We start from the raw sequence: 229,012 nt of genomic DNA on the forward strand, positions 1-229,012 counted from the left end.
AAGAGAGAGATAGAAAGAATGCAGATGGAGATAAAAGTGAATGAACGAGAAATAGGAGGTAAAGATGCAGATAAGAAGATGGAGGGAGAAATGGAGATGGTCATATTTAGAGATGGACAGAATTATTTAGGATTGAATGAAAGAGTAAAAACATGGATAGATAGAGAAATGCTTACACACTTTGGGAGAGCCACTAAGGCTTCCTTGTCCCTAGATACAAATAAGAGTTCTCTAACATGATGGGGAATTTATCTGTTCATGAGGGAGTTCCCATAATTTCTCTTTTGCTTCCGTCTCGCTCACATTTTGGAGGCCAACTTTTTCATCTCTGTCCAAAGTCACAAGCCTCATTTGTAATTTCCCTGAGCAGTCGGCGGACATGCTTTGTGCAAAGGAACTGCACGGTTTTGCGGTGAAATTGGATGCTGCAGGCCGGAGACTTGGTGCTGTGATCCGACAGCTTCTCCTGCATTTTTTACCAACAGTGGCAACGCTGCCCTTCCAGGCTGTCTTTGCTGAGTTTTGCAAGTGGACTTCTCAGCACTGTGCACGATGCTTGAAGATGGTGGGTCGGAGGTGAGCCTGTTCTGCTGCTTTTAAGGACTTATGTTGCTAAACATTCACTGTGACGTCTGTCAGCACTCAGCTCTCTACGCTGAGAACACTGCGGGGCTTCTGGTTGACTGGACAGCGTGTGAAAGAAAAATCAACCTGACGTGAAGTCATAGATTATAACGGAGACGAAAGGAACTCCGTTTTGCAAACACACCATGCTAATATTCAGGGAACCATTGACAGTTTGTCCAGAATTTTTGCAAAGTCTGATTCTTCAAGATAAGACAGACAATGGTGTCTGTCAGCAAACTCCAATAAGCAGGAACAGCTGCTCTTTTTTGTCATTTGCCATTCCTCGCATGAATACTGCAATTTATTTCAGGATTTCCTATGAGGTCAGTAGTGTATTAATATTTTACTAAAAAATAGTTTTAAAAATATCAGCTTAGAAAACAAGGGAAGAATAACTATGTACTGAAAGGTTTGGAATGTAGCAAGGTCATTGTGGACCTAACCAGAATGTTTTTCAGTAATTAAGATGCTGAAAGGTATGCTTCACCATTCCAGAATCAGGTTTAATATCACTGGCATATGTTGTGAAGTTTGTTGTCTTTGTGGCAGCAGTACAATGCAATACATGATAATAGAGAGAGAAAAACATGAATTAAAACATATGTATTACTGTATATTATTATATGTATTAAATAGTTAAATTAAATAAGTACTGCAAAAACAGAAACAAAAAGAGATAGGTTCATGGGTTCAATGTCCTGTCAGAAATTGGATGGCAGAGGGGAAGAAGCTGTTCCTGAATCACTTGAGTGTGTCTTCAGGCTTCTGTCCCTCCTCCCTGATGGTAGCAATGAGAACAAGGGATGACCTGGGTAATAGGGGTCCTTAATGATGGACACCGCCTTCCTGGGGCATCGCCTTGAAGATGTCCTGAATACTGCGGAGATGAGAGTTGTAAATGTAAAACTGGAATGGCGGAGGTAGTCCAGCTCAGCAACATCTGCTTTTACAACTCTGTTCATTCCTTTCCCTCTGCTTTGCCCTCAGATGCAGCATTTCCAGAGTGAGAGATAGTGACAGGTAGGCCTCTTGGGGCACCAAGTGTGCCGCATCCATTTACGCCAATCCTACACGAATCCCACTGGATTCTCACTACACTTCCATCAACTTCTTCTCCTCCCCCCACCCCACCCTGATACTTACCCAGTCATACACATTTATATCACAAATTCAGTCCTCAGCAGCCCTGTGTCCACCGTGGAGAACTTCAGGTTCCTGGGAACCACCATCTCTCAGGATCTGAAGTGGGAGCAGAACATCAGCTCCATCCTGAAGAAGGCCCAGCAGCGGATGTATTTCCTGCGGCTCTTGAGGAAATACGGTCTGCCTCAGGAATTGCTGCTGCAGTTCTACACTGCAGTCATTGAGTCTGCCCTGTGCACCTCCATCATTGTGTGGTTTGGAGCCGCCACCAAGCAGGATAGAACCAGACTACACCGCACAGTGAGGACTGCCGAGCGCATTATTGGAGCCTCCCTGCCCTCTATTGTGGACCTGTACTCTTCCAGGTTGAAGAAGGGGAACATCATAAAGGACTCCTCCCATCCTGCGCACGGACTGTTTGATCTGCTTCCATCTGGTAAGCGCTTCAGATCCCTTCAGACTAAGACTAACAGGCACTGGAGAAGTTTTTTCCCTACTGCGGTCACTTTGCTGAACAGTTAACTGCCGGTTAACTGTCGGCTAACTATTACTTGGATTGCACTACCTGTATGTATAATCTATATTTTCATTTATATTTATCATTATTATTGTTATGAGCAGAGAGCCAACATCTGCTGGAAGTAAATTCCTTGTATGTGCATAGGTACTTGGCGATTAAAGTCTGATTCTGATTCTGATCATGCCAGCCAAAGGAAAGCATGTTGGACCATTCCCACGGCTGGCGTCCGTCTGTCTCGAAGGATGATGGTGATGGTGATCATCATCACAAACCTGGGTGGAAGGTGTGGAGATCCTGAGATGCCCAGTCATCAAGGTCCCCCTCTCGGCATCACCAGTGTAGTCCAAAGGAAAGCTACCATTCCTATATCCCAGCTTTTATTGTGTCATCACGTCCTTTATGATATCTCCTATTTATTTAGGCATATTTTCTATGTGGTAACAATCACTGTCTTCGCCAACTTTTCAATTAAGAACTTCCAGAAACTTGCCTTTCTTTGCTTGATTCTATGACCCCCCAACACCCCCCCCCCCCCCGCAGAGCTGTTTTAATTCTTTTAGCAAATGACTTAATTATTGAGCGCATTGTTACTGAAAACAATTTGTTTTTCAAGTAAACCTCCCTTGAACTTCCTCTGCTTCAGAGCAAAGAACCCACAAGGGGATTATCTTGAATTCATACCCATATATATACTTCTCTTCATCTCCTTAAATGTTACACCTTCACTTACAGTACTGTGCTAAAGTCTTAGGCACTCATAGAGTATATAGAAGGGTGGCTAAGACTTTTGCTCAGTACTGCAGTAATTTTATGTATTGCACTGTACTGCTGACACAAAAAAAACTAATTTCATGACATATGTGGGTGATGATAAACCTGATTCTGATATGGGTCTCTATTGTGGACTAGGAGTGGGAAGGGGCAGGGAGAGGGGAATTACAAATGGAAAAATGGGAAGGGAGAGGTGAGGGAGCGGGAAACACCGGAGAGACATTTTGTTATGATCAATAAACCAATCGTTTGGAATCAAATGACCTTGCCCGGTGTCTCAGGGCTGGGTGATCTGTACCCATGCCACACCCCCGCCTCTGGCACTCCTTCTCTGCCACCTGTCCCACACCCCTCCCACGGCACTCCACCCTCGCCATTCCCAACATCCTTCGCTCCCGCCAGATTTACAGACTTGGTCTCCGCTCCACGTTGACAAGTACAGGACTGTGCAAAGGTCTCGGGCACCCAAGCTATGTGCCTAAAACTTTTGCACAGTCCCCTCCATCCAGCTCTCCTAATTTTACCCATGAGGTATATCGTCCTAGTAGATCCTTGGTCTTGAAACAAAGTGGGACGATTTTAATGCCTCTGGAACTTTCTATACACATTATTACAGATCAGAGATGACTGTAGGATTAGGTAATGCGTGTCAGTGGATTGAGGGGCCTGTTACTGTGCTGGTCTGACTGAATAACTCTAAAAGTGCTGGGTCTCAGGGTGAAGCAGTTCTTACAGGGTAACAAGTAATAACTATGGCTTATGACCAATATTTTACATACTTCACTGCTTCCCCACTTTTCAAGAAAAGTAAACCATTAAGTGACATACTCACACACTTCAGAAATTTACCCGAGTCTGTGGTTTGAGTGCTCTCAGTGATCTCTGGAGTGGTGCTGCCTATACCGATATTGAAGTTAAATACTTTCCAGATGCTTTTGACAATAATCTATTCTGGTCAATGATAAATCTCACCTTGATTCCCATCAGAAAGATAACACAGATCATAGAATATTACAGCCCAGCACAGGCACTTCAGACCATGATGTTGCATTGACCTACTCCAAGATCAAACCATCTCTTCCCTCCTACATAGCCCTCCATTTTTCAATCATCCAGGCTTTTTAAATGCCCCAAATATATCAGGCTCTACCACCAGCCCTGGCAGCATGCTCCATGCACTCAACACACTCTGCGTGGAAAAAAAACTTACCCCTGACATCCCACCTAAATATCTTTTGTGACTTTGGAACTACATCCCCTTGCATTAGTCATTTCTGCCCCCGAGTTAAATTTTCTGGCTGTCCACTTCCTCCATGCATCTTATCATCACTTATACAACTAAAAAGTCACCCCTCATCTTCCTTTCCTCCAAGGAGAAACGTCCTAGCTTACTTAACCTATCCTCATGCTCTCCGGTCGAGGCAGCATCCTGGTAAATCTCCTCTGTACTCTAAAGTTTCCACGTCCTTCCTATAATGAAGTGACTAAAACGGAACTCCATACTCCAAATCAATACACACAAAATGTCGGTGGAACGCAGCAGGCCAGGGAGCATCTATAAGGAGAAGTGCTGTCGACGGTTCGGGCCGAGACCCTTCGTCAGGACTGGAGATCAGGCAGCATCTACAGATTTCCTCGTGTTTGCTCCAAATCAATGTTTTAGTGAGCTGCAACATTACCCCATGGCTCTTTAGCTCAATCCCTGACCAATGAAGACCAACACGCCATACATCTTATTTACCCATCTGTTGTGATGGAAAATAACTGGTTCTTTGAGTCTCAACAGTAGAGGCCTGGACACACACAGTTTTAATAATAAGGAATTTATTTACAAGGGGAAGTCGGGTCAACACAAGCAACTACAATACGCAGGAAGCGGTGTGGGGACAGGGTATGGTTACACAAACAAAGAACAAGGGAAAAGCGCTACAACAGCTATCCCCCTTGACCTTGGATAGCTGTGGCTCCCTTACCAGGACAAACGATAGACCTTCCCAAACATAAATCAATGCACTTACCTACAACGAGGTGGTCTGTAAGAGAGCCGCAGCTATCCAAGGTCAAGGGGGATAGCTGTTGTAGCGCTTTTCCCTTGTTCTTTGTTTGTGTAACCGTACCCTGTCCCCACACCGCTTCCTGCGTATTGTAGTTGCTTGTGTTGACCCGACTTCCCCTTGTAAATAAATTCCTTATTATTAAAACTGTGTGAGTCCAGGCCTCTACTGTTGAGACTCAAAGAACCAGTTATTTTCCATCACAACACCATCATATTACACTGGTAAGAAGGTTATCAGTAACCCTGTACTCTGCTTGCAAATTCAACCTTCCAAAGTGAGTCACTTCACATTTACCCAGGCTGAACTCCATCTGCCACTTCTCTGCCCAGCTCTGCATCCTATCGATGTCCCTACAGCAACCTTCTGCACCAGGGGGCCCCAACCGTTTTTAATGCCATGGACCGATACTGTTAAATGAGGGGTCTGTGGATGTCAGATTGGGAAACCCTGTTCTACACTATCCACAATGCCATCAACCATAATGTCACCTACAAACTTACTAATCCACCTTTCCACTTACTCATCCAAGACATTTATAAAAAGTCACAGACAGCAGGCGTCCCGGAACAAATTCCTGGTTACTGACCTCCGGACAAAATACACATTTGACTCCTCTTGAAAAATAATTAGACAGCTTCAAAAACATCTTTATTTTTGTAACCCTCTTTGCTATTCTCCCAAATTCTGTTTACTGGAAGTAATTGAACAATATGGTCTTCATAGAATATCTCTCCAGTTTTGCCGTCTTACCTTTTTGTCTACATACCTTCTTCATCTCCCCTGTGTCCCGTCTCCCCTTTGACTTTATTGGGAATTCTCTGTACACAGAGGGCATGCATTTAAGGCGAAAGTGGGCTAAGTTCACAGGAGATGTGTGAGGTAAGTTTTTTTACGCTGGAAGTGGTGGGTAACTAGAATGCATCACCAAGTGGTATTGGCAGAGGCACATACAATGGAGGCATTCAAGAGGTAGGAAATGAAAGGATAGGAAATTACAGTACTGTGCAACAATCTTAGGCACATATATATAGTTAGGGTGCCTAAGACTTTTGTACAATGCCGTATTTGTCAACGTTATGTGGAGAGCGAGTCTGTAAGTCCAGTGGGAGCAAAGGATGCTGGGAATGGCAATGGTGGAGCACTGAGGGAGGGGTGTGGGACAGGTGGCAGGGAGGAGTGCCAGGGGTGGGGGTTGGCACAGGTGCAGGAACACCCAGCCCTGAGACACCGGGCAATTGGTTTATTGATCATTACAGAATGTCTCTGTGGTGCTTCCTGTTCCCTCCCTGTTCCCTCCACTTTCCCCAGCCATGACTCCCCTCTTCCTGCCCCCTTCCCACTCTCAGTCCACAATACAGACCCATATCAGAATCAGGTTTATCATCACTCACATATGTCATGACATTTATTTTGTGGCAGCTGTATAATGCAATACATAAAATTACAACAGTACCATGCAAAAGTCGTAGGAACCTTAGCAATATATACACTATAAATAAAGTATCTATCTATCTATGTAAGCAGAAGGAATTAACTTGGTACAATATTGTGGGACGATATACTGGTTCCTCTGCTATGCTGTCCTAAACTCTACATCCTAAACTCTGTCATGCAGGCTTGATTTCTTTTCCTTGGAGATTATGTTAATTTTCTTACTTCTATTCTGGGCAGAACAGACACAATGGAATTCTGAGTCTCCTATTCATTAGCATTTCAAGTGGATTAAACCCTGTACTAGATTGAGAAGTTACTGTTTCATGGTGATGTTTAATCAACATTTTATGAGTGGTTTCTTCCATCCCTGCTTTCTTTTTCCCCACTTTTAAATGGGTGGCAAGAAGAGGTAAAATGGTGTTTGATTCCATTACTTGTCACATATCATACAAACTGAAACAAAATAAACTGTAGATCAGTATCTGTTACAACTGTATCAGGAAAGCCATGTCTGAGAAAGGAAGTCCTCCAATGTGAAATTGGTGTAAAATGCACAATCTGCCACTTTTAAATGGCTGTCATCTGATGTTAAATGTTGTCTATAACCATGTGTTATAGTGAAACACATGAAACCATTTTTCACTATAACCATGTGTTCCTCCGGCCTTCAGGCAATTGATTTATGTGTTTCTACTATGTAATTAAGCACAGTCAGCTTTTCCTTTGAAGTGAGCAGCTTCCTGATCTGTATTTGGTCACTTCCTGTGCGGTCAGGAAGTAGGAAGGCAGTTTGGCTGGCAGAAGGCCAGAGGCTTATGTTAGGAGCTGAAGAAGTTTCTGTCTAAAGCGATCCTGGTGCTCCTGCTGGGGAAAACGTCGCTCATTCACTATGCCATGCTACTGTGTCTGCAATAAACCCAAGGAGCGAGAATGCTACATCCCAACTCTCATATCATTTTTGAGTGGGGTTTGGCTGACTGTCCAGTTGATGTTAGAACACGTCAGCAGGAGCAGTACACCCTAAGTAATGCTGGGGGGGGGAGGGGGTCTATATTCAGCAGGGTACAACTATCTACCGATCCTCAGTGTCTTTGTGATCCAAGGGTAGTAGACAGCCACTCGCTACCACTTTCATATGCATTTACTATACCCAAGGCTTCCAAATTATATTCCTCTATAGTGTAAAATAAAGACCAAGGATAAAATTTCATTTGAATTGTGTAATATTGTAGTTTTTTTTAAATCAGTGAATTAGTTTGCAGAAAAAGCAAGTATGGTATTTACGTTGCTTTTGCCAAGAGACGACTGAAGCGTGATCAGTCGATTTGTAATGATGGCTTTTGGATTATTCCAATAGCTGAGCTTACTTAGCAGGAATTGTGGTGGATTAACTCAGTCCAAATGCTCCTCCTGATTTCGTTTGGAAAGATTAACTTTGGTGTGGATTTTAATTTTCCAAAGCAAGAAATGTGAACGTATTTTCCACAAAGTAGATCCCTTTTTATCTGCCACGTGAAATTGGCAATGCTTGTGGCACAGACCGATGTTCTTTAGGAGGAAGATTATTGCGTCAAATCATTTGAAGGTGCCTACAAATACTATTGCCATCTATTTCAGATGTTCTATTTAATTGGCCATGCTAAAAGCAGCCCAAAGAATAGCATGCTGGAACAAGAAGTGTGAAATTCAGAAAGTGAATCTCTAACATCGTCCCACACAAGAGGTGCTGCAGATGCTGGAAACCTGGAGCAATATCTGACTTCTCCCCCTGTCCTTTCCAGTCACGACAAAGGGTCTCGGCCCGAAAGGTCAACTATTTATTCCCATCCCCAGAAGCTGCTTGACCTGCTGAGCTCCTCCAGTACATTGTATGTATTGCTCTAACATCGTCTAGTCTCTTCACCATGTTAAAATTTCACCCATATCCTATTTGCATGTGAATATGCCTGATGCCAGTAAGGTTAATCCTAATCAGTCCTTGTGGCTTAAAGCTCTAAAACTTAGTATTTTCATATTTGACACATCCGCAGAGTCAAACTAACCTGGACTGGAACAAAAAATTGCACCATACGACAAGAATGGGCATTCCAATACCTTAAGTACAATTCATGCATCATTATCCAGCAAGGTCAGCCCAATGCAGTATTCTGTGAAATCCTTAAGTGAACAGTTGTTTCACTCCATAAAGCACTCACAGCTTGCTTGCAATTAGATATTCGAAGTAAAGTTTCCCCTGGTGCTGCCTAACGACATGCTACTGAAATCCCTTTACCCACTCTGATATTTCTATTCCCCACAACAGCGTGTAATCAATCAGAATGAAGTTGTTGGATTCAGGCGTACGTAATTAGTAATTTAATGTTTTGTTCAGATGCCGTCACTTATATCACGGAAAGACAACCAATGGATTGCGAACAGTTAATAAAGTGCCTGAGTCTCACATTGATGCTGGAGAGGGGCTATGAGGGACTTTCTATGCAAGATTAAAAGCAGGCTTTTGTTTGACTATATCTTTACTGCCGATATCAGTGAACGTCCCCAAGCACCAGTGGTTGCCCAGGCATGTGGAGTACACCATGGAAGTTGGCACGTTACTCTGAGCAGCCTCCTCGAACTGCAACCAGTTCTGTTTGCTTTCCCCGTTTCTACTTCTGGGCGATTTTTCAGTCAGGGAGGTCTGCAGATAATGAACACTGGGCCTTCTGATTTCAGAATCAGGATCAAGTTTATCACCACCGGCACGTGTGTCGTGAAATTTGTTAACTGAACCGCAGCAGTTCAATGCAATACATAATATAGAAGAAAATGAATAAATCAATGACATTACATGTATATTGAATATATTAAAAATTGTGCAAAACCAGAAATATATATTAAAAAGAGAGGTCATGTTCATGGGTTCAATATCAACTTAGAAATCGGATGGCAGAGGGGAAGAAGCTGTTCCTGAATCACTGAGTGTGTGCCTCAGTGGTACCTCCTACCTGATGGAAACAGTGAGAAAAGGGCATGTCCTGGATGCTGGGGGTACTTTATAACGGACACTGCCCTTTTGAGACACCACTCCTTGAAAATATCCTGGGTACTTTGCAAGCTAGTACCCAAGATGGAGCTGACTAAATTTACAACCCTCTGCAGCTTCTGTTGGTCCTGTGCAGTAGCTCCCCAATACCAGTCAGTGACGCAGCCTGTCAGAATGCTCTCCACAGTACCTTTTGTGTTTTATATTTTGTGTTCTCACTCGTTTTACCTTTTGTTGCCATCTGCATGATCTGCATTTTGCTAAAAATCCCTTTTTATATGTATCCTTTTCCGTGATGGAGCAGTCTGCAGCGAAGCAAAGTCAAGTAGAGTGGCAGTAGACAAACCAAATATCTTTGTTCTTACCTTGTGCTTGTACAAATGGAGGCTGCCATTTTGTGACACATGCAAAATGCTGGTGGAACGCAGCAGGCCAGGCAGCATCTATAGGGAGAAGCTCTGTCGACGTTTCGGGCCGACAGTGAATTTCCAGCATCTGCCGATATCCTCGTGTTTGCCATTTTGTGATGCTGCTTTGTAACCTCCATTTTGTGAACTATTTGATAAACTGATTCTTGCACTAAGATAGCTTAATCAGATCAATTGAATGTGGACACAAGGAGTTTCTGCTAATGATCTGTTAAACTTGAGACTATTCTGAGAGGAACTGTTTATTGGTTACAATGGCAGGTTTTCAAAAGTGATCTCGTTATCTTGGCTCATTGTCGGGTTTGAACCAGAGCTGAACAGAACAAAGAAAGTCACCTGAGGTAAAAAGTTGTGTAGCCTTTGGCTACACCCAATTGAGCCAATGAAATTGAAACACAACATTTGAACTGATGAGAAAAGTGTATAAGAATGAAGAGCCTCAAATGCAAAGCAGTGCAAACTCCGAAGACTAACTATCACAAGGAAAATCCCCATGCCAGGGGCTGGGAGAAAGGGGATCGATCAGTTGGCCAATGGGACATCCTCTATTTTGCTGTTATAAATTAGAGAATTATAAACTCTTCAATGGGCTTCCAGCAGGTACAGGTATCGATTATAACTGACATTTCCATGACAAAGTCTGATGAAAATGGCAGAGTTAGTCATCGAAACTTGTACTGGGCTGGAAGCCTGAGAGGAGTTTATTCGTCATACACGCCAGGAAAGCATTAGATCCTTTTTCAATTGGTGAAGCGTTCTGAGTGAGTATTGGTACAGAGGGAACAGTAGAATTCATGTTTGAAGTTGTTGGCCTGGGGTTGACGTAGTTACATTTATGTTTATACAGAGACAATAAAGTGCAAACTTTCATTAATTAATAGTTGCATCATGAACGGCCTAACCCAGATCAGTTGATGCTCACTCAATAGGCTGTCCCAGTACATCACTGGGTTGTGTGATTTCTTTACGCAAATGACTAATTTCACTTATGTATCAATGTACAGGTGACAAATAAGCTAATGTTTATAGTATCTTATCAATATCTGCATGCTATGTACAAAAGCACTGGTCATACCACTGGCTCTTCCAAACTGGTACACCTGCACTGAACAATTCCCCTAGTATTTCCCATCATTCCTGCTTTGTGTACGACTCATATTTGTGAGCCAGATCAATGGCATTGTTTTTGTCCTTGGTCCATATACTGCTCTTAAGTTTTTTGCTGACTGGATTAATTTCTAATGAGGACCATTGAATACAGATGGAGTTCAAAATGCATTTGATATCGAAGTTTGTCATTACCGCCTAGAGAGCAGAGAGTCACACAAAGCAATCCATAACAACCTTAAAACAATGACTGTCCATAACCAAATCTGGACACCTAATGGTAATAAATCATAACACATTTAGCAGTTTCCTGATTTCTCTTTAGCTGTACTGCTCTTCTGAAACACTTCAGATGACTTTTGTTTTATTCTTTGAAAAAAGAACTGTATTTTTGTTCTTTGATAAGATTTCAAGATGGGAAAACAATCACCTCTACTCTGGTAAGGGAAAATATTAAAACTTCACAAGATCAGGCACGATATCAAATCAGAATTTGAAAAAAATTAGACTTTGGCACTCAACTTCACAGAAACAATTAATACCATAATAAATTGGCCATTGCGGATGTTATAGCAAGCAAGGACAGGAGGAGGAAATTACAAACTGCAATAGCTATGTAACAAAATTGTGATCAGAAAAACAGATTGAATTCCAAAGCTGTGTTTTAAACAAATGCCCAATTCATCTGTCTTCCAAATTAATCACTACTAACTAATAAAAAGGAAATCTTATGCAAATTAATCACTACTAACTTATAAAAAGGGAACCTTATGCAAATTAATCACTACTAACTTATAAAAAGGGAACCTTGTGCAAATTAATCACTACTAACTTATAAAATGGGAACATTATGCAAATTAATCACTACTGACTTCCAGAAAGGAAAGCTTATGCATATTATTCACTATTAACAGAAAAGAGAACCTTATGCAAATTCATCACTACTAACATAAGAAGGGAGCCTTATGCAAATTAATCACCTTTAAAAAGGGATCCTTAAGATTGAGATAGCTAAACAATACTAAAAGATGAAAAGCCAGCCTCAGGACAGCTGAGGTGCCAACATGCCAAGCATGCATCAATGCCCACTCATGGCAAATCAGCTCTTCTCATGCCACTCCATCAGTCAACCAGCGCCAGGTTCATCAGCTCATGGGCACCAAACCCGCGATGATCAGTAAGATTCCCAAATGAACGGGAAGTAGACCTGTGGTGAACTACATATACCTGTCTGGACACGCCCCCCCCCCACCCCCGCTGACTGCTCCTGTGGCTCCTCCCACTGACCGTGGCTCCTCCCACGGACAATTGGGGACTCCACCCCGGTCTCAGTCTCCAGGATGTAGCATGGTGGTCAATTGCTGCTTGTTCTTTCTTCCAGCCAATAAGAGCCGATATCTCGCCTCACGTCTCAGAGAGTTATTGATGGTGCATCAAGACCAAAGAAGGAACAAGTAGAAAGACTTTGGTTTCTACAGGGCCTTGTTTTGCCTCAGATTGTCACAGTGCTTTGTGGCCAGTGGGGTACTCTTGAAGGGTAATATGAGATAGAAGTTGATTTTATTTGTTTTGGGGGGGGGGTTCTCTGGAGTAAATTGTTTAGCAACACTTCAATGTCACTTATTCTACTGGTAGAGCAACTCAAGGATAGTGGTGAGAGTTTCTCGGGTGTTATCTAATAGACATGGTAAAAAGTTCAAAGTACGTTTATTATCAAAGTATATATCCGATATACAACCTTGCGATTCATCTCCTTACAGTCAGCCACAAAACAAAACCAGATAGAACCGATTAAAATGAAGACTGTCCGACACCAAACGTGCAGAGGGGAAAAAAAACAAATCATGCAAACAACAGAAGTAAACAAGTAACATTCAGAACTGAAGCTCGTGAAGAAGTGATCCACAATCACAATGCCAGTCTCAGCTGTTCCGGGAGACATGGCCTCAGTTCAGCGCAGAGATGTGTAAACCTCGCGAGCTGCAAGCTGAACACCGACCCATCCCTCACCTCAGGCCCCAGCACCCTGGCCTGGCTCCTAAATCGGCAAAGCAGTGGGTCTTTTGTCACTCTTGGACCTGAGCCCTGCCGCTTTGATACGCTCTTGGGCCCAGGACCCTCTGCCTCAATTCAGCCCATATCCAACGTAATTCGGCCTGGCACTTGTATGGGTCAAACCTTGGCTTGCTCTTCACTCTCGGGCTCGGGCCATTTGACTTCCCAATTTAGAATTATTCTGTGTAAGGAAGGAGTAATTTGAAAGTGTGTTTTGTTTCGAACCATGTTACAATCCTTGGATTGTTAATTAGAGGTAATCTATTCTGTTTTAAATTAGTAATGACCTATGTGGCATTTGAATATTTTGAAGCATCAATCATTCAGAATATTTACTGATATTCTGCTTCTCAATGTCAAAGCTATTCACAACACACATCATCTCTTCACTGGTCATTATGTTTAACTCTCATCGTATTTAAAAACTTCCACAAGTTTGAAGGCATTTTGCACAAGTAATGTCACATAGATTCTTCAACTCTTCACTCATAGAACAAGGTCCTTAATGAAGCTAGGATACTAATGCTGTGTTTATACTGCAGCTGTGGATCTGAGGCTCGTTCTTATTGACTGGAACCTCTCCAGGAAATGGAATGCAGTCTATTCCTGCCACCCACTCTCTTCCAAGAAACATAAGATGGTCTTTCTTCGCCTCGATCGCTGATGCAATCAAATTCATCAGTATTCTTTCCAACTCACTAATTTGGCAGCCAGCTGGTATCTCCCGGTTCCCTGCAACCCTCCTTCCGAATCCATAAACAACTCGCCTGCGGAACTGTAAATCTAAGAGCGACAGGGCCCGGGTCCAAGAGCAAGGAGTGGCCCGAGGTTCGGAGGATTTAAGTGCTGGGCCGGATTGGAAAGGACAGGGTGTCCGGGCTGGAGGCGAGGAAAAGCTGCCTCAGATCGCAGCTCTGTGAGGTTTACTTGTCTCTGTGCTGAACTGTGGCTGTAACCTGCAACCATCACAGTGCAGACTCACTCGTGTGAGCCCGTTCTGAATGCTATTTGCTTATTTTTATAGTTTGCACAACGTTTTTTTGCTCTCTGCTGGGAGTTTGACAATTTTCTTTTGTTTTATTGGATTGCGTTGTTCTGTAAGTAGACAAATCTCAAGGTCATATAAAGGTTTACATACTTTGATAATAATTGTTCTTCGAACTTTGAACTTTTTGAACTTTGCAATCAGATCTGTCTAAGAAAATGATTCTTGCCACTAAGAGGATGATGAGTGACAGTTGTGTGCTTGCATTTCTTCAACAGGAAACAAGGTCATTACATGGGCTGAAAAAAAATAGATTTAGTAGCTACCAGGAGAGAGATTTTTATTTTATAACCTCATTGGACGAATGACCTGCAAGCTTGCAGGTGATGTGAACTTTGTGCACGTTGAGGAAAGTCAACGACCGCATCATATTGTGCTGTTAGACTGAGCCAACATTTGGCATATGGAGTTTAAAGTGCAGAAGTGCAGTTATTCACTGGACTGTACCAAGATCAAGCATACCTACACCGTATAAGGAAAAGAGCCAATAATCTTTGATTGAAATAAAAGCCCATCAAACCCAAATGTTTCATAACTAAGAGCCTTTTTTGATGTGTATGTGTCTGTCACTGGGTTAAAATTCATGTGATTGCCCACGTCAAAATGATCGATTACCTTTTTGACCTTGTGCAAGAATTGGGTGGGACCTCATTCAGGAAACTGCCTGGTTTTAATTCCCTCAGTGGTAGATGATATTGAAGTTTTTGGAAATATTCAGATTGTCAAAGGAATGGTACTAAGTTTAACGTATTTTAAAAACCCAGACATGCTTTAAGAATTAGATCTATGTAAATGAACACATTAAGGAAAGAGATTGTATGCAGCAAGTTAATGACAACCGAAGGATCATACAAATAAGTCACGCAAGGGAAGAAATATGAAGGTTGAAGATACAGATCTTATTTTCTGGAGAAGAACTGACACATGGAATGTAGATCAGTAAGCTGATTAACTGCATGTCTTCACGTATGCACTGGTCTGTTCCCTGCAATGAGTGGGAATTGCATCAACCATAAAGCCGGGCTATTATGTTAATACAGAGAGATTGCAAATGAGTGAAGTGCAAAGGGATCTGTGTTTTCTTTGCATGAATTGAAACATCGAGACAGCACTGTACACTGGTGTCAAAAGAAGGCCCCTGCACGAGCTCTCTCTCTCTCCTGATGGTGGGCCAGAGTCCGCTGGTCCTTGAGTCGGGGGAACTTGAACAAGCGACACCGCAGATTGTAATATCGAAGCAGCAAGTTATTGGTCTCCCCTCTCGTTTTCAGCAGGATTGACATCTCTCTCTCCCTCGCTACTGAGAGAGAGCCAATCTGAGTTGTCAAAGTGTTGGGATGGACAGTAGTTCTTAATGGACTCCAGATCATGGTCTCTGCAGGCTTTGCTGTTGCTTCCATGGTGGGTGGTGGGGGGGGGAGGTGGTTGATGCTTTTGCTGGAGCAAGAGGGGGGACTGGGAGGGGGGAAAGTTTTTCTGTTGCTTGTGCGTGTGGAGGACTTTGAGGTTCTAACATTCCTGTCATTCCTTCTTTGGGGTTTTCTTCTGTTTCATAGATGTCTGTGAAGGGTAAAAATTTCAGGTTGTATCCTGTCTACATTCTCTGATATCAAATTATCCAGCACAGTAAGTATTCAGACAGGTGCAGAATGCAGTTAAGAGCAAACAATCCTTATTGTTGGAGCTTGGAGTTTAGAAACATAGAATTGCTATAATTTGCAGTATAATATTGTAACACATTAGCCATTGAAATAAAACTAGAGGAAAAGAATTTTATCAAAGATGAAGGTCATGCTCGAAGTATGAATTGGAATTGTGATTATATTGGAGAATTGGAGAGTGGACTGTGTTTCGATGAGGACTGACCAATCAGGAGGGATGGACTATGGGGGTATAAATGCCACCAGACTAGACATGCCCAGCCATAACCCTTAATGAAGATGGCAGAGTTTGTCATTGAAACATCGGTTATAATCGATTCCTGTACCCGGCAGGAAGCCCCAAGAATAGTTTATTAGTCAGAATTTGTCTGATTGATACAACCCATGGACAGTTAAACTAATCTGTAATTTCTGTTGACAAGCCTGGCCCAATCTGAGACCCAAATTATTAAATAACTGAACAGATACGGATTTTATAATCCCAGAAGCTGCTCTCCACAAGTATCCATTGGTGAATAGGACCATAAATTAATATTCCAATATTCTGTGTATTTAATGTTATTTATCAAATTATTTGTAAATAAATTTAATTCCATTTCCCATTCTGACCTGATGGTCCATGGCATTCACTTGTGCCAAGATAAGGGTACTACCATTGGGTACCCTCCAACCTGATGGCATTAATTATCGCTTTCTACTTTTGATTAAAAAAAACAACCCCCATTCCCCACCTTGACCTTTTGCTTGTTGCATGTCTATTACTTCCCCTTGGGCCCCTCTTCTTTCCCCTTCTCCTGCGATTCACTCCCCTCTCTTATCAGATTCCTTCCTCTCCAGCCCTTGACCTTTCCCACCCACCTGACTTCACCTGTCACCAGCTAGCCTCCTTCCTCTCCCCCCCCCCCCCCCCCACCTTTTCATTCTGGCATTCCCCCTCCCCCCACTTCCTTCTCAGTCCAGAATGGGTTGAATTTATCAGACAAATTCTGACTAATAAACTATTCTTGGGCTTCCTGCCGGGTACAGATATCAATTATAACCAATGTTTCAATGACAAACTCTGCCATCTTCATCAAGGGTTATGGCTGGGCATGTCTAGTCTGGTGGCATTTATACCCCCATAGTCCATCCCTCCTGATTGGTCAGTCCTCATCGAAACACAGTCCACTCTCCAATTCTCCAATATAATCACAATTCCAATTCTTACTTCGAGCACGACCTTCATCTTTTGTTAAAATTCTTTTCCTCTAGTTTTATTTCAATGGCTCACGTGTTACAATATTATACTGCAAATTATAGCAATTCTATGTTTCTAAACTCCTACGTCAACTATCTATTCCTTTCCATAGATACTGCCTGACCTGCTGAGTTCCTCCAGCATTTTGTGTGTGTCGTTTTTTATATATGTCTCCTAATTGGACAGATCAATTTTAGGTGATACAAAATCTTGCTTTATAATTTATTGTCCACTATATTTCCCAATATACTTACTTTCTATATTTAGTATAGCAATACAAGGTGTTCCACTACTCTGACAGCTCAGCTGAACAAACTCTCAACATCTTACCAACATTTCAACTTGATTGTTGTGTAATTCAAATTATGTGCAAATACACATTAGTGTAAACGAAGCACATCTTAATATATCTTCAGTATCATTTGATTTGTGTAATTACAATTATTTTAAATACATACTGTATGATTAATCACTTTAACCTTTGTCATAGTGGGCCGTTTGCTTCGGCCTTTAAGCATTGATCCTTGTTAATCCTGTATCTCATTCACTGTGCATACAAGGTTATAACCTCCATATCTTGGGGAGTTCAGATATGCTCATAGAAATTCCAGTTTGCTGAAAAAAAGCAAGTTTGGAAGAAGTTTGCAAGCTATTCCAAAGTCACAAACAGGGAATTTGTAAGTTTCAACATTATGGGGTGGCACGATAGCGTAGTGGCTAGCGCAACGGTTTACAGTACAGGAAACCTGGGTTCAATTCCCGCCGCTGCCTGTAAGGAATTTGTACCTTCTTCCTGTGACTGTGTGGGTTTCCTCCCGGTTGGTAGGCTAATTGGTCAATGCAAATTGTCCTGTGATTAGGCTAGGGTTAAATCAGGTGATCGCTGAGTGGCTGGGCTCGAAGGGCCAGTAGGGCCTGTTCAACACTGTATCTCAATAAGTAAAAGTAATTAATACTTCAAAATCAAATGGAGCTTGGGTCCTCAACTATGGCAAAGGCAAGACTGTGTAACCTGTTTTTTTGCTGGATATTGCTGTCACAAGCTGCATATATTTGTACCACACTAGTCCTTAGCCAATTGTTAATCTGATGATACAGATGCTACAGGAAACACATATTGGATGTGAAAATATACATTTTATTTTATTAACAGCAGCCAGCCGTATACTGGGTTTTTTTTTGCAAAAGTTGTTCCAACATACAGTGGGAGATAAGCATACTGTACAACAGGGACTGATTCTCATAGTAGGCCTGAGGAAAAGACAACCCAATCTACATGTAATATCCAGCATTTGAAAATAACATTAAACTTTTCCTCCAATGAAAATGCTCAGCGGTGGTAAGGGACTTGTCCTAAATGGTAAAGTTCAGATCTGAAGTATCGTTAAATATATTCTTATCCTCTTTCTTTTGTTAACCAATAGTTTAAAGTCACCAGTATTGAAGATATAATGGTCATCAGCACCCTGACTTCATAATTTTAAATTGATTTTGGAAAGACTACACAGAAATGTTGTTTTCAGTGCACCTGACTGGTCCTTTGTCGATAAAGAGTTGTTCCTTGATGAACCATTAACCCTTAGCCTCAAGCTTGCTTTGACTTGAGAGAAGACATATTTGCCAATTCAGTTTCCCCATCAGATCTCATCTCATAAGAAACCATTAAATGGTTGAAGCAATTTAAGTGAGGGTTGTCTCGGACCAAAACTTGGTGGTGGTCGATTAAATTAGTGCTGCGATCCTTTCAAATGTGTTGTCTTTGCAAATTTAAAATAGAAACTTCAAGTAGTTAATTTAGTTTGAGGTTATCAAATTCATTTCAGAGCTACGTATGCAAGTAATAAGACGTACGTACTCCTTGGCAGTTGACAGGGGTTTATTTGATCCATGGAAAGTGTAATAAACATTCTTGTGCATCAATGCTTAGGCTCAATGCATCTTCATCAGTGATATGCTAATAACTTTACTTTGTTAACTACTAGGAAAGAATTGCCTTCAGAATAAACATGAGTGCTAATTAAATATGCATAATTACTGCTAAAAATAAAACTACAAATGATCGCAATACAAGGAAAATGAACATGACAAAATTACCTTCTGATTACTCGTATCCATACATAGATTTAAGGAGAGCCAAGACAGAAGATGGATATGAATATCCATGACACGAATGAGACTTCCTTTCCAATAAATGCTTTAGAAATTGTTCACAAATTTAAATTTTCACATTACACTGAATACAGTACCATAATCAACATGTCAGCATACACATTGCAATCTGATTCTGATCAGAATTTTTACAATAACATTAGAGATCCATTTCAAACACTGTTCTGTCTGATTTAGTTTACTTCCAACTCCTAAGCAAATGAACACAATTTTGTAGGACTATAGGCATTCAGCTTTCCTGAAGGCAGGAACAAAATTATGAGTTACTTGGTTATTCATTCATTAGTGAAAAGAGAATGTCAAAATGAAGGACAAAGATGATGTAATATTTGAGTCCTTTGAACATGCTGTCGCAGATTACTCCGAAAGCTTTTTCTTACTGCTATTGTATTTTGTGATATGCATCCTAAATGTAAACTTTAAAAATATATGCATTTAAAATTGTATTTAAAAACTAAAGCAGGTTACAAATCTGCCTAAAGCTTTAGTGTAGTGCATGGCAATATTCCTCGAATAGATAAAATTAGATATAACACCTTCTGTTCATATCATACACTGGGTCAGAAGAATCCCTTTGAGTTCTCCCCTGCTCCTTATTAACCACCTTGGTGCTGAAGTTAACTCTGAAAGAAATTACAGTATTTTTACAAGTATCAACTCAATCCTTTTTACATATTCCTATTCTAAGTCCTTAAAAATTTAAGCCAACGGCCAATTAACTTTGGTCCCAATAATGTTAGAAGCTGGTGGCATTTTAGTATTTAGTCCTTTTGTATAACAAAACAGTTACATTTTAGAAACTGCTGCAATTGGTTAACAAGTTAACTATCAAGAAGGTATTTTAGGTTTAATATGCAGTCCTTTGTATTAATAACATAACATACCACTGGCATATCATTGCCATTATCATCAGAAATGAACTACTAAAGTAAAGCCAATTGGAGAACTGATGACTGAATCCAAAGGCATGTAAACATTGGAGAAATTAATCTGGATTTTTTCCGTGAAATTTTAAAGCAGAATATTACAAGATGCAACTGCATATTTAATTTTGACTTTTCTATTGAGTATATGAAACTTAATTATTTAATGAAGCACACCATTTTAAAATCTTTGCATTGTGCCAGATCCCAAGTGTACCAGCTAAGAGATTTCTACTCATTATTAGACGAATCACTTGATTGCTTTTTCCATCTCATCATTAATAAGTAGTCATAAAAAAGTAACCATTGCACCAGCAACCCCGAGCTAAAGTAATGTTCCTGGTGTTCAGTTCTAACCTTGAGTTCAAAATGTTTCCATGCCTTTAAATCTGAAGGAGTCCCCATTTACCTCACTGCTGCCAATCTCAATTCAGCTTAGTTCAAATTTTATTTTTAAAAAACCTAAAAGAGTGCTGGTTTTCTGTAGAACCTCATAAACACAAGAGGTTCTGCAGATGCCGGAAATCTTGAGCAACACACAGACAAAATGCTGGAGAAACTCATTTACTGCCTAACCTGCTCAGTTCCTTCAGCACTTTCTGTGGATTATTGTGGAACTTCTATGCTTCCTCTCAATTTGTCAGTCATAGTCCCTATACTTTTGAAGTTCTCGTGGAACGCATTGTTGGTTTTCTATCTACTGGACATTACTTTCATAAATGTTTTCACCGGTATTGTCTTTGCCTTGGCTGGAGCTCTCTGGGAAATTCTAAGACTAAACAGCCTACATACTCACATCTATGCATAAACATCCTTTTTTTTTTGCAATATGATGAAGACATTGAAAACATTGATAAAGTTTCAGAATGAAATTCACTTCTTAGTATCTTAGGGCAAAATGCAAATGGGCAATGGAGTATTGTTTTAAAACAAATAATAATCCATCAATTCAGAAGAAAGGAAGTCACGCCTGACAACCACAGATTTCCTTAATTCATCAGAACTACAATCACCTTCTGCAATTCTTTCAAAGACCAAATCCCAGTGGAAGTATCGTTCTCTACCTTCTCTCCAAGACAACAGAGCCGATGTTTACACACTGAATTTCTATCAGCACAGAACTCTTATCAGACTAAGTCTAGAAATGCTTAATACTTCACGAATGCTACAAGAGCATTTATTGAAAGTACCAATCAAATTTAATGCCGGCTCACTGAAAAAAATGCACCCCTTGTAAACATTGTGCAGGTATTTAAAAACAAGCATCTGCATTAAAGTCAATTATTGATGTTTACAAAAGGTTTAGGAGACATTTATTGGATCATGAGAAAGCTGAACCAGAGAGTTACAAAACCACACGAGTAGAAGGTGCACACCACTCAGATAACAAATATAAATGACTTTTTAAAAATGTAAATTACCACATAATGGAAATAACTCAAAAAATGTGTAGCCATCATTATCACATTTTTCATGTTAATAGCTCCTCTTCTGACTTTGCACCTTAATATTTGCAGGCCATTGCAAATCTTTCTGAAGCTGTAAATCTGTTACCTTTTGACACCAACAATCCATTTGGCTTAAAACAGATGCAAATTTCTTCACCCCTGCATATGACATAAGAGTGACCTTCGGGCTTTTCTCACCTGCACATTATCTGTTAGTCAACGACTATCTGTTCAACACTCTATCCGTTCGAGTAATGCTGTTAGCATCACCACCAAAGAGATTATGACATTTTTCAGGGTAGAATGGGTGGCCCAGATGGCTCACAGTTGGGGAGTGCATGATGGTAATGGTGCACCGATATTTCTTCAAAATAAAGCACATTGGATTATTTTAGTAAATACATGTTGAGGCTTTTCTTATTATTACTGAGCAATTTCTGAGTGTTATAAAAAATCTGAGATATTACTACTTACAGGTGGAAGCATGCCAAACCAAATCTAAAACATGCTCCCTAACCAGCAGTTGCATTGTGGGGAGATACATTTTTAACCATTCAACTTTGTCACCATATCAGGCTCTCACTCTCTTTTAGTTTACTTGCTTAACTAACTGATGACTTCAGGTGAAAATGATTCCAGGTGAGATCCATTATTTAAATGACAATGTTATTTTTGGTGGTGGGGTGGCAGATACACTTCTACCAAAGGAGGTGTAAGGTGCTCCTCCCCTCCTCTAGCCTGCAGGCCACCCTTGGGCAAGGTGTAGCACCTGCTTCACCCCCCGATCAGGGTCATGTGAAGCCATGGGAGCAAGTGGTGGATGGTCAAATGAGCAGCCGGTGCAGATCACAAGTCCTGGTTATGCTTCCACTGACACCAGGCAGACAATCTCTGAAGAGTATTGATAATGGTTGGGGTCACCAGTCTTGTAAAGACACTGCCCAGAAGGCGGCAATGGCAAACTACTTCTGTAGAAAAATTTGCCAAGTACAATCATGGCCATGGAAAGACCACGATCGCCCACTTCATACGACACGGCACATAATGATGATGATGGTGGTTTGAAAACGGTTTCTTTGGGAAGTGCATCCCACAGGGAATGCTTTTCTTAGGAAACGTGTCCCAGAGGTTCCGTTTTTCTTGGGAAACCTAGTTCCAATGAAGTTATTCTGAATTGAAGGGAAACAAAATAAACCATATGACTGGCATAAATGAGAAAAGTCAATTGTACAGGTCAACCATTAATGGAAAATTCTCCGACCTTCTATGGCTACTGATGAAAGAGCTTCCGCTTGTTTTATGAAGCTGATTTCTTTTAACAAAATGTATATTCCCCAATGTTCTCCATAGAGCTACCACTGTCTCTCACCACATAGTCACCGTTCCCAAAGGTGTGTGATGATTGATGAGCCCTTAGTGCAGCCTCAAATATTGCTCTGAAATCAGTGAGCTGGAGGTAAATGAAGTTGATTAAGTAGGCGAAATTCACCGAGTTTTGTGCTGCTACGTGTTGGTTGTGCACAGAAACTGCGAACGAATAACTATCTTCAGTGTTCAAGAGAATGAAAGTTTTTGCAAATAAACTAGTTTGGTGTGACTCCATTGCCAATGCATTTCATAGAGTGCTAATGTCATAATGTTGCAACAATCACTTTGGCTTGCATTTAAATCATTTTGAGCAATTTTGTTGTTTTTGTTCACGTATAAAGCTTTTAAAAACCTGGGCGCAAAGGGAACTTAGTTATGAGTTAGAAAATGACAGCTCGGTTTTTATCATCTAAATATGACAAGTGAGTCACCTTAAAGCAAGTCAGCCTGAGATAACTTCACATGATGCCTATCCTTACAAGATCATTATTGAGTGTCTGTTGTGGCCTGTGGGTTGTGATGCATTTAACTTGGGGCTTCCCAACCTGGCATCTATGGACCCATTTGGTTAATGGTAGGGGTCCACGGCATAAAAAAGGTTGGGAACCCCTGGTTTAAGCAATGAGATCCCCGATAATGACAATGTTCATTCTCACGTCATTCTGAATACCAGCCATAAATCTCATGCAATCGAAACGTACAACGCCATTCCTCCCAGTTTGCTATTTTGCTGTGGATGTAGAGAAAGAAAACCTGACAAAGAAAAGCTTGACTGCTTCTTGCAAGAAGTTGCTGACCCTCGCATTCTGTGAAGCGACAGAGCCCACGGAACATCAGGATTTATGTATCCCCTTTGAGAATATCCAGGATGCAAACAGCGTCAGCTGTTTCATACACTAATAAGGCTGGGATTATTCACTCAAACAGCCAATCAAACGGAACAACCTTTCGAAATTGTAAGGGAAAAAGAGCTAAACATCCTGCTTTAATTTGTTGAGCATGGGCTTCTCTAGAAGGATAATTATCTCCACATAACAAAACCTTACAAAATGTGTTATAAACAATAAATTGTGTCATCCTCTACACCCATTTGGAACTACGTTTTACCTCAGTGTTGACTTTTGTTCATCTCTAGCTCTCCTGCCCCTTACAGCAACCATATGAACCCAGGTAAATTTGTTAACTGACCAAAAAATCTGTCAGACTAGAGAATAACAAGTCAAAATACTGGTGTTATCGATGAAATTTAAGAACAGGGCAAGTGGAAATACTTTATTCATTATTAATCAATCACAAATTTGAGGATTGTTGCAACATTATAGATCTAACAATAAAAGTCATCCATAGAATGCTATTATAATATTTTGTGACTTAATGTGTATATCTTCCATAATACCTACACCAGGGCTTTCAAGGCTGCTTGCATGATTGAAGATGGTTACACTTAGCTGCTGGTGTGATCTTAACCAGTTAGGCACTATAATCATTTCATTTTTGAGGCCAAGATAGGTTTTATGATATCTACACTTAAAAGTGATCTAAATTGACCGTAAGAAAAACAGAGGCATTTGGGCTATTTTTAAAATAGCTTATAGAATGACCGTTCACAGTGCAAGGTCTTACAGGCACAGCTTCCTATAACATCATTACACAGAGAATCAACTCCTTCTTGGACATCAGTTACCATATGGTCATGATCACCTAAGCAACTGCGTGCTTGATTGACAGAACATTGAAAGCCCTTCCTAAAATATATATATGTAAAAAAAGTAAAAACTGAGATACCTGAAGTTATAATCCAATAGAAGGTATAAAATCATATCTGACAATTTGCAAAACCATGCAATAAAAGGAAAGCGTTCTCTGTTAACAAAAGCTTTTCTGTTAGTGGGTAACATATGCTGGCCCTGCTAATCATCACTTGCAGAGACGCTTTGCTACGTCTGCATAAGCGATTTCAATTTCTTTGTCTCCGGGGCAGGTGTTTGTGAATTCATCCCTGGTATAGGCATTCTGCAGGTACCGCCAAATTCCCGTCATGGACTTTGGAATGTCAAAGTTTCGATATTTCTTTGCTACCACCTGGAAAGGAAATGCATTTACTTTATAACCTTGCTGTGCAATGACATGAATGCTTAAAAAGTTTCCTGAAAAACAAATAATCATAAGTTTAGTTACAGTAGAAAAGAATTGCAATTGTAATGGCACTCAGCCTTTCGAATCGATACTAGTTCTCGGAAGAAAAACCTGTCAGTGTCATCCCTGTCAGCTTTATCCCGCCCCAAGTGCAGTCTTCTATTCAGGAACTCCTCCCAGCAGACTGTCAAAGCCCGGTTTAAGACAAACCCTCCCCAATGGCTCTCTGTCTCCAAATCAGCTTTGGCAGCTGATGGGTTCTCCTCCCAGGCTCATCTGCTGTCAAAGCTGTCACTGATACTGAGATTTTGTGACCGAGCCAGCAGAAATAGGGACCAGTCCTGGCTCTGAGAAAAGAGCTGGCGGATGAGAGACTCTTACAGCTGGCGATGTCTCCATTTGCCTGCTGCCTTCCCATTCTCACGGCCAGCAGTGGTTGCAGCTTTGAGCATGTGCCATTGAGCAGTTCTGTGCTTCGTGGACAGTTTTAAGCCTCTTATCTAAGAAAGCATGCACTGGCATAGAGAGGGTCCAGAGGAGAATCACAAAAATGATCCCGGAAGTTAGGAGCATTTAATGGCTCTGGGCCTGTACTTGCTGAAGGGGGATTTTGCTGAAATCTATTGGATATTGAAAGGCCCAAATCGAGTTGTCTTGGAGAGGATGTTTCCTATAGCGGTGGAGTCTAAGACAAGAGGTCAGAGTAGAAGGACATCCTTTAGAACAGAAATGAGGAGGATCTTTGCCAGTGGGTGGTGGGGAATCTGTGGCATTCATTGCCACAGTTAGATGTGGAGGCCAAGACACTGGGAAAATTTAAAGTGGAGGTTCTGGATTAATAAAGGTGTCAAACATTATGGAGGGAAGGCAGGAGAAGCGAGTTGAAAGGAAAAATAAATCAGCCATGGTGGAATGGTGGAGCAGACTCAACGTGCTGAATGGTCTAATTCTGCTCCGATGTCTTAAGATCTGTTGAAGTTACTTTGACAAGTAAATACACTGCATCTTTTTGCTGGTGAAATCTACAGGTACAGTGGCAGGTGCAATTGATTATGATGATCATAAGCACGTGTAAATCTGCAGATGCTGGAAATCCAAAGCGACGCACATAAAATGCAGGAGAAACTCATCAGGTCAGACAGCATCTACAGAAATGAACAAACAGTCGACGCTTCAGGCCGAGAGCCTTCTTCAGGACTGAGAAGGAAGGGGGAAGATGCCAGAATAAAAAAGTTGAGGGGGAGGGGAAGGAGGTGATAGATGAAGCCAGGAGGATGTGAAAGGTCAAGGGGTGGAGAAGAAGGAATGCTGATAGGAGAGGAGAGTGGACCACAGGAGAAAGAGAAAGAGGAGGGAATCCAGGGGGTGGTAAGAAGAAGTAAAATGTCAGAGTAGGGAACCGAGGAGGGGCAGGGGGATTTATTTACTGGTTGGAGAAATCGATACTTATACCACCAGACAGAATATAAGGTGTTGCTCCCCCCCACCCCGAGGGTGGCCTTATCTTGGCACAAGATGAGGCCATGGACCGACACTTGGGAAAAGGAATGAGAATCGGAATTAAAATGTTTGGCCACCGGAAGTCCCGTGGCGGATGGTATGGAGGTGCTCGATGAAGCAGTCCCCCAATTTACAACAGGTCTCACCAATGTAGGGAAGGCCAAATTATGGCGATGGTGGAATGACAAGTGAGTACTTGCTGTTCTCAAAAGTGCTGAGTTGTCTAAGTGTTTCTTTTTAATTACACTCATCCGAACAGTGGTGTATTTTCCATCACACGCTTGACTTTTGCTTTAGAGATGGAGGAAAACTTTTGTGGAGACAGGAGGTGAACCACTTCACACAAAATACCCACGCCTCACTTCCAAAATGATTGTATGGCCTACCAGTTACTGGTGACCCATAAGATATTAATAAAAGAGCATTCATTGAGAACATAGATATTAACTATCAAGCAATTATGAAGGCAAATGGTCGGATTTAACGCAAGGGGGTTGCAGCCTAAGCAACAGGATTTGTTACAGTTAGATAGGGTTTGAGTGAGTCTGACCTGACGTATTGAGTACACTTTTAATCTCCTTACCTAAAGAAACATATATTTGTTTTGGAGCTGGGCAACAAATGTGAACAAATTGGATCTATATCCTCTGGAGTTCTGATGACAGGTTGAAGTTAATTCAGACACAAGAGATCCTGCAGATGCTGGGAACCTGAATCGACAGACAGAGAGAGAGAGAGAGAGAGACACACACACACAATGCTGGAGGAACTCAGCAGGTCAGGCAGCATCCATAGAAGGATATGAATAGTCAACATTTCAGGCCAAGACCCTTCACCGTGGCTGGAAAGAATTCGGGCAGAAGCCAGAAAAATAAGGTGGGGTGGGAGGGGCAGAGCACAATTTGGCGGGTGATTGGTGAATCCAAGTGACAGGGGGAAGGTAGACTATCACTCCCCTCTGTTCCCCCCCCCCCCTTTAGTTTTCGCTTATTCCTCTGGGCCCTTCACCCCTTCTCTCCCCTCCCCCACCCTTATGACCTGCCTATCATCCACACCTTCCTCCCTCTGGTACCCCACCTCCTTCCCTTTATCGCATTGTCTAGTGTCCTCTCCTAGCAGATGCAATCTTGTTCAGCTCTTTGCCTCACCCACCTATCGCCCTCAACCCTCCAACTTCCTTCACCTACCTAAAGACTGTGTCAGAGATAACAAAATGGGCAATTAACCTCCTCTTTCCGGGTATTCCTCCTTTCCGAGCTGTGGCAGATATCCCTCACCCACTCTATAAGTGACAGAGCTCTTCCCCATATTTTATCAATTTCTTGCACCTGTGTTCTCACATTTAAACTATCAGAACACAGCACTGATAGCATTCACAGCGTCTTCACCATCATTTATAACCTTTTCAGTTTTTACCAGCTTCAATGAGGCTCCATCTCCAGGCCCATCATCTGCTCCTGTCCCTTTTCAGTATTTTGAAGGGACCATTCTCTTTACAAAGCCCTGGTCTACTCTTCCACTGAGCACACACCTTCTTCTATCATGTTACCATGCCAATGCAGCAAATACCAGAAATAGCCCTTTACCTCCTCTTCCCCCTGCATCCAGAGACACAATCAGACCTTCCAAGTGAAGCAGTAATTCACTTGCTCTTCTTCCAATCTACTAAACTGCACTGTGATCCCTTCTACCTCGGCGAAACCAAATGCAGATTTTCAGAGCAGTTTCGTTCAGCCTGCAGAGGCTCAGAGTTCCCCATTGTCTGCCATGTTAATTCTCCATCCTCCTGCTACTCTGCCTTATCTGTCTGCACAATTACGGATCTCCCCGTACAAACGCTACCGCCTGATCACCTTCTAGAACTCAAAAGTCGAACAACTGAATTTCTCTGTTGTATCAGAACTGGCCTGCTGTGTTCCACCAGCATTTTGTGTGTGTTGCTTGAATTTCTAGCATCTGCAGATTTCCTTGTGTTTGGCCATTTCTATGGTGAGTTATCCCTCTTCAATTCTGGTTCTGTTCTCTTCTCTCTGCTGAACATGTCCTGCATGTTCATATGATTGCACATTGGTAAATTATTATTGTGCGTATTATTATTCTGTACTTTAATATTAGTTAACATTATTATTATATTATTATTATTGCTACATATATTTTTAAATGTTGTTGCTGTAACAAAATAAGTTCCCACTCGGGATAAATAAAGCCCTTTATTATTATTATTATTATTATTAATAATAATAATGGAGGTCCTCCATCTCTGGCGGTGTTCAGGGCTTCCTTCATGATGTTAGCAGCTTCCTCTCAGTTTTCACTTCAGTCAGTCATGCAAATCCTGTACGGAGACTCAGGAATACCATCACACTCAGATGTAGAAGGAATCTACATTGCTATATCTGTAGCAATTTTGTTCGACCGGTCAGGGTCGCTAACCCTGAGAAGAACCCCTGAACTTGGAGGGCCAGTGGGTCACTCATACTCCGGCCTCTCCTTCTGACCTGTTTGGCATGGGTGACTCTGTCAAGAGCCAAAGCTTAAAGCCCTGACTCCAGCTAACATAGCTCTCTGGGTCATCAAGGCACATAAGCTCTGAACCACGATGAGATTGTGGGCCTTTTGGATCCTCTCTGCATCTAACAATAACTCATATTCTCCCTTTCACAGATTTCTATTTTTCATTCTACAGCTGATTGAGTTGCTGAGTTTTTTTAAAAGTTTTTTTTTGGATATCTAATGTCTGTATCTTGCTTATCTTCTTTCCTGGTTCTGCCTGCCAACGGTAAATTGCATAAGGGAAGGCACTTATTCAAAGCTAACAGGATCCTTCGTGAACATAGTCAGGGTAGACAGGAATACAATTGTTCCCTACCTGGCCAAACCTGCCATTGACAAACACAGCAAAGACAGTTTTCCTCAAAGGCCAAGATTATGGTCCAGAAGAGGAGAAAAGAATGTTTCTTTGTTAAAATAAGTTTACTTGGTGGGTCTGCAGAAGCAGAGGCGCCAAGCTGCAGTGCAGTACTAAAGTTAAATACGAACAGAGCCAAGACATCTTGCCAAGGCCATTTGCCAGGTAGTGTTACACTAATTGGTCTTTCTTCCAGACTCCAGATGTTTCTGCTTATCTGGATCTGAGCAAAATTAAAATAATTCGACGTACCTTGACAATGTGAAGCTTTGGGAGCAGATTGCAGTCTGCAAGTGTCATCTCGTCCCCATCTAGGAACATGCGGTTGGAGGCCTTGATGTCCTCCATGCTGTCAGCATCGATCTCTTCCGGAAGAGCAGTGTTCAAATACTCATCCAACTTCTGCAAGGTTTTCAGCAGGCCTTTTTCCAGAGCTGGAACAACAAATGCGGAGCACTCCAGCTAAACATATGCAAATAATACATAGAGTTCACGCTATGTCACACCCCCACAGCCTGGTTAACCTTCAACCACACATTTACATTCATTTCAGTTCTGTGTTCGTGGATCTTCCTGAAATTCGATAGCAAAGGGGAAAAAGCTGTTCCTACAACAATGAATGTGGGCCTGAAATCTCTTGTACCTTCCCCCCCACCCCCCGCCCACCCCGGATGGTAACAATGAGAATACAGCATGTCCTGGATGGTGAGGATCCTTAATGATGGATGCCAAATTCCTGAGGCACAAACCTCTGGAAGATGTCCTCAATAGTGGGGAGGCTTGTGCCCATGATAGAGCTGAACGAGTCTGCAACCCTCTGAAACCTCTTACAATTCTGTGCCTTGGCTCCTTCATACCAAATGGTGATGTATCCAGTCAGAATGTTCTCCACCATACATCTCTGAAACCCTTCTGAAGTCTTTGGTGGCATCCTAATAAAGTTTTGTCCCCGGCCTACCTTCGTCAGGATTGCATGATTCTCCTCACATTCCCATCAGCTCCCTCCGATTCTGCCACTCGCCCGGAGAATTGGGACAATTTACAGAGGCCAATTAATGTACCGACTTCCCCCCCCCCCACCCCGTGTTCGGATATGGGAGGAAACCCCGCATCCCACAGGAGCTCACACGGCAAAGGACCCGAAGTGAGCACCGAATCCGGGTTGCTAGAACCATGAAGCAGCAGTTCTGCACCATGGCAAAATGCCCCTTGTCCTCTTAGAATTGTTTTCATTGGCCCATCACTGGCAGTACCAGTAACAGTGTTACACTTCCTCCGTGAACTTCCTCATATTCAAACTCATACAAATAATTGTGTGAACTAGAATCACTTTTCCCTATCAACCTGTCCACCATTTCGTAAGATCATTGCTGACCGGATTACCGTACATTGACCTGCCGTAATCTTTCACCCCTTTTCTTAAACATCTCTGCCTTAAAGATATTTGATGATAATGACATTCCAAATCCTTTTAAGGAGAGATTCAAAGAGTCATTTAAGAAAGAAATTCATCTCAACTTTCTCATAAGCCGCAAACTCCCTTAGCTTTAAACATACATCCCTGCTTCTGGATTCATCCCCTCCATGTCCACCTTAAACCACCTCAGGATCTCTTATTTATTTACTGAGATACAGTGTGGAATAGGCCCTTCCATTTCAAGCCACGCCACCCAGGAATCCTCCAATTTAATCCTAGCCAAATCAAGGGACAATTTACAATGACCAATTAATCTACCAGCTGGTACGTCTTTGAACTGTGGGAGGAAACCGGAGCACCCAGAGGAAACCCACGCGGTCACGGAGAGAACGTACAAACTCCTTACAGGCAGCGGTGGGAATTGAACCTGGGTCGCCTGCAGTGTAAAGCTTTCTGCTACCCACTATGCTACCATGTCGCACATGCTTCAACTGAGTTGGCTTTCAACCTTCTAAACTCTAGTAAATATTGTCAGAAAGCGTGGAACAGGAATGGCAATGGTTAGTATGATCCACTGTTTTACAGTGATTACTGGGAATTTAAAATGTGGGAGCCCACTGAGTTGGAAGACATTCACACTTGAAAGCCCGTGCAAAAAAGAGAATGCCTTCTGCAAATCTTATCATAAACTCGGCTCTACATTCCTACCTACCCTTTGTGTACAGTATTGGTCTCCTTGTTGAAGGGAGGGTGTCAGTGCATTAGAGAGGTTTACTAGACTGACAGGGTGGCAGGATGGAGATCCGTCTATAAGGTGGAGCCTGTTCTTTCTCCTAATTTGTACGTTTGCATGATGATTACGTGTAAAGGTAACAGAAGCAATTCAATTCCAGTTTAACTGTTATTCAACCACACATGCATACTCATGAATACAACCAAACAAGTCAGCATTACTCCGGGGCCAAGGTACAAAACACAATACCAACAGTCACTCACAGCACAAAGCACACATAGCACATACAAGATAGCAAGCACATAAAGGTAACAGTAAGGTACAGCCACACAATAAAAGAGTCTGAACTCGAGTCATCAATGGCACAGGAATCTGCAGTCGACCACAATAGAGCTTGTCTTGTGCCAAGGGCAAGACTGGGGTGGGGTTGGGGAGGAGGGGTCCAGCACCAACTCCAGCTTGGGCGCTGTACCACACTTGCCCCCGGTGCAGCACACCGGCTCCGACACCTCTTTGCTTTGCAGCTGTAAACAGATGAAACCACAGCTCACGGCCTAGTCCTTGCTATGACTGAGGCCAAGCAGGCCCCTGCCACCCACCCCAGTTTCCTGCCAATAAATCAGAAAAATCAAAGTTGCGGCATTGCACACTAACACTGTCCAAAAGGGTCTTGCGATCACAAGAACTAAGACGGTCACTCGCTGTTAGACTGAACACCTCGTTCAACTCAGGCAGCAGCAAGGTGCAGAGATCCTTCATTTTTTCCAACAGTAAACAACTCACTGTTGGGGTCGACCTACAGTGCTTTAAGTTCTTAATGTACAGCAGGTCCTTGCAATTATTAAAAATGTTTAAATGGGACAGTAACCCCTTTTGTTGACCCATAGAAGCTGCACCAACTGAATGCGCCACCATCTTACCGAAGCAGCCTATCTTTCCCTAACTTGTTGCCCGAATTCCAGTCATGTGACAGGACCAAAAGTTCCCCAATTAGAATGAAAAGTGAAGAGTCTGTGTGAGTGAACTGGTGCCCTACCTTTCCTTTCACTGCATAAATGATCGCGTTGTCATCCGATAATGCCCTTCCTTCATTACACAGTTCAGTAAAACTATTCTACCGGACTACACACTTACGCAATCATATCCAGTACACTTTCAACAACCTCTTTGGGGAGCTCTTCAGCTTTGGCACAGTGTCAATCTTCTTTCAACCTTGCTTCCGTTAAGTGTTTCGAGACAGCTTTTCCCAATGCAAATGCATAATAATAATTCAAATTGATGATGAAAATAACCTGGCTGAAATTCAGGCTTTCATCAAAAGAACTATAGAAAATGTCATAAATGTAGATTTAGATCATCTTATTCATAGTTGAAAATATTCTTTCTACCAAGCACATTTTCATTGGAAGTGTGTTTTAAAAATTTATTTCAGCACTTCTGCAAGCATATTCAGTATACAATCTATTACCAGACTGCATCACCTCCAATACCTTTAACTAGTGTATAATAATGTCAGTGATTAAATCAAACCTGTTGTGATTTCATTTATTTTCTTCCCAGATATTTCACAATGACTATTCTTGTGAAAACAAGCACTAAACATAAGGTACAGTTTAAGACACTACGGTAGCGTAGTGGTTAGCTTGAAACTTTTATGGCTTGGGACGTTCCGGAGTTCGGAATTCAATTCCAGCGCCATTCTGTAAGGAGTCTCTGTATATTCTTCCCATGGAATGCGTGTGTTTTCCTCAGATGCTCCAGTTTCCTCCCACAGTTCAAAACCATACAGGTTAGGCTAATTGGTTATAGTAAATTGTCCCGTGATTAGGTTAGGGTTAATTGGGATTGCGGGATTACTGGGGCAGCACGGCTCAAAGAGTCAGAGGGCCTAATCCGCTCTGTGTTGCTAAATGAATAAATAAAAGTCATTGAATGCCATGCAATCTGACAGCATTACGATAGGAAGCTAGAGCAATGTCATACTTAAAGTGGTATGTGTGTATGAAATGTAAATAAAACATTGCAGTGGGGCTGTTTGCATTCGATCTGGGCAGGGTTCGAGTGGGAGAGTTCGGCTCTCCGAGCTTGGGCAACAATTGAGGGGCTACAGCACAAACAAGGTAGCACTATCAAGAGTGGGACAGATCATCCCATCAGTGAAACTATTGCTGATGAATTACTGAACTGAAAGCACTAGATAGATAGATAGATAGATAGATAGATAGATAGATAGATAGATAGATAGATAGATAGATAGATACTTTATTCATCCCCATGGGGAAATTCAACTTTTTTCCAATGTCCCATACACTTGTTGTAGCAAAACTAATTACATACAATACTTAACTCAGTAAAAAAAAAATATGATATACATCTAAATCACTATCTCAAAAAGCATTAATAATAGCTTTTAAAAACTTCTAGGATCTGTTCTATTCTGCTGGCATCGGTGATATGACTGGGCTATTTTAAGAGAGGTTTGGAGAGATTACATTGGAGGCATTCGTCTTGTTGCTGGTGACATATATTTCACCAGAACAGTAATGTACTGCTCTTCCTGGCGCAGTTCCTGTTGATTGACTATCACGATGTACAGAAGTGATAGAGCATGAGATATGACCTTGAAAGATACTTTGCTTAAGTGCAGTGGGAAGTGTTAATGTAGACACTTTGCAGGGAAGCGTAATCTTTGAATAATGAAAAGCAAGTTACTTTCCCTCACTCCCATTATCTTACAGTGGTGGAAGTCAGCTTAATCCTGAAAACCCAAAGGGTTTTGATCAGACATAAAATACATTCATCAGTGTCTTAGCACTGTTAAGGTCAAAAGTGTAATTTAACTAACAGGATCTGGTGAGACAGTTTCAAACCACCATATTCTCAGATTAATAAATAGTAAATATTTTTAAATATGAGAATAATCCTTTATGATATTTTTGGAGTAGTCCAGGTGTTTAAAAAAAGAACAAATAAAGGATATAAAAAAGGATTTAATCACAGTCAGATGAATTTCATCAGTATGCGTAACCCTGTTATAATCTGTAATTCCTCATTTTAACATATTTCCTCTCAGATTATGAAAACAAGCATATTTATCTAGATATCTTCAAGCTATTCCAGTAAATTAATTACCTTTGAAGGGAATTATTCTTGTAGGATCAGCAAACATATTATCCAATCTCATGCACAATAAGGTCATTCAAAGAGTAATAGATTAATTTTGTGATCATTTATTTGGTTTAATCTTAAATATATTAGACACAAATCTCGAGAGAAGACACCGACTCTTCTATAATAAGTGAAACAATGCATTGTGCATCAACTTGAGAAAGCAAATGCATCTGGACTTGCTGCCCCTTCTGGAGTATGGTACTAGCAGTAGAAATGATGCCTAGAATAGCTTAGTGGTCTGTCCACACTGTGCAGAAATTGCAGCTTAACTTTGGTGCTCAAGAGAAGAACATGACCAATTATGTCATGAATTAGAGGTAAGAAACTACTCCATCAAGCCATGGCTGAGAACTACAAAGAATTATCCATGGACACAATTATTTATAGAATAAGCAACAAAGAAACACTTCTTTCAGGAAACAAGAATAATAGCAAAAAAAAGGATGATTGTGAGAATTGGTAGCTTACACTCCTACATTGCCAACAACTCAAGATTGTTATGCATTGTAACTCCAAAACATAAAACTAATTGAAAGAAAAACAAAAAAAAAATCTGTGAAATAATCTCAGATTCTGGGCCTCCTCTGGTGGTTGTAGGAGATAAATGCAGGAAGTGTTCCTAACAGTTCTGACCTACCTTTTTTCTGCATGTGTTGGCATCCCAATCAGTACGTGGCAAGCTGCTCGATCTGCTGAGCTATCCCAAGCGGGCCACCAGACAAAACTGAGCCAATGCTGTCATTCTGACCATTCCTGGAATACCAGCATGTAGATACTCCAGCTCTGTTTGGATGGTACAACTCTCGATCCTCACCTAAAGCAGCATCTGTTTCATCCCGGCGCTGGTAAAAATGGAGCAATGGGAATTTGTGCTGCTTATTCCAGACATTTTGGGTGGCCATGCAGACCTGAGACAATATGCGGTCTTTTCTGGTGTCTCTATGGATCATCTCTGCTGTAATGGTGATGCACCATCAATAACTCACTCTGAGACGTAAAAGCGAGGTATCGGCTTTTATTGACTGGAAGAAGGAACAAGCAGTGAGTGACCACCATACTACATCCTGGAGACTGAGAGGACGGGCTCAGACCTCCATCACCTTTATACAGGGGTCTGTGGGAGGAGCCACAGGAGCAGTCATCAGGAGCGTGTCCAGACAGGTATATGTAGTTCACCACAAATGGGGAGGGATTTTTTATTTGCAACAGGGAGAATTCATCACGCGGAGAGTTTTCTTTTGTAAAATTTTCAGATAGTTCAGTTTCCAACCGTGAACTGGACAATCCATCAGCATTTCCACGATCAGTTGTCCTCTTGAATGCCAGTGATCTTCTGCTTATGTCCTCCAAGAAAAAGAGGCCATCTCTGCGTTCATGCTGCTGCTGTTAATGGAACACCCTTCTGTGGACTGAAAATGGACACTAGTGGTTGATGATCAGTAACGAGGGTAGACTCTCTCCCATACCAGTACTGGTTGAAACATTTTACACCTCAAACCAGGCTCAAGGCCTCTCTGTCAATCAATGTGTAACTTTTCTCTACAGCAGTAAGGGAACACGTGATGCAAAGGCTATGGGGGTGTTCACTTCCATCACTCATAACATGTGACATGGCTGCACCTATACCAGAAGGCAAGGCATTACAGGCAAGATTCACTGGATGATGTGGATCATAATCTATGAGTACAGTAACTGACAAAACCATTTTCTATACCTTTTGGAAAGCTACCTTACACTACTTTTTCGTTTGTCATTCCTTCCCGTTCTGCATGAATAAGTTCAAGGGGTTTGTCAGGAACCTGTTATAATAATTGACAAATCCTAAAAAGGACAGCAACTATGACACCACTGGGGGTATCAACCACTACTTGAATTTTCTCAGCATATTTGTGTAATTCTTATGCATCAATGGTGTGACCACAGTAAGTGAGGCTTGATTTAAAGCATTCATGCTTGTTGCATTGTGTTCTGAGCCCAAACCTTCTAACCTGTCTTGAGATTTGAGAGTTTCCTTATCATCCTCGCTGGTAACAATCATGTCATCCAGGTAACACTGAGTGCTCTGAAGGCCTTGCAGCACCTGGTCCATAACATTCTGCCAGAGTACAGGTGAAGATGCTACTCCAAAAAATAAGCCCATTATAGTGATAAAGCCCTCTGTGAGTATTTATGGTGAGAGACACTTTGGACTCTTCTTCCATCTCCATCTGTAGGTAGGCTTCAGTTAAGTCCATTTTGCTGAAGTGTTTTGCTCCAGAAAGGTTGGCGAAGGTTTCCTCTATCCTGGGAAGTGGGTATTGATCTACTTTCAGCATTGGGTTGATCATGACCTTAAAATCACTTCAGATCCTGACAGTCCTGTTCTTCTTGGCTACTGTGACCACTGACATTGACATGGGCTCCCCTCAACCTCGGAAAGAATTTCTTCAGCCTCCATGTGATGTAGCTCACTGGCTACTTTATCACAGATGGTATAAGAAACTGCATGGACTTTGCAAAATGTGTGCGTGACATTTTCATTTAACACTATTTTGCCCTTGAAATGGTTGAATTTTCCAATGTCATCCTTGAACACTGTTGTGGCATTATCCAATGCCTTTCTTAATTTGCCTTCAGTTGACTCTGTTGCAAGGGATGTGTGATGCAAATGGTGGATGGATCTCCAAACAAGTTGAGGTTGTCTCAGTCACTCATGACTCCACAATGCTGGCCCTCCCAGTCTTACCACATATAAGCTGAATATGGCTTGTTGGTTGTTGAATTTCAGTTACAAATGCCATTCCCACAGGAGTTATTTCTTCTCCAGTACAAAACCTTAGTTGAATATCTACAGGCTTCAGTTCAGTACCTTTGAAATGCCATTCAAACTCATTTTGTAGAATGACTGAAACAGCCAAGTCAGTATCCAATTTCATTTTAATTAATTTGCCATTCACTTCAGTGCAAGTTTTCTTGCTTGTCTATTGTTAGTTGGCACAATGTGAATCTCAAGGCTACCCAGTCTTGTGTCATTCTCATCATTATCAGATTTCTCATCAACAGCATGCAGACTAGTGCTCCTTTTGCAACTATAACTTGATATTTTAACTTTATCTCTTTGCTGTGCAGTCCATTTATTTTTGTCTGCCTGACATGCACTTTGTATGTGTCCTACTTTGTGGCATTTTCTGTGTGTTTCACCTTTAAATCTGCATTTGTCTGGCGTATGAGAGCCCCTGCTACAATGGTGGCACAATTTGGCTAGGGAGTCCTCCATCCGGGCACTACAATTGTATTCACGCTCACTTTCATTCCCGACTACAACTCAATTGTGTCTCTATCTACTGTTTTCATTAATACAGTGATCTCAACTGCTCTTTTAAATGTGAGCTTTGCTTCTGTTAGGAGCCATTTTTGAATATTTTCTTGTAACATTGAACAAATTAAATCATCTCTCAGTACATCATTACACCCATCACTGAGGTCAGCTGAGAAGATCATCGGGGGTCTCTCTTCCCGCCATCATGGACATTTACACAACACGCTGCATCCACAAAGCAAACAGCATTATGAAGGACCCCGCGCACCCCTCATACAAACTCTTCTCCCTCCTGCCGTCTGGGAAAAGGCACCGAAGCATTCGGGCTCTCACGACCAGACTATGTAATAGTTTCTTCCCCCAAGCTATCAGACTCCTCAATGCCCAGAGCCTGGACTGACACCTTACTGTCCTATTGTCTTGTTTATTATTTATTGTAATGCCTGCACTGTTTTGTGCACTTTACGCAGTCCTGTGTAGGCCTGTAGTCTAGTGTAGTTGGGTTTTTTTCTGTGTTGTTTTTTACGTAGTTCAGTCTAGTTTATCTACTGTGTCATGTAACACCATGGTCCTGAAAAAATGTCGTCTCATTTTTACTATGTACTGTATGTCGAAATGACAATAAAAGTGACTTGACTTGAACTGACAAGGCTCAATCTCTTCAATTCAGCCACATTCTGAGTTTGGATCACCTGGTCTTCAAAAGGGAGATCTGCGTGAAAGTTCTTTGGCCTGGTCAAAAGCTTTCACTTATAGGTTGAGAGAGCATATTACCTACTGTGGACCATTTCCTCTCCAAAGTCTTGTTTTTTGGTCATTTTTAGAATCTTTTTATTGGTATGTAATCTTCAACAGCTATAAAATGATACAAAACTTCAACAGATTAACATGTATATACAATTAATAAAGCTGAAGAAAAAAAAACTGATCATAAAATATAAAAATGGGGGGAAAAAAGTCCTGGATCACTTCTTTGGTCCTGTGCTTGGCTCAAGGCATTGCATAAGCACTGAGCCTCAAAGGATAGTTAACTGCATTATCAATGCTACATTTTGTTGTTAAGACCATTGGCTTAATTAACAAGGCATGTTTTAAAAAGTGAATTGAAGGACCAGAAAAATAAAGATGTAGCAAGATTTTGGAAAAGAATTCTAGAACTTAAAATGCTTTGATTGAAACCAACCATAATTTTCCTTTATATGACAATTTTGCAGTACATAATTCTTATTGTGCAACCATAAAAATGTATATTCTGAGTGGTTCATAAACGAGAGACAGCCTGTTATCATTTAACTCTGTATTGTTATATTATCTTACCGATTATCAGAAAAAGTGTGATGTTTATTGATCTTGATCGATTACAATTGAAGCTGATTCTATTGATTATTTTAAGTGTCGGCAAAAACAGTGTGCCTATAACAAAACGTCTTTTGAGACCAGCAGATGACATTAAATGATTAGATGATTTAATATATGATTTCAATGTCTTTAAACATGCTTTTCATTTGAGCTACTGCCAGCTTTCAGAGGCTTTGTGAACGTTATTTATTCAGTGGTGGTAATGATACAGGGAGAGCTGAGATGAATGTCAATACCAGCTCAGTAATGACATGTCTCCCCATAATGATGTGTATTCTTTTATCAGTTATTTTGTTAGCCCAGGCTCAGAGGGACATGAATGATTTCAATAACGCAACAAAAATTTCTGAGAAGGCACCCACCAACTGCAAGGAAATCACTTCTGCCTCACATCATTTCGGAGGTTAATGCCTTAAACCACCCTGTTCATTTATTTTAAATATATATATTTTCAGCTAAGATTTAACTCAATGATTTTTTTCTCAAAGGGAACTAGCAGAAGAATCAGCCTCTGGGATATATCATTCAGGAAATTATTGATTATAGAACTCTGAGCTTTTCCATTGCGTAAGCAACGATAAGACTTCATCTGTAGCTGTTATTCTTTTATCTCCACTTTGATTAACAGGAGGCGGGGAAGATGGATATATCCTTTGGCACTTCTGGCTAAACACGGCAGCAAAGGATTCACCTTTATCTTCAGAACTCATGCTGGGCTCCAGCATTACTAAAGATGGGGAAGTCCTTGAAGTCATTTCTTGACACTAGCTGTTCAACTGCCCAGCACATTTCACATCGAAATGCAACAAGGTTGTATTGCTTTAATCTAATTCGCGGTGGGTTTGTTTAGTTCTGTCTATTTCTTTAAATTTTAGTGTTCATCTTCACCTACAGGTTACGTACGGACTGTAGTTTTTGATGCACTCTCGATCAGGGTCTGTTGCTTGCATGGCGTCAGTGCTTTTGCCAGCACGAGCGGGAAGGGGCTGACGCTTTTGCTGCTGCTTGTGTGAAGGGCAGTTGGGGGGGCTTCAGGGCTTTGATGTTCTATCATTCATTCTATGGGGCCCCTTGTTTCGTGGCTGTCTGTGAAGAGTAAGAATTTCAGGTTGTATACTGTATACATTCTCTGATATTAAATTAAATGAACCTAAAACTCGTGTATATTTGTAACTATCTTCCTCAAGGGGTTGAGAGCTTTAAATATTTTAAGACACAATTGATAAGCTAGAGGGTGAATAGCTACTCTACAAGCAGATGGTAATGTGGAGTTGAAGGTACAATCATGCCATCCAAAACCATGATAAATTGTGAATAAGGCTGAGGGGTCTGGGTAGCCTATTCTTGCTCCTAAATCCATAAGACCATAAGAGCTAGGAGAAGAATGAGGCCATTCGGCCCATCAACCTGCTCCACCATTTTATCCCAGCTGATCCATTTTCCCTTTCAACCCCATTCTCCTGCCTTCTCCCTGTAAAGTTTCATGCCCAGATTAATCAAAAACCTATCAACCAGCACCTTAAGCAGACTCAAAGAGCTGGCCCTCTCAGCTGCCTGTGGCAATGAATTCCACAAATGTGCTGCCACCTTCTGGCTAAAGTAATTCCTCCTCAACTCCGTACTAAATAGATGCCCCCTGTTCTGAGGCTGTGAACCTCTGGTCCTGCACACTCTCACTACAGGAAATATTCACTCCATCTTGGCCTTTCAACATTCAATAGGTTTCAGTGAGATCCCCACTCAATTCTCCAAAATTCCAATGAGTAAAGGCCCAGATCCAACAAACGCTTCTGATACAATAACCCTTTCATTCCCAGAATCACCTCTGAACCCTCTCCAATCTCAGAACATCCTTTCTCAGATTAAGGGACCAAAACTGCTTAAAAGGTTCTGAGTTAGGCCTCACCAGTGCCTTATAAAGCCTCAGTATTACATCCTTGCTTTTATATTCTAGTCTTCTCAAGATGAATGCAAGCATTACAATTGAACCTCACCACTGACTCAGCCTTCAAATTAACCTTTAGAGAATCCTGCATGAGGATTTCCAAGTCCCTTTGCACCTCAGACTTTTGAAATTTCTGGCTGTTTTGAAAATAGTTTATGCTTTTGTCCTTCTACCAAAGTGCATGACCATACACTTCCCGACACACTGTATTCCATCTGTCACTGCTTTGCCCATTCTCCTAACCTGTCTAAGTCCTTCTGCAGCCTCCCTGTTTCCTCAACACTACCTGCCCCACCACCTGCCTTTGTATCAGCTGCAAACTTGGCCACAAAGCCATCAATTCCATCATCCACATCACTGACATATAATGTGAAAGGAAGCGGACCCAACCCAGACACCTGTGGAACACCACTAGTCATGGGCAGCCAGCTACGAAAGGCTCCTTTATTCCCATTCTTTGCTTCCTGTTAATCAGCCAATCCTCATGTGAAGCACCTTGTCAAAAACCTGAAAGTTCAAGCATACAACATCCACCGATTCTCCTCTGTCTATTCTGCTTGTTATTTTCTCAAAGAAGTCCAACTTATTTGTCGGGCAAGATCTTCCCTTAAGGAATATACACTGGACTTTGGCCAATCTTACCATGTGCCTCGAAGTACCCTGAGACTTCATCCTTAATAATTGACTAAAACATCTTCCCAACCACTGAGGTCAGACTAATCGGCCTATTAATTTCCTTTCTTCTGCCTCCCTCCCTTCTTGAAGAGTGAAGTGACATTTGCAACTTTCCAATCCTCTGGAAACATGCCAGAATTTAGTGATTCTTGAAAGATCATTCCCAATGCACCCACAATCTACCCAGCCACCTCTTTCAGAACACTGGCATGTAGTCCATCTGGTTCAGGTGACTCGTCCTCCTTCAGACCCTTCAGTTTCCCAAGCACCTTCTCACTAGTAACAGTATTTGTACTCACTCTTGCCCCCTTCTGGCATACTGCCAGTGTCTTCCACTGTAATTAGATGCAAAACACATTTTTACTTCATCCACCAATTCCTTGTCCCGCATCCAACTTTAGCTTCACCTCAAATTGCACGGTGAATCTATCATATTATGATCACTGCCTCCTATGGCTTCCTTTACCTTAAGCTCCCTAATCAAATTCAGTTCATTACACACACCTATTCCAGAATAGCCTTTCCCCTTGTGGGCTCAACTACCAGCTGCTCTAAAAAGCCATCCCATAGGCATTCTACAAATTCTCTCTCTTGGGAACCAGCACCAAAATGAATTCCCTAATCTACCTACATTTCATTGTCCTTATGATATGCGTTTCCTAGCTTTCATTGTAATTTGTAGCCAACATCCTGGCTACTGTTCAGAATCCTGTGTTAATATGTTTGAGAGTCCATTTGCTTCTTTGATATCAAGGAGAGACACCAACAGGTCAGAGACATGATGGAATTTGTGTCTATGATCCATATTTGAACTAAAACTGCAATGAAATGTAGAGATGAATGGTCCCAGCAAACACAGTTGAAAGTATCAGTAAGCAGGTTATTGGTGAATTAAGTGCCACATTATATAACAGCCTATGAAAGTTTCCATCATTGTTGTGTTGAATGTGAGCTGTAATTAGCCAAACTGGATTTTTCCTGCATTTTATGTGCAATAAATATTTGGGTAATTTTCAAAAAAGTGCTGGAGAAACTCAGCAGGTCAGTCAGCATCTATGGAAAGGAGTAAACAGTCGAGATTTTTGGGGTGAGACTTTGGGTTTTGGCCTGAAATGTTGACTCTTTATTCCTTTCCATAGATGCTGCCTGACCTGACCTGCAGAGTTCCTCCAGCATTTTGTATGTGTTGCTATGGACTTCCAGCATCTGCAGACCTTCTCATGTTTGTGACTTGCTTCCTCCCTGGTTCTGAAGTGGCTGATGAGGCCAAGGTGTGACCTACAAAGTCTTTCGCAGATTAGGAAGGAGATGGCCTTATGGGTGGTGTACAGTGATCCTGTGAACATCTGCAGAATCTCTTGTGTTTTGGGTAATTTTCCATAGGTTTTGGGTAGATGCCAGAATTGTACTGGGACAGGTGTAAAATGGCAGGTCTTTCAACCGTATAGCTGGTATATTGCCTGGTCCCATTGCCCTTACTGTACTCTATGCTCTCTCCTCTTTCTTGAAATAAAAAATTGGATGATTTGATTTGGCTGAATACAGGCTTCTGTGATACTGGGGATCTCAGGAGGAAGGTGAGGTGGATAATCCAGTTGACACACATTTTAGGCCCTGCCATCACTGAGGAGAGCAATGCTCTTGGATAAGTTTTGCTCCTGTTTGCCCTTCCCTGAATTAGATTCCATGGCCTTCTCCACGGTAAATACAGAGGAGAAATATTCATTTAAGACCTTGTCCATCTCTTGGCAGGAGTTCAATTTGGATGGATGATTTGTGATGAACCAACTGGTTACTCTGATCCATAATTGCATTGTACACTCAATCATGTTTCCTTACCAACCAATTAAGGGAGTGAACAAATTAGAGCTTTGGCTTTTTGTGCCAGTCTCACAGACTGATTGTTTAATTCAAATGTTCTTTTTCACGGTCTACACAAGGCTCAATTCAAATTTCAAGTGAGATTGAAATTGTATGAGATTGTATGCTCTCCCTGTGACCTTGTGGGCTTCCTCCAGATGCTCCAATTTGCTTCTCAAGATTAACAGTATTTATCACAAGTACATCAAAACATGCAATGAAATCATCAACTCAAATCAGCGAAGATTGTGCTGGGCAGCCCTCAAGTGCCACCATGATTCTGCTGGCAACCTAGATCACCCGCATCTCATAGCCCTGACCCATAAGTCTTTGGAATGTGGGAGGAAACCACAGCACCCGGAGGAAACTGACATGGTTACGGGGAGAATGTATAAACTCCTTTCTGACAGTGGCAGGAATCGAACCCTGATCTTATAGACAGGCTGCTGTAAGGTGCTGCGCTAACCACCACACTACCATGCCATGCCACAGGCTAAAGGTGTGTTTATTGATTGTGCCTTGTGTGTAAGTGAATGGTAGAATCTGCAAGGAGCTGACAGAAGTGTGCAGAGAATTAAAAAGAACTTGTGTAGGGTTAATGTAAATGAATGTTTGGTGATCGCTGCAAACTTAGTTGGCCAAAGGGCCTCTTTATGTGCTGTGTTCATAATTGCTCCTTTGCTACAAGGCAATCAAATTAATTCTGCTACATCAACTTATGTATGTGCCTTTCTTCCAGTTTATGGTGGGACTTTCCAAGGTTTTGGGAGGACTGGTGATCAAGCATCCAATTGTGCTAAACGCTCACATTTGGACAGAGTACAAGAATAATTTTCATGATTCAGGCCCTCTCCCAAAAGCTGATATATCCCACAATTCTCTCTCATTTGAACTTTACTTATCTTAATTTCATCAAATCCTGCATGGTTTATGCTTCCTGGAATTGCTCTGTTGTTTATTCCAAGTTTAAAGTGTTTTCTTTTTACATCACCTTATATTGCCGTTATGCTGAAACAAGCCATTGCACAACCCTTTCTTTACATTTTCCCGGAACCCCAATGGTTTATTCTCTCATATTTCTTCCATTCTAAAACACTTAAGCTTTTCAGCTTGGCCATTTCTTGCGTCTTCTTTTTTACTGTTTTCTTACAAGCAAGTTTTCCAACATATTCTTCATAGATTTGTCTGCAGGTTGCTGGATACAAGACATGAAACAGCAACCAATATACCAGGTAGGACCCTTTTGCACACATTACAGCATGAGAAGACACCTCGACAAGAATAAATATATTCAGATAATATCAGGTGGTGGGGTGGAGATACATTCTTACAGAAGCAGGCTTCCCTCTGCTAGCCTGCAGGACATCCTTGGGAGAGGCGTAGCACCTGCTTAGACCCTCGATCAGGGTCATGTGAAGCCATGGAAGAAGGTGACGGATGATTGTATGAGCAGCTGGTCCATATCACAAGTCCCGGTTATGCACCCACTGACACCAGGAAGAGTACTGATATTGGCTGGGGTCTTGTAAAGACACTGCCCAGAAGAAGGCAATGGCAAACCACTTCTATTGAGAAATTTGACAAAGAACAATCATGGTCACGGAAAGACCGTGATCGCCTATGTCACACAAACTTAGAGAATATAGTCTCTGCAACTATATCCTGAATGAACTGGACTTGAGTGATAAAGATGGCTGCTCTAATTAGCTCCTTACCTTCATTAGCTTCTGGCTTGGAGTTTTTGATGAAAGCCGAGAATTTTGCGAAGATATCATTCCCAGCTGTATTGGATTCTGGGTGTTTTGTTCCAAGTTTCATGTACCTAGGAACAAAAGGTAAATAAATTAAGAAATGTAAACTATGTATTACAAATCTATTTTGCTGTTCTAGGATGAATTTATTCCACATAAGCTTGTATACATGGTGTACCACCCCACAGTGACCAGGGTTTTATCCTGACCTTTGGTGCTATTTTTGTAGACTTTGCACACTATTTTTTCTGTGACCTCACTTGTCTACTCAAGGTCCTCGTGTTTCCTCCCACCTCTCAAAGTCTTGCTAGTAGGTAGGTTAGTTGTCTGCTGTAAATTATCCCTGAGTATACAGATGGTAGAAGACTTGGGGCACAGAGAAAATAAAATTTGATACACTGTCAAATGACAAGCAAAAACCAAGAGTCTGGTCAAAGGCCAAGTATTAATGAAGTGCGAATGTAGAGTTTTGCTGGGGGAAATTTATAATTCAGTGAGTCAGCGTCAGAAGATATGGCCACCACTAGTTAATATGAGGATACACAAGAGGGCTGAATTAGAGGAGTGTTCCAAGTTCAAAGTAAATTATGATCAAAATGCATATATATTGCCTTATAACAATATGGAGTTTCAACATGACATCTAAAACTTCTATAGATGTATAGTGGAGAGTGTATTGACCGACTGCATCACAACCTGGTATGGAAACACCAATGCCTTTGAACAGAAAATCCCACCAAAGGTGGTGGATTCATCCTGGTCCATCACAGGTAAAGACCTCCCAACCATTGCGCCCATCTACATGAAACACTGTTGTAGGAAAGCATCATCCATCATCAGAGATCCCCACCACCTAGGCCGTGCTCTTTTTGCTTGCTGCTACCCGGTAGAAGGTACCAGAGTCTCAGGACTCGTTCCACCAGATTCAAGAACGATTACTACCCCACAACCATCAGGCTGTTGAATCGAATGGGATAACTACACTCACTTGCCCCATCATTGAAATGTTCCCACAACCAATGATCTCACTTTAAGGACTCTTTATCTTGTTATCTCATGTTCTTATTATTTATTGCTATTTATGTATATTTGCATTTGCACAGGTTCTTGTTTTCTGCACTGGTCCTGCTATAGTTAATAACAGGATATAGCTCCATAGATTAGCTGAGTATGCCAAGAGGAAATGAATGTGTGAGTTATATGTACTGTGTTGTGCACCTCGATCTGGAGGAATGTTGTTTCGTTTGGCGGTATACATGCATACGGTTGAACAACAATAAACTTAACTTGAACTTGAAAATTCTGGAGGAACTCAGCAAGTCCCGATGTATACGGAATACCTATATGTATTTTGTGTATGAGGAATACCTATACATTTACAGATGGTTCTATTTTCATGAAGCAATACTGTTTATTATTTTATTATTGTTATTATTTTATTTTATTATTGTTATAAAGAGTTTATTATTGTTATGTGTGCATCATTATTAAAAATATTCACACAACCATCTACTCAAAACAATAACCTTTAAATGACTTTCCTTAATATTTACCATTCCACTATTAACTACAGAGCTACTACTCTTAGTTCTTTTAATGGTATACAGTACCTCACTAGTGCCTTAAGTTTTTATAGCTGGGGTTGTAATGGGGAGGAGCTCCCACTACCTATTAAATGCTCCCAGTGGTGTTCGCTTCAGATTGCCTCTGACAACCATGTCCAGCTCCTGGCCTTCATGTGGGCTTAGCCACTAAGCCCGGCAGAACCGTTTCTACTGACAGGAAGCAGGAAAACGTGCGTTACCAGTGCCTTGAGGCACCACTCATCACCTTAGCCAGAAAGGGCTAGTCAGCCGTGGTTGGCAGATCATCTAGGAGAAGGAGAGCTCTGATCTCAAATCCCCCCTATACCCCCTCGTGGGGAAGACTTCAGGAGTAAACTCTGAGGGAAATGTCCTGAGCTGGATTCCCTAAGGCTGTCCTTGTTGCGTTCAATGCTGACTAGCAACTCCTGCGATGCCGCTCTCGCCAAACCGTATTTGTCTCTGTTTCTCCTTTGGGTTTCGTCAGATGCGCAGAGAGGGGGAGCTTGCCACATGGGCAACAGCTTGCTCTCCATATCACACTGCCCTGGACTGCATAACTCAACAGCTAGGACATAACATCCATGGTTGATCCTGACCTATGGAGGCCTTAGACAATATTTCACAACACTGATCGTGAAATGAATATACAGCTACATTCAAAATAAAAATGGAGAATGGTGCCAAACTAACAGGTCAGGCAGCAACTGCAGGAAGAGAAACAGGTCAAGTTGTTAACAAAGCCGATCAGCTGAGTTTCTCCAGCAGCTTATTATTTGCCCCGATTACAGCAGGAGTTGACAGTCAGTATTGAACGCAATACAGGATAGCCTTTGTCTCTCATGCCTCCAAAGTTAATTCCAGCTCGATGAAACATCATTAAACTGAAACGTTAACTATGTTTACATTTCTGCTGAAGCTAAGTATTTTAGATTTGCATCATTAGCAAGTTATTCTGGCTTATTAGTGGTCTAACATCTTATGACCTTTTCATTCTGTGGAGGACTAATTGTAATATCATGCTAACCAGCGCAAAGTGAATTTCACAAAGGTTAGCTCTGCTAATCTTAGATGCACTGATATATATGGAGCTCTTGCCCCTCAGCTAATTAAGAGTATCCTTCAAAGTAGAAACTCAAGAAATTCTGCAGATGTTGTAAGTCCATAGTAACACACACAAAAAGCTGAAGGAACTCAGCAGGTCAGGCAGCAGCTATGGAAGGGAATAAACAGTCGATATTTCAGGCCGAGACCGTTCAAAGCAGATACTGGTTAGCCAGACTGAAGATCAGCATCTGTCATTAGTTAACACAGATGCTCGTCAGCTAGGAACTGCTCTGTATTAATCAGTTCTCCTTAAAATAAGGCATAGCTTTGAAAAAGTCAACTTTACATGAATTAAGGAGAGAGTCATTACTAGGGAGTGGGCATGAGGCATGTGATGGATAGTCACTGTCCAGGGCCCGGGGAGGGCCTTTTGGCAAAGCTCAGCTTTCTAACACAGCTGCTGACACTTCCAGGGGTCAAAGAGTAAGTTAAACTCCCAACCAATATCTCCTGTTTAACTTCCTGTCATAAACAAGAACCAGTCCTCAGTTATTAATGTAAATTGTAAGCAGTAATCAGTCTGTAGTTAAAAGATCAGCTTAGCAAATAAACAGCACTGTCCATAGAGGACAGGCTGATGGCCCACATCACAGGACTGGCTGCTCAAGAGATGCAGTGTAAGACAATGAGCTTATGTTAATTGGCCTGCATCAAACCAGGCAACTATGGGTTTAAGAAATTTGCACCATTGTAAACAAGTTCAAGGAAGCTTGCATCACTTAGCACATCAAATAGCTGATCTATCAATAGTTGGGAGATTTGTGCACTCAGAGTGTCAGCCCTCAGACCATTAACTATGGGAGCCTGGGATCTATGTCCTCAGAAGCTTTTAGACCATATGTATGAATGTCCTAACAACGAGATATCACATGCATGTGAAGTCGCCAAGTAGCAACAAAGACAGTAGTCAGGTTTGATAGGAATGGTCAAGAAATGACAAGAAAAATAATAGAAAGTCAAGGCACTCCTTTGCCTTGAAGTGTTGTGATGGATGACTCATTCATCTACAACGCGTTGGCATTGCTTTTTAGCTTATAGGAATTGTACCCTTGTTTTGGAATCCTTAAAGTTGAAAAAATCATTCACAATTTGGAAAACTTTTATGATAGAAATCCTCTGTGAGTTTTAAATGTGTCTTTAAGAATTTTATATCTACATTTAAACGTGTCACCAAAAATAAATGAACTGTGTTTAAACTGGAAGTATCTCCTTGCTAGGAAGTGGGGGACCCACCAATCAAATAATAAATTACGGCAGTTAAACTTGTTGTGGAGGTTGAACAGGGAAGTGATATAACCTTTGAAGAGTAGATGGCTATAGTATAACCTCCTTTTAGTGAGGGTATCCATAGCTATCTATAATCGGATCGGGCTTAAAATCTTCAGTTGAGTTCAGAACTTCACAGACAGCAAACCCAGTATCACCACAATAAAGTAAAAAGTTTGCATTATGGACAACCATGAAGGAAAGAAAGGCTTGGACTTATAAAGCATCTTTCACAAGCTGAGGATATCCCAATGATATCTCTGTCATGTTTTTCCTTCACTTAATAACTTAGTTTCAGATTCATAACCTAAATAGCTTTAAAACCTTGCAAAGGGTCTTCTTTTTCATTAATAGAATACATTTGGTTTTTTAACCTTAATAAAATCTTCTCTTGCACCCCTTAGTAAATTTAAGCAAAGAGATGTTGTGTCATTTAGGCATTGTGTCATTGTGTCATTCAATCCCTGTTTGCCTCAGAAAGATGATTTAATTTATGTGCAGTGGATTTCAGTTAAGTGGGGCACATTGTAACCAGTACATTTTGGCCCAGTTAAGCAGCTGCATCAATTAGACAAAGTTTCATGGAAATAGTTAGAAAGGTATAAAAAAGTCAAACTACTGTTTAAGTTAGTAATAAATTATGTATTTAAATGAAATATATTAGAATATTACCAAAACTCCTGCATTAGCTACAAAATTGTGTATTATTTCTGAATAGTTATCAACAGAGGAATTAATGTAGTGTATGCTGCCATATTCTTTTGATTGACTATAAATGAACAAAATCAGCACAGACACCTAGTGCAGATAATGGACTTGCTTCATACAATGCTTTCAACGATTGCATCCCCCAAATTTTCATTTTCATTCAAGAAGATTGTTGATACCTTCAAATTCTTCTTAGTTCATAACTTGTTGAAGTAGTGAAATCATTTCATTTTCACTCCCGGCTATTTCTAGCGTCACCAAGCCTGAATGCTTGGAACCACAGTGAGCAAAACAGTTCAGAATTATCTTACTGCTTATTACTCACCAGCTATCAGTGACAAAAATCACTGCTTTTTCAACACAAACACATGGAAGTGATGCTATTTTAAAAACTGTTCGCTCTATGCACAATGTGGAGACTAGCAGTGACAGATCGTGTATGCGACTGACAATAGTTAGAAATCGTTCAGCAAAGGTCTCTATCACAATTAAGTGGCACAGAACCCAAATAAACAAAGGAACTATGGGTTATTTTCTCAATTAGTTTTTCTTCTTTAAGAGTTGTCCCAAATAAGTGGCTACCTCGATTAACTGACGGCCCAACTAAGCAGAATCCATTGTACTATGTTAGATATCACAGGGTTAGGGAAGTGAAAATCTAGTATTCCAACGAGTGTTGAAACTTTGATGGTTTTCTCTGGAGCGTCAGAGGCTGACGGGAGATATGATGGATTATGAGAGGCATAGATAGGGTAGATAGAATTATTTTTCCAGAGTAAAAATGCTGAATACAAAGGGCATGCATTTAGGGTGATAATTGGGGTGGAGCAGATGTAGTCAAGTTTTCTTTTACACAGAGGACAGTGGGTGACTGAGCTCACTGTGCTAAGACTAGTAGTGGAAACAGATCTGATAGTGGTATTCAATAGGTTATTAAATGGGAATGTAAGTGAAGGAGCCATGTATCTGTTTTCTACCTGCATTGTATTCTGTTTGTTGTGCATCTATTATGTTTATTATGGTAACCAGTCACATGGATGGGGGCATGATAAAAGGAATGGGAATAGGTTATGTACTCTTGCTTTGTGCTCTGCAGTTTGCAGTTGATGACCAATGGATGTCATATCCTTTGTTGACTGCTCAACTGCACTTAACTTACACTTGGGTACATTTAAGTTTCATCGCTTCAAGATCATATGCTTGCTAATTGCTAATAAAGCATCAAATACATATCTTCAACTTTTGGAACAATCATTATTGGAGCTGAGAGTGCGCCATACAAGTAGCGGTAATTAGGTTTGGTTAGAATTGCCTGCTACGATAAGTGTGTAGCAAATGGAGGGATATGGATCATCTGTAGGCAGCAGGGATTAGATTAGACCATAAGACCATAAGGTATACTGTAGGAGCAGAATTAGGCCATTTGGCCCATCGAGTCTGCCCCGCCATTTCATCATGGCTGATCCAATTTTCCTCTCAGTCCCAATCTCCTACCTTCTCCCCGTATCTCTTCATGCCTTGGCCAATCAAGTATCTATCAACCTCTGCCTTAAATATACATAAAGACTTGGCCTCCACAGCTGTCTATGGCAAAAAAAAATCCACAGATTCACCACTCTCTAGCTAAAGAAATTATTTCTCATCTCCGTTCTAAAAGGACGCCCCTCTATTCTGAGGCTGTGTCCTCTAGTCATTGGAAACATCCCCTCCTCATCACTCTATCAAGGTCTTAATCTTTCTATAGGTTAATCTGACATCAGCTCTTCACAGGCATTTTGGGTCAAAGGGATTGTTTTTACAGTATGCTGTACTAGGCTGTGATCTATGTTCTGGGGTCCAGGAGAAAACTGAAAAGATGCATCAGCTACTCTGTCATTCAGTATACACCAGTGGGGTTACTTACGCAGCCTCTGCCATACACAACCTTCTCATCGTACTTTTTTAAAAACATTTCACTTCCATTCCCTGAAAGAAAACAGTTGGCAAAACATCCTCAAGCTTCTTTGAAAAAGCTGGCCCTGTTTTTAACAGGAAGCTTGTAGTGGCACACTATTCATTCTGCAGCTACACACACCATCTGTTTCTGATAGGTTTGCATGCTCCGGGCTTACTGATATTAATATTGAGGATTTGCTGCCTGCTTCAGCCAGATCACCACCACTGAGAACCCTCTCAAAATTTTAATTACCTGGGGATTTCAAAAAGAAAACATGAATGCTCAAAGGTTTATAAAAGGTTGGCTTCATTACACGACACAAATCCTCAGATTTAGCATCAAGAGTGTAAATACTGTGCCCTGCGGTGCTTTTCAGCTCAAATTAAACTGCATGCTCTGCAAAAACCTGTGTGGGGTGGGGCAGGGTCGGGGGGTGGGGGGGGGTGTCGCGTGTGCAGCCCAACCCAGCCCTGAGACACCAGGCAAGGTCACTTGATTCCAAACAATTAGTTTATCGATCATTACAGAACGTCTCTCTGTTGCTTCCCACACTCTCCCTTCCCCTTCTCCCAGCCATGACTCCCCTCTCCCTGCCCCCTTCCCACTCTCAGTCCACAATAGAGACCCATATCAGAATCTGATTTATTATCACTCATATATGTCATGAAATTAGTTATTTTTGCGGTAGCTGTACAGTGCAATGCATCAAATTATTACAATACTGAGCAAAAGTCTTAGGCACTACATACTCTGTGTGTGTGTGTGTGTGTGTGTATATATACCTAAAACTTTTGCACTCTACTGTACATTTCAGAGAACATACTAATTACAACAACATTATAGCAGTCTAAATTATTTAAATTTGCTCAGCCGATTTTGTGGATTTGTCAGAGATGGGCATTGTGCTAAAATTCCAATGGAGGTGAAAATACAGAAAAAGCTGAAGAAATATTTAGAAAATGAAGATTCTTAATTAAAATCCAAGCCCTCAGTCTAGTCACCAAGCATGCTTGACTTCCAGGGATATTTCCATAAGACGTAGGAGCAGAATTTGACCATTCGGCACATTGAGTCTACTCTGCCATTTCATCATGTCTGATTTATTATCCCGCCGAACCCCGTTTTCCTGCCTTCTCCCTGTGAAGCTTTGATGCCCTTACTAATCAAGAACTTATCACCCGCTGCTTTAATGACTTGGCCTCCACAGCCATCGGTTAAATTAAATCTGCTTGCAGGGATATATTCCACAAAGTGTAGATCCAGTTTTGCCTAGTTTATTTTAGTGACCAGGAGGAGTGGCAGGTCGCACAGAGAAACGGTCAGGAAAAAAATGAATGACACCCTCCAGTGGAAATATTTTAGTCTCAAGTCCATTGTCGGTTAATACTGGCATTTGGCTTTTAGCATTTGTTTCAGCGCTAATTTGAAAGCTACCCCTGTGGTGAGCCTGGCTCACCGAGGGCCAATTGAGAACACATGATACAAACAATTCATAAAGATAGATCAGATTTTGGCAGATTTCAGGCAATCTGGCCACAGTATGCCACGTATGAACAGAATGGAAGGTTCTAGCTTCCCGAGGCCTAGAGGGTCAGGCTCTTTCACCCTTCCTGCTATTAAGCAAAAAAGCACAACAAATTAAAATCTAAAGCAACACACAGGAAGTGCTGGAGGAACTCAGCAGATCAGGCAGCATCTATGGAGATGAATAAACACTCGACATTTTAAGGTGAGAACCTTCTGCAGGACTGGGAAGGCAGGGGGAAGATTCTAGAATAAAAAAAGTGGGGGGAAGGGCAAAGGAAGGAGGGTAGCTGGAAGTTGATTGGTGAGGCCAGGCAGTGGGAAAGATAAAGGGCTGGAGAAGAAAGAATCTGATAGAAGGGGGGAGTGGACCGTAAGAGAATGGGGAGGAGAAGGGAACCAAGGGGGAACTACAGACAGGTGAAAAGGTGATGCCCTTACTAATCAAGAACTTATCACCTGGTACTTTAAATGTACCCAATGACTTGGCCTCCACAGCCATCATTTAAATTAAATCTGCTTGCAGGGATATATTCCACAAAGTGTAGATCTAGTTTTGCATAGTTTATTTTAGTGACCGGGAGAGTGGAGAATTGAGGAAGAGGGGGGTGAAATTTGTTTACCAGAAGGAGAAATCAATATTCATCCCAACAGGTTGGAGGCTACCCAGACGGAATACAAGGTGTTGCTCCTCCACCCTGAGGGTGACCTCATCTTGGCACAAGAGGAGACCGTAGATCGACATGTCGGGAAGGGAATGGGAACCTGAATTAAAACATTTGGCCACTGGGAAGTCAAGCTTGTGGCAGATGATGAAGTGGTTCCCCCAATTTACAACAAATCTCACCAACGTCGAGGAGGCCGCACTGCATAAAAACTAAATTTGGAGAGTCAAAAGAATTCACAAATTGACTATTACAATGGTATTAGAATCCAACAGTGCATTTAGACTCTTAATTGCAATCAGTTTGCCTAAAGCTGATTGTTTATCGATCATCAGCTTTATTTCTCACCTACTTTCTGATGACGATCACTTTTTGCATCATTAATATCTCAACGCATGCATCAGCAGAAAACAAATAAGCACTCATAAGTCATACAACATAGAATGTTCAAGGAAACCATGGTAGAAACATTCTACCATTCATTCTGTGGGGTTTCTTGTTTACTGGATGTCTGTGAAGAGTACGAATTTCAGGTTGTACACTGTATACATTCTCTGATATTAAATGAATCTTTGATCCATCACTTTTGTTTCTTGCAGTCTCACAGAAATGGAGCATAATTATGCACAAATCAAGAACGAAGCACCTGGAATACTCTTTCAAATCTAGAGACACTAGTCTTTTTTTTAAACCGGGCACCTCCTATACCCTGTCAACATTTCATCAGCTACCAACAGTGATAAAAGGGGTTATATCAGCAACCCAATCTGCAGTAACGATGAAAGGATGGATGATGCCTCAACTGTAAAATGTTAACATAGTCAAATACAAGGGCTCGTTAAATACATTCAGATTAATTTATTCATCACATGCAAATTAAAACATACAGTGAAACGTGTTATTTGCATTAACTACCAACACACCCAAGAGTGTGCTGGGGACAGTCTGCAAGTGTCCCTCACACTCTGGCACCAACATAGCATGTCCACAGCACTCGTCAGATCAACGTCGAATGTAACAAACAGAATGCAAGCAGCTAATCAAACAACAGTGAAACAAGCTACATTCCTCCCTCCCACTCAATACACAGACCTCCAACACCATATGTTGATGAATTGATGAATACGTTGATAGTATCTTACTATGCTGAATCAAAAGAGATCAACACAACAACTCTGTCAGTCTGAACATGATGATATCTCTGTATCCAGGCTTGCATTCCTGATATGATCTCATCGGAAGGGAAAGTTAAATGATATCTTTGTTCTCGGTAGCAAGGTAACACTAGCATGGGTGGAGCATTGGCTGATCGGCAGAAAACAGAGATTGGGAATAAAGGGATCCTATTCTGGCTGGCTACCGGTTGCCAGTGGAGCCCCACAGGGGTCGGTGTTGGGACCGCTGCTTTTTATGATGTATATCAATGATTTGGACTATGGGATTAATGGATTTGTGGCTAAATTTGCCAAAGATAGGTAGAGGAGCAGGTAGTGCTGAGGAAACAGAGAGCCTGAAGAGAGACTTGGATAGTTTAGGGAATGGGCAAAGAAGTGGCAAATTAAATACAATGTTGGAAATGTATGGTCATGCACTTTGGTGGAAGAAATAAATGGGCTGACTATTATTTAGATAGGAAGAGAATTCAAAATGCAGAGATGCAAAGGGATTTGGAAGTCCTTGTGCAAGATACCCTAAAGGTTAACCTCCAGATTGAGTCAGTGGTGAAGAAGGAGAAAGCAATGTTGGCATTCTTTTCTAGAGGTATAGAATATCAGAGCAGGGATGTGATGTTGAGGCTCCATAAGGCACTCGTGAGACCACACTTGGAGTATTGTGTGCAGCTTTGGGCTCCTTATTTTAGAAAGGATATACTGACATTGGAGAGGGTTCAGTGAAGATTCACAAGAATGATTCCAGGAATGAAAGGGTTACCATATGAGGAATGTCTGGCAGCTCTTGGGCTGTATTCCCTGGAGTTCAGGAGAATGAGGGGGGATCTCATAGAAACATTCCGAATGGTAAAAGGCCTGAACAGATTAGATATGGCAAAGTTATTTCCCATGGTAGGGGAGTCTAGGACAAGAGGGCATGGCTTCAGGATTGAAGGACATTCATTTAGAACAGAGATGCAGAGAAATTACTTTAGTCAGAGGGTAGTAAATCTGTGGAATTTGTTGCCACGAGCGACTATGGAGGCCAAGTTATTGGGTGATTTAAAGCAGAGGTAGATGTGTTCTTGATTTGCCAGGGCATCAAAGGGTATGGGGAGAAGGCAGTGGAGTGGGGATGACTGGAAGAATTGGATCATCCCATGGAGCAGACTCAATGGGCTGAATGGCCAACTTCTGCACCTATATCTTACGGTCTTATGGCCTTATAACACTGCAGACAGTAGATTGGCTTAAAATGCCCATATGTAAATAAATTTAGTACTCCGCCTTGCAATTAAACAATTACCTCTCTGGATGATGTTTCTCAATACTTCTGCAAAGATGTAACACTTAAAAAATAACAAATTTGTCCACCACAAATGATGACTTCATAAATCTGAATCTGAACAAGAATTTCAAACCTACCACTAATACATCCAAAATGTGCTGGTAGAGTGCTTCTAGCAGAGTTCATCAAATCTTTTGATGAGTTCAACTGTGTTCACTGCATGGAGGCAAACTGTAATGGCCGATTTTATTCCTAACAGTGGCAGCTAAATAAACTTTATCAAATTCCAGGGGAACTTGGATACACTCCAGCGCCACTCTCCTCTCCGGGAAGGAACACTTGCAATTGTTTCTGCACGAGTTCGCTGCAGAACATACTCAGATTCCATTCCCGACGTGCAACAGGATTACACGTACTCCCTTTAGTCAGAAAATGCAACGCTTAATTGGAGTCATGATGGTGTGTTCAAATCTCATTAACGTTCTCTTTGAGGAACCCTCCCTTTTCTTATTGTGGTGGCCAAAATGCTTCTTTCTTTCTGAGGAAAACAAAAATAAGATTCTAATTCTACCATAATTAACTACTTGGAAGTTTTAGATACTGATTTCCAACACTGTTCCAAATCCTATTTAAAAAGTTTGTTCCTGTTTTTTCTCTCTCTCTCTCCCTCCCTCCCTGTCTCTCTCTCCCTCCCCCCACTCTCTCTCTCCCTGTCTGTCTCTCTCTCCCCCCCTCGCAGTTTAGTGAAAACAGCTTTGAATCCTGATGACTGCAGCAGCTCCAAGCACAAAAGGTCTCCAGTGTCAAGCAGAAAATATGTATCAATTAACTGTTCAGGGGCCCAAAGTCCATTTACAGCCAGATATTCCACAACATGCAGAACCAACTTCTCTTAGAGTTGATTTCAGTGACCGGGGGAGTAGCAGATAGTACAGAGAAGCCGTGCAGAGCAAATTTTAGCAGTCTTCTGATCCACTGAAGTAGATGGAGAGAACATGTTGCAAGAGGACAAGGGTTGGCAAAGATACGAATCAGACTTAATATCATTGCTGTATATGATATGAATATTGTTGTTCTGTAGGAGCACAACAGTGCAAAGACATAAAAATTACCATAAATTACAAATAAGTAAATAGTGTAAAAGAAAAGAAATAGTGAGGTAGTGTTCATGAACTATTCAAAATGGTGATGGTGGAGAAGAACGGAATCAATGAGTGAGGGTCTTCAGGCCCATGATAGCAGTAATGAGAAGAGACGCATTTTCAGAGTTTGTTCAATAGTTCTGGCCTTCACAGTCCAAAGATGAAGAAATGGCTGGAAAAAGAGCTACTCTGAGCAGAATGATGAAACCTTAACGTGTAATGGTTGCCGGGGGGGGGGGGGGGGGGGGGAATAACGAATAAGGATAACTCGGTGGGTCAAGCCTTCTTCCGTGTTGTAGGAGAATATAGAAAATGTGAAAAAGTGATTGTGAAAAACAATAGAGAGGGAGAAAAGAATCACAGGAAGGAAGTGAAGAAACTAAGAAAGGAATCATCAAAAATAACAATTAAGACTTCGGAATGGCGATGAAATTTCCTCACTAGCAGAACAGTTGGCCTTAGTTGGCAAAGTTGACAGAGTTTGCAATGTCACCCAACAGTAAAGGGATAACAAAAACAACAGAAAAACACAAGATAAGGATAAATGTTCCAATCCCATAGACCAGAACAAGGGTCACATCCACTCCATGTAACATCCTTTTTCCAGTTAGAGCAGAAATTGCCAACCTGCTTGTTTAATGGTACTGGTCTATGTCATAAAAAAGGTTGGGAACTCCTGAACTAGAGTGAGGTACCATCCCTTTCATATTCTCCACCCTAGCATAAAGCAAATTTAATCTAAAATCCTAAAGAGTAACACCAAGCCAAAGTGCAAGTTTAAACTCCAAGATTCCTAACCTGCAGCAGCCCCTTTGTCTTGGAATAGCAGCCCATTCTTTCAGTGACTGATCATCTCGGGGTTATGTGGGGAAGGGAAATGGGATTAGGGTCAAGTATCACTGTACGTTTTAATAATGAAACGGGAACAGTATGACAAACACTGCAATGATGTCTTCTACGGCCTATAGGCTTGGATTAAGATGAAAAAAATCAGCTCTAGTAGACCAGTAACTTGCTCCAGATCCTTGTTATAAAGATATTGTAGTCACTTGTGTCTCAGTTGCTGATTGTTACTACATGACCAATTTTTTGAAGTCACTGCAGCCTGTGTCCAATTGAAAATCACCTTGAAATCACCTTTAAATAATCAAGACCAAAATGAAACACTTGCTGTTTGAAACAAATAACAAAGGATTTTCTGATGTAAATAGGTATAAAGAAACATCTCCATTGGCTGGAAAGTTGATACTCGAAGGATGGAACTGGATCTGAAATCATCATCGACAATCTGTTCTGATGAAAGGTCGATAGCCTGAAATATTAACCCTATTGTTGAGTATTTTCAGGATATTCTATATTTAATTTTTGGTTTCCAGCATGTGCAATTTTTTGCTTTTAAATTTTACAAACTTGTTTTCAAATCTATCTTATCTCTAACATCCCCTCAGGCCTTATGACCCTCTGGAATATCTGGTCTAGCAAATATCAAGACTTCACCATTTTGGCATTTAATGGATCCACCTTGGCAGGCAGGCCTGCAGCTGCACAGGCCCAAAGCTTCCAGGTTCCCTCCCTAAGCCTCTCCGATTTTATGACAAATCTTCAAACCTACTTCTCTGAACAGAGCATTGGGACCATTTTCCCAGAATCTTCTTGTACAGCTGAGCTTTTGGTTGGTCACTGTCCAGTATTTTGCTCTATTGAAGCAGCTTTATATATGAAGGCTCAGGCCTTCATCAAGGATCGGTCAAGCTACTGACATTTCCTGCTACAGTCGTCAGATCCAGGTATCACTACAGGTCAACTTTACAGCAGTTCCACATTTGGACGTTCCCTTGCTGAATTGTAAACAAGGAACAAGGATCAACCTGGAGAGTTAACCCATGTAATGCCCATTTAAACAACATCAGTGAATTACAATTAACTAGTGCAAGTGTTCAACTTGTTCCTCAGTGGAGTTCAATAAAATTTGAAAGGGGATTCTAATAATGTGAGTAGCTGAACATAGAGGAAAGGTCTTGTATTGAAAGATTTGACCTTTATTTATTTATTTTATTGATTGATTGATTGATTTATTGATTGAGATATAGTGTGAATGGACCCTTCCAGCCATGACAACTTGCAACCCCTAATTTAACCCTAGCCTAATCCCAGGATAATTTACAATGACTAATTAACCTACTAACCGGTATATAGATGAGATTTACATTTTAAGTACCAAAGTTCAAAGTAAATTTATTATCAAAGTTACATAAGGGTTGCCATATACAAACGTTTGTACTTCCTTGTGTTTCATTTTCTTCCAGGCATTTACAAATAAAATAATGAAATGCAGTAGAATTTATAAAGAACCTATACATAAATAGACAAAGATTGACAGACAATCAATGTGCAACAGAGGAAGTCTTAAGACGGACAGTGTTCAAAGAAGCCATCAAGGCAACTGCCTTAACACCCATTCTCCAATGGTCGAGGTCTGTTATTTTACACATTTAAGAACAATTTATGCATGGTTCTTAAACTTTTGAACCAAAGAATCAATTATAAATATTTCAATCAACAGGAGATTTGGTGGGTCCCCAAAGGCTCTAGCAAAGATTCAAACAAGTTTCTACAGTTCTACCAAGGAGAGCATTCTGACTAGAATGGAGTTCTAATGCATGGGATCAGAAAATGCTTCCGAGAGATGTAAGCCTCAGCCAATTCCATTGTAGGCACTGGTGACACCACCATCAAGGCCACCTTTGAAAGACACTGCCTCAAGGAAGTGGCATCCATCAATCAGGGCCCTCACCACACAGGACAGGCCTGGACTCCTTTGATGTCTTTGTGATTTAGTGTTGTGCATTCTGTGTTCCTCGCTCGTTTTTTCTCTTGCTGTTTACGCGCTTTGTTCTTTTTGCTTTGCATGCTGCTGGTTTGATGTTTTCCTTTAAATGGGTCCCATAGTTTTCTTTGTTTCCTGGCTGTCTGTGGGGAAGATGAATCTCAGGATTGTATGCTTCACACAGACTTTGATAACAAATGTACTTTGAAATTAATAGAACAGTTCTGAACTATATCTAAGCTATAATCACTTAAAGGACTGTTTTCTGTTCAATAACATTCTTCTTTCACCAAAGGAGCTCAAAATTCACCCCAAAATAACCTGAAGCTCAAAAAAATGCGACCATTGTAATCGTAGCGGATTATTTCACCATTAGATGAAAGGTGCAGGGTGACAGTTTTCTTCCAGTATGTAGCTGCTTGTGAGGAATTTTTAATATGAATTGCTGTACAATAAAATGACAGGAAAATAACCAGTTGCTTTGTGCAGTGCCTGTTCCTCCAGCAGCGTGCAGGCATTAATTACCAAGATCAATCTGAGGAAGTTGTGAGCATTTTTGTCTAAATGGGAAATGCTGTGACAGTGGAGAATTACAGAATCTGTGGAACACTGCACAGCCACCAACAAAGGCAATGTGTGGTAGCAACACATTCACATTAGTTCCATTGTTTCTCCTGGATAATGCTGATTTTGCTGCTTATTGTTCAGATTGTTTGCACACATCCTTCCCGATCTTCAAACAGCCAATATTAGAGTAAACATAACACACAAGAGATTCCGCAGATGCTGGAAATCCAGAGTAACACACACAACAGTCGACATTTTATCAGGAGTCCTGATAATGGGTCTCGGCCCCGAAACATCGACTGCCTATTCCTCTCCATAGATACTGCCCAACCTGCTGAGTACTTCCAGCATTTTGTACGTGTCACTCAATATTATAGTAATCATCACTAATTTAGAAAGCAAATAAAATATTGCCCTGAAGCACGCTTTAATAAGGCAGTGGCACTTTGTAACTTCACAAGTGTTTATATATCAAATAAAAGTTGCTTTAAAGGCTATACAAAATGTATAACCATGCAACAATCTGTAACTTACTGCCCATTATGCCCCTGGTGTTATGTCCGTACAGAAGGATTCTTCACTGCTGTTTCCTTAACAATTGTTTTTTGACCAGTCACGGTTGTTAGTCCTGAGCTGAACCCCCTGACCTGGTGGACCACTTTTAGTCTGGTCTCTACCCTTTGATCTGTTTGGTATGGTTGACCCTACCAAGAGCCTAAACACAAGGCCCTGGCTCCAGCCAACATGGCTCTCTGGGTCACTGAGGCACACAAGCCTCCAAACCCCACAACAAGGTTGTGATCCTCTTGGAGGATCAATCTGTAAACTGTGGTTAAGTCAGTGTTTGAAGGCACTGCGAAGGAGAAACAGGACTGATGTTCTGTAAGTTGATTTCTGATTTGCTCTCATCAAACTTGCCAACTGTTGAAAGTGTGGATTTGTTAATCTGACTTTATAATGCCATTGTTTTCATTGGAGAAATTGTGACACTGAGAGAATTCATATCCTCTATTTCCAGTTGAACAACTGAAATTATTAATGGATAATAATGGATCACAGAGCCAAACATAGGAAATGTCAATGCAATTCCTGTATTACTGCTGTTGGATCTTGTCTTAAAAACTAGGGCACATCAAGAGATTATCCAGGGACTTGTTATGTAAGGCAGGAGCTTGTATCTTCACCCTCTTCCATTCAGAGTTCTCACCCCATAGTTCTCTTAGGATGAACTCTACTTTCAACAATCTCTTTGCTTTCCCCCCACTCATGTGCTAACCTTCTGCCACTCCTTTAAATACTTATCCTTCAGTGTTTGACCTCTTTGTTATTGGACATAAATCATTCCTGTTCACCCGCTCGAGATTGTTCAATGTCCCATGCCTCAATTAAACCTTCCTTTAGAATCCAAATCAAATATTCTATATTAAAAACTGCCTTGGAATTAACCACCCTTTTAATCTTATACCTCTAAAAACATAAAATCTCTCTAATCTATAATGATGAATGTAGATTAATAACAAACTTTCAGTACAAAAATCAACTCCCTATAATGATAGACAGGGCATCCTAGTAACCAGATACTCTTCTACTAAATATTAGTGAGCTGGGGGAGGATGGTGGATTTGAATATCAAATTCAGACAGGTGAGGTGCAGAAGAGCTAAATGCCTGAAGCAAAATCCAAAACCACTCACTTCTGGTTTGGATGGAGTCAGACAACCAGTTCACTTACTGTATTGAGTCGGCAAATTAAATAGGCCCAGTCATTATCATTCCAGCCTGGTGACCCGACTTATTTAAATACCTATCTCAATACGGAAGGGTACAAAGCGTATCCAGCCTCTCAGCTCAATAGGAATCTCCTGCACTCAGTAGGGCGCAGCAGAACCCTAACTTTCCTCTTTGGAACTAATGGCTGGACATCAGTTCAATCTGTCCAAACTTTATAACAAGGCTGGGTACCTCCTATTTCACTAACATTTTAAGATGCACCGCTAGCTAGTTGAGATTTCCAACAGTTAACTGGAGGCAAGCCCTTCTGAATGCAGGCGGTAAATGATTTTCCAGTGACACACGAGATCAGCAACACTCTATGTTCTGAAATCACTTCTCATCCTTTCCATGTGTCTTCGTGTTTCCTCACTGGGGTTTCTTCCCTCTCCTCTGGCTCAGATTGCTCACACCACAGACTCCAACCTTCCTTGTTATCTCCACTCTGACCTCCAGACTCCAAACCTCCTCCCTTGTTCATCCCCTCAATTTGCTCCTCCCTGATCTGGAGCCTGGTGCGACCAATCCAAAGGCAAGAAACGCTAATCGCGTCCTGATATTAAATATGACGGGACCAGAAGGAAGTCTGTTTGTCCTAGTCTCATCCCTGTTCATCCCCACCTCCACATTCATACCCATTTTACCAACACTATAAGAAATCTCATCAAGAAACCAAATTAGTAACAATACTTTTGATATCCTAATTTTTTTTTATATAAAATTCAATGCTCAATCAAATCAGTTGATCCATTATCGATAGGAAAAACCTATACTGACTAAAAACTTGTTTCTTTTTCTTTGCAGGATACAATTCTTCTAACCGGATGGTTAAATTGTCCCACCGTATTGCATGTTTTGACTTAATGAAGCAAAATAAGTGCATAAGACCTCCATGCTTCTGTGTTATAAAGTGGATTTATATACATTTTTAAATTTTATCCCTTTTCCCTCATAAATAAATGCTTGGAGGCTATTATAAAAAACCTTTGGCGCATCGGTACTTCAACACAGTTTTCATAAATCTGGTTTGAGTCCTGATAGAGAGAGCTGGTGGCCCGCCGTGTCATCAGAGCAATAGGTGTGTTTATTAGACAAAGGGCAGAACAGCCGATTCCATGTCACACCATAGAATTGGGCCTTGATACGATACTACCCATCATGGAATAACCTCCAAATGTTAATTATCCAAGGCCACAGTTAGCCGGTGGTTCTGAGGCATCTGCACCGGACTTCGAAGCAAGTGGTCCTGGGTTCGGATCCAGCCGGCTCCTTGCTCGCTTTCAATCTGTGCTGGGCTGAGTGTCGAGCTTGCAACTTGGCTAGCTCATAAAAAAAACAGAGAAGTCAAGTGAAGTTTATTGTCATTTCGACCATAAACTGCTGGTACAGTACACAGTAAAAACGAAACAACGTTCCTCCAGGAGAACACAAAAAACTACACTAGGCTATGTGAGACAGCACAAGGCTACACTAGACTACTTAGAACAACATAAAAACTGCACTAGACTACAGACCTGCACCGGACTTCATAAAGTGCACAAAACAGTGCAGGGCAGTACAATAATTAATAAACAAGACAATAGGCGCAGTAGAGGACAAATTACGATATAATAATAAATGATGTAGATGTCAGTCCAGGCTCTGGGTATTGAGGAGTCTGACGGCTTGGGGGAAGAAACCGTTGCACAGTCTGATCGTGAGAGCCCGAATGCTTCGGTGCCTTTTGCCAGAGGGCAGGAGGGAGAAGAGTTTGCGTGAGGGGTGCGTGGGGTCCTTCACAATACTAAATGCTAAAGAAACAGAAAGGACCCGCCGGATGGGCCACAAGGCGCGGAGAGGGACAACAACAACAAACAATGAAATATGGGGATGTGAGTCAGTGATCTGACATCTGCCTGCAGTCTGAAATCAATTGCGATCAAGATCAACAGCAAAATACAGAGGAGAAACAACATTAAACATGTTTCTTTAACAAACTGATAAGATTTTAATAACAGTTTAAATGTGGCATTACTCTGACTTTGAGTTCTATTTTATTGATGCAAATCAACAAAACTAACTGCTTCTTTTAATCTCTGGAAATGAAGCAAGAATCTCAAAGTTCAAAGTTCATATACAGCATGTCACCATACACGCCCCTGAGATTCATTTTCCTGTGGGCATACTCAGCAAGTCTACAGAACAGTAACTATAGCAGGATCCGTGGAAGATCAACCAGAGTGCAGAAGACAACAAACCGTGCGAAAGAAAATATAAACAAACAGCAAAAAATGATGAGATTAAGAGTCTTTAAAGTGAGATCATTGGTTGTGGGATCAGAGATGGGGCATGAATTTTACATGGGGTTGGGGAGGGAGGTGGTGGTGCTTCAAACACATCTGTCGATGTAGATCTTGACCTGATTAGATTTGTACATGACCAGCAGTTAGGAATATTCTTCAGGCTGTGAAATACCCTGGGAATTTCCCGATTCCTGTGGCAAAAATGCTTTGGAAAGCCCAGCTGAAAGTGATCTGGGAGCAATGACTCTCCACAGAAGAATTCTTCCATCATCATTATCTGACATGACCCCTCCGTGCTCGCAGCTGGCAAACTCAGAGCTACTTGCCAATTTTCCTGGAAATCCCACTTTCTCAACGTATTGTAAAGGAATGAAAATCCATCAGAAACACACAGCAAAAGGAAGAGTATTTGGAACCAAGATGTCACATAACTAATGTCACGTTATCTGCAAAGACGTAATCTGATAAATATTGATTGATTGAGATACAGTGAGGAACAGACCCATTTGAGCCAAGCTGCCCAGCAACCCCCACACAGGAGAATTTACTGGTAGCAGTCTCTCGACGTCCGAGGAAGACGAATGTGGTGCGCAGTTAACGCCTGTGGGCACGCATATGACTTCTGAGGCTGAAGTCCGAAGCGCAGATATGGTTGCAGATGGGGCAAGGAGCACCGCCTGTTGGGGCAGGAGCAGACGCCTTCCTGTGTCTTTCTCAACTCGCCTTGAGGCGCTGCATGCGCCAGTTGGCTTGGAAGTTGTTTGCTGCCTTGGAGCATAGATTGCGCTACTTGGACCGATCAGCAGCAGTGTGTTCGAGATCGCGGGGCTGGAGTTTGGCCCACTTAAGGTTTGACTTGAGGTTGTCCTTGTACCTCTTCCTTGGGCGACCTTGGGCACGGTTGCCCTGCTCCAGTTCTCCGTAGAACAACTGATGCGGCATTCTGGACTCATCCATGCGGATCACACGGCCGGTCCATCTGAGCTGAGCCTTCGAAAACTTGGCTTCAATGCTTGTGGAATTGGCTCGGTCCAGGGCTGTCAGGTTGGAGATACGGTCTTGCCAGCGGATTCGCAGAGCGCGATTGTGGAACTGTTCAAGCTGTTTGACATGTCTTTGATACAGTGCCCAGGTTTCACAGCCATACAGAAGTGATGAGACCACAGCAGCATTGTAAACCTTCAGTTTAGTGGAGAGGCGAATGTCTTTGTGCTGCAGAACTTTGACCCGGAGCCTTCCGAGTGCCTGGCTTGCTTTCTGGATCCTTGACGTGATTTCTTTATCAAAGGCACCGTCGCTGGAGATGGTACTCCCCAGGTATTTGAAGTTGTCAACGTTCCGTAGCTGTGTGTCATCGATGGTGATGCATGGCTGTGGCGGGGCGCTGTTAGGTGCAGGCTGCAGGAGGACCTCTGTTTTACCGAGGCTGATTGTCAAGCCGAACAATTTAGATGTGGCGGAGAATCTGCTGACCATTGTTTGTAGGTGGTCCTCTTGGTGCACCATGAGTGCGCAGCCATCTGCAAAAAGCGCTTTTTTGGAGAATTTACAATGACCAATTAACCTACCAACCGGTAGATCTTTAGACTGTGAGAGAACATCGAAGCAGCCGGAGGAAACCCACACAATCCCGGGGAGAACGTACAAACTCCTTACGGGCAGTGGCAGGAATCGAACCTGGGTCGCTAATACTGTAACGTGTCGGGCTAACCATTACGCTACTCTGCCACCCAGATATATTGTCCATCAATTTCATAGACACTATCATGTCTAATATTACCATAACACCACATAATGACTATATAATGGTGCAACATTACTCCTCCTTGTTCAGAACAAACCCTGCATCAGTGGAAAGAGAAAATGAGTTGATGTTTCCAACCTAAGACCTTTTGTCAGGACAATGGGATCTCAGAGCTGATGTGTTAAATCTGTTTCTCTTTCCATAAATGCTGCCTGCCTTATTCAATGTTTCCAACATTTTCTGCTTTTTTTTTAATTAGGAAAGGATTTTATTAGAAACAAGTGGAAGAGCAGTTTGGCAGTTGATTTTTTTTTGTATTTTTGTTAGTTTTTCATGCACGGAGGAGGGAATTGGGGGCTAATTATCTTGCAGTGTTTCCTGTGGAGAAGAGGTTTTGGGTGCCGATGTTCTAGTTGTATTTTGTGCGGAGGGGAGGAGGGTTTGGGGTTGGGGGGGGTTGATGATCATGTTGCCATGTTTTTTCTGTTTGTGGGGGGTGGGTTTGCTGTTTCTCTTTGAACTGACTTCCATGGCTTTTCTTTGTATAGTGGCTAGCTGGAGAAGACGAATCTCACAGTTGTATACTGCATATGTAACCGAGTGAACGTTGAACATTACCTTTTATTATTGAAGTGCACTTACCCAAGGGAAAATGGAGACGTCATTATGCACGTGTGGAGTAGAAAGAAGAGATACGATGTGCAAGAATGAACATCAAGTGCTGGGAGCTGCTTTTCCCAGGTATGGGGAGGAAAAGTGAATAACATTGATAATAATATTTGATAATAAAGGGTCTAGCTTATATGTGTTTGGAAGTTAAGTACGTGTGTGCCAAAGTGCGTATACCTCTCAGTAAAGATGAGATGTATTTATTTATAATTTTGATGTTGTGTATATATGCTTAATGATGATGATACTAATATACCGTTATACTAACTGTAGTATATACCATTCATATACTGTTATATACTAACTGTATGTATTACTAATGTATACTAATAATATGTACTACTGATATATACCATTAGTATATAACGGTAGACAAATACAATGCTTACATATTAGTGTACCATTACAGATCCAAATCCATTTCAGGTCAACTTTATTAAAGATTTTTAGCAGACTGCTGCAAAAATTCCTGCATTCAGAGAGTCATATATCACAGATACAGGACCCCAGGCCTACAATGTCCATATCAACCATCAAGCCCCCCATTGGCAGTGACCGTAATCCTATCTTAGTCCTCCCTAGATTTTATCATTCACCTGTGCACTGTGCATTGGGGTAATTTACAGTGGCCAACATTTATCTGGAAGAAAGCTAGGAGGTCAGCGAGGGATTGTGCTCCTCCATTCTGTCAGCACTGAACCTGGATCACAGAACCAGTGCGCAACACTCATAAAAGGTGGAGGAACTCAGCAAGTCGGGCAGCATCTGTGGAGGGACATTACCAATCGATGCTTCGGGCTGAGACCCTTCATCGGGTCTGAAAAGGAAGGGGACAAAAGTCAGAATAAGAAAATGGGGCGGCAGTTCTACCACTGTGACACCCCGCATGTGCAGTTCATCAACGGGTTTATCAAAGTTCAAAGTACATTTATTATTAAAGTAGGTATACTTTATACAACCTTGAGGTTCGTCTCCTTACAGCAGCCGTGAAACAAAGAAACCCAATAGGACCCATTAAAAGCAAAAGAAGACCATCGAGTTCCCGTGTGCAGAGACAGAAAGAGAAACAAATCGTGCAGACAATGAACGCAAGCAAATAGCGTACAGAACTGAAGTTCACAACGCCAGGCATCCCTGCCACCCCGTATATGCAGTTCATCAAGTGATGGATGTGAATAATGCAAGTTTTAAACCCACTAAAATGCTGCAAAATGCTGGCAGAGATAAACAATAATTATATCTCTCATGTTTTGTAACTTCAAAATATGCAGGTGTAACTTCCAATTTAAGCGAGGCGCACACGTATTGCGTGGTAGTGTGATAATGTATGCAAACAACGTATTTTTACATCTAACCCGTAATTAATTATTTAAACACAGAAGAATGTTTAATCAAATTATATATATATATATATAAGAATGCTCAAATAATGTTGAAATATTTAATATACACAATATCCATTAGGCCTCCTGTGGAAAATCATTTAAAATTCACTCTCTATTCACATTGTACTGCCCATTACTCTGGGATATGTAGAAGTCTTTTGGGAAATACTATCTGGATTTCTTGCACAAAATCTTACCTCGGCGGAGCCAGCACATCCTCAAGGAATTCTTCAATCTTATTGACATCGGTTTTTACTTCTCCATTGAAGGTTATAAATGGCGGGTGTGTTCCGGGAGCCAGATTTTGCAAGTCAGCTGGTTTCCTGTTAATTTAAAAAGCAAGAGAACATCGTCAATTAACATCAGCAGAATAATTAAGTAGCGACTTCACAGAATGCTGACACTGTAGAATTATAGTGCTTTACTAGGCGGCCGTGAGGAAGTCTCCATTCCCAATAGACTGCGTTCTAATGACGTCTGAAACTCTGGGCTTGATACAACTCTTGACCTGTTGTTTGAATCTTACTTCTTCTTGGTGAGACACCCACACTTCCAACAATCACTGGCATCCAGTGATTCCACACACTGGCATCCAGTGACAGCAGAGAGCCAAATAAGCAAAGAATTAAAAATGGAAGCAGGAAAGCAGGGGGAATTATCACACTACGTAATTAAGCAAAAGAAAGATGCGACCAGACAAAAGAAAAATCCTTATCAGGTGGCCACAGTCAGGGTGGATTGGAAATAATATCTCCTCCTCGCTGACAATCAGCTCAGGCGCACCTCAAGGATGCATGCTTAGCCCACCGATCCACTTTCTGTCTACCCTTGACTGTGTGAGCCGGCACAGCTCAAACGCCTTCTATAAATTCGCCATTGACTCAACTGTTGCTAGAATCTCAGATGGTGATGAGGAAGTCTGCAGGAGAGAGATAGATAATCTGATTGAGTGGTGTCACAGCAACCCCGCTCTCAATGTCAATAAGACCAAGAAATTGATTGCAGTCTTCCCCTCAGGGAGGGTAAATCAAGAGAACACACTCCAGTCCTTATCGAGGAGTTAGCAGTGGAGGTGGTAAGCAGCTTCACGTTCCTGGGTGTCAACATCTCTGAAGATCTATCTTGGGCCCAAAATACTGATGAAATTATGAAGAAGGCACACCAACTGCAATACATTATCAGGAGCATGAGGAGATTAGGTATCAAAATTCAATGTACATTTATTATCAAAGTTGCTATTTATTGTTGGCGCATGGCCTAGTGGGCAAGGCATCAGACTAGTAACCTGAAGGTCACTGGTTCGAGCCTCAGCTGAGGCAGCGTGTTTGTGTCCTTGAGCAAGGCACTTAACCACACATTGCTCTGCGATGTCACCGGTGCCAAGCTGCATGGGTCCTAGTGCCCTTCCCTTGGACAACATCGGTGGCGTGGAGAGGGGAGACTTGCAGCTTGGGCAACTGCCGGTCTCCCATACAACCCTGCCCAGGCCTGCACCCTGGAAACTCCAGGCGCAGATCCATGGTCTCTCGAGACCGACCATGTATACATCATACCACTGTGAGATTCATCTCCTTAAAGGCAGCCACATAACAAAGAAATCCAAAAGAACCCATAAAAATAGATCGTCAAACATCCAAAGTGCAGAGAAAACAGATTGTTCACACATTAAAAGTAAGCAAGTGGCATTCAGAACAAAAGTGAGTCCACAGACATGAAGCCCGGAGCAGGCCGCAGCCTCAGTTCAGCACAAGGCCGAGTAAACATCGTATGTCACCAAATGCTCGAGCAAGTTTTTACAGATGTGCTGTGGGCAGCATTCTGACTGGTTACGTCTCCATCTGGTATGAAGGCTCCAACGCACAGGACTGGAAAAAAGCTGCAGATTGTCGCTCCCTCGCGGGCACTTGGCTTCCTACCATTGAAGACATCTTCAAAATGTGATTCCTCAACAAGGTGGCATGCATCAGTAAGGACCTTCAGTGTCCAGGACAGGCCCTCTTATCATCATTACTACCACCAAGGAGGAGGTACAGGAGCTTGAAGACCCACACTCAATGTTTTAGTAACCACCACTTCCCCTCTGCCATCAGATTTCTGAATGGTTCTTGAACACTCTCTCATTACTTTGCTTACTTTTTACACCATTTATTTATATTTTATACATTCTAACTGTAATTTGCAGTTATTTTTATATATTTCACCGTACTGCTGCTGCAAAACAAGAAGCTTCATGACATTTGTCTTATTCTGATGCAGATAAACAGAAAGGAGGAGGAGGAGGAGGAAGAGGAGGAAAAGAGAAAACACACATCAAGTTTACTATCACCAGCATATGTCATGAAAAATGCTGGAAATCCAAACCTATGCACACAAAGTGCAGGAGGAACTCAGCAAGTCAGGCAGCATCTGTGGAAATGAATAAACAGTCGACGTTTTGGGCCAAGACACTTCTTCCAGACTGGAAAGGAAGGGGGAAGACGCCAGAATAAAAAGGTGGGGGAAGAGGAAGGAGGATAAGTAGGAGGTGATAGGTGAAAGGGTAAAGGGCTAGAGTGGAAAGCATCTGATAGGAGAGAAGTGTGGATCATAGGAGAAAGGGAAGGAGGAGTGATAGGCAGGTGAGAGGAGGTAAGAGGCCAGAGTGGACAACAGGAGAAGAGAGGAGGCAGAGGGAATTTTTTTTACCAGAAGGAAATATCAATATTCATGCCATCAGGTTGGAGGCTACACAAATGGAATATAAGGTGTTGCTCCTCCACCCTGAGGGTGGCCTCATCTTGGCACAAGAGGACGTGTCATCATGGGAATGGGAATGAAAATGCTGGGCCGCCGGGAAGTTCTGCTTTTAGCGGATGGAGTGGAGGTGCTCAATGTAGCAGTCCCCCAATATGTGACGGGTCTCACCAATATAGAGGAGGCTGCATCGGGAGCACAATAGACTACCCCGGCAGATTCGCAGGTGAATTGTGCTTCACCTGGAAGGACTGTTTGGGGCCCTGTACAGAGGTGAGGGAAAAGGTGTATGGACAGGTGTGGCACGTGGGCCACTTGCAGGGACAAGTGCTGGGAGGTTGATTAGTGGGGAGGGACAAATGGATGACAGAATCATGGACAGAACGACCCTGTGGAAAGCAGAGAAGTGGGGGAGATAAGGATTTATTTGGTGGTGGAATCCCTTTTAAGATAACAGAAGTTATGGAAAATGATGTGTTGGATGCGGAGGCTCATTGGGTGGTAGGTGAGGTCAAGTTGAATTCTATCTTTGTTAAGGCGTTGGGAAGACTGTGAGAGTGGATGCTTCAGAAATGGAGGAGATGGAGGTGAGGGCAGTATCAATAGTGGAGGGAGGGAAAGTGTATTCTTTGAAGAAGAATGTGATGTCCTGGAAGGGAAAACCTCATCCTGGAGCAGATGCGGCGGAGACGGAGGATATGAGGAAAGGGAATTGCATTTTTACAGGAGAGGGGTGGGAAGAAGTATAGTCAAGATAATCATGTGAACGATGGGTTTCTGACAGATGTCGATCGACAGTTTGTCTCCAGAGATGGAGACAGAGAGATCGAGAAATGGGAGAGAGGTGTTAAGGATAAGAGAGGAGGAGGAGCGATCCACAATATGCTAAGACAGACATAAACTGCAGATAAATAGCTACTCAGTGGAGAGAGCTAGGGGCACCAAGTTTCTCGTAATCCACCTGGTCCCTCAGCACCACCTCTTTGGTCAAGGAAGCACAGTAGTGTCTCCACTTCCTGAGGAGATTGAGGCAAGTGAAGCTCATCCAGCCTGCTATTCCAGCTAATTTTTACAGGAGAACCAACAAGAGTGTCCTGAACAGCTACATCACCATCCAGTCCAGGAACTGTAAGACATCTGACTGCAGATCCCTATAAAGGATACTGAGGACTGATGAGAGAATCATTGGGGTCTCTCATCCACCCATCAGAGATATTTAACCAGAGTGCTGTGTATGCATGGCCAAAACAAAATACATTAAACTCACCATCCATGGAAGTAAACAAACAGTCAACATTTCGGGCCAGGACCTTTCCTTGCAGGAGGATTTGTTACAAGAGGAACAATAACTTCTGGCAATTATACAGGGTTGTTCCAAAACCGAATTTGGAGTATTGTGTACAGATCTGGTCTGCCCATCTAAGGGAGGATATACTCGAGATAGAGTGTAGCAAAGCCTCATAAGGCTGATTCTTGTGATGTCATATGACGAAAGATTAAGCAGGCTTAGCCTTTACTCTCTCACGAGTTTAGAAGATTCAGAGGTGATTTTTTAATCTTTTTTGTACTTACTGAAATCCAGCGTGATACAGGCCTTTCAAGCCAAGCCACCCAGCAACCCTTGATTTCACCCTGGCCTGATCAAGGGACAATTTATAATGACCCAATTAACATACCAACCGGTACGTCTTTGGACCGTGGAAGGAAACTGAAGCACCCGGAAGAAGCCCACGTGGTCACGGGGAGAACGTACTAACTCCTTACAGGACAGTGAAAGGAATTGAACCCAGGGAACCTGTACTATAAAGCATTGTGCTAACCACTATGCTATCATTTTCATTTGTTTTCAATTGTATTTAAGTATTCAAAATTCTTAATAATAGATTCAAGAATGATATTACCCCTAACTGGAGAATTGAGGAGAAATCTGTTAAACCTAGGGAGAAGTGAGCCTTTAGAATTCTCTGCTTAAGATCAACAGATTTTTGGATAATACTGGAACCTGAGATCACAGGTATCAATGGAAAGATGGATAAGCAACAGCTTGTTAGAAGGAACGGATGTATTAACCAAAGAGATAAATGCTGATATGCAATTGAAAGTGAAAATGAAATGTAATGATTTGGAACTCCGGACACACTTTGGTTAATACCCTTTTTTCCAATTTTCTAAATCTAATTTGACACATTGGCACGGGATTTGAATTTGGGTATTTAAGATGTGTATGTGAATTTAAACTCTGACAATGAATCTTCTGTTGTTTCATACCAGTTTCAGAGAGCAGGAATTTAATGGTCAAAGGTTTGTTGTTAACTCTGTGTGAGGAAAAAAATGACTGTAATTACATTAAACATGTGTATTGTAACACTGTTTTGTTATTAATCCTTGATGGGATTACTGTAATTACAAAATATCTACACTGTTGAAAATGAGTCTTTGAAAAGGAGTTTGCCTTCCTAAGAACATTGGCATGTGTGTTATTCAAAGATCATTTAAAAAATCAAAACAGCTTACTAGCAGCCAGATATCAAGAAAATTTACTGTATAAGTATTAAAATAGCAACAAAACGTGGGCTTTATTACTTACTGATAATACTCTTGAGTAATAATTCTGGAGTATTGACAATATGAAGTCAAAGTGAAAAAATGAGTTGAGAAAAATTGGGGACTGAATAAAGACAGAAGTCATATCATTTATTTAAACCCGTAAATTCAACAAAGGTTGTATGAATGGCAAGATGTTGTCTGCCACATCTGAGGGCAAAATCTATGGTAGTGTAGTGGTTAGAACAATGTTTAACATTATCAGCAATCCAGGTTCAATTCCTGCTGCTTCTAGTAAGGAGTTTGTACGTTCTCCCTGTGACTGCATGAGATTTCCTCCGGGTGCTCCAGGTTCCTCCCACAATCCAAAGATGTAGCGATTGGAAGGCTGTATGGTCATTGTAATTTGTTCCATGATTAGGCCAGGATTAAACTGGGGGATCGCTGGGTGGCACAGCTCAAAGGGCCTGTTCGTGCTGTACCCTCTATAAAACTAAAAAAATTAAAAATCAACATTCACCATGTTGAGGATGAGAAAGAGGAAGCACTCTGGAAAAAAAAACTAGCAGTTTCTCTGTCTTTCTTTGTGCAAAACTCCCTTTGCACACACAACGTGGAAGAGTACAGCACAGGAACAGGCCCTTCAGCCCACGATGTGCTGAAGGAACCAAGCAAGTAACACCCAATTCCTTCTGCCTACCCCTGGTTCATTGTCTGCATAGTCATGTGCCCATTCAGGAGCCTCTCAAAAGCCTCAATTGTCTCCACTACCACCCCTGGCAGCGCATTCCAAGTACCCACAACTCTCTGTGTGAAAATGCTGCTCTGCACATCTCCTTTGGAATTTTCCCCCTTCTCTCCTTAAATGAATACCTTCTAGTTTTAGACATTTTGACCCAGGAGAAAGGATAGTAGCCGTCTTGGATACAGAGAAAATTTTGCCCATAATTTGGGAAACAGACATAATTTGATGAAGATCACGTGGCCCTACTACATCAACTAAGTAAAAAGGCTGTAATTGTCACTGGTAGCAAATGAAACCAATTTACCATGGAACACAAGCAGATACTGTACGTGAAATTTATAGAAAGGAGCAGCATTACAAAATGCTAAAGTACATTTGAATGACAAACCCAGATCTGATGAGCAATAGTTTCGGTTGCGCAATAAACCAATAGCAACGTCGAAGAGAGTACTTTGCAGACCAGAAGAATGAAGCAAGTTACTGGACAAGGCCAATGTGGTCTTCAAAATCCAATGCCAGGGACTGTAGCAAATATTACGTTGGCCAAACTGGGAGAAGCCAATCCACAAGGATCCATGAACATCAACTGGCTGTGGAGCGCCATGACCAACTCTCTCTAGTCTTTAACCACGAAGGCCGAGAGGGCTACATATTCGACTGGGCATCAGTGAAAGTTGTGGCGCGAGCAAACACGTGGCATGCGAGCGAATTCCTAGAAGCGCGGTTTTCCGTGAACAATTCTGTAAAAGGAGATGTAGACCTCAATCCTATTTATAAGCCAATGCGGGCAAAACTCCAGACCACAACAATAAAGTTTGCCACTGAGCCAATCAGCAACGAGATTTCCTCCCCACATCACGGTTGACGACCAATCAGCAGATTGATAAGTATATACAGGCCAAGCGTTCAGAGGACACACCGTTATTAACAGCACACTCATAACGTCTCCTTATTGCTGATGAAACGTCTGCAAATGGATTACCAAGATCGGAGAACAACTCAATCCAACCAACAACCACCTGAGCTACATATTTTCTAAATTATTTTGAGGAATAAATCCATAAAGTTCCAAAACACTAAATTCTTTCTATTTTCAAAGGATTGGGGAGCAGACTTCCACGTATCACCATCAAAAGGTGGACTCAATGGAAGTTGCTGGCAGTAGCCCTCCTTGGATGAAGTAACTCGCACATCAGTGAATTTCTGTTTGTACAGACAACTTGAAATACACACAAGAATGCCAGGCCTTGCTTCAGGTCACACAACTGGCCCACAGGTCGAACCTCGGTTCCAGATGTCCATACCTCTGAGTCAATCTCATGGGTAAAGTTATGATGCCCACTCTTCTTGTGTCTCTGGAAATGGCTTGAAGTGAAGTTTGGATACACCTTGCAAACACATGGATCCATGGATAGTCATCATTATCACTATATGCTGTAGACAATCGTGGTGACTATGACTGTTCTTGGCAGATTTTTGCACAGAAGTGGTTTGCCTTCTTCTGGGCAGTGTCTTTACAAAATGGGTGACCCCTCCCATTATCTATACTCTTCAGAGATTGTCAGCCTGGCGTCAGTGGTCACATAACCAAGATGTGATATGCACCAGCTGCTCATTCGACCATCCGCCACCTTCCCTCATGGCTTCACATGATCCTGATAAGCAGGTGCTACACCTTGCCCAAGGGTAGTGATGCACCATCAATAACTCTGAGACGTGGGTTAAGGTAGGCTTTTATTGGCTGGAAGAAAGCACAAGCAGCAAGTGACCATCACACAACATCCTGGAGACTGAGGAAGGGTCTGTGGCTCCAATCGCCTTTATACCGGGGTCTGTGGGAGGAGCCACAGGAGCAGTCAGCAGGGGGGGGGTGTGTCCAGACAGGTATATGTAGTTCACCACAGGTAGCCAGCAGGCTAGTGGAGGGAAAGAGTACCTCACACCTCCTTTGGTAGAGACCCATCTCCACCACACCACCCAACATGGACAGTAAATCAGCAAATAACAAGGACCAAGCTCACACATCAGATGGGATCCGGGTACAAACGTAGCAAATATCAGCGCAGAAAGGTAAAGACCTTGGGGTCTTGAAAAAGAATGAATGTGAGGCATTCATAAAGTACTGTTTAAAATCAAACTGGCAAATAGAGCTGCCAAAATCTCAGAGTTCAAAAGTTAATTCCCATTTGCACACAGTATTAATCGACTTAATCAGAGCGTTCAGAATCAATGAGCAGCAAAACAGTAGTGAACTGCATGCAAACTCCTTAATTTTGCTCCGAATGATAAAGTTGAGTTTGTGAGTTGAGACAGCCATGGACAGAATATAAATCACACAACCATTGGAAATGGCAGATGGACATGTGGAGGACAAATTAAAAATCTTTTGTAAAATCATTGGATTATAATTTGTTACTTTATCATTGCTACTAACGATCATTGAAACTACTTTTAAGAAATTAAGAACCAATCTCTGTTGGAGATGCAAATTAGAAGAAAATAATGCATTAACAGCAGTAAAAATCTACACAGTTTGCAAATACTAAAATCTGATAATGGTTTAAAATTGCAGTAGAAATACATCAGCATGAGATGTGACAATAAATAACACTTAAGGTTTATACTTGGTCAAAACCAAAGAATTATTTACCTGAAGTATCGTTGTCTGGATATCAGGGAGTACCTTCCTGAATTAAGATTAGAAATGCTACAGATCCCACATATTTTTTCCCAATATTAACCTTTTATTGATTTATTTATTGGAATATAACATGGAATAGACCCTTCTAGCCGTTCAAGCTGCGCAGCCCAGCAATCCCCCGATTTAATCCCAGCATAATCACAGGACAATTTACAATGACCAATTAACCTGCCGACCTGTACGTCTTGGGACTGTGGGCAGAAACCAGAGCACCCTGAGGAAACAAGCCTATGCAGTCATGGGGAGAACGTACAAACCCCTGACACACAGTGGCAGGAATTGGACCTGGTTCACAGTTACTGCAAAACATGGTGCTCACCTTCACACTACCTCCCGATTTGCCGTGTAATAAACCAAAGATCAACAGGGAAAAGAATTTAAAACCTTCTCCATTTTATTTCTTTCTTCTTTATTTAGGACTACTCTGCAGAGTAGGCCCTTCCAGCCCTTCAAACCGTGTCACCCCAGCAGTCCCACAACCACGATTTTACCCTACCGGAGAATTTACAACGACCAATTAACCTACCCAATATGTCTTGGGACTGTGGAAACTGGAGCACCTGGGGAAAACCCACGCATTTTGTGGGAAAGACGTGCCGAGACTCCCTACAGAAGGTTGCCGGAATTGAACTTCTAACTCCAGACCACCCTGAGGATTTTCAAGTACTAGTGCTAAAACCTTGGAAAAATTAGGCTCTTGTAAACATTACAAGCAACCAGATGCAAAACAGTTCTTTGAATGAATTCACTGGTTATCTGTTTCAAACCAAATTTTTTAAATCCCAAATGAGCTGTATTGAATTATTATCCCATGCAGAGAACACTGGGCGAGGGAAGAAGGACAATGGCAGTCCAGTCAAGAGAGACACTGGAAGCAGCAAAGTCTGGACTCTAGACAAGATGGAAGAACTCAGTGGGGTGAGCAGCATCTGGGAGAGGAAAGGAATTGGTTCAGGTCCTGATACAATGTTTCAACCCAAAACATTGTCAATCCAGCCAAACTTGGCCAACAATTCTCGCTGTCCAGTCCAGAGACTAAAAAGAATCTGCATTCTTGGCCAGTCATGTGTTCCCCAGGGCTACAAATCCTTCCATTGCGCATACTTAATGAAACAGGAATTTGGCTGTGAATTCATCTACATATAAGATCTTTTCTTCTATTTATCCCAGTCAAAGGTCGTTTGATTTCATGATTTAAAAATTACAATAGAGGCTGAAATGAAAACAGAAACTGCTAGAAAAGTCAAGAAATATATTTGAAAAGAAAAGCAGGGGTTAATGTTTCAGGTTGAAGTTCAAAATTTCAAAGTAAATTTATTATCAAAGTACGTATATGTCACCAAATACTACTCTGAGATTCATGGTCTTGCAGACACTCACAGCAGAACAGAGAAATGCAATTACATCGATGAAATACTACACACAAAGAAAGACTGACAAGCTGTGCAAATTCTAAAAAAAAAGTAATATTAAATAAATAAATAAAATTGAGTCCATGGGTTGTGATCCATCGTCAGTTCAGTGTAGTGGTGACTGAAGATGTCCACAGTACGTTAGCATCTTGATGGCTGACAAGTAACAACTGCTCCTTAACCTGGGGGTTTGGGACCTGAGGCACCTGTGCTTCCTCCCTGATGGGAGCAGTGAGAGGACAGCATGGTCCTACACCAGTTCCAACAAAGGGTCTTCAAGCTAAACCATTAACTCTGTTTCTCTTCCTGCTGGCATTGCCTGGCTGAGTGTTTTTCATATTTTCCGTTTCCCTTTTGGCTACATTATTGTAACTTTGACTAGGTATATTTCTAAGATCTTTCCACGCAGGAGGAGGTGAGGAGCCCATCTCGGGTAAAGCTCTCCCGACCACTGATCACACCTACACAGAACACTGTCTCAGGAAAGCAGCATCTATCATGAGGGAACCCCCACCACCCAGATCATGCTCTCTGTTTGCAACTGCCATCAGGGAGGAGGTACAGGAGCCTCAGGACTCACACCACCAGGTTTAAGAACAGTTATTACCCTTCAACCATCAGGCTCCTGAACCAGTGGGGATAACTTCACTTGCCCCGTCACTGAACTGTTCCCACAACCTATGAACTCACCTTGAAAGACGCTTTATCTCACGTTCTCAATATTTATTGCTTATTTATTTATTATCATTATTTCTTTTATTTTTGTATTTGAAATACGTTGTCTTTTGCACGTTAGCCATTTGTCAGTCCTGTTGGGTATGTTCTTTTATCAAGGCTCTTGGATTTGCTGAGTATGCCCACACAAATAAAATGAATCTCAGGGTTGTGTATAGTGACATTTATGTACTTTGATAATAAATTTGCTTTGAGCTGTCAAAAAAAAAGGGAGGTAAACCTGCTGTTTTCCTCAAAAATAAAACATATTGTCACCTAAAAATTGCTCCCAGCTGTGGTTAAAGTCGCCCAAGAACAATTTATGATTGCTATGACTCTGAGATTGTGTTTCAGCGTCTCGGCACACAGCCTACAGCAGCTGTTGACTTTATAAAACTGTATATGATTTTCTATTTTCTGCCGCTGTAGTGTTTTACCAGTTTGGTTTGGATTTTGAGCAGCTGCCCTACCAATTGCACCATAAACATTTGCAGAATGACAGTGCCACGTGATAAGAAGCTAATTCCGATGTACAAATACACCACGTTGGAGAGATACAATTAGCCTGGAAGGATTTGTAATTTTGTGACCCATAAATCTGTTCCTATCTCAGCTTTCAATCGTTTGCAGCTCAAAAGCCGAAACAAATACTTAATTCGTGCAACTAAAATTTATGAGAAGATTGACATGTTTAATATATTTACTCATTAAGTTCTTGCATTCCTAATTTTCAACATCAAACTTCATCATACAAAATGTTTTCCTGTGCTGAAGTTCTAAATTTAAACTTGTTCGTATGCAGTGCCCTTCCGTACCAAGTTCTGAAACTTAACACAAGATAAGTACTGATCTTGCATTAAACATAAAGAAGTAAATAATTCTGATGATATCTTAGCCATGTTCGCAAATGCAGCCTTTGCTTCATGCTATGACTTATTAATTAATCACAGGTATCACACCATAATCTTGATGACCTATACTACTGGCAGAAAAATGAACTTGGAGAAACAATCATGTTGCTATTTAATTCCTGATTTAACAAATGACTATAATTTGGAACAGGATGACAATTGCACGTGGCAAATAAAGCAAATTTGAACATATGGGTGTTATAGCAATTGGCTAACAAAACAGCTGATAGATTGATGGATTTTGACTTTCAAAAACAAAAGTTTCCTTAGATTGGAATAGTGGATATAACTTCTTTATTCAAAAGAAGAGGGAGACAGTTGGGAATTACAGACCAGTTGCTTTATCATGGGAAATTTTAGAAACTATTATTAAGCAGTGGACAGATGAATTATAGATGATCAGGGAGAGGCAACATGGTTCTGTGAAAAGCATAGCATGTTTTTTTTGGGTGGCAGAGTAGAGATACATCTCTACCAAAAGAAGTGCAAGGCACTCCTTCCCTCCACGATCCTGCAGGTCACCCTTGGGCAAGGTGTAGCAACTGCTTAGCCCCCTGATCAGAGTCACATGAAGCCATAGGAGCAGGTGGTGGGTGGTCGTGTGAGCAGCTGGTGCAGATCACAAATCCTGGTTATGCGACCACTGACGCCAGGCAGACTATCTCCAAAGAGCATTGATAAGGGCTGGGGTCACCTGTCCTGTAAAGACACTGCCCAGAAGAAGGCAACGGCAAACCACTTCTGTAGAAAAATTCGCCAAGAACAATCATGGTCAAAAGACCATGTTCACCTACATCATACAATATGGCACATAACAATGATGACGATGATATTATTTTTTTACTAATTTATTCAGGTTCAAAGGACCAAAGTGAGCTGAGAATTAAGAGGAACCAGTGGTTTCCAGGAGGCAATTGATAAGATCCCAGTAGAAGATAAATGTTCATGGCGGATGATGCTGTGTATTGGCATGGATCAAAAACTGGCTGGCCGGCATGAAAAAGAGAGAAGGCATTAAAAAGTCACTGGTGTGTGAAGTGTCACAGGGATTGGTGCTGGGACTTCAACTTCCTGCTGTTTGTATAAATGGCTTTCACAAGGCAGAATCATTAAATTTGATGATGAGATAAAGAATGGGAAGTGAGTACTGTAGAGACACGAGGATGCTGCCAATATGGACACGGTAAGCAAATGGGCAGAGATCTGACAAATGGAGTATTATATGGAGAACTGGAAAAGTGCTCACTTTGGCAAGACAAAAAATCTAAAAGGTATTATTTAAATTGTAAGTGATTACGAAGCTGAGATGTTGACTCACATAAAGCTAGGATACAGGCACAGCAAATAGTAATGGAAACTGTGTACAGGGGGATCCTCGGGTGCAAGTCCTTAGCTCACTGGAAGTTGAAACACAACTAGATAGGATGGTAAAGAAGGGGTTGGCATATTGTCTTCACTGGTCTGGACGTTGATTGTAAATGTAGGAAAGTCACATTGTAGCTGGATAAAATATTGGCTTGGGCCACATTTGGAGTATTGCTTGCTGTCTGCATTACAGAAAGAATGGGGTGACCTTGGAGAGAATGCAGAAGAGGTTCAATAGGTTGTTGTCTGAGTTAGAGTGTATTAATCATAAGGAGCCCTGGAGCTCTGAAAGCTGAAGGCCAAGCTGAGAGAAGCATGTAAAATTAATTATTAGAGTATATTTGTTTAAGTATAAGATAGATAGATACTTTATTGATCCCAAAATTACTGTGTTACAGTAGCATTACAAGTGTACAGATATATAAATATTGAAAGAGAAGTAAGAAAGAATAAAAATAAGTTACCTTAAAAATAAGATGTATAAGATTTACAGGTCAAAGATTGCAAGATCACTTCCACCGGTTATAGGTTGACTCATTACAGAGCCTAGTGGCCGAGGGTAAGAATAACCTCATATAACGCTCTTTGGAGCAGCGCAATTGTCTTAATTGTCTTAAAAGTGTTGATATGGCAGATAGCAAGAGTCCTTTCCTCAGAGCAAAATACTTGAGGGTTTACTGCAGATTTAAGATGAGAGGAATGATTTAAAACTCACATAATGCTGGAGGAGCTCGGCAGGTCAGGCAGCATCAATAGAAATGAATAACATTCGGCGTTTTGGGCCGAGATCCTTCATCAGGATTTCATTCAGGAAGTTTGAAGAAGACCTACTACAAGTTGAGTACCCCAAATCTGAAAATCTCCGAAATCAAAAAATTTTTGAGCACTGACATTACATGGTAAATGGGAAATTCCACAAGGCTCTGAGAAGGTTCCCAGGCGAGGTGCAGATCCCAGCACACCACAGACCATTCTGAGAAGAGACCTCACACATCAAATGAACCAAAGTCAATGAAAAATAGAAAAACACCGTATAAAGCAAAAATGAAGATTTTGATCGTGTATTGAAAGAGCGTATTCCGCAGCATCAGAGTGAGCATAATAGCATACTGATCATGGAACAAGCAAAGATCTATCACGATAAACTGAAAATTAAAGGTAATCATGAATATTCAGCAGGGTGGTTGCGGAAATATAAGAAAAGGACTGCAGTAAATTTATAAAGCTTTAAAAATTTTAAAGATAAAGCATCTGCTGCTCACGAGGCAGCAGAGAAATTCATTGATGTGTTTGCCAAGATCATCACTGACGAAAATCTAACACCAGAACAAGTCTACAATGCTGATTGTTTTTATAACTTCTGTAAAAAAACAAAAAAAAGTAAAATACAAAGATGTTGTACTGTGTAATTTAATCAAAACATGGCATCATAAGTGGAGTGACATAGGGCATTGGTGATTGGTGAGTCCACACCTGGAGTGGCTGCGCAGAGAATTTAGCTCTTTATTTAAGGTAGGAAGTTAATGGAGTGGATTCAACTCAGAGAAGGTTTCCAAGACTCAGACTTGGAATTGGATGGTTTTTCTAATGAGGGAAGATTGAGATTCCTAGTCTTGTACCCACTGGAGTTTAGAAAAGTGAAGGGAAACCTGATGGAAAGATTTAAAATCCTGAGGGATACTGACAGGATGGAATTAGAGAAGCATTTTCCTCGTAGACAAATATGTACAGCAGGGCAGTGGTGTAGGTGTGTGAGGGGGTAGGAGAGGGAGCATAAATACGTGAGTTGGGAAGAGACGATTGCCACTGTTTAAAGATAAAGGAACGACCAATAAGGAAGATTTCTTTCTTGCAGAGACTCATGAGCATCTGTGGCTCTCACCTTGGTGGTGAATGGTGGTGAAAACAGTCCTTGAATACTTTTAAAGAAGAATTAGATAATTTTTTGACAAGAAAGAGAGGGAATAGGCAAGAATGTCAAGGTCAAAGCAGGCACGTAGCCTACTTCTGCTTCTAGTTCATATGTTTCCATGCTTGTACGTCAGTACCCAAGACTTCATTTGTAGGAAGCTTGTCTCTGCTGTTTCCTACAGAAAACGCCTGGGGATTCATCAGTGTTGGAACTAGAAAACAACCAGAAACACTTCCATTCCAGATCAGTGATACCTTCACCACAATAAATACAAAAGCATACCAAAATATACATTATGAATAAGGTAATAAATAATATTTGAGGGTGTCATATACTAAGCTATCAAGCTGCCATTGTGAAAAGTGAAAGACAGATACCCACTCTAATGGCAATTTCTATTACAGAACACTATATGATTAGAAGAAGAAGAACACCATTCTTTCTTGTTTTTACGAGGCCGAGTTGCTAGCCTGACACTCAACCCAGCACGGATGGAAAGCGTGCAAGGGAGCCGGCTGGATTCGAACCCGGGAGCCTTCGCTCCGAAGTCCGGCACTGATGCCACTACACTACCAGCCGGTCAGTATATGATTACATTACCAAAAAAGAATAAAGTTAGTGGAGGATCTGGTATTTACGTATCAGATTTGTCTCCTGAATTGTATCATCACTTTTCCTCTGATGGTCCATCAGCATATGGGGTGTCTGTATTACAGATAATTTCCCAAAGTAATTAGAGCTATAAAGTACAACCGAAAATTATCCCCACTATTCACTGTTAACATATCAGAAATTTTCCAAAGTTTTTAATTGACAGCACTGCTAAAATTATTGTTTGAATTTAATGCCTTTGGGCATGGAAAATGCTGTCACTTATAAGTGCTATCAGCAAATTAATGCCTTGTCAATCCAGGAAATATAAAAAGAGTTTTAGGAGGAAAAAGATGTGATGATGATGAGATTTAGGGTAAAAATTTCAAAGCACGGCAACTGCGAAACTAAAGACCAAAGGGAGTGAAGAATAGAACAAAGCAAATAGATGCAGGTGCAGAGAAGGCACAAGGAGAGATGTAGGGCTACATTTACTTTTGAAGGAAGATCGTTCACTGGTTTGGAAAGCCCAGCAATTCCTAACAATTCAATAGAAAAGGTATTAGTGAAACAAAGCTGAAACAAGAGGAGTTAAACCTGTCACGCCATGAAATAAAATCATCATATATTTGCATATCCTACCGATTGCAAACCCTCAAAGGACGCTAAAGGAATTTGTTGGACACCTTCATAGAATCATGATTGTTAACTCTTATTTTACTCTAAATGTAAGATTCCTATGACAGTTCTGCACATTTCTAGTGACTCTATGTTTTGTTCCATCTTGTTATTAATCCACAGCAAAATATTCCCTACAAAACAATTATTGTGGGTAGTGCATAATATTTGTTTCTGTCTTTACGATCTACTAATGAAGTAAAGGCTACTAATCCTCAGAAATTAAATAACTCACTCTTTGGTTGAAAACTACTTTGATTTAAGGTAACCCATTGACACTGTTAACAGCTGTGTCACCTATTTGTTCCTTTGGATTAAATGTCTGAAATATGCTCATAACTGCATGACCAGATTCCTCTCCAGCCCCATGTACAAGTATGAAGATAATACCACAATAACAGTCCGGATCTCAAATAATGATGAGTTCAAATACAGGAAGGAGACACTGGCACAGTGTCATGGCAACAAATTGTCCCTGAATGTCATCAAAAGAGTTGGCCATTGACTTCAGGAAGGAGTTGGTGCACATCAACAGTGTTGAAGTCAAGAGAGACAAAAGCATCGTGAATAGCCTGTCCAGCCACATAGATGCCACGGGCAAGAAAGTACACCAGCACTTCTAGTGCCCCTGGAAGCTAAAGCTACTTGGCAAGTCCTCTTTGACCTCTACCAACTTTTATCAATGCACGCTCCTATCTGAACCATGGCTTGGTACGGCACCTGCTCTTCCCAAGAGACACGCAGAGTGTCGTGGACGCAGTTCAGCACGTTACGGAAACCAGCCTCCCCTCCATTAACCCTGCCTACACATCTTGCAGCCTCAATAGAGCAGCCGGCAGAATCTAAAACCCCACACTCCCCGAACCTTCTCTCTTCTCCCCAGTGCCATCCACTGAGTAGGAGATACAAAAGCCTGTAAGCTCACACCACCAGGCTTAAGGTCAGCTTTTATCCCACTGCTATAAGACGATTGAAGTTTTGCTAATACAATAAAATGAACTCTTGATTTCACAATCTACCTTGGTATGCCCTTGCACCTTATTGTCTGTCTGTACAGCGCTGCACTACCTCAAAAAAATGCAACCTATTATTCTGCCTTCCGTTGTTGCTTTTCCCTTCGTACTACATCGATGAAATGATCTGTATGGGCGGCGTGTGAGGCAAAGTTATCACTGTTATCCCAGTACATTCGACAATAAAAAGCGATTACCAGCCACCAACCCCTGCCTCACCTCCTATGGAGAGAAAAGAAATGTGACTTGGGAGCAGCTGAGGACGAGGAAATGCCAGCGAATCCACCCCAACATTTGTCAGCACCTTTGGCAGGCTGGATTAAAAGAAAAAGACGCCGTTCAGCCACCCGGCATCCCCACTTTTGCTCCGTTCATGTATTTTTGTTGCTATATTTTTCCACTTACAATCTGCCCATTGGATTCACTTTCTTTCACAAGGGAAAAAGAAGTGTTTGAAGGGGGCACCACAGTAGCGTTGCAGTTAGCACGGCGATGTTATTACAGCTCGGGGCATTCCGGAGTTCAGAGTTCAATTCTGGCGCCATTCTGTGAGGAGCCTTTGTATGGCCTTCCCATGAAACGTGGAGACATTCCCCATGTGGTTTCTTCCTTCAGTCCTAAGACGTAGCGGGTGGGCTAATTGATCATTGTAGATTGTCCCATGGTTAGGTTAGGGTTATTCGGGTTCGCTGGGGCAACAAGGCTCGAAGGGACGGAAGGGCCTGTGGTGCACTGTATTGCTAAAAAAAATTAAGCAATATATTGAAAATACCAAAAACCTTTTTTTTAAAAAAAAACTGAATTTGACCACCTACATGTTCCACATCCTAAAAGAAGATTGCTAGAACAGACCAGAATCAGAATGAAGCAAAGATTTGAAGGTATGGTCTGAAATTTGTTGCATCCACCATGGTCACTGAGGAAAATATGCTGTGTTTATTATGTGAAAGCATTTGAGGCAACAGATGGATTCACTGCTCATATAAAACTCTCCACTACTGAGCTGCGAGACTGTAATGAATGAGCTTTCTGTCTTCCCTGTGCAAAGACCAAAAAGGTGGAATGTGTGAGCCAATTCCGTGGCTGTGGCATCCCATATGATTTCCACTGTGTATTAACATGTTCACAGTTCACACAGGGGTGACTTAAAAACCAGGAGCGGAATTCCACAATATTGTACCAAAGTTGGATTCAGTCCCTATGGATACAGCAGCTTTGCTGCACTCTTGGTTGTTGTTCTTAAACACCAAATTCACCAGGGTGGCACGGTGCTGCAGCGGTTGGCGCAATGCTTTACAGTACCGGTGACCCCGGTTCAATTCCCGCCACTGCCTGTAAGGAGTGCGCATGTTCTCCCCGTGACCGTGTGGGTTTCCCCCAGGTGCTCACAGCCTAAAGACATACCGATTGATAGGTTAATTAGTCGTTGTAAATTCTCCCACGATTAGGCTAGAGTTAAATCAGGTTGCTAGGCAGTGCAGCTTGAAGGGCTGGAAGGGCCTATCAGCGCAAAATGTCAAAAATAAATGATTCAACATTTTATATAGTGCCTTCTGCAAATCACTTCTTTCTTGTCAACCAGATGCATGATTCCTAATGGTCTATGTTTGGATTTCTTACGGAAAATGCATATGTAATATTCTAAGGGTGGCGGGGTGAAGATACGTCTCTACCAAAGGAGGTGTAAGACGCTCCTTCCCTCCGCTAGCCTGCACGTCACCCTGCAAGGTGCTGATCAAGGTTCAAAGTGCAAAGTAAAATTTATTATCCAGAGTACGTACAAGTCACCACATACAAACCTAAGGTTCTTTTTCTGCGGGCCTAGTTAGAAAATCTATAGAATAATAACCGTAAACAGGATCTGTAAACTGTAAACAAACTGTGAAAATGCAGATAATGAATAAACAGCAATAAACAAAGAGCACGAAATAACAGGATATAAGAGTCTTTAAGTGAGTGTTGTTTACCCCCCGTTATTCAAGAGTCTGATGGTTGAGGGGTAGTAACTGTTCTTGAACAGGTGGCACAAGCCCTGAGGCTCTTGCACCTTCTGCCTGTTGGCAGCAGCAAGAAAACAGCATGGCCTGGGTGGTGGGGATCTCTGATGATAGATGCTGCTTTTCAACAGCAACATTTCACATCAATGTGCTCAATAATTGTCTCTGTTTAGCCCTCACCCCCACAATCAGGGTCACATGAAGCCATGGGAGCAGGTGGTGGATGGTCGTATGAGTGGTCGGTGCAGATCACAAGTCCTGGTTATGTGACCACTGACACCAGGCAGACAATCTCTGAAGAGTATTGATAATGGCTGGGGTCACCTGTCTTGTAAAGACACTGCCCAGAAGGAGGCAATGGCAAACCACTTCTGTAGAAAAATAAACAAGAACAATCATGGTCATGAGACCATTATTGCCCACGTCATACGACATGGCACATAATGATGATTATAATACAGGCATTAACTGTAAACTAATAAAATTCATTTTAAATAAAACTTGAGGTAGGATTAGCTTCATACAACTGAAGTTAGTGACGTACAACTGCTAGGCAGGGTGGGAGCAATGCAGGACCTCAACCTGCAGAACTGTTCAAAAGTCTTAGGCACTCTCGATTTTTCAAATATGGTTTCAGACACAGCCTTGATTTCAACATCATCAAGGCTGTCTGAGATGATATAGTGAGACAGAAGCGAGCCAGACAGTCAAAGTCTGCAGAGGAACTGTGGCAAGTTCTCCAAGATGCTTGAGACAACCCACCAGACAAACTTATTATAAAACTGCACAATGGTGTGCCTAAGAGAATTCATACATTTTTAACGATCACCAAATATTCATCTGGTTTAGTTGTTTACTGTTTGCTGGTATTTATAGTCAATTTTTGATATTTAGAAACTTTTCATTTCATTATTTTTGAAAGCATCTTCGCTTTACAGAATTGTTCTTACATGCGCCCGTGCATTGCACAGCACTGTAGAGATGTTGGGTTGGCTGAATAAGAAACATGGAATTGACAGTGGGAGAGTTCCGAATATGAAATGACTCAACCCAGCCCTTTCCATCTGATTTGAAATCCCTGCACTTCCAACAGTGAGTTCATAATAATTCTACCCACTGCAACTAAATGCATCTGCCAAAGAAAACACACCAAGTTCTTATTTACATGCTGGATGACATATCTGTGCAGCTGTTAACTGTTAAACTGTCTGATTAGAATATTGGAGGCATGAGCTTTGCTAAACTGATTGGTCTTTGCTGTGCTTCATCTTTTCATCTTGTGTGTCTCTTTATTTGGGAAATCACTGACAGGTTGCATCAAGGTCTGAACTGAATTGAATTTAAATCTTACATCCATCCCACAACATAAGGGAGTAAAAATCTTTGCGTAATGACTCCGTGACAATGTACAGACATGTGAGTTTATAAATCTGTTGGCTTGTAGAAAGAAGCTGTCCCATAGCCTGTTGGTCCTGGCCTTAATGCTGCAGCACCATTTGCCAGATGGAAGCAGTTGAAACCGTTTATGGTTGGAGTGACCGGTGTCCCCGATGATCTTCCAAGCTTTCGAATGCACAGAAACACAAAAATCTGCAGAGTAGAGGACACTGCCTAATACGTCATGGGCACATCCCTCCTCGTCATTGGTCAAACCAACATGAGACGCTATATCTGTCAAAGATCTCCACTCTCTGGGCTAATGTCATCTTCTCACGGCGACCTTCAGGCAGGAGGTACAGAGTCTGTAAGTCCCACGCCACCAGGTTCGAGAACTGCTACTTCCCCTCAACCATTCAGTTCTGAGCCAACTGACATGAGCCTAATCACTACAGTTTAGCAAAACACTGTGACTTTGCACTGAAATGAACTTTGCTGTACTTTAACGACAAAAGAGAGGACAGACACCGGAAATCTGGAGCAACATTCAAATGAACTAGAGCAGGGTTTCCCCACCCTTTTTATGCCATGGACCAATACCATTATGCAAGAGGTTCAGATTGGAAACCCCAGATCTAAAAGAACTCAATGGCTCAGGCGATGTTTATGGAGGGAAGTGGCATTTCAGGTCAGGCTCCTTCCTCAGTCCTGAGGTGTTCCATAATGTTGAGGTCTGGAGGTATAACTGAGTTGGAGTAGGCAACAGTCCATTGCACACTAAAATTGCAGTTAAAGAGGAAAGAAAAAGTAGGGTAGGATCATTATTGATTAGAGTGGCAGCAATAAAATAGAATGACGTGAGAGAAGAGTTTGACAACATCTCCAGTGAGAAGTACACTGATTATAAATACCTCAACTGTTAGATAAGTGAATAATTCACCATATAAAAAGCTCACCCTGCTTGGGAAAATTGGGAAATTCTGTTTACAGAGTGGGTAGGAATCTATTTGGCATAGAGCATTACCATTTAACAACTCCTCCCAAAACTGTAACGTTTACCACAAAGAGGGGCATTAAGTGCATTGGGAGCCTCACCACCTGCAGATTCCCCTTCAATTCCAATACATCAATTCTTTACTCTTCATCTCTAGAGCTGAATCCCGGATCTCCCTCGCCAAGAGCAAGATGGGAGGACCTTCACCACTAAAACGGCAGCAGGTCAAGAAGGCTGCCCATCGCAGCCTCCTCCAGGCAATTTGTGTTGGGCAACAAATGCTGATCTTGCCAGCAACACCCAGATAGAATCACAGAGACATAGAAACAGGCCCTTCGGCCCATCTAGTCCATGCTGAACCATTTAAACTGCCTACCCCCATCAACCTGCACAGATGAAAATGAAGAAATAGAAAAAAAAGTTATTGGTTCTTAATGCTATGTTGCATGATACCTCAGTGCCCAGAGGATAAGCTCACATATCTACTGAAATACAGGAATAAGGATCCTGGTGGAAGAGGAATTTAGGAAAAAGGATGTCCTTTACGAGCAGAAGGAAAGGAGTCCATTTTCATCACCATGCTGTCCTCTGTCTTGCTGCTGTGGCAAGGCTCATATCCTGATCCTCGGCAACCCAGGGTAATAGAAACATGGCCACATTCCCATGGGCTATCAGACTTTCACCTGGTGACCCCTTTTCTGGTCCTGAATGATGTGGAGCTTACTCTTCCCAAGAATTCCCAAGGGAAACAATCACTTTTGGTGGTGATGTTCAAAGTTCAAAGTAAATTCATTATCAAAATTGCAATTATATCTCCATATACCATTCTGAGATTCATTTTCCATTCACAGCAGAACAAAGAAATACAATAGAACCAATGAAAAACTACACGTGAAGACTCACAAACAAGTAGTGTGCAAAAGAAGACAAACTGTGCAAAAACAAAAAAAAGTTATGGATAGATAGATCCTCCAAGTTTGAAGTGTCTCATTGACCCTCAGGGTTTTGTTGGTTAGAGTCAGGGCCCCGTTCTTAGCTCTTGGTAGGGTCACCCATGCCAAACAGGTCAAAGGGTAGAGGCGAGACTAAGAGTGGTCCACCTGTCCTCCGGGTTCAGGGGTTTAGCTCAGGGCTAATAACCCTAACTGGTAAAATAAAATTGTCTTGGAAACAACAATGAAGAATCCTTGTAGAGCTGTGTATGACAGAGATGGAGGACCTTCATTGCTGCCCTAAACGCTAGCAGCGTAATGGGCAGTAAGAAAGATAGATTGATAGGTAACACTGAGAACACGATTTATAGAGTTCTTGAAAGAGAATCCACAGAATGTGGAATCGGTTCAGGGTTGGGATGATGTGGGTGTCAGCATTGTGTCTGCTTTTAACCGTGTGGGTCTCTGTTAGGACAGGTTACTGCTGTCTGTCATAGGTCCAAAATCCTCTTTAATGAATGTTAGTAAGCACTTTGAGTGTCAGTTCAACCCCATGAAGAACTTGTGGGAAGATGCTCCTAGTATAATTCCTTTGCCAAGATGATGTCTTGTAATAACCACGAGTTAAAATATCCTTTAGGTTAAGGCCCCATCTTGCAACCCTCTTGCCACCAAGCCCACTCCATTCTCCAACCACTGTAGCTTTTGATTAATACTTACCACACCTTATTCAGAAATGGGAGAAACATAGCTATACGAGGGGCGATTGATAAATTTGTGGCCTAAGGTAGAAGGAGATGTTATTACCTTCAAACTTTCTGCATAATCATTCAAAGAGTTGAACTGCATGTGCTTGTAATGAGAGCTGTATAACTCATCTCCTTCTACCTTAGGCCATGAACTTATCAGTCACCCCTGCTGTGGACACTTTCTGGAGGTCCAAGATCCATATGCTCCACTACTGCTGGACTAAGTGTGTAAATGTAGGAAGGGACTATGTAGAAAAATAAATGTGCTAGGTTTTCTAAAATTGACTCCTTCTACCTTAGGCCATGAACTTATCAATCACCCCTTGTATCATGTTGTAGATTGAAGTTAAAGTCCTGTCTTTCCAATTTACCCACAAATTTGTAGGACATTTCTTCTGCCATCAGCAAATTTAAAGCCATACTAATTCTAATAATGCAACATAAACTTAGAAGATCTGATGCAGTGCCTCGTTATTCTGGGATAATTTGACAAAATCCCTATGATTTAGTTCTAAAATATGAAAAGATTAAAGAATGAAGCAGCTGAAAGGAGATACTTCAATGATTCGATCAGTCTAAATTCTAGACTATGTCCGCTACTTTAGGCCCAATTTGTAACCTAAGCTATTAACTGTACCTCTAATCCATGAACATTCTGTCACTGATCAGATTACACTAACAAATGAATTATATCTACTAGGCATTTTTTTTGTGATTAAACTTTTAATCTGCTGCAAATTTTCTTCCGCACGGTTTGGAGATTCCTCATCAAACAAGAACAATCAGTTCAAGTCTCAAAGTCCCTGAGGGAAGCCTAATGTTATACACCATCATGCTGCTTATTCTTATTAAATTGCTCATAGAACATAGAACGTAGAACAGTACAGCACATTACAGGCCCTTCAGCCCACAATGTTGTGCCAACCATCAAACCCTGCCTCTCATATAACCCCCCACCTTAAATTCCTCCATATACCTGTCTAGTAGTCTCTTAAACTTCACTAGTGTATCTGCCTCCACCACTGACTCAGGCAGTGCATTCCACGCACCAACCACTCTCTGAGTGAAAAAACCTTCCTCTAATATCCCCCTTGAACTTCCCTCCCCTTATCTTAAAGCCATGTCCTCTTGTACTGAGCAGTGGTGCCCTGGGGAAGAGGCACTGGCTGTCCACTCTGTCTATTCCTCTTAATATTTTGTACACCTCTATCATGTCTCCTCTCATCCTCCTTCTCTCCAAAGAGTAAAGCCCTAGCTCCCTTAATCTCTGATCATAATCCATACTCTCTAAACCAGGCGGCATCCTGGTAAATCTCCTAATTCATAATCAGGAATTTCCTCAAACTTCAACATTATTAAGCTGTGCATCTCCTACAAACTGCTGCCACATTTGTTTTCTAACATGGAAATAAATTTCATGGTAAACGCTTTCTACTTGATAAGTTGCCATTTGCTTTTTTCTCACAGAGCCAGTTAATACTCAAAATGGGATTTCACTTTCTAAACAGTAGTAACAAGTATTTGAAAGGAGGTTCAGAGAAGCAAAGAGGCTGAGACGAGGGTAGTTTTGAGCTGTTCTATTTTTGGGCTGGTTTCTACAGATTAGAAAAGTGAGACAAGCTTGCATGAATTCTGTTGCACCATCATTACCATAGCGTGACAGAATTAAAACTGACTAACCCACAGCGACAGCAAAGTGAAAACTGCAGTTGTTGTAAATCTGCAATTTTTTTAAAAAACAGGAAAAGGAGAAATCGCACCAGATCAGGGATAAAAGAAGGGAGATTAGGAATTTCCATTAAATGCTGGGCTTTCCAGCAACATCCAAAAGTTCAGCTCATGATGAAATTAAACATGATACCGGTAACCCCGAAACTGCTCTTCAGTAAACAACTGCTGTAAAAAAATGACTGATGCACCATCAATAACTCTCGGAGACAGGAGTTGAGATAGGCTTTTATTAGCTGGAAGAAAGCATTATTAGCTGGAAGAAAGCACCGTCAGCAGCAAGCGACCACCACACAACATCCTGGAGACTGAGGGAGGAGCAGTGACTCCAATCGCTTTTATACAGGGATCTGTGGGAGGAGCCACAGGAGCAGTCAGCAGGGGTCTGTGGGAGGAGCCACAGGAGCAGTCAGCAGGGGTCTGTGGGAGGAGCCACAGGAGCAGTCAGCAGGGGTCTGTGGGAGGAGCCACAGGAGCAGTCAGCAGGGGTCTGTGGGAGGAGCCACAGGAGCAGTCAGCAGGGGTCTGTGGGAGGAGCCACAGGAGCAGTCAGCAGGGGTCTGTGGGAGGAGCCACAGGAGCAGTCAGCAGGGGTCTGTGGGAGGAGTCACAGGGGCAGTCAGCGGGGGTCTGTGGGAGGAGCCACAGGAGCTGTCAGCAGGGGTCTGTGGGAGGAGCCACAGGAGCTGTCAGCAGGGGTCTGTGGGAGGAGCCACAGGAGCTGTCAGCAGGGGTCTGTGGGAGGAGCCACAGGATCAGTCAGCGGGGGTCTGTGGGAGGAGCCACAGGAGCTGTCAGCAGGGGGGGTTTGTGGGAGGAGTCACAGGAGCTGTCAGCAGGGGGGGTCTGTGGGAGGAGCCACAGGAGCTGTCAGCAGGGGTCTGTGGGAGGAGCCACAGGAGCTGTCATCAGGGGTCTGTGGGAGGAGCCACAGGAGCTGTCAGCAGGGGTCTGTGGGAGGAGCCACAGGAGCAGTCAGCAGGGGTCTGTGGGAGGAGCCACAGGAGCTGTCAGCAGGGGTCTGTGGGAGGAGCCACAGGAGCAGTCAGCAGGGGTCTGTGGGAGGAGCCACAGGAGCTGTCAGCAGGGGTCTGTGGGAGGAGCCACAGGAGCAGTCAGCGGGGGTCTGTGGGAGGAGCCACAGGAGCAGTCAGCAGGGGTCTGTGGGAGGAGCCACAGGAGCTGTCAGCAGGGGTCTGTGGGAGGAGCCACAGGAGCTGTCAGCAGGGGTCTGTGGGAGGAGCCACAGGAGCTGTCAGCAGGGGGTCTGTGGGAGGAGCCACAGGAGCTGTCAGCAGGGGGTCTGTGGGAGGAGCCACAGGAGCTGTCAGCAGGGGGTCTGTGGGAGGAGCCACAGGAGCTGTCAGCAGGGGGTCTGTGGGAGGAGCCACAGGAGCTGTCAGCAGGGGTCTGTGGGAGGAGCCACAGGAGCAGTCAGCAGAGGGGTCTGTGGGAGGAGCCACAGGAGCAGTCAGCGGAGGGGTGTGTCCAGACAGGTATATGCAGTTCACCACAATGACCACTTTAGGTACTTCTGCTTCAACTTTCCTTACATAACCTTTGTACATTCAGAAACACCTTTCCATCAGTAAAGTCACCAACAAGAGAAAATCTGCAGATGCTGGAAATCCGAGCGACACACACAAAATGCTGGTGGAACACAGCGGGCCAGGCAGCATCTATGGAAAAGAGTACAGTCGACATTTTGGGCCAAGACCCTTCGGCGGGACTGGAGGTAAAAGCTGAGGAGTAGATTGGAAAGGTGGGGGAGGGGAGAGAGAGACACCAGGTGAAACCTGGAGGGGGAGGGATGAAGCAAAGAGCTGGTAAGTTGAAAGGTGAAAGAGACAGAAGGCCAGGGAAGAGAGAAAATGTCAGGAGGAGTGCCAAAGGGAGGTGATGGGCGGGCAAGGAGATAAGGTGAGGGAGGTAACAGGGGATGGGAAATGGTATGGGGCATTACCAGAAGATGGAGAAGTTAATCAGAATATAAGGTGTTGTTTCTCCAATCTAAATGCGGCCTCATCTTTGGACCTTTTAAATCTGCTCCGCAGCTTCTACCTCCAGTCCTGCCAGAGGGTTTCGGCCTGAAACATCGACTGTACTTTATTTCCCCACAGAGGCTGCCTGGCCTGCTGAGTTCCTCCAGCATTTTGTGCATGCAGCTCAATCAGTAAGGTGGCATTACTGTAATTTTTTTTAAAAGTTTGAACTGTTTGATATTGTATCTTAAAGTACTAAACGTTGGCCCATAATCCACTGCGTGCAATTAATGGGCCGTTCTCGGTGTTCACCCAACAAACAGTTTCCCAGAACATGTTTGCAGATGTGGTAGTGAAGATGTCCAGTAACTTGCCAAATAAATAGTTCATTGCACTTGTGCACATGGCAATAAACTCAACTTTGATTTGCTGGAATTTGAGATCAGGACAGCCAGTACAAGCAGTCTTCAACTAGAATGCAGAATCTTCTCTGATAGGCAGTCCATAAGCACAGATAATGCTAAGCAGAATAGCAGAGTGCATATAATAAACTCGGGAGATTCTGCAGATGCTGGAAGTCCAGAGCAACACAAAATGCTGGAGGAACTCAGCAGGTCAGGCAGCATCTCGTTTTGGGCTGAGATCCTTCTCCAGGACTGGAAAGGAAGGGGGAAATCACCAGAGTGGAAAAGGAGGTGGGGGTGGGGAGAGAAGGACAGCTTGAAAGGGAAAGTTGAAGTCAGGTGGGTGGGTAGAAAAGGTAAAGGGCTGGACAGGGAGGAATCTGATAGGAGAGGAGAGTGGACCACAGGAGAAAGGGAAGGAGGAGGGGCACCAGGAGGAGGTGATAGGCAGGTGAGAAGAGCTAAGAGGCCAGAGTGGGGGAATTGAAGGTGGGGGGTGGAGGGATATTTTCCCCCAGAAGGGGAAATTGATATTCATGCAATCAGCTTTGACACAACTCAGAGGGAATATAAGGTGTCGATAAGTACATATAAAGCATGGTAAACAAAAATAAAGATGGGACAAATAGATAGAATTAAAGGTCCAAGAGAGTAAATAGTTCAGCCAGCTGGTGGTGTAGTGGCATCAGTGCTGGACTCCGGAGCGAATGGTTCTGAGTTCGAATCCAGCCGGCTTTCCATCTGTGCTGGGTTGAGTGTCGAGCTAGCAACTTGACCTCATAAAAAAAAATGGAGAATGCTACAGAAATGCCGCATGATCAGCAATCACCAAAAAGATCAGTACAACAGAGCTTGTCATGACGACACCCCGATGACTCCATCAGGAGTTAAGGGCATTCTTCTTTATAGTAAATAGTAAAAGAATAATTGTTTCTATTTTTAAATACTGTAGATCTGCAATATAATTTAGGGAAATGAGTGTCCTCACTTGTAATGAAATATTCTCACCCCAAAAGCTTATTCGGTTGATCAATTGCCCCAGTGTTAAATCTGGTTTTACATGTTCTAATTTTTTCTCCATCTTTATAATGAACAATAAACCCAATTCACACGATTTCTGTAACAATTGCACTCAGAGCAAATAAAGGAGCAAAATCTACGTGCAGCAACTTCCCATTTTCCCTCTTTAACCCTCTACATATAAACACCACAGACGCTGTAAGATTAAGCTTGTAGGAAGGGCAACTTAGCAGCTACCACTAGTGAAACAGCAAAATACAGGTCACGGTGACTTTTGAAATTTCAGGACGTATTGGATAAGGGTGGTATTAAGGTCAGTCATGTTCTCACATATTGGATGCACCTGCCTCAATATCCAACAGCAATGCCTCCTTGTAAATATACTACAAATCCCTGAATAAAGCAGCTGCAAAGATTCTGGATGTGGCCCACATTCTTACCTCTTAAGATCAACTGTTGTGACATTGAAGACCACGCCCTTCAGCCACAAGATCATGAAGAGTCGTTGAGAGAAGGGGCAATTCCCAATGCTTTCTCCATCACTCCCAGCCTGAAAAAAATGAAGCACAAGAAATCTTCCATCAGAATGGTCGAACAGCTCCTTTTCCTGATGATCTGGTAAACTGCCTAAACACAATGTCATCAGCGAAGACTGTTATGTTCTTTACTCACTATTCTTACTTTGGGTGGCGGGTTGGAGATACCTCTCTCTCTACCAAAGGAGGTGTGAGGAGCTTCTGCCCTCTGCTAGCCTGCAGGTCACCCTTGGGCAAGGTGCAGCACCTGCTTAGGCCTCCCACTCCTGATCGGGGTCACGTGAAACCATGGGAGCAGGTGGTGGATGGTTGTATGGGCAGCCAGTGCATATCACAATTCCTTGTTATGCGACCACTGACACCAGGCGGACAATCTCTGACGGGTATCAATAATGACGGGTCACCCCTCTTGTAAAGACACTGCCCAGAAGAAGGTAATGGCAAACCACTTCAGCAGAAAAAAATTGCCAAAAGCAATCATGATCAAGGACAGACCGTGATCACCTACGTTACATGACACAGCACATAAAGATAATGATCACTATGGTTATTGTTTCTCTTCTATCAGCATTGTTTTAATTAATTTTTAGGAAGCTGAGCTTTGCTGGCAATCCACTGTTTACTGCACATCCTTATATACCCCTTCAAAAGATGACATGGAGATGTCCTCTTCAATGCCTGAAGTCCTTTTGAGGAAGATGCATGCACAGTACAGTTGGGGAGAAGACCTTAAAAGGAGGATCAACATTGGTAAAAGGCTTATTGACAGTTTCCAAGTCAGGTTGGCATGGGCATGCAGAGACAAACCTGCTGTGGTGATATTCCTCAAGCACTTTAGAAATGTTTACCCCTCCTTGTAGTGGATTTTGCGGCTTTGAGAGGTGCTGTCAGAATTACAGTGCAACTTCTAGGTGTCACAGATTGCAGACACCGTGCACAATGGAGTTGTGAGTAACTATTGGGGTTGGTGGTTGGGCCATCAGTCAAGCCAGCTGCTTGGTCCTGGACGACGCTGAGCTCCTTGGGAGTCGTACTCACCCAAACACTCCACCACACTCCAATTTTATCTTTGGGGAATCAGTAAATTGGTCAGTTGTTGCAGGATAACCAGGTGCTGACCTATCCTTGCAGCTGCAGGATGTACAAGGCTCGTCCAGCTGAGTTTCTTGTCAACCATGACCCCAAGGATGCTGATGGTCTGGGCCTTGGTGATGATAATGCCCTTCAACTTCAGGGATAGTACATTAGACTCCGTCCTGTTGAAATGCTATTGCCAGTGCTTTGGTGGCATAAATGTTTTTGCCACTTACCAGCTCTTGTCATTAATACATCCATCACTATTCATTGTAGCAGAGGAAATTGACAGGAGATGGTAAAACAATGTATAAAGTCAGATGGGGCATAGATAGGGTGAGTGTACACAGTATCACGTGCCGTGTTGTATGACATGGGCGATCATGGTCCCATGACTATGACTGTTCTTGGCAAGTTTTTCTACAAAAGTGGTTTGCCATTGCCTTTTTCTAAGTGGTGTCTTTACAAGACGGGAGACCCCAGCCATTACCAATACTCTTCAGAGATTGTCTACCTGGCATCAGCAATCACATAACCAGGACTTGTGATATCTACCACTTGCTCCCATGGCTTCACGTGACACCAATCAGGGGGCTAAGCAGGTTGTACACCTTGTCCAAGGGTGACCTGCAGGCACGCGGAGGGAAGGAGCGCCTTACACCTCCTTTGGTAGAGACGTATCTCCACCCCATCACCCACTTTGTACACAAAGCATGGTTCGCGTGGGGAATGAGCTGTCAGAGGAAGTGATTGAGTCAGGTACATTAACAACTTTTAAAAGGCAATGTGACCAACACATGGATAGGAAACCTTTACAAGAATGAGTAAAATGCTGGCAAATGGACCTGTTCAGACAGACACCTTAGTATGGTCCACTTGGCTGAGGTGTCTGTTTGTCTCAATGTACTTTTAGATTTAAAGTCATTATGTTTCAGTACTGTATTATAGTTACAGGCATGTATACATAAATATATATGAGTAAAAATCTTTACATTACATCTCCATCTAAATGTGCAATGTGCTTATATGAGTGATGATAAACCCGATTACAGTACTGAGAGTGGGATGGGAGCAGGGAGAGGGGAATCATGGTTGGGAAAAGGGGAGAGGGAGAGGGGAGAGAGTGTGAAGTACTAGAGAGACCTTTTGTATTCTTAAACCAATTGCTTGGGATCATATGACTTCGCCTGATGCCTCAGGGTCGGGTGCGTCTGCACCCCAATGCCTCCCCACACCCTTGGCACTCCTTCTCTGCCACCTGTCCCACACCCTCCCCGCGGCACTCCAACCTCATCATTCCCAATGATCTTTGCTCCCGCCAGATTTTCAAACTCACTCTGCTCCACGTTGATAAATACAGTGCTCTGCAAATGGCTTAGGCACCTTAGCTATATATACACCTGTGCCTAAGACTTTTTCACAGTACAATACTGCATGTGAACAGTGATATTGCGGGCTCTCCTTCATGAAGGAGCAGCACAATAGCATGGTGGGGCAGAACGGCAATGTAGAAGTTAGGACAACACTATCGCGGCACTAGCGGCCTGGGTTCAATTCCCACCGGTGTCTGTAAGGAGTTCGTCCGCACTTCCCATGACTATGTGGGTTTCCTTTCACATTCAAGACGTACTGGTTAGTATGTTAATTGGTCACATGAGTGTAATTGGCCAGCATGGGCTCATTGGGAGGTAGAGCCTGTTACTGTGCTGTATCTCTAGATAAATTAATAATTTCCCACACATTAAAGGCACATATAACATTATAGCCATAAACAGGATAAAGAGTGGGTACACAGGAAAGCAGCATCCATCATCAGAGATCCTCACCGCCCAGGCCATGCTCTTTTCTCAATGATGCCATCAGGCAGAAGGTACAAGAGCCTCAGGACTCACACCACCAGGTTCAAGAACAGTTACTACCCCACAACCATCAGGCTCTTGAACAAAAGGGGATAACGACGCTCACTTGCCCATCCATTGAGACGTTCCCACAACCACTTTAAGGACTCTTTATCTTGATATTTCACGTTCTCATTATTTATTGTTGATTATTTACACTTTGCATTCGCACAGTTTGTTGTCTTCTGTGCTTTACTTGATCTTTCATGGATCCTGTTATTGTTACCATTCTATTGATATGCTGTGTATGCCTGCAAGGAAATGAATCTCAGGGTTGTACGTGGTTGCAAACTCTGATAATAAAAGTTGGTCACCCTGATCAACCTTGCCCCCGGTTTGATCTGAGCTCAGATGGGGAATGATCTGACTTCAAGCAAGTAAGGAAAAGGAGGGAGTGAGTAATGGACTCCTATGTGCCCGAGGTAACAAGGGAAAAGCAGTCGGAATCGTTCGTCTTGACCACTTCCCAAAGGACAGGAGAAAAGACAAGTGTCCAGATGTGCGGGAAGAAGGCCAACCTTCCGCCAAGCCGCTTTTCCCATCTTTATCATGTGACTGTGATATTAAATTGAGTACCATCAGCTCTTTTTGGGATCTCCTGAGACGACTCATCATGACATCAATCTTGAGCAAAATAACCCTTCAGTATGAATAACAAAGTCAGATCATTTGGTAATGACTGCGCTGTTGTTTGCAAGGCCTGGTTATGAGCATTCCAGCTGATGCATATCCTCCATTGTAGGACTGGCAACACTTCGAAGGTAATTCACTGACTGGGACGTTGCTTGAGATGTTGATAGGGAAGTGAATGGTACTCTTCTGAATGCAAATCCTATTTTTCTAGCCAGCAATAATTTGTATTAACATCCACGAGGAAATCTGCAGATGCTGAAAATTCAAACAATAACACACACAAAATGCTGGTGGAACACAGCAGGCCAGACAGCATCTATAGGGAGAAGCGCTGTCGACGTTTCGGGCCGAGACCCTTCGTCACGACTAACCGTAAGGAAAGATAGTAAGAGATTTGAAAGTAGTGGGGGGAGGGGGAAATGCGAAATGATAGGAGAAGACTGGAGGGGGTGGGATGAAGCTAAGAGCTGGAAAGGTGATTGGCGAAAGTGATACACAGCTGGAGAAGGGAAAGGATCATGGGGCGGGAGGCCTCAGGAGAAAGAAAGGAGGTGGGGGAACACCAGAGGGAGATAGAGAACAGGCAAACAACTAAGTATGTCAGGGATGGGGGAAGAAGAGGAGGAGGGGCATTAACGGAAGTTAGAGAAGTCAATATTCAAAAATGTTTGAATCTGGTGGGGGCTGCCCCAGAAGCCCCTGCACAAGAGGTGCTACTCCTCCCTGGACACCCCACACAACTTCAAATGCACTGTGAAAAATATCAGATGCTTGACGACTCCAGTTAAGTCATTTTTATGCAGTTCACTTCCTAACTTTACCATCTGATCAAGCAACCTTGTTGGAGATGCCCCTTTGAGACATGTTGTGACGCTACTGTTTTTCCCACATGGTTTTCCACACGGAGAAGCAGATGGTGAAAGCTGCCGATCGGTGAGAGATCCTTTTACTGAATCTTTGCTTACATTTTACAGAGCTGCCGCGGGACTCAACTGCTGAGAACTGGCTCAACTGCAGGCATTAACAGGCTCGGAAGCGCAGATGCAATAAAATGCGTAACATTGAGAGACAGTAAAGGGACAAAAAACCCAATTGGAAGGCAAGCTCCTCTTTTTTTTTTAAAAACTTAATGCTTTGAAATGCTGAAGTCAATTGAAACTTCAAATTGATTAAGGCAGGATGCAACTTGTTTTAAAATGTTACAGCTACAGTTCCCGCAACCCGCCCGGATCGTAGCGACGCTGTTCAGATAAGCGCTACACCAGTTGCCTCCATCTCTCACGGTTGTGAGCCAGTGCCTGGGTTGTGGCAAAGCTCTCTCCAGTCCACACTGCAATGCTGTCTGTCCATTTCTCTCTCTGTGTGCCCTTTTTTCTCTTCCCCCGCACAGCCCACTAAAGAATGGTCTCCGAGAGTCCACTTGATCTTGTTATGAGGCCATACCTTCTCAGTTTCCTCTTCTTTACCGTGGACAGCGGATCTTCACAGTGCCCCCCCACGTGCCAGGTGATGGTTCTTTGTACTTCACCGCTTGAGACATGGCTTGTACAGGAGATGCCGAGGAGCCTTCTGAAGCATCTCATTTCTACTGCCTGCATCTTCTTTTGTGGTTCTGCTGTTGAAGTCCATGATTTGCATGCATACAAGAAGATGAAGAGCTCAAGTGCATGTAGGAGTTTCAACTCGGATCTGGGAGCGATATTACTGTCTGTCCAGATTGGTTTCAGTTTAGCCACGTTGCTGTTGTTTGGGCTGTTCTTGCAAGGACTTCAGGCTTTGATCCTTCTTGGTTGACGACACTGCTAAGATACTTGAACCATTTGATAGTCTTTAGTTCTAGTTCGCTGACTGTGATTTTTGTCACGATTGGCTCTTCACTGTTCCTCATCAGCTTGGTCTTCTCTGGGCTGATCTCCATGACATACCTGGTAGGTGTATCATCCTCACTTCCTTCCAGCCCATCAATGTGATCAGTGAACCTGAACTTGGTTATGATCTGCCCTCTGATACTGACTGTGCCTATGTGGTCTTCCAGGGCGTCTGTCATCCAGGAGATGCTGAACAGTGTGGGTGAAAGGAGGCAGCTTTGTTGGACCCCAACTGATGTGTGGAACCCCTCTCCAACTGTTCCCTAAACAAGTACCACACTGCTAGCTTTGGTGTCGAGCTGCTTCATGGTTGACTCAACTTCTGCCCATGTTGGATCTCTTCATTGTGGCCCAGAGTGCAACATGCCACACCCAACCGAATGCAATTTAAAGTGTAAGGAAGCAGAAAAAGAGATGTTCAAAGTTAATTACTGTATTAATAAATACAGTTAGTAGGAAAACATTACTCATTAATATTGCTGCTCTGGAATGCATTGTGTTGCATCATTTTAAGGTTCACCGAACATGACTCACTTCTGATGCAGTTTGTCCCCAGAAATTTTCTCTGTTGTTACAATTCATGTAGCAAACAAAATGTAATCAAATTCTGACCTATATTGTTACCATGGCAGCTGAGCAAAAATCTAAAATTTTACAACTTCCAAGGAAAAGCCTTGGCCTCAAAATTATTCTAAGTTCAAAGTAAAATTTATTATCAGAGTCTGGGTAGCCTCCAGCCTGATGGCATGAACATTGATTCCTCAAACTTCCAGTAATGCCCTTCTCCCCTCTCCTTCACCACCCCCCATTCCTCAAACTTCCGGTAATGCCCTTCTCCCCTCTCCTTCACCACCCCCCATTCCTCAAACTTCCGGTAATGCCCTTCTCCCCTCTCCTTCACCACCCCCCATTCCTCAAACTTCCGGTAATGCCCTTCTCCCCTCTCCTTCACCACCCCCCATTCCTCAAACTTCCGGTAATGCCCTTCTCCCCTCTCCTTCACCATCCCCCATTCCTCAAACTTCCAGTAATGCCCTTCTCCCCTCTCCTTCACCATCCCCCATTCCTCAAACTTCCAGTAATGCCCTTCTCCCCTCTCCTTCACCACCCCCCATTCCTCAAACTTCCAGTAATGCCCTTCTCCCCTCTCCTTCACCACCCCCCATTCCTCAAACTTCCGGTAATGCCCTTCTCCCCTCTCCTTCACCATCCCCCCCCCCCCCCCCCGGTGTTCCTCCCCCTTTTTCTTTCTTCCACAGCCTTTTGTCCTCTTCTATCAGACACCCCCTTCTCCAGCCCTGTATCTCTTTCACCAATCAACTTCCCAGCTCTTTACTTCATCCCTCCCCCTTCAGGTTTCACCTATCACCCCTCCCCCCATCTTTTTAACCTACTCCTCAGCGTTTTTTCCCCGTCTCAGCCCGAAACGTCAACTGTACTCTTTGACATAGGTGCTGCCTGGCCTGCTGAGTTCCTCCAGCATATTTTGTGTGTGTTGTTTGGATTTCCAGCATCTGCAGATCTTCTCTTGTTTGTTGTCAGAATACATGCATGTCACCACGCACGACCCTGAGATTCTCTTTCCTGCATGTGTACTCAATACTGTTCTGAATTGAAGCTGTTTTTAACACTCAGACTTTTGATTTTTCCACGTGAATTTACATGCCTTACATTCACTAATGTCGCTAATAATCAGCAAGTGGCACAGCGTCATAATCCACTTTTGCCAGTTCATCAATATATTTTCAGTCTGTCTCACTGTTAGATTAAAGTTATAATTCACAAGTACTTTTATTTATTGGTGTGCAGGATGAAATATTTTATTCTAGCCACCAGTCTGGAATACGGCAAAGATTTATAATGGAACAAAATCTGAACTGCTATAAAATCACTTTGTAAAAAGTAATAGCACTGCCATTTTGTGTGCTACTTTTTGCCTGGTTTGTGTAACTATTAGAACAACTGATACCAAGCACAAATGCAAAATGCCATGGATTCCAGCAATCTGAAATAAATCCAGAACATGCTGTCGATATTCAGCAAATCAGGCGCCATCTGTGGAGAGACAACGATAATGGCTTTCACCAGTGGTCTTGAAAGCAAAAACTCCTGATGAAAGATTCATAAGCACAATGCTCCCTGCTCTTGTACATTTAACATTTCAGTAATATTTGAGAAATACTGTAAATATGTTGTTTGATTAAGCATTCTTTTGTTGTTTACACGATGTATTGCAGGTTATATGTAAAAGTACGTAAATGAAATACGTTATCACACCGCCACATCATAAGTATGCGCCTCACTTAAAGTAAGCATGAAGTTAAACTCACATTCCGGATGCTGGTTCTGTACAATTACATACCAAATCAATAAAGGCACACAATCAGAGAAGAAGTTAACATGTATATTCACTCTACAGAGGGCGCAACAAATCAATGTGCATATATAAGTTATCAGTCAATAATTAGTGATAAGGGGAGTTATTGCGTGAAAAGAAATAGATCCGTACATTACACAGGACTTCCTTATTTTTCTTCCAATTAGTTTTCTGTTTTGGAGTTACAAAACACAGCACCTGCCATCAAGAATACTATCAGGTGGCAGTCCCTCACCATCCAAGGGATTCCCTATTCACTTCACTTACCATCGGGAGGAGGTACAGCAGCCTGAAGACTCACACTCACAATTTAAATAGCTTCTTCCCCCTCCGCCCACCATCAGATTTCCGAAAGCTCCATAAACCCCCCCAAACACTACATCATGAGTCCTCTTTTGCACTATTTCTGTATTTTTGTAACTTATAGTAATGTCTTCCACTGTATTGCTGGGCAAAACCACATGTTTCACTACATACGTTAGCGATAATACACATAATCCCAATTCTGAATCACAATGTTCATGCACTGATTTCTGGCCAGTTATGAATCCATTTCGATTTTCAATAGTTTTCAATAGGTGCATTTAATGTCAGAGAAATGTATACAATATACATCCTGAAATTCAAGATTCAAGATGAGGCCACACGCAGGTCGATGGAGCAATACCTTATCTCCCGCCTAGGTAGCCTCCTATCTGCCGGCATAAACGTTCAACTTACAGACCTCCGTTGATACCCCTGCCCACCCCTTACTCCATCCCTATCTATAATTTTAGTCTGGTTCTCTTTCTCTCTCTTTTTCCCCCCCTCACTACAATCTCCCCCCAGCCCTACCTTTCTTTCTCTTTTATTTCCCATCATTCTCCACCTTCCCCCTAAGCCCATTTCCCTCCAGCCTATCACTTCCCAGCTCTCTACTTCATCCCTCCCCCCACTTCTTATCCCCCCTCGACCATCCCATGTTACTTCACTCCTGATGAAGGGTTTCGGCTCGAAACGTCGTCATTACCTCCTCCCATAGATGCTGTCTGGCCTGCTGAGTTCTGCCAGCATTTTGTGTTTTTTTACATCCTGAAATTCCTTTTCTTTGCAGACATCCATGCTAAGAGGAATGCCCCAAAATAATGAATGACAGTTAAAGCATTAGAACCACTAAGCCCCCCCAACTCCCCCCTCCCACGCACAAGCAGCAGCAAGGCTACAACCCCCCCCCCACTCCAAACAACCCCACCAGCAAAAAATATTATTATTCAGTGACAGACTCAGAGGTACAGGACAGAAAGAAATCATGAACATGAACCAGACATAAAAATGACTGGAGTAGTCCTTTTGTGAAATGCATGGTGACATTTCTCTGGGTTTCCATCTCTCAGAATGCACAATAACCGCTGTCAAAACACCTTGGAGCAAGGCGCCAATACTCCCCTCCTTAAAAGGGATTGGTCGATTCCTGGTGCTAGAGTTTGAAAGGAGAGTGTGATTTTGGTGCACAATAGGAAGCACTCTGCCATAAATTACTCGGAACAATGCACAAGGAAGTGTCAAATGAAACTGTGGACTTAACCCTTAGAAAGCTGATTCATTCTTAATCTTCCACCAACCACAGGCTGTAAACAGCTGTCCATTAGCCCATTCCATTGAAAGTCTGCCTCAGTCAAAGAGAACGGCAAAGAATCTTAGGGTATCCCCCTTTAGATCATACTTGTTGCTTGCTGCTCTGTTGCCGTGATCTTTAATGTCAAACTATGATTGCTGTTGCTGGAAGACTCACAATTAGTTCTTTTCAGGGAAACACACTCACAGATGGTAGGTACGTCGTTTGCTTTGTACTGTAAAAAATCTGAAATCAGACAACTTGAAATTACAAGCCCATTTGTCATTTTTTGTCAGGACTTCTGGCTTCGGAGCAGGGATGGGGTGAGGGGGGGTTCCAGTAGCTCCCAGCCCCCACCCAAGCATGCCGCCCCTTGGCTAGCACAGCTCTCCAAATGCCACCCACAGGGACTTAGTCATGTTTCTCGGACTTCATACAATGACAAAAATTGCACAACATCCCCTTATTGTGAATAATAGATTTGAGATTCTTTATTCTCTGATTAGCTTGAAAAACATTCAGAATAGTGGCACAACAGTGCAGGTGCTGAGCTAACACATCTCGGAAGATATTAAGACACTTTGTCTGTCCACTTTTCAGTCCATTCTATTAACTTGCCCTTTGACCCACACACTACGGCCTTCGCCAGGGCTTTTCATTAAATCCTTTTGAAAGTCCGTGAGAAGCACATCCATCACTTTGTTCTTGCTGTCTCCTCTTGTGAATTAAATGATGGTGTCAGCAGAATGCCTGTGGCCAGATCTTAGGTATGGGAAGTGCTGGGATTTGTATGGAAAACGTAAGGGAGAAGGCCCCAGGCCAGAATTCTCAAAGGCAGCTAAACTATGGGATAATATCCATCATCATCAAAGAATTAGACATGATGTCAAGCAGCAAATAAGGACACTGAAGGGCTTCATCATAGCACCAATATTTTCCCTGGGTTAAAATTCAGTGACAGCTAACATAAAACTTGCCTCTTTTTCCTGTTCCCCTACCAATTCCTGGGCCAAACCTATCAATACAGCTAGAAAGAAGGCACAAAAGCGGCAACATTTCATTAAGAATTTGAGCAGGCTTGGTAGGTCACCAAAGATGCTCACGAATTTCTACATCTTTGCCGTGGAGAGCATTTTAACTGGCTCCAACACCGTATGGTAATGGAGTGGGGGGGGGGGGAGGATAGTCTACTGCACATGATCAAGATAAGCTGCAGAAAGTTGTAAAGTTAATCAGCTCCATCATGGGCACCAGCCTCCCCAGCATCCAGGACATCTTCAAGGAGCAATGCCTCAAAAAGGCGGCATCCATCATTAAGGACCCCCATCACCCAGGACCTGGCCTCTTCTCATCGGGGAGGAGGTACAAGAGTCTGAAGACACATATTTCAGGAACAGCTTCTTCCCCTCTGCCATCTAATTCCTGAATAGACATTGAACCCATGAACACTACCTCACTACTTTTTGGCACTACTTATTTAATTGAACTATTTAACTTGCTGTAATACACAGTTTCTATTATGTGTTTCATTGTACCGCTGCTGGTGATATTAAATCTGATTCTGATTCTGAATTCCCCCCACACTCACCAGCATCTTCAAGAACTTCTGCACCATTTGTGTTCATGTATTTTTCCATGAGGAGAGCCTATCTCCAGAACTTATTTTGGGCCCAAGGTAACATCATACTGGGGGAGGGGAGAGAATTGTCTTTTACTGTATATATAAATGTAATTATCTGAGACGTGTATGACTGGGAAAGAGATGGCCGGAGAACCAGAAAGATAAGCAAGCCTTGTATCAGCACTGCTTGACAGTTAATACAAGGACGTTATTTGATGCCCTTGAATGTCCCCATTTACTTTCCTGATATCTCTACTCTTATGAATTCACTGACTGATGTTAGTAGCAGATGTATCCTGTTCCTTAAAAATCTAGGGTCAAACAATATCTTGCAAGACACTAGTGTAAACAGACAGTACTGCAATCTCACCAAGAAATGCATCTGTCAATCTCATCTTTATTGGTTCAGTAGAGCCATTAAAATAAAATGATGTCCTTTTAATATAGACGATCTATTTCAGTGTAGTGTGAGAGGTCATGGGAGCAGTCAATGTGAGCAGGCAATTTGAAGGACTCATCTGATCTGAAAATCCCCGAAGGAGGTGTTTTTAAAATGACTTCTTCGCATCACGCACAGGACGCGAGGAGGCTGAAAGTCATACTCGTGAGAAACTTGAATGGTTGTCGTGAAAACAGCTCCAACTACTAACTCAGGAGTTCCCAACCTGGGGTCCACGGTCCCCTCGGTTAATGGTAGGGGCATAAAAAAGGCTGGGAAACTCTGCACTACCTCCACCATTATTTTATTATTTCCTGTATATCACTTCAGAATCAGAATCAGGCTTACTATCACTAGCAAGTGTTGTGAAATTTGTTAACTTAGCAGCAGAGGTACTATAGAATATAGTAATAAATAGAAAAAAATAAGTTAGCAATTACAGTAATATGTGCGTATATTAAACAGATTAAAAATAGTGCAAAAACAGAAATAATATATATTTAAAAAGTGAGGTAGTGCTCATGGGGTCAATGTCAAGTTGGGAATCATATGGCAGAGGGGAAGAAGCTGTTCCTGAATCATTGAGTGCGTGCCTTCCTGATAGTAACAATGAGAAGAGGGCATGCCCTGAGTGATGAGGGTTCTTAACAATGGACATCGACTTTCTGAGGCACCGCTCCTTGAAGATGTCTTGGATACTACTGTGGAGGCTAGTGCCCAAGATGGAGCTGACTAATTTTACAACTTTCTGTAGCTTCTTTCAGTCTTGTGCAGTAGCTCCCCCCCCCCCCGCCCCCCACATATGAGACAGCACGCTCTCCACAGTGCAGCTATAGAAGTTTTCGAGAGTTTTAGGTGACAAACCAAATCTCTTCATACTCTGAATGAAATATAGCTGCTGTCTTGCCTTCTTTATAACTGCATCATTATGTTGGGACCAGGTTAGATCCTCAGAGATCTTGACACCCAGGAACTCGAAACTGCTCACTCTCTTCACTTCTGATCCCTCTGTGAGGACTGGTATGTGTTCCTTCGTCTTACCCTTCCTGACATCCACCATGAGCTCTCTCATCTTACTGACATTGAGTGCAAGGTTGTTGCTATGACAGCACTCAACTAGTTGGTATATCTCACTCCTGTATACATTCTCATCTCTATCTGTGACTCTATCAACCATGGTTGTATCATCAGCAAATTTATAGATGGTATTTGAGCTACGCCTAGCCACACAGCCATGTGTATACAGAGAGTAGAGCAGTAGGCTAAGACACACCCCTGAGGTGTGCCAGTACTGATCGTCAGCGCGGAGGAGATATTATCACCAATCCGCACAGATTGTGGTCTTCCGGTTAGGAAGTTGAGGATCCAATTGCAGAGGGAGGTACAGAGCCCCAGGTTCTGTAACTTATCGATCAGGACAATAGAAATGATGGTGTTAAACACTGAACTATAATCAACAAACAGCATCCTGACATAGGTGTTTGTATTGTGCAGGTGTCCTAAGGCCATGTTAAGAGCCATTGAGATTGCGTCTGTCGTAGTCCTATTGTGGTGATAGGCAAACTGCAGTGGGTTCAGGTCCTTGCTGAGGCAGGAATTCATTCCAGCCACGACCAGCTTCTTAAAGCATTCCCCCACCATAGATGTGAGTGCTACTGGCCAATAGTCATTAAGGCAGCTCACACTATTCTTCTTAGGCATTGGTATGATTGTTGACTTTTTGAAGCAGGTGGGACTGAGAGAGGTTGAAAATGTTCCTAAGTACTCCCTCTCGTTGGTTAAGTATTCAGATCGTTACCAGGTACTCCATTGGGGAATACCACCTTGCGAGGGTTCTCCCTCCTTAAAGGCAGCTTGACATCAGCCTCCGAGACAGAGATCACAGGGTCACCGGGTGCAGCAGGGTCCTTCACAGCTGTAGTTATATTCTCCCTTTCAAAACGGGCATAGAAGGCGTTGAGCTCATTTGGTAGTGAAGCATCTTCAAATTTGGTCTCGCTTTGTCGGAAGTTATGTCATGCAAACCCTGCCAGAGTTGACGTGCATCCAATGTCGCCTCCAGCCTCGCTTGGAATTGTTTCTTCACTCTTGAAATAGATCTGTTTTTCTTGTACAGACCTGGGTCACCAGACTTAAATGCCACCAATCTAACCCTCAGCAGATGACAAAGCTCCTGGTTCATCCACAGCTTTTGGTTTGGAAATGTACAGCAAGATTTCATAGGCACACACTCATCCACACAGGTTTTATCCACACACTTTATGTATAGCTTAGCATTACTTTATGGACATACAGTACGGTCAATGTATATAAGCTATCCTATGCATTCATATTTATTGTGTTCTTTATTATTATTGTTGCATTCTTTAATTTTGTATTTTTTTGTGCTGCATCATATCCCGAGTAACAAGTATTTTGTTCTCCTTACACGTGTGTACAGGAGGTGAAACTAAACAATCTTGAATCTTAAGTAATTTTGAATTACACAATATTCTCTTGATATAATTTTTGCCTTCTTGAAGAAATGTACCATTGGCAAAATGTGACTATTCCAATGCTAGGCACACGCTCGTGGCCCAAGCAGCTATTGTTTCTGAGAACTTTGCTACTGAGGGCCAACGCCCATTCTTTTGTTGAAAGAACACAGAGGAAAGAAAACAGATCTGTCCAGCACGTGAAACTCCAACAGAAGAAGCACTGTGTAAGGAGCAAGATTTTTCTTTCCCACCGCGATACAGAACTCGTGAGCTTACGTGACTAGGCAGAAGTCTTCCATTTTTAGTGACAAAGTAAATTAATTATTTCTTCTCCCAAACCAGCCTCAGGGCACGATTAAATGCTATGCAACGGGACCAAGCAGTTTTGAGACAAACCGCTCTTCTTGCTCTCCACTGCTTCTGAAAGTGTGTAAGAAAGCCAGTCTCATTCCTGCCTTCCTGCCTCTGATTTCAGACAAAGCTTCACTAAGTAGGCATGTGGCACTGATACAAAATAAACAACATTAGCTGAATTTAAAAATAACATTGCTTCAAGTCAACATGGCACAGAATATGAATCAGAGCCTTAGTCTATTCATATTATACGCTGAAGTCAGATAATTTCCAGAAAGGTACACACCCAACGTTTTCTGATGTCTGCCCCAAGAAACTTCAACTGTAAGAATATGCTTCACAGCAACCAAAGTTTATTAATTATCATGCCATCTCCTTCAAGGTCTTTGAGAAACAGCACATCCTGTTAACTCCTACATCACCCAATATTCTGTTGTTTGCTTTGCCAGCACATGGAACTCATTTGCTAAAGTGTTAAAGTTGCAAAGCATTCATTCTTTGCAAAATGGGTAGCATTTTTTCAAACAGAGTTTATGTCATGATGTCTGCCTTAAAAAAGTACGGTCTGCCATAGCAGAAATAACGCAATATTAGTTTTCCCACATTATCACACAAAAAATTAACATGAAATGCTGCAAAGATCAAAGTGGGATCCAAATAGCAGCCAATGGTTCAAAGAGTCTTGAATAATTGGGTGCAAGTTATTAAAACTTGATGGGCATGTGCAGGAAATAACTCAAAAGGGACTTGTGGTGCTGACATTTTCACCTACAGGCTTGGAGTATAAATGCATAGAGGTTACAAACCTGGGCACTGTGAATATAATGTCCAGCACCGTTATCATATACTGTATATCGACAAGAAAGTAATACTGTATAGATTTATCAGAATGTTATTTGAACTCCTAGAGTCAAATTGCATGGAGAAAACCCACAAGAAAGTGTTATATTCCCTGGAACATAAAATATTAAAAGGTATATAAATTAAACTGAAGATTTAAGTGGCATTTATGAGTTGGTGGGCATCGTCTAAAAATTAGTGCCAGGCCTTTCACGAGTGAAGGAGTTCTCTGGGCAGAGGGTAATGAAATTCAGGATTAGGTTCAGTCAAAGCGGCAGAGTCTCTTGTTAACTTAAGTTCATGATTGATAAATCTTTGTCAGCCAAAGGCAGAAAGAAAAGAGAGCATAAACGCAGGAGATTTGGCAGATGCTGGAAAGCTTTTGAGCAAACACACAAAATGTTAGAGGAACTCAACAGTCAGGCAGCATCTCAGCATCCATGGAGGGGAGCAAACAGCTGAAGAAAAATTAAGAAGTTTGGACTCAATTCCACTAGATTCTCTACTGGAACAGACCCAAGATCCCGAATAGCCCACTCCTGTTTTTTTATGTTCTTATATTTCCTGTGAGAGTCACAGTTCACTTTGCTTCTTGCTTCATTTAGTCTGAACTTCAGTCTGCAAGTGTCAGATGAAACTATTTTGTACCATGGGGAAAGTTGTTCTGCAAATGTAAAGCAGAAGGGGAAGTGTAGTGTCTAGAATGGTGCGATGTGGAAGGGGGAAAATAAATCCTATAACTAAAAGAACTTAAAATATTGTCAATTATTTAATTTATATCAAAATCAGAATCAGGTTTATTATCACCGGCGTGGGTCGTGAAATTTGTAAACTTAGCAGCAGCAGTTCAATGCGATACATAATATGAACAATTTTTACCCAGGAACTTTTAACCTATCCATGAGTGGTGTTGAAAGAGTTAATGAGGAAGGTGTCGGGTGACTGACAGGAAAGCATATTCAACCCCAGGCCCAGATATATGACTATGTATTAATAACATGGATATACAAACTCAGATTGCAGTTCTCCTGTGCAATGCCAACTTTCAGACTCCCCACTGATGCCCTAATTAATATCGCCTGAGTCATCGGAATCGGTGATAGCGAGGACTGTTTTGATTTCTAAAGTTCTTCCTTTCTTGGTCAGACTTCAGCAGTGCACCGCGGATGTTTAGCCTTTCACTAAAACCACATCTATCCTGGAAAACACTGACTCAATCAGACAGGCAAGAGCCGATCTCATTCCAATTTCATTGTCTGACTCCTTGACTCTGATGAGAACGTTCTAATTGTTACCATTTGCACAGTGAAAAGGTGCTGTTTCACTCCTGGGTTATAATTTATTTCCTTTCTATTTCTTAATCGTATTTGTGCATGAGGAAGCAACAGGAAGTAAGGTGAGAGGAGACCCATGTAAATAATAAATGCCTGTGTATTCCTGCTGGGCCAAATGGGGCTGTTTATGAGCTATGAAATTGGATGCTATCCGAGACCAAACAGCCCACCTGATAGGTGTCGCATCCACCTCCCCTCCCCCCCCCCAACCATTACTTATTAACTCCTCCCAGTACCTGCACAAAGTCCGCTGCAGCCAACTGAAAAGGACAAGCACAAGGGCAATCGTACTTGGATATACCACAGTCTTCAGATTCCCTTCCAAGTCACACTCCTTCCTGTCATGGCAGGAGCTTTCCCAACGTCAATTCGACTGCCCTTTCCCCTTCAGGCACGTCCGTCCACGGCCCCCACTGCCTCCATGACGAGGCCAAACTCAGACTGGAGGAGCAACAACTCACATTCTGTCGGGGTAGCCTGCAGCCTGATGAACTTCAATTTCCTCCCACCAACTCCCCCACTTCCCTTTTTCCATTCGTCATTCTAGTAACCCTCTCGCCCTTCTCTTCTCACCTTCCCATCATCTCTGGTTTTCCCCCTCCTTCCCTTCCTTTCATGGTCTACTGTCCCCTTCTGTTAGAGTCCTTACTTCTTCAGCTCTTCGGCTCTTCTATCTATCCACTTCCAGCTTCTTACTTCATCCTCACCTCCCTCAGCCCTCACGATCAACTAGCCTCACCTATCACCTGGCAACTTGTACTCCTACCTGCCCCCCCCCCCATCTTATTATTCAGGCTTCTGCCCGCTTCCTTTCCAGTCCTGATAAAAGGCCTCATGCTGAAACTTCAGCTGTTTCTTCCCCTTCATAGATGCTGCCTGACCTGCTGAGTTGCTCCAGCATTTTGTGTGTGTTGCTTAAGGCTTCCAGCATCGGCACGATTTCTTGTGTTTGGGAAGAACCTAATGGTCACTGTGGGGCTTCTTTGGGAGCCCCTTTGTCTGAAGGACTGCAGAATTTAAGGAGGCAGTTCACAGCCACTTCTTGAGGACAATTAATCATGGGCAATACATGCCAGCAATGATCATGCCCAAAAAGTAATTTACTGAAAAAAGAAAAGAAAATGGTATAATTCTATTTAAATACCTCCAAGAGGACCTCAAGCTTGCTGTGGGCTTTGGAGGCTTGTGTGCCTTAATGACCAGAGAGCTAGGCTGGCTGGAGTCAGGGCTTTGTGCTTTGACTCTTGGTAGGGTCATCCATTCTAAACAGGTCAAAGGGTAGAGGCCAGACTAAGATTGGCCCACCGGTCCTCCAGGTTTGGGGATTCAGCCCAGAGCTAAAAGCCCTAACTGGTAAGTAAAATTGTTACGGAAACAGCAATGAAGACTCCTTCACTGGATAGAGGGCCTTCATTGCTCTCCTAATGCCAGTGAATAATGGGTAGTAAGCAAGTCTGTGTAAATTAGTTGCCAGTTGGAAGCTAGTTCCACATCTTGAAGAGATAAAAATAGGTTATCAGCTATATTGAATCTCCTTTCAGCAGGACTGATGTGGGAACCTATTAACTGCTGATCAAACATGGAGGAATCAAATGTTATCATTTTGCACTTGTTCCGCTTACAAGGATAAGTGCCAGGAGGGAGATCGGTGGGAAGGGATGGGGGGGACGAGTTGACAAGGGAGTCGCGTAGGGAGCGATCCCTGCGGAAAGCAGAAAGGGGGGGGAGGAAAAGATGTGCTGGGTAATGTGTTGTTTGAATTTCCAGCATCTGCAGATTTGCTCGTGTTTGCTCCGTTTTAAAAGTTCCTTTTGCTACCTGGACACACAAAAAATGCAAATAATTCACAAATAAACTGTGGTGGGGCGTAGTGTTTGATGTCACTGGAAGAGCAAAGTGGCTTCCTTTCATAATCTGATCATAACAAGACCAAACTTTTAACCCCTCATTTATCTGTGGTTTCAACATACTGAAGCAGTAGGTTACATCACAACAGCCATTTTTTTCCACTACAAATGGTCTTCATGAAATAAATGACCCAATACTTCTTGCTGGCAGGCAGTAAATTTGCTCTTTAGCTGATCACTCAGCATAAACTTGCTGCAAAGTGCTGGCCTGATCTTCATTGGTGATGTCTGAACGAAAAGCATGTTTGGTAGTGATGGAAGGGTGAGAAGCCACAACAAGCCTTTCCCACAAAACTGTTTAGGATTAAGGCGTACATCCTGGGTTTAGCTACCCCTCAAGAGCTATCAAAAATGTTCTCATATTCAAAAACATTCAAACACTATTTCAAACATTCAACTTACTGTATAAATATTATTTTATGAATCCAAGTACTTAAAAACAATTGAAACGTTGAAATTAATTGGAATATTTTTTCTTTCAAGAATAAATTAATGTATATAAATGCATGGGAATACCATCAGTAATGCAGGTGATTGCTGATATCTTCCTCTAAAATCCAGGCCAATGAAATTCAACTGAAGAACAGTATCAGTAAAGCATCCTAATGCCAGTTTGAGGCTCCCACAACTGGAGTAGAAGCAGCACCAAGCCCCAGGCTCCTACACAGGCCTAAAGAGCATGGTTAATTAGACCTAACATCAGAGTCAGGTATAATATCACTGGCATGTCATGAAATTTGTTGTCTTTGCAGCAGCCGTACATTGCAATAGTTCTTTAAGGTTGTTATAGCTGGAGGTGGTGATGGGGACAAGCTCCCATGACCTATTAAATGCTCCCAATGGTATGCACCTCAAATAGCTTCTGACAACCAAGTCCAGCTCCTGGCCTTCACATGTGGCTTACTGACAGGAGAAGGGGCAAAGGTGGCTTACCGGCGCCTTAAAACCAGACGCTTCGGGCAGATGGGGCTCATCAACCATGGTTGGCAGATCATCGAAGAGAAGGAAAACACCGATCTCAAACCTTCGCTGCCTTGCTGCTATACCCGCTCATGGGCAAGGCTTCGAGAGAAAAATCCAGAGCTGGAGTCCCTAAGGCAGTCCTACGTTGAGTTCAATGTTGACTGGCAACTCCGTTGACACTGCTGGTACCAAACTGTATCGGCCTCTGCCATTCTTTTGGGTTCATCAGATGCATGGAGAGGGGAAGCTTGCTACATGGGCAACAGCCTGCTCTCCATATCTACTGCCTTGGCTTGTGTATGTAGGCAGCTAGGACACAATATCCATGGTCAACCCTGACTGACAAAGGCCTCACATCACATCACATTGCAATACATGATAAAAGAGAGGGGGAAAAAAAGTGAAATTCAGTTAGTATATATATTAAATAGGTGGTGCAAAAAAAATTAATGAGTAAGTGTTCATGGGTTCAGTGTCCATTCAGAAATTAGATGGCAGAGGGGAAAAAGCTGTTCCTGAGTCATTGAGTGCGTGCCTTCAGGCACCTGTACCTCCTCCTTGATGGTAGCAATGAGGACAAGGAATGTCCAAACAACCCTTGAAGTTCTGAGGAACACCGTGTTAACAGTGAGTTCAGGGCCCATCTTGGATTTACTTACATCTTATAGGGAGAAGCATTTACCAAGTCCAGTGCTGCACCTGCAGCCATTGTCTCTGAGCCTCAATTACACTTAAATCAGTAATGCACAAGGAATAATTAGGCATTAATATAATGAATTAATACCTAAACTGTAGAGGAAGTGCAGCGTAGATTCACAAGGTTAATTCCTGGGATGTCAGGACTGTCTTACGCAGAGAGGTTAGAGAGACTGGGCTTGTACACGCTGGAATTAAGGAGATTGAGAGGGGATCTGATTGAAACATATAAGATTATTAAGGGATTGGACAAGATAGAGGCAGGAAATATGTTCCAGATGCTGGGAGAGTCCAGTACCAAAGGGCATGGTTTGAGAATAAGGGGTAGGTCATTTAGGACAGAGTTAAGGAAAAACTTCTTCTCCCAGAGAGTTGTGGGGGTCTGGAATGCACTGCCTCGGAAGGCAGTGGAGGCCAATTCTCTGGATGCTTTCAAGAAGGAGCTAGATAGGTATCTTATGGATAGGGGAATCAAGGGATATGGGGACAAGGCAGGAACCGGGTATTGATAGTAGATGATCAGCCATGATCTCAAAATGGCGGTGCAGGCTCGAAGGGCCGAATGGTCTACTTCTGCACCTATTGTCTATTGGCTAAACTTAAAATTCCTTAACAATTATGACTCTAATCTCATTAGGAATAGTTCAAAATACTTAAAGATGGAAAATTGATTTACCTCAATGGAACCAAATGGCCAATAGTCCCAAATGGAGTGATGAGTTTCTCTTCCATTATCTTTAAACTATGAAATTTCCAATGACTAGAGGGTCTAATTCAAGGGAATGCACAACAAGGCAACATTTAGGGGGGGTGGATGAAATGACTGCATTAGGTATCTGAGTTCCTTCAGTACTTGAGACAGGGTGCCGAACCTTTTTTATGCCATGGACACTTACTGTTACCGAATAAGCCCCAGGTTAGGAACCTCTGGCTTGAGAGAACTATATTGGGAAGTCTAAAGCATTCCTTAACCCCTGACAAGAGAAAATCTGCAGATGCTGGAAATCCAAGCAATACACACAAAAATGCTGGAGGAACTCTGCAGGCCAGGCAGCATCAATGGAAAAACTTACAGTCAACATTTTGGGCCGAGACCCTTCGTTAGGACTTGACCCCCAAATCCACATTGCCTCAGTCAACTGTCTAACACCAATCAGGCTCTTTGTAACCATGGACTAAAATTTGGGATGAAGTCTGGACTATGTATCAAGGAAAGATTGGTTATTTTCCATCTCTGTATCCTCACCTGCTCCTCATCGTCTGCTCTTTTACCTAGCAACACACGAAATGCTGGGGGAGCGCAGCAGGTCCAGGCGGAATCTATGGAAAAGTGTAAACAGTCACCGTTTCAGGCCGAGACCCTTCATCAGGACGTTCGGGACAAAATGTCGACTATTTACTCTTTTCGATAGGTGCTTCCTAACCTGCTGACTTCCTCCGGCATCTTGTGTGTGTTGTTTTGCATTTCCAGCATCTACAGACTTTCTATTGTTTTCTCTTTTACCTACCCTGCTTTCTAAACAGACTTTTTTACCCAGCCAATACTAGCGATCAACCTGTCCAATTGAATTCACTCAAATCTCTTCTGTCCCTGTATTAACTTACATTAAGTCCTGTTTCCTCTTCACTCCTGTTGAATGAGCTACTAATTAAGCTCCAATTTAATCTCCATTTTAAAATTCTCATCCTTATTTTCACTGCCCCATGGTTTTGCCCTCTTCAGTCTCTGTAATCTTTCAAACACATAATTCTACAAAATATATCCAGTCTAATTCAGGGCTCTTGTTCAAATCTGTGTATAATTGTTCCAAGGACCCAAACTCTGGAATTCTTTCTCTAAATTAGAGTCCTGCAAATGGTCTTTACAAAAACTCCTCTTTCCCATTCCTTCAACATTTCTAAATTATATATCATTTACTTCAGGCTTAGCGATCGCAATCAAAAAATTATAATACAAACAATATTTTTAATCTATTATTTTAATCAAATCATTAATTTATTTTAAACAAGTAGGGTAAAGCATAAATTAAAATCATAAAGGCAATAATACAATAGGTCTGTTTGATGTGGGTTGACAAAATCATTTTTCCATTCTCAGGAAATTCAGTGTGTCAAGTATGAACATATGGATTAATAAAATCTAGAGAAATTAATTGCTTACATTATTAATTGAAAAAAATTGTAGTAAAAATCATTGTATAAGTAAATTTGGTGTATAAGACCATAAAATATTAGAGCAGAATTAGGTCATTTGGCCCATCAAGTCTTCTCCACCATTTTATCATGGCTGATCCATTTTTCCTCTCAGCCCCAATCCTCCCTTCTAGCCGTATCCCTTCATCCCCTGATCAATTAACCTCTGTCTTCAGTATACCCAAAGACTTGGCCTCCACAGCCACCTGTGGCAAAGAACTCCACAGATTCACCACTCTCAGGCTAAAGAAATTCCTCCTCATCGCCTTCCTAAAAGGATGCCCCTCTATTCTGAGGCCGTGACCGCTAAACTTAGGCTCTCCCCTCCCCCCCCCCCCCATAAGAATAAGTTCACGGCAAAAATATCTCTCATCCTTCACCTATAAATGTGCAAATAAATTTACTTTGAACTTTGAACCTCTTGGAGTCAGAAGTATAAATTCATCTTTACTCTCTATCAGTTGTCAATGTATATGTTCCTTTCCTATGTTGATTCAGGAAGACAGTGGAACTCATCAGCAGGGATTAGTATATCATCTGTTTAATGTCAGTAATTACAAATAGATTTTGGTCTCACTGAGTTTTGTTTAAATGGGAAGCTCCCTCACTAAACAAATAGCATGCATCAAAATGTCAAGATCCAAAACTATATGTTCTATATCATTATAGGTTTACTGACCAATAACATAACAATGCTGAAAAAAACTACTGGTCTATATTTCTACTGCAGATTTGAATTTGAATTAATTGCCTTACTATGCAATATAATGGGAGAATATGGAAGACAAAGTGACCCTGTAACTGGGCTCAACCGAGGATTGAATGTAATGTAGTCAAATCAATTGGAATTGTGAGGGGAAAAAATAAATTAGTCAACTGGAAATCTTATTTTCACTGGCTTTTCTTGGGCCAGTTATTAGTATGTACACAGATTCTGGAAAATCTAAAATGTAGCCTAAAATATAATATTCTTATGTAGGCTAATAGAAAGACAGAAAAATGCACTTTTTATCCAGAAACAGAAATCCCATAGCTCATACAGAGGTCATTATTGTCTCTGCTCAGAGTTATTTTTGCAGCGTTAAAAATAGCATTCAGACTGCCGAATTATGAAGGATTTCATTGTACTTCATAACTGTTCCACTGAGTTGAGGTGTGGTGTCTAACTTTGAAATGGAGCGTATAAATTAGAACTGCCCATACTATGTCATTACTAGGTCAAATGTCCCAAAATAGCAACAGTATAAGTAAGAGAGAATCCACAGATGCTGGAAATCCAAGCAACACTCACAAAATACTGGAGGAACTCAAGGGGCCAAGCAGCATCTATGTTAAAAAGTACAGTCGGCATTTTTGGGCCGGGACACTTCGGCAGGGCAGTATAAGTATAAAGGAGAAATTCTGTAGATGCTAGAAATCTCAGGTAAGCAGACAAGCCCTGAAGAGTATTGATAATGACTGGTGTCACCCGTCTTGTAAAGACACTGCCCAGGAGAAGGCAATGGCAAACCACTTCAGAAGAAAAATTTGCCAAGAATTTTCACATGGTTGTGAAAAGACCTTGATCACCCACGTCACATGTCACATTAAGAATGAATAAAAGAACAAACGCTAGAATACTGTTGCCTTTAACACAAGTGCCAAATCAGGTACCTCACAAAAGGAAATTCAGGAAATTGGTCACAAAAAACACCTTTCAAATGTTTGGGTGATTTGAACTCAGAAGAAGCATCACGCACAACCTGCATGGTTCCCACTGGAACAAGACTCAATTCAGCGTAGCTGCCCACACATTACTGAACATCCAACAGAGTACAGCATCGACCCTTAAAGACACACTCACCATGACAACCACACAGCAGCAATACAATCATTACAAATGCCATGGGGAGGGAACCCAGATAAAATAACTTGAAGATTCTGAGAAACGGACCCTGAAGTACTGGTAAGGAAGTACATGCCAGGAGCAAGGCTCATGTGCTGGGGACTCAGAGGTTAGGTGGAAAGAATGTTAGGAGAGCCCAGCAAGATATGGCTTGGGGTTTCTCTCCCATAATTCAAAATCCCCACAGAATGTCATTAGAAGCTTCATGACCTGATAAGATATGTGAAGGGGAGATGTGCGACATTAAAATACCGAACGCTCTTATCAACACACTTATCCAAAACATGCACACCTCCATCTTCTCCCTACACCCAACCACCCTCATCTTGCCTTTGAAATTCAACCCCTTTTTCTCCCTGCCTTCTCACATACAGACGTTCCTCCAGATCAGGGGCTCCATGGACCCCTCGGCCAATGGCATAAAAAAAGGTGGGACCCCTGCTCTAGATACGAAGTGATGAAAAGATTATCCATCACCCTTCAACACGTCCTTTTTAGCTGAAGCTGCATTGTGCTGCAGGAAGATCGTTCACACATCTGCGGTTCCTCAAGAGCAGAGTCCCAGTCCAACTACCGAGTGTTGGACGTGTAGATGAACGGCAGACATCAGAGGGTGGATGTGTGGATGAGAGGCAGAATGTGGGGCAATTGATAGGAACATGAGGCAAGTAGAGTCATATACTCATACAGCGCAGATAGAGGCCCTTCAGCCCGACTGCACGTGGTGGACAAGATCCCCACCCAAGCTAGTGCTACTTGGCCATATCGTCTACCTGGGGTTCCCAACCTTTTTTTATGCCATGGACTCTTACCATTAACAAAGGGGTCCATAGACCCCAGGTTGGGAACCCCTGGTCTAGACCTTTTGCACCTATCCAACTGCATGTTAAAGTTATTTATTACACCTGCCTCAACCACCTTCTGCTGGTAGCTCATTCCATATAGACAACACTCGCAGTGTATAAAGTTGCCCCTCAATTTCCTATTAAATCATTCCCCTTTCACCTTAAACCTATGCCCTTTAATTCTTAAATCCTCGACTCTGGTGAGTACATGCACTTTGTCATGATCTTATCCACCTCCATAAGATCACCTCAAAGTCTCCTACACTCCATGAAAAAAGCCCTAGCCTGCCCAACTTCTCCCAGCAAGTCAGTACCTCAAGTCCAGGCGGCATCCTTGTAATTCTTCTCTGCATTTTTTCTAATTCAACGACAACTTTCCTATGGCATGGTGACCGAAACTGAACACACTAGTCCAAATCCAACCTCACCTGTATCGTATACAACTGCAACATAATATCTTAACTTTTATACTGAATGCTCTGTCTAATGAAGGCACTCGTGGCGTAAGCCTTCTTCATTACTATGTCTACTTATGACACCACTTTCAGGGAATTGTGTACCTGGACACCAAAGTACCTCAGTTCTTCAGTTCTACAACACTCCTCAGGACTATACCATTTACTCTGACAGTCCTACCTTGGTTTGACTTTCCAACATATCTGAATGAAACTCTTTAGTTACTCTTTAGCCCAATGAAACATGGGCTCTGTTGTGATGGATATTCACTTCCTGGGCTAGGGATCCAATTGATTTCTTTTCCCAAGCTTAGCTTTCTTAACACTGCAGCTGCCACTTGTACAGAACTAGTAGTTGTAAGTAGGTTAAGCTTCCAACTGACATCCTTTGTTTAGCTTCTGGTCGTAAATAGGAGCCAGTCTTCAGTTCTGAAAATGTAAATTGCAAGCAGTAATCAGTTTGAAGTTGAAAACACTGCTTTGCAAACAAACACACTGTCGAAAGAAAGCGGAATGCTGGGTCACAGCACCTGGCTTATTGTTACTCAAGAAGTGCAGTATAAAACAATGTGTTATTGAATGGTCTTGTTTCAAAACAGACAATGCTGGCTAAATTGTTTAGTTCAATGAAGCTTGTGGACCAGATGGAGACAATCACTTAGCACATCGGTAACTGATCTACTAATAAGTTGGAATGTCTATGTACTCAGGGAAGTTAGTTTCACAGCATTAATTGTGGGTACCTGGGATCAGTGTCTCCAAGAAGCTTTTAGACCATTTGTGTTGAAAGAAATGTACCTGAGGAAGTATCATCTGTGTGTGGCTGTTACATGCCCCTGTTGGCTCTAGTCTAGGGGTGTTGGGGGAGTAATATAAAAACAAGTCCACCCTCAGGGTTGTGTGTTGGTTGTGATGGGAAAAGATCAAGGCAGACATGGACAGTCCTATTTGCAATATATTTACAGTATTTACAGAAGTGATCCAGGGCAACCCAATCTAAGGGAATAATCCAATCCCCAAAATCCACGATACGAAAGCACAGGTCATAACACGAAGACTACAGGTTTGTTAATACAGAAAATATTGCGATTCTTTAACTATCAATTCTCCCCAGCGCACTTTCGCTCTCCCGTTTCCCGAATGCTGGCTTCTTTAAGTCGCCCACTCCAAATCCTGACTGGAGCAGAGCTGACAAGGAGGCGGGTCCAGTAGCACTCTAAATGGAGATTGACTGCAGCTCGGCATACCGACAATGAGGAAAGCTGGTTGGGGAGAGAGAGAGGGCAGAATACAAAAACACGGGCACACGGGCACGTAACAGTGAGGTTATACAAGTGGCAAAGGAACAATATAAGTGAAGTCAGCAGTTCAAGCTTATTAGGAATGGTTAAAGAACATCAAAAAGAATGATTCCCCTGCCTTCAATTTCTGTGACGGACAATTCTGCATCATTGGTATTTCTTTTTAGCTTATTGAAATTATACCTGTGCTTGGGAAATCCTTTTGTTTTGGAAATGGTTTTGTAATTTTGGAGTATTTTATAAGATAGAAATCCTCTGCAAGTTTTAAATGTGTTTTAAGAATGTTGCCTGGATTTAAATGTGTATCACTGAAAATAAGTGGATGGTGTTGAAACTACTTTGCTAGCTGGAAGTACTTCCTCCTTGGTAGGAAGGGGGAACCCACTAATCAAATAGTGGGTATCAGTAGTTAATCTCATCATGGCGAATAAATGGGAAAGTGAACTAGTCTTTGAAGAGTAGGAAGTTAGAGGATAACCTCCCTTTAGTGGGAGTACTCGTGGATATCTATATCTGATAGAGCTTGAGGTCTGTTTGAGTTTGAACTTCGCGGCCAGCAAACCCAATACATCGCACTGTTGCCTACTGTCCAGGAGCAACTGCCCTCCTCCTCTTTGCACAACAGGAGTAGGTAAGATAGTTTATAAAATGTGATAACTCATGCAACACGTTGGTCACATCCAGTTAGTGGAACGTGGTGGTTCCTCTGCTAAGACTTTACTTTGAACTTTGAACCAGTTCTTCTCTATGGTCAGTTAGCATAATGGCGTAACATACACATCATGGAGTTCCAGGAGGGAGTTATCATTGCTGAATGAGTTTGAACACTTAGCTGCTCAATGCAGCTCTCTTCCTATTTCAAACCAATATAATCTGTATTGTGTTACTCAGCCCCATTAGCTACAACATTGACTCATCACTATTGATAATAGGCCACAGTTCTAAGAGAGTTTAAGCTGTCGGGCTAATATTTATTCAGGCATAGGAAGGTGTATTTCTTCGGCAAAGGTTGTTATTGTTTAAGCCTGCTGCCGTGCATCAGAAAATACAGAGATGTTGCTTCAGGCAATTAAGTAATTGGATTGGGATTCAATCATTAATGTGTCATCAGCGCAGCCAGACCTGCATGACAGGATGTAAAGGGATCTTATGCATAATGTGGGCTCTCCCAGCTGATTTTTAGTGTACTGCTGCAGTATTAGGGAATAGTGTATGAAGAGGGTTATATGCTTTGATGTGAAGAGTATGCATTTTAAAGCTCCTTAATGCAAAGCACCTCTCTACTGTTTATAGCCCATGTAGACAAGAGTACATCCAGTCCTCCGGATGAGGCTCTAGATGCTCACTTAGGACGTCTCTCTGCTGCATCCATGGGCCTTCAGATTTGTCCCATGCATATGTAGAATTTCAGGCAGGTGAGCTCATTAGGCATAGAAGGAGAACTTTAATCTCCAACATCCGTTGCCTTGCATGGGAAGACTTCCGGAGTAAACCTCGAGGAACAGTCTGGAGCTGGAGTCCCTCAAACAATGCTGATTGGCAACTCCTGCAATGCCGCTGGTGCCAAGCTGCGTCGGTCTCTGCCATTCCTTTGGGTTCATCAGCTGCTTGGAGAGGGGGAGCCTGCTACACGGACAACAGCTTGCTCTCCATATTGTACTGCCTGGGTTCCTGTTTCCTGTAGATAGCTAGGACGCAACATACTTGGTCAACGCCGACCAACAGAGGGCCTCCCATGTACAATTAAACAGGAACTGAGAAACCCAATACTAACGTTCACCATCACGAGTTGCCTTTTTCACTCATCAAACCACCTAATGAGGTAAAAACACCATCGGAAATATTTCAGGTCACCTTGAATAAGGGGTTAAACTTCCTGCTGCCACAGAAAAACAGCCAACATAATCATAAAGAAAAAACCCTCTCTACAGTCGTTGTCTCTTCCCTCTCCTTCCGTCAGGCAGAAGATACTATAGCTTGAGAACCCATACCAAAAGGAACCAGTTCTAACGTTTAACTTTAACCTGCTCAAGGAAGAGTTAGACATTATCAGGGATAGAATTCTTAATATAATTCACTGCATGGTGCAACGCTGTGCTAGGTTTTCACCAGACCCTGCCATGCTACTGATATGACTTCATCAACTCTTGAAGATAAATGAACCATGGTGATGGGGGAAAATAGCAAGAAAAAAATAACCATAGGGCCTCTGTAGGTGAAGCTCCTTCTTTATCGACCATGACACCACTATGTACGCGGCTTTGGGGTATTAGTTCAGCGGATGCCAGATTAGCACTAATCGCAGGGTCCTAGTTTTCAGAATGTTACACCTCATGGTGTCGCTTGGCCAAACTACCAATGTTCTTTTGAAATTATTATAAATAAACTCTCATCACCATCTCCACATCAGAGTCAAAATAGCGACTGTTCGTTCATTTCTATAGATGCTGCCTGACCTGCTGAGTCCCTCCAGCGTTTTGTGTGTCTTACTTTGGATCTCCAGCACCTCCACACTCTCTTGTGTTTCTCATTTTGTCCTTTCATGTGCTCAAGTTTGAACTTCCTACACAACGGGAAGTTTGCAATCCCTACACAACGGCAGCCTCAAGTAAGATTTCGTTAGTGGACTGTCCAGTACACACAGGATTATGATACTGAATATCAAGCATTCAAGCAGAATGCCACTACAGATGCAACAAGATGACCTATCAATACCCTGATAGAAACATAAAGACTGCAATACTCTTAACAGGCAGCAGAGGATGATTCAGCCACGATATGAGGATCCAAAATTGTTGCAGCAGCATCCAATTATGAAACAAGTATAAGATTATATTTTGAGTACTTAGATGGGGTATAAAAAGGAATTATGTTGCCATGGATTGAAAATTGGTTGTGTCATTAAAAAAAGTTGGATTAATCGGGTCCTCCTCATGCTAAATGAATATGACTGAGAAGAGTACACTAGGAAACTTTCTGGTGCCGATTGGCAACCATTCACACTGGATTGAGCTAAAGCTTGCTGGGGTCACCACTGAACCTCCTGTAAAAGAACTCAGACCACTTTTTCAATGCTTGGCCTTCCTCTTATTGGATTAGTGTCCACCATTTGAAAGGTTTAAGAAACAATATGATATCAATTATTGCTTAACAGACTATTGTCACCAAGACTCAAGGACAGAAGCTGGGTTATCAGGATGACAGTATTGTTAAGAAGGCGAATGGTGTGTTGGCCTTCATCAACAGTGGGACTGAGTTCAAGAACCGTGAGGTAATGTTATAGCTATAGAAGACCTTAGACCCCACTTGGAGTACTGTGTTCAGTTCACTACAGGAAGGATGTGGATACTATAGAGAGAGTGCAGAGGAGATTTACAAGGATGTCTCCTGGATTGGAGAGCATGACTTATGAGAATAGGTTGAGTGAACTTGGTCTTTTTTCCTTGGACTGACGGAGGATGAGAGGTGACCTGACAGAGATGTATAAGATGATGAAGAGCACTGATTGTGTGGATAGCCAGAGGCTTTTTCCCAGGGCTGAAATGTCTAACTTGAGGGGTTACAGTTCTAAGATGCTTGGAAGTAGGTACAAGGGGGATGTCACACAGTTTTTCACTGTCTCTGTTTTTCACACAGAGAGTGGTAGGTGTGTGAAATGCACTGCCAGTGATGGTGGTAGAGACGGATACATTAGGGTCTTTTAAGAGACTCTTAGATAGGTACATGGAAAAATAGAGGGCTATGCATTAGGGGAATTCTAAGCAGTTTCTAGAGTTGGTTACCTGGTCGGCACAACATTGTGGGCCAAAGGGCCTGTAATGTGCTGTAGATTTCTAAGTTTCTGTGTTTTCTATGATGTACTATAAAAAAGTCAGTAAAGTAGCCATGTCACGCAGGACTGTGATGAGAGGCTAAGGTGATGATGGTAAGGACCCACGTGTTGGATTATCCAAGGCTAGAATCGAGACATGATTTTGAGACTAAGATGAGAACAAGGTTCTTGACTAGATGATAGATGAAAACCTGACTAGACTAGACGAGAATCCAAATGAGGCAGAAGTCCTCATCGCAGACGGAACCAAAGCTGAGTTGACAATTGAGTAGCACACCTGAGTTCAGGTGCTCTTTAAATATCCAAATGTTAGTGCCAAAACATGGCCACTAATTCGCAGAGCGGACTTGAAGCTTTAAAAAGACAATGCCAGCTGTCTGTTCTCCAGAGAATCGGTGCGCCTAAACCTGAGGCTGGCACAGTCAGCTGCCTAACATAACACAAAGCAGATCAGGTCTCACTCCCAAGTATCGACTCGGGGATTTTTATCTGGGCTACAGACTGCTATACTCCTGCAAAAATGCTGATGCAAAAATAATCCTCAGACTTCAGTCTCGCTCTAGGAAGGTGGTTGGAACAAAGCTAGCAACGTGACACATGCTAAAATGGAAGAAGACACAGAACGCATAGTAAGTATTGTGTGCAGGGGTTCTTAAAACAATCTGCAGATGAGGAAATACAGATAACCAAAATTAACTAAGAATGGGAGATTCAGTAAGGCTCACAAAGTACACAGTCTCAGTACAGGATGCCCAGCACAATGGAGAGGAAGATGTGAATTTGAATATACCCCTCAAATGACTCCAGGAGTGATTGTTGAAGCATTCAGTTAGAACATGATTGAGACATCAGTTCAAAGATGGAGCTACATTGATGACTTAGAGTCTCAAAGACCTATAAAAAGCACTTCCAGTCTGATACCTATGAGCTGGTGAACTTGCAAGTGATTTTAACCCATCTTATTCTTTCAAAGTTCATTTATTATCAAAGTATGTAGACAGTATACCACTCCGAGATTCGTCTTCTCCAGAAACAAAGAAAACCATGGAAGCTGATCACGCATTTTAAAAAATTGCGCCAACGACAACAGGAACATCAAACAACTACCCCCGCCTCCCACAGGCACAAACAGCAACAAGAAAGAATGAGCAGAAATACAGAACATAAAAATAGTCCAATCGAACTACAGTCCAATCCATAAACTGCAGACCCAGTCTTTCTTGTAAAAGAAAAAATAATGTACATAAACACTAAATGTCACAGTATGACATGTTTGATCATTCGTACATCATTATAAGCACATACTTTGTCTGAGATCCTTGAATAAACCAAATGCATACCTTACACCTCTCCACTTTCCTGTGTCTTACTCTGCATGTAATTACTGCATATTACACTAATGCTACTAATTTATCTCATTGCCCTTATAGATGTATAGTAAATGCAAGTTTCCTCAAACAAAATTAATTTATAAACTCTGCAAAAAAAATTATCATAAAGTAGCAGAAAAATGTGTTTGGATGCTAAAGTTCAGCCCCAGCTTTGAGTGACGTGAGACTTTCATTTTGCTCCCTAAAAAGGACTGTCTTCCTGGAGGCTGCTTTGCACAGACTGTGCAGCAGCTTGCAACTGGCCTCAGGTCAAATCTCGATTATCCTGCTTCTCTCTCTATTCATGTTGTCCAACCTATGATTGCAGATTTCCAGCATCTGCAGGATTTTGCTTTTCGAAGACTAAGAAGTGTTTCAATGGAAATATTTTAAACCAAGAAGCTTTGTGGAATATCTGCATTTAGTTCCGAGGTCCCAGGAGACAATTATTTTAATGTTCCATCTCACTCCAGTCTTTCTGTGTTCTCAGAATCAGAATCAAGTTTATTATCACTGGCATACGTTGTGAAATAGGTTGTTTTGTGGCAGCAGAGCATTAGAATACATGAAAATAAAACTATAAATTACTTTGTAGAAGTCGGCATCTTGGACCTCCAGAAGTGGTCCACAGCACGGGGTGATTGATAAGTTCATGGCCTAAGGTAGAAGGAGATGAGTTTTTAACTTCAAACTTTCTACATTTTCACTGCATGTGCATGTAATGAGAGCTGTATAACTCATCTCCTTTTACCTTGGGCCGCGAACTTATCAATTACCCCTGCTGTGGACCACTTCTACAAAGAAGGGATCCGTATGCTCCACGACCGTTGGACTAAGTGTGTACACGTAGGAGGGGACTATGTTGAAAAATAAATGTGCTAGGTTTTCTAAAATTGACTCCTTCTACCTTAGGCCACGAAGTTATCAACCACCCCTCGTAGTTCCTTTATCCCGTCCATCCTTCACTCCCGTCCTTCTGCAAATTAACCTGTATGTGCTCTTTGCACTTTTAATTAAGGGTCTTTATTTTTAAGTACCATGTGTTTCTATTTCCATAAATGGGGTGTCTGGGGTGTCTAGAGAGGGGTAACACCACTGGGAAAGGGGCTCGTCGTGTCCATTCTGGGGAAGCTCACCAGATACCAGATTCTCAGCTCTCAGCAGCGGCTCCAAGTAGCTGTTAGCATGCGACAGTGGCCACACCCTTGTACGCCACTTCGATAGGCAGGCTAATTCGGGTGAGGGGAGCCGGTGACCTCATACCCTGGTGACATCGGGACACGACTGCCCGAGCATGCGAAGTCATCTCTGGCGGACTGGGTGGATGAGATCTACAGTGAGATCCAATGGCTAGGAAGGAGGTACTGCACGCTCTGTGGAGAGCAAAGGACACGTCAAGGCACAAAAGATGGCGTGGTCATCAACTGCAACCAAGGAATCTCAGTTTGTGACACTGGACCCAGATTTCTGAGGACAAGAGAGTGGATCTTCCCCAGTGCAGTGGCTTTCCCATTCTAAAAACTGCCCTGGACAAGTTCCCTGTCATTGTTGGACACAATGGAAAACCACCGCCACCACCATTTCCACAAGAGCAATGTGACCTATTGAGCATTTTCTCTTTTTTTTTGTTTCAGATTTTCAGAATTCCTAATGGTTTGAATTTCATTAAGGAGATACAAAGAGGTGTGCTACCCATGTCAAAAGGGTGAACAGCCAAGAACACAGATTTGAATCACCGGCAGGAGAACATGAAGAATTGTTTTTTAACAAGTTGGTGCCAGGTTGGAGATACGTCTCTGCTGTGCTGGTGCGTGGCCAAGTGGTTAAGGCGTTCGTCTAGTGATCTGAAGGTTGCTAGTTCGAGCCTTGGCTGAGGCTGTGTGAGTGTGGCCTTGAGCAAGGCACTTAACCACACATTGCTCTGCGACAAGCTGTATGGGTCCTAATGTCCTTCCCTTGGACAACATTGGTGGTGTGGATAGGGGTGGATAGGGGAGACTTGTGACTTCCATAAAAAAAAACCCTATCCAGGCTTGCACCCTGGAAACTTTCCAAGGCACAAATCCATGGTCTATCAAGACTAACAGAGGCCTACAGATCTCTGCTAAGGCACTCCTTCCCTCCACTAGCCTGCAGATCACCAAGCTGGAGCACCTGCTTAGCCCACCCCCACCCCCCCCCCTGATCAAAGTCACTTGGAGCCACGGGAGGAGGTGGTGAATGGTCATATGAGCAGCTGGGGCAGATCACAAGTCCTGGCTATGCGACCACAGATGCCAGGCAGACAATCTCTAAAGAGTATTGATAATAGTTGGGGGACGGGGGTCACCCATCTTTTAAAGACACTGACCAGAAGAAGGCAATGGCAAACCACCTCAGTAGAAAAATTTGTCAAGAACAATCACGATCAAGATTGTCCATGTCATACAACACGACACGTAATGATGGTGATGGCACTTTGAACTCAGGGTAAGCAATCTCCACTCTCATGATTCCAACGGTGTCTAAAGGAAGTTGGATTTGTGAAGGATTTTTTTGGGACAGGAGAAAATAGTGGAGCAGTGGGACTAATTGGTTGTTCCTCTAATTAGAAATGGGATCCAGTGAAGGCAAATCACACTTCATCCATTGTCTGTTAGAATTATTTCTCTACTCAAAGGGTGGTGAGGGTGTGGAACAAGCTGCCACTGGAAGGGGTGGATGAGGGTTCAATTTCAACAGTTAAGAGAAATTTGGGTAAGTACATGGATGGGAGGGTTAATGGAGGTCTATGGTCCAGGTGCAGGTCGATGGGACTTGGCAGAATAATAGGTCAACATGGACCAGATGGGCCGAAGGGCCTGTTTCTGTGTTGTAGTCTTCTATGACTCCAATTCTAATAAACACTCAGTGGCAACTTTATTAGGTACTTCCTCGTCTTCTGCTGCTGTAGTCTATCCAATTCAAGGTTCAACGTGCTGTCCTGCATATATAGAGATGCTTTTCCGCACACCACTGTTGTAACACGTGGTTGTCTGAGTTACTGTCACCTTCCTGTCAGCTCGAACTCGTCTGAACCATTCTCCTCTGACCTCTCTCATTAACAAGGCTTCTTCACCCACAGATGTCTTCTCTTTTTGGTTTTTCACACCATTCTCTATAAACTCCAGAGACTGTTGAGTGTGATAATCCCATGAGATCAGCAGTTTCTGAAATACTGAAAATGCCCCATCTGACACCAGCAATCATTCTGTGGTCAAAGTCAATGAGATCACAGTCCTCTCCCATCCAGATGTTTGGTCTGAGCAACAACTGAACCTCTTGACCACCTTCTGCATTGAGATGCTGCCACATGATCGACTGATTAGATATTTGCATTAACGAGCTGGTGTACAAGTGTACCTAATAAAGTGGAACACCAATGTATATTAAAAGCATCAGGCAACAGAAAAGAACGGGTAATGAAATAGCTTTATACAGGAAAGAGTTTATCAATAAGGCTTTTAAGCACTTCGTCCTGCAGAACAGGCATGCATTAGTTTCACCAGGCAACAACTGCAAATTGTTATTATCAATCACTGCATCCACAACATCAAATATTAAACCCTATTGTTTAATAGCAAAATGAAATAAGATTCACCTTGAATTCCAAAATTCGATGGATCTCTCTCTACAGACTTTTAATATTTGATACCCATCTTTATAAGTGGAATTTGAGGGAAGAAAATCCATTTAAAAATTCATTAATTCTGAATCTAGTTCCTAAATGGTCAATCATAATTAAATTAAAATGCATAGCATTTTGCAGAGAAAGCAATCACTTACGTGCATAAAGCTGCTATGGTTTTAATAATAGTATTGAAACAGTTCAGTGAAGCCCACTATAACTTGCTTTGGTGCACGCCAATTTTTGATTTTTTTTCTTAGTAAGAACCGTCTAGGTGCAAGGTTAAATGCTTAACTAAGGAATGCCAGAACTGATTGCTTGTCTCTGTTTGGTCAATATAATACCAACAACTTCCCTTCAGTACCTCACGAGGAAAGGCCACAGCAGGGGATTGTACTGATCACTTTTAAAGTTCCACATGGAAGGAAAATTAGACATCGAAGAAGGTGGGAACGAAGAGTTTGATTGGCTGGGTTACTGAAATGTATGGACAGTAGACAAGATGAAGATCAAACTGAGGAAGACTCTGCTGAAATGAAGAAAGGATCTACAAGGGCACTCAACAGCCTTGGACAGCATTCGCATTACCTGCTCTTGAAATTTTTAAGTTGAGATAGACTTCAGCTAGGCGAGTAACGTGACCACGTGTCCTCATATTTCATTCGAAGGCACAACAGCAGCTATATTTCATTGGGAGTTTGAGGGGACTTGAGATGTCACCAAAGACACTCACAAATTTCTACAGGTGTACTGCCCAAACCACTCTAACTGGCTACACCACCGTCTGGCACAGGGAGAGGGGTGACCCTGTGCAGGATCGAAGTAAGCTGCAGGAAGTTGTAAATGCAGTCAGAGCTAACGTGGGCACCAGCCTCCCCAGTATCCTGGACATCTTCAAGGAGCGATGCCTCAAAAAGGTGGCATCCATCATTAAGGATCCCACCTCCCAGGACACCATCAATGAGGAGGTACAGGAGCCTGAAGGCACACACTCAGCAATTCAGGAACGGCTTCTTCCCTTCTGCCATCAGATTTCTGAATGGGCATTGAACCCATGAACACTACCTCACTACTTCTTTGCACCACTTATTTAATTATATATATATATACTTTCTGTAATTCACAATTTTTATTATTCTGTATTGCAATGTATTGTTGCAGCGAAGTTTCACAAATATGCTGGTGATATTAAACCTGATTCTGATATGTGTTCAGAACAGCCCTCACTGATTACAAGATACAGTCCCTGCTCACATGTTTACTTACTGGAGAGAGCAAGGCCACAGGAAGCAAGGAGTCCCAGAGGCGACGGAGGAGAGAGGCCAGAGGCGGCAGCGATGGGGACGGCAGGCGCAGAGAGCCTTAGCCAGGCTCACTTCGCTTTGAGCTGAGCGCCCTGCTTCCTTTGGTCCAGTGTATCCTTGCCTGGTCAGTCAGTTGAGGCGCCCAATGTTGGCAGAAATGTTTCTGACTGACAGTGATCCGATTAGTCTCCACCAGCTTCAGATACCTGGCCATAGCTAAGACCAATAACCACTCCCACTTCACACTTCCAGTATTATTGTCAGTGCAGACTGCAGAAAAGAAGTCTTTGTTTGGAAATATAATACATAAATGCATAGCTGGGCGCTGTCAGTCTCTCGCACTGAGGCCCTTTGCATTGCTGCTCCACAACAATGCATATCAGAGGCCATCATTTTTTCATAAAACTACGGCATGAACGGAGACAAAACAGTCCTCACTCACCAAATTCACCAGACCGTGTCCTTAGTTGGATCACAGCTGCCTGTGCCCCACTTTATCATTTTGGAGAGCTGGTCACACTGGTTAACAGCCATGAGTCAGCTTCCAGAACAGAGCCCTAGGCTTCTCATGCATTGAAGTGTGACCACATGTTGTGAATTATCCATGTCTATGAACGCTATTGTGTTACACTTCCATGCACCTGAAAAATCTCATTCCTTATTTACTTACTGGCCGTTACACCGCTGCCATTTAGTGCAGCAATGAAGGTCCCCCATCTCTGGTGGTGTTCAGGGCTTCCAACATCGTGCCAATCACTCCCTCTCAGTTTTCACTACTGTCAGTTATGCAAGTACAAGGTGAGAACTCAGGAATACCATCGCACTCAAATATAGAAGGATTCTTCATTGCTGTGTCCGGAACATCCTTTTTTACCAGTCAGTGTTGTTAGCCCTAAGCTGAACCCCTGAACCTGGAGGACCAGTCTGGCATTTACCCTTTGACCTGTTTGGCATGGGAGACCCTACCGAGAGCCAAAGCACAAATCCCTGACTCCAGCCAACGTAAAGCCCTGACTCCAATCAGTAAGGTACTGTGGTGAACTACATATCCCTGTCTGGACACGCCCCCCCCCTCCCACTGACTGCTCCTGTGGCTCCTCCCACTGACCGTGGCTCCTCCCATGGACCCCGGTATAAAGGCGATTGGAGCCTGGGCCCTGCCCTCAGTCTCCAGGATGTAGCATGGTGGTCAATTGCTGCTTGTTCTTTCTTCCAGTCAATAAAAGCCTATATCTCGCCTCATGTCTCGGAGAGTTATTGATGGTGCATCAGGGACGCAAGCCTCCAAACCACAACAAGGTTGAGGTCCTCTTGAAGGACTGTATCTCAAGCCCAGCACAAAATATATTTCTCCAACACTATAAAACCCACGTGTCTGCTAAGTTAAAGCATGATCTTGAGCATCAACTAACCAGAAAATTTTGAAGATATTACCCTAGCTTTCCAGCTGCCAAACAGGGGCCTAACGAATCCCTTTGGGAGGCAGGCTGCATGTTGATGAAGGCCATCTTGGAGAGTCCAAAGCCTGAATTTCAAACTTAAATACAGTTCATTATTTTTGCAAGCATGGGGCTAAATCTGTGGCTTACTCAGCTACACACAATTGCCTTTAATGCAGTCTGCCTGAGGCTAAATCCATGGTTCAAGACTGCTGTTTGGGACAAAAATATTCCGGGAATTGTGAAACCTCCTAGGATTAATTGCAGGCAAATTCTTGTTTAGAATCGGAGATGCAAGCCACACGCGGTCAAAAACACGAAATAAATCCCCTCTTTGTTCTAAAATTTGCAAATGAGCATGAACACAAGTAAATGCACATCTGCTGAATGATTCACAACAACCTAATTGTTCTCAGAATCACATTCATCTTGTATTTTCCATTAACCCGCATTCCCACCTTTTCCAATGTTGTATATCCTTAAACAACACCTAAATATGTACTGGCTTTTTAGATTGTTGTAATCGCAGAGAACTTCCTGTATCCTGGAAGTATAACTTCACATGGTTTGGATTTGCAGTTTCCATTATGTGTAATTAGGAACTGTCTGCAATCTATCAACTAAGAACACATGTCACACACAATTCAACTGTACGACTTTACTGCTGTGTTGTTAGCAGAGCAGAAATAACAAACACTACAGTGCATTCTAAAGAGGTAAGTTACAGAAGAAAGCATAAGCCGCGGTAGGACGTAAGGTTACAGCAACTTGTCCAATTATCATGATTTATATACATATACGGCCTCTCTCTTTAATTGCCACTAGAAACGATCGCTTGACAAAATGATCATTTGATCATTGAAATATTACTAAAGCATACATTGAAGAAATTGAAAATGGGGCAGCCCGGTGGCATAGTGGTTAGCACAACAGGACCTTAGACCTTAGACACGGGTACAATTCCTGCCACTGTCTGTAAGGAGTTTGTGCGTTCTCTCTGCTCAAAGGGCCTATTCCATGCTGTTTCTCAATAAATAAATGTATAAGCTTACAAATTCCAAAGGCCCACGCACATTATGATATAAATTTCTATGTCTTTTTAGAAGCTTTTTGTATGACGCATGGCTCCGGGGTTGTACCCCCAATGGGTTTCTTTTTTCCCCTCACTTTTCTGGCTTAGTAGGGTTCTTTTTTATTCACAAAAAAATTCAACCTTTAAGATCATTTCTTTTTTTTTGAGGCATTGTAAGTGTTGTTACTTCGATGTACCTGTGTTACTTTTGAATAATAATAATAATAAAAAGATTTGAAAAGAAAAAGAATAAATTTCTATGTCATCTAATGTCAGATCATCACATTTGACAACCATAGAGCCATAAACCATTGATTACTATTGATCCACGCTGATCGGCTATCAAAATAAAAACTGCCGGAGGAACTCAATGGGTTAGGCAGCATCCATGGAGGTAAAAGGATAGTCAAAGTTTTGGGTTGGGGCTCTGTATCAGGCCTGTCCATGCATCCAAAATCAAGAGTTATCTTGTGACAGTTTATATTGGGTTCTAAAGTGAATTATGAACACAGTAGGATTAATGTCCTTGAGGTACAGTATTCTGAATTCAGCTCAACTAAGATGGGTACCAGTTACAAATAACCAGAAGTATTCCTAAATGTGTTGAGATATCCTCCAAGAGAACTTCAAATTTGTTGAAGGGTTTGGAGGCTTGCGTGCCTCAATGACCCAGAGAGCCATGTTGGCTGGAGTCAGAGCTTTATGCTTTGGCCCTTGGTAGGGTCACCCATGCCAAACCGATCAAAAGGTAGAGGCTAGGGCAAGAGTGGTGAACCAGTCCTCCAGGTTTGAGGTTTCAGCTCTGGGCTAACAACCCTGACCGTTAATTGTTAGGGACACAGCAATAAAGAATCCATCTACCGTCTGAGTGTGATGGTATTCCTGAGACTCCACCTGGGCTTGCATGACTGACAGTCGTGCAAACCGAGCTACTGCCACAATGAAGGAAGCCCTGAACACCACCGGAGATGGAGGACCTCCATTGGAGCCATAAATACCAGCAGCATTACGGGCCAGTAGAGAGTTTTGAACCATTAATTATAATTATTGGTCTAACAGGTATTTATAATCTAACTAACATTCTGAGACTAATGTTCAATAGAAACAAAGAAATCTACAGGTTTGGTGATTGGTGCAAAATGAACAATTTTAGCATTAATGAAAACCATAAGATAAAGGAAAAATAAGACAGAGGAAGTGACTTTTTCAAAAAATATTTCAGTCTTGTAGAAAGAACATATGAAATACTGTAGATGTTAACCTTAGTCACGCAGCCCACCAAGTCTGCTGTGACATTCAGTAAGATTTTGGCTGATCGCACGATTCATCTACTTCCTCTGTCCTGCCAAACATAACCTTGAATATCCTCAGCAAGTGAGCTATGTGAGATAAAGAATTTCAAACATTCAGAACCTGAATTATCCTGAAACCATGCCTTCCAGTTCTAGATTCCCCAGCCTGAGGATACAGCCTCGCTGTAAATCCCTGCCAATCTCTTGTCAGTGATGAAAACTACTCTTTGTACAGTGGCCACAAATCACACTGGAATCCAAATGTCATTCCACGCATAATTTTGCATAGCAAAGTATTCTAATTATTTTACTGAACATTATGATAATGAAGAAGTACAGATTACATACTTAAGTCATTTTTGCTGAAAATAATCACAAATGGATTCTCCAACAAGATAGAACAGGCTCTTTTCTCTAAAGGCTTGAGATATATGCGGCCTGTAAAGAGAATCAACGTAATAATGTGATCAATATTTTAAGTTTCAATCATCGATAATGCTTTGACTTGAAAGCACCAGTTCTGCTATTTTAGAAGTAGCTATTGAAGCTTCCTGAGCTATTGAATTTTACTGCAACACATTTAAAAATCATTAATTTGTTACAATACGCACCCAAACGTATCAGATTCTAGGGTTTAGACGCTCCGACTATGGATGGCTGGCGTGACCCCTTTAAAGACTCCCTTTCACCTACAGTACCGTGCAGGTCTTAAAACACATTCTGTATATATAACTAGGGAACCTCAGACTCTTGCACTGTACTGTCAATTTGGAGCGGAGAGAGAGTCTGTAAATCTGGCAGGAGCAAAGGATGTTGGAATGGCGAGGGTGGAGTGCCAAGGAAGGGGTGTGGGACAGGAGGCAGAGAAGAAATGCCAGGTTCAGGGTGTTGGCACAGGTGCAGACACACTAAGCCCTGAGACACCAGGCAAGGTCATTTGATACCAAACAATTAGCTTATCTCTGGTGCTTCCTGTTCTCTCCCCTTTCCTTAATTTCCCATTTCTAATTAACTTAATTTTAATTCCACAACTGCCTTGGCGGGATTTAATTATGCATTGCACATAAATATTGATGAGTCATGTCTATTTTTTTTCTATAAAATTCTATCAGAAATAATTACAGCAATTTGTCAGTGAGCATTGTTATTTCCTATTTCTTCTCAAATGGTCTTTATGTTACAACTTCTTTTAAGAACAAAGAACTGATTGCGGACTTCAGAAAGGATAAGACGAGGGAATACACACCAGTCCTCATAGAGATATCAGAAGTGGAGAGTGAGTAATTTCAAATTCCTGGGTGTCAATTTATCTGAGAATCTGACCTGGACCCAACATGTCGATGCAGCTACAAATAAGACATGGCAGAGGCTATATTCCATTATGAGTTTGAGAAGGTTTGGTATGTCTCCAAAAGCACTTGAAAATGTCTAGAGATGTACCATGGAGAGCACTCTAACTGGCTGCGTCACCGCCCGGTATGGGGGTCTACTGCGCAGGGTCGAAGTAAACGGCAGAAAATTGTAAAGTTAGTCAGTTCCATCACGGGCACTAGCCTCCACAGTATCCAGGACATCTTCAAGGAGCGTTGCCTCAAAGAGCAACTTCCAACATTAAGGACTCCCATCACCCAGGTCATCCCTTGTTCTCATTGCTACCATCAGGAAGGAGGTACAGAAGCCTGACGGCACACACTCAGAGATTCAGGAACAGCTTCTCCCCTCTGCCAACAAATCTCTGAATGGACATTGAACCCATTAACATGACCTCACTACTTTTATATTTCTATTTTTGCACTACTTATTTAATTTATTTTAAATTTTATATATATATATATATATATATATATATATATATATATATATATATATATATATATATATATAACACACACATACACTGTAACACACAATTTTTTCTCTATTATTATGTATTGCATTGCTCCACAAAAACAACAAATTTCATGACATTAAACCTGATTCTCATTCCAAAGACAAGATGTTGATACACTGAGAAAAATAATCAGTTTCTTCTTCCAAAAATGAAACCTATGGAGCTCTTTCTAAATTGTCAAAGAATAGTAATATACTGCTAAACACATGAAAGTTTTGTTAGCAGACTGTGTGGGAGATGGGGTCGTGAATTTGTGACTGAAGTTCCTCTCTGCCAAGTTTCAAAACTTCAAAAGGAATATTGTTTACTCCCAAGACCTTGCTTCTCAATTGAAATATGTTTTTTTTTCTAGTCTTTCCTTGGGCTGGGCTGGATAGTTTGCTGTGGGATTGAGTCAAAGATTTCAAGGACACAGTCGTGATTGAGGAGTTCTTCAAAACAACACGGGCCATATATTTTGCGCTGTTCGTTTATTATGCGTATTACGGTAGCTAGTCACATTAGTGGGAGTGTGGTAAAAGCAAAGGGCATAAGTTATGCATTTATGCTTATTTCGTGACAGTCTGTAGCTTGGGGCTGACAGAGGTCATAGCACTGCTGACCGCTGAGATAACGCTCACTATGTTGGCTGATTGCTAACGCAGGATCGGAATAGGGATTTCAGCTCTTTGGAGCAATCACTGGAGCAGTGGGCGTGTCATGCAAGTATAACGTTTCTGTGGGGTTTTGTTTTGACTTTGGATCAATTTTCTGCCAGTACAGAAATACTCATTCCAGTAGTTGCTGACTTCCTCTGTCTCCCTGATAATCTTATCAGCATTCTTGAGTCTCTGTGCGCTGGGCTCTTTGGGCCTTCTAACTCTGAATGCACTTAAGATCCATAAGCCACATGACTATTCCCAAGTTGCTGACGTCCAGTCATCTTTCTGCCCTATTTAGCCTTGGCCTACACATACCTTTAGAGCTGTTTCTTTTCCCCTGGGATGGGAACACCCTGTATTTGTGCTTAATCAGCTCATGGTCCTTCTCATCAAAGCAGTCCTGGTGTTCACTGGTAAAATTACCAATAATCCCTTCAGGGGTGTTAATTATGTTTGACTCCAGGACAGTCCTGATGTCGGGTGCTGCCTGAGAACCTTCTTTGCAGGAACAATGAGGCCTTCAGTGTTGATTATCCAGTGGCAATCCTTGCTGAATGGGGAGGATGTGTTAATGATTCTAGTGTAACTGAATGCACCATCAATAGAGTGGAATGGAGGGTTATAAAGTTTATAGTCATCCCACTTGAGGAGTCACTGATGTGCCGTACTCTTTCTTGAAGGCAAAGCTCAACCCGTGAAGATGGCGTTCCTTTTCATGTTTGTCTTGTTGTGCACCACTTCCTTTTCTCTTTGACCTGTGCATTGCATTCAGTTGTCAGCCTGACTGGTCGCCGAGTGGACTTCAGTCTGGGATGATACTTAAGTACAGCATGGAGAGGACTTAGAATAGGGGCAAGGGTGAGGTGGGGTCAGAGAAGCTGCGTTGCTGAGGTGTTGCACACTTGGACACAAAAGGGACTTCCAGGCGTGCAGGTTCAAAATAACATCTTTATTTACCTTTCTGGAAATACCGGAACACAAGCGCATCAGCTTACCATACATGCTGCGGGGCCGTTCTCGAATACTCTATCACATGTGCACTGCCGTCCCCCAGGACCCCCCAGCTGCCCCCAAGTGCCTGTATAAGCTTTGCTCCTCATGACCATCAATTAACCTACTAAAATATTACCGTTGCTAGTGCAACTGAACATTAATCAAATTGTAATAAACAAAGTAACAAACCAAAGCAATAAAAATAATATAACCATAATATAAGAAAATTAGGGAGGGTATCCAGTGTCCATTAATATTCTCCACATTACTATAGGTCCCACAGAGGCCAGAAGAGAGGTTGAAGGGGTACCTGTGCAGGGAAAGAAAGCAGGCTGCAGCAGAGAAAGGGAAGGTGGACTATAAGGATTGGAGGGAGGAGCCCTTGCTCGGGAAAGGTATCATTAACGTTGAAGGAATGTAGACAAATCTTACAAGGATGTTGCTAGGATTTAAGGAACTGAGTTATAGAAACAGTTTGAATAGGTTAGGACTTTAGTTTGCTGGAGTGTTAGGAGAATGAAGGAAAACCTTAGAGAGGAATACAAATTTCTGAGGGGTATAGATAGGATAAATACACGCACGCATTACTGAGGTTGGGTTGGACTAGAACTAGAGATCACATGCTTAAAGTTCAAAGTAAATCTATTATCAAAGTACATGCATGTCATCACACACACTGTGATTCAGTTTCTTACACAATAGAATCCATGAAAGACCACACCCAACAAGACAGCTAAACAACTAGTGTGCTAAAGACAACAAACTGTGCAAGTACAAAAGAAAAATAAATAAATCAATCAATAAATACACATTAAGCATTGTAGATGTGCCCCATGGTGGGGAGGAATTTACCTATGATGGACTGGGCCATTTCCACTAATTTTTGTAGGATTTTCTGTTCAAGGACTTTGGTTTTTCCATACCTAGCATGATCTAACTAATCAATATACTCTCCACTACACATACATAAAAGTTTGTCAAGGTTTTAATTGTCATGCCAAATCTTCACAAACTTCTAAGAAAGTAGGGACACTGCCATGCTTTCTTCATAATTGCACTTACTTGCTAGGCCCAGAACAGGTACCCTGAAATGGTAACACCAAGGAATTTAAAATTGCAGACCCTCTCCATCTCCGATTCTCCAATGAGGACTGGCTCATGGACCTCTGGTTTCCTCCTTCTGAGGTCAATAATCAGGTTCCTGGTATTGCTGACATTGAGTGAGAGGTTGCTTTTGTGGCACCATTCAGCCAGATTTTCAATCTCCCTCCCAAGTGCTGATTCATCACTATCTTCAATTCAGCCAACAACAGTGGTGTCACCAGTAAACTTAAGTATGGCATTAGAGTTGTACTTAGCCACACAGTTAACCCTGTAAGTATAAAGCAGGTAGAACAGGGGATAAGCCCTGTGATACACCTGTGCTGATGGAGATTGTGGAGAAGACGTTTTTGCCAATCGAAACTGACTGGGGTCTGCAAGTGAAGAAGTGAGGATCCAATTGCTCAAGGAAGTGTTGAGCTCAAGGTCTTGTAGCTTATTGATTAGTCTTGAGGGGATTATAGTATTGAATACCGAGCTGTGGTCAATGAAGAGAATCCTGACTTTAGCATCTTCCTTGTCCAAATGTTCCAGAGTTGAGTGAAGAGCCAGTGAAATGGCATCTGCTGTGGACCTGTTGGTCCGGTTGGCAAACTGGATCAGATCCAAGTCACTTCTCAGTTAGGGGTCGATACGTTTCATCAACAACCTCTCAAATCACGTCATTACAGTGCTACTAGATGATAGACATCGAGGCAAAATGCCACATTCTTCTTGGGCACCAGTAGAAGTGAAGCATGCTTGAAGCAGCCGGGTACCTCAGACTGCCAAAGAGAGCGGTTAAGGATCTCAGGGTGAAATGTGAAGTATTTTGGGGAAACCACTTCACTCAGATGGTGCTGCAGGAGTGGAAAAAGCTCCCAGTGGAGGCGATGGGTGCAAGCTCAGTTGCAACGTTTAAGAAAAGTTTGGGTAAGTTTACAAATGAGAGAGGCAGGAAGGGCTATGGTCTGGGTGCAGGTAGATGGATCTAGGCAGAGAAACCGTACAGCATGAACCAGGTGGGCCGAAGGGCCTGTTTCAAAGCTGTAATGCTCTATGACTTTATGAGGGTGCGGGGTGAAAGGTGAGAAGGACGCTCTAGCTCAGGGGTTCGTAACCTGGGGTCCGTGGATAATTTCCAGACCATCCATGAACTTGGACTGGAAAATATTTACATCTTTATTTTCACTCACCTCTAACTAGTATTTCCTTCAATGATGAATGTAGCCTACAAACCACAGCAGCAAAAGCAGTACGAGTGACTTCGTCACCAGCAGATATTACAGATATTTAAACCACAGTTCTATGTTCTTATTCAAGCTAATCAAAACAGCTTCACACTGAAGGGCTTTTAAAAAGATCAAATTTTAGTTTAACTTGCCCATAGTTTAAATGTATAGTGCTTTTATTTGATGTCAATAAAGAAGCACATACATTTCCGAACCACAACTTGTTTTATTTTATTATTTTGATAACTATATCTTGTTATGAATGTACCACAGCTCTGAGGGGCCGAAGGGTGCGGGGGTAGCCCCCTCCCTTGTGAGAATCGCAAGATCACTATTGAGTCAATTCAGGAGACACAGGAAATGAGAGAAAGACATGCAGAATCCACAAAAGGGTTAGAATGTGTCCTGGCCTCCGAAAGGCGGACCCATTGATACCGGCTATTGTCTCTTGGAGACGGACTTGTGTATTGCATCCTGGACAATACAATCAAAGCCCCAGGCAATGAACCAAGGAGGAGGTTGGTGGAGGGATTGCATCATCGCCAACCTGATTGACACCTGAGACCCTGTGAGTCAGGATAAAAAGAGGGTCTGTGGGAACAGCCCCCCAGACGCACCAGAAGAAACGCTAGTGATCCCATAATAGCGAAAGCCGGTGGAAGGCCACGTGCGTCCGCTTCCATTTGCCCGGAATCAGTGACCTTTGCCACGGAAAAACGGTTTTTAGCTAACAATGGGGAACTCAACTCTCAACGACCCTCGAAGGATTGACATCATAAACAGAATGGGCAAGTTGTAACCCGTCTCTCTCTCTCCAACAATTGCCACACAGGGTCCCCAACGGCGGCAGCCTGTATGAACTGAACGAACTATATATTTCCATCGGACAATTCATTATCCCCTAGACAACGATACAGCTTATTTCTTATTGATTATTATTATACCCGCGCTTTTAGATTTAGTATTGACGATGTATACTATTTTTGTGTATTTCTATCAATAAATACTGTTAAAAATAGTACCATCATAGTACCATCAGACTTCAACGGACCTCTCTATCTTTGCTGGTAAGTGACCCAGTTACGGGGTACGTAACAATCTCAATATCATTGGTTGTTTTGTATTTGTATGTATTTTATTTTCTATATTTAAATGCATTATTATGAGAAATTGTCCATAGGCTTCGCTGGGGTCCATGGCATAAAAAAAAGAGTTTAAGAAGCCCTGCTGTACCTCCACGAGAACCACAGACAGCCTTGTTGCTGGGTTTGGGGGGCTTGCCTCCTCCGTGACTCAGAGAGCTGTGTTGGCTGGAGTCAGGGTCTTGTGATTTGGCCCTTGATAGGGTCACCCCTGCCGAATAGGTCAAAGGGTAGCGACCAGACTAAAGGCGGTCCACCAGTCCTCTAGATTTAGGGATTCAGCTCAGGGCTAACAATCCTGACTGGTCAAACAAAATTGTTATGGAAACAGCAATGGAGAATCCTTCTGGACCTTGCTGCGACAGTATGGACAGACAGGGATGGAGGACCTTCACGGCTGCCCTAAGCGCCAGCGGTGTTACAGGCAGTTAAAAATAAAACCTGCCGTGGGGGGAGAGGTTCAGGAAGAGTCCACAAATTTGGAGAGTGAGTGGGACAGTGTTGCAGAGACAAGGGATGAGAGAGAGAGAGAGGGGGGAGAGAGGGGGGAGAGAGGGGGGAGAGAGGGGGGAGAGAGGGGGGAGAGAGGGGGGAGAGAGGGGGGAGAGAGGGGGGAGAGAGGGGGGAGAGAGGGGGAGAGAGGGGGGAGAGAGGGGGGAGAGAGGGGGGAGAGAGGGGGGAGAGAGGGGGGAGAGAGGGGGAGAGAGGGGGAGAGAGGGGGAGAGAGGGAATGTGAGAGTGTGTGTGTGTGTGTGTGTGAGAGTGAGTGAGAGAGTGAGAGAGTGAGAGAGTGAGAGAGTGAGAGAGTGAGAGAGTGAGAGAGTGAGAGAGTGAGAGAGTGAGAGAGTGAGAGAGTGAGAGAGAGAGAGAGAGAGAGAGAGAGAGAGAGAGAGAGAGAGAGAGAGAGAGAGAGTGTGTGTGTGTGTGTGTGTTTTGTATCTGCTGACAAGAAACAGCATTGGCACCTACGTACGTGTGTATGCTAATGACCATGCGGCAGAGTCCAGTCTCCAGTCATCTCACACCCTTCTGCCACTGGATCAAACACTTTGCCATCTCCATGTGACAGATAGTACACAATGGCTTCCACAAACTGGATGTCCAGGACTGTCACTGTTATCACCACCCAAGACCACAGATAATTACTCCCTATACACAAGATCCTTCAGATGCTTGAAATCCTGAGCAAAACACACCGAATTCTGCAGAAACTCAGCAAATTAGGCAGTATCTTTTGAGGGGAATAGACAGTTGACTTTTTGGGCTAAGGTCCTTCAGAAGTGTCCTCAGCCCGAAACACCCACTCTGTACTCTCCTCCATAGATGCTACCTGACCTGCTGAGTTCCCATTGAACTTTTTTGTGAGTTACTTCCCGTGTAAGTTTTTAGGTTTCTAATGTTTCCCTGTCATTCATTCTTCAGCATTCTTTTTCTCTCTGATTCACAGAGTAAGAATTTTAGGGTGTATACTGTATACATTCTCTGATATTAAATTGAACCATTAAATATCCATATTTGAATACTTCTCTTTTCACTTAATTCTATCCAAGAATCTACTGCTCAAATCAGCTGATCTTCTTACTTCAGTCCAGTGATTAACAAAATGACACAACACAACATTAATTCAAAATACAGAACCATCAATTAACATCTGTATGTTAAGTGAAGCGAAAATAGATTACACATCAATGCAGGTAACATCCAACTATTATTTACAGCAATGTGTGAACATTCTCATTTTAAATTTAAGATATATACACAGTATATTTGCAGCGAAAGGTACGGCACCTACCACTGACTTGCAAAGGTCATCAATAAACAAGACTGTCCACCGAATCACAGAAGGGACCGTTCCACAAATAACGGCTCCAGGTCTTTTGAATTAATAATGCAGATTTACCTGGTAACAAGTAAGGAGACATCCGTGTGTACACATTCACACAATGAGCCTCAATTGTCTGTGCTCTTTTCCAATTACCAGCTATTGAAATGATTAAATATTTGCTTCTGGAAACACAGTCATCACGACATCAATGAGGGCACCTGAGGAAAAGCTGCAGATGCTCGGTCACCATGGCAAAGTCTTGAAGGCTCAATACCAGGCTTGTCTGCTGACGAACACAGTGGAGCAATTAATAGCAATAATCCCCTCGCTGCCACATCTCAAAAAGGAAATGGGCTTTCGTTTGCAAATAAAGAACAAAGATGAAAATAGAAAAACCTTCCACAACATCATGTGGCGGGGGGGGGGGGGGGGTGTTTTTCTTTGTTTCGTGGCTATCTGGAGAAGATGAATAGCAGAGTTACGTACTGCATACATACTTTGTTATGGATTCAGCAACAATAAATATATAACTGAAGCAGGTTTTTTTATAACAAATAAAACATTTATTAAACACTGAAAAAAAAACCTAAAAGTAAACAAAACTAACGTAACTGGAAGTCAACTGCTCTGCGGCAGCTCGAAGAGTTCTTAAAGCGATAATGCGAAAGGAGTTCTTAGAAGTAGCAATGCAAAAGTCCAAAGTTTTACTCAGTTCCTTAGGAAAGACTTCCTTCCTTTGAAATAATTTAAGTTCTCTTTTGTTGATTCCCGTCGAAGGATCTTTTTTTCCCGGAGAACTTACGATCGGAGAAAATAAAACCGCTTAAAGGAACTGACCTTTCCTTGGCAAAACTTTACCCAATCTTCGATTCTTCTGGCAGAACAGAGGTTATCATGGGCACAGCGAACAAATTCCTTCCGAATGAGGGTTAAACAAGGTCAAGCCTGCTTCACCCTTCGAAATCGACTTTCCCCGATTCTTCGGGGTCTCCGAATGTCGGTGAACTTTACTCTCCACGGCTGAACTGGCAGTATTAATGGCGAAGCTGCCAGCATTAACCTTTTAAAATTTAAGGCAGAAAATAAAACTCCATTTTTAAACGAAACTGCGTCATAATATCAGAATACGCAGCAGCATGGCGTCACCGGTGAAGTCAACCACCGACTGCCCCAACTCACAGGGAGGGGTCTTCCTTTTATACCCTGTTGAAAAAAACCTATCACATGACCTCTCACTGGCGGGAAAATGACATCACTCCACCTTCACAAGACCATTACCTCATCTCCAGCAGCTCAACATCACAGTCACATGACAAGTACATGATACCCACGAGTACGTAACAACTTTGATAGCAAATGTACCTTTAAACTTTTGAACTGTTGCTCAGACCTGAACTCAGAAGGATATCTAACAGATCTGTTCAAGTGATTTTTGGGTTTAGGACATATACATTTAGCAATTGACTATGGGTTACCAGTCTTCACATCTGAAAATGCATTGTGGATTTAATTTGGAGTGCAGCTCTGATCAATGGGTTCCTAAAAGGAGTGAATCCCAGACCAGACAACGCTGATTAAAATTCACTTGGATGTCTGTGGTATGGATGTGAATTAGGTGTGAAGGTTGTATGTAGTTTCAAAGAAAGCATTGTTCATACATTGCAAATATGGAATTGTCATTTGATGTTTGACACATAAAATATTGAGCCCGACGTTAGGCCAGCAGTCTCCGTATGATGCCTGCGGTACTTGTTTTGTTGAATAAAGAAAACCAGTAATTTTCTCCAGTGATTTCATTCGCACAACAAAAAGATCAATAATGGGTGGCAGACTGGTGTGACTCATAGTTTTTCAGCCTCAGCTCTCCAAGGACTCGGATTCAACCCTAACTACCAGCACTGAATGGGAGGAGGCTTGTAGTGTTTCCCCTCAATGTTCCAGTTTTCTCCTTGGCATTACGGGGGCTGCAAAGAGAAGAGCCATCAGGACCGTCACAGAAGCTGCTCAGCAAGCCTCCAGGTGGCTGTGGATCAAGAGGTGTGACCCATGGACCAGTTCTTCTGGGACACAGGCTGAGGTCTGATCAACCCTGGGAGTGTCTGGGCCAAAACACCCGATGACCCCAGGTTACATCACTGATGATGTGTCCCAGCATCTCCCATGTTCATTTATTTAGAAATACAGCATGGAATAGGCACTGTGGGCCCCTCAAGCTCCACCACCCCAGCAACCCCCAACAACCCTGATTTAACCCTAGTCTAATCGCGGAACACCTTACAATGACCAATTAGACAACCCGGCACATCTTTGGACTCTGGGAGGAAAATGGAGCACTCAGAGAAAGCTCACACATTCCACAGGGACTCCTTACAGAGGTTGCCAGGATTTAACTCAGAACTCTGACGCCCAGAGCTGTAATAGAGTCATGCTAACCACTACACGACCAGGGCATCCTGTGTAGTCTATAGACGTGCAGTTTGGTAGGTTAATTGGACTCTGTGCGTTGACTCTAATGTGGATGAGAGGTAGAACTTGGGGGGATTGATAGGAATATGGGGTCAATAGGGGCATTGACTCATACAACACAAAAACAGGCCCTTCAGCCCCACTAATCAAGATGCCCATTTAAGCTAGTCCCACTTGCCCATGTTTGGCCCATATCCCCCTAACCAGGCATTCGCAACCTTTTTCATGCGATGTACCCCTACCATGAAACCAAGGGGTCGGTGGATGCCAAGTTAGGAACCCCTGCTCTAAACCTTTCCTATCTTTTCTTCTTCTTGGGCCCTTAGCTCCCAGTGGACCAAGGTCTTCAATGACCTCTCTCGCCATCGTCCTCTGGTTTAAGCCACTTTCTTAAGGGTGGACCAGAAGTGCCCCCATCGTCTAATTTCGGCCTCAGTATCTCATCTCCACGTGTTCTTTGGAGGTCGCTTTCTCCTCTTTCCCTGGGGATTCCATTTTATTGGTTGCTAGGTGATGTTGTTAGTTGTCGTTTTGCCAATCCACCTCCACTTCCATTTGCATATATTTTCCTGTCTTTTAAGTGCAGTTAACGTACGTGCCTCAACCACTTCCTCCGGCAGCTCATTCCATACGTGGCCCCTGAGGTTCCTATTAAATCTCTCTGCTCTCACCTTAGGCCTCTGCAGTGTAGGTTACAAGGAGAAGTGTTTGGGAAATGGAATTGCTCTGCGGGCTGCCACAGATGGGCCAAATAGCCTCCTCCTATGTTGTAGGGAAATATGTACATATAAAAATGCACAGAAAACATTTTGGTTCAATTCCCAGGGTTCTGAAGAATTAATTGCTTGAGCAACTTGGGTCTTATGGATGGTTTTTGTTCCCTAGTCAGCCCAAGTAAATTTATTTATTTCACTAATTATTGAGGTAGAATGCAAAACAGGCCTTTCCTGCCCTTCTAGCCATGCCACCCAGCAATTCCCCAATTTAGTCCTAGCCCAATCACAGGACAATTTACAACGACCAATTAACCAACCAACCGGTACGTCTTTGGACTGTGGGAGGACAGCGGAGCACGCGGTCATGGGAAGAACATACAAACTCCTCACAGGCAGCGGCGGGAATTGAACCCTCGTTGCCGGTACTGTAAAGCATCGTGCTAGCCACTACGCTACTGCGCCACCCCCTAAATTTGAGAAAGTAACGGGATCCATTTTTCTATGAAGCCATCCATGACAGAAGTGTGCTTGGACACGAGGGGGACAAAGATGACCACTGATTCACGTCATAAGTTACGCCTGCTGAACGCTCACTTGCGCAATCATTTAGCACAAAGTTATGTCTACTTAAGCTCATAAAGAATAAATAAGGTCACATTCCCTGACTTTTCCATTCTATAGCTTCATGTCATATCTCACCCCAGCTGTAACAGAGATTTTACTTGTGCATAACTTAATTGATTTTTAAAAACAGGGCTATTATGGACTTCTGGGTCATTGCCCAGAGCAACATCTAAGCCACCGTCACCAGTTCAGCTCGAAGTGAGTTCCTGCTTGAGTACAGCGAACAGTACAATCTCGGTTCTGGCCCTGACCAAGCACAGGTGCGCTTCCTGGGTACGTGAGACTAAGGACACCACAACAAACGGGAGTTCACGCACATCCTGGAACTGGAAAGGAAGGTCACAGTGCTCTGACATAAGCAACACCACACCTACCACTTTCTGACTCTCCTCCATCCTCACCCCCACCTTTTCATTCTGGCATATTCAGAATCGGAATCAGCTTTAATATCGCCAACATATGTCGTGAAATTTGCGGCTTTGCGGCAGCAGTACAATGCAATATGTAATAATAGGAATATATATAAATAAAATAGTTAAATTTAAAAAGTACTGCAAAAATGGAAATAAAAAAGGTCGTGAGATAGTGTTCATGGGTTCAACATCCATTCAGAAATCAGATGGCAGAGGGGAAGAAGCTGTTCCTGAATCACTGAGTGTGTGTCTTCAGGCTCCTGTACCTTCTCCCTGATGGTAACAATGAGAAGAGAGCACGTCCTGAGTGATGGGGGTTCCTTAATGATAGATGCCGCCTTTTTGAGGCACCGCTCTTCTCCTTACCCTCCCAGTCCTGAAGAAAGGTCTCGGCCTGAAACACTGACTGTTAATTCATTTCCACAAAAGAGGCCTGACCTGTTGAGTCCCTCCAGCATCTTGAGTGTTACCAGTGTAGACATCTGTGACGATAAGCAAACTAACCACTGGCAGCAAAAAAATCTTTAAATCTGCTTTTACCTTGTCCTCAAATGATGACATTACACTATTAACTAGTGTCTTTAAATTTATTACTTGCCTTTCTGAAATCCTCATTTTCACTCTCTCCCATAAGATTTTCAGAAAATAAAAACAACGCTGAAACTAAAACAGAAAGGACAGGGAACCAAATTCAGCATGGCAGCCAGCATGTGTGGGGAAAAAAGCTTTCATCTGATGAAGGGTCTCGGACCCTTAACACGCTCTTTTCACAGATACTGTCAGAGTTGTTGAGCTGTTCTGGCATTTTTTTGTTTTTGTGAATGAAAAAGGCAGATCCAGTGTCAACTGCCTCAGACCCAGTCAAACAGAAGGTATTCATCTTTCGTGGACCATTAATGCCTTCACCAACATCCACTTCAGGCTCCAGACATGAGAAGGGGGGTGGCACGAGCAGTGAGATGCTTTGAAAGTAATTCGATGCTCCCAGAAGTTGAGTGACTACCAACATCACTGCTAAACATCTCAACATTAACCCTGAGAGGACTGAATTCCATCCACCAGTTTCATCAAACTTTATAAGAAGAAATAGGGAAGAAAAATGTAAGTATGCAGCACATCGTTGTGGGCTGAAGGGTCTGAACTGTGGAGTCGTGCTCAATGTTCTATGAATAAGATGATTTTAATTGATAGGTATCAGAAGTGAAAATGGATGTACAAACTGCATTATTTAAAGAACACATTCCAAATCTGTTTAATTTCCTTTTGCCAGTAGAAAAAGATAGTAGATTATAAAATGGTTAAAAGTAAACACTGTCACAAAATGCAGCTAGCATTTTCTTCAGCTGTAAGTGACAAGACTATTAAATTGCCATCTGTTTTACATCTGCTTCCAAAAAAAAAGTTTAATTTAGTTTGACAATACGGGTACTTATGAATTTAAGATGGTTAACCTCAGGGTGGTTATACATAATGCAGTTTCTTGTTAAATCCCTCTTCAAAGAGGCACCTATTTTTGTTATGTGAGTCAACATTTACACCCAAGTATTTCAATATGCACCAGGAAACCGAAAATATACCAGTTTTTCTTGGCCCACATGCAGTTTCCACCAGCCACACTACGTGCGTAGCAAGAGACAAAAATTTGGAAGTAACGGCAATTTTATAGCAGCCTAGATACTGTATTTAAAACAGAAATTCACATGATATTGACGGGCACCACAACAAAAGCAGTTTCAAATCTCTGTTTTTGGATTAGAAAGGAAAATGTTTTTTCTTTGTTTTCTGGAATTACAGAATCACACTTCACAATGAAGCCATTCAACACAGAAAATCCCATGTTGGATTAAACAAACATCGGAGATGAGAGCTGCTAAATTTCTTCAATATTCTGGTTTATAGCATTTAATCTTTTAACATTTCAAGCTCATATGTTTGCCCTTTAGATTGAAATGAATATATCTTTGGTGTTCTGTTTTACTGATCTGGATGCCTTTACAGTGTTGTTTATTTTAGTTACTGAATTCAGACTCAGAATCGGTTTTAATATTTATTTATTTACTGAGATACAGCACGGAATAGGCCCTTCTGGTCCTTCAAGCCACACTGTCCAGCAATTCCCTGATTTAACCCTAGCCTAATCACAGGACAACTTACAATGCCCAATTAACCCACCAACTGCCTTTGGTAGGTAACGAGAGCACCTGAAGAAAACACACACAGTCGTTTACAAACTCCTTGCAGGCAGCAGTGGGATTTGAACCCAGGCTGCTGGTACTGTAAAGCGTTCTGCTAACCACTACATCACCGTGCCAGCCTTTGCCATGAGATTTGTTGTTTTTGCATCAGCAGTACAATGCAATACATAATAATGAAAAAACTGTAAATTACTGTAAGTGTATATAATATAACCATATAACAATTACAGCACGGAAACAGGCCATCTCGCCCCTTCTAGTCCGTGCTGAATGCTTACTCTCACCTAGTCCCACCGACCAGCACTCAGCCCATAAACCTCCATTCCCTTCCTGTCCGTATACCTATCCAATTTTACTTTAAATGACAATATCGAACCTGCCTCTACTACTTCTACTGGAAGCTCGTTCCACACAGGAAACCACCCCCTGAGTAAAGAAGTTCCCCCTCGTGTTACCCCTAAACTTTTGCCCCCTAAATCTCAACTCATGTCCTCTTGTTTGAATCTCCCCTACTCTCAAAGGGAAAAGCCTATCCACGTCAATAGTTAAATATATAGTGCAAAAGAAATGGAGGGGTAGTGTTCATGGGTGCAATGTCCATTCAGAAATCAGATGGCAGAGGGGAAGAAGCTGTTCCTGAATTGCTGAGTGTGTGTCTTCAGACTCCCGTACTTCCTTCCTGATGGTAGCAATGAGATGAGAGCATGACCTCAGTGACGGGGTGCTTAATGATGAATTCCACCTTTCTGAGGCATCACTTCGGTTCTTCAGGATCTGGGTATTGCTAGCAAAGCCACTATTTTTTGTCCATTCCTTTGGGCCCTTGAGGGCATGGTGGTGAGCTGCCTTTTTTAACCAGGCAGTGCTTCTGCAATAGGCCCTCCCACAGTGCGATTGCAAAGGGGGAATCCAGGATTTAGACAGGTAATAAATGGCAACACGTTTCAAAATCACGGTGAAGCGATATTCTCACGACCCTGAAGCTTATCCATTGGTGACCCCTTGGAAGTTGACGGTGGGGAACTCAGAGATGTTAAATCATTAAATATCAAATATTAATGGCTAGACTCTCTCTTTATGGAGATAGTCACCTTTTGTCACATTAGTTGTACAAAAGCTACTTGTTACATTTCAACCCATGCCTGAATATTGCCTGGGATTTCCTTCAAGGAGTCACAGACTAGCTCATTCACAGAGAGGCTGCAAATGCAGTTGGATATTGTGCAGCCATTACCATATATAACCATAACCATATAACAATTACAGCACGGAAACAGGCCACCTCAGCCCTTCTAGTCTATTCTGAACGATGGTGGGAGGCTGTTTATTAGAGTCAAGGCCTGTGCCTCGTGGAGTTCCCCAGGGTTACTCCCATTGCTACTTGTCATCTATGTCAATAATCTGGTTGAGAATGTACAGGGTATGGGTAGCCATTAGTGGACATCTCCATTTCTTTTTCAATATTATTATTAATTACTTGCATAGACGAATACAAAATACATTATGATACTATGGAAACAGAAACAAGGTTGAAACGCCCCATATCTATGTATAGTAAGTTAACCATAATATTGAAAAGGTGTATTTTATTCTAATCTAAAGCAAATTCAAAACCCCATAACAAAAAAAAAACAGCTGTTTGGTTAAAAGAAAAGAAAAAAAATCTTGGACATATAGTCGTAAATTCAAACATATAGTAGCCATCATCATTGCTGAACAAGTCGAAGATTATGAAAGTAGTTCCAAAAAGGTCCCCATAATGTGAAAAAATCTTGTCTAGGTATAGAAATAGAACACCTAATCTTCTCTAAATTTAAACATGACGTAACATCAATCAACCAATGGGCATGAGTAGGTGGAGCGGCATCTTTCCATTTAAGCAACAAAACTCTTCTGGCTAAAAGAGAAATAAAAGCCAAAATATGCAAATCATTTGGCTTAAGAGTAAAATCATTTCCTCCAATAATGCTAAACAAGGCAGTCAGAGGATTGGGTTTAAAGTTTACTTTAAAACGCTCCGAGAAAGTTTGAAATACTTCTTTCCAAAATTTATCAAGCCGCGGACAGGACCAAAACATGAATTAGAGAGGCCTCTTCGACATTACACCTATTACAGTATGGAGAAAAATCTGAGTAAAAACGAGAGAGCTTATCTTTAGTCATATAGGCTCTACTTTAAATTTACATCTACTTTAAATAGGAACCACTTTAAATTGTAAAAGAGAGTGACACACACGTAACAAAGAGGTGTGAACAAGTTTAAAAATTTCATTCCAAGTATCCTCATCAATTGAAATCTGTAGGTCTTGTTCCCAGAGATTTTTAATTTTCATACTGGATCTATTTCTAATATTTATAGTGTGTTGCTAGCAATGAGAAACATTCCGTTGGACGTCTCCATTTCAAGTCAAATCAAATCAAATCAAATCAAGTTTAGTTACCATACACAGCTGAACGAGACAGCGTTCTTTTGGGGCCAAAGTTCTAAACATTCAAAAATAGCAAGTAACATAATCACTAATATTGTGCAAAGAAGCATATTCACTCAAAAAATAAAAGCATATATAGTCTAAGGCCCTGAGGGACAACGTCCAGCAATTGATGGTTCCGTGTCCTGGCAGTGTACAGACCACACACAACCCAGCCTATCATTCCACTGCTCAAACATGAGAGGGCAGCACTAGCCAATCTCAACCACGCTGTAGCGCTTCTCACCTGGTCTGCCCCAGCAGGCAAGCCTGAGGCTTGAGGCCTAGTTCTCGCTACAACTGAGGCTGCACAGCTCCCATACCGACTGTCCCTCCACCAGGCAAGGATAACAGGCCTGCAGCAACTTACATTATCACTGTCCAGCGGAGTCGTGTGGTCACAAGTGAGATGTATGAGACAATCTTCCACGGTTATACAGCACCAACTCTGATGCTTCCAAATAGCAGGCAGCAACATGGTCTGCAGCCAGGACAGCTCCTCCATACTCAAACCGGCTCCTCTGGCATATCGGCGAGCCCATCCGAAATCCCGACTGGCTCCTCCAAAATCCCAACCAGCTCCTACGATGTCCCGACCAACTCCTTTGACAACACGGCCAACCCCTTCGACACCTCAGCCGGCTCCACTACAGACACCAGTCCAACTATTCTGATCAACGAGCAGCTCACTTATAGAGTAGCCCTGCGGTACCCAATGTTCTTGAAGTAGAATTGTCTTGGATCATTAAAAAACAAATTCTGCAAAGAGAAGTGCACCTTTGGTTGGCCTCCCCCAAGAGGCTGCTGAGTTCACACGCGCCAACATCTTACTGAAAGTTCTGAACTTACGGTGGGCGGAAGGTCGCTGTTGAATCAAGAGAAGATGGCTGGATGTAGGACAGTGCCCTAAGAAACTCCTGTAGTGATATCTCAGGGTTGGGAGACAACCACGAGCAACTGCCTTTGGGTGAGGTATGACTCTTAACCACTGGAGTGTTCTCCCCTTGACGCCCATTGACTTTTCTTTTACCAGAGCTCCTTAATAATTCAGAGCATCATATGCTGCCTCCCAGCAGTCTCATGTCATGCCTCAAACTCAGTTTTTGGTCCCTGTTTGGATGAAGGACCATGATGATATCTGGAGTCAAATGGTCTTTGAAAAACCCAAATTGGGCATCGGTGAACAGGAGGAAGTGTCACACTTGGTTGCACAATCAATGATACCTTGCATTAATTTGCTGATTAGAAAAGGACAATTAACCTAATTGGATTTAAAATAGAAAGCACTGCAATTACTCAGCTGATAAAATAGCATCAATGGAGACAGAAACAAGTTATTGTCTCCAGTGAATGACACATTACTTGAACTGGGAAATTGAGAAAACAAGTATGCTTTAAGTTGGAGAGGGTCTGGTATTTGTAAAATGAAGGGAATAAAGGCTAGAAACCAAGAGTATTCATGTTTTCCATGTTGTCTGGTAAAGATCTGAATGCAGGGATTTAGAGAAAGAGGGATAAGAATAGGCTTGAGACATAGACCAGAACAACTAATAGAAATTTGAAACAAAAGAGAATTTAGATCACCTGGCAAATTAGCCAGCATCTGCGGAGAGAGTAAAAGTGAATTAATATTACAGCTAGATGATCTTACATCAGAACTGGCCATCTCTTACACAAAGAGGAAGCACAGGCTGTTTGGGACTGTTTTGTTCACTAGAGGCCAGAGGGCTACGATGTGCACGGAAGGAAGGTGAAGTGCCACACCCTGATTACGATAAGCCTACTTACAATAATGCTGGGATTGGATTTGTGTGCTTATGTCAAAAACAGGACATCCCCGGTAAAACTGAACATTGTTAGGTAACACTCACAAAATGCTGGAGGAACTCAGCAGGTCAGGCAGCATCAATGGAAATAAATAAACAGTCGACAGTTCAGGCCGAGAACCTTCACCGGGGCAATGCTGTAACTGTACTGGAATGACTGGCAAGAGGAGAGGCCAGTAAAGGCCTTCAGGAACACGTCCAGGATGGGGTTTGATTCCATTATAGAATCAGAATCAGGTTTAATATCACCAGCATATGTCATGAAATTTGTTGTTATGTGGCAGCAGTACATTACAATGCATAATAAAATCTGTAAATTACAGGCAGTGTATATGTATTAAAAAAGGTTACATTAAATAAGTAGTGTAAAAAGAAGAAAACAAAAAGAGTAAGGTAGTGTTCATGGGTTTAATGATGGCAGAGGGGAAGTCTATTATTGGCGTCATTAGCTGTTTCTTTACATCATAGAATCATTTAACACAGAAACAAAATCACCTATAAACCCCCATAAACCCAACCAGGGGCAATGTTCACCCCACCACCATCAGTTTGGTGACTATTACCTAGCAAGCTAGCCTCAGCTATCCACTTTTGGCCCACAGCCCTCCGAACCTCTACCTCTCCCATCCCATATACATATTTAGGTGGCTTTTAAATGTTGCTAATATTTACAGTGACGTCTGTGAACGTATTGTGGGGACCCATTCAATCGTACGAACTCCTTACAGGCAGCGGCGGGAATTGAACCCTGTACTGTAACGTGTTGTGCTAACCACTAGGCTACCATGCCATCCCAGATCATCCGTGATGACTGAAGGGTAGATAATGGGCAGGATACCATAAGACATTAGAGCAGAATTGGGCCATTCAGCCCATCGAGTCTGCTCCACAATTATCGAACAAAAGAAAAGGTTGACACAAATTGAGTAAATGGAAACGTATACCAGAAAGGTTCAAAAATGACATGGGAATATAACAAAAAAAATCTGTACAACAAGGATTGAAACAATTTCGAGAACTAAACTTGATGCATTTCTTGAAACTTTTGGTGTGACAGACAGATTAAGATGTGATCATGCAGATTATGTAACGAATAGATGAAAACAGGACATAATAGATATTTTTTAAGTTGTAAAAGACTCGCTGAATGAATATTTTATTCCGGGGAAAGTCCCGTGCTCTTCATCAGCGCCATGCATTAGAACCCACTGAGAGAGCAGATGTGATTCCATCTGACGTTAACAGTAACTACGATACTCGGGAGAACCCTGGCACATGTATAATGAATTGGCAAAAATTACAGAGCAAGAAAATGCCACGTCAACAGAAATGCAACGGGTCAGCATAAAGCATAGGAAATCTCCTTCCATTCATTCAGTATCTTTAGCAGAATTCAGCATATTTAAATTGTGGGACATTCTATTCTCCTAAAATTATCATTGGGCCATAACACTTAGGAGCAGAATTAGGCCATTTGGCCTATCAAGTCTGCTCTGCCATTTCTCCATGGCCAATCCATTTTTCCTCTCAGTCCCCATCTCCTGACTTGGCCCCATATCCATGTCATGGCTATTCAAGAATCCATCATCCTCAGCCTTAAATATACATAAAGACCAACAAATTCCACAGATTCAGCACTCTCTGGTTAAAGAAATTCCTCCTCATCTCCGTTCTAAAAGGACGCCCCTCTATTCTGAGGTTGTGTCCTCCGGTCCTAGACTCCCCCCACTACAGGAAACACCCTCTCCACATCCACTCTATCGAGGCCTTTCAACATTCGAGAGGTTTCAATGGGGTCACCCCTCATTCTCCTGAGTTCCAGCGAGGAGAGGCCCAGAGCCATCAATGACAAGCCTTCCAATATTGGAATCATTTTTGTAAAGCCCCCTCTGAACCCTCTTCGATGTCAGCACATCCTTTCTTAGAAAATGGGCCCCAAACTGTCACAATACTTCGAGTGAGGCCTTGGAGTATTGTGTATGGTGATACAAGAGTAGAAAAAAATGTACGTTTTTCTCTGCTTACTGTACTTATCCTATCAAGCATTTCAATGGGTTATTCTCTCAGATGCAGACATGCTGTCACTCTGGCTTTCTGGTCAATAATGAAGGTTTCAGCCCTGCTAACTGTAGTGTGTTTGTAAAATCAGGTTTAATACCTTGAACACGAACCGCTGATTTATTCAGATCAATGTAGGGCCGTACAATCTTGAAGCAGAGGGCACTGAAGATACAAGAAGCTAAATCAGACATCCTGATTCAATTAGCTTAAAAGGAGGACTACATTGTTTTATTGACTTTAAAGTTGATTGGTACTGATACTGTATTTTGAATGCAATTTTTCATCTGGGTGTTAACCTATACAGTTTTAGAAACAGCACCTCCACACCATCCACCACAAGTGGGATTTCCGGGTAGCCATACATTTTAATTCCCATTCCAGCATGTCGGTCCATAGCCTCCTCCTGTGCCAAGATGAGGCCACCCTCAGGATGGAGGAGCAACAGCCTATATTCCATCTGGGTAGCCTCCAAGCTGATGGCATGAATATTGATTCCTCCTTTCAGTAAACAAATTTCCCTGCCCCATTCCTTTATTCCCCACTCTGACCCTTACTTATTCTTACCAACCTATTACTTCCCCTTGAGTCCCCTCCTCATAAAAACATGAGAAATAGGAGCAGGAGTCGGCCAACTGGCCCATCAAGCCTGCCCCACCATTCAATAAGATCGTGGCTGATCTGGCCATGGACTCATCTCCACCGACCTGCCTTTTCCCCAGAACCCTTAATTCCCCTACCATGCAACCTTATCTTACTGAGGTAGCCTCCACTGCTTCACTAGGCAGAGAATTCCACAGATTCACCATTCTTTGGAAAAACCGTTCCTCCTCATCTCCGTCCTAAATTTACTCCCCTGAACCTTGAGGCTATGTCCCTTTGTTCTAGTCTTACCTACCAGTGGAAACAATTTTCCTATCTCTATCTATCTATCCCATTCATGGAGCTTAGAAAGATAGAGGGCTATGGGTAAGCCCAGGTAGTTCTAAGGTAAGGGCATGTTTAGCACAGCTTTGTGGGCCGAAGGGCCTGCATTTTGCTGTAGGTTTTCTATGTTTCTATGTTTCATTCATAATTTTACATATTTCTATAAGATCTTCCCTCATTCTTCTGAATTTCAGCTAGTAGAGTCCCAGGTGACTCAATCTCTCCTCATAGTCTAACCCCTTCAACTCTGGAATTAACCTCTGCACCATCTCCAAAGCCAGTATATCCTTCTTCAAGTAAGGAGACCAGAACTGCACGTAGTACTCCAGATGCGGCCTCACCAGTACCCCGTACAGTTGCAGCATAGCTTCCCCGTTCTCCTCCTTCCCTTTCTCCTGTGGTCCACTCTCCTCCCCTATCCGATTCCTTCTTCTCCAGCCCATGACCTTTCCCACCCACCTGGCTTCACCTATCACCTTCTAGCTATCCTCCTTTCCCTCCGCCCACCTTTTTATTCAGGCATCCTCCCCCTTCCTTCCCAGTCCTGATGTCCGGCCGGAAATGTCGACTGTCTACACTGCCTGGGTCCCTGCTGAGTTCCTCCAGCATTTTTGTGTAGGTTGCTTGGGATTTTTGGAACACTTTCTTCCTTTCTGCTATCAGATTTCTGAATGGGCAATCAACCCACCAACACTACCTCATGATCCCTGCTCTCTTTTTGCACTCCTTGTTTAATTATTTATTGATCATTATAATTTTTAGTATATATTACACATTGCACTGTACTGCTGCCCGAAAAAAAAAATTCCCACCATATGCCAGTAATAGTAAACCTAATTCTCATTCTGATTCAGCATTTAGGGAAGTGTGTAGTCAGCTGGGTTTAGTACTTGTAGTATTAAAATGATTCATTTTAATGAATGCAATTTCTTCAGTCTTTGTCAGAAATGCTTACGTTTCTTCATCTGAACCTGTGTTGAGAGCAATCATCCTCATCATGTATGTCAAACTCAAGGCCCGTGGGCCAAATCCAGCCCGCGGTGGAATTATCTTTGGCCCGCGAGATAATATCTAATTACTATTAAAGCTGGCCCCAGTAATCGAAGCGCCTATGGTGAATGATATGGCTAATGCTGAGTTTATTCAGGTACCAGGTTTTCAGGGTTTTTAGTGTTTATTCGGCAGTCTTGCTCGGCAGCCTTCTTCATAAGAAACGGAATTTGTAAAGTGAAACACTTTGTAGTTATAGCAGAGACTGAGACACATGAGAGCAGGCTGAAAAACCGGAGGCAACGAAAGCTGCGTTTGCACGCGTCCGACTGATCCGGCCCGCATGAAGCTGCATTTTGCTCAATCCGGCCCGTGACCTAAAATGAGTTTGACACCCCTGATCTACATCTTAGCTGCTCACACATTGTCTGGGCGGCAAAGTAGCGTAACGGTTAGCGCGATGCATTATAGTACCAGCAACGCGCGTTCAGCTCCACCGCTGTTTGCCAGGAGTTTGTACGTGCTCCAGTTTCCTCCCACAGCCCAAAGACATGCTGGTTGATAGGCTAATTGGTCATTGTAAATTGTCCTGTGATTAGGCTAGGATTAAGTCGGGGGATTGCAAGGTTGCGCGTCTCAAGGAGCTGTTAAGGCCTATTCCATGCCGTATCTCAATAAAAAAGTAAATAAATAAAATGCAAGCAGTGGAATTAATACTCTATTGAGAAATTAACAGACCCTACTGCCCAGAAAGAAGCTAAATGGTCTCTCCAGATGTTCCTTCTCCACAGAATTTTCTTCTCAACTAACGTAAAACTTCACACAAACTTTCCTACAAAAGATTACATGGAAAAGTTCAGGATGTAGGAGAAGTATTGAGCAAGTTTTTGACAGCAAAGCACATGGATCCAGAGAAGATCCCGGAAGACACGGACAGAGCACTCTTTTTACCTTTCTCTACAATCTCAAAAAGAAGAATTCACCATCATCTGTCCCTCCTTTTCAGAAAGCAGATCTTTGGTAGGCAAGTGGTGGGTTGGAGCACAAAACGCTAACCATGTCACCCCAGCACCACCCTAAGTTGCCGCTCATTTCCATAAACTCACCGAGCCCAGCAATATAGTCCCATAGAAGCTTTGGAGACTGAGGTGAGAACTCGGAAGTCAGTTTGCTAGAAGCGTACTTTGGTTTTAGCCACAGCGGACAGAAAAGTGGGATGACTACAGAGGTGGAAAAATGGATTGCGAAGTCGAACACATAGGTCAGCTTGGATTGATGGAATACCAGTTTGTCATGTTCATTCAGAAGCTTCACATCGTCAGAGATGCCATTTAATAGATGTCAAAGGCCAACATATCCACTCAGATCTATGGCACCAATCAAAATGTTGTTGAGTCCTGGGTAATAAATCACAACTACCTAACTGGCACACCGCACTTTCCTCAGGCGCCATTAAAAGGACAGATTATTATTGATTCATTTAGTTGTTGCTTGTGGGACCTTTCTGTGCACATTTTTATCTACAGCATTGCAGCACAATAGCACGAACTTGCCCCTATGCTTGTCAGCACTATCACTGATTGTACTGTGTTCTGCGACCTTCACACTTTAAACTCTGCCTTTAATTTTTAACTTAAATCTTTTTTTATTATGGTTGAATGGTGGGTTTTCTTTTGGCATGTTTTCTTTTTTCCCCGACCAACACACCACAGTAAATTCCTAATACATGTAAATGGATATGGTGATATGGTGATTAAAGTTGATCCTTGATACTTGATAAGATGCAACAAGCATACTAATTCTTAAGGAAATTAAAATTTTAAAAAATGCAAATCTGAAACTGTAACAGAAAATGTTGAAGCACTTAGCAAATCAGGCATTATCTGTGATGCTGCACAGATCAAGGTCCAACATTCGCTCTAGTATTTTCTTACAACTACGTGGACCAAACCATTGCTCTGTGCAGGAATTTTTTTTCACACCGCCTGAAAACTGTGTGGCACTTTTTATTTTGGTAATATAGACATCACACAAACACAAACCACAACTCACAATGCAAGTAAACGATGTCAGGCAGTGAAAACAACTGACAGGCACGATGGCAAAAATAGAATGTTTTGACTAGATGGCGTTGGCGTTCAGCCGGCCAGCGGTTTATTAACAAAGAGCTACCGACTTCCATTCTGTGTTTAGTGTTACAAATAGTGTTGTAACTTGAGACTCTGACAATGTAAATTCTTGACAGCTCTGAAATGTTTCAGTAAATGTTATGAGTTACTTATTATTTAGAAAAATTACGGATTATATTAATTAACACACAACTAATTATGGGGTTTCTCATAATTATATTAACAAAGATTTCAAAATTATATTAACATTATATAAAAGAAAATTCCAGCTGTGAGGCAACAAAGGTTATGTGCGAGGGAGCCTTTCTGTTACTGTGTGGCCGTGCACCTGTGAGGGAGCAATGTCAAGGACTGTACCTCAACAGTGGTAAAAAGTGTTTGACATTAAGCATTATTGGTTTGCTTTTAGATGTTGCAGGACCTGCTGAGCGCTTCCAACATCTTCTGTTTATGTACCAATTCTGAACATTCTTCATGAGAGCCTGGCAGGTCAAGCCTGAACTGGTGCATAGCTGGGTGGTTACAAATGCACATTGTCCGACAGCAGGCAAAAGCAAAGCGCAACCCTGTCCGAATTCCCTTTCCCCCTGTCACCCCCCCGGTGTCATAATGACAAATGAAATGTCCGCTAACTCCATGTCAGCTGAGTAAGATCAGCTTTAGCACCGTAGTCTGGCCTCCCGGGACTCTATGACTCAGTTCAATGTCCAGACACTGCACTGAATCATTCTAGTCGTTTCATCGCCTGTTGCCCAGACGAATCACTTCTCCCGAAGCAGTTATTCTAATCGCCACGAAGAACTGCAGAGCAAACGTGGTAATTTCTCTATAAAAAATTAATAAAGGTAAAATTTCTTAACCTTTTATCATGCCCTGCCGGCAATGATAGTGTTTTTTCGCGCTTGTGTGAGCTGCATTGTATGTTAGTAAACCACACCCAAAAATTTCACACAGGTAATGATCATATTAACATAATTCTTTGACAGCACAATGAATTCCGAAATCACAGCTTGGGAGAATAGAGGTGGGGAACTGAGATCAGAGCATTTTCTGCTAGCACTGAGTTACTGAATTGATACACGCTCTCTTTTTGTTTGTCTTTTATGCAATGCTTCTAGCCTAAAGTATACAGTCTTATATCGACCTCAGCTGGCTACAGTTTAGGAAAAGCGCCAATTCTAATCAACCAGGAGTAGCTCGGTGCCACAGTCCATCTGCAAAACCGCTTCTTGAAACAAGTTCCGTAGCAGTGCTTGAAAGCAACGATTTTTTAAAGCAGAGCTTCACACAAAGGGAAATAGACACTGTAGTAACAGTCACTGGATTTATAGCTGATTATTGACGATGTGATTGACAGCTATGAATTAAATTCATTAGAATGTTTACTGACCCGCAACTGCTTTTCGCAAGCTTGGGACTATCACACATGCATAACAAAGCGCTGAGCTTTGTACAATACACACCAAAACATATTGTGTCAAATTCTTAATTGCTTCGGCACAAATTTTATACTTTGGACTACAATTCTATTTTTTTTTAGCAGAAAATCAATTATCTCGGGCTATTTGTTCTGAGGTAAAATAGCCAGTTTTGCTGAGATATTTTTTTCTTTAAATAGAGCTAACTGTGAGTTAAAAACGGCAAGAAATAGCAGACTCTAAAAGGTTTTCAGACAGCTGTCTGCTAGCTGTTGGCGGAATCTGGCAGATCCTACCTTAACAAACAACTCTATCAAAGGATCCTTGAGTCCGTCCACTCCATTCAGTGGGGTTGAGTGAGCCATGTTGAAGTAACTTCGAGATCTCTTCAATAACCCACTGACTCTGACTTCCTGCCCAAGTTTACAGACTTGCGCCTTTTTCCCCCCTCCCTTCTCAGTCTCAGTTCAGACCAGCTGCAACGGCGAGCTACTTTCCAGTAATAAAGCGACTCTCTCCTGCGTTTCTGACCCTGTTCGGTGCTATTCAGAATCTGCCGCTTGGAGTAGTAATTTGACACTCTCCCTCCCCTCCTTGGTGCAGACGCTTTCTATAGCCACGTCCTGCGCCCTGAGAAACTGGGTGGTGAAGTCTGGAGCTGTTGGCGTTTCCTCCGCTCTCTCTCTCTCTCTCTCTACATGGTCATTGTGTGAGCACAAACTCGCGAAAGGGAGAAAAAAAAACCAGCCGGAATATTTAAAGCTGGTGATGTCATGCAGTACGGGGAAGGAACGAAAAAGGGCAGGACTGTGGAGAACGTCAAAGCGCGAAGCATGAACGGTTAACAAATCAGATACAGCTAGACCGGAAAAAAAAACGTCTGGTCCGCTTCTAAACTTGTCCATTGTCATTCCACTTTGGCTCAGTGATTAGAGGCAAAGGGGTCAGGGAGGTGGGGAAATTCCACCTACTTCTAATAAGAAACTGTAACTTCTCGCCATTTCATATTTTAAAATGAATTAGCAAGTCAACAGAAACGATATTATTTCTTCCCTACCACAGCACTCTTGTTTTCTATCCTCCAAAGCACTTTCATAGTATTTTTCTACAGTAATAGAATTGATGGCTGGCAGGGACTTGGTGGCAAAAGGGCTTGTTTCCATGCTGTGACTATCCATAACTACCATTATCTGTGAAACAATTATTGTGTATCCTTTCAGACACATATACGTTACTGTGCTTTCATGGGTGGGATCCAGTTTTTAACATGTTGCTCAAAGATACTGTTTGGACAACTCTCATTTTAGAAAGGGGTGATTTACTCAATTATAATCACACAAAATTAATTAATGTGAAATAAATTGCAGGGTGACTTGGTAGATTATCTGATACTGCCAAGGAGATGGTGGTGGACTTTAGGAGATCTAGGCCTCATATGGAGCCAGTGATCATTAATGGAGAATGTGTGGAGCAGGTTAAGACCTACAAGTATCTGGGAGTACAGTTAGACGAGAAGCTAGACTGGACTGCCAACACAGATGCCTTGTGCAGGAAGGCACAGAGTCGACTGTACTTCCTAAGAAGGTTGGCGTCATTCAATGTTTGTAGTGAGATGCTGAAGATGTTCTATAGGTCAGTTGTGGAGAGCGCCCTCTTCTTTGTGGTGGCGTGTTGGGGAGGCATCATTAAGAAGAGGGACGCCTCACGTCTTAATAAGCTGGTAAGGAAGGCGGGCTCTGTCGTGGGCAAAGTACTGGAGAGTATAAATCAGTAGCAGAGCGAAGGGCGCTGAGTAGGCTATGGTCAATTATGGAAAACCCTGAACATCCTCTACATAGCACCATCCAGAGACAGAGAAGCAGTTTCAGCGACAGGTTGCTATCGATGCAATGCTCCTCAGACAGGATGAAGAGATCAATACTCCCCAATGCCATTCGGCTTTACAATTCAACCGCCAGGAGTAAGATATGTTAAAGTGCCGGGGTTAGGACTCAATGTATTTAAGTAAACTACTTAAGAACTTTTTAAAAGCTATTATTAATGCTTTTTGAGAGGGTGATTTTAGATGCATATCATATTTTTACTGAGTTAAGTATTGTATGTAATTAGTTTTGCTACAATAAGTGTATGGGACATTGGAAAAAATGTTGAATTTCCCCATGGGGATGAATAAAGTATCTATCTATCTATCTATCTTCCTTTTCAAACTTACAAGTTTCTCTGCAGTAACTTTTCTCAGCAAATTCTACGATATCAAAGGTATTGTTACTAAGATTCTGTTGGAGAACAGGCAACCTCCTTCAGAAGTCTCTATACTGATACCTTTGCCAGCAAATGTCAGCATCTGCACCTACGGTTACATCAAGACAACAAGGAGCTTAATAATAATAGGCACCCGTTAGTCTCGTGAGACCATGGATTTGCGCCTTGGAAGGTTTCCAGGGGACAGGCCTGAGCAGGGTTGTATGGGAGACCGGCAGTTGACAAGCTGCAAGCCTTCCCCTCACCGTTCTCCATGGAGATGTTGTCCAAGGGCCGATACACCTTGGCACCGGTGTCGTCGGTGTTGCTAAGTGCCTTGCTCAGGGAAATGCTGCCTCAGCTGAGGCTCGAACCAGTTACCTTCAGATCACTAGACCAATGCCTTATCCACTAGGCCACGGGCCAACACAACAAGCAGGTTGCAGAACTTAAATCTTCATCTACAGGATCCCCCTTAGTCCAGCTGATCAGAGAAATTCTGTAAATCTCAAATCCTTACAGTGCCTTCAAATAAAAACAAAAGCGGGATTACTTACAGTAATGCTGAGGGAGTGTCTATGGAAAGGAATAAAGAGAACTCGTGCTAATGAAGGGTCTCAGTCCAAATGGTTGACTCGTTACTCCTTTCCATAGATGCCGCCCGACATGCTGAGTTCCTTGAGCATTTTGTGAGCGTTACTCTGGATTTCCAACATGATGATGACTTAGAGTAACAAACAATGTCTGAGGAACTCAATGGGTTGAGCAGCATCTGTGAGAGAAAGTAATCGTCAGCTTCATCAAGGCAGGTCACAAAAGGAAATGGCAAGATCACTTTTCCCCCTCAAGTGCAGCTCAGCTTGCTGGGTTCCTTCACCAGATTGTTGGTTGTTCTAGGTTTCAGTTTCTGCAGTCATTCCTACCTCTATTGCTCCTGTAATATTTCCTCCATTCCTCCGTGTCAACATACGACTGACTTTGTTTCTGGGGCTGTTAAAGATGTTACTTGGATTGCTGTTAGAATCAGCCCTGGGTCTATAAATGCACCACAGGGTAAATGTGTTCCTGCCATCACATGTCAAACCCACCAGCAGTCCGTTATTTACTTCCTTATGTGCCAAAGAGCTGCCACCAGCTTCCACTGTGAAGTACAGTTGGAGCTGGCTTATCGACGTGGAGCAGAATCAGAATCAGGTTTAATATCACCGGCATATGTCGTGAAATTAGTTGTTGTGATGATGATGAGAAGCATTGATCGTGTGGATAGCCAGAGGCTTTTTCCCAGGGCTGAAATGGCTCTCACGAGGGGGCATAGTTTTAAGGTGCTTGGAAGTGGGTACAGAGGGCATGTCAGGGCTAAGTTTTTCACACAGAGGGTGGTGGGTTCATGGAATGCACTGCCAGTGATGGTGGCAGAGGCAGATACAGCAGGGTCTTTCAAGAGAACATGGCGCTTAGAAAAATAGAGGGCTATGTGGTAGGGTAATTCTAGGCAGTTTCTAGAGCAGGTTACATGGTCAGCACAACATTGTGGGCCGAAGGGCCTGTAATGTGCTGCAGATTTCTATGTTCTATGTCCTATGTTCGATGCGTCAGCAGTACATTGCAATACATAATAAAATCTGTGAATTACGATAAGAAGTAAATATATATATGTATATAAAAAGTTAAATTAAATAGGTAGTGCAAAAAGAGAAAAAAAAACATAGTGAGGTATTGTTGATGGGTTCATTGTCCATTCAGAAATCAGATGGCAGAGGGGAAGAAGCTGTTCCTGAATCATTGAGGGTGTGCCTTCAGGCTCCTGCACCTCCTCCCTGATTGTAGCAATGATAAGAGGGCATGTCCTGGGTGATGGACGTCCTCTATGATAGACGCCACCTTTGACATTGAATCTGACATCACTAAGCGGGCCGTTTGGAAGGGCTTCACTTGGCAGAATCAGGTTTATTGTCACTGACATTAGCCAGGAAACTTCTTGGTTTTGGCAGCAGCACAGTGCAGGAAATCACCATTAGTTATAATAAAAATAAATAAGTAAATTGGGTGTGAGAGGTAGTGTTCATGGACCATTGAGAAAGTTGATGGCATCATTCCTTCATTTATAGATGGTGTGTGAACTGTGCCTAACCATGTAGTCATGAGAGGTTAGAGCCAGGAACAAAGCACACATCCTTCAGATGCACCTATGTTGATTGTCAGGGAGGAGGAGATGTTATCACAATCCGATCTCGGATTCATTGATGAAGGCGAGTAATTAAGAAGTGCTTCATTGCTTTGCCACCAACACCCAGAACACCCAGTTAGAAAAAACACTTAGAGGCTATTTCCAAAATAATAAAAGCTAAGCAAGTTTTGTTGAAGTTTTGTAATACATTATTTTTCAAAATAATTCCTTTATCTTATCTGGGTGGTTTACTAACTACACATATTTATTACTCTCTTGGTATCTGTGTACAGTCATAAAATGGTTCAGCAATGTATTTCAGTTCCCTGTGCTCCAAGTCCACTCCCTTTTCTACTGAGGTCAGGAATTTCAGGAACTGATCCAATTGGGAAACACATTTGTACACATTGTTAAAAACTGGTGTTTTGTTTCTTCAGCTTTGGAAGTAAAGGCCAGTGGAAAGCATTTCCAGGTCTTTTGTGTATAGGGCAGTAAATACCAGTCCTGAGGTGGGTTATATCCTGTGGTAGCATTAGCACAGGCCCATTTACCCTGCAGGGCAGCTCTGGAACCCAGTGCGATCACTAATAACAGCATCGCGTTATAGTGTCCGTGTAACATCAAGGTTTACAGAATCAGTCATAAATTGACGCAGAGAGAAAGAGAAATATTACACTGTGATCTAACTTTTGTCAAAGAGGCGATTTTTTACATTGAGGGGAACAGCTGGTTTAGGCAAGATCTCCCAGCGGCTACCCATTTCCTATTCCCATTCTGACCTGGCCTCCTCTATTGCCATGATGAGGCTAAACTCAGACTGAAAGACCAACACCTCATATTCCATCTGGGTAGCCTCCAACCTGATGGCAGGAACATTGATTTCTCTAACTTCTAGTAATTCCTTACTCTCTTTTTCCATTCCCCATGCTGGCTACTTTTGTCTTTCCTCCCCTACCCATCACCTTTCTCTGATTGTCCTCCTCATTCCCTTTCTTCCACGGTCCACTGTCCTCTCCTATTAGATTTCTTCTTCTTCTGCTCTTTACCTCTTCCACCTATCAACTCCCAGCTTCTTGCATCGTCTAACCTATCACTTGCTAGCTTGTACTCCTTCCCCTCCTCCACCTCCTTATTCTGCCTTCAGTCTTCCTTTCCAGTCTTGATGAAGGGTCTTGGCCCAAAATGTCAACTGCTTTTACCCCTCCATAGACTTGCTGAGTTCCTCCAGCATTTTGTGTGTGTTGGTCTTGATTTCCAGCATCTGCAGAATCTCTTGTGTTTATAATGTTAAAATTGTGTCTTCAAGCAGAAGCTGCAAGGGGTTTGGTGATAGAATCCAGGGATGTGTCGGCTGCAGGCAAAGGGGCAGGAAGTAGGGAAGTACACGCCAAATATGGAAGAATGCAAAGTTCTCCCCGGTAGAGAGCTGGGATGGGACGCACTTTCAAGTTAACACTTTTGTGGAGTGAAATGGAGTTTGACTCGAATTTGGAGCTTGACATGAGAGTAGCAAATTTTGGATAAGCTCAAGATTTTTAAAGATGGTGGGGTGCAAAATAAACCAGGGGAGCATCACCGGTCCCTTGGTGACAGAAGTTCACATTGTGGATTTTACCTTTAAGCATGGACAGTACTGTATTAATATATGTAAACAAATTGCTATATTGGACAACAGAGACATGTGGAGTACCTGCTTCTCAATGTTATAACAAAGACATTTCCACAAATATTCAATATGCATCAGTGGGTTTCAAGGGTGCCTCCTGGAAATAAATCCCTACCAGTTTTGAATAGATTTGTGTTATATCTTGAAACATTCTGGAGACATTACAAATTGTCTTTGAGCATGATAGTTTGCCCCCCGAACACGTTGAAAAATATCAGTGGCGCTCACATAGTGAGTTTTTTGCTGACTTTTTGTGCAATGACTCACATGTCAAGGACCTCAATGTGTACAGATAAGTGTTCAGGGCAAAGTGAGTTACAGTGGCAATGATTTACACTGGACTGTAACCCATGACAAGCTTTGCTGTTGAGTAAGAGGACAACAACGTGACGGTCACTGGATGAGTTTTAGCGTGAACTTGAGATTAATTCAATGCATGTTCAAATAAACAGGACATTTTTTAAAGGTAAACAAAATCCTACAAGTTGCAGTAGTTGGTAATATCGCAACTGCCCAAAATTATGCAAAATATGTGTCCAGCAGAGATTAAGCCATAGTCATACAATATGCAGAGAAATATGCAAGGTGGGGGGCATGTTTAAACAGTATGCAAAAGATAGAAGATTAATTTAAATTCACTAGAAATTGATACCTGCCTGGGTCAGGAAGCCAGAAGAAAAGCAAGATACTATAACTCAGTACGTACATTATTTTCACTGGAAAACCCAGCTGCACTGCACAATCAGCTTCAGGAACAATAATCCCTTGACCATTAGGCTCTTGGCCAGTGGGGATAGCTTCACTGAACTTCACTTTTCCCGTCAGTGAACTGTTGCCACAACCAATGGACTAACTCTCAAGGACTCTTCATATTTGCAATATTTATTGCTTATTTATTTATTTTTCCTCTTTTGTATTTGCACATTGGTTGTCCGCCCAGTTGGGTGCGGTCTTTTATTGATTCTGTCACAGTCCTTGGATTTACTGCCCACCAGAAAATGAATCTCAGGGTTTGTATATGATGACATGTATGTGCTTTGATAATAAATTTACTTCGAACTTTTATATTTTTTTCATTTAGAGCTGTAGCAGAGCAACAGACACTTTGAGTCCCATGAGTTTATTGTCACCTTACTGCACCCGTGTGACCACAGAACTTACTAACCTTTGGAATGTGGGAGGAAACCTATGCGGTCACAAGGAGAATGTACAAACTGCAGACAGACGTTGAAGGAATTGAACCCGTGTCACCAGTGCTGTAGTACCATTACACTACCATGATCACATCTGATGCAATAGCTCTGGTAGATGAATGAGTTTATTCAAAGGAATTCAGTATGCAAACACGTGATTTGAATATGCACGCAAATAGCATTGAGAATAGAAATAACTAACATAGGTCTCAGAGAATTTCGACCACCATAAATTATTTCAGCCCACTTTTAAGAGAGCCGTAGAAAAGGCCAAAGCTTATTAGTGAGGCTGGTTCAGCCAAGTCAAGTCAAGATTATTGTTGTTTAACTATATGCATGAATGCCATCAAACGAGACAATGTTTCTCCGAACCAGGATGTAAAGCACTGTGGTATATATAACACACATGACACATAATAACCTACAAAAGTCAGGATGAAACCTACAGATGGATTACATATAAATAAGCAAAGTCTTGGACCCATTGCAATTTGCCTGTCGCCACAATAGGTCAATGGCAGATGCAATCTCAATGGCTCTTCACACGGCTTTAGACCACCTGGACAACACAAACACCTATGTCAGGATGCTGTTCATCGACTATAGCTCAGAATTTAATACCATCATTCCCACAATCCTGATGGAGAAGCTGCAGAACCTGGGCCTCTGTACCTCCCTCTGCAATTGGATCAATAGACAATAGACAATAGACAGTAGGTGCAGGAGTAGGCCATTCAGCCCTTCTAGCCAGCACCACCATTCACTGTGATCATGGCTGATCATACACAATCAGTACCCCGTTCCTGCCCTCTCCCCATATCCCTTGACCCCGATATCTATAAGAGCTCTATCCAACTCTCTCTTGAATGCATCCAGAGACTTGGCCTCCACTGCCTTCTGGGGCAGAGCTTTCCACATATCCACCACTCTCTGGGTGAAAAAGTTTTTCCGCATCTCTGTTCTAAATGGCCTACCCCTTATTCTTAAGTTATGGCCTCTAGTTCTGGACTCACCCATCAGCGGGAACATGCTTCCTGCCTCCAGCGTGTCCAATCCCTTAATAATCTTATATGTTTCAATCAGATCCCCACTCATCCTTCTAACTTCCAGTGTATACAAGCCCAGTTGCTCCAATCTTTCAACATATGACAGTCCCGCCATTCTGGGAATTAACCTTGTGAACCTACGCTGCACTCCCTCAATAGCAAGAATGTCCTTCCTCAAATTTGGAGACCAAAACTGCACACAATACTCCAAGTGGGGTCTCACCAGGGCCCTGTACAGCTGCAGAAGGACCTCTTTACTCCTATACTCAATTCCTCTTGTTATAAAGGCCAGCATGCCATTAGCTTTCTTCACTGCCTGCTGTACCTGCATGCTTGCTTTCATTGACTGATGTACAAGAACACCTAGATCTCGTTGTACTTCCCCTTTTCCTAACTTGACTCCATTTAGATAGTAATCTGCCTTCCTGTTCTTGCCACCAAAGTGGATAACCTCACATTTATCCACATTAAACTGCATCTGCCATACATTTGCCCACTCACCCAACCTGTCCAAGTCACCCTGCATTCTCATAACATCCTCCTGACATTTCACACTGCCACCCAGCTTTGTGTCATCAGCAAATTTGCCAATGTTACTTTTAATCCCTTCATCTAAATCATTAATGTATATTGTAAACAGCTGCAGTCCCAGCATCAAACCTTGCGGTACCCCACTGGTCACAGCCTGCCTTTCCGAAAGGGACCCGTTAATCGCTACTCTTTGTTTCCTGTCAGCCAGCCCTTCTGATGTCAGCATGATTTTTAATCTATTCAATATATGTATACCGTAATTGATCTACTCTTTATTTATTATTATTATTTTTTATCTATATTATGTATTATGTATAGATTGGTGTTGGCACATGGCCAAGTGGTTAAGGCGTTGGTCTGGTGATCTGAATGTCACTAGTTCAAGCCTCAGCTGAGGCAGCATGTTGTGTCCTTGAGCAAGGCACTTAACCACACATTGCTCTGCCACGACACCGGTGCCAAGGTGTATCGGCCTTTGCCCTTCCCTTGGACAACTTCGGTGGCATGGAGAGGGGAGACTTGGAGCATGGGCAACTGCCAGTCTCCCATACAACCCTGCCCAGGCCTGCGCTGTGGACACTTCCCAAGGCACAAATCCATGGTCTCTGGAGACTAATAAATGCCAACTATTATGTATTGTATTGAACTGCTGCTGCTAAGTTAACAAATTTCATGACACACGCCGGTGATAATAAACCTGATTCTGATTCTGAATTAAATTAAATATTGTCAGGTACAGAACAGATTAACCAGTGACACTTTGAATGTGATGAGGCAGGGAGTTCAGAAGCCGAATAGACTGAGGGAAGAAACGGTTTCCCATCCAGATCTTTTTTGTCTTTATGCATTAGAGTCTCCTGCCTGATGGTAGAAAGTCAAAGAAGATGCTGGATGGATGGGCGAGATCTTTAATAATGCTAAGGACCCCACACACATAATGCTCATGGCTAATGTCTCCAATGGATGGTAGGGAGACCCCTATAATCTTCTCAGCTGTCCCCACGGTCATTTGTAGGGACTTCCAGCCCAATGCTCAATTGTTCCTATACCAGATGGAGATGCAATTTGTCAGGTCCCTCTCATTGGTGCTCCTATAAAACGCAGTTAAGATGGTGGGAATGGGGGGTGGGGAGGTCCTCGCTTTCCTCAATCTCCTTAGGAAGTGGCCAAACGACAACATTGCTCCTTATTGTCTGAGTATTGTCAGCTTAGAAAGGCAGAAATTTTGTTGGTCACGTTTCAGCAGCCTGAAAATTGAAGGCTGAGATAATGAAAGCATTTTCAGAATGAACATATGTAATTGTACATTACATACCTTACATACATACATACATACATTACATACATAAATGCCCTTACACTTCCTCCCTCACCACCATTCAGGGCCCCAGACAGTCCTTCCAGGTGAGGCGACACTTCACCTGTGAGTCGGCTGGTGTGGTATACTGCGTCCGGTGCTCCCGGTGTGGCCTTTGAGAGATTGGTGAGACCCGATGCAAATTGGGATACCGTTTCGCTGAACACCTACGCTCGGTCCGCCAGAAAAAGCAGGATCTCCCAGTGGCCACACATTTTAATTCCACGTCCCATTCCCATTCTGATATGTCTATGCATAGCCTCCTCTATTGTCAAAATGAATCCAAACTCAGGTTGGAGGAACAACACCTTATATACCAGCTGGGTAGCCTCCAACCTGATGGCATGAACATTGACTTCTCTAACTTCCGTTAATGCCCCTCCTCCCCTTCTTACCCCATCCCTGACATATTTAGTTGTTTGCCTGTTCTCTATTTCCCTCTGGTGCCTCCCCCCCTTTCTTTCTCCCGAGGCCTCCTGACCCATGATCCTTTCCCTTCTCCAGCTCTGTATCACTTTCGCCAATCACCTTTCCAGCTCTTAGCTTCATCCCACCCCCTCTGGTCTTCTCCTATCATTTTGCATTTCCCCCTCCCCCCACTACTTTCAAATCTCTTACTACCTTTCCTTTCGGTTAGTCCTGACGAAGGGTCTCGGCCCGAAACATCGACAGCGCTTCTCCCTATAGATGCTGCCTGGCCTGCTGCGTTCCACCAGCATTTTGTGTGTGTTGTTGTTTGAATTTCCAGCATTTGCAGATTTCCTCGTGTATGTAATTCTACAGTATTTTTTGCCACATTTTTAATGGCAACAGACAGACCTTTGAATAAATATCTCAACTGCCAGAATGGTGACAAGCAAATTGATGCTGACAAGATCAGCTGGATACTATTGTCAGAAACTAACATAGAACAAAAAGCTTGTGCTCAAAGAGGCTTTAAAGACTTTAGGGGAAGTGAGTCTCCCAGGAATGTACAATGAACAATGAGTACAGGTGCCATCATCAACATCATCATTATGTGCCGTGTCATATGACATCATCATTATGTGCACTGTCATATGACATTATTATGTGCTGTGCTGTGCTGTATGACATGGGTGATCATCATCTATCAGTGACCATGATAGTTCCTGGCAAATTTTTCTACAGAAATGGTTCGCCTTCTTCTGGGCAGCATCTTTGCACCAACAATGTGCTAAAATCTACAACTGTTTCAGAACTAAGGTCATTCCTAGCGAAGATGTGATATTTCTCACATTCCTCCCAGATCTTACAGGCATTGCATGACTAATTGGAAAAGGATAGAAATCACCGTGGAGCAAAGAGGTGCATGCAAACATTAGCAAGCAAAGCACCCTCACTTATTATGATACTACACACAAGCTGAAGTTGTCATATTTTGACCAGTTATGATGTTGATTCAGTCACAAGCTCTGCTATGGGTGTTGGGCAAAAGAAACTCATCACTTTCACTTCTTGAAATCTCACAAGCAACTGGCACAATTATGTAATTCCAGTAATGGCCTCTACAACTTCCTGATATGGAAATCAAATTAAAAAAAACCCCACGGTATTGAAAAAGATCTATGTATTCACCTAAAAGACGAATATATTTTGACTAGACACTGAACTGAAATTGCTTTAAAATTATGGCAAAGAGTTATCAAGTGAGGTGAAGGGAGAACATGCCTTGACCAATCCTCACAGGAAATAGACAATCACGAATAGAAAGGAAATAATCTTTATTTATTGAACTGGCAGTGATCTTGAATCATCTTCAAGAAACTGGAATTGTAAGCATACACTACCAAAAACTGCTTGCTATCATGAACAGGGCCTAGAGCCCTTTTCAGGGAGTACATGCAGACTTAGTCAGCAAATTCCTGATACTGATTTCCATTCAAGGTGAATGGAGGAACCTGGGTAAAGGTACAGTACCTTTACTGAACATACTATGTATGAGCTGAGGTCTGTGTGTACAAAGGCAATTGGCCAAGACCATAGACATAGGAAAGGAATTAGACCATTCAGCCATTCAATCATGGCTAAGTTATTATCCCTCTGAACCTCATTCTTCTGCCTTCTCCCCTTAACCTTTAATGCCCTTATTAATCAAGAATCTCCATTTTAGATTTACCCAAAGATTTGGACTCCACTGCCATCTGTGGAAATGAATTCCACAGATTCACCACCCTCCAGCTAAAGAAAATCCTCCTCATCCCTGTTCTATAGGCGTGCCCTCTGGTTCTAGCCCCCCCCACTATAGGAAGCACCCTCTCCAAGTCCACTCTATCTTGGCCTTTCAATATTCAGTAGGTTTCAGTGAGATCCTCCCTCGGCCACTTAAATCAGAGAAATTATGTGCAACGTGATACCTATTTATCTGCATAAGTCTTGTGAATGGTTAGTTCACTAGTCAATCAAAAGCAGTTTCTGACGTGCTGGTCATCAATGGGCCCGTTCGAAGGATCCCGTAGCTCTTTCTCAATGGATGCCTTTGGGCATTTCAGGGGCTTCTCTTCACACTGAGGTTATGGCCAGTGCTGAAGAACCATTGGGAAAGTCAGCTGCAGGTATAGGAGGGCCCACGTCCACTGTTTGCTATGTATCTGTTTATTTAATGTTTAACTTTGTAGTTGTGTAACTTGGGGAGACTTAATAAAATACCTGTTGAGTTTGAAGTGTTACAGAATGTTTAGCATTGCACACAAAGTGCCAGAGGAACTCAGCAGGCCAGGCATGGAAAAAAATACAGTTGGCGTTTCAGGCCGAGACCCTTTGGCAGGACTGGAGAAAAAAAAGATGAGGAGTGGATTTAAAAGATGGGGGGAAGGGAGAGAGAAACACCAGGTGATGGGTAAAACCTGGAGGAGGGGGATGAAGTGAAGAACTGGGAAGCTGATTGGTGAAAGAGACAGAAGGCCATGGAAGAATGAAAAAGGGGGAAAGAACACCAGAGGGAGGTGATGGGTGAGCAAGGAGATGAGGTGAGGGAGAGAATGGAGAAGAGGGGTGTGGGGGTTCCCCAAACGCCCCGTTTGGGGAAATTTGAGAAATCGATATTCAGGCCATCAAGTTGGAGGCTACCCAGACAGAATATAGGGTGTTGTTTCTCCAACCTAAGTGTGGCCTCATCACAACAACGGAGGAAGCCGTGCATGGACATATCGGAATGGGAAAGGGAAGTGGAATTCAAATGTTTAGTATCATAGTTTTTGTAACTTATAGTGGCTTAGATGTTTGGTCAAATGTTTTACTGTTTGTCTGTAAATGGTTGCTGTGTTTGTTCATAATCTGCACCTTCTGGCTCACCAAACTCATGAACCTACTTTCACGTAACCCTGTGTTCCCCAAAAGTAGACAATCTGAAACAAAAGGGTTAGCTGATTGAGAGTAGCTCTTTTGCTTCGGAGCTGCTAGTCCATGAGCTGAACCTGTAGATTGAAAAGGTGTGGGAGGCAGATACTTCAATGCTACACTTAGAGGCGCAGCTTTGCCAGTGGAATAGCCTTTGGATGAGCTGAGGGTTTCTTTTTTATCCTCTTTTTATCCCTTACAAGAGAAAATCTGTGGATGCTGGAAATCAAAGTAATACACACAAAATGCTGTAGGAACTCGGCAGGCCAAGCAGAATCTATGGAAAAGAGTAAACAGTTGATGTTTTGGGCTGAGACCCTTCATCAGGACTAACCAAAATGTCAACTCTTTCCTCTTTTCCATAGATTCTGCCTGGCCTACTGAGTTCCTCCAGCATTTCGTGTGTATTAATAAAATATCTCTTGGTGTGATCAATGTGGACAACGTGGACTTTCTACCTGGGTCTGGTCAATATTTATCTTTCAACAGGCCAAAATAAATGATCCAGTATGCTGGAAACGTCCTACAGGTCAGGCGGCATCTACGGAGAGAGAAAATCTGCCTGCTCTGCTGAGACTTCACTCTACTTTTTGTTTATTTTGAATCAAAGCATATGTGGAATTCATTGCCACAGATGGCTGTGGAGGCCAAGTCATTGAGTGTATTTAAATTGGGGGTTGATAGGTTCTTGATTAGAACCATAGAACACTACAACATAGAAAGCAGGCCATTCAGCCCGTCTCGTCTGTGCCGAAACTTTATTCCGCTAGTCCCATTGACCTGCACCCAGTCCATAACCCTCCAGACCTCTCCCATCCATGTATCTATCCAATTTATTCTTAAAAATTAAGAGTGAGCCCACATTTACCACGTCAGGTGGCAGCGCGTTCCACACTACCACCATTCTCTGAGTGAAGTAGTTCCCCCTAATGTTCCCCCTAAACCTTTCCCCTTTCACCCTAAAGCCATGTCCTCTCGTATTTATCTCTCCTAATCTAAGTGGAAAGAGCATACTCACATTTACCCTGTCTATACCCCTCATAATTTTGTAAACCTCGATCAAAATCCCCCTCATTCTTCTACCCTCCAAGGAATAAAGTCCTAACCTGTTCAATCTTTCGCTGTAACTCAACTCCTGAAGACTCATCAACATCCTAATAAATCTTCTCTGCACTCTTTCAATCTTACTGATATCCTTCCTATATTTAGGTGACCAGAACTGCACACAATTAGTAAGGGTATCAAAGGTTACAGGACGAAGGCAGGAGAACGGGGTTGAGAGGGAAAATAAATCAGGCACGATCAAATCACAGAGCAGGCTAATTGGGCTGAATGGCCTAATTCTGCTCCTCGATCCTGTGGGCATTTTGATAAGTAACTCTCAGCTTCAAAGTTCAAAGTAAGTTTATTATCAAAGTGCATAGATGTCACAATGTACAATCCTGAGATTCATTTTCCTGCGGGCATACTCAATAGATCTATAGGATAATAACCATAACAGAATCAATGAAAGTGCCCAACTAGGGCATTCAAGTTTCTAAGGAGGCTGAGGGAGAGCTGGACTTTGCACATCCATACTCACGTCATTCTACTGATGTAGGGAGGAGGGAACATCCTAACAAGCTGCACCACTGCATGGTGCAGAAACTGCACTGTGGAAGACCAGAGGGCTCTACAACAGGTAGACAAATACTGGCACCAGCCTACCCATCATCAAGGACATATATATGCAGAAAGGTGCTGATAGGCACTAAGACTAATAGGCACTTGAGGTTTTTTCCCTACTGCGGTCACTTTGCTGAACAGTTAACTGCCGGTTAACTGTCGGCTAACTATTACTTGGATTGCACTACCTGTATGTATAATCTATATTTTGATTTAAATTTATCATTATTATTGTTATGAGCAGAGAGACAACATCTGCCGGAAGTAAATTCCTTGTATGTGCACAGGTACTTGGCGATTAAAGTCTGATTCTGATTCTGATTCTGATAAAGGGCCATTGACATCATGCAGGATCCCACCCACCCTGCTCATGGACTGTTTGTCCCACTCTGATCGGGGGAGGGTCCAAAGCATCCATGCCAGGACCACCAGACTCAAAAATAGTTACTTCCCCTAGCAGTAAGGCTGATCGACACCTCCACCCACTAACTCCATCACTACTTTATTATTTCCCGTCAGTCACCTTATGTACAGCCTGGAGTCACTTTACGGACATGCAATCAATCGATGTACGCAAGCTATCTTATGTATTTATATTTATTGTGTGTTTTTATTATTATTGTGTTCTTTATCTCATGTGTTTTTTGTGTTGCATCAGATCTGGAGTAACAATTAATTTGTTCTCATTTACGCTTGTATACCGGAAATGACATTAGACAATCTTGAATCGTGAAATCAGCCATGATATTATAGAATGCTGGAATAGGCTCAAGGAGCAAAATGGTCTAATCCTGTATGTTTATGTAGATGTGAAATTGGGAAATATATATTTAACAAAGTTCACGACATGTGCTGGTGATATTAAATCAGATTCTGATTATATCACATTTGGAAATGATTCAGCTCCAGGCTATATGACACTGTTTATATTACACTCTGCGAGACAACTGGAAGATGGTGGAAGTATTCAGCCAGTGAAGCAGCATCTTTGGGGGGTATGGTAGTGTAGTGGTTAGCACAACGCTTTACAGTACTAGCAACCTGGGACCAAATACTACCACTGCCTGTGAGGAGTTTGTTCGTTCTCACTGTGACCGCGTGGGTTTCCTCCAGGTGCTCTGATTTCCTCCCACAGTCCAAAGACGTACTGGTTAATTGGTCATTGTACATTGTCCTGTGTGGGGTGGCTCAAAGGTCTGGAAGCACTGTATCTCAATAAATAAAAACATCAATAAATAACCTTAGCATTCAGATCAATAATCTGAGATTCAGTCTATACTGAAATTGTGATAAATAACATTCATAAAACAAGGAGTGCTTTTGAACATTTTGGTGCTTTTAAACATGTCGGGTGTGACAATAATTTAAATTTCCATCATCTCTTTACCAGTTAGAGAGCTTTGTAAGAGTATTAGGAGATAGCTTTTCCTCAATTCAAATAGATCTGCTGTAACACTGTGTGTATATATTAACCAACAGGGAACAAAACAAAACACCAGCACAGAAGAAATAAGTCAGCTCATAACCTGCAGAGGAGCTGGCCCGATGGGTGGCTTTCCCCCATCCCTCTGCTTTTGATTTATGTTTTTGCATCTCCGTGGATTACAGAAATTACTTTTCGGGAAGTCTGTGTAATAGTGGAAACAACCTTTGCACGCGACTTGGACACCTTCTCCGAGTTCATTCCTAAAATTACTGAGCAATTTGTCAAAAGGAAGCTGAGGTCTTGCCCAGTAGACAGAATCAAACACCACTTGTGCAGCCAAATGCAATGGATGATATGTGACCTTGAAGAAACCGAGACTGTGACAGACTGGGATATTATTATGTAACAATAAAGGGTTAGATTTCCTCGTGGATGAAAGCGATTAATAATGGTAGCAGTTGCAAAGTTGCACTTTGACATGATCTATGGAAAGAAAACTTACACCAGACAATGTTCCATTAAAAGTAAAAAGTGCAAAGCTTGGCCAAGTTCAAAACAGAAAATGACAGACTTTGGTGTTTGCACTTTTCTTCTGGCACTTTTTCTTTTTATTGAAGATCTTCAGTGACTTCTGATTATCAATTTTCACTTTTAGATTGCTTAGTTCTGCCTTTGAAATCAGTCACATTTTTGTATCCTGTCAGAGCTACTCAAATTTGACTCTCCACTTGAAGTCTCCTGCTGACCCAACTGGAACGCAACTTCATGACTGAATGACTGAAATTCCATTTGTGTGAGCTTGACCTGCCAGGCAAAACACAATTTATAATTTGTTTTGCTTCAAACTGTGGTCATTCTTAACAATTTCAACTCAACTGTTCATATGCAGAAGGCAAAATTGAATGAGGCTCAACCTCTTCATTAAGAAATATTTAGACATATACTCTGAAATCCTCAAGAGGACCACAACATTGTCGTTGGGTTTGGAGGCTTGTGTGCTTTAATGACACGGAGAGCTATGTTGGCTGGAGTCCGGGCCTTATGCCTTGGCTCTTGGTAAGGTAACCCATGCCAACAGGTCCAAGGGTAGAGACCAGACTAGTCCTCCAGGTTCGTGGGTTCAGCTCAGGGCTAACAACCCTGACTGGTAAAACAAAATAGTTATGGAAAGAGCAATGAAGAATCCTTCTACATCTGAGTGCGACGGTATTCCTGAGTCTCCACCCGGGACTTGTATGACTGACAGTAGTGAAAACTGAGAGGAAGCTACTGACATGATGACGGAAACCCTGAACACTGCCAGAGATGGAGGACCTTCATACTTGCCTAAACGCCAGCAACACAACATATACACACACACGCAAAATGGCACTTTGCTGTTCATAGAAACGTTGACCTGTACCTAAATGCTTCAGACCAGCTGGTATTACGCACAAGCACGTACTAAAATATTTTAATCCATTTCTAAAAGAAGCTTCGACTTTCAAAAATGTCCAGCATCACATATCATGGTAAGGTTAAACTGATGTGTGCTTCACTTTAGACTATCATGGCAGGGCAGATGAGGTAAAAATGTTTCCTCCTATGCAAAGTGTCAAATTAGAGATTGCATTTAAAAAAATAAGACGTTACTCATTTAACACAGTGACAAGGTGATTTTTATTTCCTCCGAAACTTTGGAATTCTCTTCCACAAAGGGTGATGGGAGCAGATTCTTTAAATATTTTCAAGGCAGAGTTCGATAAATTTTTAATCAGCAAGAGGATGAAAAATGGGTAGGTTTTGGCAGGAACGTGGAACTGTGGTTTCAATCAAACCAACATCCCTATACCAAAGAACTCTACACCTTCAGAACAAAACACTACCGCCTCCTGGCCCTGATGCCAGTCATCATGAAGGGTTTTGAACAGCTAATAATGGCACATATCAAAGTCTCAATTCCTGTCTCACTGGCCACTCATCAATATGCTTACCCACAGAGCTGCTCTACCACGGATGCTGGAGCATCTGTCTAGCACCCGGCCCCGAAACACCTAGAAAACAAGGACACTTAGGTATGTCAGAATGCTTTTTCTGAATTTCAGTTCAGCAATCATTATTATTGTGAATTTAATATTTCAGTTATATTTGAATAATCTTGTAAATATATTTTTTGATTAAGCATCACTTGCTGTTGATATAATTCATTATAGTTATATGTTAAAATACATGAATTGCACACGTCATGACACTAGTATGACGGAAGGTGAGCGTCAGCTGCCTGCCTTTTGATCGCTGGTGGGATCGCTCTGCTACGGAGAGGGGAGACTGACTTTTGATCACTGGGAGATCGCTCTGCTACGGAGAGGGGAGACTGCCTTTTGATCACTGGTGGGATCACTCTGCTACGGAGAGGGGAGATTGCCTTTTGATCGCTGGGAGATCGCTCTGCTACGGAGAGGGGAGACTGCCTTTTGATCACTGGTGGGATCGCTCTGCTACGGAGAGGGGAGACTGCCTTTTGATCGCTGGTGAGATCGCTCTGCTACGGAGAGGGGAGACTGCCTTTTGATCGCTGGTGAGATCGCTCTGCTACGGAGAGGGGAGACTGCCTTTTGATCGCTGGTGAGATCGCTCTGCTACGGAGAGGGGAGACTGCCTTTTGATCGCTGGTGAGATCGCTCTGCTACGGAGAGGGGAGACTGCCTTTTGATCACTGGTGGGATTACTCTGCTACGGAGAGGGGAGACTGCCTTTTGATCACTGGGAGATCGCTCTGCTACGGAGAGGGGAGACTGCCTTTTGATCACTGGTGGGATCGCTCTGCTACGGAGAGGGGAGATTGCCTTTTGATCGCTGGTGGGATCGCTCTGCTACGGAGAGGGGAGACTGCCTTTTGATCGCTGGTGAGATCGCTCTGCTACGGAGAGGGGAGACTGCCTTTTGATCACTGGTGGGATTACTCTGCTACGGAGAGGGGAGACTGCCTTTTGATCACTGGGAGATCGCTCTGCTACGGAGAGGGGAGACTGCCTTTTGATCACTGGTGGGATCGCTCTGCTACGGAGAGGGGAGACTGCCTTTAGATCACTGGTGGGATCGCTCTGCTACGGAGAGGGGAGACTGCCTTTTGATCACTGGGAGATCGCTCTGCTACGGAGAGGGGAGACTGCCTTTTGATCACTGGGAGATCGCTCTGCTACGGAGAGGGGAGACTGCCTTTTGATCACTGGTGGGATCGCTCTGCTACGGAGAGGGGAGACTGCCTTTAGATCACTGGTGGGATCGCTCTGCTACGGAGAGGGGAGACTGCCTTTTGATCACTGGTGGGATCACTCTGCTACGGAGAGGGGAGACTGCCTTTTGATCGCTGGGAGATCGCTCTGCTACGGAGAGGGGAGACTACCTTTTGATCGCTGGTGGGATCGTTCTGCTACGGAGAGGGGAGACTGCCTTTTGATCGCTGGTGGGATCACCCTGCTATGGAGAGGGGAGACTGCCTTTTGATCGCTGGTGGGACCGCTCTGCTACGGAGAGGAGAGATTGCCTTTTGATCACTGGTGGGATTACTCTGCTACGGAGAGGGGAGACTGCCTTTTGATCACTGGGAGATCGCTCTGCTACGGAGAGGGGAGACTGCCTTTTGATCACTGGTGGGATCGCTCTGCTACGAAGAGGGGAGACTGCCTTTAGATCACTGGTGGGATCGCTCTGCTACGGAGAGGGGAGACTGCCTTTTGATCACTGGTGGGATCACTCTGCTACGGAGAGGGGAGACTGCCTTTTGATCGCTGGGAGATCGCTCTGCTACGGAGAGGGGAGACTGCCTTTTGATCGCTGGTGGGATCACCCTGCTATGGAGAGGGGAGACTGCCTTTTGATCGCTGGTGGGACCGCTCTGCTACGGAGAGGAGAGATTGCCTTTTGATCACTGGTGGGATTACTCTGCTACGGAGAGGGGAGACTGCCTTTTGATCACTGGTGGATTCGCTCTGCTACAGAGAGGGGTGACTGCCTTTTGATCACTGGTGGATTCGCTCTGCTACAAAGAGGGGAGACTGCCTTTTGATCGCCAGTGGGATCGCTCTGCTACGGAGAGGGGAGACTGCCTTTTGATCACTGGTGGGATCGCTCTGCTACGGAGAGGGGAGACTGCCTTTTGATCACTGGTGGGATCACTCTGCTATGGAGAGGGGAGACTGCCTTTTGATCACTGGTGGGATCGCTCTGCTACGGAGAGGGGAGACTGCCTTTTGATCACTGGTGGGATCGCTCTGCTACAGAGAGGGGAGACTGCCTTTTGATCACTGGTGGGATCACTCTGCTACAGAGAGGGGAGACTGCCTTTTGATCACTGGTGGGATCACTCTGCTACGGAGAGGGGAGACTGACTTTTGATCGCTGGGAGATCGCTCTGCAATGGAGATGGGAGACTGCCTTTTGATCACTGGTGGGATAGCTCTGCTATGGAGAGGGGAGACTGCCTTTTGATCACTGGTGGGATCGCTCTGCTACGGAGAGGGGAGACTGACTTTTGATCACTGGGAGATCGCTCTGCTATGGAGAGGGGAGACTGCCTTTTGATCACTGGTGGGATCACTCTGCTACAGAGAGGGGAGACTGCCTTTTGATCACTGGGAGATCGCTCTGCTATGGAGAGGGGAGACTGCCTTTTGATCACTGGGAGATCGCTCTGCTACGGAGAGGGGAGATTGCCTTTTGATCACTGGTGTGATCGTTCTGCTATGGAGAGGGGAGACTGCCTTTTGATCGCTGGTGGGATCGCTCTGCTACGGAGAGGGGAGACTGCCTTTTGATCGCTGGGAGATCGCTCTGCTACGGAGAGGGGAGACTGCCTTTTGATCACTGGTGGGATCGCTCTGCTACGGAGAGGGGAGACTGCCTTTTGATCGCTGGTGGGATCACTCTGCTACGGAGAGGGGAGATTGCCTTTTGATCGCTGGTGGGATCGCTCTGCTACGGAGAGGGGAGACTGCCTTTTGATCGCTGGGAGATCGCTCTGCTACGGAGAGGGGAGAATGCCTTTTGATCGCTGGGAGATCACTCTGCTACGGAGAGAGGAGAATGCCTTTTGATCGCTGGGAGATCGCTCTGCTACGGAGAGGGGAGACTGACTTTTGATCACTGGTGGGATCACTCTGCTACGGAGAGGGGAGACTGCCTTTTGATCACTGGGAGATCGCTCTGCTACAGAGAGGGGAGACTGCCTTTTGATCACTGGTGAGATCACTGCTACGGAGAGGGGAGACTGCCTTTTGATTGCTGGTGGGATCACTCTGCTACGGAGAGGGGAGACTGCCTTTTGATCGCTGGGGGATCACTCTGCTATGGAGAGAGGAGAATGCCTTTTGATCGCTGGGGGATCACTCTGCTACGGAGAGGGGAGACCGTCTTTTGATCGCTGGAAGAGCGCTCTGCTATTGGAGAGGAGAAACTGCCTTTTGACTGCAGGTGGGATTGCTCACTGCTGGAGAAGGAAAGGCCTACCACCGTGTACGGAGAACGTTACCCAGGTTTTCTGCGTGTTGGATCGTTGTGTGCAATGTGTACTCCCAGGAGTTTGAAACTGTTTGCAGTTTCCACTGTTGTGCCACAATGTAAAGGGGGATGTGAGTGTTATGAGTTCTCTTGAAGTCAATAACCATCTACTTTGTCTTGGTGACATAAAGGAAGAGGTTATTTGCCTGGCTCCAGGCCTCGAGCTCTTCCACCTTCTCTCTATAGGCCATCTCAGCGTTGTTGGTGATGAGCCCCACCACTGTTGTGTCATCAGCCAACTTGAACAGGCACATTGACCCCCAAATCCCCCTCCCCTGCACAGGGAAAAATCTAGCAAAAAACACAGTAAGGACATTCCAAAAAGATTTACATGAAATAATTAAATTTTGAAGATATATCATGGACAATAAACCAAAGTTAGGAATAATTGTATCTCTTTTGCTGCTGTTAAAGCCGAATAATCAAGATACATCCATGTTCACATTAGAGATGCTGCAAAAGTAGAAACAAATTGCATTTTGAGTACTTGAAATGCATTGCCCAGACAAAATTTGCCTCATTTAAATGAAAGCTGCATTAGACAACCACATTAAAGGGAATCCATAATCAAATATTACCTTGTCCTACATTTTTTGCATTTGCCCTGCAATGTCAGCCTGGCTTTTGACTTCACTTTGTTCTCGTCATGACGTAATTGCCGAAGCAATAAATGTTCCTCTGAGATAAGACTTCCCTCTCTTATACTCGAGGCTGCTGACAAAGGCACTTCTCATTTCAGTACCAATCTTATTAAAGCGCAGCTCTTCCTCTCTGTCTCGCTGTCTCCTGCTCTGCAGTGTGCTGAGGTAATAAAACATCAGCAATTCTAATGCAAACAGCCTGCAAGAAGCCAAAAGGTTCCTTTTATTCTCCCATACAGCACATTGCCTGGCAACCCATTGAACAGGTCTGAAGTGAATCCAATGAATATTAATAATCTTTATTTTTTAAGCACTCATTTAACTTTAAACTAAAGACCCAGGCATATTCTGATCACACTTCAAGAAATTGCCCAACAAAGCAGTGAAACCTTTCACATTTGTGATTAATATTTCTTAACCACTCTGACAAATATTACCATTTAAGACCTGCCTGCTCTCCTTTGGTAAGTATTGATACTGTCTCCATATGTGCCAAGAATCTTTGTCACAGGTAAGTCAGGATTGAAAACTTCTCTTTAATCTAAACCTGACAGAAACGTAATTGCAGAGGTAGAACCAAACCAAAACTAAAATAGTTGCCTTTGCCGGCAATCCTGTGGGTTTGCTGTACATACGTGTCACAGACCCCATCCCACTACCCCACCACACCAACCCCTCCCCCCAGCTCCAATGATCCCTCCAAAAGTCGAATCCTTTATTCGATCCTTAATTAGCAATTAACGAACATACAATCTTGGAACGATGAAACTGAGGTGCTCCCGAGTGTAAGTTAAGCGTGACTGAGCAGTCAGCAAAAGATACAGTGACTATAAAAAGTATTCAACCCCCACCCCCCCCCCCACCCCGCTTGGAAGCTTTCATGTTTTATTGTGTTACAACATTGAATCACAGAGGATTTAATTTGGCTTTTTTTGACATCGATCAACAGAAAAGGACTCTTTCATGTCAAAGTGAAAACCAATTTCTACAAATTGGTCTAAATTTATTACAGTTATCAAACACAAAATAATTGATTGCGTAATTACTCACGCCCTTCAAGTCAGTGTTTAGTAGATGCACCTTTGGTAGCAATTACAGCCTTGAGTCTGTGTGGATAGGTCTCTATCAGCTTTGCACATCTGGACACTGCAATTCTTCCCATTCTACTTTACAAAACTGCTCAACCTCTATCAGATTGCATGGGGATCATGAGTGAACAGCCCTTTTGAAGTCCAGCCACAAATTCTCAATTGGATTGAGGTCTGGACTCTGACTTGGCCACTCCAGGAAATTAACTTTATTGTTTTTGAGCCATTCCTGTGTAGCTTTGGCTTTATGCTCAGGGTCATTGTCTTGCTGGAAAAAAAATCTCCCAGGTCACAGTTCTCTTGCAGGCTGCATCAGATTTTCCTCAAGGATTTCCCTGTATTTAGCTGCATTAATTTTGCCCTCTACCTTCACAAGTCTGCTGCAGTGAAGCATCCCCACAGCATGATACAGCCACCACCATGCTTCACGGTGGGGATGGTGTGTTTCTGATGATGTGCGGTGTTTGGCTTACACCAAACATAGCATTTAGTCTGACGGCCAGAAAGCTCAATTTTGGTTTCAACTGACCTTAGAACCTTCTTCCAGCTGACTTCACAGTCTCCCACATGCATTCTGGCAATCTCTAGCTGAGATTTCATGTGAGTTTTTTTTTCCAACAGCGGCTTTCTCTTTGCTACTCTCTCATAAAGTTGTGAAGCACCCGGGCAACCGTTGTTGTACGCGCAGTCTCTCCCATCTCAGCCACTGAAGCTTGTAACTCCTCCAGAGTTGTCACAGGTCTCTTGGTGGCCTCCCTCACTCGTCCCCTTCTTGCACGGCCACTCAGTTTTTGAGGACGGCCTGCTCTAGGCAGATTTGCAGCGGTGCCATATTCTTTCCATTTCTTAATGATTGACTTAACAGTACTCCAAGGGATATTCAGTGACTTGGAAATTTTCTTGTATCCATCCCCTGTTTGTGCTTTTCAATAACATTTTTGCAAAGCTGCTTGGGGTGTTGCTTATACGAGAGGACATAATTTTAAGGTGATTGGCAGAAAGCATAGAGGGGAAATCAGACGTAGGTTATTTACACAGAGAGTGGTGGCTACCGAAGGTGGTAGTAGAGACAGATACATTAGAGACATTTAATAGACTCTTGGATAGACACATGGATAGAGAGCTTTGTGGAAGAGACGCATTAATATGACATGGAGCAGGTTTAAATGCCCGCACAACATCATGGGACGAAGGGCCTGTACTGGGAACATTTATGTACTTTTTTTGTTACAATGTCCCTTGCTTGTGACTCTCCCACAATGAAACTACCACAACATCTACTCTGTAAATCCTCCTTTGTATCTCAAACGTTTGACTATGGTCTACCTTCCTTCTTCTGAATTTTAAAGAGTACAGGCCTAATTGGTTTAGGCTTCCATGATAGAACAAGCCTCTCATCTGAGAAATTGACTTGGTAACCTGACAATACACAGTGGTGAACAAGTGTCACCCCTCCTTACTTTACTTTATTGTCACCAAACAATTGATACTCGAGCGTACAATCATCACAGTGATATTTGTTTCCGCGCTTTGCGCTCCCTGAAGTACAAATCAAAGTAAATATAATAAAAGTTTAAATTATAAGTCATAATTAGAAAATGGAAAGGGGAAAGTAAGGTAGTGCAAGTCAGGTCCAGATATTTGGAAGGTACGGCCCAGATCCGGGTCAGGATCTGTTCAGCAGTCATATCACAGTTGGAAAGAAGCTGTTTCCAAATCTGGCCGTATGAATCTTCAAGCTCCTGAACCTTCTCCCGGAGGGAAGAGGGACAAAAAGTGTGTTGACCGGGTGGGTTGTGTCCTTGATTATTCTGGCAGCACTGCTCCGACAGCGTGTGGTGTAAAGTGAGTCCAAGGATGTAAGATTGGTTTGTGTGATGTGCTGGGCTAGGTTCACGATCTTCTGCAGCTTCTTCCAGTCTTGGACAGGACAACTTCCATACCAGGTTGTGATGCACCCTAGAAGAATGCTTTCTATGGTGCACCTATAAAAATTAGTGAGGGCTTTAGGGGACAAGCCAAATTTCTTCAGCTTTCTCATGAAGTAAAGGTGCTGGTGGGCCTTCTTGGCAGTGGACTCTGCTTGGTTAGACCAAGTCAGGTCATTTGTGATATTCACCCTGAGGAACTTAAAGCTTTTGACCTGTTCCACCTGCGCACCACCGATGTAAATGGGGTCGTGCGTTCCGCTACTCCTTCTGAAGTCAACAACCAATTCCTTCGTCTTGCTGACATTGAGGGATGGGTTATTGTCTTAGAGGAGCAGGAAATACTTCCCATCTGAATTTAAAGTGACACTAACTTCTTACCCCTGCCCAAACCCACTCTCTTCCTTCCCTCTCCTTTCTTTCCCCCTCTTTGTACTCCACTCTTGTGGGCCTGTTCTTCTCTCATCTCTTTTCCCCTCCTGCTTTCACCCCTCGCTCTCCTAGCTCTCTCTTCCCCCTCCCTCCCTATCTCTCTCCCCTCCCCCAACTTTCAACTCCCTCTCCCCATCACCCTCTCCCCTCTCCCCTCCATCTCTGACTCCCCACTCTTTCCCCCCTCGCTCCTCTCTCTCTCTCTCCTCCTCCTCCTCCTCCTCCTCCTCTCTCTCTGCTCTGGTTTCCTCCCACATTCTAAAGGCATACTGGGTGGTTGGTTAGTTGGTCATTGTAATTCTCCCGTGATTAGGCTTGGGTTAAACCGGGGGGTTGTTGGGTAGTGCAGCTTGAAGGGCCAGAAGGGCCTATTCTGTGCTATAACTCAATAAATAAAATTTTTAAAAGTCTCTTACATTCAGCTAAATCCAGGTTTTGAATTACTGCAGTAACCTTACTTCTGATTATAATCAAATCACCTCAGACCTTAAATAGGCTTCCTTCTTCTTCTTGACTTCCTCCACCATCCTTTCCCAGCCTCTGTGGGACAAATCTATCCAGAACCACATGCAAATACTCCCTAAACAACCTCCATATTTCCGTTGTGTGTTTCCCTGAGCATATCACTTCTCAAGTTACACTCCCAAGTTCTTGCTTAATAGCATTATATTTAGCCCTCCCCAATTAGACCATAAGACCATAAGATATAGGAACAGAATTAGGCCCAATCTCCTGCCTTATCCTTGCATCCATTCATGCCCTGACAAATCAAGAACCTATCAACTTCTGCCTTAAATATACCCAATTATATACTTTTCCATACTGTCATCTCCTATTGTTGTCCAAGGCAATGTATGTAAAAGGCCAGGGAGTTATGGTCACTGTCTCCAGATGACTTGTCACCTGACCAGGCTCTTGGGCCTAGTACTATATTCAATATGGCTTCTCTTCTAGTCAACCTGTCCACACATTGTATCAGGAATCCTTCTTGGACACAATTAACAATTTCTGCCCCATCTAAAGCTTCTTGTCTAAGAATGAGCAAATCAATACCAGGGCAGTGACTGCAACCTATGAAAACAATCCTGTTATATTTGCTCCTTTCCACAAACTACCTACTAATCTTCATCTCTGTGTTGTGCTGTTGCTATTGGAGGGCCTATAGAATATTTGTGTGGCGGGGTGAATATACGTCTCTACCAAAGGAGCTGTAAAGCGCCCCTTCCCTCCGCTAGCCTGCAGGTCACCCTTGGGCAAGGTGTAGCACCTGTTTAGCCCCCGATCAGGGTCAGGTGAAGCCATGGGAGCTGGTGGTGGATGGTTGTATGAGCAGCTGATGCAGGTCACAAGTCCTGGTTATGTGACCACTGACAACAGGCAGACAATCTCTGAAGAGTATTGATAATGGCTGTAGGGATCACCCATCTTGTAAAGACACTGCCCAGAAGAAGGCAATGGCAAACCACTTCTGTAGAAAAATTTGCAAAGAACAATCATGGTCATGAGACCATGATCGGCTTAGTCATATGACAGGGCACATAATGATGATGACTATAGAATATTCCCGATAGAGTTACTGCTCCCCTCCTTTTTCTGACTTCCAACCACAATGACTTACTTCAACCTAAAACAGTCTTAAATCTGAATAAAAGAAATTACGATACCATAAGGTTTGACTTGGCTATGGTCAACAATAATCAAGCAATGGTGAAGTTTTAGTCATAGTTTATAACGAATAGATATCCCTTTAAAGAAAAAAGAAAAAAATCTAATAAAAAGCATTCTTGTCACGACTATCACAAGAGATAAATGATAATATTGCATCAAATAAAGAAGGCTTATCACGCTGTCAGAAAAAGCAATAAGCTTGTGGATTGAAGAAAATTCAAAATTCAGTTAAGGAGAGCCAAAGAATTGATAAGAGAATATAGAATACCAGAAAATAGTGAGAAATGCTCAAAGCAGACCATAAACAATTCATAGAACGTAGAACACTACAGCACAGTGAAGACCCTTCGGCCCATGGTGTTGTGCTGATCTTTCAGCCTGCTGTACGATCAATTCAACACTTCCATCCTGCATAGCCCTCACTTCCTCTATCATCCATGTGCCCATCCAAGAGTTCCTTAAATGCTCCGAATATATCTGCCTCTGCCACCACCTCAGGCAGGGGGTTCCATGCACTCGCCACTCTCTGTGTAAAAAACTTATTTCTGACATTCCTCTGTACTTCTCTCCAATCACTTTAAAATGATGCCAACTTGTACTAGCCATTTCACAGTTAGCATGACTCTATAAAAGTTCGGGCTATCGGTGTTCAGAATTCATTTCCGACGCCATCTGTAAGGAGCTCGTACGTCCTCCCCGTGGAATGCGTGGGTTTTCTCCGGATTCTCCGATTTCTTCCCAAAATCCAAAGATGCACCGGTCGGTAGGCTGCAGCTTGTCTGAAATGCAGCAGCAAGAATCCTAACCAAAAGATAAGAAATTCAGAGTCAGTTATTGCCGTTCACCAGTTTTGGCTGCCAGTGTCCTTTAGGATCAATTTTAAAATACTCTTAATTGTATATAAGTCTCTGAATAATCTAGCTCCTCCATATATTTTGGAGTGTCCATCTCCTTACATCCCTAAGCGTAATCTTAGATCCGCGAATACTGGTTTGCTTAGTGTTCCTAGCGCCGAGCGTATAAGAACTGCTGATGTGGTCTTTTGCTCTTGTGCACCAAACCTCTGAATACCCCTCCGACTGAGATATGCCCGGCTAGTGCTCTGGAACGTTTCAAAACACTTCTAAATACCTCCTTTTTAAATTTGGACTAGTTACAGGATTACGTAATGTCTGTTAATGTTGATTATAATTATATAATTTGGTATATTTGATTATATTTATTCTATATAATGTTTGGCTTTACTAATGATTTTTAATTTTGTCTCATATTTTTATGACTACATTGATATAACTTCACAATCTATGTAAAGTAGTTTGACCCTGTATCTTAATGTATGAAAAGGGCTATATAAATAAAGTTATTATTGTTAATTATTAATAATTATTCATTATTAATCGCGGGTAGCTGAGGCTCAGAGTCCCGGAAGGGCCTATTCCATGCTGTATCTCTAAATAATGAATAGTATTTCCACTCTGGGAAAAAGTCTCTAGATATCCACTCAGTCCATTTTTCTTATCATTTTGTACACCTCTATCAAGTCATCCCTCATCCTTTTTCACTCCAAAGATTAAAATAACTTAGTTATCAACTTGTGACTTTATTATTCTTCAATCTTCTTATTTTCTCCCATGTCGTTTTTCTAATGCAAGTTTCTTTGAGCACCTCCTTTATACCTGACTTGTAATCTTTATTGGTACTGGGAGTACGTTCCCTGAAAGGGGTATCACAGGTAGGTAGGGTGGTGAGCACGGCTTTTGGCAAATTGGCCTTCTATCAGTCACGGCACTGAGTACAGAAGCTGGGATATCATACGGCAGTTGCATTAGCCATTGGTGAGGCTGCATCTGGAAAATTTAGTTTTGGTCGCCCTGCTTTAGGAAAGATGTCATTAAAACTGGAAGGAGCAGAGAGGTTTATGAGTTATGTCACTGCGATCCGAAGGACTTGAGTATGGAGAGGTTGAGCAGACTGGGACTTTGTTCACTGGAACATACCTAGGACAATAAGGGGTGATCTTACAGAGGTGACTAAAATGAATAAGGGCAAAACACAGAGACTTTTCCCCAGCTTTGTGGAAGCAAACACTCGAGGTTTAAGATGAAAGGGGAGATAGAACAAGAAGCTGAGGGCACCCTTTGTCACCGAGGGTGTTCAGTGTATGGAGCGAGCTGGCAGAAGAAGTGGTTGAGGCAGGGTACCTTACCAACATTTCAAAGACACTTGCACAGATATGTGGGTAGAAAATGTTTAGGGTAGGGATTCCCAATCTACTTTACACCACTAAGGAAGGGGTCCATGGACCCCAGGTTGTTAAAGGCTGGTTTAGAGGGATATGGGCCAAAGGTGAAGAATGAAACTAGCTTAGATACTTGTCTTGGTTAGCATAGACCAGTCCGGCCGAAGGGCCTGTTTCTGTGCTGTATGACTCTAAATCCAAGTTAGCTGATGATACAAAACATGGTGATAGCTTGGCTATAAGAACGTAGAGAAGTTTCCATAGGTTTTGATGGGTCATGTGACTAGAAAATGGAATATAATGTGGAAAAATATGAGGTGACCCTTTTGGGCAAGGAAGGATTTTTTTTTTAAATCCAGAGAGATTGGTGTTGACGGACCCAGCTACACTTGTGCATGAATCAGTGAAAGGTAACCTGCGTTCATTTTAGCGAGCAGTCGTCTGTCTTCCAAACTGCTGGCTGAAAAAATACAACCTGAGAACAAATCAGTGTTGGCAGGGGATAAAAAGAAAGAAAAGCTGAAAAGAGTTATACATATAAAATGCTGGAGATCTCAGCAGGTCAGGCAGCATCCATGGAAAGCAATAAAGGGTCAACGTTTTGGCCTGAGACCCTTCATAGGGACCAGCTCGAAACATCAACTCTTTATTCATTTCCATCAATGTTGCCTGACCTGCTGAGTTCTTCCCACATTTTGTGTGTGTGTGTGTGTTGCTCTGAACTGCCAGCATCTGCAGAATCTCTTGTGTTTAAAAATCGAAAAGAAACAAGTTGGGTAACACAAAGACGAGAAAGTCTGCAGACGCTGGAAGTCCAGAGCAACACACACAAAATGCTGGAGGAACAGCAAGACAGGCAGCATCTGTGGAAAGGAGTAAACAGTCGACATCTTGGGCCGAGACCGATAAAAGAATAGAAAAGATGAAGTGTCTCGACCTAAAACATCAACTGTTCACTCTTTTCCATAAATGCTGCCTGGCCTGCTGAGCTCCTCAGGCATTTTTTGTGTGTTGCCAAGAAATAAGTTGGGTATTTGCTTAAAACTAAAGTACAGTCAAAATATCCAATTAATTTAATTGATCACAAATGCAACTTAAGCTATAACCACAGACGTTACTCAAGGCTGACCTGAGATTTTACCCTGGTACAAGAGTTTTAGCCGGCTGGTGGTGTAGTGGCATCAGTGCTGGACTTCGGAGTGAAGGCTCCCGAGTTCGAATCCAGCCGGCTCCCTTGCACGCTTTCCATCCGTGCTGAGTTGAGCGTTGGGCTAGCAACTCGGCCTCGTAAAAATAAGAAATCCTGCTAAAAAACACCATCACAACAGCATCTCGATGACTCCACTCATCTTCTTCTTCTTCTTTACAGGAGTTTTATGGACTCATTGCACCTATTTTTGTGTGTTAAATGTGTGCTAAGATTATGCCGAATTAGCCAGCACCAGTATCTCAGAGAATCTGTCCTGGGCCAAACCCACTGATACATTCACAAAGAAGGCATCCCAGCGGCTATACTTCATTCGGAGATTGAGGAAGTTTGCTAAGACAAAGCAATTTTCCATAGATGTACAGGAAAGTACATTCTAACTAACTGCATCACAAACTGGTTAGGAGACACCGATGCACAGAATCGCAAGAGGCAGCTGAGGTCACCCTTTTGGGCGATGCGGGAATTTGTTTTTTAATCCGGAGAGATTGGTGTTGAGGGACCCAGCTACACTTGTGCACGAATCAGTGAAAGGTAACCTGCGTTCATTTTAGCGAGCAGTCGTCTGTCTTCCAAACTGCTGGCTGAAAAAGTACAACCTGAGAACGAATCAGTGTTGGCAGGGGATTAAAAAAAATGGAAAAGCTGAAGAGAGTTAGCTTTTCATGGCCAGCTCCATCGCGGAAACAATCCTCCTCAGTGCCGAAGATATCTTCAAGGGGTGGTGCCTCAGGGGTGATCCGTCACTAAGAGACCTCACTATTCGTGACACACGCTCTTCTCATCAGTTGGGAGGAGATGCGGAAGTCAGAAAGCCCACACTCAACAGTTTAGGAACAACCTCTCTACCATCAGGCTCCTGAACAGTTTATGAGCCCTACTTCGTTATTGCTTCTTTTTGCACTCTTTATTTTTGTAATTTATAGTTATTTTTACGTCTTTACACTGTCCTGCTGCTGCAAAAGAACAACTTGCATGCCAAGTAAGTCAGTGATAATAAACGTGATTCTGATTCTGAGAATTGCCCAAAATGTTAACGGGAAATCACATCAGCAGAAGGGTGATTCACACCGAGAATCACCTGGTCCAATATCCCTTTGGGTTCAGCTTTACCACGAAACAGCCACAGAACTAAAACTGCATCGCAGACACAGTGCTGGAGGAACTCAGCAGGTCAGGCAGCGTGTACGGAAATGAATAAATTGTAAACGTTTCAGGACGAGACCCTTCTTCAAAACTGAGAAGGACAGGGGAAGATGCCAGAATAAAAAGAGGGGGCGAGGAGAAAGAGGCCAGTTGGAAGGTGGAGAGTGAAGCCAGGTGGGTGGGAAAAGCGAAAGGCTGGAGAAGAAGGAAATCGTTGGGAGAGGAGAGAGGACCGTAGGAGAAAGGAAGGCGGAGGGGACCCAGGAGGAAGTAATGAGCAGGTAAAAAGAAGTGAGAGGTCAGAGTGGGGAACAGAGGAAATGGGGGAGGGGCAAATTTGTCCACCAGAAGGAAAAAAATTAAATTGCATGTAGTGCGCTAACTTGCAGACTGTGTGCCATGGAGAAATTTGAAGAGAAGGGTCCGTTACTCAGTTTTATGATCAATCCTGAATAACCTAAAATGAATTGGAGGCAGAAGCTCACTCCAGTGAAGGCAGTCTCAGGTTTTAATATGCTTTGGTGACATTGTTGACGTTTCCAAAGAACACAAGTTGCTGTCAACCAATATGGTCCAATAAGTAAATCATAAATTATGCCAAGCCCATTACTCACTTAATATGCATCAGCTGTACTTCCTGGAAACCCACACCATATGGCATGCAGGCTCTTCCTCCATAGCATTTACAATAATTTATGACATCTTGTGAACCTTTCGCTATTTCTTTCATTAGAACTATCTAACTCTGAAAGGTGACGTTGTTACTGAAGTTGTAGTGTTATATGATATTAAAATATTATCTAGCCGGCTCTGCTTGTGTTTAATATACTGAGAATCAAGGGTAAAATTAAAGGCTTCTGTGTGAAGCAGCACAGTTACAATCATACACAGGCTCATAAAGATTCAGAGGAGAATCCTGTGGCGATGACAACTTTATGAAAAGCTACAAGCATCTGCAGCAGAAAATGCCATCAGATTATGTACTTGCACCTTGCGCAGCTCTAAATATATTCCGAATTGCTGCCACAAAAATGCAGCTTTTTCTTTTGTTGACGCCTTGCAATGGTCAAAGGTCATGTAGGACAGACATAAAATGGAGTGCACATCAATCTCTTGTTCATACTTGGCTTCTGACCGGAATTTATCATTAATTCACCCACATTGTGGAGAAATTAGGAGGCTAAATGACAGAAAACAACACTGAGGAAAGAATGAACTCATACTGTGAAATAAATTGCAGAAGTATCATTGGACAATTATTTAGAGACCCAGCACAGTAACAGGCTCTTCCAGCCCAATGAGCTTGTGCAACTCAGTTACACCGATGTGACCAATTAACTTACTCACCTGTATGTCTTCAGAACGTGGGAGGAAATCAGAGCAGCCAGAAAAAACCCACATGGCCACGGGAAGAACGTACAAGCTCCTTCCATACAGCAGCGGAATCAAATCCAGGTCGCTGGCACTATAGTAGTGTTACTGTACTAGCCACTACGTCACCATCCCATTCCAATAACCAAAGCTGCTTCAGTGCCTGGTCTTTAATTGAGGTGGATAAGTTCAGGAAATGTCCCAGAGCACAGGAATTAGACAGCTTAAGCAAAGTCACCAAAACTGGGGCAATGGGACAGTTAAATACAACAGGCTGGGTCAAGAGGGGCTTCCAGCTAGGGAGAAAGATTGAGTGAAATCACTGAGTTAGGAAGCAGCTAGATTCTAAGGAATTTGAACACAAGGTTAAGAATTCTAAAAATTAAATGGTAGAGGTGTATGGAGGGTAATAGGTGTAGGGGGGGGTCTGTTCTCTATCTGCTTTGTGTTCTGTGTTATGGGACTTGCTGCGTTTATTATGGTATCTAGTTACAGAGCGAAGGGAATAAGTCACATCTCCTTGCTTATTTTGTTTTCAGCTTGGGACTGGCAGATGTTGTATATTTCGCTAACCGCTCAATAATTCTGCGTCCTGCTTAGCTTTCACTTGAGTACGCATGGGGACTTACACATGGAAGATGAGAAATTTGTCAGGAGAACTTTGGAAAAAACTGTGACCGTGGGTTTCAGCCACAATAGCAGAAATCAGGTGGAATTAGCAGCTGTAGTGGGCCTGGTTTTTCAGACCCTGAAGACCCACACCATCCCAGGAGTCCAGGAGATGAGGCAGTAAGAGTACAAGTACAATAATGTAACTTAAGCTTAATTTATTATCATAAAACAGAAAACACAAATAAACCACACTAAATACTATGTAGTAAGTTACAAAGATTTCAGGGCTCACAATTCTTTGTCTCCACTTGATCGTTGCATTCATCGGGGGACTTGATCGCTGCTGTTCCGAAATCACCCTGGGTCTGCCCAATCGCGATTCCTCGGTCCAGTTGAAGTCCCAAGAACCAAGCAAAAGGTGCCTCATTAGATAGGGGTTCAATCCACAAACAGTGAGAGACACACTAAGACAGACCAATTTCTTTGCAACACACACAAAGTGCTGGAGGAACTCAGCTGGCCAAGCAGCATTTATGGAAAAGAGTAAACAGTCGCTGTTTCGGGCTGAGACCCTTCATCAGGACTGGGTTAATAAATTCTTTGGTCTTTTGATCTCATGCCACCAATGCCTGAGGCCAAAAAAGAATCCAGCCACTATTAGCAAACATTTTACAAATCTACAGTGTTTAGACACCATACAGGCTGCGAGCTCACAAAGAGTTAGCGTGTCACTTGGAATTGTTTAGACTTTCATCTAATCTTTTTACAAAATTTAATTCACAACAACATCAGCCTTTCTATTGACAAGATTACAATGAATTGGAAGTATAAACCCTGGGTCAAATAACATAAATTCCCTTTAGTGTATTTCGAGACTACCCTTGCATTCCATCATATTTAATGCTGATCCCATTGCTTGTGTTTTGAGTTTTTCCCTCTGTTGCTTTGACATATAATGTTTGCTAACCTCACTCCAGATACACTTTGTCAAACATGACAATTATCTAATAACAAATGATGCATGCTCAAAATATTAACTGTTCCGTTCAAATGTAATGATCTTCCATTTTTCTAATGACTGTATTAAAATTCAGCCAACTGTAAGTTATTTAATTTACCGAATACAGCATAATTTATTGAAAACTGTGCTGTCCGCCCCATTACTTTCTAAGCCCCTTTCACCTAAATTCTCTTTCCAGTTGTGCCTCATTTACTTCCCCCTCCCCACAATCCTGCTGTTTCAGCATTTGTGCAAAAATTCAGCCAAACAGCCCTACACTCTAGAAGCCTGCAGGCGTTCCAGCTTCAAAAACCCCCTCAAAAGCCTCTTCCTTAAAATTACATATTTGCCCATAACCACTAATCTTCTAATCCTCTTTCAGTTTAAATCATTTTGTATTTAATTTAGAGATCGGGTGCAGAAAAGGTCTTTCCCACCCTTCAGGCTACACTGCCCTGCAACCCCCAATTTAACTCTAGCCTAATCACAGGACAACTTACAATGACTTTCCAAACAGTACACCTTTGGACTGTGGGAGAAAACCGAAGCACCTGGGGAGAACCCCAGGAGATATCAGGGGTAAGTTTTTTACACAGAGAGTGATGAGTGTGTGGAATGGGCTGCTGGTGATGGTGGTGGGGGTGGGGGGGATATGATAGGGTCTTTTAAGAGACTCCTGGACAAGTATATGGAGCTCAGAAAAATAGGGGGCTATGGCTAACCCTAAGTAATTTCTCAGGTAAGGACATGTTTGGCACAACTTTGTGGGCCTAAGGGCCTGTATTTTGCTGTAGGTTTTCTATGTTTCAATGTTTCTAACCCATGCATTCCATGGGGAGGACATACATACTCCTTATAAATGAAGTCTGATTTCACTTTAAGGACTTCCATTAATCACTTTCATCAACTCTTCTTCTCCTTATTTATTGCTATTTATTTATATTTCCATTTGCACAGTTTGTTGTCTTCTGCGCTCTGGTTGATCTTTCATTGATCCTGTTATGGTTACTATTCTATAGATTTGCTGAGTATGCCCACAGGAAAATGAATCTCAGGGTTGTACATGGTGACATATATGTACTTTGATAATAAAATTTACTTTGAACTTTAAATTGAACTCTGGACTTTGACGCCACTAACTGCTACCCTACTGTAAAATCATCTTTAGAAGATCTCTCAGAAAATTTCATAATTTTTTAAGGTTAGGCTATTGTATTACTCTGCACTTTAACATTCCTGTACTTACTAAATCTTTGGCTTTTGTTACCTTTTCTCAACACATTCCTTACTTAATATAATAAATAGTAAAATAAATTCTGATGGTATGGAATTAATGGTCTTGAAGTAATCGTTGTTTCAATTATGCTCATGAGTAATACTATATATGTTCCAGCATGGCTGAATAGTATTAAGTAAAGAGAGCAAAATTAACTCAAACTATTTCCCAGGTTATTTCCAGTACTTCCCTGATTTTTATCTTTAGTGACTCAGATAAGTTAGACTACAATTCAAGTTCAAGGAATAACTAACTAGTCCTAAATTAGTACTATAGTCACTCAATCTATCATAAGTTCATGTCAATATAGTGATTCCTTGTAGAATTTCTACTCTTTTCTAAATAGCAATGTAAGAATTTTCATGCTCAAATGATAGTAAGAATTTAGTGTCTTCCAAACTTAGCTGAATCAGAAGTTACATGTTCTCCTTCCACTTAATAGATCACAGTATGAAGCCCCAATCTGATTTAAAGTCATAGAGTACTACAACATAGAAACAGGCCATTTGGCCCATCCAGTCCATGCCAACCTGATCTTGTCTAGTCCCATCAATCTGCAACAAGAACATATCCTTCCAAATCCTTCCTGTCCACGTACAGTACCTATCCAAACTTCTCCATTGTTGCATAATTCAACCCATCAACTCGATCTCACCAATGTCTTATGCAACTTCAACTTAGCACCTCGACTCCTGTACTCAATGCTTTCTTTATGACCCTTTATGAGCTGGCATTTTCAAGGAATTATGCATCTGTATTCCCTTAGTTCTACCGCATACCGCAGAACCCTACCTTTCACTCTAAGTCTTACCCCAGTTTGTACTTGATGTAGGTTTGTTGAGAAGGCAATGAATATGGTTGATGAGTGTAGGACAGTGGATGCTGTCCACATGGAGTTCAATAAAACTTTCAACCAAGTCCCTCATGGTAAGCTGATCCAGAAGATGATGACAGTGCATCATCTTGATAGATTGGATTCAGGATTGTCTTGGCCATCAAATACAAAGGGTGGTGGAGGTGTATTGTTCTGATGTGAGGTCTTTGACCAAGGATCAGTCCTTTGACCTCTCTGTACACACATGACTGTGTGGCTAGGCATAGCTCAAATACCATCTACAAATTCTCTGACGATACAACCATTGTTGGTAGAATCTCAGGTGGTGACGAGAGGACGTACAGGAGTGAGATTGCCAACAAGAAAGCCATTGATTAGACAATCAAGATTTGAATAGCTCAGACTCAGCAGAAAGCAGCTGATTGGGCAATCGAGGTCAGGTGACCAAGCGGTTTGAAAAGCTCAAACAAATAAATAGAGGGTTACCTCAAGCTGAGCAGCCTGTGGAAAGCGGCCAGTGAGTGAGTGGGCTAGTGAAGGAGTGGAGATTTGAGGCTTTGACTCGAGAGGCTTCGATGAGAAGAGGTGGAGGACGAGCTTGTTCCCAGTTAGTCTTTGCAGTGCCTCCTGAGACGGTGATGTGCCTCTCCTGTGAGATGTGGCAGTCTTGGGGGAACTCCCCTCTCCCGCAGAGTCACATCTGCCAGAAGTGCTTGCAGCTGGGAGATTTGGAAGACCGTGTGAGGAATCTAGAGCAGCAGCTGGATGACCTTCGACTCATAAGGGAGAATGAGGCAGTCATAGATGAGAGCTACAGGGAGGTAGTCACACCTAGGCTGCAGGAAGCAGGTCGTTGGGTGACAGTCCGAGGGGCGAAAGCGAAGGAGAGTAGACAGGTAGTGCAGAGCACCCCTGTAGCCATTCCCCTGAATAATAAGTTTACCATCCTGGATACTGTTGGCGAGGACAACCGACCAGGTGTGAGCCACGGTGGCAGGGCCTCTGGCACTGAGTCTGACCCTGTGGTGCAGAAGGATGGGACGGAGAAGAGGAGAGCTGTCATCATTGGAGACTCTATAGTCAGGGGAGCAGACAGGAGATTTTGTGGACGTGAGAAGGACACCCGCATGGTTTGTTGCCTCCCGGGTGCCAGGATCCGGGATGTCTCTGACCGGGTGCGTGACATCCTGGTACGAGAGAGAAAGCAACCAAAAGTCGTGATACATGTTGGGACCAACGACATAGGCAGGAAGAGGGATGAGGTCCTGAAGTGTGAGTTTCGGGAACTAGGCAGAAGGCTGAAGAACAGAACCTCAAGGGTGGCGTTCTCAGGATTGCTGCCAGTACTACGTGATAGTGATGGTAAGAATTGGAGGAGATGGCAGTTGAATGCATGGCTGAGGAGTTGGTGCAGGGCGCAGGGTTTTAGATTTTTGGACCATTGGGATCTCTTCTGGGGAAGGTGGGACCTGTACCGATTGGATGGGTTGCACCTGAACTCAAGGGGGAGCAATATCCTTGCAGGTAGGTTTGCTAGCATGGTTCGGGAGGGTTTAAACTAATTTGCAAGGGGGATGGGACCCAGAGCGATAGAGCAGTGAAAGTGCATGGAATAAAGCCAGATCTAACATATAGAGAGGCTTTGATGAAAGAGCAGCAGAATAAAGGGTATAAAGGTAGTAAGGTAGAAGGGCTAAAGTGTGTGTACTTCAATGCAAGAAGCATCAGGAACAAAGGTGATGAACTGAGAGCTTGGATACATACATGGAATTATGATGTAGTAGCCATTACGGAGACTTGGCTGGCACCGGGGCAGGAATGGATTCTCAATATTCCTGGATTTCAGTGCTTTAAAAGGGATAGAGGGGGTGGGGGGAAGGGGAGGAGGGGTGGCATTACTGGTCAGGGATACTATTACAGCTGCAGAAAGAGGGGGTAATGTAGCAGGATCCTCTTTTGAGTCAGTATGGGTGGAAGTCAGGAACAGGAAGGGAGCAGTTACTCTACTGGGGGTATTCTATAGGCCCCCTGGTAGCAGCAGAGATACCGAGGAGCAGATTGGGAGGCAGATTTTGGAAAGGTGCAAAAATAACAGGGTTGTTATCATGGGTGACTTTAACTTCCCTAATATTGATTGGCACTTGATTAGTTCCAAGGGTCTAGATGGGGCAGAATTTGTTAAGTGTGTCCAGGATGGATTCCTGTCACAGGATGTTGACAGACCAACTAGGGGGAATGCCATACTAGATCTAGTATTAGGTAACGAACCGGGTCAGGTCACAGATCTGTCAGTGGGTGAGCATCTGGGGGACAGTGATCACTGCTCCCTGACCTTTAGCATTATCATGGAAAAGGATAGAATCAGAGTGGACAGGAAAATTTTTAATTGGGGAAGGACAAATTATGAGGCTATAAGGCTGGAACTTGCGGGTGTGAATTGGGATGATGTATTTGCAGGGAAATGTACTATGGACATGTGGTCGATGTTTAAGGATCTCTTGCAGGATGTTAGGGATAAATTTGTCCCGGTGAGGAAGATAAAGAATGGTAGGGTGAAGGAACCATGGGTGACAAGTGAAGTGGAAAATCTAGTCAGGTGGAAGAAGACAGCATACATGAGGTTTAGGAAGCAAGGATCGGATGGGTATATTGAGGAATATAGGGTAGGAAGAAAGGAGCTTAAGAAGGGGCTGAGAAGAGCAAGAAGGGAGCATGAGAAGAGCAAGAAGGGGGCATGAGAAGGCCTTGACGAGTAGGGTAAAGGAAAACCCCAAGGCATTCTTCAATTATGTGAAGAACAAAAGGATGACAGGAGTGAAGGTAGGACCAATTAGAGATAAAAGTGGGAAGATGTGCCTGGAGGCTGTGGAAGTGAGCGAGGTCCTCAGTGAATACTTCTCTTCGGTATTCACCAATGAGAGGGAACTTGATGACGGCGAGGACAGTATGAGTGAGGTTGATGTTCTGGAGCATGTTGATATTAAGCGAGAGGAGGTGTTGGAGTTGTTAAAATACATTAGGACGGATAAGTCCCCAGGGCTTGATGGAATATTCCCCAGGCTGCTCCACGAGGCAAGGGAAGAGATTGCTGAACCTCTGGCTAGGATCTTTATGTCCTCGTTGTCCACGGGAATGGTACCGGAGGATTGGAGGGAGGCGAATGTTGTCCCCTTGTTCAAAAAAGGTAGTAGGGATAGTCCAAGTAATTATAGACCAGTGAGCCTTACGTCTGTGGTGGGAAAGCTGGTGGAAAAGATTCTTAGAGATAGGATCTATAGGCATTTAGAGAATCATGGTCTGATCAGGGACAGTCAGCATGGCTTTGTGAAGGGTAGATTGTGCCTAACAAGCCTGATAGAATTCTTTGAGGAGGTGACCAGGCATATAGATGAGGGTAGTGCAGTGGATGTGATCTACATGGATTTTAGTAAGGCATTTGACAAGGTTCTACACGGTAGGCTTATTCAGAAAGTCAGAAGGCGTGGGATCCAGGGAAGTTTGGCCAGGTGGATTCAGAATTGGCTTGCCTGCAGAAGACAGAGGGTTGTGGTGGAGGGAGTACATTCAGATTGGAGGGTTGTGACAAGTAGTGTCCCACAAGGATCTGTTCTGGGACCTCTACTTTTTGTGATTTTTATTAACAACCTGGATGTGGGGGTAGAAGGGTGGGTTGGCAAGTTTGCAGATGACACAAAGGTTGGTGGTGTTGTAGATAGTGTAGAGGATTGTCAAAGATTGCAGAGAGATATTGATAGGATGCAGAAGTGGCAGATGGAGTTCAACCCCGAGAAATGTGAGGTGGTACACTTTGGAAGGACAAACTCCAAGGCAGAGTATAAAATAAATGGCAGGATACTTGGTAGTGTGGAGGAGCAGAGGGATCTGGGGGTATATGTCCACAGATCCCTGAAAGTTGCCTCACAGGTAGATAGGGTAGTTAAGAAAGCTTATGGGATGTTAGCTTTCATAAGTCGAGGGATAGAATTTAAGAGACGCGATGTAATAATGCAGCTCTATAAAACTCCAGTTAGGCCACACTTGGAGTACTGTGTCCAGTTCTGGTCGCCTCAGTATAGGAAGGATGTGGAAGCATTGGAAAGGGTACAGAGGAGATTTACCAGGATGCTGCCTGGTTTAGGGAGTATGGATTATGATCAGAGATTAAGGGAGCTAGGGCTTTACTCTTTGGAGAGAAGGAGGATGAGAGGAGACATGATAGAGGTGTACAAGATATTAAGAGGAATAGATAGAGTGGACAGCCAGTGCCTCTTCCCCAGGGCACCACTGCTCAGTACAAGAGGACATGGCTTTAAGGTAAGGGGAGGGAAGTTCAAGGGGGATATTAGAGGAAGATTTTTCACTCAGAGAATAGTTGGTGCATGGAATACACTGCCTGAGTCAGTGGTGGAGGCAGATACACTAGTGAAGTTTAAGAGACTACTAGACAGGTATATGGAGGAATTTAAGGTGGGGAGTTATATGGGAGGCAGGATTTGAGGGTCGGCACAACATTGTGGGCTGAAGGGCCTGTAATGTGCTGTACTATTCTATGTTCTATGTTCTTAACTAGTGGAATGGTGCCACAGCAACAACCTGGCACTCAATGTCAGTAAGACGAAAGAGCTGATTGTGGACTTCAGGAAGGGTAAAACAAAGGAACACATACCAATCCTCATAGAGGGATCAGAAGTGGAGAGAGTGAGCAGCTTCAAGTTCCTGGGTGTCAAGATCTCTGAGGATCTAACCTGGTCCAAACATATTGATGTAGTCATAAAGAAGGCAAGATAGCGGCTCTATTTTATTATGAGTTTGAAGAGATTTGGCATGTCAACAAATACACTCAAAAACTTCTATAGTTGCACTGTGGAGAGCATTCTGACAGGCTACATCACTCTCTGGTATGGAGGGGGGGGCTACTGCACAGGACCGAAAGAAGCAACAGAAGGTTGTAAATCTAGTCATCTCCATCTTGGGTACTAGCCTACAAAGTACCCAGGACACCTTTAGGGAGCGGTGTCTCAGAAAGGCACCGTTCATTATTAAAGACCTCCAGTGCCCAGGGCATGCCCCTTTCTCACTGTTACCATCAGGAAGGAGGTACAGAAGCCAGAATGGCACACACTCAGTGATTCAGGAACAGCTTCTTCCCCTCAGCCATCCAATTCCTAAATGGACTTCGAAGCTTTGGACACTACCTCACTTTTTAAATATACAGTATTTCTGTTTTTGTAAAACATTTGTACATTTTTAATAATCTATTCAATATACATAATTGATTTACTTGTTTATTTATTATGTTTTATGTTATTTATTATTTTTTTCTCTCTCTGCTAGATTATGTATTGCATTGAACAGCTGCTGCTAAGTTAACAGATTTCACGTCACATGCCGGTGATAATAAACCTGATTCTGATGTTGGTAGCATAATTAGTAAGTTTACGAAAAAAAAGAATTTTTAAAAATTTATTGAGATACAGTGCAGAGTAGGCCCTTCAAACCATGCAGCCCAGCAACCCCTAATTTAATCCTAGCCCAATCAGGGGGCAATTTACAATTTACCAACCGGTTCACCTTTAGAATGTGGAAAGAATCTGGAGCACCAGGAAGAAACCCATTGGTCATCGGGTGAACGTACAAACTCCTGAGAGCCAGTGGTGGAAATTGGACTCAGGATGCTGGAACTGTAAAGCATTGTGCTACCCACTACACTACTGTGCTGCCCCATGGTGGGGTTGTGGATAGAGCAGAAGATTATCAAGGTACTTAGCAAGATAGGGACCAGTTGGAAAAATGGACAGAGTGATGAAGTTCAGTCCTCCCGAAGGGTCTCGGCCCAAAGCATTGACTGTACTCTTTTCCACAGATGTTGCCTGGCCTGCTGAGTTTCTCCAGCATTTTGTGTGTGTTGCTCGGATTTCCAGCATCTGCAGATTTTCTTTTTTGTTTGCGGTTAAGTTTAGTCTTTTCTGGTTTCCCTTTTGGATTATTCCTGTTCCTGTCATGGTTAGCACGACACTATTGCAGCTTGGGGCATTGGAGTTCAGAGTTCAATCCTGACATTCTCCAGAAGGGGTTTGTATTTTCTCCCCGTGGAATGCTTGACTTTTCTCCAGCTGCCTCGGCTTCCACCCACAGTCCAAAGATGTACCGGGAACTAATTGGTCATTGTAAAATCGGGGTTGTCGGGGGTTGCTGGGAGGTGCAGCTTGAAGGGACAGAAGGGCCTATTCTGTGCTCTATCTCTAAATAAATAAATAAAATCTCTGCTGTAAATTAGGATACTTTTGATTTGCATTAGGGAGAATAGATCAAGAAGAGTGTCCTCTTCTGCAAATTTTTCAGGTATTTACATTTCCAAGGGTAAACAGGACAATGCATTAGCATTTCCATGAGTAGTTGCCCTCTTGAATTCAATCTTGTAACTGTGTCCTCCAGGGGACAGAGTCCATCTCTGCATTTGTGATGCGCTCTTTTTTAAACCACTAACACTTCCCCCTTCTGAAGAAAAGCGTGCTGCACTTCAACTGGTATGTAGCTGTCTCAGGTGCATTTTAAAACTTCCTCATTGCCATTGTTTAGTTTTGTAACTCCAGAAATTATTCGAAAGAAATAGTTTCTTTTCATTAGTGAGACACTCATATATGACAGGTAATGTAATGTCATATGCCATTCACATACTTCTTACATATAACACATAATGAAGTATTTAACGAAGAGTGCTTAATCAAACAATATATTTACAATATTACTCAAATATTACTGAAATATTAAATACACTACAAGTAAGAAATTTTTACATGGACTGAAAACTGTGCGGGTCTTTAAATGTATTTTTGTAATATGCATACTATGAATAATTTAAATGAAAATTGAAAAATCACACCCAATTGATTTTATTAATGAAGTGCAGCACAACAAAGAAAATCTTTCACCTTTCATAAATTTTTAAACTTAGGTAGTGTTGGTATTCAGTGGGCCGGCAATTTACTATCAATGAGCCTTCCATTCTGTGTATATTGTTGCAATTTGTAACAGCATTGTAACTTGAAACACTAACAATGTAAATCCATTGTAGCTCAAAAACATTTCAAAGTAATGGTTGTGGTAGATTTATTAGTTAGAAAATTAATGGATTATATCTATTAACATAATTAATTACAGGGTGTTTCAAAATTATGTCAACATTATATAAAAGAAAATACCAGCTGCGCAGCAACAGGGGTTATGTGCGTGGGAGCATTTCAGCTACTGAGCGGCCACACACACTCTAAGCATAGCTTAGAGGAAACAGTGCTTTTTATCCTTTCACCACAGTGGCTGCACTATAGCTGTATTGTTCCTCTAATATGAGGAAGAAACTTCTGCCCTTGTAGCAAACTAGTGTGCTGTCTCTGCCACAATTATGTAAGTAACTGTCTGCTTCTCTGACAGCGTGCACAGTGCCTTCATCCTTAAGAATTATTCTTCCCAGCAACTTTTGTAGGAGGACAAGGACTAAAGGACTAGCTGTCCATACATAACCATTCAAAAGAGCAGAAAGATATCGTGAAGTTCTTAATCACTGAAAACAATGGGCGGGCTGAACCAGAGGTTACATTACACTAAAATAATCTAAAATCATATTTGAACATTGTATGTCACATACAATGGGGGGTCCAGCTGGGGAAACAAGTGGATAAAGGAGTAACAGTAGGATTTGCCAAGCAGGGATTCTGAATGTACCATCTGGAGAAATGTGACCCTGGAATTTTTCTCCGGCCTATCCCATCCAGTAAATGAGCCAGGTCCTGTCACTCCTCCTTGGCCATCTCCTGCAATTAAATTACTCTTCAGAAGTCAGCTCAGAGTTCAGTCACTCTCCCCAGCATGCCACGTTTGACTAGGATCTCAACAGCCAACGAGATTAAGGCACACTGCTGTGGCCAATGCACTTACTGTGCACTCGTCCAGATTGCCAAATGTCAACTTAATTTTTCTTTTGATCGCAGCACTTCGCCTTTCTAAGCAGTGGGCGTCTTTCGTGCCAAGCCAACCAGTCTGATGATTTGTGGAAGTATTCCCCGAGGCAGCAGAGCAGAAGGATGGCACCTGTGCATTAGTGCCAGGATATGGAGCCCTGGCATGGCCACTAATATTTAAAATGGCAAAAGAGCAGATGGGTTGGCATCAGAATGGCTCTCACTCACCGCTGTGGAACAGCCTGGCATTGCCCATCTTCAGGCTGCCATGCAGTTCAGGAGGGAATCTGATAATTATGTAAAGGGGGGGTCTTTAGGAGAAAAGATTGCTAACCTGATTAGAGATTTATGAGACCAATAACAGGAAGAGTACCGAGCAGCCTCTCCTGAGATGCTGACTGTGGAATAAGCCCCACAAGCTCAAAGCCCGTATTTCATTCGTGGGAGAATTTGTGAAAACAGCAAAGCTGGAACAATTCCTCCGTGCCTGTGTTTCTATATCTCCTTCCTCACTGGAGGTCAGGAGTGATGATCCTTTCTTGAGAGCATAAATCTTCTAAAAAAAATTCCCCGTGTGCCTTGGTAATTTTGAGATGAGACTATCATTGGTCAATGAATTAGGAAAAATAATTATGTGGTGGCCAGCGATGTAGTCGTGACATCCGCACCGGACTTCGAGGCGAGTGGTCCCGGGTTCAAATCTAGCGGGCTCTTTGCACACTTTCCCTCTGTGCAGGGGTTGAGCATCAAGCTAGCGACTCCGCCTCATGATAAAACAGGCAAATGCAAAAGAAAAGGCAGGGTTGCCTCCTGAGGCAGCCCAGGGCCAGGAGAGGAACAACAAGCAACAAAAACAATGATGGTATTTAAAGGAAAATAATGAGTCCAGCTGTTTAAGTATAACAGAGACAGATTAAAATACATGAAGCATCTCAGAAAACCTGCTCATAAAATGATTATTCATCCTTTAAAAATGCAATTGAAAAATAGTATTTATAAATAGTATTGTTAATGTGCCTCATACTGTATATAACATAAGCAATGTGAATATGAAATTATAAGCTTTGGTACACATTCATAAAAGATCAAGAAAAAGAAAAGAAACGCGTTACTTTCAATGAGCCATTTATAGCTGCACTAATGATGATAAATATTTTATATCCGGTTTCTATTAAGTTGTTTTCAGAACTATGTACATAGCACTAGTTTCATCAATAAGTCTGCTCCTAAAATTAGACTTGACCAAGTTCATCACTGAAAACAGTGACTCACATGAATATGTCAATGAAAATACTGATAATACAGTGGATTCCGGTTAATTGGGACATATCGGGACCAGTACATTTTGGCCCAATTAAGTAGCTGTCCCAATTAGCCGAAGTTTCATGGAAATAGTTAAAAAGACATAAAAAAGACAAACTACCATTTAACTGAGTAACAAATCGAGTATTTAAATGAAATGCAGGATAAATTAGAACACAACCAAAATTATTACAGTAGGATAAACACAAAATGCTGGAGGAACTCAGCAGGTCAGGCAGCGTCTATGGAAAAGTGTAATAGTCAACGTTTCAGGCTGAGACCCTTCATTAGGACTGGAAAAAGATGAGAAATTAGAGCAAGAAAGTAGATCCCTCAAAGTTTCCGCAGAAGTTGATAGGGTGGCTAAGAATGGTGTGTTGGCCTTTATTAGTTGGAGAAATGAGCCCTGATGCGGGGTCTCGGCCTGAAACGTTGACTGTTCACTCTTTTCCCTAGATGCTGCCTGGCCTGCTGAGTTCCTCCAGCATTTTGTGTGTGTTGTTTGGATTGCCACAGTTCACCTTTGCTACCTTTATATTTTAATGGCCTTCTGGTTCCCATAGTCTACCAGAGGTCATCCAAAACTCCAGTTTCTGTGTCACAACTAGAATTAGTATCCGTTTACCTTTTGCATCTGCACTTACTGGCATATAATGGTGTCTTGTTAACCAAGGTGACTTTGAAATTGTCACCAGTGTTTTCAGAGGCTTCCATTGCCTTATCCTACCCATTCAATAATACCTTACAAAGCCCCAAGCCTGCTGAGTTTCTTCATTTCCTGGCCTCTTAAATATCCCCAATAATAATCTCTCCACAAAGCATGCCTCTAGTTTTAGACCATATTAGAGCAGTATTAAGCCATTTGGTCCATCGAGTCTGCTCCACCATTTCATCATGGCTGATCCATTTTCCCTCTCAGCCCCAACCTCCTGCCTTCTCCCTTCGTACCCTGATTCATCAAGACTCTACCAACCTCTGCCTTAAATATACCCAATGACTTGGCCTCCACAGCCACCTGTGGCAATGAATTTCCACAGATTCACCACTCTCTGGCTAAAGAAATTCCTCCTCACCTCCGTTCTAAAAGGAAGCCTCTCTTTTCTGAGGCTGTGCCCCCTGGTCTTGGGCTCGCCATAGGAAACCTCCTCTCTACGTCCATTCTATTGAGGCCTTTCAACATTCGATCAACATTTTCTCTGGATAAAGAACATTTTCTCTCTAGCTTCTCCTTTTTAGGAAAATTAATAAAATCTACCTTCTAGCCAAGAATTTTGTGATCTGCACAAATATATGGATTGGTGCAATTTTTTTGCTTTTTAATAGGACTTGTTAACTGACTTGCAATGTTTAACTATGTTAAAAATGTTAATAAAAGGATACTTTATTGTTGATTAATAGAAACATAGTAAACCTACAGTACAATACAGACCCTTCGGCCCACAAAGTTGTGCTCAACATGTACTTACTTTAGAAATTACCCAGGGTTACCCATAGTCCTCTATTTTTCTAAGCTCCATGTACCTATCCAGGGATGTCTTAAAATATCCTATTGTATCCTCCTCCAGCACGGTCACCAGCAGCCCATTCCACGCACTCATCACTCTCTGCGTAAAAAACTTACCCCTGACATTTAAATAAGACCAGAGAATTGTTTTCAGGATAAATTACATTTTTGTAAAGAGGCTGAGAAAACACATGCAAAGGTTTAATCATAATTTTAATCCCTCTGTTTAGGTTAGACGTTTTGGAATTTTACACTTGACTCTGCTTGCTGCTCTACTGGAAAAGGTAGAGTAGAGCCATTTACATGAAACGTTGTACAATCCAAAAATGTTTACCCTAATCACAGGGGTTAAAGTTACTTAATTAAATATCTTTTCCGCCCTCTGTACCTTCCTTTATTGTTTGGCATCAGCTTCAACAGTTGCTGAACAGCCTTCTAGTCAAAAAGAGGGCCCTTCAGTTGCCTGACACAATGGAAAGAAACCACCGCAGCTCCAACTTTCACTAATTTAGATCAAAAGAATTACACTGCGGAAGCACCACAGAATAATTGCAGATAAATTACAGAGATTCAAAATATTAATCTTTGTTTAGACTGCTGCATTTCCTCCTTGGTAATCTCAAACTGCAATGAAGGAACGTCCACGATGGCTTGCTGCCACAAATCTCTATGTCCACGCAAATGTCTCAAAGCAACAACAAATTGGGTTAATGAACTCTGACCTCTGGTTGCCATGATGCGTTGAGTTCCTGTCACGGATCTGAGAATACCAGTCTCATTACAGCCAGCAGTGAGACACTTTTCCACTGTCCTTTCCAGTGTTTTCTTATAATTCATAGAAATTGTTAGATTCTATGCCAGGTTAATTCATTGTGAATTGGCCTTTCATTTAATAGTGGCTTTGTCTGATAGTAATTCTGTCAAAAAGCTAAGGAAAGTAGTTCGCAATGCATTAACTTTAAAGGCTCTGAGTTCGTAAATCCAAAGTAGAGTGAGGTCTGGCAAGCAGTCAAAGCCAATCCACTTCTGTCTTCATTCCTAACATTTCCTATTTAAATTCATCAAGGATACATTAAGTATGAGTAGTAGTTTGAAATCCTCATTCAGAATCTTTGAATTCCTTGTAAAATTATCACCAAAAATAAATTTCAATGGGAAATATCCCCTGTGGATTAAAGATTTGTTTCTTCAGTGACTGGTCATTTAGAGTCATTTCAAAACATAAACTTTTCCTCAGAAAACAATTCAAATCCTTCCTAAAATCAACATAAGTCATCAGTGAAACGTGAAAAAGAGCTTTGACCAGCAGCCAATCTAGACATCTGCAGTTTTGAGAGGAGGGGACTTCAATCAGGTCCACTGCCCAAGTACAAAAGGCAGCAGGGGGTCGGTACAGCAAAATAGAGCTTTGATCAGCGTTGTTTGTGATTGGTTATCAAGAGCAAGTGAAAGAAAGGCGGGGCAATCGCAGCAGCCATCATCTGAGTGGACAGAGTCAGAGTGGTGACCTTGAGGCTTTAGCTCTTTGAGGCTCCCACAAAGAGAAGCTTTGGTCAGAGAAAGAAAAGAAAAGCTCTAGGTGAAGTTTTTTTTCCCTTCCCTTCTTTATATCTGCTCATTTAGGATAGTAGAGGTGCCAGGAAGGATAGAGGAATGCTCCTCTTGTGGGATATGGGAAGACAGGGGGAACTCCAGTGTTCCTGACGACTACAACTGTGAGAAGTGCATCCAGCTGCAGCTTCTAACAAGCCACGTTAAGGAGTTGGAGCTGGAACTGGATGAACTCCGGATCATTCGGGCAGCTGTGGGGGTGATAAATAGGACATATAGAAAGATAATTATACCCAATATGCAAGGCACAGGAGACTGTGTGACAGTCAGGAAGGGGAAAGGGGATAAGGAGCCAGTGCAGAGTACCCCTGTGGCCAACCCCCTCAATAACAGGTATATAATTTTGGATACTATCGAGGGGATGATCTAACAGAGGAAAGTCACAATAAAGGCGTGAGAGAGGAGTTGGCCAGAACTGATTGGAAAAGAACACTGGCAGGGATGATGGCAGAGCAGCAATGGCTGAAATTTCTGGAAGCAATTTGTAAGGCACAGGATATATACATCCCAAAGTGGAGAAAGTATTCTAAAGGAAAGATGACACAAGTGTGGCTAACAAGAGAAGTCAAAGCCAACATGAAAAACAAAGACAGGGTATATAATAGAGTAAAAATTAGTGGGAAGTTGGAGGGTTCAGAAGCTTTTAAAAAGCAACAGAAGGTAACTAAAAAGTCATTAAGAAGGTAAAGATGAAATACAAAAGTAAGCTAGCCAAAAAAGTTAAAGAAGATACCAAAAGTTTCTTCAGGTACATAAAATGTAAAAGAGAGGTGAGAGTGGAGATCAGACTGTTGGAAAAAGATACCGGAGAAGTAGTAATGGGGGAAAATGAAATGGCAGATGAACTAAATAAGTATTTTGCACTGGTCTGTACTGTGCAAGACACAAGCAGTATTGTGGACGTTCCAGGTGTCAGGGGTCATGAAGTGTGTGAAGTTACTATTACTAGAGAGAAGGTTCTTGGGAAACTGAAAGGTCTGTTGGTAGTTGAGTCACCAGGACCAGATGGTGTACACCCTAGAGTTCTGAAAGAGGTGGCTGAAGAGATTGTGGAGGCATTAGTAATGATCTTTCAAGAATCACCGGATTCTGGAATGGTTCCAGAAGACTGGAAAATTGCAAATGTCACTCTACTCTTCAAGAAGGGAGAGAGGCAGAAGAAAAGAAATTAAAGGCCAGATAGTCTGACCTCAGTTGTTGGGAAGGTGTTGGAGTCAGTTATCATTGATGAGGTTTTGGGGTACTTGGAGGCACATGATAAAATAGACTATAGTCAGCATGGTTTCCTCAAGGGAAAATCTTGCCTGACAAATCTGTTGGAATTCTTTGAAGAAATAACAAGCAGGATAAACAAAGAAGAACTGGGTGATGTTGTGTACTTGGATTTTCCTTTGATAAGGTGCCACACATGAGGCTGCTTAACAAGCCTCAAGCCCATGGTATTGCAGGAAAGATTCTAGCATGGATAAAGCAGTGGCTGATTGGCAGGAGGCAAAGAGTGGGAATAATGGGAGCCTTTGCTGGTTGGCTGCCAGTGACTAGTGGTGTTCCACAGGGGGGTCTGTGCTTTTTACGTTAATGTTAATGATTTGGATGATGGAATTGATGGCTTTGTTGCAAAGTTTGCAGGTGATATGAAGATAGGTGGAGGGGCAGGTAGTTTTGAGGAAGTAGAGAGGCTACAGAAGCTCAGACAGATTATGAGAATGTGCAAAAAAATAGCAGATGGAATACAGTGTTGGGAAGTGTATGATCATGTACTTTGTTAGAAGAAATAAATGGAGAGAAAATCAAAAAATTAAGAACAAAGGGACTTGGGAATCCTCATGCAGAATTCCCTAAAGGTTAATTTGCAGGTTGAGTCTGTGGTGAGGAAGGCAAATGCAATATTAGCATTCTTTTCAAGAGGACAAGAATATAAAAGCAAGGATGTAATATTGAGACTTTATAAAGCACTGGTGAGGCCTTGTAGAGAATTTTGAGCAATTTCGGGCCCCTTATCTTAGAAAGAATTTGCTGAAACTGGAGGTGGTTCAAAGGAGCTTCACAAAAATGATTCTAGGATGGAAGGGCTCGTCATATGAAGATCATTCGATAGCTCTGGGCCTGAACTCACTAGAATTCAGAAGAATGAGAGGTGACTTCACTGAAACCTATTGAATGGTGAAAGGCCTTGATAGAGTGGATGTGGAGAGGATGTTTCCTATCTTAGGAGAGTCTAATATCAGAGGACACAGCCTCAGAATAGAGAGGTGTCCTTTTATAACAGAGATGAGGAGGATTTATTTAAGCCAGAGAGTGGTGGATCTGTGGAATTCTTTGCCACAAGTAGCTGTGGAGTCCAAGTCATTGTGTATATTTAAGGCAGAGGTTGATAGAGTCTTGATTAGTCATGGCATGAAGGGAACTGGGGAGGAGGCAGGAGAATGGGGCTGAGAGGAAAACTGGATCAGCCATGATGAAATAGTGCAGCAGACTCGATGGGCCAAATGGCCTAATTCTGCTCCTATATCTCATGGTCTTATAAAATTAATCTTCTCACTTGTACCTTGTAGGTGGCATTGGGTGGTTGAGAAGTAAAATGCTAAATGCAGAATGTACCCTTTCACTCAAAGTCACAATATCTTTGCAATTGGTCAAATTGAGTTTCATGCCATTAGTGACAGAAATACACAACACAGAATCAGGTTCTTTACCCACATTGACCTCAGACACTCATCTTCATTACATTGATAACTGGGACTCTCCAATCGAAATGCTATTGACCGTCAATGGTTGTTGGATATCCTCCCTCATATGAACCATTCCTAGCATAAATTTTGCAAAATATTTACCAGTAAATGCTTGTATGCTGGAGTGCTGATGCTGGAATCTGGTGTAACAAACAAAATGGTGGAGAAACTCAGCAATCAAGCAGCATCTGTGGAAGAAAGTGGATGGCTGGCATTACAGATCAAGATCTTTCATCACATCTTGTTGCTCAAGATTTTATGTTTTCTAGATCATGTCATAAGCAGATGTGGACTACTTTTTTCCCTGAGTAATTACAAATGGAACTGATTCTGTAATCATCAGCAAACAACCTTCAATTTCCAGCCAATAAAAATTAATAACCAAGATGCCTGAACCAAAAATGAGAATCAATAGTCCACTAAAATTACACTTGGGTGTATTTAAGGCAGAGATGGATAGGTTCTTGATTGGACATGGCATCAAAGTTTTAGGGAGAAAGCCGGGGAGTGGGGCTGAGGAGGGAAAAAAAGGATCAGCCATGATTGAATGGCAGAGGCAACAAGGATGTTGCCTGGATTGGGGAGATTGCATTATGAGATTAGGTTGAGTGAACTCGGCCTTTTCTCCTCGGAGCGACGGAGGATGAGGGGTGACCTGATAGAGGTGTATAAGATGATGAGAGGCATTGATCGTGTGGATAGTCAGAAGCTTTTTCCCTGGGCTGAAATGGTTGCCACAAGAGGACACAGGTTTAAGGTGCTTGGGAGTAGGTACAGAGGAGATACAGGGGTAAGTTTTTTACTCAGAGAGTGGTGAGTGTGCGGAATGGGCTGCCGGCAATGGTGGTGGAAGCAGATATGATAGGGTCCTTTAAGAGACTTTTGGATAGGTACCTGGAGCTTAGAAAAATAGTGGGCTAAGTCATTTCTAAGGTAGGGACATATTCGCCATAACTTTGTGGGTCAAGGGCCTGTATTGTGCTGTAGGTTTTCTATGTTTCTATGGAGCAGACTCAATGCACCAAATGGCCTAATTCTGCAGCTGTGTCTTATGGCCATATTACTGTCTAAAATGAAAGCATCCACATGTCTAACCTGATCCTGGTTTACAAAGATACTTAAGTACAGACTTTCTTAACTATCCTTCTAAAGCAGGACACCCAAATTGAATTGAAAATACTTGTCCCTGTGTTCTGCATGGAGGATGCATGATCTCAGCTTCACATAGTTGAATATGGATTGTTAAAGATCATAGTTTATATGGGAGGCAGATCATGAAATCTCAGCAAAGTAAGGCATAAATGTATAAATGCTCCACCCTAGAATGTTTCTCAGGCTGGGTTCAGTCACTAATGTGACAATAATAAATCAATTCTAGTTCCAATTCCTATTCCACAACCCCAACTCACCTTAAAACCTAAGTTTCAAGGTAACTTAAACTCACCTAAGTTTCACTTGTTAATCAGAATAAAGGGAACTCAAGTACATTTAGATGGCTAAAATCTAAGATGATTCAAAAGTACATTGGTTCACAAACACAAGAGAGTCTGCTGCTGCTGCTGGAAATCCAAAGCAACGCACACAAAATGCTGGAGGAACTCGACAGGCCAGGCAGCATTAACGGAACAGAGTAAACAGCTGACATTTCGGGAGTCTTGATGAAAGACCTCAGCCCGAAATGTCAATTGCATACACTTTTCCATAGATGCTGCCTAACCTACTGAGCTCCTTCAACATTTTGTGGGCGTTGCTTTGGTTCACAAAGTTACAACTGCAAAACAATTAGCCTTAAGGAATCCTTGATACTGAGCACAATTAATAGTCTCCTGCCTGCAGAAGTAATTGATCCCTTTTGACTCTTTGATTGATATGTGATAGCAGGAAATTATATTTGTCCCAACTGCAATCGAGTGCACTGCAGCGCAGAGAACACTAATTGCTTTGCACTCAACCGATATTAGAGCATTTACTAGTTGTTTACTCCACAAGGGATGTACGGGGTTTCCAAGGAGGGGTAGTATTTCAGGTGAAGGGGCTTGTCAGTCACCTTTGGTTCCCACCAGACACTCAGCTCTCACCCGGTGGCTCCAAGTAGCTGTTTGCATGGGACGGTGGCCAGACCCCGGTACTCTGCTTCGACAGGCAGGCTGAACCAGCCGAGGGTAGCGAGAGGGCCTCGCACCTCAGTGAGATAGGGATATGCTTGTCTTAGCATGAGGTCAGCCCCGGCGGACTGCTTGGATGTGAGATCCAGCTGCTGGGAAAAAGGTACTGCGATGCTCCATGGGGAGTGAAGAGCAAGACAAGATGCAGAAGACATCATGGTCATCCACTACAACCAAGGAAGACCCCAGTTTGTGGCCCTTGTTTGTACTACTTTTCCCAGACTCCTGAGGTCCAGAGAGTGGAACCGCTTTTCCACTTTAAAAACTGTCCCGCACATTGTCACATTCCGGTCATTGTCCGACACAATCGAAAACCATCATACTCCCCAAGAACAAATGTCAGATGTTATGTATAGAAATGTCTTCAGTCCATTCCCCATTATATACAGGAGTTCATTCATTCCATTGAGTTTCTGCTGGCTAGCACAGCAACCCCATTTTCCCCACAGATTCTCTCCACCGTCTGTCTTCCACCTATCACCTTCCAGTTTCTTACTTCATACCCCCCTCGCCCACCCACCATCCCCCTCACCTACACTCACCTTTCACCTGTCGACTTGTACTCTTCCCCCTCCCCCACCTTCCTATTCTCACTTCTCCTCCATCTTTCCCAGTCCTGATGAAGGGTCTCAGCCCGAAACGTCAACTGTTTATTCATTTCCATGAACGCTGCCTGACCAGCTGAGATCCTCCAGTATTTTGTGCGTGTAACTCAAGATTTTCAGCATCTGCAAAACAATAGACAATAGGTGCAGAAGTAGACTATTCGGCCCTTCGAGCCTGCACCGCCATTTTGAGATCATGGCTGATCAATTACTATCAATACCTGGTTCCTGCCTTGTCCCCATATCCCTTGATTCCCCTATCCATAAGATACCTACCTAGCTCCTTCTTGAAAGCATCCAGAGAATTGGCCTCCACTACCTTCCGAGGCAGTGCATTCCAGACCCCCACAACTCTCTGGGAGAAGAAGTTTTTCCTTAACTCTGTCCTAAATGACCTACCCCTTATTCTCAAACCATGCCCTCTGGTACTGGACTCTCCCAGCATCTGGAACATATTTCCTGCCTCTATCTTGTCCAATCCCTTAATAATCTTATATGTTTCAATCAGATCCCCTCTCAATCTCCTTAATTCCAGCGTGTACAAGCCCAGTCTCTCTAACCTCTCTGCGTAAGACAGTCCGGACATCCCAGGAATTAACCTCGTGAATCTACGCTGCACTTCCTCTACAGCCAGGATGTCCTTCCTTAACCCTGGAGACCAAAACTGTACACAATACTCCAGGTGTGGTCTCACCAGGGCTCTGTACAAATGCAAGAGGATTTCCTTGCTCTTGTACTCAATTCCCTTTGTAATAAAGGCCAACATTCCATTAGCCTTCTTCACTGCCTGCTGCACCGATGTCATAAACGACTTGTGTTTATGATTTTCTTATCTCTGTGCCGTAGAAAGGATGTTGAGGTAATGAATTATCACAAAAAGACCGATTTAAATTAAACCCTAACTGAGAGAAATGCGGAACAGATTGTTAGCAATTTTTATTCTGGAAAAACTAGAGGGTGGAAGCAGAAATGGGAAAGTGGGATTAGGGACCAACATACAGAATTCAGTCCTCCAGGCTGAACAACAATGATAAGTATTCTCAGTTCAATGCTTGTACCTTGATAAATCTAACAGGAGATTCAGGAATAAATTCTTTTCCCAGAGGGAGAGCAGAATGCAAAACTTGCTACACAGAAACATTTATGCTGATAACATAGGTGCCTTCAAAGGCGAGGCAAATAATCACATAACAAGAGAAATGAATGGATGAATATGGTGATGTGGATAAAAACTTTGTTATTCTTGGAATGCCCGTCCTTCACCATTCCCCATTCCCTTTTCCCTCTCTCACCTTACCTGCCCATCACCTCCCCCGGTGCTCCTTCCCCTTTCCTTTCTTCCAGGGCCTTCTACCCTCTCCTATCAGATTCCCCCTTCTCCAGCCCTGTATCTCTTTCCCAGCTCTTTACTTCACCCCTCTCCCCTCCTTGTTTCACCTATCACCTTGTGTTTCTTCCTCCCCTCACTCCACCTTCTAACTCTGACTCCTCACCTTTTTCTCTCCAGTCCTGCCAGAGGGTCTCGGCCCGGAACATCGACTGTTTACTCTTTTCCACGGATGCTGCCTGGCCTGCTGAGTTCCTCCAGCATTTTGTGTGTGTTACTTGAATTTCCAGCATCTGCAGATTTTCTTTTGCTTGTGAACGTATGTTGACATGTTTATTAAATGAAATTGAATGTGAATTCTCTACTCCCTTCAAAAATTGCTATTTGTCAACCCTGACTGAGGTTGAGGCCACTGTTATTTGGGGTTGACAATGAATGTTGCATCCTAGCTGCGTAGATATGCAAGCCAGGGCAGTACAATATGGAAAGCAAGCTGTTGCCCAGGTAGCAAGCTCCCCCCCTCCACTCATATGATAAATCCAAAGGAATGGGAGAGACCAATACAGTCTGGCACCAGCAGCCTCGCAGGAGTTGCCAGTCAGCATTGAACTCAGCGTAGGACTACCTTAAGGACTCCAGCTCTGGATTTTTCTCTCAGGATTTACTCCCAAATCCTTGCCCACGAGGCAGCAGAGGTTGGAGGTCAGAATTCTCCTTCTCCGAGTTAAGCTGCCAACCACGGCAGATGAGCCCCATCTGCCCAAATTGACTGATTTTAAGGCGCTACTAGTAACCTACCTTTGCCCCTTCTCCTATCAGCAGAAAGGGCTCCACTAGGCTCAGCAGCTAAACCACAAGTGAAGGCCAGGAGCTGGACTTGGCTGTCATTGGGAGCATTTAATAGGTAGTGGGATCTCGTCCCCATTACCACCCACAGCTATAGACACGTTAAGGAACCTATTTGTAAACAATATTAGCATTAAACATGTCATAATCTAGACAAAATAATAAAATTGAAAATATGTGTAATTTTTCCTTGTAATGGCCCTTTATTTAGCGAGAGAGCATGGTAGTGGACCTTCTGGCCCAACAAGCTTCTGGCCCAATTACACCCATGTGACCAATTAACCTACTAGCCCATCATCTTTGGAATGTGGGAGGAAATCAGAGCACCCGGAGGAAACCCAGGTCATAAGGAGGACGTACAAACCTCTTCAGACAGGTGCAAAATTGCACTTGAGCTGCTGGCGCTGTAATAGCATAATGCTAGCCACTGTCCTTTTAACACAATTCAGCCATGACGGTCAGACAAATGTACAGCACAGAATGGCCCTTCTGCCCATCTAGTCTGTGCCAATTCATTTTGACTGCCTACTCCCATTGACCTCCTCCAACCACAGCCCTCCATACCCCTAACATCCACAAAGCTATCCAGACTTCTCTCAGATGTTGAAATCGAGCTTGCATGCACACCTCCGCCTGTTCCACACTCTCACCGCCCTCTGAGCGAAGAAGTTTCCACCTCACGTGCCCCTTAAACTCTTCACCTTTCACCCTTAACCCATGACCTCTAGTTTTGTTTTCCTTTATTAATTTCTCACCATTCCCTCTAGCTATTTAGAGTCAGGTTACTTAATGATTCATGGGTTGAATAATATTAAGAGGCAAAGCTAGACTCCACATTGTTCCCCTTGCTGAAATTAAATATTTTGCAACAAATTTAAGAACTCTGTGAAGTAAAATGAGAAGTAAAGGGGTGAAGCAGTGACGTAGTGGTTAGCACAACGCTTTACAGTACCGGCAACCCGGGTTCAATTCCTGCTGCTGCCTGTAAGGAGTTTGTAGGTTCTCCTCGTGACTGCGTGGATTTCCTCCAAAGATGTACCAGTTGGTGTGTTAATTGGTCATTGTCCTGTAATTAGGCTGAGATTAAACAGGTGGGTTGCTAGGCAGCACAGTTTGAAGGGCCAGGAGGGCCTATTCCATGTTAATCTCAACAACGAACAAACAACAAAATCCAATGCAAATGTCATCATCCTGAAGAGTAAACATACAACAGTTTTTCACCGTCTATGCGCAATGTGACAGTTTCCTATTTACATCTCAAAACATAATTGGCTGAGATTATTAACCACGTAGGATTTTTTTCACCCAAATGCCAATTTGCTCATGAAGGCAACTTGCCTTTAGGGAACTGAAGGCTCTGACATTGTTCCCTATCACGGCTGAAAACAAAGAATGGCACCAGTCATATTGGTTTTTCTTTTTAATTTCTTACCATTCCCTCGAGATATTTAGAGTCAGTTTACTGAACAATTCATGCATTCAACTTCGAGTATCTGCCCCAGGAAAGTCTCTGAGGTGACTGATACCGAGGAGCTGAAGCAATGTCATTACATATGGTAATTAATAACACCAATTACGACAGCTTGGTTATGGGCTAATTAAGTTCTCACAATCAATAAATCCCCTGGCACTTTTTCAACATTAATCAGAATATTTCCTGATGATAGTTTTAAATAATTTTGAAACTGTGTCCTCACCATTTAATAAGATGTAATATTGTGGTATTTGGTAACTAGAAAAGAAAACTCAACTTTATTTTTTAACATACAGTACTGTGTAAAACTCTTAGGCATATCTATGCACCGTTAACTCTGTTTGTCTTTCCACAGATTCTCCCGCTGAATAGTTCTAACATTTTATATTTTTCCCATGAATGTTTTGGAAACATTCTGTGTACAAACCGGATTTGAACTACTCCAGTTTCAACGTAGAGATTCAGAGAGAGAAAATAAACGTTCTGGATTTAACAGCACCTTTAAGTAAATAAAACGCCCCGATGTGTTTTAGTGAGATGCCCTAAAGCAATGATGTCAGACACGTCGCAGTAAGAACATATTTGTTCAATTGGTCTATTCTTTTGAGTGTCTGAAAGGAGAAGAGGGAAAAGGACAAATAAGGTAATCCAATGCTAATTATTTGCAGGGATGAAAGCAAAAGAGTCATAAGACAAGATTTTAAGATGTTTCTTGAAAAATCAGCAGGCCAGACAGCATCTGTGGAGACAGCCAGAGAAGTTAATCTTTCATTAGAATTCCACTTTGAGATGATAGTTTTTTGGGCTGCACAAGGTGATGGAAAATGCTGTAGTGGTGAACGTCTCGAAAAGTACGAACAGAGGGGTCAAGATATTAAATCTGAAGTACCGGCCAAGATTCTGGTGGAAACCCTGAAAGCAGGCAAGGTAACCACAATATGGCACATGGAGACAGCATACCAACTTGATTACCATATACAACCACATGCTAACTGTGCTCTTGAGTGGCTGGTTACTTAGCTTACATTAAACTTGTGAATGGTGAGTAATGCTTGAAGTTACAGTACTGTGAAAAGTCTTCGGAGCATATGTATAACCTAAGACTCGTGCACAGTACTGTAAATTATGTCTTTCCGGTTACCAAATAACACTTAATACTACTGAGCTAATACGAAGCTAAGTACTGTTTCCCAAACACCTTCCTATTTTAGCGAATACACCTGCATTTGTCAACATGGAGTGGAGAATCAGTTTGTAAGTCTGGCGGGGACAAAGGAAGTTGGGAACGGGGAGGGTGGAGCGCTGTCGGAGGGGTGTGGAACAGGTAGCAGAGAAGGAGTGCCCGGGGCTGGGGGTGGTGCGGGTACAGACACACCCAACCCTGAGACACCAGCCAGGATCATTTTAGTCCAAACAATTGGTTCACTGATCATTACAGAATGTCTACGCAAAATACTCTGCAGATGCTGGGGTCAAAGCAACACGCACAACACGCTGGAGGAACTCAGCCGGTCAGGCAGCATCCGTGGAAACCAGCAGACAACGTTTCAGGCCGAGACCCTTCGTCAGGACTGAAGAGGGAGGGGGCAGGGGCCCTATAAAGAAAGTGGGGGGGAGAGTGGGAAGGACAAGGCTGGTAGGTGCCAAGTGAAAAACCAGTAAGGGGAAAGATCAAGGGGTGAGGGAGGGGAAGCAGGGAGGGGATAGGCAGGAAAGGTGAAGAAGGAATGTAAGGGGAAAGCACTATGGGTAGTAGAAGAAGACGGAACCATGAGGGAGGTGATAGGCAGCTGGAGGAGGAGGCAGAGTGAAACTGGGATGGGGGAAGGGAGGGGGAGAGAATTACCGAAAATTGGAGAATTCAATATTCGTTCCAAGGGGCTGGAGACTACCCAGACGGTATATGAGGTGTTGCTCCTCCAACCTGAGTTTGGCCTCATCATGGCAGTAGAGAATGTCTTTCTGGTGCTCTCCTCTCTCTTCCCCTTTTCCCAACCATGATTCTCCTCTCCCTGCCCCCTTCCCACTCTCAGTCCACAATAGAGACCCATATCAGAATCAGGTTTATCATCACTCACATATGTCATGAAATCTGTTTTTTTTTGCTGCAGCAATACAGTTATTGATTGATTGATTTATTGATTGATAGATTGATTGCTATATAGTGTGGGATAGGACCCCCAGGCTCTTCAAGCCACAGCAGACAGCAATCCCCCGATTTAATCCCAGCGCAATCACGGGACAATTTACAATGACCAATTAACCTACCAACCGGTATGTCTTTGGACAGCGGGATGAAACTGGAGCACCCGGAGGAAGCCCACGCGGTCATGGGGAGAACGTACAAACTCCTTACAGGTATAAGCGGGAATTGAACCCACGCCACTGGTAGTGTGCTGCCCTACAGTACTGTCCAAAGGTCTCAGGTACCCTAGCTATTTTTATGTGCTGAAGACTTGTACAGCACTATATATCAAATACAGACGGTATATTTAATAAATAAAAGGTCTGAGCAGTCTTTTGATCTCGTATAAAGATCACAACATGTATCTGCATCCTGAACTTCAGACACCGCATGCTTCCTGCTTATCCATGTGATCCAATTTGTTCCATTTAACTGATGCTCATTTAGTCCTCATAAATGACAAACAGTTTGTGTAAATCTTTGATCTTCCTTTTAAGATTGACTGTTTGATCAGTCCGCTAAAAAAAGAGAAGAACATTTTAGCCATTAATTTTGAACATGAACACTGTATTAACAAATGGACTTGAATTGCGAGCTCTGGTTTCAGTAGTAATGTGAACCATTTAATTATGTACCAGACAGCAAAATAAATAGTCACATATCATTATGCATTTGCTTACAAATCCTGCATATTTATACTGAGTTTTTAACAACTTCTTTTAATTGGGACACCACGGTAGTGTGGCGATTGGCGCGACACTATTACAGCTCGGGGTGGCCCAGAGTTCATTTCCAGCACCGCTCTGTAAGGTGGAATGCATGAGTTTACCCCAGGTGCCTTTGATCTTGTCTCACAGTCCAAAGACGTCCAGGTCAGGGGTTCCCAACCTGGGGTCCACTGACCCCTCGGTTAGCCGTAAGGGTCTACTACTACAGTACTACTTCTATGTCGACTCAGGCCTAGGGGGCCAGTGTCAGGCACGATGATGGACTCTCCGCTCCTCCCTTTCTGTCATCAGTGTGTTCAGTTCATCTACATTAGCCGCGCCGCCACCTTCTAGGAGCGTGTTGACCATAGTCTTGGGAGGGCGCCCAGGGTTCATCCTCCCACGTGATGACTGGGCCGGCAGGTTGCTCAGGGTGGCATAGACGGTGCCCCGCTAGTTGCAGTCTTCTCGCCTCGATTTTAGTCGTGAGCAATGGTAGGTCGTCACAGAGCTTGACGTTCGTCATGTGCTGTTGCCAACTCACATCAAGAGCCACCCGGAGCATTCGCGTATAGCAACCGTCTAGCGGCTTTCACATGGTCTTGGTGAGTGTCCACGTCTCTCATCCGTATGTGACAGTGGACTCTGTGACTGCTATGAAGATCCTCTTTTTGAGCCCTCTGGTCAGGTTCGATGGTCAGGGTCCATGGCATTAACAAGGTTGGGAACCCTGAAGTTATTAGATTAATTGGTCATTGTAATTTGTCCTGAGATTAGGTTCCGGTTAATCAGGTTTGTTGAGGG

At 42.7% G+C, this 229,012-nt stretch overlaps 1 protein-coding gene across 2 annotated transcripts; it reads right to left on the bottom strand.

Moving 5' to 3' along the window:
• Nucleotides 1-18,224: 18,224 nt before the first annotated feature.
• On the bottom strand, nt 18,225-166,899 carry LOC140719545 (chloride intracellular channel protein 4). 2 transcript variants are annotated; one of them, XM_073034232.1, is made up of 6 exons: nt 166,459-166,899; nt 98,324-98,433; nt 69,579-69,704; nt 45,733-45,839; nt 29,812-29,993; nt 18,225-25,097 (listed from the first exon to the last, which is right to left on the bottom strand). In XM_073034232.1, exons 1-6 carry the CDS (start codon nt 166,525-166,527, stop codon nt 24,933-24,935), a joined length of 759 nt encoding a protein of 252 aa, XP_072890333.1. In that variant the 5' UTR covers nt 166,528-166,899; the 3' UTR covers nt 18,225-24,932. The 2 variants fall into 2 exon arrangements, with proteins under 2 accessions (XP_072890333.1, XP_072890334.1); XM_073034233.1 differs by lacking the exon at nt 166,459-166,899 and adding an exon at nt 148,008-148,118.
• Nucleotides 166,900-229,012: the final 62,113 nt, after the last annotated feature.

Source organism: Hemitrygon akajei, chromosome 32 (assembly GCF_048418815.1).
Source record: "Hemitrygon akajei chromosome 32, sHemAka1.3, whole genome shotgun sequence".
In the NCBI taxonomy this organism is placed as follows: Eukaryota; Metazoa; Chordata; class Chondrichthyes; order Myliobatiformes; family Dasyatidae; genus Hemitrygon; species Hemitrygon akajei.

Coding starts and splice junctions, on each gene's coding strand:
- LOC140719545 (XM_073034232.1), bottom strand. CDS start 166,527: ATGGCTCACTCAACCCCACTGAATGGAGTGGACGGACTCAAGGATCCT. Junction 45,840..69,578: donor GATGTGCTGGCTCCGCCGAG/GTAAGATTTTGT, acceptor TTTTGTTCCTAG/GTACATGAAACTTGGAACAA. Junction 29,994..45,732: donor CAAGCCAGAAGCTAATGAAG/GTAAGGAGCTAA, acceptor TTGTTGTTCCAG/CTCTGGAAAAAGGCCTGCTG.